This window comes from Geotrypetes seraphini, chromosome 6 (genome assembly GCF_902459505.1).
Source record: "Geotrypetes seraphini chromosome 6, aGeoSer1.1, whole genome shotgun sequence".
NCBI classification, from domain to species: Eukaryota; Metazoa; Chordata; class Amphibia; order Gymnophiona; family Dermophiidae; genus Geotrypetes; species Geotrypetes seraphini.
The window spans coordinates 180,907,944-181,125,943 of record NC_047089.1 but is presented as its reverse complement, the minus strand read 5'-3'; the positions used below and the strand labels follow the sequence as shown (position 1 = coordinate 181,125,943).

Genomic DNA, 218,000 nt, shown 5'->3' with positions numbered 1-218,000 from the left:
GGTTATATTTCCTAGGCTTCATCCTAACATCCTTTTGGTGCTAGAGTCTAGTCACTGCCTTATCACACTGTTTTCCTATTTTGAGATCAACAGCTACCACGTCTCCTGTCAATACACATAAGTATCTTACTCATCTGTCAGACTGAATTCATGACTTTGCACTTACTACTTGGAATCTTAATTGGCAATCATTTGATCATACCTTTTGCTCTCTTACACATTCCCTGTGCTCTTATGGTCTTCATACTATTGCAAGGTTTAGTGTTCCTTGCAAAAAGGAAGAACTTAATTCAGTTCATCTGCAATATTCACAGTACTGAACAGAGCTGATTCCTGAAATATTCCACTAATGAGCATGCTTTCCACTAAATGAATTCCATTTTCCATTACTGTGTTGTTTACTACTACTATTAATTATTTCTAGAGCACTACCAGAGCGCTGTAGAGTCACAAAGGAGACAGTCTCTGCTGCAATACTCTTACAATCTAAAACAGTGTTTATCAGCCCTGGCCAATCAGGTTTTCAGGATATCCACATTGAATATGCATAAACTTGATTTGCATACACTGCTTCCATTATATGCAAACTAGTGTTTAAGCTTGTTACATTAATGGGTGCTAGAATATATGTCTGTCTGTCTTTCTTTCTGTGTCTCTCCCTGCCCCTGTCTCTCTCTTCCTTTATGTCTCTCTCCCTCCCGTTGTCTGTCTTTCTCTCTCCCTGGCCTCCTTTGTCTGTCTGTCTGTCTTTCTTTCTGTCTCTCTCCCTGCCCGCTATCTTTCTGTGTGTCTGTCTTTCATTCTCGTGTGCTGCCTGCCTGTCTTTCTGTCTCTCTCCATGGCCCCCTTCTGTATCCCCAAAACAAACCAAGATTGCTCCCTGGCCCCTTTCCCTCTCCCCCCCCCCCCACTTCCCTGTGCAGCAGCAGCATTCCCCCCTTCCCTGTGTAGCAGCAGCAGCAGCAGCAGCATTCCCCCCCTTCCTTGTACAGCAGCAGAATTCCCCCGTCCCTGTGTACCAACCCCTTGCCTGCTCCCCCTGTCATGCAATAGCCCTTCTCCCTTCCTTTTACCTCCCCCCCTGTCCAGCAGCACCCATTCCGTTCTCCCTATCCTGCAGTAGCCCTTTTCCCTTCCTTTTCCCTCCTCCCGTACAGCAGCACCCCTTCCCTGCTCCCCCTGTCCATACGCCCCGCAGAAATCTACTTGCCTGGGGATGGTTGCGACAGTGTCATAAAACTATCCTTGATGAGGAAATTTTTCATATAAAGCCTTTATTTAATACCATGTTTAACTTCAAATAAAAGCGCTGCGCAGTGCTGTTGCTGGCCTCGGCGTCTTCTGTCCACTGCAGCCAGCCCTAGCGGAAACAGGAAGTTTTTATTTAAATGGTTGGCACAGCTGAATATACATTGGGTGGGTTAATTAAATATCAGGCCATATAGGAGAGATAAAGAGGAGCTAGTCCTCAGAGCACTATGTGAGCATCACAGGATAAACCTAAAACATGAATACAACGCAGTCAGCTGCGGAATGAGGGCGGGCCACAGTGGAGAGAAGAGGGTGAGGCCAGCGGCAGCACGGAGCAGCGCTTTTCTAAGAAGTTAAATATTGCGGGCAGGTGAGCAGGCGAGAGGGAGAAGTAGATGCCGGCAGGGGTGCTTGTGCCCCCCTGTTCTGAATCAGCAGCGGTTTCTCTGGCGGTGACTGAGGGTGGGAGGGGGGAGTCGCCTGTGTGTTCCCTGTTTCCGTGTTCAAAAATGGAATTCGGCATGGACCCAGAGACCACGGTTGCAGGGAACACGTCAACCTAAGTGCGCATGCGCGCTTAGGGTTTTATTATAGAGGATTTATTTCACACATATTCATTGTGGATATCCTGAAAAACCTGATTGGCAAAGGGTACTCCAGGACCAAGTTGAGAAACACTGATCTAAACCAGCAAGACCGACTATTATGCAACCAATTTCTGTCACGTACCTTGTGTCTCACCCCCATCTTGCCTAACTTATTTAAGAAACTACTGTGAGTGGCAAGTTTCAGAAGCTTTGCTGAAATCCATTGATATCATAGACCAATGCAAGGCTGGGGGGGGGGGGCAATGTGGCCCCTGGAGCCTTTTGGGGCAGCTTTCATTGTCATTCTAATACTCTCTGCTTCTCTATTCAAGCTTAGGACAGAAAGGGGGAAATGGAAGGAAGGAAGAGCTACATGCTTCAAGGACATTTCTCAATAGAAGAGAATGCATGTGGAAACACCCATCCCCAATAAAATGTTTCAAGGCAGGCTGGAAGTGATGGGCATATGGCAGCTCTCCAGTTAATTGGAATGCTCACTGTCACAAGCTTGTGTTCTTTGTTAATGTTCACTACTGTGATAGTGTCTATCGAGATGTGTAAGAAATGTAGTAAATTTTAAAAAAACTCATCAAAACAAAAACTAGACATTCAAGCTTCAAATTCTTTAAACTGACTGGTGCTCATTGCTCAGAACCGAAGGTGGCAAGAAAAATCACAAACGGGGACGAACCCCTAAATGCGCTTTTCAGAGTCTATCATTGCACCATCTTATTGCCAGTGAAAAAAGATTTTTCATCGTATTCGTGCTGTAAAGATAAATATTCAATTCATAAAGTGCAAAAAATATTTTCAAATAAGTGCAAAGCAGTTCAATGACTTAACTTAAATGCAGAAACTTCTAAAAATGTTTCTGCATTTAAGTTGTCACTGAACTGCTTTGCGCTTATTTGAAAATCTTTTTCACTAGCAATAAGATAGTGCAATGATAGACTCTGAAAAGCGCATTTAGGGGTTCGTCCCCGTTTGTGATTTTTCTTGCCACCTTTGGTTCTGAGCACCACAGTGAGTTAGGATTTGAACGAAGCTTGAGTGTCGTTGTTTAGTTTTGATGAGTATTGCTCCTTCAGGACACTTCTTGTTTGAAAACATACCCAGTAGCGAGTGTGTAAATAAAAAATGACACCCATCTTTCCCTTTAACGCCTAATGGTATGTTGTGGTCCCCCCTTTTTTTGTTTAAATATGTTCATTCTAAAAAAGGTGCTGCACATGAGCCCATGGTGTAGCTTCCTCCCGCCTGCTTTACAGTCAGACCTGCAAAAGGATTATTGGGTGGATCTTAGGCTTAGAATCCATACACCCACTAGAAATGTCCCCCAAAGAATGTCATTGTAAATAACCAAGCGAAGTGTATGTATGGCAAGAAAGAGCTTCACTACCACGGCCTAAATCGGAATGGGAGTCACTGAACATTCTCCAGTCTAATTCAACTCCGCCCCACTCCTTGTTTACGACGGGGTGCAGCCTACCCCTTTAACTTTAAATTGTAGTCCCGCCTCATTTGCATCCCGATTGGCTGAAGTGGCATACAATGGGCCGGGTATTGGCTAGGAGCACCGCCTTTCAGGGCGGGGGCGGCAGTGTTACTGCTGCGGGTTCTGCCCCGATGTAATATGGCGGCGCTAGGGCTGCTGAGCGGATCGCTGTTGCCGCGGCTGCGGGGCATAGTTCTGCTGTTACTATTTCCTCAGCTAAGTACTCAAGCCAGTACCGAGTCAACACCCGAGGAAGAGTCACCGCGCCTGCTCGGCTTACGCCTGGAGGAGCCTGGCGAGCCCGGGGCTTCCATGAGTGGCGGCGAGATCCGCGTGCTGCCCGGCGCCGCCTTCCGCCTGCGGCTGTACGGTAACGGGCTGAGCAACGCCTCGCGGCCTTGGCTGGGCTTCGCGCCGGCTGGGGCCCCCTGCGCCCCTCCGCCGCGCTCGGGCGCCCCCCTCTGGCTACAGGACGAGGTGGTGTCGGCCGGGCCGCACTCGGTCCTGGTGACGGTGCGGGTGCGCGAGGGCGGCGGCGAGGACCGAGTGTACCGGCTCTGCAGCAAGGTGGGCCCCGGCGAGCGCTGGGAGCCGTACGCCGGGGGGGACGCGGTGCTGCGGGTGCTGGGGGGGAGCAGACAGGCGCGGCTTGCCCCTTGGCTGCTCGGGGTGTTGGTGGCCCTGCTGGCCGTCGCCTCGGCCCTGCTGCGAGGGCTGCAGCTCTCCACCCTCTGGCTCGACCCCCTGGAGCTGTGCGTGCTGCAAGACTGCGGGACCCAGGCCGAGCGCGCCGCCGCCAAGCAGCTGGCACCTGTCCGGCGCTGTGGCACGCTCGTCCTTTGCGCGCTCCTCCTCCTGGCGGCCGTGGCGAACGCGGCGGTGGCCGTGCTCTTCTACCTGGTGCTGGACGCGGTGGCGCCCGCCGTCTTCGTCGCGGCGGGCCTGGTGTTCTTGGTGGCCGAGATGCTGCCCTACGCCCTGAGCTCCCGCTGGGGGTTCGTGGTGGCGGCTCGCACCGTCTGGGCCACTCAGTTCTTCATGGGCCTCACGTTCCTGCTCGCCTTCCCGCTCAGCAAGCTGCTGGACTTGGTCTTCGGCCACGACGTCAGCACCTGCTACGTCCGGGAGAAGGTGGTGGACATGGTGCGCTGCAGCGATCCCTACAATGAGTTCGTGAAGGAGGAGTTCAGCAAGGGGGCCCTGCGGACCAAAACCGTGGAGGACATCCTGACGCCCGTCAAGGACTGCTTCATGCTCAGCTCGGGCGCCTTGCTGGACTTCAACAGGATGTCGGAGATCATGCAGAGCGGCTACACGCGCATCCCTGTCTACGAGGAGGAGCGCTCCAACATCGTGGATATCCTGTACGTGAAGGACCTGGCCATGGTGGATCCGGATGACTGCACCCCGCTCAGTACCATCACCAAGTTCTACAACCACCCGCTTCACTTCGTCTTCAATGACACCAAGCTGGATGCAGTGCTGGAGGAGTTCAAGCGAGGTAATGCTTCTGCCCCCATGAGGACAATTCTCTAGGCTAGAGAGCAAAGGGACTGACTTTTATGGCTGTGTAAATAGACCTTGCCTCTCAAAGTCACCTGGCAGTGTATTTGTTTTGAAGCGCTGTGTGAGCTGTCAGCACGGCCTTCCTCTTAGTAGTTGTGGGGAGGTAGTATTAGGGGTTGGTACTAGAGAATGACACGGTGACAAAATTCATCACCGTTCCCGTCCCCGCGGGAAGCCATCTTCATGTCATTCTTTAAGGAGAGAGGAAAGAATCGGTATAATTGGGCCCAACCATTGACCCGCAAGCTTTGCTTTGAAGAATGCTGGTGTAGAAGGACCGAGGTTGAAATAGACACTAGAAAATGACATGGGATTATTTCCCGACGGGAACGATGATGAATTTTGTCACCGTGTCATTCTCTAGTTGGTACATCACTGAGGTAACCTGGTTCCAGGTCATAAGATGCAGCTGAATCGGTGCCGATTTTTTCCAATTTCTTTTGAAAATCGAGAGAGACTGGGGAAAACAGCTGGAAAACCAGAACTGACTGAACCTGCCTCTTGACCTGGAGTGTAGTCATGATGATAGTTTTGTTCTAGTGGTGGTAAAGTGGGGCTGTGGTAGAAGGCAGTATAGTAAGTTTAAGATGTGGGAGAGGCTGGTAATAATTTTGATTTATGTGAAAGCTGAATGGTTAAAGCAGTGGTTCCCAACCCTGTCCTGGAGGAACACCAGGCCAATTGGGTTTTCAGGCTAGCCCTAATGAATATGCATGAAGCAAATTTGCATGCCTATCACTTCCATCATATGCAAATCTCTCTCATGCATATTCATTAGGGCTAGCCTGAAAACCCGATTGGCCTGGTGTTCCTCCAGAACAGGGTTGGGAATCACTGGGTTAAAGTATGGTCCTGCTTTTTATCTTGGAGTGTTTATAGGTTTTGCTTCCTCTTTAATGAGCCAAAAGAAAGGGATTTGTGTGAGCTTTCCTGACCATGCAGGTCAGTTTTTCTGAAGCGTCACATCTGGGACTGATAGTCTGTGAGCTCAGGAAAGCTGTTAGTCTAGTGCAGGGGTAGGCAATTCCAGTCCTCAAGAGCCGGAGCCAGGTCAGGTTTTCAGGATATCCACAATGAATATGCATGCGATAGATTTGCATCTCAAGGAGGCAGTGCATGCAAATCCATCTCATACATATTCATTGTGAAGATCCTGAAAACCTGACCTGGCTCGGCTCTCGAGGACCGGAATTGCCTACCCCTGGTCTTGTGAAAGAATTGGAGCTTAAAGCGAACTCCAGCATTTTTGGGAGTGATTAGACCACATAAACACTTCTCATCCTGTTCCTGTGTTTATCACAGATTATGTGGTACTCCTATAATGCTGCTAGGTGGGTGCACAGTGCTGTTTAGATACACAGTATAGAAAGTCCCTACTCCAGGAAGCTTATCTAATTGAGACACACAAACAAAACAAAAAATTACTTGTTAGGTGCCATTCACTTGTGTTTGAGTTGATGAATTACACATCTAAAAAGAAATCAGTTTTGTGCTAGTATGGTCCTTCCATGTCATCCCCTTGGTTGTTTTCAAGGTATCCAGCCATCTGATTGCAAGTTGCACCTCTTCACCTTCCCAAACCTTCAATCTTCCCAAACAATGATCTTTCTCTTCTGATGGTGTGACCAAAATAAGACAGTTGTAACTTTATCATTTGGGCTTCGAGTGACATAGCCGGTTTGATCTTTTCCAGAATTAATTTGTTCTTCTGGCAGTCCACGGCATGCGTAAAATCCTTCTCCAGCACCAAAGCTCAAATGAGTCAATCTTTCTATCTTGTTTCTGTATTGTCCAGCTTTCACATCCATAATTGACCACTGAGAAAATGAGTGCATGGACAAGTCTGCCTTGCCTTTGAATACGTTGTCAAGAGCCATCATTAAAGAGCGACCAAGTGCTATTCTGCAAAGTATTTCTTCCCTGCTAGTTGCTTTTTTGTTTACAAAAGAGCCCAGTAGATTGAAATCCTTTACAACTTCTATCACCTTCAAACTCAAAAATCTTCATCATTTTCTATGTTCATGATCTTCATCTTGTTTATGTTTAATTCTAATCCCATGTTAAGACTTTCGGCTTTGACTTTTCTCAGTAGATACAGCATGTTTTCATTGCTGCTGGTGATGAGTTGGGGGTTTTGCAATAAAACATATTTAGTGGGGAGGATTGTGATCGGGAAGAGTCATTGTTTTTGGATTTCATACCCTCCTTAAGTGCCTGTCAAAATAAGTAGAATTAAAAAAAATTTTAAACTCGGTAAATGCATTCAGGAAGGTAATTCTACAACAGCAGACCAGGAATTGATTTGCTGTTTTGGGTTTAGCGAAATCCTGGCATGCAGCTATATTAAACACAAAGGAAGATAGTAAGAGAAAAACACAATATTGTAAACCACTTTGATATTTATGAAATGTGTGGTATCAAATGTGGCAATAAACATAAAAGTAGAAATAGGGCCAATAAACAAATTACAGGTGCGATCTATTTTATTGGCTTGAAACATTTGACTAACTTTTGTGACTTATGCTTTCCATTTGGTTTGTTACAGATATACAGATACCAAGAAAACTAAGAAACAATAACGGGTTGTGCTAGGTCAAGGGTAGGCAATTCCGGTCCTCGAGAGCCGGAGCCAGGTCAGGTTTTCCAGATATCCACAATGAATATGTTTGAGATGGATTTGCGTGTACTGCCTCCTTGAGATGCAAATCTATCTCATGCATATTTATTGTGGATATCCTGAAAACCTAACCTGGCTCTGGCTCTCAAGAACAAGAATTGCCTACCCCTGTGCTAGGTTAATCCATTGAAGCTCAGCAGAGGGGCACATCAGTAACTTTGTTGATTAGAAGGGAGAAGGGATTGGGACTTATATAGCGCCTTTTTGTAGTTTCACAACCACACTCAAAGCGGTTTACATAGAATACTTTGTGGGCCATGTGCCATGTACACAATGCCTAATCTACCACTCAGCCTGCTATCTAGCACAGGGTTGTCTGATGTCAAGTCCTTGAGGGTCACAGTTCAGTTGGGTTTTCAGGATTTCCCCAATTAATTTGCATAAGATCTATTTGCATGCACTGCTAAGCTAACTGAATTCACCACATTCTCCGGCAACGAATTCCGGAGTTTAATTACACGTGTGAAGAAATATTTTCCCGTTTTGTTTTAAATCTGCTACTTAGTAGCGCTTTTCTAATTCCGCTATATCTTTTTTTGAGATACAACGACCAGAATTGCACACTGTATGCAGCCTTACTATAGAGCAATACAAGGGCATTATAACATTTTCATCTTTGTTTTCTATTACTTTCCTGATAATTCCTGCCATTTGCTTTCTTAGCTGCTGCCGAAAATTGAGCTGAGGGTTTCAATGTATCCTCAACAATGACACCTAGATGCTTTTACCTGGGCAGTGACTCCTAATGTGGAACCCTGCATTACGTAGCTATAGTTTGAGTTCCTCTTTCCCACATGCATCACTTTGCAGTTGTTCACTTTAAAAATCATCTGCCATGACGTGTCAGAGGAAAGGCCCTTCCAGGACTGGCTGCAAGAAGCCTGTTTGAGGCTGCCTCCTGCTTGAGTGGCTGCACTACAGGTAAGGGAGGGAGAGAACGAGGGGGTTTGCGGCTCAGGAACGCCACCTGCTTCTGGCACTTTGGGGCTTGAGGGAGGGAGGAGAGGTTTGCGGTTCAGGACTGCTGCCACATTGGGGTGGGAGGGAGGAGGTTTCGTGTCTCAGCTACTTCAGGATTGGCGGGTCAGGATGCTGATGTGCTGGTGCTTCAGGGGACACTTTTTTTTCACCAGCAATTTTTTTGCTGGTTGGATGAGAGTGCCGGTTAACTGAGATTCTACTGTATATTTTGGGGTTCTATATGAGCTCCTTTTATGCTTCTGCTGGCATATTTGTTGCTTTGTTTGATTGTTCACAGTTCTTTTTTTTTTTTTTTTTAGTTCAATAATTTTTATTGAGTATTTTGAAAAATACAGGGAGCATTTCAAATACATAAAAAGAAAATAAAGCTTTGTGTATAAAGAATCTGCAAATATATATTTAACTGTAGAGGACCATAGCAGTAAGAAAAGCTCCAAGTATTGGAACTGCTTGTGAAGACTATATGAGAAAAAGATGAGGGAGAACAGAAATAGAAATTAAAAGAGAAAGGAAAGAAAGAAGAAAAGGAAGGGAAGACAGGAGTGTCTACGAAGCAGAGCGTACATAGGAATCCAGGAATGACCAGGGTGATTTTTTGCTCTTCAAGTTCATGGAGGTTCGGAGTGTAATTTTATTCTCATATGCATAGGATTCAAATCTATGATACATACACAGAGAGTTCCACCAAAAAGTATAGTCTAGTAGCGAAGATGATTTCCAATTTTTCAGAATGTGCATGAGAGCAGTCACAAACATGGTATTGATGAGCTTAGGAGGACAGTTTGATTGTGCGAAACAGGGATGTTGAGAGCGAAGGATTATAATGTCCATAGAGATCTCTTCCGAGCAGTTAGTGATAGATTGTATGGTGTTCCAAATTTGAGTCCAAAAGGAGCGGACCAAAGTACAATGAAAAATCATATGATCAAGAGTTCCCTCCTCTTTCAAACAGTTCCAGCAAACAGAGTCTTGCTTTAAGTTGGCTTTCCACATGTGAAATGGGGTCCATACTGCATTCCACATAATAAAGAACATTGATTGTGAAACTCTAGAAGATGAAAGCGGGCGGTTTGTTGAAGACCAAAAGAGTTCCCAATCAATGTCAGAAAGCGGAGTGGTGAGTATAATATCCCAGTGTTTCATAGATTGAGGTGAAAAAGTGAAGGAATGATCTCTCAAAATATTATAGAAAAAAGATATAGCCTTGCCTTTTAATAGAGTCAATAAAGACCAATGGCGGATAGTATTTTTGGAAGTCATGAAGTCAAAACGTATATGCACAGAAGACAGCACTCCAATGAGTGAGAGCCACTGTGAATAAACAGAAAAAGGCAGCAGGTATGTGGAGCAAAGTATATCAAAAGGAACTGATGCAGTAAGAGTAGACAATTGATGGGCAAACCATATACCTGCCCGCTGCCATCGTTTCCATGAGAGGGATTTGCCATGGTTTTGGATTTTGGGATTATTCCAAAGAGACATGAGTGGGCTAACATTAACTGAGATCTCAGCTAATGTATCTAAAAGATGAAGAGCATGCTGCGTTGAACCCAACAAAGAGTACCTTCTCAAATGTCTGGGTACTGACACCGTTAGTAAGCAGGAGATGTGTAAAGGCGTGCATAAAAAGCACTCCATTTCAAACCAAGCAGGAGGATCTTGGGGATAGGAGTCAGTAACCCAGTAAGCTCCATATTTAGCTAGTGAAGCAATATAATAATGATAGAAATCCGGGAAGTTAAGACCACCGTTAATCTTAGAGGCTTTCAGCTTGGCGAGAGCAATTCGAGGTTTTTTCTTGTTCCAAATGAATTCAGATAGCTTCCTATTTAGCCAATGAAAAAACGACTTCCGGCATAGAAGAGGAAGCATAGAGAGAGTGTAATTAATTTGAGGTGCTAGGGTCATTTTGATGGATGCTATTCTACCCCACCAAGACAAAAAAAGTGGAGACCATCGAGATGTAGTATTTAGAACTAGATTTTTGACTTTAGATATACAGTGGTGCCTCACACAACGAACTTAATCCGTTCCAGGAGCAAGTTTGTTATGTGAAACGTTCGTTGTGTGAAACGCGTTTTCCCATAAGAATACATGTAAAACAAAATAATTCGTTCTGTAGCATAAAATATGCTAAGATGACATAAAAAAAGATAAATTTTTGGTTATTATTTTTATTTAGATACATCTAAAAACATAATTGTTTTTTAAAACAACACACATTTTTTAAATTTAAAGACAGACTAAGTAGAGTCTAATTTTACAGTGAGAGGGCAGAGTCTCAGCGGCAAAAACTGGGACTTAACTGTTCATTTTTTTTTTTTTCTACCGTGTTTCCCCGATGATAAGGCAGGGCCATCAAATAAGACAGCCCCCCCTTTTTAGAAAAAAATGTAAAATAAGGCACCCCCCCCCCGCAAATAAGCCACCCACCGATACCTGCGCTTACCCGAATCGGGTGGTACGGTGGGTGACTCCGTGTAGTCCCTGGCACCCCCGACACGATCGGGGCAAGAGGGAGCTCAAGCCCTCTTGCCCCCCCGACTCCCCGACACGATCGGGGCAAGAGGGAGCTCAAGCCCTCTTGCCCCCCCGACTCCCCGACACGATCGTGGCAAGAGGGAGCTCAAGCCCTCTTGCCCCCCCCGACTCCCCGACACGATCGGGGCAAGAGGGAGCTCAAGCCCTCTTGCCCCCCCGACTCCCCGACACGATCGGGGCAAGAGGGAGCTCAAGCCCTCTTGCCCCCCCGACTCCCCGACACGATCGGGGCAAGAGGGAGCTCAAGCCCTCTTGCCCCCCCGACTCCCCGACACGATCGGGGCAAAAGGGAGCCCAAGCCCTCTTGCCCCGCCGATTCCCCAACTCCCCGACAATATCGGGCCAGGAGGGAGCCCAAGTCCTCCTGGCCACGGCGACCCCCTAACCCCACCCTGCACTACATTACGGGCAGGAGGGATCCCAGGCCCTCCTGCCCTCGACGCAAACCCCCCCTCCCCCCAACGACCGCCCCCCCCCAAGAACCTCCGACCGCCCCCCCAGCCGACCCGCGACCCCCCTGGCCGACCCCCACGACACCCCCAACCCCCTTCCCCGTACCTTTCTGTAGTTGGCCGGACAGACGGGAGCCAAACCCGCCTGTCCGGCAGGCAGCCATCGACGGAATGAGGCCGGATTGGCCCATCCGTCCCAAAGCTCCGCCTACTGGTGGGGCCTAAGGCGCCTGGGCCAATCAGAATAGGCCCGGGAGCCTTAGGTCCCTCCTGGGGGCAGGGCCTGAGGCACATGGTCGGGTTGGGCCCATGTGCCTCAGGCCCCGCCCCCAGGAGGGACCTAAGGCTCCCGGGCCTATTCTGATTGGCCCAGGCGCCTTAGGCCCCACCAGTAGGCGGAGCTTTGGGACGGATGGGCCAATCCGGCCTCATTCCGTCGATGGCTGCCTGCCGGACAGGCGGGTTTGGCTCCCGTCTGTCCGGCCAACTACAGAAAGGTACGGGGAAGGGGGTTGGGGGTGTCGTGGGGGTCGGCCAGGGGGGTCGCGGGTCGGCTGGGGGGGCGGTCGGAGGTTCTTGGGGGGGGGCGGTCGTTGGGGGGGGGGGGGGGTTTGCGTCGAGGGCAGGAGGGCCTGGGATCCCTCCTGCCCGTAATGTAGTGCAGGGTGGGGTTAGGGGGTCGCCGTGGCCAGGAGGACTTGGGCTCCCTCCTGGCCCGATATTGTCGGGGAGTTGGGGAATCGGCGGGGCAAGAGGGCTTGGGCTCCCTTTTGCCCCGATCGTGTCGGGGAATCGGCGGGGCAAGAGGGCTTGGGCTCCCTTTTGCCCCGATTGTGTCGGGGAGTCGGGGGGGCAAGAGGGCTTGAGCTCCCTCTTGCCCCGATCGTGTCGGGGAGTCGGGGGGGGCAAGAGGGCTTGAGCTCCCTCTTGCCCCGATCGTGTCGGGGAATCGGCGGGGCAAGAGGGCTTGGGCTCCCTTTGGCCCGATCGTGTCGGGGAATCGGCGGGGCAAGAGGGCTTGGGCTCCCTTTTGCCCCGATCGTGTCGGGGAGTCGGGGGGGGCAAGAGGGCTTGAGCTCCCTCTTGCCCCGATCGTGTCGGGGGGGCAAGAGGGAACCAGGCGGAGAGAGGGCAGTTAAGCGCAGTGCCTGCGCGGAAGGATGCAGCTCGGGCGACTTCGTTGTGTGAAACGAAGTTCGTTGTACGGATCAAGACATAAAGTTCGTTGTGCGCAGCGTTCGCTGTGCGAGGCGTCCGTTATGCGAGGCACCACTGTATTAAGATCTTGAGCAAGAACCGGATCCTTATGTATTAAAATCCCCAAGTATTTCACAGCTTCATGTGACCATGAGAAGGGACAATGAGCCAGATCTGATTGAAGAATGTTATCATTCAGAGGGAAGATCTCTGATTTCTCCCAATTGACAGAGTATCCGGATAGAAGGGAATATTGTTTGACAATATGTATAAGATGAGGAAGAGAGGATAGAGGGTTCCTAAGAAAAATTAAAACATCATCAGCATAGGCTGCTAATTTGAAGTCTCGATCAGAGGAGGGAATACCGTTAATTAAGGGGCTTTGTCTAATAGCAGAAAGAAGAGGCTCCAACACTAAATTAAATAGCAATGGTGAGAGAGGACAGCCCTGTCGAGTGCCTCTTTGAAGGGAAAATTTATTGGATAAAGAGTTGTTAATCAGAATACGAGCTGTGGGTTGGTGATATAACGCTTCTATCCAATTCGTGAAGAATGAGCCAAAATTATACCATTTCAAGACACGGAAAAGAAAAGGCCACTCCACCCGGTCAAAGGCTTTTTCAGCATCAATAGCTAGGCCTATTATAGGGTCTGACATTGTTTTAGCGTGAGCGTTAATATGGTGAAAGAGGCGCAGGTTATCTCCTATATATCTTTGTTTAATGAACCCTGTTTGATCTTTATGTATAAGAGATGGAATCACTTTGGTAAGTCTTAATGCAAGTAATTTTGCCATTATCTTGTAATATAAGTTAAGGAGAGAGATAGGGCGGAAGTTTTTAACCAAGGTGGCGTCTCTGTCAGGTTTAGGAATTACTACAATGGAGGCTTCAGTGAAATTGAATTGTTTGTCCGGAGTGGAATGGAGGAAATCATAATATGTAAGGAGATGAGGGGCTAAGATGGTGCAAAATTGTTTAAAGAATTCGTTAGTAAAGCCGTCCGGGCCGGGGGCTTTCCCAGCAGGTAGGGAAGATATGGCAGCTTCTATTTCTGATATAGTTATCGGGGAATCTAGTTCCAATTTAACAGAATCCGATATGGTCGGATGAGTTAAGGAGGAAAGAAAGGAGTCTATATCTGATTCAGGAGCAGCAAATTCGGATTGGTATAATGAAGCATAAAAATTTTCGAATTGAGAGGAGATTAAAGATCTGGTTTTGACTAATTGTAATGTAATGTAATTTATTTCTTATATACCGCTACATCCGTTAGGTTCTAAGCGGTTTACAGAAAATATACATTAAGATTAGAAATAGGAAAGGTACTTGAAAAATTCCCTTACTGTCCCGAAGGCTCACAATCTAACTAAAGTACCTGATGGATCTTGAATAGCCGTGATATGTAGTCTTTTGGATTTAATTTTAAGGTATCTGGCCAAAGGGCGACCCATAAGATTATCTCCCATATAATGACCAGAATTGGAAATGAAGATATCACGCCTGGCTGTACATGAAACTAAAGTATTATATTCATATTTAAGTTTTTGGATACGTTGGAGAGTAGCTGGGTCATGTAGGTCAGTGTTCTTCAACCTTTTTACACCTGTGGACCGGCAGAAATAAAATAATTATTTCATGGACCGGCAAACTACTAAGACTGAAATTTTTTTTAAAAAACCATCGCCGCCCCGTCCCCGCGAGCTCGGTCCCACAAACCATCTGATCCCATCCGCACAAGCCTCAAATAGTTATAATTTTATATTGAACATATTTTATTAAAGTATAAAAAGAAACAATATTCTATACAATTGTCATTTTATAAATACAAATAATACAGGGCAAAGATAAACAAAACCCCTGTCTCCCCTCCCCTTCACATATATCCCCTCTACTATCAAGAAAACTGAATAAGCCAAATTATTACAAAATGCTACACAAATATCATGTAACAGAATACCACAGTCACACATGACAGGAATGGTGTTAGGGGAGTGGAACTAGGGCAACTGCCCCCTGGTCAGAGAGAGTCCTAAGCCAGCTGGAAGCTAAAGAAGCACTGCCTGGGCTTTGCACTCCCCAGTTATGTCTAGCAAGATACATATTTCAAATCTGATATATTTGAATCACAAGATAGAAATAAAATTATTTTTTTCTACCTTTTGTCGTCTCTGGTTTCTGCTTTCATTGCCTTTTCACTCTCTTCCAGCCAGTGTCTGCCCTAAGAACATAAGAATTCCCACTGCTGGGTCAGACCAGAGGTCCATCATGACCAGCAGTCCGCTCATGCGGCAGCCCTCTGGTCTAAGACCAGCACCCTAACGGAGACTAGCCCTACCAGCGCACGTTCTTGTTCAGCAGGAACTTGTCTAACTTTGTCTTGAATCCTTGGAGGGTGTTTTCCCCTATAACAGCCTCTGGAAGAACGTTCCAGCTTTCTACCACAGAACTTCCTTACGTTTGTACGGAATCTATCCCCTTTCAACTTTAGAGAGTGCCCTCTTGTTCTCCCTGCCTTGCAGAGGGTGAACAACCTGTCCTTAGCTACTAAGTCTATTCCCTTCAGTACCTTGAATGTTTCTATCATGTCCCCTCTCAATCTCCTCTGCTCAAGGGAGAAGAGGCCCAGTTTCTCTAATCTTTCGCTGTACGGCAACTCCTCCAGCCCCTTAACCATTTTAGTCGCTCTTCTCTGGACCCTTTCGAGTAGTACCGTGTCCTTCTTCATGTACGGTGACCAGTGCTGGACGCAGTACTCCAAGTGAGGGCGTACCATGGCCCGGTACAGCGGCATGATAACCTTCTCTGTCTCTTCAGTCCAGCATCTGCCCCTTCCATTCACTGTCTGTCTTTCCCTGCCATCTCTCCTCCTGCCCCCCCCCCCCAATTTGGTCTGGCATCCATCATCTTCCTTCTGTTCCCCTCATGGTCTGGCATCTCTATCCTTCCCTCCCCCCTGTGGTTTTTAGCATATCTCTCTTCTCATTTCCTCCACTCAGATCTGATATCATTCTCTGCTCTCTCTTCCCTTTTCTTCTTTGGTCTTCCTTCTCTTATTTTCTGCCTCCATCTAAATTAAATTATTTCTTACTATTTAGTTCCGTTTCCCTCTTTTCACTGTGTCTACCCACAGCTTGTCACCCCTTTCCCTCACCCCTCCATTATCTTACTATTTTCTTCCCCCTTTATTTATCTCCTCCTTCCATCCAGTATGTGTTCTTCACTACTTCCATTCAGCATCTGCTCTCCCCTCTCAACTGACATCCATCTGCCTTCTGCTCTCTCTCCCTTCTTCTCACTTCCATCATCTGTCCCCATCTCTCTCTCATCTCCTCCATTCCATCATCTGCCCCTTCTCTCTTCCCCCCCCCCCCACAACTTCCATCATCTTCCCCCCCTTCCCCTCACTTTTGTGGGTCACTTTCTTTCCCCTGAGGGTGGCTCATGTCAGAGGGGAAGCTTTGGCCGAGCAGAACCGCTTGCAAGGAACAGTGGAACTTACTTGATTGATGTCGATTGGGGCCCGTTGCCGTTTGAAGGAAAAAAAAAAAAGGTGGAAAAAAGGGACCTGCAAAGGCGAGAGGAAGGGAAACCTCCAGGACAGCTGCTCTTTGCCCTCCTTCAGTGGCCCAAGAGTCCAGACCAACAGCAGCAGCTCTGTGTACTTTTAACTTCGGCACAGAGCTGCCCCTAATCAATAGTTTAGCGTGGTTTCATGAGGCAACCTCGGGGCCTTTGATAGCCGGCCCGCTTCGATGATGCGATGTGGGCCGGCCTAGCAAAGGCCCCGAGGCTGCCTTATGAAACCGCGCTAAACTATTGATTAAGGGCAGCTCTGTGCCGAAGTTAAAAGTACACAGAGCTGCCGCTGTTGGTCTGGAGGTGCGGAGACAAGGCAGGAGTCTCGGCGAAGGCAGGAGTCCCAGCACAGCGACTGCAACAGGAAGTTGCAAGTCAGCTGACGCTGGCCTTTCGTTGCGGCGGGAACCGAATTCTTTGCGGACCGGCAAGATTTTGTTTGCGGACCGGCACCGGTCCGCGGACCGGCGGTTGAAGAACTATGATGTAGGTGATTAGACATATGTTGTAATTCTAATGTTTTAATAGAATTTTCTAAGTCTTTTTCCTTTATCATGGACTGTTTCTTTTTCCAAGAGGCAATTTTTATCAATTCACCTCTAAGGGTTGCTTTGTATGCTTCCCAGACAATGGAAGGACAGACTTCAGGATCTTTAGAGTTATTTTCAAAAAATTCCGCTGTGAAAGAATTGATTTTTTTCAACAGTTTCCTCATCTAGGAGTAAAGCGTTGTTCAGCCGCCAAGAGGGGGATTCTTTGCGTGGAGCCGAGATGGAAATATATAAAGAGACGGCAGCATGATCTGTGAGAGAGATTGGATGTATGATAGTATTGGTAAGATCTTGAATAAGAGAAGAGGATAGGAGAAAGAAATCAATTCTCGAGTAGGTATTATGTGGTGGTGAAAAGTGTGTGTATTCTCTGCCTTTCGGGTGAAGTAAGCGCCAAGGATCCACAAGGGAGAAGGCATCATGAAGAGCTGTGAAAGACTTGGATTTGGAGGGTTTGCAAGAAGAAGATCTATCAATATATAAGTCTTGGATTTGATTAAAATCTCCTCCCAATATCAGAGAACAAGAACCAAATTCAACCAAGCGCCAGCTGAATCCTCTTTGAAAAAAATCCAGGTGATCTTTAACCGGGCCATATATATTGAGAAAAACAAAATTCACTGAGTGCACCGCAGCATGTACCAGACACCATCTTCCCTCCGTGTCTGTTTTAAAAGAATGAATAACGGGAGAGAGTTTATTATTGAGAAATATTGAAACACCATTTTTCTTTTGATGAGTTGCAGGGGAATATAAGTGAGTGGAAAATCCCTTTAGTTGGAATTTCGTGGCAGCAGCAGGTGGGAGGTGGGTTTCTTGCAAGAAAACTACATCAGGGTGTTTGTTGGACACATAATTAGCTATCTTTTTTCTTTTAATGGGATGGTTCAGACCATTCACATTAAAGAAGAAAACATGTAAATCAGCCATAATATATGATATGCAGTGGTGAAACATAGAGTATATCTCCTCTGTCTAGAAAAGATAACTGATATATTTGTAAGGTCAGGCAGACACTCCTGTCTAAGAAGAAAAATAGAAAGAACATGAAAATAAGAGAAAAGAAGTCAGTAATATCAGCATAATGTATGGTCAGAAAAGATTGTTCACAGTTCTTATGTTACTTAGTTTGAGCAGAACAAATTTATTAGTTGGAAGTTTTTTCCCTATCCCTATTTCACCTAATTTCGGAAGAACTCTTGCTTGCTTGGTGACAGTAGGTGGCAGTAGAGCTCTCGGTGAAGTAGGAGGGTTATAGAAAAAAATCTGGAGTGGATTCCTTTTACAGAGGCTCATGGCCATGGAGAGATAACCCACTTGTCCAGAATGACGCACCTATCTACTGGAAAAGATATTAGCAAGGTAAGAATCTAATCTCTCTTCCTCTTAGTTGCCCCCAATTTATAACAATTGATAAGCGATAGTAGGAATCCCCAGAAATCCATTCTCCGCCTGCTCCTCCAGTTGCTGAAGCTGGTATTGCATATGTCTTAACTAAGAGTTATTGACTAACTGCAAGCGGTGGCCTTATTGATATTGCAGAGCTGAGCAGTGGCATAGCGATGGTGAGAGGCAACTGGGGCGAAGGTTCCCCTTCCCACCCTCATCTCTGCCCCCCTGCTCCTTCCCTGATCCCTCCTGCTACACATGCATCCCCCTTCCCTTATCCCATACCTCCTAGTTGTTCACTGTCACATGCAACATGAACTTCAATGTGCTCCTCGTGACTCCATTGGTTCTTCCTCTGACATCACTTCCTATGCGCAGCACCCAGAACTGACATCAGCAGGAGAGATGACACGGTCACGAGAAGCATGTTGAAGTTGTTGCTCTTGGCAGTGAACAACTAGAGGTACAAGGGAAGGGAGCGTGCTTGTGGCGATAGGAGTGGGAAGAGGCAGGGGACGGAGAGGAGGAGGGGTGCTGGTGTCCCCACCAACATGGTGCCCAGGGTGGATGCCAGCCCCCCTTTAGTCTACTGGAGCAGAGGCTGTGCACTGCCAGGTCAGGCAAAAGAGTTGAACAGATCATTCCTTGTCAGTGGATCTGGATTCAGCTTGGGTGTAGTCTATGACATGAGACCAGAGTGCCTGAAATGCTTCACTTACTTGCATTATGCATAGGCACTTTGTCATGCTTCTTTAGAAAAACGAACTCTTGCTGCTTATATAGCATAAACAATCCAGTGCATTTAGAATGGGAATTTCCTGAGTGAGTCCTCTTCCCAGCTGAAAGTATCTACAGATTTCTGTAGCGTGCATGCTTTTAACAGGGTTAAAAAGACATTCCCAGAAGTGTGTTCAGATTTGAGAGGGAATTTTCTTAAGTACATGTGCTATAATACCTCCTTTCACCTTCCAGATAAATAGGTACAGATGTATGTGGATGATTTAGCGCACATTCTGTACGAATTTCCTTGTATGCTAGGAAATTTTAGAGAGAATATGCCCACCCATCTTTCATGCATCCAGCTTTTTATTGATTGGGATGAGTATGTCCCAGGTTATCATTACTTCTTTGTTTTCCAGACATTTCTTAAGGCAGGCTTGTCCAAACTATGGCCTATGAGCCAAAACCTGGCCTGCCAAGAGCTTTTACCTTGCTCTCAGAAGCTTAGCAGGATTCCTGCTTTCCCCACCATGACTCAGCTGTCTACAAGCTTAAGCTATGCAGTGCTGGAATTCAGGTTGGCCTTGTCGTTTCAAGAAATCCTGCTGAGCTTCTGCCACTGGATCCAGGTGAGTGGAAAGAGACTGGGTGAAGGCTGATGGGGGTCACAAGAGAGAAGGATTATGTGAAGCCTGAAGGGGGGAACAGGAGGAAAAGAGAGAGGTTGGACAAGCCTGGACTAAATTGATTTCGTCAGTAAAACAACCCAACTACCTGTAATGGCACAACTTGAGCTTTTCCGATTTCATTTACTCCCCCCCCCCCCCCCACTCTCAAGAGACTAAAGCAGTAGAACAGAAGCTAAGCAAAACTATATGCCGGGGGTACACGAGAGAGAGACTGGGTGAAGATTTGGGGAGTTACATGAAAGAGAGACTGAGTAAAGGCTGGGGAGGCATACGTGTAATTTCCAAAAGAGCATGAGTGCATACATCCTTGTTTTGGTCTTCTGAATGTTACAAAATATAAACTCTGGTCCCCCAGTAGAAAAAGGTTGGAAAAGCCTGTTTTAGGGTCATAATCCTAATGTTTTTCTGGTGCAGTAAAGTTGTAATGTTTACGAAGTTTCCAATGGATGAGATGTGCCTGTTTGTATAAAACTTTTCTGCCATCATTTCACCGCCAGCTATGAGATGAATAATTGTTTCCAGCTCTTTCTCTATAGAAGTGTATAATTGTTTTACCAGTTTTTTCTGTCCTTGCTGTGACCCATCTTGTCCAAATTCAGCTGTCCTGGGCTGCAACTTTCAATCCGTCATCCTCTCGTTTATCGTTCATGTTTCCTGGAGAAACTCTTTATTTCTCATTGTATTTGACATTTGTTTTTCCTTGCTTGCTGATTATCTTTAAAACAGCTTTTTCTCCTGCTTTGCATATTCTATTGTTTCTATGAGGTTCTTGTATTCTTGTACAAGCGGATTCTCATTAATTCCTTCTGCTTGTCAGAATGCCTGTCCAAGCCTTGAGCATTTGGATCTGTGATTATGTTTTGTGTGCATGAATTATGTGTTATGTTGTAATCCACATAGAATCGTAGATGTTCTGGGATATAATTTTTTAAAATAAATAAGAGGCCCATTCTTCCTTTAGCTCTATGAATGAACATTCTCGACATACACTGATTTCATATAGACTACCTCATGAGCGTGGAAGAGTTCTCTTGTTTGTACATCCAATTTTTCAAGATATTTAAGAGGTCAGTCTACAGTTCTAAAACTATACACTCTTAAGCTGGTTGATGGCTTGTATCTTATTTTTTTATGTTTGAGCACTTAAATCTATATTCGTCTTTTCTTTCAGTACTATATGCTAGATTATTGCTCCTTTCTTGGTTCCTAGATATTTATCCTTTCCTGTCCAAGTTCCTTGATGACACAATCATCATTCACAGTAATGCTTTCTGCTGTATTTAATTTCTCTCCAATGAAAGTTGACATGGATCAATGTGCCAAGGCAAAAGTCATCCAAAAATCTCTTTATAAAACAGTAGGTCTGCCAAATGGTGATTTGATGGAACTATAGAGCTTTAAGTTATCTACAAACAGAAGGTGTGACATAACCTCTGAGTCCTTGCCAATTCTAGGATTAAAAATAAATCCATAACCCAAAGAGTTAAGAAGTGTACTCAAAAGGAGTGGCCTGGTGGTTAGAGCTGCTGCTTCAGCACCCTGAGGTTGCAGGTTTGATTCTAGCACCACTCCTTGTGATCCTGGGCAAGTCACTCAACTCTCCATTGCTCTAGGGTCCATAGTTAGATTTGTCAGCCCCACTGGGACAGAGGGGGAAAATACTTAAGAGTACCTGATGGTGAAGTTCAGGGGGGTATACAGTTTTTTTTCTAAGTTTGGGTGGTATATCAAATGCCAATAAACATAAATGAATTAAATGCTGTACAAAACAAGAGTAATAGTCTCTGGATTTTGATATTAGGAATGATATACCGTATTTTCACGCAAATAACACGCACCCGTATAAAACGCGCACACGTGTATAGCGCGCAGAAATCACGATGATAAGCACAAAAAACTTTGGTATAACGCGCTCACGATTATACCGCGCATGCTGCCCGACTCTCCGTTCACCCCCCTGACTTCCGTGCACTGCCCCGCCTCTCCGTGCGCTGTCCCGACTCTCCGTTCACCCCCCCTGACTTCCGTGCACTGCCCCGCCTCTCCGTGCGCTGTCCCGGCTCTCCGTTCACCCCCCCTGACTTCCATGCACTGCCCTGACTTTCCGTGCGCTGTCCCGACTCTCCGTTCACCCCCCTGACTTCCGTGCACTGCCCCGCCTCTCCGTGCGCTGTCCCGACTCTCCGTTCACCCCCCCTGACTTCCGTGCACTGCCCTGACTTTCCGTGCGCTGTCCCGACTCTCCGTTCACCCCCCCTGACTTCCGTGCACTGCCCCGCCTCTCCGTGCGCTGTCCCGACTCTCCGTTCACCCCCCCCTGACTTCCATGCACTGCCCTGACTTTCCGTGCGCTGTCCCGACTCTCCGTTCACCCCCCCTGACTTCCGTGCACTGCCCCGCCTCTCCGTGCGCTGTCCCGACTCCCGTTCACCCCCCCCTGACTTCCGTGCACTGCCCTGACTTTCCGTGCGCTGTCCCGACTCTCCGTTCACCCCCCTGACTTCCGTGCACTGCCCCGCCTCCCCGGGCGCTGTCCCGACTCTCCGTTCACCCCCCCCCCCCGACGTCCGATTCATCCCCCCCCCCGGCAGGACCACTCGCACCCCCACCCCGAAGGACCGCCGACTCCCCGACAATATCGGGCCAGGAGGGAGCCCAAACCCTCCTGGCCACGGCGACCCCCTACCCCCACCCCGCACTACATTACGGGCAGGAGGGATCCCAGGCCCTCCTGCCCTCGACGCAAACCCCCCTCCCCCCCAACGACCGCCCCCCCCAAGAACCTCCGACCGCTCCCCCAGCCGACCCGCGACCCCCCTGGCGACCCCCACGACCCCCCCACCCCCCTTCCCCGTACCTTTGGTAGTTGGCCGGACAGACGGGAGCCAAACCCGCCTGTCCGGCAGGCAGCCAACGAAGGAATGAGGCCGGATTGGCCCATCCGTCCTAAAGCTCCGCCTACTGGTGGGGCCTAAGGCGCGTGGGCCAATCAGAATAGGCCCTGGAGCCTTAGGTCCCACCTGGGGGCGCGGCCTGAGGCACATGGGCCCAACCCGACCATGTGCCTCAGGCCGCGCCCCCAGGTGGGACCTAAGGCTCCAGGGCCTATTCTGATTGGCCCACGCGCCTTAGGCCCCACCAGTAGGCGGAGCTTTAGGACGGATGGGCCAATCCGGCCTCATTCCTTCGTTGGCTGCCTGCCGGACAGGCGGGTTTGGCTCCCGTCTGTCCGGCCAACTTCCAAAGGTACGGGGAAGGGGGGTGGGGGGGTCGTGGGGGTCGGCCAGGGGGGTCGCGGGTCGGCTGGGGGGGCGGTCGGAGGTTCTTGGGGGGGGACGGTCGTTGGGGGGGAGGGGGGTTTGCGTCGAGGGCAGGAGGGCCTGGGATCCCTCCTGCCCGTAATGTAGTGCGGGGTGGGGTTAGGGGGTCGCCGTGGCCAGGAGGGTTTGGGCTCCCTTCTGGCCCGATATTGTCGGGAAGTCGGCGGTCCTTCGGGGTGGGGGTGCGAGTGGTCCTGCCGGGGGGGAGGGGGGATGTATCGGACGTCGGGGAGTCGGCCGGGCAAGAGGGCTTGGGCTCCCTCTTGCTCCGATCGTGGATGCGGGTGCGGGTGGGAGCGCGTGCGAGTGGTCGTTCGGGGTGGGGGTGCGAGTGGTCCTGCTGGGGGGGTGAATCGGGCGTCGGGCGGGGTGGGAACTATGTTTGAAAACTTTCGTATACCGCGCTCACGCATATAACGCGCGAGGGGTATGCGCGGTAGGTAAAAACGCGTATAACGCGCGCGTTATATGCGTGAAAATACGGTACTGTCCATTTTCATGCTGTAGGTGGAAAGTGGTTTTCCATATTTTCATGGTGAGTTTAATGTATTCAATCAATTTGGCATTATTTTATACATTTCAAGGCAATATATGAGACCAGGAGTGTGGTACTATTAAGAGCTTTCTTCTAATTAATCCATGCTACACTGAGACGTTTACTTTTTCTTAATACTAGCTCTGATGGCTTTATTTGGCATAGAGAATGTGACACGAGGACAAATTTGTCCCCATCCCTGCAGGAACTCAAGTTCCCCATCCCGTCCCCATGAATTTTGTCATTGTCCCTGTCCCTGCCCCATTCCTGTAAGCTATGCCTTAACCGCACAAGCCTCAAATACTTATGATTTTTAAGTGTTTCAGGTTTGTGCAGATGAGGATGGAACTTGCAGGAATGGGGAGGGGACGGGAAAAAGAGTTCCCGTGAGGATGGGGAAAAATTTGTCCCCTTGTCATTCTCTAATTTAGCAAGAACTGATCTTTCATTCCATCTGCTCCCTTCATGTTGCTCTGTTGCCATGATGTAATTAATCAATATGATCATATATTCTGCCAGCATATGTTGCAGTGAATAGCTGTAGATTGTAGGGAGGCAAGTTATCAGCCTATATAATATTTGGGAAGAATTTTGCATCTTCCTTTGGGAATACGAATAGAAGTGTTGTTCCTATTATTAGCTAATATAGTAAATTGATTTTTGAGAAGATGAAGCTGTCATGCGACCTGGTGCTGGTTCCGTGCAGCCCCAGCTAGAACAGCTTAGGACCACCTAGCTTTGGTTGGTCCTATGATGCCTATGATTCCAGTTTATTACATTATGTTTAACATTCTAATTAACCAAGTACTTTACTCTGTAACTCTGTCTTCTGTCTAGCTTTCTCATACTATATACACCATCAAGGAATTTGCAATCCATTTCCCAGGGCTGTCTTGTGATTCTGACTTGTCTTCAAATTCACTCTTATTTAGCTAGAACTAGTTTTAGCATCACTTCTGCATTATGGAGCTCTAACTTTGGATCTTTGGAAGCATTGGATCCTTGTTAAAGCACATCTCAAAATGTATTTCAAACAAGTATTTTCTGCCAATAAATGTTTAGCTAAATAATTATAAGTATTAGCTGCCCTTGGTGTGCTGCTACTCACAAGTGTCTTTGATACAATAGAATGGGAGGGCATGAAAAATATCTTAGTTATCAAGGTTTCAAGTTTTATTAGGATTTTATATACCGCCTATCAAGATTATCTAAGCGGTTTTACAATCAGGTACTCAAGCATTTTCCCTATCTGTCCCGGTGGGCTCACAATCTAGCTAACATACATGGGGCTATGGAGGACTGAGTGACTTGCCCAGGGTCACAAGGAGCAGCGCGGGGTTTGAACCCACAACCCCAGGGTGCTGAGGCTGTAGATCCAACCACTGCGCCACACACTCCTCTCAAACTAAACATCTACCCTTATAAATTAAAATTGTAACTTAGGTTACCTTATGTTTCCAAATCTGTTTCTTATCCAAAACATTTTGATTAGAATGTAAATTGCTTAGACATTTTTCTGATTTTGCAGTATAGCAAATAAATATGAAGTATCACTTTTTTAATTTGGACATCTATTGTTTCAAGTGTAAAAGGAAATCATTTAAACTACTTTAAAAGCAATTAATACGGATGGGGTGTTTAAGGAATGCTTAGCTACTCATTTTGATATCCGGTTTTTTATCCTGGAAAAGACAAGGTGAAGTGGTGCTCCTGAGAACATGTTTTTGGCTGCTACTTAAACCGTGCCTTATAAAAACCTTCACAGCCTTGTACATTTTTTCCCATTTTGCTGTTTAAAAAATACAATTCAGAATGCAGTTAAGGGAGGAGTTTCACTGATCTACATATGCATTTCAACATGCACGAACAATTGTAGAAGTATTCAAAGGAATTATAAATAAGAACTAAAATATCTTCATTGCATAAGTCTTAGAACTGTTAAATACTTGGTGTAAACCTAACTGACTGATTTTAGTGGATATGTATCTACTGACTTTGTACATCAGTGCGGTTCAGTTTCTGCCAGTTCACAAGACACTGCATTACACTGGTTCACTTCCTTCCTGAGTAATAGATCCCAATGCGTATTATTCAATGTGGCCCTATCGAAGCCAAAACCAAATATGGTATTCCCCAAGGGGCTCTACTGTTCCCCTCTGTTATTTAATCTCTACTTTAGATCCATCCTAGACATAGCTACAAACACCAAATCCAGATTCACTCCTTCGCTGATGACATCCAACTCTTATCTACCACTCTATCGACTCCCAGATCATGAACTAACTCTTGGAAATCAAAAACTGTATGTCCCATCAACAAATCGCAACTGAATGCATCTAAAACAGAACTCTTATGGATCCGCAAAGAGCATTGCACCCACACCCACCCCTCTCTGCTCTGGGAATCAACTACCCTAACTGCAAAGAACCAAGCACGTAGCGTACAGATACTCCTTGACTCCAACCTATCGCTTTCTAACCATATCTCTCAGGTGGTCTCTTCCTCATTCTACTACCTGTGACAACTCCCAAAAATAAGGAACTTTGTCTTGGAATCTGACTTCACTCAACTTCCCTATGCTTTCATCTTTACTTCCGTGGCTAGATACCACATCTGCCCTTCTCCTGTCCTCCACTGCCACTCCTGAAAAGCACTGAAAAGGTCAGCTAGCAGAACCGCCAGAACTTTTCTAAGTTTCTTCAGTACCCTCGGATATATGCCATCTGACCCCATCGCTTTATCCACCTTTAGTTTAGCTTACTCCTTACAAATACAGTCCTCTGAGAATCTTTCAGGGTTTGCCACATCTCCATTCCTATTTGTATTTGTCTTCTGCAGTCCTGCTCCTAGCGCTTCAGCTGAACACAGAACAGACATATTTAAGCAATTCAGCCTTAGCTTTATCACCTTCTACATATTCCTCCCCTTCACCTTTTGAGTCTCACAGTGTCACATTTGCACTTCCTCCTATCACTAACATATCTAAAAAATGTCTGTCCCTCTGTTTTGCCCTGTCAGCTATTTTTTCTTTCATTTCTATCTTTGCTTTCTTGACTGCTGGACCAGCATCTCTTTTCCAGATATTTTTGCCTGTCTTCCTCTTTCTGTGATCTTTTGCAGTTATGAAAGCTTGTCTCCTTTTTTTTTTTTCTTTACCTTCTCGGCTATTACGTTTGAGAACCAAAGCAGTCTTCTTTTACTTACTTTCTTTTCAAAATGGTTTGTTACCCTTACAATAGCGCCTTTGTTTTACCCACTGCTTTCCTACTTCCATATGTTCCCATCCAGACAACAACAAAGTTAGTTCTTTTAATGTTTTTAGAACCTTCACTTTTGAATGAGCCTATTGTACCCTTGTTTTAATATTAAACCACACCATCTGGTGATCACTGGATGCTAGATGATCACCTACTATAACATTGGAAACACTTTCCCCATTTGTAAGCACTAAGTCCAGTATGGCTCCATCCTAATCCAGACTCTCCCTGCTTCTAGGAGACCTCACAATAGTGATACCCTAGTCAACATCTGGCATATAAAATCATCTAAGTAGTACTTCCCCTTTTACAGCTATATTTTGAATGTCTTCTATTAAATCTCTGTCCACTTCTGTCTGTGAAGGAGACCTGTATATCACACCATTGTAAATATATTTTCCATTCCCTCTTTCCAGATTGACCCACAATGCCTCTTCCTTACCCTGTAGATCCTGGAGTTTGGAGAGGAGTCTCCCCAACTGCTCCTATAAGCATTTTCAAATCGATCTCCTGGGGAAACAACAAGGTAAAACATAGGACTATGAGATCAAAAGAGTTTGCGCGATTTAGAATTATCCCAGGACAAGCAGGCATGATATTCTCACATGTGGGTGACGTCATCTACGGAGCCCCAGCGCGGACAGCTTTTCAAGCAAACTTGATTGAAGTTTCAAGTTTGCTACACTGCACCACGCATGTGCATGCCTTCTTGCCCACTAGAGGGCGCATCCCCACCTCGTGGTCCTCAGTTCAATCTCTTCTGCGGAGCCAGAAGCCCTGTGGAAATTGTGCTCTTAGTAATTGCCTTCTGTCACCGTGGCTGTGTCCTTAATTCGACTCGGTCGCTGTGTTTTTCTTTGTTGTTCTTTTTATTTCCTTCTGTTTTCGTCAAAAAAAAATAAAAAATTCTCCGTTCGGCTCCGGGGGCTCCCGGTAGCCGCGGCCGCGGGACCTCGCTTGTTCCCGGCCGGTTTTTGGGCCCATGTCCCGTCCTGTGACGGGCTTTAAAAAGTGCACCCGGTGCGATCGGCTCCTTTCGATCACCGATCCTCACCGGTGGTGCTTGCGTTGTCTGGGCCCTGAGCACCCAACCGACTCCTGTTCCCGGTGCTCTACTTTTCAGCAGAGAGCTCTCCGCTGCCGTCGAGCCCGTATGGCGGAGCTCTTTGCCGTTGACCCCGCGGCGGGGAAGGCCTCGACGTCGGCCCCGGCCTTGACCTTGGCCTCGACTCCTTCGTCCTCGCCCCGGGAACCTGCGGTGTCGAAGCCGGTGTCTTCGACCCCGAAGTCGACGAAGGGTAAGTCCTCACTTCCTTCTTCAGTTCCAGCCTCGAAGAAGCCATCCTCGAGTTCTTCGACGGGGCGGGTGGGTCGTCCTCGGCCCCGCCCCGAGCGCCGAAGTCGGGTGCCCCGCGGGAATACTCGATACCGAGGTCGCCCTCGAGGGAGCACCCAACAGCCCCGGATCTGCCGACAATGATGGGGGTCCCCGTCTTCCAAGATTTGCTCCGGGTTCTCATCGCCTCGGAGCTGTCCGGGGCCCTCGCGCATCTTCAGCAGGCTTCGGCCTCGACTGCCCCGGCGTCGGTGACCTCGGTCTCGGTGCCCTCGACTTCGGGCCCGGGGGGGGGCTTCGGCCTCGGCCCCGACCTTGCCCTCGACCTCAGTTGACCAACCTGAGCGTAGTGTGCGGCCTCGGGACAAGGTGCAACGAGTTCGGAGGATCTCTTCCTCTTCGTCCTCGTCGAGGTCCTCCCGGGGTTCCTCGGGTCGGCCTCGAGCGAAGCGTCGGTCGAGGAAGCCCAAACGCCAACGGGCCTCTCCTCGACGCCGCGGTCGCTCCTCACCGACCGGGGCGGAGACCCTGCGGGTCTCCGAACTGCGCCTCGATAACCCGAGGCTTTTCCGTTCTTCAGGGGTTGAGTGCTCGAGGGACTCTTCGCCAAGACAGGGGCGTGCCTCGGTGCCCCATACCCCGGGGACTTCCCGAAGGGGTTCCTCGGGGCATGGGCGGTCCCCGACCCCGTCCAGGTCGCTCGGTGCGGCTTCTTGGGGTTCGGGGTCTGGTACGGGAAGGAACCTTGTTACTCACGCGAGGCTTCTCCTTCCTTCTTGGCGAAGCGCTCGTCTCGATCTCCCTCTCCGCCTTCAAAGCCCTCCTCTTTCTCTAGATTCGTTCTTGATATGGGAAGGGCTTTGGACCTTGATCTGGGAGCAGGATTAAAGTACACCAAGGAGTTTTTGGAGGAGCAGGATTTGCCCTCTCCCCCCAGAGAGACGCCTCGGCTCCCTCTCAATAAGGTTCTTACCCAGACCTTTTTGAGGAACCTTGACTCCCCTCTTACAGTCACGGCGGTGCCTTCTAAGATGGAGTCCAAGTACCGCACTGTCCCGTGCAAGGGCTTTGATAAGGCACAGCTGTCCCACCAGTCCCTACTGGTGGAGTCAGCTCTGAAGAAGTCGCAGCCTTCCAGGGTCTCTGCGGCGGTTCCCCCCGGGCGGGAGGGACGGACCTTGGACAAGTTTGGTCGTCGCCTCTATTCCAACTCTTTGATGGCGACAAGGGTCCTGAATTACGCATTCACCTTCTCGTCTTATTTGAGACAGATGGTGAAGTCGTTGCCTAGGTATCATGGGGTCATGCCCGATTCCCATAAAGAGGATTTTGGGGCCTTTATGCCCAATTTGTCTCAGCTGCGTCTCTACCTCTTCCATGCTGTGTATGACGCATTTGAGCTGGCCTCTCGGGTGTCCGCCTTTGCGGTGGCGATGCGCCACCTTGCATGGCTCCGTACCCTGGATATGGACCCAAACTTGCAAGAGCGCCTGGCCAATCTTCCATGTGTTGGTTCAGAGCTGTTTGATGAATCCTTGGAGGCGGCGACCAAGCGTTTGTCTGAACACGAGCGCTCTATTGCCTCGTTGGTCCGTCCGAAACCCCGGGCCCCGCCGCAGAAGCCATTTAGACCTCCTCCGGGGCGGTATCCGCAAAAGTTGACGCCGGCCTTTTCGAGGCTTCCACCCCGGCGTCCCCCTCAGCAGGGCAGAGCGTCCCAACCAAAGCCTCAGGCACAAGGGGCGTCTAAACCTGCCCCGTCTTTTTGACGTGATGCGCGGATGGGGGTGGGCCCCCTCCGCTCTACTGAGAGATCCCCTTCCCATCGGGGGCCGGTTGCGGGCCTTTCAGTCTGCCTGGACCGCGATCACCTCGGATGCGTGGGTGCTCCGGATCGTCTCCGAGGGCTACTCGCTCAATTTCTCGGCCACACCACGGGAACATCCGCCGGGGGCTTCCTTGTGCCATCGAGCCCAACTTCCTCTTCTCCTTGCGGAAGCCAGGGCTCTGTTGAACCTTCGGGCAGTGGAACCAGTGCCCCCCGACCAGCGGGGACGGGGTTTTACTCCCATTATTTTTTGGTCCCAAAGAAGACCGGGGACTTTCGCCCCATTTTGGACCTCCGGAAGCTCAACAAATTCCTGGTCCGGGAGAAGTTCCGTATGTTGTCGCTTCCGGTTCTTTACCCTCTGTTGGAGGAAGGGGATTGGATGTGCTCCCTGGACTTGAAGGAAGCATATACTCATGTTCCGGTGCATCCCGCTTTCCGCAAGTTCTTACGGTTCCAGGTGGGGGATTTGCACCTTCAGTATCGGGTCCTCCCCTTTGGTCTGGCTTCCTCTCCTCGAGTCTTCACGAAGTGTATGGTGGTGGTTGCGGCAGCCCTGAGATCTCGGGGGCTGCAGGTCTTTCCTTACCTGGACGATTGGCTGATCAAGGCCCTGACCAGGGAGGGGGTTATCTCAGCGACCCGACAGACTATCACCTTCCTTCAAAGTTTGGGGTTCGAGGTGAACTTTCCCAAGTCTCAATTGTGCCCGACTCAGTCCCTTCAGTTTATCGGAGCCGTGCTGGACACGGTTCGCCTCCGTTCATTCCTCCCCCCGCCACGGCGGGAGGCCCTGCTTCGTTGGAGTCACCAGATTTCGCTGCTGCCCGAAGTTTCGGCACAGCGCATGATGATTCTTCTGGGTCACATGGCATCGACGGTTCACGTTACGCTGTTCGCCCGCTTGCATCTGAGGCTTCCTCAGTGGACTTTGGCCTCCCAGTGGCGTCAGGATCGGGACCCTGTCTCTGATAACAGTGACTCCTTCCTTGAGACGCTCGCTCCGTTGGTGGACCAACTCTTCCAATCTTTTCGGGGGTTTGCTCTTTCTCGTTCCTCCGCATCGCAAGGTCCTGACCACGGACTCCTCGGAATACGCGTGGGGGGCTCATCTCGACGGTCTGCGGACTCAAGGTCTATGGTCGGCGCAGGACCGTCTTTGTCACATCAATGTGTTGGAACTTCGTGCCATTTTTCTGGCGGTTCGAGCGTTCTACCACCTGCTGCACGATCAGGTTGTCCTCGTGAGGACGGACAACCAAGTGGCAATGTATTATGTAAACAAGCAGGGGGGAACAGGCTCTTGGTCCCTGTGTCAGGAAGCCCTGCGCCTTTGGGATTGGGCGATCTCCCAGAACATCTTTCTACGTGCAGTTTACATTCAGAGAGAGCGGAAATGTCTGGCAGACAAACTAAGTCGTCTTCTTCAGCCGCACGAGTGGTCACTCAACTCCCGGGTTCTGCGAGAGGTCTTCGACCGCTGGGGAACTCCTCAGGTGGATCTGTTTGCCTCCCCGGAGACTCGCAAACTACCCCTCTATTGCTCCAGGATATACTCCCTGGATCGTCTCGAGGCCGATGCCTTCCTTCTCGACTGGGAGGGGAGGTTCCTTTATGTGTTCCCTTCTTTTCCTCTGATCTTGAGAACGTTGGTACATCTCAAATCGACGCGAGCCACGTTGATTCTCATTGCTCCTCGTTGGCCTCGGTAACACTGGTTACACTGGATGACCCGTTTCAGAACTTTGAGTTCACTCCTGGGGACGTCTACAACGAACTGGCAAGGCTAAAGGTAAACAAGGCCATGGGACCGGACAATTTACACCCAAGAGTGCTCAGAGAATTGAGAGATGTCCTGGCAGAACCGTTGGCGGTGCTCTTCAATCTCTCACTAAGTACGGGGAAAGTTCCGTTGGACTGGAAAACAGCCAACGTCGTTCCTCTACATAAAAAGGGTTGCAAGGCTGAGACTGCGAACTATAGACCGGTAAGCCTCACCTCAATAGTGTGCAAACTCATGGAAACACTAATTAAGTATAAATTAGATACGATCCTGAACGAGGGAAATCTCCGGGATCCCAGCCAACATGGATTCACCAAGGGTAGGTCATGCCAGTCCAATCTAATAAGCTTCTTTGACTGGGTAACAAGAAGACTAGACTCAGGAGAGTCCCTGGACGTCGTGTACCTGGACTTCAGCAAAGCGTTTGACAGCGTCCCACACCGCAGGCTGCTGAACAAGATGAAATCTATGGGATTAGGAGAGACTCTAACTGCATGGGTTAAAGATTGGCTTAGTGGCAGACTTCAGAGGGTGGTGGTCAACGGTACCCTTTCTAAAATGTCAGAGGTGACCAGCGGAGTGCCACAGGGTTTGGTCCTGGGCCCACTCCTCTTCAACATATTCATTAGGGATCTGACTCAAGGGCTCCAAGGCAAGGTAACCTTATTCGCTGATGACGCCAAACTATGCAATGTAGTAAACGGCTATAATCTTCAGGATGCTATGGAGCAAGACCTGCGTACTTTAGAAAGTTGGTCCTTGATCTGGCAGCTGGGCTTCAATGCCAAGAAATGTAAGGTCATGCATCTCGGCAACGGAAATCCTTGCAGAACTTACACCCTGAATGGAGAAACTTTAGCCAGGACCACGGCAGAACGAGACTTAGGAGTAATCATCAGTGCGGACATGAAAGCATCCACTCAAGTGGAGAAGGCTTCATCTAAAGCACGGCAAATGATAGGCTGTATCAAGAGAAGCTTCGTCAACAGGAAACCTGAAGTCATGATGCCACTGTACAGAGCCATGGTGAGACCGCATCTGGAATACTGTGTTCAATTCTGGAGGCCACATTACCGTAAGGATGTGCTCAGAGTTGAATCGGTTCAGCGGATGGCTACCAGGATGGTCTCGGGGCTAAAGGGTCTCCCGTACGAAGAAAGACTGAGCAAATTGCAGCTCTACACTCTCGAGGAGCGTAGGGAGAGGGGAGACATGATTGAGACATTTAAGTACATCACGGGACGGGTAGAGGTGGAAGATGATATCTTTCTTCTCAGGGGACCCTCGACCACAAGAGGACATCCGCTCAAGCTCAGGGGAGGGAAGTTCCGTGGAGACACCAGGAAATACTTCTTCACGGAGAGAGTAATTGAGCATTGGAACGAGCTTCCAGTGCAGGTGGTCGAGGCACGCAGCATCTCAGACTTCAAGAACAAATGGGATACCCGTAGTTTGGGATCTTAATGTGGTTTTGGCTCATCTGATGAAATCTCCCTTTGAGCCCATCGACAAGTGTCCCCTTAAGTTTCTCACTTGGAAGGTAGTCTTTTTGCTTGCGCTTACGTCCGCACGCAGAGTTAGCGAGCTGCAGGCTTTGGTTGCGGACCCGCCCTTTACTGTGTTCCATCATGACAAGGTGGTTCTTCGCACCCATCCTAAATTTTTGCCCAAGGTTGTGTCTGATTTCCACCTCAATCAGTCTATCGTTCTTCCGGTGTTTTTTCCAAAACCCCATTCTCATCCTGGGGAAGCGGCGCTTCACACGCTTGACTGTAAGAGGGCGTTGGCTTTTATCAACGTACCCAGGCTCATCGGAAGGTTCCTCAATTGTTTTTGTCCTTTGATCCTAATCGATTTGGACATCCTGTTTCCAAGCGCACCTTATCCAACTGGTTGGCTGCTTGTATTTCTTTTTGCTATGCTCAGGCTGGTCTCACGCTCCATGGTCGAGTCACGGGGCATAAGGTCAGGGCTATGGCAGCTTCGGTTGCATTCCTCCGGTCTACTCCTGTGGAGGACATATGCAAAGCTGCCACTTGGTCTTCGGTTCATACATTCACCTCCCACTACTGTCTGGACACTTTGTCCAGAAGCGACGGCCGGTTTGGCCGGTCGGTGTTACGTAACCTGTTTTCCTAAATTGCCATCCTCCCACCTGCCCTTTTTTGGTTGGCTTGGAGGTCACCCACATGTGAGAATATCATGCCTGCTTGTCCTGGGATAAAGCACAGTTACTTACCGTAACAGGTGTTATCCAGGGACAGCAGGCATATATTCTCACAACCCGCCCTCCTCCCCGGGGATGGCTTCTTTGCTAGTTATGGAACTGAGGACCACGAGGTGGGGATGCGCCCTCTAGTGGGCAAGAAGGCATGCACATGCGTGGTGCAGTGTAGCAAACTTGAAACTTCAATCAAGTTTGCTTGAAAAGCTGTCCGCGCTGGGGCTCCGTAGGTGACGTCACCCACATGTGAGAATATATGCCTGCTGTCCCTGGATAACACCTGTTACGGTAAGTAACTGCTTTTTGAACAGCTTGGGGAAAAGGGTTTTGAGCACTTTGACACAGACTTTAAGGCATTTATTTTGATCTATATATCTCATGCGGCATCAAGAGAAAAAATTTACATCTATGATAGTATTCAGATAAGTGGGTCTTGCATGTTCCTATGTAATTTAAGAAGATTTTATGATTTAATATGACACGCAAGGGAAGTTATCATAAGGACTGGTGCAATGTTAAGATCATAAATTTCATTGCATGGGTGAAATGACCAACGATTCTGAGCACCGATTATCACCTTTATATAGTAATTAAGGTACATTATTATCTCCAAGATGTTTTGATTGTTCATTTATTAGGCAGATATTTTTTATAACATTTTGTGACCCCTATCATGTTGGCTTTAACATAGAACGCCACTCCTCCTGTCTTTCCTGAACAGATTATAGCCTGGTATAACTATATCCTAGTCATGGTTTTCCATGAGCTACATCTCCGTGTTGCCATTAAATCCAAATCGGCTTCTTCCATCACAGCCTCTAGATCCAGAACCTTATTTCCCATACATTGAGCATTAGTGTATATTCTGCTTTCCAGACATTGCCCTTTTTCCCATTTGTGTAGAGGTGTTTGATACACTTACCTGAGGGCTTATACTTACGTGGAGGCTTTGATCCAGTCCCAGCAATTCTAGTTTAAAGCCTTCTTCAGTAGTCTAGCCAGTCTGAGGCTGAAGACAGTTCCCTTTTTTGATAGGTGCATACCATCTCTGCTTGGCAGCCCTTGGAAAATCATCCCATGTTCAGGAAGCCAAAACGCTTTTGACAACACCATCCATGCAGCCACATATTCGTCTCCAGGATTCGAGCTTCTCTGCCTTAGCCTTTACTTGACAGGGAGGATCGAAGAGAACACCACCTGTGCAACTGGACTGCTTCACCTTCTCTCTCAGAGCTACGAAGTAACTTTTGATATATTCGGAGGGTGCCAAGCAGTATCATTACTGCCAACATGGTTGAGCAGCATCGGATATTCAAATACCAGAAAATTTAAATGTATCTTGATGCTAATTTGTACTAATTCATGACTTTATTCTGGAGTTCTTTTGGCACATCTGTGTATGGCATGTTTAATTCTTGGCTTCAGATTGACCTCATATAGCAGAAATGACTTGATTCTTCAAATTAGCTTAACTTCTCTGATTGGACACAGGAGGGCACAATTTAATTTATGTATCTTGGTAAGACAATTTTTAGAATTGCTAAATTAGGTTTGTAATGACAAATGGTAAAGGGTATGAAGATTTTATATGCAAGCAATATTTTTTTTTCTTAAGAATATTTTTGTAATTGTTCTTTTCAGTTGGAAAGTGGTAAATATGTAGTGTAAATCGATGAAACCAATTCTGCCTTAAAGCATTTCAAATTATATTTTTTAGACAGAATGTGAGAAATATTCAGGGTGTGAATTTTATTACAAAATGCTATATCTCCATAAGCTAGATCCATTAAAGATAGCGACTCGATTGCTGTTGGCCAATTCTCTGTCTTATTCTCCAACAGCAATTGATTCACTATCAAATCATTTGCATGCAAACGCAACCGATTCAATCGCTCAATGAGCCTTAATGCAGTGACAGAGAAAGCAGCCTCCTGTTACTGCTATTAGGGCTTCTGGTTTGTTTGTTTTTAATGGCACAGATGTATGTGTGATAAACGCTAGCACTCCTGAGCCACCGTCCCCCGAACCCCAAAAAGATGGCAGGAGGATTGACTCTCCACCCCTGCCAGGAAAGACCTTCCCTTCCCTCCCCCCCCTCCTCCGAAGAAAAAGGCAGGAGGGTTTGCCACTCCCCCTCCAGGCCCCTGGACCCCATACCTTAAAAGTTGGGAGCAGAAGGTACTGAATACACCTCCTGTTCCTTCTCTTGCTGATGACACTGGGCTTTAGGCCCCTCCCCGGTGCATCATGTGATGCACAGGGAGGGGCCTAAGGCCCTGATTGGTTCAGACACCTCAAGCTCCTCCCTTGGGAGGGGCCTGAGGCATCTGAGCCAATCAGGGACTTAGAAAGGAGTCTAAGGAAGTTCCTGATTGGGGCCTGATTGACCAATCAGGGACTTCCTTAGGTTCCTTCCTAAGGAAGTTACTGATTGGCTCAGATGCCTCAGGCCCCTCCTAAGGGAGGAGCCTGAGGCATCTGAGCCAATCAGGGCCTTAGGCCCCTCCCCAATGCATCATGTGAAGGGAGGGCCCTAAGGCCCAATGTCTGCAAGAGAGGAGGAGCAGGATGTGTTTTCAGTACCTTCTGCTCCCAAATTTTAAGATACGGGGCCTGGAGGGGTCCTCTGGTGCCTCTTTTTGGGGGGTGATGGTAGCGGGGATGTCCTTTGTGGCAGGAGGGAGTGGGCATCCCTCCTGCCATTTGTTTTAGGTTCGGATGGGTCGCCGCGATTGTTGGGGGAGGGCCGGTGGGGTTTTTTTTTTTTTTAAATGGGACAGAGATTTTGTGTGTGTAATACACACAAAATTTCTGTGCCTTTGAAAATAAATGAAAAAAAAAAAAAGTGCATGGGGTTTTACTAATTTTCATGGGTTGGATCAGATTGAAAAAATGGGCAATCGAGGGAGAAAACAAGCAGAAGGCCATTTAGTGAATTGGATCGGTTAGCAGTGATTGTCGCCAAACCTGTGAAAACAGGTTTAGCGACGATCGCTGACTTTAGATTCCCCGTCCCCCCATGTCCTTTTATCCTTTCAAGTAGTAGCCTGTTTTGACACCAGTGCAATGAATTGTTTCTGTCTTCAGGTAAGTCGCACATGGCCATTGTTCAAAAGGTGAACAATGAGGGTGAGGGAGACCCATTCTACGAGGTGCTAGGACTTGTGACCCTTGAGGATGTCATTGAGGAGATCATCAAGTCTGAGATCCTGGATGAATCTGATGGATACAGTAAGTCCCACTCTTATCTTCCATCACTCCTACACTCTCTTTGCTTTTAGCTTTACAGGTGCTCCGTTTCTGTGATAATTCAGTGCTACTGTAGTGCATCTGTGTCTCACTCAAATTCTTGAAGGCCACTGACAAAGTCTGACTTTTGGGATATCTATAATAAATACTTAATGAATTGAAATTACACTTATATCCCATAGGATTACACCTAAGTGGTTCAATGCAGATTACAAAAGATTAATCAGATTATTCTGCTTGGTAGAATACAGTTTCAAAGCTAAATTATCCTAACATTATTCCAGTAAATATTAGACAGATAAGTGTGTGTTAGAAATTTAGGAAGAAATTAATTTAGTTTGTAATTTAACATACATTGGTAACAAGTTCCAGGTTAGGGTCAATTGTTATGAGAATAAAAGACTGAACTGTATTTTTCTACTGAGGTTTCTGGAGTGTAATTTGCAGGCAGTCCCTGGGTTAAGAATGGGTTCCGTTTTTTAAACTGTTTAGTTGAATTTGTATGCAACTCAGATCCTAGTATTCTTCCTACCTTCTCCACCTCCTTGAGGCCCTTCTTGTATCCCTTTCCATCCATTCCACTGTTCCCTCTCCACCACCTCAACCAACATCACTCACTCATCTCTCTCTTTCCCATGCATCTCTAACTCACTCCTCTCCCACCATCATGTCCAGTAATCGCTCTCCCTATGCCCAACAATTCTCCTCTTTCTTCATTTCCCCAATGTGCACCATCTCTTTTCCTTTCACTCAGACACCCAATTCTCCCTTTCTATTTCCTCCCCCACCTCGGCATCTCTTTCCCTCACGCCCTCCAGTCTTCCATCCTATGGCCCAAGTTCATGCCCCCTACCTCCTTCCTTCCACCCTTTGCCGAAGTTTGTGCTCCCTCCCGAGTTCCAGCATACCCCTATTCCTCCCTCCCTCCCTCCATTCTGTGCCCCAAGTATGTGGCTCCCTTCCACGGGTGTTTAACTTCTGGCCAGCTCCCTCCTCTTTCCAGCCACAGTCGTTTCTCTTCACAAAGCCACGGTCAGCGGCTCCTACATGCATTCCACGGCTGAGCCAGAAACCTTTCCTCTAACATCCATAGGAGCTTCCTCCAACGTTAGAGGGAAGGCTTCTGGCTCAGCCATGGGACGCGACTTTGTGAAGGGAAATGACTGTAGCTGGAAGGAAGAGAGAGCTTTCCAGAAGAAGGTAAACGCCCATGGAGGGAGACACAGACTTAGGGCACATCGGGACCCGGGAGGGAAAGGGCTCATTGTAACATCAAAGGTAGAACGAGGACCCCGTACCTAAGTACGAGTCCAACGTAAGTTGGATGTTCGTAAAATGGGGACTCTGTACATTATTTGGATTTAAATCGGGCACATTTGTTGCCCTCAAGAAATGAAGTCTGACACCTCTGTGAAAGCCTCATTTGTTTGAGTGTAGTCAATAAGCCAACATCTGGCTTTTGGGGCTTGGAGAGATCACCCAAATAACCAGGGTACAATTTTTATCATGATTTTCTTCTAACAGTTTAATTTGTGTTCACTTTTTTTCTGCCTTACCAATGTGTGAAAGTAAATCCCTATCCTTGATCTGCAACTGCTGTAATCATTCTCACTTGACACAGATGACAGAAATAATTTCAAAGTTGCTAAATTGCACATGGACTGTATGAAATTGTGGAAGACCTTGGGAAACAAAACACAAAACTTGCTGTACTGATCCAGCCTAAAGTTCCATCAAGCCCAGTATCTTGTTTCTAACAGTGGCTAGTCAAGGTCACAAGTCCCTAGCAGGAAAGTAGCTGAATTTCCATGCTTCTTACCCCCAGTGATAAGCAGTAGCTTTCTCTGGGTCTACTTTTTAAATTGTTTATAGACTTTCTCCTCCAGGAATTTGTCCAACACTTTTTAAACGCAGTATTAATTGCTTTTGCCGCATCCCCTGGCAACAAATTCCAAAACTAAACTATACATTGAATGAAAAGATTTTCTCAGATTTGTTTGTTGTAGTATTATAACTTCATTAACTTCATGGTCTGCCTCCAAGGTCCAAATGCACTAAAGGTAGCGATTGTTGCTAAACCTATTTTAACAGCTTTAGCAACGATCACATTTGCCGACCCAATGCAGGAAAAGGCTTACCAGCTAGTTTTCTGCATGATCGTTCACTCCCTGATAGCCTAGATGCTGTAGAAACAGAATATGGCCTTTGCCAGTTTTCAAGCTGAAGATCTTGTACACTTGGTGCACTAGTAAAGCAATAAATTCCTTCGAAGGAGACTTCCGGCAGACGCATGGGGCTGTAGGTAGTGCGGTCTTGCAGCTTCCATACGCCTGCTACAGAACTGCTATTTAATCGGCGATATCGCTCTTTATTTAAGCTTTCCCACTGAGGGGAACATGTTCCTGCTTGGTCTGTGTGTCCGGTACACGTTGCAGAGGGATGGCCACTAAAGTAACTAAGAAAGAGCGGGGTAAACTGGTGGATGCCAAGATGGCGACAAACATGGCTCCCGCTTCGCCAGAATCCCCTAGTTCACTCTGGTCGTTGAAGTTACAGCGGAAGTACAGGTAGCACTAGAGGGCACTCTCGGTGATAAACTGCAAAGGATATTCGATAAACTGGACACCCTGGTTCAGCGTTTTGCTGCCCTGACATCCGAGGTACGGGACATGCAGCAGCGTGTCAGTAACACTGAAGGTTCTGTCCAGCAGCTTACCCAGAAGCAGGATGCGCATACGGTCTCGTTGGCAGCGCTCAAGGCTAAGGTTGAGGACCTTGAAAATAGTTCCTGATAGAACAATCTCCAGTTTATCAGGTTACCCGAAACCCTTTTGGTACGCGACCTGGGGACTTTTTGGAGCAATGGCTGATGGACTCCCTCATTCTACCACAGAAGGTGGGCCCTCTGTGCATCAAGCGGGCTATCGCTTGGGGCAGTGGCACGTTGGTGCGGAGTGGCCAGGGGTGGTTATTTGCCGCCTTCTGACTTACCGACATAAGATCGAGGTGCTCTGGGCTGTGAGACAGGGGAAGAAACTACAATATAACAACCAATCCTCTGTTTCCAGGACTACTCTGCTGAGGTCTCCCAGGCTCGCTGCAAGTTTCCCCGCTTTGCACCACCCTTGTCCGGCAGAGCATATTGTTCTCTTTGCAGTATCCGGCGCGCTTGCGGATGTTGATTTTGGGCAAGGGGCACCCAGAGGCTGCCAGTGCTTTGTGAAGGAGCAGGTTCCAGAGGGAGCCTCGTGAAGACCTGAAGGGACCTTAGCTGTTGTATTCATTCCCTCTTTGAACTCAGGACTTGGGGACTTTGGCCTTTTACTACAGGCACTTAGTGCCGGAACTTCATTGACTTGATGCTGACCTTTTGGGTGCAATTTCCCTTTATTTTTGGTTTGGGAAAGAGTGTTGGGGGACCGTAGAATGTTTGGGGTGTTTGGCTGGGGGGGGTGAGTGGCTTTGAGGGTGTATGGGTTGGTTTGTTGTGGGGTATTTGTGTCCTGCAAATACGTGAAGCTTGTCCTTTCTTGTTTTCTGCTCTGGGGGGGAAGGTGTGTGGTGCTGGATGGTGAGGGGTGGTGTGGATTGGAGGGGTTTGTTTGGGACCCTCTTCTTGGGGTTCTGGCTAGCGGTTATTTCTTGGTCCTTATATTCTTGGGATTATCAGGGTTAGTCTCTGGTTTCCCTTCTTGGCCCCTTCCTCCTCTTGTTTTCTTTGAGTGCATGGGGGAAATGATGCTTCTGGTTCCTGAGCTTTTTTGTAATCCCTTTGTGTTAGACTTTGAGGGGAGTGGGAATATGATTTCAATGTGCCATCTTTGCTGCTGCACTGATGTTGAATTACTTGCTCTTGGTTGTATGGCTGGGCTGTGTTCTTTTTCTGATCTGTTCATTGTTTTTCACCCTGCTGGTGCTTTTTTTAGGGGCCCGGTTTTTCCCTTATCCAAGCTTTGCTGTTCTTTCTTTTTTTTTTGAGTTTTGGATTGTGGGGATGTTTTTGAAGGGGTGGTGGTTTTGGGGGGGGGGGGGCTTGGGAGATACTGATGGGATCCTGTGGTGGGTGTATGTTGCTTCCTGGAGGTGGTACCCATTTGGGTGTGGTATAGGGAGAGGATGGGTGGGGGAGGGGGTTGGGTGCTCCTTGACTTGGACAGGTGAGGGTGTGGCTTGTTCCCTGGAAATTGCTGTGCGGGGGGGGGGAGATTCTGAATAATCTTCTAGAAAAATACTGTAAACATTTGGATGTAATGGGAGCCCTATTGGAAAGGCAGGCTGCTTCATAAAGTTAAGTGGATAATTCATCCACTTATCCTTTGTCTGAGGTTCAGTGGGCTTATCTATTAGGTAGGACCTCAAATAAAGCTATTTAACCAGATAAATTTGTTATTTGAAAACTTCTTGCAGCTTTTTCTTATTTTTATAAATGTTTTTTGTTGTACAATTTTAGTACCAAAAGTAAACAGACATAACAGAAACATCAGCAATATGCACTTCTTGCAGGTTTAAATTTGTGCTGCTTGGATCTTTTGTTTAGTGTGAGCATTGGGACCTTTGGATTTGTTCATCAACTTTTGGGGGATACCAGAATTGCTAGCTAATCTGCTTTATGGTTAAGCTTTCCCTGATACTCTAAAAAAAATTAAACTGAAGTCTGCTAGGGCGCATTGATATTTCATAAACACATTTGTGTATCCGTTAGAATAATTTTAGCATATATGGGTTCCACCCATTTTTGTATTGTGCACCTCAAGTGATGCCTAACACTCATTTACCCACTATCAAAACATACTCAACATGTATTCTGAATGTTTGCTGTTGAATGCTTGCGGTTTAATTTTATTTATTTATTTGGTGAATTTACTCCCATATGAAGTGTCACTTTGCAAGCTAAGTCACTTTATAAGCTAAGTACGTTTTAGTGCATATTTATTTAAAAAAATATTTAAAATCTTAAAAAATAAGAAATTATTAAAACTCAAGGATCCGATGACGATTTGGAGCATAAAGCCAAGCACCATGAAAGATATTTGAGTGCTTGGTGGCCCGGCTGAGGATCAACAAGACAGTAATATATCATTAGTATGAAGTGCAATACAAATGTTGGATTAATTCTAACATTTTAATCCAAGGGCTCCTTTTATGAAGCCGTGTTAGTGGCTTTATTGCACGCACAGTTTTAGTGCGCGCTAATCCCTGCGCTAGCCAAAAAACTACCACCTGTTCAAGAGGTGATAGCGACTAGCGTAGCCTGCAAATCAGCGTGCGCTATTACACGCGTTAAACTGCTAACACGGCTTTGTAAAAGGAGCTCCAAGTTATAGACAGCTCTTCATCTAAGTAGTTTTGAAATAGTGCCAGAGGTGACATTAATTTATTTCCCTGTCACTTCTGTAATATCATTTCTCTTTGTCCTTTTTGGTTCTCTTTGCCACACTGAGTGTCACATACCTTCTGTATGTCACATACCTTATGTATCTTCCTCCTTTGTTCCGTCTCCCATGTCTTCCAATCTGTCTTCTGCATTACAGAAGATAACAACAAAGTGAGGAGGAAATCCACATCCCTGGTCACTACATGGGAGAAACACAAGGATGACTTCTCTCTCTTCAAAGTGTCAGATGTAGAGTACAAAGTGAAAATCTCTCCACAATTGCTTCTGGCCACACAACGCTTTTTATCCAGAGGTGAGACATGTGTCATTCTACTCCTCTACTTCTATTTTACTATTGCTGAGATGTCGGGTTTTCATTTTATAACTGACTTAATTCATTCTTTTTGTGGGGATTATATTTTCATCACTAGATTAATGTACTCATCCCTCTCTATATGGCAATTATGCTTATCCTAGGACAAGCAGGCAGCATATTCTCACAAATGGGTGACGTCATCCATGGAACACAGTATGGACAGTCTAAAAGTGAACTGTCACTTTAAAAACTTTTGAAGTGCTTGCATGCACGACTGCTTTCCCGCTTGAAGAGGATCATGGTACCTCAGTCCTTCATTTTCCATGGACTGAATATCTTTTTGACTGAACTCCCTTTAGTCGACGCTGCCTTCCTCTTTTCTTTTCATTTGTTCTTTTTTGAGACAAGTGGGAAGAGAAACCTTTCTTTTTCTATTTGAAGTTTTCTCTGCGTTTTTTTGTCAAAAATTGAGTTTAATTTCGCCGTGTTTTCCCGTCCATGTCAAAATCTTTGACAGGTTTTAAGAAGTGCGATAAGTATCATCACTCTTCCTATAGTCAACCTTCACTTCCTTAGCAATAGCAACAGATGAATCCAGAGACCAATGGGATAGACCACATCTACCAGCAGGCGGAGATAGTGAAACTGATTAACGGGTGGTCTTATTGGCTGGCATTTCTCCTTTATCGTCAGTATGCTCTATCTCCCAGCAGGTGATGATCGCTATTCAACTAGTTCCTAGAGTCTGGCTGTGACTGGAAACTTATTCTCTCCTGTTGAGGTTTTCTCTTCAGTGAGATATCGGTTCTATTTCTCCTGTTGAGGTTTTCTCTTCAGTGAGACAGGGGTGTCCGGCTGAACGGTGCCGGCTTTAGGGGTTATACCTGGGCCCCCCCAGGTCCCTGCCTCACCCTCCCTCCAGTGATAGAGGGTCTGACTGGGTCTCTATTTGTATGTATATTTTTCTTCTTTCCCTTAATTAAAAAAAAAAAAAAAAAGATAGACCACAGGGAATATATACAATGTCTGCCCTGCTTGTGCTGAGCAACCGGCATTAACCAGCTTCAACCGGCACTTGTCCTCTGCAAGCCCTGACTCAGAGTTTATTGTGAGTATGTTTTGGTTAGGCTTCTTGTTCGCTGCAAGTCGTGGATGCATGTTTGTGAGGGAGCCTTTCCTCTATGAGTTCTGGAGTTACGGGTGAGTGACTTTGCTGTGAGCAATTTTATTTCTAGCCGTATACGTTGTGAGGCCGGGTTTTGGGTGGTGTTCAACATCTAACTCCTTTCGGCCCAGGAGTGTCTGTTGGCTGTGGGGAGCTCCGGGTATGTGTTTACCGGAGCATGAAGGAGCGGTTATTTCCCACGCGTGGGAACCGTGTGCTTCTTTCTTACACGGTCGGCAGTGCTGCAGCATTCAAGCACTTTTCCCCTAGCTGTTTTTTACTTCACTTTTGCGGCGGCTTAGGTTGGCAGGGCAGTGCATGTTTGCTGATGGAGCTCTGGGTTTGTATTTACCGGAGCGTGGAAGGAACGGTTATTTCCCGCAAGCGGGAGCCGTACACTTCTTTTCCTAAGCTGTCGGTGGTGCCACAGCGTTTGAACGGTTCTCCAGGCGTTTTTTTCCTCCACTTTGGCGGTGGTCTGTTTGTTCGTGTTGGCCGCATTACAATAGTGTCGAAGCTGCGGCTGTCTGGTTTGTTTTCTCCCGAGTGCTGCTTCTCAATTCATGTGTGTTCTGCTGGCATGGGGCCCATCTTGAATGGCATGAGGACGTTTCAGGGGGTGTTTTCACTCGGTGCTCTTCGGTTTCGGATGGTATCTGACCTGGAGCAGCAGGAGGCTCATTGTAGCATGAATTTCTCAAGGCCAGCAGAGTACCCATCAGCGCTGCAGCATGTAGGCTATTATTTCACAAGGCCTTCCTTTTGTTTGAGTTCCACGCGTTGGAGGTTGTACAGCCCCATTTTGCTTTGATGCAGTACTTGGGAGCTTAGTGAGTGTTTGTTTGATGTGCTTCTCGTGACTTGGGGGCATGCTTATTAGGCCTGTGAGCGTATTGGAGGGACACCAGTTTATGCTCCACTGCCCAGTTCAGCTTTTCTCTGCACAGGGTGGCCAGAAGGTGCATTGCTGCAGGTTGCTGTTAACAGCTAGAGATTACCTGGTTCTTGGTGTGGGTTTCTCTTTCTTTCTCTCAGGATCTCCCTAAAGAGGTTTTCTTTTCGGCTCTCTACAGTGGTTTGGAGGTGTGGTAGCGTTATAGAAATAATTTCCAGTTCTGGTGTTGTGATATTCTATTGGGGCGCAGTTTGGTAGCACGGTGGCGTTTCTCTTTTTCATACGGGCAGGGCTGTCTTTATTTCTGAGGCAGCAGAGTCTCTATGGTGCACAGCCTGTCGCATGAGATTTTACCACTGCCATTTTTTCTTGGCAGGTGCTGGACAGAATTGGTAGACAGCGTTCTACAGCTACTTCTGGCCCTGGGTAAGTCTCTTACTTCTATAAGCCCGACTCCTTGTCTGCCTCGGTTAATGAAACAATACGTGTTTCGGTCACGTTGCATGGGAGTTAGTACTGTTTTCATGGTTCCAGTATGCTCCTCTTTCCCTGGCGAGCCTTGATTTTTCTTAGGAGAGTTTCTTTCTTCTTTTAGATCCTATAGTGCTCCTCCTGCTGTTCCCTGACCTTCAGCACTTTGTTTTGAGGGGATCTTGACTTCTTCCATTGACTCTTCAGGCTTTCTCTTGAGGGGGAAGATGCTATATTGCCAGGTCAGGGGGCTGTGAATTTTTTTTTTCAGGATGCTTGCAACTTTGCATCCTCCTCAAGTTTCCGGTTCGTCCTTGGAGTTTCTATGTTTTTGTTTCCCTTTTCAGTGTTACTGGTCCTCAGGCAGTTCTTGTAGTTCTTCAGGAACTAAGGGACGTTGTTCCACTTACTGCATGGTGCTCAAGAAGGGGGCATTGGGCAGGCTGGGGCTGGATCCTATTCTGCTGAATTGGTTTCTCAGAGTTACACATTTCTGCAGAAAAACTGGGAGACTATTTACATTTTCCTATGGACTCCGCATCGGCACTTGGTTTGCTTGCCTCTCTTGGAGCAGCGCTTTTGATTTTGCCTCATGCCATTTCGCTTACCCCAGGCTTTAGAAAATGAGGGCAGTAGTACCGTTTTGGCACTATCGGGCGATTCACCTACTTTCTTCTTGACTTGGCTGCTTGATTCGGACGGCGTCCAGTCGGGCCTTTTGTCTGCCACGATAGGGGTGATTTCTTTTCCTCAGTTCTTTGGACGTGACTCTTCGAATTTGCACGGGTTTCTTTTCTCCTGTATTATTTATAGGTATATCGGGAAGCTGTTTTTCTTCATATAGGAGAGAACTGTTTCTTCCCTGAGACTAGGGCGATGGGTCACTGTCTCAGATTTGCATTCTTCTTCGGTCACCTTGTCCAAGAGTATGGGATTCTGTACAGGTTCTAGGATCCATGTTGCTGACTCCACTGGGAACTTTGGCTTGCTTTCCCATTGTAATGCTACAGCAGTCGCTTTTGTTCCGGTGGTTCCCGGTATCTCAGGGCTCCCATTATTTGGTGGGCTCCTCAAGCATTGCTCTGTGTGCTTGGTGGTTCAGCGTGATTTCTCTTTTCAAAGGCATGCCTCGGTCTTTGCTGGACTGGCTCCTGGTCACCAAACATCTTGGGCTGGCTGGTTGGAGGGGCTCGGTGCCTTCTATCCTCAGATCCACGAGTCTGGTCTTTGGAGGCGACTCAGTGCTTGTTCATTCTTCTACTCTGGCGTATGGTCAGGCTACCGTTTCTGGAGCTTCAGTCCATTCTTCCGGTATGACGCTGAGGGTCTTTTCAGTCAGTATTATGATGGTGGTATTTCTCTACAGCCTGGGCAGTAGGTGATGTACTCAATTGGCGGGTAACATCATGGTTCTGCTTCACTAGGTGGACCCTCTTCTTCCTCTTTGTTGGCAGCTCGTTTTATGGGTCAGGAAAAGAGTTTGGATAGACTTTCTTTCCGCGAAATCTGAGCATGACCCATTTATTGTATGTGATGGTGTGCAGCGCTGTGTGTGCTCTAGAAAGTGTAAAGGTTAGTAATAGGGAAATCTACATCCTGGATAATGTGCATTTTGGCTCAGGCATTCCAGCTGTTTGTATGGAAGTGAAATCTACATCCTGGATAATGTGTATTTTAGCTCAGGCATTCTAGCTCTTTGTATGGAAGTGAAATCTCCTGGAACTAGACCTCATGGCCTCGTCTTGAAATTTTCAGCTTCCTAGCTTCTTTGGCGGACATGGAGTAGGTGTCAGAGGGGGTTGCAGCGTGGCTTCTTTCTCGCCTCTGGTTTCTCTTTTTTCAGTGTTTTCCTCTGGCTGATGCTGACTTGGATTGGCCATCTCCTGCTCGCTTTCAGGGCGCGGTATTTGAAGAATCTCTGGTTTGGCTGCGCCATCCTTGCTATGCGGATCTGATGATTCTTTTGACAGCTGGACTAATTGAGTTTCCTGGTTTCTCCGGATTTGCTCCCATAGGGTCCGATCAACCTGGATATTCATACTAGCTTTTGAAAAGTCTTGGCTGACGTGTAAGGGTTATGTGATGCAGGTTGTTTCTTCTCTTATCCAGGCGATACAGACGTCTTAAACTGTGGCTTCTGCTTCCTTTTGGAGGTTTTTCCTTTCTTGGGTACTTCTCAACAGTTGCACCCTTCCAGGGTTCTTATTTTGGAACAAGTGTATTGCCAAGGGCTTGGCGTTCAATTCCCTTCAGCTTCAAGGGCCATTCTTAGCTCTTCGCTTACTTCTCGGCTTCATGTAGTTCAGTTCCTAAACGGAGTACGGTATATTCGTACACATCTTGGAAAGCCCTGTCCGGCATATTGTCTTACGGTACTTCTTCGCAGTTTACCAAAGACTTCATTTCTTCCTTGTCTTTTTGAGACACTAAAGGGCTGTGCCAGGGAACAAGGGGTTTCTTGTGGCCATGGCTTCAGCTCGGCGGTTTTCTGAGTTGTAGGCCTTGTTCGGCAGGGCTTCCTCTTTCTGATTTAAAAACTCTGGGGTGTCATTTCAGACAGTACCTCAATTTCTTTCTAAGGAGGTGTCATCCTTTCTTTTATGACACTCTCTCTTTTCCTTCCTTCTTCCTGGGAGGAGAAATGGGGAGACGTGCTTTTCTTCACTGCATTTTTTGATAGTGCATAATGTTCTCCACGAGCTAGGTTTCTAACGACTTTTAGTTGTTTAGATCACCTTTTTGTGTTCTTTGGACGTCTCAAACATATGGCGGCGTCCAAAGCCTCCATCGCTCGATGGGTCCAGGAGGACATTCTTTACTCTTGCTTGATGGCAGGGAAGCGGTTGGCGGAAGAACTTCATGACCATTCCGCCAGAGCGATGGCTAATTCTTGGACTCGGTCCAGAGGTTTTTCCTTGGAGGTGTTTTGTCTTGCGACTACTTGGTCTTTTGAGAGTGCTTTATCTCAGCATTTTCCGGTTGGATGTGGGAGCGCATGTGGTGGATGCGTTTAGTGCTTCGGTTGTTGTGGAGGCGGTGTTTGCGTCCCACCCAGATTGAGGATTGCTTTGCTACATCCCATTGGTCTCTGGATTAATCTGCTGCTGTTGCTAAGGAAGGAAAAATGATGTTCTTATCTGTTAATTTTCTTTCCTTTAGACGCAGCAGATGAATCCAGAGCCCCACCCTTTCTGGATATTGTCTGATGTTTTTTTTCTTTTGCAACTTTTGCAGTTCTTGTTGTTGGTTGTATTCTGTATTATTGCCTTTTGAGATTTGTTATGGGAAAGAAGTTTTTTACATGCTGTGCCTATTGATGTTTACGGATGCTTGGGCAAGGAGCTATACTGACGATACAGGAGGAGTGCCAGCCAATAGGACCACCTGTTAATCAGTTTCTCTATCTCCGCCTGCTAGTAGATGTGGGCTATCCCATTGGTCTCTGGATTCATCTGCTACGTCTAAAGGAAAGAAAATTAACAGGTAAGAACATAATTTTTCCATCTGGTGTCTTCAGCCTCAAAAGCCTACTCAGTCTTTTTGACGTGCTTCTCGAGGGCATAGCCACTGTTCCCCTATCTCAGCCTCTTCCTTAACCAATCGAAGGTTGTCTATAAATATACCATCAGCGTTGGACTCTGATAACAACTGATCCCTGGGGACTCTGTTAGATCCTCTGTTAGATCAAAACAATTGGCTATGCTCTCTAGATCTAAAAGAAGTTTATACATATATACTGATTCATCTGGCTTGCAGAAAATTTATGCAATTTCGAATTGCCCATTGACATGTTCAATACAAAGTTCTGACCTTTGGCTTGACCTCCTCTCCAAGAGTGTTCACCAAATGCCTTGTAGTAGTGGCAGCAGCTTTAAGGAATCGGGGATTTCAGGTTTATCCCTATCTCGACGATTGACTTATAAAAGATGCCTCCCCTCAAGGGGTTCTGCCAGCAACACAGTCAACCATATTGTTCCTTCAACATTTGGGGTTTGGAGTCAATTTTCCGAAATCCCAACTTCAACCCTCTCAAACTCTTCAGTTCATCAGAGCTCTCTTAGACACCATACAGCTCAGAGCTTTCCTCCCTCAACGATGACAGGACAATTTGCTTCAGCTTTGCCATCAAGTCTATCATCATCCGTCCATCTCAGCCAGACATGGCATCAACAGTTCGTTACCCTCTTTGCCAGACTTCATCTCAGGAAAACTCGGTGTTCCAGCGTCTCAATGGTATCAAGCTCTCAGAAGATTATAGTCACGTCATAGCTTCGTCAGTCTCTGCAGTAGTGGATGAATTCCTCAAAACTTTCTGAAGTATTGCTGTTCCAAATGCCTCCTCATCAAAAAGTTTTGACCACTGACTCGTCCATGTTTGTTTGGGGAGCTCATTTGAACGGTCTCGGGACACAGGGTCACTGGTCTGCTCAAGAACAAAAGCTCCACATAAACCTCTTGGAACTCAGAGCGATTGGGAATACTCTCAAAACTTTTCAACACAGTATATCCAATCATGTCCTCCTTGTTCGCACCGACAATCAAGTTGCGATGTACTGCATCAATAAGGGGGGCGGGGGACCTCTCTGACTGTGAGAAAATTTGGAACTGGGCAATCATTTGAAACATATTCCTAAAAGCTGTCTATGTTCAAGGAGCACTCAAACTCAGCCGGCAAACTCAGCAGATTTCTTTGACCATACAAGTAGACGCTTCACTCCAGGGTTGTGCATCAGATTTTTTTTTCCTCAATGGGGAATTCCTCAGATCTATTTGTGTCCCCACAACAATCACAAACTGCCTCAATTCTGTTCCAGGAAATACTCTCCTCATCATCTGGAGGCAGATGCTTTTCTCCGGGGTTGGTGGGACCCTCTATGCGTTCCCACCAATTCCTCTCATGCTCAAGAAGCAATCAGCCACCATGAATCTCATTTCTCCTCGATGACCCAGGCAACCATTTTTCTTCCTTCTACTTCAGCTCACGGTCAAGGATCCAATACCTCTGCATATTTTTCTATCTCACACAGAGTCAAGGGTCTCTCTTATCCCAACCTACAGTCGTTACACCTGACAGCTTGGTACATCTCGGTTTAACCTCAACAGTTGCTGACCTTTCTGATCCTGTCGGTCATTTTACATGCTTCCAGAAAACCTTCTACACAGCAGTGTTACCAACAGAAGTGGACACGGTTTTCAACATGGTGTGATCCTCAACATCTTGATGCTGGATCCTCTCCTATATCCTCTGTGTTGGGACTATCTACTTCACTTATCCAACTCGGGTCTTAAAACCACTTCAGTCAGTCAACCTCAGTGCTCTTAGTGTTTTCCATACTCCAGTCAACAATAAATCTCTGACTGAGCATCCTCTTGTCTCCAGGTTTATGAAAGGACTTTTCAATCTCAAGCTGCCTCCAGTGGTTTGGGATCTTAATGTTCTCACTAGTTGGATGAACCTCCATTTGATCCAATGTCCACTGCTCGTTTTAAGTATCTCACTTGGAAAGTGGTATTTTTAATCTCTATCACTTCTACACGTCAAGTGAATGAGCTTCAAGTCTTGGTGTCAGACCCACCTTTTACAGTTTTCCACCATGATAAGATAGTTCTCCACACACCCATCCTAAATTCTTGCCTAAGGTAGTCACAGAATTTCATCTAAATCAATTGTGCTTCCAGTGTTCTTTCTAAAACTTATTCTAACCCGGGAGAAACAGCGCTTCATACCTTAGACTGCAAACGAGCCCTGGCTTATGACTTACAAAGGACTAAGACACACAAAACATCTCCTCAGCTGTTCATCTCCTTTAATCCTAACAGATTGGGGACACCCTGTAACCAAGAGAACTATTTCCACTTGGCTTGCAGCCAATTTATCTGATAGTGGTAACATCATGTATTATCCTGATTACTAATCTTGGTAACTTAGGACTCCTGGTACCATCCACATAATGCAGAGGGCACTGCAAAGATATTTCAGAGATGATATGAGATATCAGCTTTATCCTGATATCTCATTAATTTTATTCCCTTCCCTTATCGTACTGCTTGGCCACCAAAGTTTTAGGAACTTAAATTTAGAATTCTTCTTGACAATATGAAAACTGAAGAGCCACCTCTTCTCCCACTACATGCAATCTAGGCAAGATGAGTGACAGTTGTGTAATGCATATAGTTCTGTGTGCTAGTTTTAGGGATGTAGGGAGGTTGAAGGGGAAATATTGGGGTCCTTTTACTAAGGTATGTTATCTGTTTCAGCACATGCTAAATATTAGTGTCTGCTAAACGCTAATGCACCCAATACAAGTCTAAAGATATGTATTTCATTTTGCTATGCTCAGGCTGGGCTGCAGCCCAGGGGTTGTGTGACGGCACATAAGGTACATCAAACAGTTGGGGGAGCACAACTCAATCGCCTCCAGACTCAAGGTCAGTGGTCTCACAAAGAACTTCATTTTCACATAAATCTTATGGAACTTTAAACAATTTACTATGTGCTTCGAGCATTTTTCCCTTGGATTCACAACACACGTCTTTTAATTCAAACATACAACCAAGTAGCAGTGTTCTATCTGAACAAGCAAGGGGGCCCAGGGTCTTTTACCCCTTTGCAGGGAAGCTCACTGTGTGTGGACTTTTGATCTCTCTTTCTATAGAGATGCAAGCAGTATATATTCCAGGAAAGATGAACATCATTGCAGATTCCCTCAGTCAAAAACTCAATCCTCACAAGTGGGCTTTAAATCCAGTAGTGGCATAATACATTTTTCAACAATGGGTATTCCTATGACATATCTATTTGCTTCTGCAACCAACGCTTAACGTACCCAGTATTGCGACCTGACCCTTGTGCAGTCACAAGCGATGCTTTTTCAATTCTATGGAATCTCAATCTGCTCTACGTTTTTCTACCGATTCTGTTGATCTCCAAGGTTCTTCAGAAGGCCATCAGAGACAGCACACAGCTGATACTCATTGCACCTTGTTAGCCCAGACAAATCTGGTATCTGATACTTCTGGACCTTGTTGAGGTTTCCTCACTCCCGTTAGGGGATCATCAGTCTCTTTTCCAGTAGAACGGTCGGTCGCCTGTAACGTCCCAATCTTCACAGTCTCAGTCTCATGGCATGGAAATTGAATGGACAATCCTTGCTGAGATCCCAGTCTCTATCAGTAAAAACAGTTCTCCTTGCAGCATAGTGACCATCTACAAGGAAGTCTTATCAATTAAAATAAAAGCGTTTTTCCATATGGGCACACTCAAGCTCAAGATCCGTTGCATTGCCTGACTGAGTACATTTTAACTTACTTGTTACATTTATCAGATTCGAGACTTAAGCTTAATTCTGTATGCTTTCATCTTTCAGCCATATCTGCATATTATGACTACCTGGATGGAAAACCAATTTCACAAAATCCTTTGGTGTCTCAATTTCTACTTGGTTTTAGCAACCTCCATCCTCTGCTTCATAGCCCACCGTCAGCCTGGGACTTCAATGTTGTTTTGGACCAATTAATGAGAGCTCCTTTTGAACCTTTGGTATCTGCTACACTTTCTTTCCTTACATGGAAAACAGCATTTCTTATAGCTCTTACATCAGCAAGAAAGAGTTAGCGAATTGCCAGTGTTAGTCATCTATTGTCTGTACCTTCAACTTTTTCCTAATAAAGTACTCTTGCACACTCATCCAAAATTTCTTCCAAAAGTGGTAACGGATTTCCATATTAATCAATCTGTAATACTACCATTGTTTTTTCCACATCCTTCTTCAGTGGAACAAAGTGTTCACATGCTGGATTGCAGGAGGGTACTTTTGTTTTATCTGGACAAAACTGTGCCTATCCATATCACTAATCAACTTTTTATCTCCTTCAGTCTAGCTACTCAAGGGAATGCAATATCTAAAAGCACTATATCTTCATGGATTGCTCTTTGCTTCTTTTTGCTATGCTAGAGCTTGCTTATCTCCTCCAGGACAGATTGGAGCACATCAAGTATGAGCCACAGCTTCCTCAGTTGCAAACTTAAGATCAGTCCCAATTCTGGATATCTGCAAAGCAGCAACTTGGTCCTCCGTTCGTACTCTCACTAACACTACTGTTTGGATCAAAGTTCAGCACAAGATACGAGCTATGGCATGTTCAGTTGCATTTTTGCGTTCCACTCCCTTTGATGAAATATGCAAAGCAGCTAATTGGTCCTCAGTTCACACATTCACATCTCACTAATGTCTGGAATCCTATTCTCTTAAATGGCCAACTCTCCCTCCATCCCATTGCAGTAAGCTAGGGAGTCCTATATGTGAGAATATGCTGCCTGCTTGTCCTAGGATAAAGCACAGTTACTTACTGTAACAGGTGTTATCTGGAGACAGCAGGCAGATTTTCTCACATCTCTCCCTCCTCCCCTAGTTGGCTTCTTAGCTTGCTTATGGAACTAAGGAACCTCTTCAGGCAGGAAGGCAGACGCACATGCATGGTACGAATAGTCGCGAGCACTTCAAAAGTTTTAAAGTGACAGTTCACTTTTTAGACTGTCTGTACCGGGTTCTGTGGATAACGTCACCCATATGTGAGAATATCAGCTTGCTGTCTCTCAAACACCTGTTATGGTAAGTAACTGTGCTTTTCTGTACTCTGAAAATGCATCTAAAAATCTTACACATGTTTTCTCTGTAACATCTAAATGCAATTTTGGTTTCTCTGCTAATTGTTATAATTCCTTTGCCCTGTCTCCACAGATTGACAAGATTTCCTCTGTTTGCTTCAATACAAACCTGTGGCCTGCTCATTTTCTACAAGAACACAATAGCAAGTGGGAGTTATCTCTGGTATCATATGCGTAGCGCAACGGGATATCAGATATGACCTACGAGTAGTAGCACTCTTCGGTTTATATTTATGTCATTTCCTCATTCATCCCTGCGTAATGCATTTTTTTATGTTTTATATATAATGCTTTTTTTGGTGATTTTCTTATTCTGTTATACTTAATGAGTGAATTAAATAATTTAAATAGGTTAAATGAACTTAGCTTCATAGCGAACATGCTTCAACTTTAGAATGAAGCTCCCCAGTGCCAACGCGTTTCGCACATCTTTATCAAGGCTGGGGATCTAAAAAACGAAACAGGCAACAAGCACTAATTAGAATAACTTATCTCTATAATTCAGACATAACCCATCAAGTTTAACATACCTCAAAGATTTACACACACTACTTGTCAAGCCGACAACATTCAGAAAAGAACCCGGGTCTTGCACACCTCACATTAAATACACCCCCTCCCTGACATCATATCCTGCAGGCATGAGCAAAAAACCCGGCAAGCTGAAAAAGCCGGCTAGAAGGAGCAGCTACCAAAAGAACTGCTCAATAGGCAGCAAATAAACAAAGGAACAGGATCAGGAACATGGACTTTAAATGTCAACCTGAGCCAACCAATCAGATGTTTCATTGAGCCCCTCTGGAGCCATTGAGTTTAAAGTAAACATCCATCTGAGTTCTTTTAAATTAAGATTCCTATCAAAATTACCTCCCTCCCACCCAACAGAAATACTATCAAGAACTCTCCATTTTAAATCACTTAAAATGTGACCACATAGCTGACAGTGTCGAACCAAGGGGGAAGCTTCATTGTGAGTATGCACTCGTGATTTGTGCTCAGCGCGTGTCCTAATCGCTCTCTTAGTTCTACCTATATATAACTTAGGACAAGGACACTGTATAAGGTAGATAACATGATCTGAGTCACAAGTAGTTTGAGTTCTGGATCGGTAGATGACCCCAGTGGAAGGATGGATCCACGATTCACCAGCCATGGTGTACGCACACCACTGGCAATGGCCAGATGACATCCTACCGATCTAGAACCAATGTCCTTTAATTTGTTATGATTAACTATTTCTCCAATATTTTTCTTCCTTTTAAATGAAAAGATGGGGCGCTCCTCCAAGGTAGGGTTGGCTAATCTAGTATTGTGCCAGTATTTCATGATTATCTGAAAAGTAGTGTGGGCAAGAAGGGAGTACTGCTGAACAAAGGCAATCCCTTCAGAGGAGTCATGATCTTTTTTCTTTTCCTGAAGGAGCCAGTCACGATGGGCATATTTGGCTCGGATATAGGCTCTTTTTATAACATCCTGGGGATACCCCCGTTGATGGAATCGTTTTTTCATTACTTTGGCTTGAATCCGGAATTCATCCATAGAGTGACATATTCGACGTAGCCGTAAGAACTGATTAATAGGGAGACTCCTTCTGAGACTATAGGATGAAAACTATGGTAACGAAGAAAACTGTTCCTGTCCATAGGTTTTCTATATAAAGTAGTCAGCAGTCTATCTTGCTCCTTAAATATCTTAATATCCAAAAAGGAGATTTCATGAGTGGCTATGGTGGCAATAAACTGGATATTGACGTCCTGTTGATTCAATTCCTCAATGAATTGATGAAGATTATCCATCGTGGAGGACCATACACAGAAGATATCATCCAGATAGCGTTTCCAAATGACAACATGCTGGAACAAGGGAATTTGATAAATCTTGTCTTCTTCCAAAGTTGCCATGAACAGAGTAGCCAACGAAGGAGCCAATGATGCTCCCATGGCTATTCCATGATGTTGCAAATAAAAATCTTTGTGGAAACGAAAATAGCTACGAGTTAGTACAAGAGTAGCCATTTCCATCAAGACCTCTGTAGATAACTGAGGATGAATCGTCTGTCGAGAAAATATAGTCTGAAGCAATGGTAAAGCTTGATCCACAGGAATCATAGTATATAAAGCTGTGACGTCAAATGTCACCAACAGCCAATGATCTTGAATCTCCTGCATATCAGAGAGGAGCCGCAGCATATGCGTAGTGTCTTTAATAAAAGATTTCACAGAAGAAAGTTCCTTTTGAAGAAAAATATCGAGGAACTTAGATAACGATTCCAGCGGTGAATTTTTCATAGAGACGATCGGGCGTCCGGGAGGGTTGTTAACATCTTTGTGAATTTTCAGAAGAAATGGAGTGACATACCAGTTTGGGTTCAAAAAATTAGCCTCTTTTAAAGTAAGCATTTTAGACTTATAGGCTTTAGAGATCAACAGGGAAATCGTACTTTTTAGCTCCAATGCAGGATCTTCATTTAATTTGGAGTAAAAATGAGCATTATCCAATTGACGGTGAGCCTCCTGAATATATTTTTCTCTCGGGAGGATTACAATACCCCCTCCTTTATCCGCTCGAGTAATAATAAGAGAGGTATCGTATTGAAGTTCTTGCAATGCTAGCCATTGTTCATGAGGCAGGTTGAATTTAATAGAGAATTGGTGATGGTTAGATTCCATTTCTTCTACCTCCGCCAAAACCAGGTCTCGAAAGGTTATCAAGTGGGGATGAAGAGGAGCAGAGGGGCACCAACCAGAACGATTTGCTATAAGGGTGCCATCATTTTTAGATACATGATCCAAGAAAAACATTTTTACATGTAATTTCTGTAGCAGACTGTATATAGATAAGCGGGTTTCAAACGCATCATAGCGTGTGGTAGGAACAAACCCCAGACCCAAGGATAGTACTGCTTCTTGAGCGGGGGATAGTTCTTGAGATGATAAATTTATTATGGGGGATTGTGTCGTGCTTGGGACCGGGTCTGCGGACCCGGGCCATAGCCTTTTGGCTGCTGTTGTTGATGTTGCTGGAACTGTTGTTGCTGAAACCCCACTCTTCTGAACCCTCAATTTTTTTTGTCTGCCTCGTTGCCCTCGTTGGTAAAAAACCCCTTGAGTATGTTGTCCAGTGGCCGAAGCATATACACGACTGCCACTGTGATTACTAGATGAACTGGAGTCAGTGGATAGATGATCCTCATCAAAAGGTTGTTTTTGGATATTGATATTCCCTTTGAATAGCCATGGATATACTTGGTTATTCAAGTAGTCTCGTTCGTCCCTTCTATATTTCTTAACTTTGGTCTGTCGGATGGAATCTCTATATCCCTCCATTTTTTGATTATGATCGCTTTCAACAGCCGCATAATTCACTTCATTACCACATGTTTGTTTTATAGCGGACTTCAGCTCCTCAATGTTCTGCTTCAGTTCTTGTTCAAGCACCGTAATTTGTTCAATAATGAGGAGCATAAGGTCCATACTACATTTATTTAAAATGGCACACCATTTATCTTTAAACATTTGGTTTTGAGCAAATAATGTGGGGCCCTTCTGAATACGAAGCCCTTTGTTAAACTTGATGGGTTATGTCTGAATTATAGAGATAAAGTTATTCTAATTAGTGCTTGTTGCCTGTTTCGTTTTTTAGATCCCCAGCCTTGATAAAGATGTGCGAAACGCGTTGGCACTGGGGAGCTTCATTCTAAAGTTGAAGCATGTTCGCTATGAAGCTAAGTTCATTTAACCTATTTAAATTATTTAATTCACTCATTAAGTATAACAGAATAAGAAAATCACCAAAAAAAGCATTATATATAAAACATAAAAAAATGCATTACGCAGGGATGAATGAGGAAATGACATAAATATAAACCGAAGAATTAGGTTTATGCATCACTTGGGATTGGTGGATTGTTGGAGATTGCTACATGGTACTCAGAGGACTTATTCTCATTTCTCTAATGCTACCCAGACTTACACGAGAATAGATGGTATTTGGGTACATAGAAATCTTTGGGGCGGGATTCAAGAGGCGGAGCTTGGTAACATTCAGATCTCCGATCACGCTCCTGTCTGGGTGGTGTGTAAGGGACTTAGGATACAATCAGGTAACAGATTTTGGCGTTTAAATGAATCACTTTTAGGGGACCCTATTATATTGCAAGAAGTGAAGGACTCTATTGTAGACTATCTATATATAAATGACAATGGGGAAGTAGGTGATGGGATACTTTGGGATGCGCTGAAAGCTGTTATTAGGGGTATTTTTGTTAAATGGGGGGCCCGTAAAAAACGGGACAAAGCTAAGCGTTCTTTGGGATTGCGGGAGCAATTGGTGGATTTAGAAAAACATCATCAACTTGTTCCTGGGCCTAGGGTATATGAGGCCTTGAGTAAAGTACGATTGGAATTACACCAACTACAGCTTGAGGATTTAGCTTTTAGAAAGACACAATTGAAACAGGCTATGTTCGAGAATGGAAATCGGTCTAGTGCTATGCTAGCCCGCTATTTGCGGGCTCGAAGGATGTCTGATACTATTCAGAGTATTCGTGGACCTGATGGACTTAAGTATAGGACTGATAAGGATATTCATAACCAGTTTGCTACATTTTTTGCGGAGTTATATCGTGGGGATAATTTGAGTGAGGGTTCTAAGATTGCAGATTTTTTAGACATGGTCCCTTTGCCGAAGCTCTCGGATTTGGAACGAGAGGGGTTGGATCTTCCCATAACGGAGGGGGAGGTGTCTGGGGTCATACGGGGTTTAAAAGGGGGGAAATCTCCGGGGTTAGATGGGTTACCGAATGTGTTCTATAAGACCTTTAGGGAGCAGATTGTTTCCCTGTTGGTGAGGATTGGTAATGGAGTGCGAGACCGGGGCTCTTTGCCATCTACTATGGGAGAAGCAGGGATCACAGTATTGTTGAAGCCGGGACGGGACCCGGAACAATGTGGAGCATATCGTCCCATCTCATTATTAAATGTTGATGCTAAAATTTTGGCGAAGGTGTTGGCATTGAGATTGGGACGAGTGTTATCGGGACTTGTCCATGTTGATCAGGCTGGATTTATCCAGAAGCGTCAAGTGGGAGATAATATCCGTAGAACTTTACACTTGATATGGGATGCACAGCAACAACATAGTAAAATGGTCTTATTATCCATAGACGCTGAAAAGGCCTTTGATCAGGTCAATTGGAAATTTTTATGGGCAGTAATAGAACGGATGGGAATAGGGGGAATGTATGACAAATGGATAAGGAATTTTTATTTGACACCGAGGGCTTGTATTAAAATTAATGGGCTTTATACAGACTTCTTCTCTATTACAAGAGGGACCCGACAGGGTTGTCCACTTTCCCCTTTACTGTTTGCTTTGTATTTAGAACCTTTGGCTTGTTATATTCGGGATTTGGGGGCAGTTCGGGGAATCCATATGGGAGGTCGGGAACATAAATTGGCGCTATTTGCAGATGATATTCTTTTTTATGTGACGGACCCGGAGGCTACTTTTACTGAGTTGTTGGAGGTATTTGGGAAATTTAGAGGTCTGTCTGGCTTTACGATCAACATGGACAAGTCCGAATTCTTAAATATTTCTTTAGAGGAGGGGGAGGTGCAGCAGTTGGCGGACACCTTTCCGGTGAGGCGAGTACAGGGGCATCTTAGGTATCTTGGTATTTTGATTCCATCTGATTTATCATGTCTTTATGATCTCAATTATTCTAGGATAGTGCGTTTAGTACGGAGAGATTTGCAAACTTGGAAGGGTTTGTGGTTGTCCTGGTGGGGGCGTATAGCTGTTGTCAAAATGAATATCTTACCTCGTTTGTTATTTTTATTCCAAACGCTTCCCATAGCGGTGCCTAGGGGACTTTTGAAGCTATTGCATAAGGAATTTCGCTATTTTATTTGGCGAGGGAAACATCCCAGGTTGAGTCAACAAGTACTTTGGTCTGCTAGGGAAGATGGGGGTCGGGCAGTGCCCAATCTGTACTGGTATTACGAGGCTGCACAACTCCGTTTTATTTTGGATTGGAAGATTGCGGTGTTTAAACCAGGGGTTCAAATAGAACAAAGCTATGTTCCTCATTGTACATTAAATAATTGGTTGTGAATCTCTTTCTCGGTGTCAGAGCGATTGCAGGGGCAAAGGAACCCGTTCTTTTGTCATTTAGTACGGATGTGGGGTTCTTTATGTCATAGGGAAAAGAGTGGTAGGGGAGTTTCTACGCTTGCTCCTATTAAGGGGGAACCGCGGTTTATTGCAGGTTTGGAAAAGGGGGCATTTCGGAGATGGGAATCTATGGGGATTCTTACATTTCGAGATGTACTTGCTGGGGGATGCTTACCTACTTTTGATGCATTGGTGACTAAGATGCCTGGGTTAAGAGGTGAATTTTTTGCATACATGCAATTGAGACATTTTATGATTTCGGAAAGTTGGGATAAAGGGAATCCCCAGGGGACTGAATCTTTGGAAAACTTATGGCTCTTGCTGAGTAAAGTGCCGAGACCGATTTCCATTCTTTATAAGTTCTTGCGCGGCAGAGAGGTGATTTCCTTTCCTTTTAAACAACAGTGGGAACGGGACCTTCGGCTGCATTTCTCTGCGGATGATTGGTCCCGTATTTGTATAGAAGTACAGAAAGCATCTCATTGTATATTGGTTCAAGAAAATGCTTATAAAATCTTAACACGCTGGTATTTCACACCTGCACGGTTACATATTATGTACCCTCAGGTTTCAGACTCTTGTTGGAGATGTGGTAAGGGCCCTGGATCTTTTATGCATATTTGGTGGGAATGTGGGGTGATTCAGAAATTTTGGGTTTCTGTTACACGATTTTTGACATTGTGGATCCAGGACCCATTGCAACTTTCACCTCAAGTTTGTCTGCTAGGGTTACATAATGTTAGGGATGTTCCTTGGCAGACAAAACTGGTCAGAATGGGGTTGGCAGCGGCCAAATGTTTAATAGCACTATATTGGAAGAAGCTAGCTGCTCCACCAGAAGAGGAATGGTTAGAGAAATTGAGAAAACTTGCACAGATGGAATGTATAGCTGCTAAACATTATGGTTACTATGACTTCCAAAGGCGGACTTGGGACAAAATATTTCAGTGCATTTAATTATTTCCTTATGTGAGGTGGGAGGGTGGGATAGAGGGGGAGGGGAGGGGAGGGGTGGTTAATTGGGAGTCTTTTTGGTTAATTGGGAGTCTTTTTGAAGGAACAACGAAAGGACTTCCTCATGGTGTTTAATTTTGTTGGGGGTTATTATTGATTATATTGGTTTACTTTATGTTGGGTGCTTTGTTGAATGATTGTACTATCACGGATTGGTTTACAAATGGTGACTGTATTGTTTATTTTTATTATAAAATTCTAATAAAAATTGATTAAAACAAAAAAAAAAAATATATAAACCGAAGAGTGCTACTACTCATAAGTCATATCTGATATCCCGTTGCGCTACGCATATGATACCAGAGATAACTCCCACTTGCTATTGTGTTCTTGTATTTATATATTTATCATAAATATTAAAGAGTGACGAGGACTGCTCATTTTCTGGCAGTGCCCCTCCTTCAGCCCTGATTCAGCTATTTAAAAAAGTTCTTAAAAGTTTATAATGGACTTCATTCATTCTCTTTGATTTATTTTTACCCACTCTTTAACCCTACCTTCTTACCCATGGCACTAAACATACCTCTCGTGTGTGAACAACTCCTGGTAAGTCTACATTAGAGAGTTGCATGGTGACAGAAATCCCACCCATCCCCGCAAGGAATTGCCTCCATCCCCGCCCGTCCCCATAAAAAGCAGCAGTTACTTCTGACAGGATCATCAATTCCACAGTTTCTTTTGTGTTTGCACTGCTGTTTTCCTTGTGGAATCTCTTTAGTGGAACCCTTTTTTTGTTTTCTGTGCAGGTAATTAACTTATAAACCCCCTCTTTTACTAAGGCTGACGTGTCCATTATATTATATGGATGAACCCTGCTTCTAAAGCCTTCCATCCCCGTGGGAGTCCCGTTGGCTAGAGGGGGGTCCCCGTGGGAGTCCCATGGGTTAGGGGGGGATTCCTGCGGGATTCCTGCGATCCCCGTTCCCATGCAGACCTCTAGTCTACATTACCAAGCTACTTTCACCTTCTTATGAGACTAGCTCCCAAGCAATCTTGACCATGCCACCACTGTCTTACAAGCCTCACAAATCTGACTTCTATCACCAGTCTAGGCCTAGAAAACTCTCCCATATCCAGCATAAATCTCATTGTCCACTAAGGGGGTGCCTATTGCCTACTCCTTCCCCTTCCCCCATGATTCCTGTTTACCAACTCCTCCTCCTATTACTGACTTTCCTCAATCTCTCCTCCCCAAACCACTTACCTCCCCCCCCACCTCCCTCCCTTTTGTTCTCCACCCTCAGCCCTAAAGCTTCAACACTTTCTCCCTCTCTTTCAGCCATCCCTACTTTACATGCATCTTGACCGCAGTGCAGCCACCCCAGTGCCTCTCTCATACTCATCCGTATCCTCTTACGTCTTCTCTTACTCTCTATTGGGACATTCTGGTACAGCAGAAACTGTATAACTTGTGCCACCATCACCTTTGTAAAAGTATGAGTAAAACTATTCTCGGTCCTCCCAATCAGGCTCAGGCAGATATTCCATATACTTTATCGTGCACAAGAAAATCTCAGATGAAGGGAGGCCCATCCTGTATCTGTAGTCTGTCAATGCAGCACTAAAGATGCCCAAATTCTGAATGGAGACTGTCCATTTGGTCATAGCCTCAGTGGCACAGGGGGGAGTTCCTAGCCTTGCTGGATTTTACAGAGGCTTTCTTACATATTCCAATTTTCCCGGAACACAGAAGGTTTTTTATGTTCCATATTGGAGAGGCATTTCCAATTTTTGGCACTCCTATTTGGGTTGGCAATGGTGCCTCATACTTTTACAAAGGTGATGGTGGCACAAGTTATACAGTTTCTGCTGTACCTGGGATGGATTATCAATTTCTGGAAAAATCGTCTTGACCCGGTCCAATCCCTGGAGTATCTAAGGTTATCCCAGGACAAGCAGGCATGATATTCTCACATGTGGGTGACGTCATCTACGGAGCCCCGATGCGGAAGCATTTTCAAGCAAACTTGATTGAAGATTTAAGTTTGCTCTGTTGCTCCACGCATGCGTGCCTTCCTGCTCCACTAGGGGGTGCATCCCCTCGTGGTCTCCAGTTCAAAATTTTCCGAGAGCCTAGAAGACGTGTTTTTCAGGCTCTGCCCCAACTGCCTTCTAGCACCGCGTTTTTTTCTTGTTTTTTCACGATTAAGTCGCTGTGCGCGAATTCCTTACCTTTTTACTTGATTCCTGCTTCGTTTTCAACGACCCGGAGGCTTCCGGGTCCCCGTGGCCGCGTGGCTAATCGAGCCGCGGCTACTTTCGATTTAATGTCCCGGCCTTTGACCGGCTTTAAAAAGTGCACCCGGTGCGAGCGGTTTCTTTCTCTCACAGACCCGCATCGCCGGTGCATCCTTTGTCTGGGGGCGACTCATCCAACCGACTCCTGCCCCCAGTGCGCTATTTTCCAAAACCGGGCCCTCCGCCGAAGAAAAGCCCGCATGGCGGATCTCTTCACCCCGGACCAACCCCCCACTCCGGCCTCGAGGTCGGCCCTGGCCCCGGCCTTGACCTCGGCCCCGGAAACCTCGGCATCGCCTCGAGACTCGACCCCGAAGTCCTCGGGACAACAGAAAGCCTCGGCTCCGGGTAAGTCCCCTCTTCCCTCTTCAGGTTCTGTAACAGCGAAGAAGCCAGCCTCGGGGACAACGGCGACGCATGGCGGAAGCCCCATGCTTACAGCCCCGTCTAAGCCCTCCAAGCCTTCGGGCCGTGCCTCCACCACACGGGAATACTCTGATACGAGGTCGCCCCCGGTGGAGCGCACAGAGGCAGGGGACATGCCTTCGATGCTGTCCGTGCCCGTCTTCCAGGACCTACTCCGAGCGATGATCACGTCGGAGCTGTCCGCTGCAATGGCCCAGTTTCAATCGGCCTCGACCTCGAATGTGCCAGACCAACCTGAGCCTCACACCGAACAACCTCGAGGGAAGGTGTGCAATCCTCGCCGCATCCCATCCTCCTCGGACTCCTCGCCGAGACGCCCAAGACGTTCCCCCTCTGCGGACCGCCGAGGGGCAAAACGTCGGGCTAGAACGACAGAAACCTCGAACCGCCGTACCTCCAAGAAGGCCCGAGGTTCACCAACCCTACGAGGCCGTTCTCCCACACCTCGTACAGGACCACTAAGGGTGGCTGAGTTATCACTCTCCAACCCGCGTATCCTCCGAACTCCCCCTCGGACGCATTCTCCGAGGGAGTCCGGATCGAGGTCACCAATCCGACATCGATCGGTACCCCTAACCCCGGCATCGTCTCCGAGGGGCTCCTCGAGACGCCGAAGATCGACAACCCCGGAACACTCTCACAGTGCTTCCCCAACCTCGGAGCATGGATCAGAGCATGAACCTTGATACTCGAGGGAAGCCTCCTTATCCTTCTCCACCCGACGAAGGTCTCGTTCCCTGACCCCGCACGGGGCTCCGGGGACATCTCGCCCATCCTTCACTCGCTTCGTCCAAGACATGGGCCACGCATTGGACTTAGATCTCCAGTCCGACTCCAGATACTCTAAGGAGTACCTGGCGGAGCTGGATATGCCATCACTGCCCAGAGAGTCCCTTCGCTTACCACCTAACCCGGTACTCCAACAGGCCTTCTTCAGGAACCTGGAAACCCCCTACATGGTCACGGCCGTACCCTCCAAAATGGAGGCCAAGTACCGCACAGTACCTTATCCGGGATTCGAGCAACCACAGCTCTCCCACCAATCGCTGCTAGTGGAATCCTCCTTGAAAAAGGCTCACCCGTCCCGGGTCTCAGCAGCGGTACCCCCAGGCCGGGAAGGCCGAACCCTGGACAAGTTCGGCAGGAGACTATACCAAAACGCAATGATGGCCTCTAGGGTGCAAAGCTACACTTTCACCTTCACATCATACCTCAAACACCTCATTGGACTATTGAGAGCCTTTGAGACTGACCTACCGGCCTCCCGGCAGGAAACGTTCGGCCTGCTTTTAGAGTCCCTCTCCAACCTGCGCCTTCATCTATTCCACGCGGCCTACGATGGCTTCGAACTCTCCTCCAGAGAAGCAGCCTTCGCTATCGCCATGCGCCGACTAGCTTGGCTGCGCCTGGTCGACATGGACCCCAACTTACAGGACCGGTTAGCTAACCTCCCCTGCGTGGGAAAGGAATTGTTCGATGACACTATCGAGGCGGCGACAAAACGCCTCTCCGAGCATGAACGCTCGTTTGCCTCCCTTGTCCGGCAAAAGCCCAAACCGCCAGCGCCCAGGCCATACAGGGCCCCTCCGCGCCGCTACCCACAAAAGTCCACCCCTGCTTTCTCGCGGCCCCCACCCAGACGTCCGCAAGCCCATCACAGGGCCATGCCCAAGTCCCAACCGCCCGCGACCACCAAACCATCCCCGTCCTTTTGACGGGACACGCGGAAGGGGGCGGGCCCCCTCCGCCATAGTCCCAGGCCGCCTTCCCATCGGAGGTCGACTCAAAGCCTTTTACCCTCGCTGGGAACAACTCACGACGGACGCATGGGTCCTTGGCGTGATCTCATCAGGGTACTCTCTCAACTTTCGGGCCATTCCCCCGGACAACCCCCCAAGGAATTGCCCTCCCAACAGGACTCAGCTACCTCTACTCCTCTCCGAAGCTCGAGACCTGCTTCGCCTGAGAGCAGTGGAGAAGGTCCCCCCCGACCAACGGGGGAAGGGCTTCTACTCCCGTTACTTTCTGGTACCGAAAAAAACGGGAGACCTACGCCCAATACTAGACTTGAGACGCCTCAACAAATTCCTGGTACGGGAAAAGTTTCGGATGCTCTCACTACCAACACTCTACCCCCTGATCAACGAGGGCGACTGGCTCTGCTCCCTCGATCTCAAGGAGGCGTACACACATGTCCCAGTGCACCCCGCTCACCGCAAGTTTTTGCGTTTCCAAGTAGGGGACTGGCACCTACAATACCGAGTCCTCCCCTTCGGACTAGCATCATCACCTCGAGTCTTCACCAAGTGCCTCGTGGTGGTAGCAGCAACCTTACGCTCCCAGGGCCTCCAAGTATTCCCCTACCTGGACGACTGGCTAATCAAAGCCCCGTCCAAAGAAGGGGCTATCTCAGCGACCCAACAGACTATTACCTACCTACAAAGTCTGGGGTTCGAAATAAACTTCCCAAAATCTCAACTACGCCCCTCACAATCCCTACAGTTCATCGGGGCCACGCTGGACACGGTTCGCCTCCGTTCCTTCCTCCCCCCTCCGCGCCTGGAGGCGTTAGTAAGTCTGAGCCGAAGGATCTCTCGGCTGACCTCAGTATCAGCCCGACAGATGATGACCCTCCTGGGCCACATGGCCTCCACCGTCCATGTCACACCCTTCGCCCGCCTCCATCTGAGAATCCCTCAATGGACCCTGGCGTCTCAATGGCGTCAAGACCGGGACCCGATCGACCGCTCCGTGACAGTGACTCCTTCATTGCAACGATCGCTCCGCTGGTGGGCCGACTCTTCAAATCTTTCCAAAGGTTTGCTCTTCCTCACCCCACCCCACAGCAAGGTACTCACCACGGACTCGTCGGAGTACGCTTGGGGAGCCCATCTGGACGGCCTGCGCACCCAAGGAATGTGGTCAGCACAAGACCGCCGTTGCCACATCAACGTGCTAGAACTTCGGGCCATCTACCTCGCAGCAGTAGCCTTCCAACATCTGCTCCGCGACCGAGTGGTTCTCATCCGAATCGACAATCAAGTAGCGATGTATTACGTAAACAAACAAGGGGGCACAGGATCTTGGCCCCTTTGCCGGGAAGCCCTGCGCCTCTGGAAATGGGCAATCTCCAACAACACCTTCCTTCGGGCGGTGTACATACAAGGAGAACAAAACTGCCTGGCGGACAGACTCAGCCGCCTCCTCCAGCCACACGAGTGGTCACTACACTCTCAGGCCCTACGAGGAGTGTTCGAACGGTGGGGGACGCCTCAAATAGACCTGTTCGCGTCCCCTCACAATCACAAGCTGCCTCTCTTCTGCTCCCGGATATACTCCCCGGACCGGCTCGAGGCCGACGCCTTCCTCCTCGATTGGGAGGGAAGGTTCCTGTACGCGTTCCCGCCGTTCCCTCTGATACTGCGGACGCTTGTCCACCTGAAAACAGTACAAGCCACCCTGATCCTGATTGCCCCTCGCTGGCCACGCCAGCCGTGGTTTTCCCTTCTACTTCAACTCAGTGTCAGAGATCCACTGCCTCTGCCTCTGTTTCCCTCTCTACTGTCACAGGGTCAGGGTTCACTGTTACATCCCAATCTTCAATCTCTTCATCTGAATGCTTGGTTTCTCTCCCCCTGACTGCTCTCCCCGTGTCTCAATCAGTCAAGGAGATATTGGAGGCCTCTAGAAAAACCTCGACGAGAACCTGCTACTCCCAAAAGTGGACCAGATTCTCAACCTGGTGCTCCTCCCACAGCCAGGACCCGGTGTCGGTCCCCGTCCCCCTGGTCCTTGACTATCTACTTCAACTATCTCATTCCGGCCTAAAGACCAACTCCATTCGAGTACACCTCAGTGCGATTGCGGCCTTTCATCAGCCCTTGGAAGGGAAAACCCTCTCGCTCCATCCCTTAGTCACTCGCTTCATGAAGGGCCTGCTGAACGTCCACCCCCCTCTCAAACCTCCCCCGGTGGTTTGGGACCTTAACGTGGTTCTGGCTCAACTAATGAAACCTCCATTTGAGCCCCTAGACAAATGCCATCCAAAATTCCTCACTTGGAAGGTAATTTTCCTACTCGCGCTCACGTCCGCCCGGCGGGTTAGTGAGCTACAAGCTCTGGTAGCGGACCCACCCTTCACGGTATTCCATCACGACAAGGTGGTACTCCGCACCCATCCAAAGTTCCTACCTAAAGTAGTGTCTGATTTCCATCTCAATCAGTCCATTGTCTTACCTGTGTTTTTTCCCAAGCCCCACTCTCACCCCGGAGAAGTGGCGCTCCACACTCTTGACTGCAAAAAAGCGTTGGCCTTTTACCTCCAACGCACTCAGCCACACCGGAAAGTCCCACAACTGTTTTTGTCCTTCGACCCAAACCGGTTAGGTCACCCAGTTTCCAAACGCACCTTGTCCAACTGGTTGGCCGATTGCATCTCCTTTTGCTACGCTCAGGCTGGTCTCGCGCTGCATGGTCGAGTAACGGGACACAAAGTCCGAGCGATGGCAGCCTCCGTAGCCTTCCTCAGGTCAACACCTATTGAGGAAATCTGCAAGGCTGCCACATGGTCTTCGGTTCATACCTTCACCTCCCACTACTGTCTGGACTCCCTGTCCAGAAGCGACGGCCGGTTCGGCCAATCGGTGTTGCGAAATCTATTTGCTTAAATTGCCAACTTCCCTCCATCCCTCTTCAGTAAGCTTGGAGGTCACCCACATGTGAGAATATCATGCCTGCTTGTCCTGGGATAAAGCACAGTTACTTACCGTAACAGGTGTTATCCAGGGACAGCAGGCATATATTCTCACAACCCACCCACCTCCCCGAGGTTGGCTTCTTGGCTAGTTAAGTGAACTGGAGACCACGAGGGGATGCACCCCCTAGTGGAGCAGGAAGGCATGCATGCGTGGAGCAACAGAGCAAACTTAAATCTTCAATCAAGTTTGCTTGAAAATGCTTCCGCATCGGGGCTCCGTAGATGACGTCACCCACATGTGAGAATATATGCCTGCTGTCCCTGGATAACACCTGTTACGGTAAGTAACTGTGCTATTCTGTTCAACATGGCAGAAGGCCGTGTTCTCCTCCTGGAAGAATGCAAGCTGAAGCTAAGACACCAGAATTTGGAAATCCTAACAGTGTCTGTTCCTATTGGCACTACCTGCAGTTGCTGGGGTCCCTGGTAGTGACTATAGACTTGGTGCCTTGAGTGAAAGCTCTCAGAGTACGCTACTATCCTGCTGGTCTCCGCAAATAGATATGCTCCAGAGACAGTTGCCCTGGACAGCTGAATCGCATCAGTGTGGTGGCTCTGAGTGGAGAATTCTGTCCAAGACCCAATTCAGGCCACTGGTTACCCTGTCAGAGCAACTGGTCCATCAACAGATTGGAACTGAGAGCCATTAGGCTAGCACTGAAGGCCTTCAAAAGTATCTGGAAGGCAAAAGCGATCAGGGTTTTCTTGGACAATGCCACAGTGGTGGCATTCATCAACAGACAAGGAGGCACCAGGAGTGCTCAGTTAAAATTGGAGGCCCAATTGTCATTTCGTTGGATGGAAGCCCACCTAGAAGCCATATGATGGCACATGTAGCGGGAGTGAACAGTGTTCAAGCCGACTTTCTCAGTTGCCAGACCTTGGATCCGGGGGAGTAATCGCTGTTCCAGAGTGCTTTCAACAAAATTGTGAAACACTAGGGAGGCTGGAAATCAACCTGATGGCATCAGCAGACAACAGGATAGTATCTCAGTACTTCAGCTGGTGATTCGACTCAGAGTTAGTCTTAACTACCCATCTACTATCCAAGAAGACAGTGACAGTCGCAGCTTTTGCTAAGTACTGGAAAATGTTTCAACAGTGGTGTAATGGTCAGAAGGTAGAGCTGTACATGGCTCCCATATCTGTAATCCTGTCATTCCTTCAGGATGGCCTCAAAAAGGACCTAGCGGTTGGCTCTCTCAAGGTGCAGGTAGCCAGTCCCTCATGATTTAAAGGTCGAGTGAAGAAAGGGTCCTTAGCTTCTCATCCTGACATAACTAGATTCCTGAAGGAAATGTTGCAGCTGTATCTTCCTGTGCGACAACCATTCCCTACGTGGAATCTAAATATTGTTTTGCGTATCCCCTGTAAGGCTCCATATGAACCTTAAAGAATGTGCCACTGATGGATTTTATAGTCGAGACAATTTTCCTGATGACTATCACCTCGGCAAGAAGGGTTTAGAAGCTCCAGGATCTATTATGTAGAGGGAGACATTCCTCAGATTTACGGAGATGAACATGTCTCTGCACACTGTGCCTTCCTTTCTACCAAAAGTGGTTTCGGCCTTTTAAGTAAATCAGAAAGTCCAGCTTATCCCAGGACAAGCAGGCAGCATATTCTCTACATGTGGGTGACGTCACCGACGGAGCCCCCTAGCAGACGTTTTCGCAAGCAAACTTGCTTGAAGACCTTCAAGCTTGCAATTGGCCCACACTTGTGCGCGTGCCCCTCCCGCCCGGTCTAGGGCATGCGTCTCCTCAGCGTGTCCTCAGTTCTATGTTTTTTGTGGAGCCAGAAGCACTGCTCCCTTGATTTGCACGATCTCGTTGTCCCTCTTGCATCGCAGCTAGTTTGGTTAGTTTCTGTTGAGTCGCTGTGCCCGCGTCTTTATTTTCCTTTCATATACTTTTGACCGGGTTTCCGGTCTTACTCTGGCCGCCTGGCCTCGCAGGGCCACAGCTGTACTTTTTCATATGTCTCGGCCTCGTTCCGAGTTTAAAAACTGTACTAAGTGCAACCGAGTTATCTCCATCACCGACACTCATCATTGGTGTGTGGAGGGCCTGGGTGCAGAGCACTGCGCTGAGTCGTGTCCCCGTTGTGTGATTTTGCAACCGCGGGCTCTTCACAGGAGGGTGGCCAAGATTCTCGAACTCTTTGGCCCCATGGATCCTGCGGGACAAGCCTCGAGCTCGGCCTCGGCCTCGAAGTCCCCGTTGGCCTCGGCTCCTTCTGCTAGTCCGGCCTTGGGTAAGTCTCCTCTTTCCTCCTCAGGTGTGCCAGCAAAGAAGCCGGCCTCAGTCTCATGTCAGCGCCGCCTCGTCGGCGTCTTCAAGACATCACTGTAAGCATGCCTCCTCACGTAGGGAATACTCTTCCTTGAGGTCGCCCCTGAAGGAGCGCACTGCTGCACCTCAGAACCAACTCCCTTTGGTCTCGGTGCCTATGTTTGAGGACATGCTTAAGGCTATACTTACCACTCGGCTTTCCTCGGTGGTGAGCCAACTGGTCCTGACTTCGACACCTCTGACCTCGGTCTCGACCAGTCTCGGTCTGACCAGCCTGAGTGTCCCCTCATATCTCGAGGCCTTGCCCGTAAGACTCGTCAAATTCCCTCGAGCGATTCTTCATCCCCAGAGTTGCCTGTGACTTTTCGGGGATCCAGGCCAGGAGGCGTCTCGGAAGAAGTCCACTCGCCAATGTTACCATCAGAAGTGGACCCGCTTTTCTTCCTAGTGTGCTTCTCAGCAGCAGGAGCCGCTCTCAGCCTCCTTGTCTGCTGTCCTGGATTATCTGGTGCATTTGTCTGGCGCTGGACTCAAGTCCTCTTCGGTTCGAGTTCACCTTAGTGCCATTGCTGCTTTTCATCAGCTGATTGACAGGAAGCCTATCTCTGCTCATCGTGTTGTTTCCCGCTTCATGAAAGGCCTTTTCCACGTTCATCCGCCCCTTAAACCTCCTCCTGTAGTTTGGGATCTTAACGTGGTCCTTTGCTCAATTGATGAAACCCCCGTTCGTGCCGCTGGTGCAAGCTCACTTGAAATTTTTTACTTGGAAAGTTGCGTTTCTTATTGCTCTCACTTCTGCCCGTCGGGTCAGTGAGCTTCAAGCCTTGGTTGCAGACCCACCTTTTACGGTGTTCCATCATGATAAGGTGTTCCTCTGTACCCATCCTAAGTTCTTGCCTAAGGTTGTTTCTGAGTTTCACCTCAACCAATCCATTGTCCTTCCTGTGTTTTTTCTGAAGCCCCATACTCACCCTGGAGAGGTGGCTCTGCATTCTCTTGATTGTAAGTGTGCGCTGGCCTTCTACTTGAAGCGCACCTCTCCTCACCGTTCTGCTCCCCAGCTGTTCCTCTCTTTGGATCCTAATCGCTTGGATCACTCTGTTTCTAAGTGGACCATTTCTAACTGGTTGGCCACTCATCTCTTTCTGTTACGCTCAGGCTGGTCTCTCCCTGCCGGGTTGAGTCACGGGCCACAAGGTCAGAGTGATGGCAGCGTCTGTTGCTTTCCTCCGCTCGACTCCGATTGAGGAAATCTGTAAGGCTGCTACTAGGTCCTCGGTTCATATTTTCACCTTGCATTACTGTCTGGATGCTTTCTCCAGACGTGATGGCCATTTTGGCCAATCAGTTTTGCAACATCTGTTCTCCTAATTTGCCAACTCTCCCTCCATATCATTCTAGTTAGCTTGGAGGTCTCCCACATGTAGAGAATATACTGCCTGCTTGTCCTGAGATAAAGCACAGTTACTTACCGTAACGGGTGTTATCCAGGGACAGCAGGCAGATATTCTCGGAACCCAGCCACCTCCCCGTGGTTGGCTTCTTTGCTTGCTATCTGAACTGAGGACACGCTGAGGAGACACATGCCCTAGGCAGGGCGGGAGGGGCATGCACGCATGTGCAGGCCAATCGCAAGCTTGAAGATATTCAAGCAAGTCTGCTTGCGAAAATGTCCGCTAGGGGGCTCCGTTGGTGACATCACCTGCCTGCTGTCCCTGGATAACACCTGTTAAGGGGTAAGTAGCTGTGCTTTCTGGCATCCCATGCCACAGAAAAAGGACAAAGTCTTGACGTTATTGGACGTGAGGAGAGTCATCTTCCATTATATCGAGATGACGAGCAAATTTCATCTTATCGACTATCTTTTTGTGTTAGCCAACCTTAGCAAATGGGGAAAGCCGGCCTCAAAGGCATCTTATCTCCAGATGAATTTGCATGACTATCTCGTCTGCATACATTGGCTTTGGTAAACAGACACCGATTTCCTTGAAAGCATATTCCACCAGAGGCATGGCCTCTTCGTGGGCAGTTCCACCCGAAGAAATCTGTAGAGCAGCTACATGGTCCACCCTTCATACTTTTACAAAGTTTGACAGAGGAGACATGGGGGCACAAATGAACCCTGCTTTTGGGTCCTCAGTACTTAAAGCAGGCTTAGATTACTGCAACTTGCTTCTCTCAGGTCTTCCGCTCAACCATCTCTCTCCCCTTCAATCCGTGTAAAATTCTGCTGCACGAGTTATATTCTGCCACCATACTCACTTTACCCGTTACCCTGCTCTTGAAGTCGCTTCACTGGCTCCCTATCATTTTCAAATACAGTTCAAATGCTTCTTACTGACCTACAAGTGCAGCCTTTCAATATCTCTCTTCACTTATCTGACCCTCTATGCTTCCCTGGTGAACTCTGTTCATCATGCAAGTCCCTTCTATCTATACCCTTCTCCTGCACTGCCAACTCCAGGCTCTATCCTTTCTATCAGGCTCCGTTTCTAGCAGTATTCAAATCCAAGCTAAAGGCCCACTTTTTCAAGGCTGTTTTCAATTTCTAACTCCCTCTCACTGTAAAATTACCAAAGTCCATTCTATCATTCTGTCTGCAAGAAACTCCCCAACCCCTATATGTCCTGTCTGTCCAAGATTGTAAGCTGTTCCGAGCAGGGACAGTCTATTGCATGTTAAATGTATAACATAGCATATTTCTGTAAGAATATAAGAACTGGCTGGCGTAATTTTAGTCACCCATATCCCTCTATGCCTCTCGTAAGGAGATGTGCATCTAGTTTGCTTTTAAATCCTACCGCAATACCATTAAGTTCTATGCTATTTACAAAATAGAATAAGAAAACTGCAAATAAGCAGTGCAGGTGATGCATTAATTTTCTAAAAATCTTGTAAAAGTTTTCAGCTGTCTCCTAAAATGCTCATAAGAACAAGAAGTCACTATTGGAGCCTGATATGATAAAAGATGTTGATGGTATTTTTTATATTGACAGCCTTTGACTGAAGGAAAGGTAAATAAAGTATACATGCTTAGAGAGTGCTTTGAATTTACAAATGTAAGCGAATCCATAAGATTGGGTGCAAGGCCGAATAGAACCTTATAACAAATGCAACCAAATTTAAAATTCACCCATGCCTCAACTGGCAACCAATGCAATTCACGAAAGTAAGGAGTGACATGCACAATGCTGCATATGCCTTTTAGCACTATAGAAATGATAAATACTATAGCAGTAGTAATAGTAGCCTGGTTTCATACACCAATAACATTTTGCCAGTTGCCTTAAACCAGGGGTGCCCGCACTTTTTTGGCTTGCAAGCTACTTTTAAAATGACCAAGTCAAAATGATCTACCAACAATAAAATTTAAAAAAACATAAAGCACACTGTACTCAGAGAAAATGTTAATTATCATTTATATTTGGGGTTTTTTTCAAAGAAGTCAAGGCAGATGACTTTAAAATATGCAATGTCACCGCAATAACAACGATGCAAAAATAGACAAATATACCCCCCTTTTACTAAACCGCAATAGCAATTTTTACTGCAAGGAGCTGCGCTGAATGTCCCACGCTGCTCCCGAATCTCATAGGCTCCCTGCACTAAAAAACGCTATCGCGGTTTAGTAAAAGGGGGTCATAGTGCAAAATATAGACATCGGATATAAATTATCAAAATGGACACATTTTCATCACTAAATTGGTGATTTCATTAGTCTCTGGTTGCACTTCCTTCTAACTGTGCATCCAATATTTCTTCCCTTCTTTCTGCCTCCTGCATGCTTCCTCTCCTTCAGACCTTATTCCATTCCCCAACCAACATCTCTCTCTGTCCCTCCATGAGTCCAACTTTTTCTTCCTCTCTCCCTGCCCCTCTTTGTTTCTTTCTCCCTGATTTGCCAATGCAGCAAATGCACAAGCACTGGGCCCACAAGCCTTGATGTCAGGATGGGGGTAGGGGGGGGAAGGCTTGTGGGTCCTGCGCATGTGCCTGGCTTATTGCTGTGTCGGCATCATGGAAGCAAGGAGACATCCTGGGCTCTGCGATCAACTCACGTTGCCTTTCCGATCTACTGGTAGATTGCGATTGATGTTTTGGGAACCCCTACTTTAAACAGTAGTTTTTTTGCTACCCTCTTGCAAGTCTGGACAATCAAAATGTCAGAACTATTAAGTTTGGTATGGTATATTCTTTCTCCAGGAAAATGAGAGATTAGAGAAACTGGGCCTCTTCTCCTTTGAAAAGAGGAGACTTGAGAGGGGACATGATCGAAACATTCAAGATAATGAAGGGAATAGACTTAGTAGATAAAGGCAGGTTGTTCACCCTCTCCAAGGTAGAGAGAACGAGAGAGCACTCTCTAAAGTTAGGGGATAGATTCCGTACAAACGTAAGGAAGTTCTTCTTCACCCAGAGAGTGGTAGAAAACTGGAACGCTCTTCCAGAGGCTGTTATAGGGGAAAACACCCACCAGGGATTCAAGACAAAGTAAGACAAGTTACTGCTGAACCAGAACATACGCTGGTAAGGCTAGTCTCAGTTAGGGCACTAGCCTTTGACCTAAGGGCTGCCACGTGAGTGGACTGCTAGGCACGATGTACCACTGGTCTGACCCAGCAGCAGCAATTCTTATGTTCTTATCTCATTTTTGGAGGCAGACTTCAGACTCTTTCTGCCTTTGTCCTATTAATTCTGATGCATTATGCTTACAGTGCTGATATCAAGGTAACTACCAAATTGCATTGTGATGTAAGTTCAAAAACCATGACTGGGAAGAAGTTGCCTTCAGAAACTAAGAGTCATCCCTTCATTGTGCCCAATGCTGCATTTGGCCTTACATACTGCTTCTCGCCCCCCAAAAATTGAACTTCCAGGGTTTTTTGTCTTTTTGTCAATTCTAATTTTTTATTTTACCTTTTCTTTGGTAAATCAAAATTTTAAAGTGAATACAAAATTAATACATGTGTGCAACTGTGCCTCTTGCAACAATTTTGGCACAGTACAATTAAAAAGAAAATTTCTTTAAAAAAGCCAAGAACCCTGAGTCGGAGAGGTAGACAGCATGCCAAAGTCAGCCAGCCGCTTTTCTCTCTGGTCAAAAAACGGACTCCTGTCTCTTAATTTTATAGAGCTTTCTTTATACTATCCCCCAATGTGAAAACATATGTTGATTCTCAAAGGGAATTTATTACCCTGTTCCTATGGGAATCCTAATTCAGTCGCAGGTTTCTTGTCTCTAGGTGGTCCTTACAAACATGTACCAGTCATAAATCCCCCCTCTCAGATACCAAATTCCTGGTGCTTTTTTGTCCTCGCAAGCATACCACAACCTTTGCTCGAGGCCTGGTTAGTAAGGACCTCGTTTCATAACTCCTGTTCAAGACAGACATGGTTACAATGCTAATTATAATATCTATATACATTTTTTCATAACTCAATTGATGGTGAGTCTGGTGTTGAAACTTTGATATTTTGATCTCACTCAATGTTTGTGTGGTATTGGTTGCAATAAACTTTGTTACATGTCAGTTCCAGTAATAACCTGGTTTAATGTGGAATTTGGTCTATTTATGGTATTTGTAGACTTGGCTGTATTAAGTATGTTATGTTTCTGGGTTGTTGTTTTTTTTCTTTCTGCAGAGGTAGATGCCTTTAACATATCAAAGATCTCAGAGACAGTTCTTCTTCACCTCTTGAAGCACCCAAGTGTTAACCATGAGATCAAGTTTGATGAAAATAACCGTTTGGCCCCAGAGCACTACCTGTATCAGCGCAACCAGTCTGTTGATTACTTTGTCCTTATCCTACAGGTAGGTAAAGTGGAATAATATTACATTACATTTTATTCTGCCAGTACCTTGGCTATCCTTGGCACTAGTGACTCTTTGCAATTTCTGAGTAGATTCTAATCTAATCTAATCTAATCTAAACCTTAAGTTTATATACCGCATCATCTCCATGAGTATGGAGCTTGACACGGTTTACAAGAACTTAAAATAGTAGGAAGAGAAGAAGAAAAAGGATTACATGAACTTATGTGAAGAAGGGAGGAGAAAAAAGGGGGGGGGATAGAGTTACTATTTGATGAAAAGCCAGGTTTTCAGTTGTTTGCGGAATAATTGAAGGGAGTCCAGGTTCCGCAACGGGATGGTGAGGTCGTTCCAAAAACCTGTGATTTTGTAGAGAAGGGATTTTCCCAGATTCTGTGTCCCAGTCTTTATTTTGCCATGAAGAAATGGGAAAACGACAATTTTATACCATCTATCAGAGTTAATGGTTTGAAGAGGTGCTTCAGTGCCCCTTGGGGAAGTTAGGTTTACTACATATGTTGAGGAGACCAGTTTGCTAGGAATTTGTTTCAGAAGTCAAGGCAGGTGTGATCCATCAATGTGAACTTTTGTTTGTTAAAAAAAAAGTTTTAGGTATTTAATCTCCTTTTATGCTGATAACTGTTTTAGTGTGATAGTGACAAACAAAGCAGGCTTAAATTGCTTCCAAAAAGGTAAAAATAATTTGTTGGCCCAAAGTTGTCAAGGTGAACAGGAAAATGCATAGCTGAATGGCTATAAGAGGAGGGATAGTGGTCAGTAATGCCAAAGTAATATACTCCTTTCTGTGGGAGGCAGTTTGGTTGAAAGATTAAAATGAACAGAGACAGTGGTATAGTATGGTACCAGAGAATGCAAGGAAGAACTGGCTCTGTAAGCATAATGCTACTAAAGACTAGATAATCTGTTTGAATCAGAATCCATCCAAGCTTTAGCCAGTATAGGAGTGAAAACCTCAGAGCCGGCAGGGGAAACCCCAATCAGCTGAACTGCAGCCTGGGAAGTGAATTGGGGGGGAGGTCTGAATTTCAGGGTTTTGGGTGTTTCTACATGATTCCCTGTGTTCCCCCACCTGAAAAATCCTATTTCCCAGTGCAATAGAGGAGACGTTCTAGACAGCTGGGATATTTCTTCATACCTGCATGCTGCAGAAGGAATCCACTCAGTATTTTTCACTCTGCCTCCGGTGTACTTTACTGTGCTGTTTAGCTCCCTCTACGTTTTGTTTTGTTTTTTCTTTCTGCATGCATGACTGCAGTTGTGAGTCCCCTGCTCTCCCCATTTTATTATTTTAACTTCGATGTAATTTCATCCCCTTTCCAGATAATTTTGTGCTTAATGCGAATTTGAAGCTCTGCCAACTTAACAATTCACAGACTTTGGTCTGTAGCTGACATGCCGATCCCTTTATTGGTACCTGTTGACCATCCTGCATAGTTTTATCTGGAACACAGGACCGTCCCTGAAGTGGTTCACCTACTTTTAATTAGGTCGAGCACAGGGTGTTAGGCACACTTAGGAAGCTCAGTGGTATCTTGCAGGTGCCATCTGCATCTTCTTGCCTTTGCCCGTTCCGGTGTGCATCCGTTGGTCTGCAGGGGTGGAAGTATAGTCAGACAGAGGAGTCTGACTGGCAGCCTGAAGATCAACTTTGAAGAATCATTCCAGCATTGTGGCAGTAAAATTCTCATATAGCTACTGTGAGAGAGCTGAAAGCAGGTTTGCAGCATGGATCCAGTCTGGTTATGCAGTGAGTACAGGCTGGGAGAGACATCAGGGGATGTTGGAAAAGTGGGGTTTTAAGTGTTCCTAGATGCTTCCCCTCCTGAAAAATCCCAAGCTTGATGTTTTTAAAGTTTCAGAAATGTGTTAAATTGTGATTTTGGTGTGAATTTTGTGCCGGTGGCCATCTTGGATTTTTAGCAATCTTTTTTTTTCTTCAGCTCCCTGTTTCTTCAAAACTTTGAATTTTGCCTAGAAAGCTGCTGGGATAGAATCCTTGGGCTCTCCTCAATTCTTGCAAGGATTATGCAAATTTAGTGCTTTTAGAGCATCTTTGCACCATGTGCTGCATGGTTCAGATGGGGGAGGGGCTATAGCATACAGCTTAGCTTCTCCCTTGCTGAAGCAGGGGACCAAATGCTCAGCTAGCCTGGTGGGATGGTCAGCATTGCTTTAGGGGCTCGACACGGCTGGTTCTTCTGTGAATCTGGCTGCAGACCCCCCTACCTCCCCCCCCCCACGCCCCCGCAGCCTAAAAAATACATCTTTAAGTCATCTAAGGGTGACTTTATGCCCCAGGAGCCGGACACCTTGTCTGAATTTGAAAGAACATGATCATGTTCTCTCCTGAGCAGTTTCAGTCCGTCTTCGCGGCATATCTTAGTAGTGTGGTGCCTTTGGATGCATCCGTGCCTTTGGATGCATCCTTGCCTCAGCCTGCTGCAGCTGTTGCACTGCCTGATCTTGATCTGAGGGACCCAGCAGATATGTCTCGTTACTAATCCCTTGTTTACTGATACTGCGCTTCCCGGATCGGAAGCTCAGGGACTGTATGCTAGATCTGCGGATCCTTCAGAGACCTTGGATCCTGGTGTGGATACTACAGTCCTGAGTTTATTTCAGTTTTCAGCTCTGCAGGACCTTACTGCTAAGTCTTTGCAGGAATTAAACTTTGTCCCTCAGCCGGCTCCAGCCATCTTTTCCTCCTGGCTTTGTGGTGTACAACGTCATCTAGATTTGGGTGTTCTGGTCTCTGTGCAATTTAACTTTCTGGAGGATGCTCTGCAAATTTCTAGAGCTTTGTCACTCTTGTTTCCTCTGGCACAGAAGTGTCAGCACTTTATCCCAGGACAAGCAGGCAGCATATTCTTAATGCATGGGTGACGTCACTGACGGAGCCCCGGTACGGACCTTTTTAACTAGAAAGTTCTAGTTGGCCGCACCGCGCATGCGCGAGTGCCTTCCCGCCCGACGGAGGAGTGCGTGGTCCCCAGTTTCTTCGTTTCCGCGGAGCGAAGAAGACGCATGTGTTTTCAACGGCCGTTGAAAAACTATTTTCTGCCTTCCCGCTCGCGTACTTTTTTCAGTTTTTCAGTTTTTTTCCTTTTGGATCCCGTTACTTTTCTTTTAAAAAAAAAAAACAAAACTCGTCGAGTTTTCTTTATTTTTTCGGGCTGGCCCCGGCGGGGCCTGTTGCCACCATACAGGCCTCCGGCTTTGATTTTGCGGAGGCCGTGTTTCCCTTCATGCCCCCTCAACCGGGCTTTAAGAAGTGCCAGCGGTGTGCACGCCCGATCTCCCTCACCGACCCGCACAATTGGTGCCTCCAGTGCTTGGGTCCAGAGCATCGGGTTGACACCTGCACCCGCTGTGCTATGCTTAAAAAGCGTACTTTAAAAAATAGGCAAATCCAGCAAAATATTTTGTTTGGTACCGGATCTGCCATGGAACCGGCTGCGACGTCGACGGCACCCCAAAAGTCGGCACCGATGACATCGACACCACCGGACCCTTCCTCAGGGTCATTGGGCCAAGGTAAGCCGGCTAAGAAGCCTCCCACTTCCCTTGAGCGCCCTCCTGCCACGGTTGCGACACCGGCCCTCCCGGCACCGCACCGGCCCCGCAAACGCTCCGCTCCAATCTCGGTGAGTGCCTCATCATCGGCCTCCTCATCGCCGGAGCGTAGAGCGGCACCTATGGTACCGAAGAAGAAAAAAGCGGTACCGGTGCCTCCCCTGGATGACCGCATCGCGGCCATACTCCAAACACAGTTACAGGAGCAGCTGCAACAACAGCTCCAGCAACTGTTGCCGGCGTTGCTGGCACCGCACCTTCCGGTACAGGACCGGTCCGAGCCTCGCACTGTCCCATTGGTGTCGACCCCCTCGGTACCGATTAATACCTCCATGCTGGTGCTCTTGGCAGAAACACCTACAGTGCATACCCGTGATGCTGCCGACCCTGTCTGGTCCCAGGAACGACATCGGTCTTCCTCACCCGGTACCGCCTCGGTGCGCTCAGGCAAATCTCTCTCAAAGACCCGCCATGCCGAGCCCTCCACACCGGATGTCCAAACGTATGCACCCCGACATTAGGGACCCGGACTTGTGGGAAGACTCCCCTCACGGTACCGAGGAGGACGCTTCGTCAACCGACGAAGAACCCTCCATGACCGACACCGTATCAAAACCAGAGCAATCCTCTTTCTCCAAATTCCTTAGGGAGATGTCAGCAGCTCTTTCCATTCCCTTAGAGTCTGACTCTAAAAAGTCTCAGGCTTTCCTCGACGCCCTAGACTTTGAGCAACCTCCCAAAGAATTTCTGAAGTTGCCCGTCCACGACATCTTACGGGAAACTTTCTATAAAAACTGGGAGACTCCCCTCACTGTTCCTGGAGCCCCTCGTAAATTGGATAGCTTGTACCGGGTTATTCCAATCCCAGGGTTTGACAAACCTCAATTGCCCCACGAGTCCCTCCTGGTGGAATCTACTTTGAAAAAATCTCAGGGTTCCAGTGTATATGCCTCCACCCCTCCTGGCAGAGAGGGAAAAACCATGGATAAATTTGGTAAGCGCCTTTTCCAAAATTCCTTGTTAGCCAATAGAGCCAACAACTACACCTTCCACTTCTCCTTCTACATGAAGCATCTGGTGCAACAACTCTCCTCCTTACAGAAATATCTTCCTGAACGTAAGGTCCCTCTTTTCCAGCAACATATTTCTAGCCTCCTCCAACTCAGGAAATTTATGGTTCGCTCCATCTACGATTCATTTGAGCTGACCTCTCGCGCATCTGCCATGGCGGTGGCCATGCGCCGTTTGGCATGGCTGAGAGTCTCTGACCTAGACATTAACCACCAGGACCGCCTGGCGAACGCACCTTGTCTGGGTGATGAACTCTTCGGAGAGTCCCTGGACTCAACAACCCAGAAGCTCTCAGCACATGAGACCAGGTGGGACACTCTGATCAAACCTAAAAAGAAGACTCCACCTGCTTGCCCCTACAGACAGCAGTCTTCCTACCAGCGCAGGTTCTCGGCCAGACCTCTCAATCCACCTCAACAGCAGCCTCGCCGACCTCGTCAACAGCATCAATCTCAGGCTCGCTCACAGTCTCACCAACCTGCCAAGCCTCTACCTCCGTCAAAACCATCTCAGCCCTTTTGACTTTTTCCTCCAGGGCATAGCCAGTCTCCCACCATCACTGCCTCTTCCTCAGCCTATCGGAGGTCGCCTCCAAATCTTCCTCAGCCGTTGGGAGGTCATCACATCAGACCAATGGGTCCTCAGCATCATTCGCCACGGCTACTCTCTCAAATTCCAGACTCTTCCACCAGACAATCCTCCCGTAGAGTCTGCTTCTCACTCCTCCCAAACCCCCCCTCCTCCTGAGGGAGGTCCACTCTCTCCTTCTTCTCAATGCCATCGAAGAAGTGCCTCCGGACCAAAGGGGTCAGGGATTCTACTCCCGCTACTTCCTGGTTCCCGAAAAGACAGGAGACCTCCGTCCCATCCTCGATCTCAGGGACCTCAACAAGTGTCTGGTCAAGGAGAAGTTCAGAATGCTCTCCCTTGCCACGCTTTACCCTCTTCTCTCTCAGCACGACTGGCTATGTTCCCTGGACCTCAAAGAGGCCTACACTCACATCCCAATCAATCCTACTTCACGTCGCTACCTACGGTTTCAGATACAGCACCGTCACTATCAGTACAAAGTGCTACCTTTTGGCCTCGCTTCATCGCCCAGGTTGTTCACCAAGTGCCTTATTGTGGTGGCGGCCTTCCTCAGGTCTCACAACCTCCAGGTGTTCCCCTACTTGGACGATTGGTTGGTGAAAGCACCTATGTCTCCACTTGCGCTACAAGCCACTCATCACACCATCTCTTTCCTCCATCTCCTGGGGTTCGAGATCAACTACCCCAAGTCGCATCTGCTTCCCACACAGCGACTTCAGTTCATTGGAGCAGTTCTCGACACCACACTGATGAGGGCGTTTCTCCCCTCCGACCGTCAACTGACCCTGCTCCACCTCTGTTGTCAGGTGCTCCTTCATCACTCCGTTCCAGCCCGACAGATGATGGTCCTCCTGGGTCACATGGCCTCGACGGTCCATGTGCTTCCTCTGGCGCGACTCCACCTCAGGACACCTCAATGGACTCTTGCCAACCAATGGTCACAGACCACGGATCTTCTTTCTCATCCCATCTCTGTGACATCGTCTCTTCAGCAATCTCTTCAATAGTGGTTGAACTCCTCAAATCTTTCCAGGGGTCTACTCTTTCATCTACCCCCTCACTCCATGATCATAACCACGGATGCCTCCCCCTATGCGTGGGGAGCTCACCTGGGAGATCTACGCACCCAGGGACTCTGGACCCCTCAGGAGCGTCAACATCACATCAATTTCCTGGAACTCGGAGCCATGTTCTATGCTCTCAAGGCCTTCCAGCACCTTCTCTGCCCTCAGGTTCTTCTCCTGTGCACAGACAATCAAGTCGCCATGTACTACATAAACAAGCAAGGCGGCACCGGATCTCGCCTCCTTTGTCAGGAGGCTCTCAGCATCTGGACCTGGGCCACGGCCCGCAATCTCTTCCTCAAGGCTGTCTATATCCAGGGCGAACAGAACTCCCTGGCCGACAATCTCAGCCGCATCCTTCAACCTCACGAGTGGACTCTGGACCCTTCCACACTCCACTCCATCTTTGCTCGCTGGGGCACTCCGCAGGTGGACCTCTTTGCAGCTCCTCACAACCATCAGCTGCCCCAGTTCTGTTCCAGACTCTTGTCTCCTCATCGTCTGACCCCAGATGCATTCCTGCTCGACTGGACGGATCGGTTCCTCTATGCCTTTCCTCCACTACCTCTGATGTTGCGGACGTTATCCAAACTCCGCAGGGACAGGGCCACCATGATTCTCATCGCTCCTCGGTGGCCCCGCCAACACTGGTTCTCCCTCCTGCTTCAGCTCAGCTCCAAGGAGCCCATTCCTCTTCCTGTGTTTCCTACTCTACTTACGCAGCAGCATCAGTCTCTACTACATCCCAATCTGTCTTCGCTCCACCTGACAGCTTGGTTTCTCTCAGGCTGTCTCAGCCTGTCCGTCGCATTTTGGATGCCTCCAGGAAACCGGCCACCCTCCAATGTTACCATCAGAAGTGGACCAGGTTCTCCTCTTGGTGTCTACTGCATCATCACGATCCCACCTCATTGGCGGTGGAAACTGTACTGGACTATTGACTCTCTCTGTCCGACGCTGGCCTCAAGTCTACCTCAATCAGAGTCCACCTCAGTGCCATCACTGCGTTTCATGAGCCTATCCTCGGAAAACCTCTCACGGCTCATCCACTAGTTTCCCGGTTCATGAGAGGCCTCTTCAATGTCAAACCACCTCTGAAGCCTCCTCCTGTCGTCTGGGACCTGAATGTGGTTTTATCAGCCCTCATGAAACCTCCTTTTGAGCCTCTTGCCACAACTTCGCTCAAACTTCTAACATGGAAGGTGCTTTTCCTCATTGCCATCACCTCTGCCAGGAGGGTTAGTGAGATGCATGCACTGGTCGCCGAGCCACCGTTCACTGTTTTTCACCATGACAAGGTGGTTCTGCGTACCCATCCTAAATTCCTTCCCAAGGTGGTCTCGGCTTTTCACCTCAACCAGTCCATTGTGTTGCCTGTCTTTTTCCCTAAACCCCATTCTCATCCTGGGGAACAGGCGTTGCACACGCTGGATTGTAAGCGTGCCCTCGAATACTACCTTGACCGTACCAGGGCTCACCGTTCGTCCCCTCAGCTCTTTCTGACCTTTGATCCTAACCGTCTAGGTCGTCCTGTCTCTAAACGGACGCTTTCCAGCTGGCTTGCTGCCTGTGTTGCGTTCTGTTATGCTCGGGCCGGTCTCTCACTGGAAGGTGCTGTCACGGCCCACAGGGTCAGAGCTATGGCTGCTTCTGTGGCTTTCCTCCGTTCCACACCCATCGAGGAAATCTGCAAGGCTGCCACTTGGTCCTCAGTTCACACGTTCACTACTCACTACTGTCTGGATGCCTTCTCCAGACGGGATGGACACTTCGGCCAATCTGTGCTACAAAATTTATTTTCCTAATGGCCAACCATCCCTCCTCCCTCTCTGTTAGCTTGGAGGTCACCCATGCGTTAAGAATATGCTGCCTGCTTGTCCTGGGATAAAGCACAGTTACTTACCGTAACAGGTTTTATCCAGGGACAGCAGGCAGATATTCTTACGTCCCACCCTCCTCCCCGGGTTGGCTTCTTAGCTGGCTTATCTTAACTAGGGACCACGCACTCCTCCGTTGGGCGGGAAGGCACTCGCGCATGCGCGGTGCGGCCAACTAGAACTTTCTAGTTAAAAAGGTCCGTACCGGGGCTCCGTCGGTGACGTCACCCATGCGTTAAGAATATCTGCCTGCTGTCCCTGGATAACACCTGTTACGGTAAGTAACTGTGCTTTTGGGTCAGCCCAGGTAGATTCCTGAGTGGCACTGATGACCAAGTGCACTCCTCTCCCCAGTGGGAGGTGGTGTGGTATTGAAGGATATGCAAGACCATCAGAAAACTTTTGATATAGCTACTTTAGTTATCAAAGCTGCTTTGGCGACATCGTTGTGGCACACGCCTGTCCCTCTTGGCTGCTTACACTGGAGAGTGAGGTGGTGAATTCCCCTTCTCAACTTCTGATGGCTGGAATAGATTATATGACAGATTCCTTCTATGAATTGAGAGCTTTGGCAAAAATGTCGGCATACTCGCTCTCGGCCAACTGATTGTTCTGGGTCCAATAGTGTACTGGTAATTTCACTTTACGTTCAAACTGTTTATTAAAGTTACAATAAACATACAAAAGCAGCAGAAACATGTACAGGTCAGATAAAACAGGGAGAGCTGGAGCAAATGTCAAGAAATTGTCCATCATCGCCTAACTAAATACAGATATGCTTCTAATATCAGCATAAACAGAGCAAAGAAACACAAGAAAGGCACAGGTGGTGCAGCGAGTAGACAGCAACTCTCCAAACTCTCCCCTTCCCGCCCAACTCCCTCCCCATCCCCCCCTCCACCCAACCCAACACCCCTCCAAAATAAAATTAAAAAAAAAAAAAAAAAGGTGATGAAGGACAAAGCAAGAACGTGTACGGCTGATAACAGAGAAACTGCAAGCGCTGACCTATGGAAAGGCCTAGACAATATATACAAAGATACCATACAAACAGAGCCCTGTACTCTGATGAGCCCTGAGAAGAAATGCAAGACTTCTCCCCTCCCCATCCCCTAACTAAAATTAAAATAAAAAGAAAATAAATTAATAGGAGGTCTTCAGCCAGGGAGGGGCACCCCAGAGCACCAACGCCCACCGCTCCGGGCAGGTTGGTAATTTCACTTTAAAGGTGATATTAGCTAGGCTACTTTTTAAGGGGCACTTATTACTTGGCAACAGCCTGGGTGATCATGGAGTCTGTGATGACCATCGCCCTGAGACCCTGCTTGCTAGTGGACCCAGACCCTCCAATGGTTCTGGTCGTTTTAATTTATGTGTCTCATGACGCTCCAGAGAGTATACATCTGATACATCATAGAGATTTTCACAGAGCGCCCAATGACTATGAGAACTACAGGCATTTCCCAGCCTTCCCCCTCCCATTCTGCACCCCCTGCCAGAAAGGCACGATGCCACCAGGCTGAATGATAGGGCCTTCTGCAGATAGGGGGCCAGCTCTTGGCGTCTCTTCCTGCCTGGATGAGCCTCCTGTCAGACCAGTCGGTCTTGGACAGTTTTCAGTTGGGCTACATGCTGGAATTTGCCAGACCTGTCAGATTGGTTCATGGATTCTCCTTCAAGGTGCTCTGAGTTCAGGCAACCGTTCAGTGCTTGCTAGATATTGAGAATGTAGAGCCGGTGCCGTCCGATCTCTCAGATTCAAGCAGATATTCTGTATACTTTCTCGTGCCAAAGAAAAGCTCCAAAGATTGGAGGCCTGTTCTGGATCTTCAGCATGTGAATGTAGCTCTCAAGATTCCACACTTCCGAATTGAGACCATGCATTCGATCATTGTAGTAGTGACTCCAGGGGATTTTCTTGCTTCGCTGGATCTCACAGAGGCATGCTTGCACATTCCAATTTTTCTAGCCCACCACAAATTTCTGCGGTTTCATGTTCTGGAACAGCATTATAAGTTCTCTGTCCTGCCTTTTGGACTGGTGACAGTGCATTGGACCTTCACCAAGGTGTTTGTGGTAGTGGAGGCCTACAGATTCACCCTTACTTGGACGACTGGCTGTTCAGAGCTCCCTCGTAGGCCAAGGGATGCCACACTGTGAAGCAGGTAGTCCAGGTACTGGAGAATCTGGGCTGGATTGTCAACTTCAGGAAGAGCCATTTGATGCCCATGCAGTCGCTGGAATACCTGAAAGTCCTCTTGGATACAGCTGTGGGCCCTGTCTATTTTGCCTGAAGCTCACAGATAGATTTTTTTTTATCTTCGGGATCAATTGGCTCCTTCGGCATGGGATTATCTTCAAGTTCTAGGGTCCAAGTGCAGAAGGATGAATGACATCTGTGCAGGGGGCCCCATTTTTCCTTCCTTTACCTGGCCTTTCTCAGGTCACTGGCTTACTGGCTTCAGCCGCTTCTTCCCTGTGGGATGAGTTGGAGGATGAGGGAAGCTGGCGGATAACCATACAACAGTTAGGGTGTACTGCAAGGAGGCGTTGCCTTCATTTATTTTTCGAGCATTGGAGGTCCTGAATGTTTCTACTCTTCAGATTTCCACTCCGTTGATGGCTAATCTTAAAACAGTCAGCACTAGGCACTCGCTGCAGGCATTCCTGGTCCACAAAGCCATTCAAGAATTGATCTCTGCTCAGTGGTCTGCAGATTTTGGGTTTGAAGGTAGAGGGGGCTATGGCTCACCTTTGTCCTATCTGTGCCGAGGAATTGGAGAAGTTGATGTGGCCCAAGGTGGATTCATTAGTGGCTGTGGTGACCAAGAAGACAATGTTCCCTGTGGAGGACAGCATTGCTCTTAAGGATGCTCAGGATTGTAAGCTGGAATTGTCCTTGAAACTCTTCTTTGAGGTGTCTGCCTTGTTCTTTCAGGTGGCGATTTGCAGTTCATAGGTTGCTTGGGTATGCCTTAGTTGGATTTAACAGGCGGCAGATGTTTTGGTGGAGTCTGAATTTCTGGGCCTCCTGGATCTGCCTGATATGGAATCGGGGCTCGCTTTTCTAGAGGACTCACTCTGACCTGAACTGGGCATCGGCTAAACAAGTGATGGTCCTGGCGGTCATGGCACAGTGATTGCTTTGGCTCCAGCACTGGGCTGTGGAAGCAGCCTCTAAAAGCAAAGGCTGACCAGGGGGAAAATACTTTTCAGGGAAGATCTGGAAAAATTGGTTAAGGACTTAAGGGATTCCAAGACTTAGCTGCTCCATGAGAATAGACTGTGTTTGGGGGAGGGGAGCCTGACAGCCTCAGTCTCTGGTTTGGTTTTGGGACTCTTAAGAAGTATCAACCTGGGCAGACCCAGGCCTTTCAGAGCCTGCACTTCCAGTCTAAACAATCCTTTTCGCTTGGACAAATGTCCCAGTTCCAACACCAGATATTCAGCTGCAGCCCAATGATGGGCTGTGGGTCCACTTGCTGGCTGTTTGCATCAGGAGACGGCTGTCCCTCATCTTCTGAGAGTGACCCAGAATTATGTCAGATCACTGAAAGTTGGAAATTTATTCAGGAAGGTTGCAAGTTGGAGTGTGCTGCTCCTTTTCTTTTTTGCGGCGCTCCCACAAAATGGGAGGCTGTGCTACAAACACTTTGCTCACTTCAGGGTCTAGGCATGGTATCTTCAGTTCTGGTCGATGAGCATGTCACAGGCAGGTATTCCATTTACTTTGTCATGCCAAAGAAGGGAGGCACTGTTCTGCCACTTATTTCTGTCAAATGGGATGATCAGTGACACTCAGAAAAGCACACAGACAATATAAAGCATAAACAATAACACTTTATTATACATATATAAAAATTAAATATAAAATAGCATCACCTTGACCCCATATAACGACCATCTTCACAATTGGGAATCCTTGCAATAGATAGATGGGTGGACCAAAGGACTGTCCCTTTAGACGTGGATTCTCCCTCCAGACGTCATGGATTCCCAGGTTAGAGGCAAGTCCCGTCTTTTATATAGGGTGAAAAGCTGGAAAAGCTGCTGGTCTTTTGTTCCTTGTTTTGGCAACTCCCAGGTCAAAAAAGGTCAAGATAGCAGATACTTGTTGTGGAAACCTTTGATGTTGTTTGGACAACATTCCGGTCCCATTTGGCGTTACTGTCCTTTTGATGTTATTAAGGAGTTGTTTGCAGAGACTGGTTTACCATCTGTCTTCACTATCCCTTTGATGCTATCCGGGCGACACGCAGGCAAAGGAAGTTCAGATAAACAAGGAGGTGCAGTTTACTGTCCTTTTGATGCGGTTTGGGCAACTCCCAGGTCAAAAAAGGTCAAGATAGCAGATACTTGTTGTGGAAACCTTTGATGTTGCCTTGGCAACACCCAGATCAGATAAGCAGACTTGAGGAGACATATCAGTAGTATGCAGAGTTTCAGTTACCCCCCTGGCCATCTGCATAACAGGCACTGAAACAGATTCCTGCAAGTGCAACGTTTTCAGATGGAGACATTGTGCTTGGTGATTGCAGCAGTTCAGCTGCAGGAGTTTCTCTTGTCCTTGGACCTGAAGGAGGCATATCTATACATCCCCATTTGCTATTTTGACCAGAACACCTTTTATTCGTTGATTCTTTCACTGTGGCTTGGTTACTATAACATAGTTTCCATAAGGTGGGTACATTCCCAAGTAAAAAAAAACCTTCAATCTATTCAAATACTACCATAAGGTTTCTCTGTCACATATGTTATGACCACGTCTCCACCCTTCACATATTCCATTGGTACCAGATGAACAGTGTCTTGTATTGAAAACTTGTTTTTACATTCAAAGTGGGTCTTCCTTACCTTGCCTCATTTACCATACCCTATGCTCTGGCTCGTTCCCTTCTTTTGTTGAATGACCACTGTTCTATATCATAGAGATATTTCAGTAACGAGGTTGAGAATTAATTTAAGGATTTTAATTATATAGTTGTACAAACTGTTCTTTATTTAGTCATTCCATGCTTCAATATTTAAACCATAATGCTTTAATTCAACAAAGATTTATTCCAAAAGATTTATATGACTATTGAGATCAGTTTCTGCTGCTCACTGTTTAACCTTCAGGAAATGCAAGTCGTCTGGGGCAGTGAAAAGGTATTTGAATGTACACATGATTGGTACTTTTTTCTGTCCAGGGCAGAGTGGAGGTCGAGATCGGGAAAGAGGGACTGAAGTTTGAAAATGGGGCCTTCACATACTATGGCGTCTCAGCATTGACTGCACCTTCTTCAGGTGAGAGCATAGGATGATAGTTTTTTATTTAAATATTTTGTCCAGTTTTTTAAAAATGCTCAAGGTGGTTTAAAAGAAACTAAAACTTAACCCACAAAGATTATGGGAGTACGAGAGCACACACATGAAGGGAGAGAACTAATGATAAACCAATACAGGGGAAACATGATTTGGAGAGATGTTCTAAGTAGATGAGAGAGAGGTGAGTGAGTGTATGAAATTACTGATGGTTGTTCCAGTGGCATGAGGGTGGGTGGTGCCCCCCCTCCCCTCAGTGCATGCTCCCTTTCCCTTCTCCTGTACCTTTTTAATTTTCCAGCGCAAACAGCACAAACTTGCTGCCCGCGTCGTGTTGGCTATCCCTCTGACATCACTTCCTAGGCGTGGGGCCTGGAAGTGATGTCAGAGAGAGGCAATGCTAACGCGGGCAGCAAGTTCGTAATACTGCTTGCGCAGAGAAAATTAAAGAGGTACAAGGGACGGGAAGGGGTGCATGACAGGGAGGGTCGAAAGGGAAGGAGCGGGGGAGGAGAGGAGGACGGGTGCTTGCACCCCTTACAAGGACCGTGCTCGAGGCAGACCGCTCTCCCCCCACCTCCTTACTATGACTCTGGGTTGGTCAAAAGATCGGGAGATGAGTAGGAGACATTGAGTGCCTGAAAAACAGGAGAGGGAATAACCATAGGAGAGGTGAATTTATAGGAGAGGGAGGGGAGCGGTGTAAGTTAAATCTGGGGCTTGGTGTGAGAGGGTAAATATAATCTTCCTGCAGCTATTTTCCTCTTAAATCTTTTTTTTCTTCTTATTCGTCTTCAATGGCATTTTAATTCCCTGTATAGTTTCCTGACCACCGCACATAGTCTTAGGATATTACCCCTATTTTAGCTCATCACTCAGAAGGACCTACTTTGGGGGGTAGTTTAACATATGACTGATTCAGTCTTTAGTTAACACCTCAAGTGTGTCCAATTTCTACCATCACCATGTTCCTCAGAATGCCACACTAGATCTATTAATAACTTGATTATAGTGTGGTAGCCATCCTCATAGGAACTTTATATACGGTGCAATTTTCTGTTAGGTAAACTAATATTTTCATTTGGACATTCTGATGTTGAATATATCTATTTATAGCTATTTGTGCTAGTGCCAATACTTAAATATGAATAAATAATCTTAACTTCATAATAAACTTATTAAAGTGCCACTTAGCTTATAACAATTCTGCTTCAATCCCCACCGAAGCGTTTCATTCTTCCTCAGAGTCGGGGAAGGAGAATGCTGTAAATTAACAGACTTTGTTAGTTCTCCATATGAATCTAAGCAAGTAAAGCAATGATTAAAAATACTGGCTTACCAGAACAGTTCAAAAACTTTAGCGTTTAACTAAATCCTTAGTGTTCTCGCCGGGACTACAACATGGCCGGAACACGGTGATGGTAGAAATTGGACACTCTTGAGGTGGTAACTAAACACTGATAAGTAGACTAACTAGAAGCTTTGTGCATATTTGGATGTTGTGATTCAGTCTTTTTGAATTGCTGTTCCTACTCTATCTCATTCACTTTGAGCTGGGAGTGAACAGCTATGGGGTCATCATAAGCTGGAAGTATTCTTCCTAGGACAACACCAGTTAGTGGGAAATTTGTAGTGTATCATTAGCCTGAGTTTCCTGCATGCATGTATCCAATTAAGTCTCTAGCATTGTGAAAAGTAGGTGGTAATCTAGAGTTAAGATTAAAAAACAACAACAACAAACAAACAGCCAGATTGGAAGTTGGTGCACCTCAGGCATGTTCAGTTTCTAGATTCATTCTTTCCCCAAGGTAATGCTTAATCTGGTTGTATCATGCTGGAGTATAGTTTCAAAATATTAGGCAAAGAAGTGGTTTCAGAATATTAAGCAAAGAAGTATGGTTGCTGTTAGCCCAATTGTATACACAAAAATAAGTCAACAAACAAATTTTGTAAGGTGGTAACTTTTTTTCTCCATGTATAAGCAAGATAAACAGTTTTGTATATGGGTGAGGTTATCAAATTGCACCATATATGGAGAGAGGTCAGCTCATTGTCTAGAATATCTTAAAAGGCTATTCATGTATGCACAAGCAGCCATCAATGAAGTCTTCATAATATTTTTCATCTTTGCAATGGATAGCAGTGTTTAGCAGCAGTTTTTCTTGATAGAGGTTGCCATGGGGCTTTGATGCCTTGGTTTTACCAATATGAAAGAACATCAGGGCTTGCCTCTTTTTCAACTCCTGTATCTTCAAAAACTTTCTCACTGTTAGTGACACAAGGAACCCCATTCTGTGCATCTTAGCAGGATTGGTTTTGAAAAGGATAGAATTTTCTGGCTAAGCATTTAAGTTTCAGTCATGTGCCATAGCTCTGATGATAATTTGGGTAGGTCCTGTGGTGAACTCTTTTCTAGAGAGTCTTCATTCTCAGTGCTTGTGTATACCAGCCTGAATATCTGTCCATTTTTGTGATTATATAATTTGAAATGGGAGATGCTTTTCTCAAACACTATAGTGAAGAGGATTGATATGGGGTATGGGGACAAATCTGTATCCAGGTTTGATGATTCCTAATTGTTGCACCAGTCAAATTAACACACTAGTCAGGAAATTCTTCTTCCAACTCGGGTAACTAAGAGCAATAAGATTGTGCTGAGCCAGTTGAACTTCAGAGCAATCACGCAAGCAGTTCTCCTCCTCTACCTTGACTACTGCAATTCCTTATTCAGTGGCATTGCAGAAAAAGATTACAAGAGATTACAGCTACTTCAAAACAGCTTTCAGATTAATTTTCCAACAGATCAAATTTGAGAGAGCTTTCCCACTCCTGAAAGATTTTCATTGGCTCCCTATAAAAAAGAAAATACAATACAAGGTAGCTTGCATGGTCCACAAAGCCATCTACGGCGAAAACTCCACAGAGGTCTTAGCGCAGGCATCATAGTCATGCACTCCTATCTCACAGCCAGACCTCACCAGCAGTTCAAACTAGCCTCTCCCCCTTGGTACCTTGGTTTACGAGCATAATTCGTTCCAGAAGCATGCTCGTAAACCAAAATACTCTTATATCAAAGCGAGTTTCCCCATAGGAAATAATGGAAACTCGCTTTGATACGTTCCCCCCCCCTGAGGCCAGCGTGCTGATCCCCCCCCCAAGAACCAGCATTGCTCCCCCTGCTCATGAAAGCCCCCCCTGTGTGATCCGCCATCCCCCCCACGATCCAGCATACCCCAGGCATCCACCCACCCACCCGATCACATTTCTTACCCCCGTTTAGCACCGGCACCAACGCACAGGACATGCTGGTGCCCGAAGATCTGCCTCCTTCACGCTGGGCCTTGAGCAGCTGCGCATGCTCAAGGCCTTCAGGTTCCCGTTCTCTCTGAGATTCTCGAAGATCTGCACTCGCAAACTGAGGTACCACTATACTTTAGAAGAAACTGCATGAATCCATGTTTGCATACCAGGGACCCAAGATATGGAATAACCTCCCTCTTCACCTGCGACAAATATGCACATATTATGTCTTCAGGAAAAGGTTAAAAACTTACATTTCTCCTTGAACTCAACACTCTACCCACATAACTTACATCCATACTCATGTATTCCAATTAAGAATCTTATTGTAAACCACTTTGAATCCCAGTCAAAACTTGCAGTATAGAAGAGAAATGTATGGTATGGGGAAGCTATCTTAAAAGGACAAAATAAGATAAGCCTTGTCTCAGTTCCATGACCAGTAAATATTGGATTCTTTTGCCAAGAAACATATCTTCTATCATAATGCAGTAATTACATTTCTAGTGCTAAGTCTTGTATCTGAACTAGCAAGTTGCTTGCAGAAAGCGTCAGTCATGTTTTCAACTCCACCTCTTTCCCAGGGAGCTGCACCTGCCCCCTCCAGTTTGTTTCCTTCAATCAAGTTGCTCAGAAGTGTTTTAGATCTGCTCTGGTTTTATTATTTTTAGGTATTTTTTCTGAGTGTTCTTTGGATGCTCAATGCCCGGAGGTTCCCATTTGGTGGGAACTCTGCCTGGGAGAATACACAGACATGCATGGTGGAAGTCTGATTCTAGTAGGATTAGCCCTTGGGGACACCTAGCTAGCCAGCCTCCCACTTCAAATTATATATATTTTTTAAGCTCAGGTGCTGTCCCCTGCTTATCTGTTTGTGTTCCTGATTTAATCAGGAGTTAACAGTAGGCTGACTGCAAGGTCCTCTCCCCTTTTGCGACGTGGTTTTCCAGGGGTTAAGATTGTCCAACCTCAGTCCGACTGGCAGCCAGAAGACAAGGTTCATTCAACAAATCGACAATTCCAACTGAAATTTTGTGCTGATGCAGACAGGCACCACATGGGACATGGGGGGGGGGGGGTCCCCTCAAAAGTTAAATTTAAAGGTTTCTTAAGTTCCCCACCTCTAAAACTCTTCTCTCTGATTATTTTCCTTCAGGGAGGTCTCCACGGGCCATTTTTGGCATGATTTTTCTGGTGGTGGCCATCTTGGATTTTGAACGATCTTTTATTTTCCTCTAGAATCCATCTGCCTCAAAACCTCTCAATTTTGTTCAAAATTGACTGAGATGGACTTCTCAGGCCATTTTACCCCTATATCATGCCAGGCTTGTGCTGTATGGCCAGCTGAGGAACGTCCATGTCCTATGTGTGACGGAGTGTGCAGGAGCCTCGGGCACAGCCTTTGTGTCCTCCAGGGCTGGGAATCCACAGGAGGTGTGTTCCCAGGGAAAGAGATCCTTCCCAGGACTGTCCAAAACTGTATTGGCCAAGTGCATTCGCATAGGGGACGCAGAGCCCAGGAGGACCGGCAGGAGAGCCCCAGTACAGGGCTTCATTCCAAATTCCTATTTACACTGCCAAGGGTCCTCAGCATCTGTTAGCAGCACACTCACTCACAGGCGCCCCAACCAGACAAGTAGGCAGACTTGAAGCAGGAGGTTGTCTGTCATGGACTGGGAGGTTGGTCAGTCCGATTCCATGCCACTTTTATCCCTGGATGAAGTCTCCCTGGTAGGAGGACAGCAGTCAGGCGGAGGTGGCAACCCTGGATCAGGGGAAAGACCCTACAGTATGCTGGCTGTTCAGGGCTTCTTTGCTTTCGAGCATTATTTCTACCTCGCTGCAAGTTTTAAAGCTGGAAGTCGTGCCAGCTTTCTCTTCTCAGTGCTCAGTTATAAACAGTTCTATGGCTCCTACCACATTTTTTCCCTCGCATCTGGACATCACTAAGTTGGTCACTGACCACTGGGAGTCACCAGAGTGATCTCTTCGAGTGGCTAAAACTATTGACAAGCTGTATTTGATAGTGCCAGATTTCCAATAACTATTTGTTCAGCCAAAAGTGGATTTGCTGGTGGTGCAGGTCACTAAATGAACCTCCCTGTCTAGTGTAGGAGCGTTAATGTTAAAGGATACTCGGGACTGAAAAGAGTACTTGCTCCTCAAGCGACAATTTGAAGATTTGGCCCTAGGCATTAAGGCAGCAGCTGCGTCTTCCGTTGTGGCACATGCTTCTCACACATGCCTGCCTCAATCCTCAGACCTGATAGATTTTAAAGATCCCCAAATGTTCTTCCCTGGGGTGGAACTGTATTGCAGATGCTCTGTATGATCTTATCAGAGTTATGAGCATGGTCTCGCCTACGCTGTCTCCGCCCTATGAATGCTCTGAATCAGAGAGTGGGCAGGAGATGCTACCTCTAAAGCTATGCTAAGCAGACTTCCCTTTCAAGGGCAGCTACCATTTGGCAAGGGTCTGGATGATCTGATACTGGTCAGGAGACCCTGGAAGGCCTGAAGTTCAGGACAGGGCAATTTTCAAGGCTCCTGAAGATTCCATATGTATTCAGGAGGCCAAATGACACAAAGACCCTTTCAGGGATCATGTCAGAAATTCAGGGGGGCAGGAAACAGCAAGACTCAGGCTCTCCTCACCAGCCAGAGATTCAGTGGGGGCAGGAGACAGCAAGCCTTGGGCTCTCGCTCCTTACCAGCCACTAAGAAAGCACAAAGATGCTAGTCCAGGGGCCAAGCTTCCCCAGATAGGGGACAGACTGTTAGCTTTTTGGTCGATCTGGTCTCAGATTGGTGCAGACCGCTGGTTTTTAGACATAATTCAGGAGGGGTACAAAACTGAGTTCTGTGCCCCTATGCCAGACCGCTTTGTAACTTTGGCTGGATGGCTGGAGAGAGCCTTCAAAGTTTGGGCTATGGTAGAAAGGCTACTGGCTCTTAGGGCAAAAGAGCCAGTCCCGGACACAGACTTGGGCTCAGGCAGATACTCCATATACCTCATCGTGCCAAAGAAAGACTCAGACGACTGCAGACCTATTCTAGACCTCAGGTCAGTCAATGCAGCTGTGAAGGTACCACACTTCCTCATAGAGACCGTTTGGTTGGTCATAGGGGAATTTCTTGCCTCCCTCAATCTAATGGAAGCCTAACTTCACATTTCCATTTTCCCAGCCCGCAGGAAGTACTTGTGATTTCATGTGTTGGAGCTGCATTTCTATTTCTCCATGCTTCCCTTTTGCCTGGCCACGACACCTCACACTTTTACCAAGGTGATGATAGTGGTAGAAAAGCTGGGATTTAGGTGCGCCCATATTTGGATGATTGGCTCATCAGAGCTCCATCCAAGGAGGAAGGCGAGCTGGTGGATTTGAGAGTGGTGCAGCTCCTCCAAGACTTGGGCTGGATAGTCAGCTTCAAGAAGAATCAGCTGTATCTGACTCAGCAGCTGGAGTACCTGGGAATCTTGTTTGACACAGCCTTGGGCCAAATGTTTCTTCCAGAGCCATGCAGACTGTAGTTTCAACAGATTTTGGAACTGCTCCAGAGACCTACGTTATCTGCAGTTCCTGGAATCAGTGGCAGCAACCATGGAGGTGGTTCCTTGAACCAGAGCGCACATGACACCTTTCCAAGACTCTCTCCTCTGTCGCTGGTCCCCTTAGTAAGTTCGCTACAACAGCCGCTCTCCTGGATACCTACATCAAAGAGCAGCATGCAGTGGTGGCTGAGGTCAGCTGCCTCTTTGCATCTCCTCCTGGGAGATACTAACGACTGATGCCAGATTTTATGGTTAGGGGTTACTGCAATGGACACCCAGTCCTGGGATGTTGGACTCCGGCTCAGCAGCAGTAGTCCATAAATCACCTGGAATTCTGAGCCATTCATCTAGCGCTTCAAGCAATAGAAAAGTCTCTGGAAGGCAAGGCAGTCAGAGTCTTCTCGGACAATGCGACAGCGGTAGCATATGTCAACAAGCAAGGAGGCACCAGAAGCACCCCGTTGCACCTAGAAGCTCAACTTCTCTTCCGGTAGATTGAAGCTCACTTGCAGGTTCTCTGGGCTGTGCAGTAGGAGTGGAAATTGTGCAGTCCAACTTTCTCAGTCAGCAAACTCTCAACCCAGAGGAATGGTCTCTGTCTCCACAGGCGTTCAACACCATAGTGGGGGAGTCCACAGATGGATCTGATGGCCTCAGCAGTGAACACCAAGATGCCTCATTTTTACAGCTGAAGATATGAGCTTGGAAGTGAGAGGTTGGACGTGTTAGTTCAACTGTGGCTTGAGAACGAGTTCTTGTATGTGTTTCCTCTGTGGCCCATGCTTGGTTGAATCATTTGCAGGATTGCAATACATCCTGGCTTGGTAGTTCTAGTGGCACCCGATTTAGCCTCACAGACCTAGTCTTTCTCCAGAGGGACGAAGGCCGCAGACTGCTGGCCCAAGTGGATCTCCTCATTTAGGCACTTGTTCCTATAATGAGAATCCAGAACACTTTGGCTTATAGCCACACTTTCGGTGGCTCTGTCCCGCAGAGCCTCCTCTCCACCCCTCCCCCATTCTACAGGGGGGAGAACCCGGAGCAGAGCAGCGCATACGGCGCTTGGAGCTCCAGCAGCACAGTTTCGGTGGCTCGCAGAGCCTCCTCTCCACCCCTTCCCCGTTCTACAGGGGGGAGAACCCAGGAGCAGAGCAGCGCATTCGGCGCTTAGAGCACCAGCAGCACACTTTCGGCTCTGTCCCGCAGAGCCTCCTCTCCACCCCTCCCCCATTCTACAGGAGGGAGAACCCGGAGCAGAGCAGCGCATTCGGCGCTTAGAGCACCAGCAGCACACTTTCGGTGGCTCTGTCCCGCAGAGCCTCCTCTCCACCCCTCCACCCCTCCCCCGTTCTACAGGGGGGAGAACCCGGAGCAGAGCAGCGCATTCGGTGCTTGGAGCACCAGCAGCACAGTTTCAGTGGCCCTCATACTGCTGGGCTCCTGACCTTATCTCTACCATCCCTACAATCGAGTAGGGGTGAGATTGAAAGAGAAACAGGACTCGGGGCCGGCTCCTCCACGGAGCCTTCAGCGAAACCACCCCATCAACCCGGGCATGGGAGCCAGCTCCGCCCCCCCTTGGCGATACCAAATATCCTGCCTGAGAGAACCACGCGCAGCCTTCGCGAAGCACCCGCGCGAAAAGCCCAATTCCAGAACAAACGATAAGTACTCCTTACAGTTAGAATCTGCATGTTTAAACTGCATGTACAATCGTATATTGCATGTCCAGTACCTATAGCCAGCATGTACAGCCTGCTACCGCATGTATAAGAGGTATATTACTTAACTGTATATTGCATGTAACCTACTACTGCATGTAACCTACTATTGCATGAAATATCTGCGACCGCATGTACAACCTGTTATTACATGACTTGTCCGGTTAATGCACGACCAATTTTTGCAAGACCAATTACTGTCTGTTACTGCATGACCTGGTGCTACTGGCATAACCAGTCACAGCTGTCTTTCTCCATATACTCAACCTCTTACCACTATGTACCATATGATTATCCTTCTACCCCAGATATAATCCTTCCCTTCTTTCACACCGTAAGTTCTCCCCATGCTTAACCTGCTCTCGCACCTTAACTAAGTTTCTTACACTCAGCTTGCACTGACTACACAACCAATCGCACTCCACCTTACCCATTCCTTTTGATCGCTGACGGCCCCTAGCTGCCACTCCCAGTCAGGCATTCAGTCCCTACTTCTCACAACCCGAACCGCACATCCCATCACACAACATGGCAATCTGCAATAAACAGCAATTACTATTAGGGATACTATACCTATTATGCTCCAAATGCTGGGGCAATGACGACAACCCCCCCCCCCCCAACCTATGCACACCTACCCCATCCCCTGGCTCAGACCAGTCGAACTAAATAAGCCCTCCAACCCCCTCCAACTCCTACAAAACCAGCCAAGACAAGACCTTCATCAAATCACAGTATTAAACACCACCCGCAAACACCGCAAACCACACAGGAACAAGTTCTACAACAGAAACATAAAAAAAACTAACATACTCCGAAATCCCTACAGCAAATAGTTACGAAAACATTAAGGGATACTACCTAAATACCTGCTCCGTGAGAAACAAAGCCCACATAATAAATGATTGGATACTACAAACAAAACCTGATCTCCTGTTTCTGACTGAAACATGGATGATCTCTGACACTGACACCATCATGAAAGAAATCCTACCTCAGGGATACAAAATTATCCCACTATCAAGAAACTGGAAAAAGGAGGAGGACTAGCGATCATCCTAAAAGAACACTTCAACTACATCAAGACCGACTCCAAATCTTCAGAAAACCTTGAAATACTAACTTGCAAAATCACTAACGCACAGTTAGAAGAATCACTGATCACAACTCTATTCTATATCCCACCCAAAAAATGGTCAAACGCAAAAGAGGAATTCGCCGAATTCCTTACCCTATCCACCCTAAAAGGATCATACAACCTGCTTCTGGGAGACATAAACACTCACCTAGAACAAAAGACAAAACCAGAAATAACCGAAATCGCCAACTTCCTAATGTCACTGGACTTTCCTAATCCAGACGCAGAAATAACCCACGAAAAAGGACACAAACTAGACTTAACCACCTTCTCCCACAAAGAAACAATAGACCCCAAAATACAATATTACCCAGGACCCTGGGAAAAATGCATCTGATCAGACCACTACATTGGCAAGTTCAATTTACACTGGCTAAAACAGAATACACAATAAAAACACAAAAACGTCAACACGAACACAATAACCAGCCGTGGCATTATTAACCCAACCGAATTCTGGACCCACTACGAGTTACAGCCCATAACCAATGAAATTCAAGACTTCCCCACAAGATGGGAAACTTACAGCAAAGAACTCCTAGACCAAATAGCACCATATAAAACATACAAAAAGAAAAATAGACCACCAAATGAATGGTTTGACTGTGAACTACTAACCACCAAACAGGAACTAAGAAAATTGGAGAGAATCTGGCAAAAAACAAACAATGAATCAGATAAGTCAAGCTGGAAACAAAAAATGAAAATATACAAAAATCTGATCAAAGAAAAACGCACTAAGCATTATGCAAAAAAAATTGGTATTTCAAAAATAAACAGCAAAGAATTATTCAAACTAGTAAAAACAATAACCGACACAACACAAATACTGAAAAAGGACAACGAGCCCACTCCATCGGCACAAACCCTAGCCAACTTCTTTCAAAATAAAATCGCTGAACTAAGAGCAACTCTACCCACAACCACAACAAATGCTCTTCAATACCTCGAACCCCACGACCAAGACACCAGAGTAGACATGATATGGGACAACCTCGAATACCCAGACTGGCATCAGTTCCTAAATTTATTCAACAAGTACACCAAATCTAACTGTCTACTTGATGCATGTCCCCCCAAAATTATGACAGCTGCCCCTCCAGAATTTAAAAAGGAACTATTCGCATGGCTAACAACCGCCCTTACAAGCGGAACATTAAACAAAAAAATGGGTCACATACTAATCACTCCAATCCCTAAAGATCAGAAAACCTCTTCAGCACTGACATCCAATTTCAGACCCATAGCAAGCATTCCCCTTTTCACAAAAATACAGGAAGGATTGGTCAACCTTCAACTAGTAAACTACCTGGACAAATTTAACATCCTTAGTGAACACCAATCAGGATTCAGGAAAGGATACAACACAGAAACTGTCTTAGCCTCCTTACTGAACCACCTCTATGATCTCTTTAGCAAAGGCAAAAGCGCACTGATTCTACAATTAGACCTCAGCAGCGCGTTCGACCTGGTAGACCATGAAATCATGCTACTGTGCCTTGAAGTAATGGGAATTTATGGAAAGGCAAAGAAATGGTTCCAAGAATTCCTAACAAACAGATCCTACCGAGTAATCAGCAATGGAAACTACTCCAAACCATGGAAAAACCCGTCAGGCGTGCCTCAAGGTTCCCCACTATCGCCCACCCTTTTCAATATTTATATCGCCTCCTTAGGCCACCTCTTACAAAAACTAAACTTAATACATTACATTTACGCAGACGACATATCCATTCTAATCCCCTTAAACGACATCACAAAAGAAATTATAGACAACCTCTCAAACATAATGACCGAAATCGATAAATGGACCACCAATTTCAAACTGAAACTAAACGCAGAGAAAACAAAAGTCTTTCTGGCTAGTCCTAATGATAAAATTACGAGAACATCGATAAAAATAAACAATCACGAATACCCAATATCCAAAAATATAAAAATACTAGGTATCACTCTAGACACACACGTAACTATGACTGACCACACAAACTCACTAGTGAAAAAATGCTTTTTCACGCTATGGAAACTAAGGACCATAAAAAAATACTTTGATCCAACATCATTCAGGCTGCTGGTACAGGCACTGATCCTATCCATCCTGGACTACTGCAACATCATCTACCTGGGTATCCCACAAAAAACAATAAAAAAACTGAGACTAATACAAAACACCGCCGTTCGCCTAATTTTCGGACTAAGAAAAAGTGACCACATCAGCCCCTACTATAAAAAGCTACATTGGCTACCAATAGAAGCTCGAATATTATTCAAATTTGCTTGCACCTGTTTCAGGCAAGCCTGGGGACTAGCACCCTCCTACCTACAATCTCACTTCATCCTACACAACCCCACCCGTACAACCAGAAACAAAAACATCTTTGCATACCCAAAGATTACAGGCTGCAGATACAAATCATACCTGGACAGAACCTTTAAGTTCCAAGCGAAGAGACAGCAAGTTTGGCTGAAAAACTACATAAACGAACCCAATCTGACATACAGTGCATTCCAAAAAGCGATCAAAACCGCCCTCTTCGCCAAATTCATTGACTAAAACTGTCCCCTCCCCCACTAGGACTTCCCCCCCTGTAAACGCCTTTTCTTTCTCTCAAGAAGCTCCTTTCATGTATTCAGGTATTCTCTGTACATAATTAGTACTGGTTGCACAAATTTGGTTAATATAATGTTGTTTACTATTTCTGTTACAGAGCAAAACAAGATTGTGGTGTTGGAGAATTTTCTCTGTTTTCCTCCTTGCAGTTATATTTTTTATCACAGTACTACTTTATGGCTTATGTTCAAACTGAGGGGGCAGGATCAACTCCCTGGGAAGGAAGTTGTGTTGAAAATATGACAGTTTTCTGCAAGCAACTTGCTAGTTCAGATACAAGATTTAGCATTCAGGACAACTAGACACTGTTTTGTTGAAATAACCATCTACTCAGGCTATCTACCTGCCTCCTAATACCTCCATATATTCCTCAGTTCTTAATTCTATTTCTGTGGAGGAGGTTCCAGGCATTTGAAAGAAACCCCCTGCTAAAAATCCTAAGTTAATTAAATCTACGAAAAACACTGCAAACCACTTAGGGAAATAGCATCTCCTATTACATTCAGGAAAGCATTGGAAAGAAAAAAAATAATCAGAGCATATTAGATAACACAGGGGTTAATCACTGAAAACGTTAACATTGTCCTAAAAGACCTAATCAGTGAGGTAATGCCGTATCCTCCACTGCCAGGCATTTCAATGAGGTTTGTTAAAACCGACTGTGTCCGGAAGGGAAAAGGGAGTAAACATGAAAAAGTTATTTCCCACATCTTAAATGAAAAAGACAGTATCAAATCTATACCAGCTTGATTATATTTACACTGAAATAATGAGAGAAAAGGAAAGCATCTGCAAAGTACTTCACAGCTAAAGAAAAACGGAACTACATATCCCAGAAGCCTGAAGCACAACCATACACACAGACACCCACTTCCTCTCCAGTAGAATAACGAGACAGCAAAACATCCTGCTGAGAATTTAAAAAAAAATCTTAGACACAGTTATATAATTCTAAAGATAGATAGACAACCCTAGCATCAGTGTAGACCTCCTTTATGTTCTTAAATAGCTCACATTCTTTCAAAGGAGCAAAGCATTCTCGGTGTTTAGCTACAAATCACATAATCAGAACACACCGCTTGTTAGCTGGGAAAATTTGCTTGTGTAACCTTCAGCGTTTGATAAGAGAAATAAAATATAACAATTTAAGTGGAGTACTCAAAAATATTGTCATTACCGTGGAATTTTAACTCTGGACGTCCAGCATTATTATAGTGCACTAGTCACATTCCCTTATATGTGTTCTTCATTTGCATCGTGTCATACACATACACAAAAACTCTTAGTACTGACAATGGTACAAGTGAAAAAAACCGTAAATCCCCCCCCCCCCCTTTTTTTTTTCCACTGTGCTTCCGAAAAACAGATTTCTCTAGCCATGTCTTATCCAGCACTCATACTGATACTGTAACAACTCTCCTAGATGCAGTCCAGGAGCAACCTCACACAAAACAATGAGTGCTATTAAGAGATGGGCATAAGAATTCACCATAATTCTCTCTAACAATTTCCAATCGGTCAAAGCCATACTAACCCCGTGAATTTTTCTAATATCTTTAAATAAACTTCAGTTTCTTATAATATTTCCCATAGCTGTTCCCAGAGAGAGAGAGAGAAAAACTTAAATGAACAGAGATAGGAAAGAAAAAAAAAAAAAGAGGAAAGACCTATATGTTAGAGGCAAGTATAGTGAGGGAATATAACAAGACAGGAGAGAGGAGAAAAAGATAGCAGCTGCTTGAAGGAGAATTAGCAGAGCAAAGACAGGAAAGCAGAAAAGAGAAATTGGAATCAACATGAGAGGAAAATAAAATTCCAAACATTAAAGGTAGAAAAAAGCATTTTATTTTTAATTTATTAACTGAAATATGTTCTCTTTGGGAAATGTACATAGCAGATATCTTTGAATTGTGTTCCCTAGAAAAGGAAATACATTTCCTTTTTTATTTCTCTACTGTTACAGTACATGCTGTTTTAACTTCTTGGGATTCCCAGTTCAATTTGTCTACCTATTTTTATTTCTAATTTGTGATCTCTTGTTCTGATTTGGTGAGGATATGTTGCTATGATTGTAATGGCAGATGGAGAGATCAGAGGGGAGACAGGGAGGAGAGGGGAGACAGGGGACCTCTCCTTTGTTTTTCTTAACCTGGGCCTTAGCATGTCTATGACTGGCCCTGACCCTTGTTGTAGCTGATGAGGATCCCAAAGCATCATCAGCTTTGGACCTCCTAAAGGTGACCAAAACTCTGTTCTACCATGCTCTATAGTCAGCAGCACCATCCCTCTAATTGGGTGCAGCAGCATGACTCTTCCCCCTCCCCCTATTAGGTACAGCAGCAGCATCATCAGCATTTCTCTTAAACCCCCCCCAATTGGGTACAGCAGAAGTACCAGCATTTCTCTCCCCCTACCCCTCTAATTGGGTACAGCAGCATTTCTCCTCCCATTCATCCCCCCCCCCCCCGTCTCACACACCCGGCAGATTCGCTACAGACAAAGGCAAGTTGCAAGTTTCCCTTCGTCGCTGACCTATCTTCCAAAACTTAGCGACAGAGGGAAGCTTACTTCGGGCCTTTCTCGTTGCCGGGTCCTGCCTTCGCGGAAACAGAAAGTAGGCAGGACCTGGCAGTGAGAAAGGCCCGAAGTAAGCAAGAGCAAGTAAGCTTCCCTCCGTGGCTGGCCTATCTCCCGCATGCTCCAGGGCTCTAATGGTCTGTGCCGGCTTCTCTTCCCTACCTCCCCCTCCCCCGCCCTCCCCCCCCCCCCCCCCCCGACGTAACTTCCGGTTTCGGAGGGAAGCCGGGTTCGAGTCGCTTGCTCGGTTTTGTTTTGTTTTGTTTAAAGTCCGGCGGGAGTCTTTCGGCGTCTCTTCAGTATACGTGTTAAGCAGTGGTAGCAGCAGGATTCGGCAGATAACAGCCGTGCGGTAATGTAAATTTGCTGGGCGGAGTGCCCAGCTGAAAAACGCTGGGGAGAACACTACTCTATCTATACCCCTCTATCCCCTTTTCCAGCAGTAAGCTCAAGTCAGCCAATGAGTCAGCCAATGAGCCAGTCAGCCAATGAGCTGACACTGTATTTGGTGCCATGTGATGACATCACCCACATATTTGTGGGGCTCTTAATCCTGCTGTCTGATGAGAATACAATTACAGGTAAGCAACATTTTTTGCATTATTGGCATAAATGAACACTCCTGACTGGATGATGGGGTAGTAAAGTAAAACATTCAAATGTTAAACATTCAAATGTAGCTTGTGGGCAAACATATAACATTACTGTGTTTCCCTGAAAATAAAATCTACCCTGAAAATAAGCCCTAGCATGATTTTCGGGGTAGGTCTTAATATAAGCCCTACCCACGAAATAAACCCTAGTCGTTGGCAGCCGTTCTTCCCCCCCCCATCCCCACTGCACAGCCGAACCCTCGCTGACCCTCCATCCTTCCCTCCCAACCGAACCTTGCCGACCGAATCCATAAATACCTTCCAGCAAAGGAGCGTCGGGCCAGCAGCACTCGCAGGCTGCTTTGTGGCTTTCTCGCTGGGGAATTCCCTCTGCTGCGTCACTGATGATAGCATCAGTAACGCGGCACACAGAAGGCCCCAACAAGAAGGCCGCAAAGCAGCTTGCGAGTGCTGCTGGCCCGACGCTCCTCTGCCAGAAGGTATTTATGGTCGTGGTCGGCGGGGTTTGGACCTGCTGACCCTCCATCACATACAAAATGAGAAATCACCCCTTGGTGTACATGGGGGTCAAATTCCAAATACATTGTGTATTTTCACCTCATTGCTGTAAGCATTTTTATCTTTGGGTTTCTGTTCATTCACTGCATTTGGCCCCATGTACATCAGGGGACGGTTTCTCATTTAATATGGGATCTGTGATGTCATTGGTGGCTGGGTCCTATTAAGCACAGGTCAGGCGCTGAACAGCCATCTCTGCGTGGGCCCATTGAGCACGTTTGTGTCAATTGGAGTGTGAGTAATGAATCTCAATGTCTACTTGGGGCAGTTTTCTGTTTTGTGGTGCAAGAGACTTGATTGGAAGTTTCTGGTCCAGGATTAACCCCCCTACGTTGCAGGTTCAAGAAGTAACTGATAATGTGGAAGCTATGTGGTCAACCTTGAAGTTGACCCTTCATGAGGCAACTGAACGCTACATAAAATCGATAACCAAACAGCAAAGAAAAAAGAAACCCCAATGGTTCACTAAAGAGGTCTCTTACCTCGTCAAAGAAAAGAAAAAAGCATTTCTCTCATACAAACACACGGGGAAAAAAGAAACAAACATTGAATACAGGACAAAGTCTGCAGCGGTCAAAACGGCAGTCAGAGAGGCCAAACTTCGAATGGAAGAAACTCTAGCGAAGAACATTAAGAAAGGGGACAAATCCTTCTTCAGGTACATTAGCGACAGGAAAAAGAACACAGACGGGATAGTACGCCTTAGAACGCCAGAAGGAAACTATGTGGATACAGATTCTGATAAGGCCAAACTACTGAATGATTACTTCTGTTCAGTCTTCACCTGCGAGGCATCAGGGCACGGGCCACGGCTGGAAGCAAAGCAAAGCATGGAAGACCCATTTCAGAATTTTGAGTTCACACCAACTGATGTTTACAGAGAACTGTCAAGACTTAAGGTGAACAAAGCTATGGGACCAGATAATTTGCACCCAAGAGTGCTCAGAGAGCTATGCGATGTTCTGGCAAAACCGTTAGCCACGCTCTTCAATCTCTCCCTAGGTACGGGGAGAGTCCCCCTAGACTGGAAAACAGCCAACGTTGTTCCTCTGCACAAAAAGGGCTGCAAAGCAGAGGCTGCGAATTACAGGCCGGTGAGTCTCACATCAATAGTGTGTAAACTCATGGAAACCCTGCTTAAAGGTAAATTAGACACAATATTGGATGAGGGAAATCTGAGGGATCCCTGTCAACATGGATTCACTAGGGGCAGGTCATGCCAATCCAATCTTATCAGCTTCTTTAACTGGGTGACAGGAAAGCTAGACTCGGGAGAGTCTCTAGACATAGTATACTTGGATTTCAGTAAAGCTTTTGACAGTGTCCCGCACCGCAGATTATTAAACAAGATGAAATCGATGGGGTTGGGTGAGAAACTAACTGCATGGGTCACTGATTGGCTGAGTGGAAGACTTCAGAGAGTTGTGGTCAACGGCACCCTCTCTGAGACATCGGAGGTGACTAGCGGAGTGCCGCAGGGATCAGTCCTGGGACCATCCCTTTTCAACATATTCATAGGGGACTTGACCCGGGGGCTTCAGGGTAAAGTAACACTGTTTGCTGACGACGCCAAACTGTGTAATATAGTAAGTGAAAGCAATCTCATGGATAGTATGACGCAAGATCTGATCACGTTAGAAAACTGGTCCTCGACATGGCAGCTGGGCTTCAACGCTAAGAAGTGTAAGGTCATGCATCTTGGCAGTAGAAATCCTTGCAGAACATACACCTTGAATGGAGAAGCACTAGCTAGGACTTCAGAAGAACGGGACTTGGGAGTTATCATCAGTGCAGACATGAAGGCTGCCAAACAAGTGGAGAAGGCCTCATCCAAGGCAAGGCAAATGATGGGATGTATCAAGAGAAGCTTCGTCAGCCGCAAACCTGAAGTCATCATGCCACTTTACAGATCATTGGTGAGACCTCATCTGGAATACTGTGTGCAATTCTGGAGGCCGCATTACCGTAAAGATGTGCTTCAAGCCAAGTCGGTCCAGCGGATGGCCACTAGAATGGTCTCTGGACTCAAGGGTCTCTCATACGAAGAAAGACTGGGCAAGTTGAAGCTCTATACTCTAGAGGAGCGCAGGGAAAGGGGTGACATGATTGAGACATTTAAATACGTTACAGGTCGTGTCGAGATGGAAAACGACATATTCTTTCCCATGGGACCCTCGGTTACAAGGGGGCACCCGCTTAAACTCAGAGGAGGGAAATTTAGTGGTGACGCCAGGAAGCACTTCTTCACGGAAAGGGTGGTGGATCATTGGAACAAACTTCCGATGCAGGTGGTCAAGGCCGCCAGCGTGCTCGACTTTAAGAATAGATGGGATATCCACGTGGGATCCCTACGAGGGTCGAGCTAAGGAACTAAGTCATCAGCACTTAGACTTAATGGGGTGGGTCAGTGGAGTGGGCAGACTTGATGGGCTGTGGCCCTTTTCTGCCGTCACCTTTCTATGTTTCTATCCCTAAAGCAGCCACGAGGAGAAACACTCTGGCCACCTTTTGGTTTGAGCAGATATCCAGCAGCCCACACATGCCACCAAGATAAGTTTTTCTGAGCAGCTTAATGCTGATTGCCTATTTACTTACTGGCGAATTGCTAACTGTTTGTTTTGTTTCAGCAACTTTACTAGCAGCACTAATGGGACATTTACTTTACTAAGCAGGAATACCAGCTGTAATATGAGTCAAGATATTTTAGTGCCGATGACATAATTTACCCTCTCTAGTTAGAGAAGGGCTCTTCCTTAACGGGGTTCTGAGGCTTTTCCTCCTTTGGCAAGGTGTTGCAGTCAGAAGTTAAAGCTTCCACAAAGACCTTGATAAGGTCCTTGCATTTCTAATGAAATCGCTGTATAAATCAAGGTACTTGACTGTAAAGATGATTTTCCTTACTGCAGTCACTTCAGGAGGCATATTAGTGAGCTCCAAGTGCTGGTCACCTACCTACTAAGTACTTTGGCCAACATCTGAAACTTTTCTATTGAAGGCTATCTTGAATTATTTTCATGTAAATCATGTCCTCCTCACCTTCTTTCTTAGACCACAGATTGTGCTGGCATATACCTGCATATAGGTGGGATTATTTTTGTTAAAGTGTACAAGAGCTTTGACCCTGATTGGATAGGACAAAGGACATCAGAATATCCATACAGCTCTCTTGTCTATTAAGACCCAATAGACTAAGAAACTTTGTGAGAGATTCACATGATAGGTAGCTGGATCTCTGAATATCCCTTTTCCTATTGAAAAGCAGATCTCTTGGTTGAGGCTGTATGTTCATCAGGTCAGAGTTGACACGTATATTGGGTCTGGTTTTCTTCAAGATACATGTAAGGGATCAGTGAGGAGGAGTTGAGGACATACAGTTGCATCCCTCTAATACTCTAAGCCTTGGATGCTTAGAGGCAGGGTGGCTTCAAGACAGTAGTTTTGGATGATCAGTTATTAGAAATATACTTTAAAAGGTAGGTGATTAAAATGGTCCTGTAGTTCCCTAAATGATCTGGGAAATTGTATGAAAGGGGTCGTCAATAGAAGTTAGTTTGGGAGTCCCCACATGAAGAAATGTTTGTTTTGTTTGTGGAGAAAGCAAAGCTGCTTACTTATAACTGGTTTTCTCCATAGGCAACAGGATTAACGGTTATATACATCCCTTCCATCTCCCTGCAGTTCAGGGGATTTTTTATATATTTTTTTTTTACACTTTGCACTTTTGGTCACAAACTGAGGGGGCTTCACTGAGGGCTGCTTGGTACAATTCTTCATCATGGGTGAAAGACCTCCTAAGCTATTCTAGCCAATGAGCTGACACTGTATTTGGTGCCATGTGATGACATCACCCACATATTTGTGGGGCTCTTAATCCTGCTGTCTGATGAGAATACAATTACAGGTAAGCAACATTTTTTGCATTATTGGCATAAATGAACACTCCTGACTGGATGATGGGGTAGTAAAGTAACTCACTAATAACTCTCCACAGTTCATCAGTCTCCAGTATCCACCCGGCGATTGAATTGGCGTGACCAGGTTGACACAGCGGATAATGCAAACTATGCCCTGTACTGTCCAGATTACACGGTGCGAGCCTTGACGGACTTGCAGCTCATCAAGGTACAGCACTAGGTTACCAGGGCAAGCTGGAGATTATTAATAGTGAAGGAAAGGGGTTGCATTGGCCAAGGATACAGAGCTATCATCTTTAGGATTGGCAAATCCCAACCCATTAGTGCAGTCCATCCACCTACAGTTGTCTCCTGTTGAAAATAAGCTGTGTCTCCATATCAATTCAGTTCAGTATTGAGCATTCTGCTTTTTCAACATACCTGATAATAAACTATAGTGTGATTAACAGGTAAAGGGACAGAAAAATACAAAGTGGGTGGATAAGACAGTCGCTGGTCTGTGAAGCGTATAGTCTCTAGACAAGATACACAGACAAGATAGATAAGTTCCAGGAAATATATTTTGCAGTAAACATGATTAAAATCAAAATGGCTGATATAAAAAATAACTAAAGTACTATAGTAGATGGCAGAAAAAACCAGCAGCCTATTATCCTTATTTACATTGCTAAGGATGTATCTTACTTGCAAGCATGACCCACCGGCAGGATACCACCTCTTATCCTGAAGTGTTTTGTCATCATCCTCATTTGGGGGTACCATCTTCATGGACAGAAGAGTATACAAGAGCCTCACACTTGGCACCTTTCTTTTCTCATGTCTAACCACAAAGCTTTATAGTAATCAAAATAACTGACAGTACTAGTGTGGCTATTGTATAGCATCTAATCTCCTGTTTCCCATGTAGCCGCCTCAGTTCAGTAGGGCTTCTCATAATTTGTTTTTGAAGCCTGCCAGACATAATTAGCTGCTAGTTCTGTTATTGCTTGTGCTTCTGTTAAGACTTTTAAACATTTAATATTAGTTACTTTGCCATTCATTCTGGCAAACTCTTTGAATTGTTTCAGTACTGGAACAGGTGCTAGTAGTTTGTTTCTTCTAACTATTCTGTCCCATACTTTCTTAAAATCTGTTAACTCATTATTCACCACCAGCCAATTTAGGAGGCTGTTTCAAGATCTGCTACCCTTTCTGTGAAAAAAAAAAAATTCCTGAAGTTAGTCCTAAGTCTTTTCCCTTAAAGCCTAATATCAAATGATTTCTGTCTAGAACTTCCTTCCACTGAAGAAGGCTTTACCTCTTGTTTATCATTCATACGGTTGAGTTATTTGAATGACACCATAAAAAAGTGTACAAGCCTTCAGAACTGGGACTTAATATTCTTTATTCATCAATGACTCAACACTGTTAGTATTTCTGCCAATGGTCTCTGTCAGGGGTCGATAACAACATACACAAATTATTATTTTTTTTAAATTAAAATAATGAATGCAAAAGACAAGTACAGTCAAACCTCAATTTACGAGTAACCCGGTTTGCAAGTGTTTTGCAAGACGAGCAAAACACTCAGCAAACTTTTGATTTGTAAACCGAGCATTGACTCAATTTGGGAGCCCCCACCCGACCTGACCGCGGGAACCAACAGTATTGCTCCCCCCCCCGAGGCCACCGGTGCTGCTATCGCCTCTTCCTCCCCTCCCCTCCCCCCCCCGAATGGCTCTGTCCTTATCTCTGCACCACCTGTGATAGAAAGTGCCTGCCACCGGTCTGCTGCTGAGCCTTGAGCATCTGCGCATGCTCAGACCTTCTGGATCTCACCCTCTCCGAGATTCTCATGAGATCTTTGAGAGGGTGAGATCCAGAAGGCCTGAGCAAGCGCAGATGCTCAAGGCTCAGCAGCAGACCGGCAGCAGGCACTTTCTATCACAGGCGGTGCAGGGGTAAGGACAGAGCCAGTTGGGGAGGGGGGGGAAGAGGCAATAGCAGCACCGGTGGCCTCGGGTGGAGCATGGGAGTCGGGGTGCATCCGGCAGGAGTGAGCCAGCACTTGAGAGTCCCAGCAGAGGGGGTAGAGGCATCCGGGGGGGGGGCAGCATCCCAGAGCAGCAGAGCCAACAGTGTTCAGTCGAGCTCTGTGGCGGCGGCGTTTGCTTAGCCAGCACCACCCGCAGTGAGAGGCAGCGAGCAGCAGCAGAGGAGGAGAATTGGAGGAGCCGCGTGGATGGATCTGTGGCAGAGGCAGCGGTGGAGGTGTCCCTAATGGTAATTAAGTTTTTGTGGATGTGGAACGAATTGTTCAAGTTTACGCTAACTCTTATGGGAAAAGTTGCTTTGATATACGAGTGTTTTGGTTTAAGAGCATGCTTCTGGAACGAATTATGCTCGTAAACCAAGGTACCACTGTATATAAAATGGGTCAAAACCTCATATAAACTCATAATATTATTAAAATACTCAAACTGTGTCAACCTGTTAATTACAAACTATTTGACACTTTCAGAGTGTTTTAATTCTAATTTTTTTATTTTACATATACACAAATTTATAAAATCTCAGATAACAATATTTACCTTAAAAAATTTTTTTACCTATCAGCTTTATCTCCACCATCTTTAATTCAATCGTCTAACTTTTTATAAAATACTTTAAATTGAATTACTAATTTATCATATTATATTTACCATTTAGATTTATATCATAAGATGTCATTCCATGGCTATATATCAATTAGGTAGTTAATTTAATCTAAAAAACTTGTTTTCACCTAAAAAGCAGTACTAGGATTCGATGTCTTAACATGTAGCATGTGCTAATCTTTAGCATGCGCTAAATCGGTTAGCATACCTTAATAAAAGGACTCCTAAATTAGGATTCTGATGTTTCTCAATCAAACGCCTGCTTGAAATTCCTCTAACAAATATTCTTAAAGTAACTAAAAATCGGAATTTAAATATCTTTTACTATGATGCTTTCCTACAGATCCTCTTCTCTTAAACAGAGTGCCAATATTATCTTTAAAGAAATGCTTTTTAACTTAACCGCTATCAAAATCCAATTCTGTTAAAAGGCTTCCGTTTATAAGTAATATTCTTAAGGGTTTAAAAGAAAAATAAATAAAGAATCATGTTTATTAATGAGTTTGGATAGTGGAGGCTCAGTGATGTCACTATTGGGATTTTTAGTTAGAATTGATCGTTAAGCTGCAGCACTTTTGAATTCATTTTGGATTACTCACGTCATCATTATTTGCCATGATAGAATATAAAATAGATGCCAATAGCCTCTTACCATTTTCTTATTCAAGGTGGCATAGTTTTCTTTTTAAATCAATTCAAATGTATTTCTCCAAAAATTTTCCTGTTGTAGACTCCTGACGCAGACCATTGGCTGAAACACTGACAGTGTTAGGTCATTGATGAGTAAAGCATATTAAATCCCAGTTCTTCCTGCTTGTACACTTTTTTAATGGTGTAATTGGCTTTTTGTGTGTTTGTGGTTCCCTTTTTTTTTGTTGGCATTGAATTATTTGAATGACCATGTCATATTTATTTATTTACCGCTTACATCCTAAGTGGTTTACATTCAGGTACTTTATCATATTTCCCTATCTGTCCCAGTGGGCTCAAACTCTATCTAGTGTACCTGGGACAATGAGGGGATTAAGTTACTTGCCCAGGGTCACAAGGAGCAGCGAGGGATTTGAACCCACAGCCTCAGGGTGCTGAGGCTATAGCTCTAACCAATGCGCAGTGTTCTTTAATGCAAGGTCCAGGAGCCATTGACGGCCCCCGGAGACCTCTTTGGCAGCCCTCTTTGCCTTTGGGTTTTTTCCTGCTACTCTGCCTCTTTCTACCCAGGCTCAGGATAAAAGGGGAAAGTAGAAGGGGGGGAGAACACATGCTTGAAGAATAAGGCATTTTTCAATTGACAGAATGTATTTGGAAATGGTCATAACCTTGAGAATACTCCCCAATGAAGTCTGAAAGTGGGCTATAAGGATGAATGCCTTTGACACACTCTTTGTCAGTAATGTCATGATTCCTCAAGAAAAGATATATTTAGTGGCTCTTCTTCAGCTCATTAGTTTCCAAAGTGGCCCCAGCTTAAAAATTAATGAAGACCACTGTTCTAGGCAGTGTTTCTCAACTTCTTCAAGCCAAGTACCACCTTAATCTAACATATATAAACCGATTACCCCTGCCCAAGCTCCACCCCAGACCCCACCCCCAGTAATAATAGTACTAATTGTAATGCAATTTCTTCCATTCATTTTTCATATACATACAATCTAATCATATTAATACATAATGGTTGCCCCAATATTTAAAAAAAAAAAACCTTAAAAGCACACTGTATGCAGAGGTCAAGGCAGATGACTTTAAAATATGCAATGTCACCTCAGTAACAACTATAGAAAAATAGACAAATATAGTGCAAAACATAGAAAGCAGATATAAATTCTCAAAACTGACACATTTTGATCACTAAATTGAAAATAAAATCATTTTTCCTATCTTTGTTGTCTGGTGATTTCATGAGTCTCCGGTTGCACTTCCTTCTGACTGCATCCAATATTTCTTTCTTTCTGCCTCCTGCATACTTTCTCTCCTCTGGATCTCATTCCCTTCCTCAACCAACATCTCTCTCTGTTCCTCCATGAATCCTACTTTTCTTCTTCTCTCCTCCACCCCTATTACATTACATTTGTGATTTCTATTCCGCCAATACCTTGCGGTTTAAGACGGATTACAAAATAAGTTATCTGGCCATTTCCAGAGGAATTGAAGAGTAGAGCGAGTTGCTTCAGAAAATTGGGATGAGTCTTGTGGTGTTAGTTTGTCTTCAAGGATGTCTTGAATAGGATGGTTTTTATTTCTTTTCTAAACTATTTGTAGTCTGGAGTCATTATCAGTAAATTGGAGAGTTGGTAGTCTAGTTTTGCTGCTTGTGTGGCTAGAAGGCCATCGTACAGTTTTTTTTTTTCGTTTGATGCCTCTGATTGGGGGATGCATGAACGGTTTGAGTTCTCCTGTGTCTGGTTGAGGTAGTTTGGATTAGGTGGTTGTTTAGGTAGGCTGGGCTATCTCTGTTTATGGTTTTAAATAGTAGGCAGTAGAATTTGAATTGTACTCTTACTTGTATTGAGAGCCAGTGTGAATCGAGGTATGCCGCCGTGATGTGTTTGTGTTTCCTCAGTGAATAGATAAGTCTTAGCGCTGTGTTTTGAACTGTTTGTAGTTTTATCATGGTTGTGGGACAGAGGAGATAAGAGTATATTGCAACATTTCTCCCTCCTCATCCCCCTGGATCATGTGCAGCATTTTTCACCACTGCCCACCAGCCCCATACCCATTTCTCCTATCGCATTTCTCCAGCACCATGTCACATCTGTCCATCACTATGTCCAACATTCCTCCCCCTTCCATCCCCTTCAATCTGTCCCTCTGTTCCCTCTCCATCACCATATCCAACATTATTCCCTCTCATCCTTCTATTCCTCGTGCATCTCTACCTCACTCCTCTCTCTAACAATTTTCCTTTCTTCCTTTCCCCATGTGCACCATCTCTTTCCCTCTCACTCACACACATGCTCAACAATTCTCCCTTTCTATTCCCTCCCTCCTATGTCCCATGTTCATGCCCCCTCCCCCCTCTGTTTCTCCCAGACTAAGTCCCCTCCCTTACTTGTTTGAGCAGCACTCACTTCTTCAGTGCCTGCAGCTGGGCTGCTGCTTCTGCCTTCCGCAACACTTGCAAGGACACGCAGGCAGCGGTTCACATGCTGCACGTGGCTGACCCACAAGCCTTCCCTCTGACATTAGCTCTGGCATCGAAGAGAAGGTTTCTGGGTCAGCTACGTGCAGCGTGAAAGAGCCACTGATGTGTCCTTCCATCAAGTGCTGCCGAAGGTAGGAGGTAACTGGGACCCCCCGCTGACCCAGAAGGCTTTCCTCCAACAGCTCTGACATTAGGGGGAAGCCGCCTTGGTCGGCTTTGGTGGAAGGGACGGGCAGGAAGGAGAGATCCCACTGGAGGGGGGCGGGTAGGAAGGAGGAATCCCTGCTGGCAGCTCTGGCAGAGGGGGCAGGTAGGCAATATCCTCAGCAGTAGCCAATACCTCATAGCCCCCTACAAGCAGCTCACGTATCCCTAAGGCTGTGCATAACACATGTTGAGAAACATTGTTCTAGGGTTATAAATATTTAGAACCTTTAGTCTTCTCATTAGACTTTTAGTGCAGTTCTCTTTCCAGTTTGGTAGCCCTCTCTGGATAGTCTCCATTTTGTGCCTTTTATCAAGGTATAGCCTCCAGAACTGGACAAATTTATTACCTAAGATCCCATCAAGAATTTGCACAACAAAATTCACTCCTAGTTTGTTTTTTTTCTTAGTAGCTCTTTATGCACTGCCTTGTCGTGTTCTACTATATTGAAAGCAGTTGACTTTGTTTATGTGCATATAACGGAGGTGACAGGTATGCAAATCTGTCCCATGCATATTCATTAGGCTATCCTAAAAACCTGACTGGCTGGTGGTCCTCCAAGACAGGTTGGGAACTACTGCTCTAGGGGATTTTTGTTGATAGCTATCTATTTTATATTTAAAAAAAAGATATTTTGACAAATGGGACACTTCGGGAGCTGCATAAGTGTTAGTGCTGCTTGCACTCAGGTTGTGGCTGTTGGGTTCCATCTATTGGCATTGATTTTCTTTAATTGTAGTTGATTAAGAACAGAATAGACTTGGCTTCATCAGGTAGTTCCCATTACCCTTCCTCTTTCTTTTTCTTGTAGTGGCTGTCAACTGCTTTGGTACAAACTGAGGAGCAGTGCAGAAATAGAGGAGGTGGAAGTGAAAAATGTAGATGACACCTTCTACACAAACTCACGAGAAGAGGTGAATACCCACTGGTTCAAGACTCATGCCTTTCTACTAGAAAGAAGATTATCAAGGTAAAAACCTAATCTTCCCATCTACTTTCCAGCACACATGGAAATAAAATGGACCACTGGCCAAATAATTTCCCAACCAGAATCATACAGTGACTCATTCCATTGACTTTGCATCATAAAGGCATATTGGATGTAGTAGTATCCTCCAAAATATAATACAACCAAGAAATCTATTTCTTTGCATGCCAGGAGATCACATGAATAGTTCACAGGCATAAGCTATTAATCTTGTAAGCCATGCCTATGCAAATGTTCCAGAATGGCACAGATTTGCCAATATAGATTCTCATTATATAATCCAACTAAAATTCTCAAGTTTGCAAGCCAAAATTGTTAACTTGCTTCGTCACATCAATTGCCATAAGAACAGCAATCCTGCTGCTCCCAGTCCCCCATTGTGGGGGGAAAAAGTTCAGTAAGAGATCAGTGGATTTTTCCCCATGGTAGCAGTTGGAGATATTACCTCATTTGTATACCCAGCACCCCACAGAAATGGCGCCAAACTCCTACTGTAAGGAAAATAATAGGGCAGTGGCACAAAATCCTCTGCACCCTTTGTGAGTTTTCTGATGTGTAGTAAGCAACGGCAGTATATTTGTTCCTTCTCTAATTGTATCTAGTGAGAAGGAGCTGTCATGTGAACCATTGGGCAGTTCCCACTAACTGAGAGTCCCAATAATATGGTTCTAAATGGAGTAATCCCATATCATTCTCCTTGTTTCAACAGAATGGTAAATCTAATCTGGGGAAAGGCTCCTTTGGTGTCAGATAAAGCTAGACAGCCTTAAATTCAGGGCCTTAAAACCAAATGAGGGACAAAACATGAAAGTTGTTGAAACAAATGTTGTTGGAAACATTTCTCTGCTTCTTGTGGTGAAGAAAAAAATCACTCTTCCCTTTTCATACGATTCACAACTTAGAGGAGATAAAGTATGTTTTTGAACCACTGTCAGCCTTTCCCTAGAACAGGTGCCACATAATGAAGCTACTAAGTAGTACATTCAAATCAAATTGAAAAAAATATTTTTGCACCCAATGCATAGTTAAGCTCTATAATTTATTACCAGGGAATGTGGTAAAACAATTAGTGTAGTTGTTTGTTTATTAAGGATTTGTAGTAGTTCATGGTGGTAAACGCTCTATCAGCTAAGATAGATTTGGGCAAAGTCACTGCTTATACCTGGAATAAGTAGGCAGCAATATAGCTACGCTGTGGGATTCTGAATTAGCCACTATGGAAATAGGATACTGCAATATGGCACTCTTTAGGTACCTCATTAGTTTTCATTTGCTTTTTTACTAGTTGGATATACCCCTAGGTCTCTTTCTTATGTGTCCTTCAATACCTCACTTCCTGCTGTGTACTACTCCAGTGTTCTGCATCCAGGTAGCATAGTGGTGGTGGTGGGGGGGGTTGTTTGGGTTTTTATAAGTTCTGAAACTTAGCCAATCATTTGACCCTTTTTGAACTTTCTTAGATTATGACAGAGACCTGGGAGTGATGGTAGACACAACCTTGAAGGCGTCGGCACAGTGTGCGGCAGCCTCAAAGAAAGCAAACAAAATGTTGGGTATCATTAAGAAAGGTATCACGACCAGGACGAAGGAAGTTATCCTGCCACTGTATCGTGCAATGGTGCGCCCGCACCTGAAGTACTGTGTCCAGTACTGGTCGCCGTACCTCAAGAAGGACATGGCGGTACTTGAGAGAGTCCAGAGAAGAGCAACTAAGCTAATAAAGGGTATGGAGGACCTCTCGTATACTGACAGACTGAAAAGGCTGGGGCTTTTCTCCCTGGAAAAGCAGAGACTTAGAGGGGACATGAGAGAGGGGAGACATGATTGAGACTTTTAAATATATCACGGGCCGCATCGAGGTGGAAGACGATATCTTCTTTCTTAAAGAACCTTCAACCACAAGAGGTCATCCGCTGAAAATCAAAGGCGGGCAATTTCATGGCGACGCCAGGAAGTATTTCTTCACCGAAAGGGTGGTCGATCATTGGAATGAACTTCCATTGCAGGTGATTAACGCCAGCAGCGTGCTCGATTTTAAAAAGAAATGGGATATGTATTTGGGATCTCTAGCCGGGTGAAGTCTACGGGTGGGTCATTAGCGTGGGCAGACTTGATGGGCTGCAGCCCTTTTCTGCCGTCATATTCTATGTTTCTATGATAGAATCCTTCAAAATCATGAAGGGTGTAGAAAAAGTAGATGGGGACAGATTTTTCAAATTATGGGGAACTACAAGTACAAGGGGGCACTCGGAGAAATTGAAAGGGGATAGGTTTAGAACAAACGCCAGGAAGTTCTTTATCACACAGAGGGGGTGGATACATGGAACGCGCTACCAGAAGAAGTGATAAGCAGGAGCACGCTACAGGGCTTCAAAGAAGGTTTGGATAGGTACCTAGAGGACAAGGGATTGAGGGGTACAGATAGGAGTAGAGGTAGGTTATAAGGAGAGGATTAGAGGTAAGTTACAAAATTAGTCTGGGACCACTGTTCAGGCGATAGGCCTGATGGGCTGCCGTGTGGGCAGACCGCTGGGCAGGATGGACCTCTGGTCTGTCCCATCGGAGGCACCTTCTTATGTTCTTGTGTTCTTAGTGTTAAGATAGACTTCCTTGTGCTTATCTTGCTTCTCTTTCTGAGACCTCTTATTTTGAATGCTAATATTTTGCCCTTACTTTTTGGCAACTCTTTCTATACCTCCTTTTAGTTTTGCTTACTATTCTATTTCATCTACATTCTTGCACTTTGCCAATGCCTCCACAAGCTTAATTTTTTTGTTAATATATTTCTAATTTTTCTTGTATCTTTGATAATAATTGTGTACAAGATTGTGTTCTCTTTTCTGTCTATTCTTCGCTAATGGTTTCATTCCCTGTGGACTTTTCTGGATCTTTTGTAAGTGGACTCCAGGCTGAAGATTCTGCTCTTTGGATAGGCTTTGAAAATAATTAATCCTTTGGGTAGCAAGGATTAATGCCGCTTTTTCTGGAAGCCTAATTCCCTTTAAGCTTCATGCATCTGAATTCCCGCATAGCATCACATCTCCCTATGTATACCATTTTGCAGCAACGCACAGAAGAGACCAGTTCATCAGTCTGGGGAGAGCAGATGGTTCACAGTTGTGACCTTTGCACTGTCTGGAACTTGATTCTTCTTGGCCGAGCATATGCTCAACCAAGGTTCTTCTGCACTATCAGTTCAAGTTACTGCTGGCTGATAAGCAGATCAAGACACAAGGCTTCTTTGAGTCCTTGTCACACCTTCCCCAATTCTGTAGTAAGTTGCAGGGAAGGAGATGGCTGATGGGCTGAGCTCCAGCACATAGCAGTTCCAAAGCCCTGTATTGAGTTAAATTAGCCTTTAAATTTTTGAGAGAGCAGGAATAAACGATGGAAAGTGAAAAGTTAAAGTATTTGACACTGTTATTTGGTAGACCCTGCTAACTTCTAATTGAAGACATGTAAGATTTTAAGATTTGCTCTTTGTTTTTATGGTATACATTGAATAGGTATCAAGTTGCCATTTCAATAAATAAATATTCAGATGTATTTTGTAATGAATTAGTAGGGTTGCCAGATTTCCTCTATGGAAAAAGAGGACACCTGGTCCTGCCCTGTCCCGACCCCAGCTCCACCTTGTTCCGTCCTGCATACAAACCTCTCCGATATTGGAACTTTATTTGCGCATTTGTGGACATCAACACAACGATATGCATATGATGTTATCATGTCAGCATCTGCGCAAATACCATTTGGACGTGGCTCTGAGGTCAGGAACTTCCAAAACCCAAATACGGTAAATTGCCGGGTTCTGGAAATCCCTCCGGGCACCCAGACACCTCTAAATAGAGGATATGTCTGGGTTTTCCCGGACATCTAGTAACCCTATGCATTAGCATATTGTATAATAGAAAGTAACACTGAATATTTTTGCACATAAAGAAAAATGTTTTGCTCACGTCAACTCCTTAAAGAGAACTATGGGAAAAATCCCTCAAAGGGGGGGACTGAGTGTAGGGCAGTTCAATAAAGAGTAACAAATTCCAAATCTTTTCAGGCTTGTAATACTGCTTTGGCATTGTCTGTCTGCAGGTCACGAAGTTACAATATTTAAATGCACTCATAGCCTCAAAGGTATGCACCTCCCCACAGTCTGCGGAGTGCATTGAGCTGAAAATCCTGCCCAACAGCCAAACAAAATTACTGAATGAGAAAAACTCAGATGCAGGTAATGTTCAGTGGCTTGCCGCACTAGTGCTTAATCTGATCACTGCCATTCTTCAGTTCGATTGTGCTGAAGAGGAAATTGTTGTTTTTCTGTAGAAGATATGCTGGCATCTCTGAATTTGTGTTTTCTTGTATCCTGCATAATTGGGATAAGGATATTTTTAATATCAATTTGAAGGTTTTTTGTTTTTGTTTTTTAATTCCTTTTAACCCAACAGAAGTTAGAAATAATTATACAAAATGGTCAAGAATGTTTGTCTCTGGGGGCAAACTAAATCTGCAAAAAATTAACAGAATGGGATGAAACTGGGCATATGGCAAAAACCAATAAAAAGACACATTGAGTTTGAAGATAGGCCAGATTGGATTAGGAGTTGCAGAGAACTAAGCACCCCTCTCCCCCCCCCCAAAAAAAATGGTCTAATTGATTTTTGTGGGAGGAGGTCACTTTCTGTAGAATATAAATGTTTCTATATAGTGAAAAGTTTAGGCACTTGTGTTTTGAAAACTGCCTCTCCCCCCTCTCCCAGTTGAGTCTTTCCCACCCCCTACAAACTTGTCCATATTCTCAATAAATACCCCTACAACTAACCCACCACGCTGCAAATTTTCCCAGCTTCTAAAAACTGTCCCCCACAACTGCTCCACCACCCCACTGACTGGTCCTAATTCTATAAACAACCCCCCTGCCTCACAACTGCATTAACATCCTATAGATTTCTCTCCTCCCCCCGCTACAATTTCCCAGCAGTGCATGCAGAGCACATTCAGAGCACACAACAGACAAACACAGTTTGGAAAAAATTCCTTGAGACATGGTGATGGTTCAGGTCTTTATCTGATGTCATTTGCTATGTTACTATGGTCTGCATGCTATCCTACTTGTTCTTTCCAGCTCAGTGTTTGTTGGAGAGAAATTACACTTATGGAGCCAGGAATGTCTTTCTGCATGGGAGCAAATAAACTCTCTCAAAATGTAATGAAACTAGATCAAATTTAGTATGGGTGAAGCCCAATGAAAAGACGTATCGGGCTCAAAAATTGTCCAGATCAGATTGGGATCTCTAAAGAAATAGTTCTCCAAAAAGTGGCCTGGTGCATTTATATTGGAGAATCTGTTTCAGTTTCTGCATGTTAAACACTTAATTGAAACAGTAATTAGGGAATTGTTCCTTTCAAACTTCTCTTCCTTCTTTACTCTCCTTTTGACATATACATAATGACACATGTGTAACACAATATCCATGAAGCTTGCTTAGCATGTTTCTCCACCATGTTCCCCAACCCACTGTTGACACTCTTATCCCCGATTTACTTTAATTCAGATTTATATTTTTTTCCTTGTCATCAGCAGCAGATGAATCCAGAGTCTTACAGGTTATGCCTATCTACCAGCATGTGGAGATGGAGCACTAGATTGAATTCTCTTATAGCATGGTATGCTCCTTGGTCAGCCAGTATTCTCCATATCTAGCAGGTGGTGGACAGTTCCGTTTAAGCTCCTGGTCTGGGCTGCTGCTTAGTTTCTGTTCTGGGTTGCCTGGTTCAATTGAGCCTGGGAGTATATAGGCTAGGTCAGTGCTCTCCCCCCTTCTGCTACCTCTTTCTCTTTCTCACAGGAAAAAAAAAATTCACCCAATGCAACAATAAATCCCTGGGAATTAAGCTACTGTGGCTGGATTTGAAGGGATAGGCTTGCTTTCATACACTGGGCACTGCCTTTACAGAAAAACTATGTCTACACTACTCAGGGGAGTCAGGGAGACTCTTATCTCATAAAGGAGAAGAGTGAAGCTCATTTTTAGGAGGGGGGAGGGTCACTGCATATCCTCCCTCCCCTGGGCTGTCGGATAGGAGGGGTTTTTTGTTTGTTTGTTTTTTAGCTCCTACCATGCCCTTGCCTCTACCAGAACTTCTTGAAGGGGAAATTTTGCCTGAAAAGGCAGATGATCCCTCAAGTAGCCATGTGTTTTACAGGGAAGAACTTCTTCCATTTATAACCAAAGCCCTGTAGGTTTTGAATATTGCCTGCCCAGTGGTTTCAGCCCCTGCAACAGCTAATCCCAAGATGGCTAGCACTAAAATGCCATGTAAGTCCTTCCCAATGAGGCCATGCAGGAACTAATTTCTATGCAGTGGGTCACTCTGGTTGCCAGTTTAAAGGTGGGGCGGGTCAGGTCTTGTCTGTATCCTGTTGCTCCAGAGGAGCAGGAGAGATTAAGTTATCCAAAGTGGATTCCTTAGTAGTTGCAGTACCTAAGAACACCACCCTCATGGTGGAAGGTGGCATTGCCCTGAAGGATGTGCATGGTCATAAGCTGGATTCTTCTTTGATGCTCTCTTTTAATGTTCCTCCCTATCACTGCAGGCAGCAGTCTGCATTTCCTATTCAGCCAGAGCCTGGTCATGGAATGGTGCCTTTTGTGGCTCCATTACTGGGCAGTGGATGCATCTTCTAAGTATCAGCTGATGAAGATGCCTTTTGGAGGGAAGCTCCTTTTTGGGGAGGATTTGGAGAAATTAAAGATGTGGGGGATTCCAAAACTGTGTTTACCAGAGGTCAAGCCTAAGGGTGCCTCCTTGTCAGCTTTGGCTCACTTGCCTTTGAAGAACTCCATGAGGTACTGGCAGTGCAGGTCTCCATCCTTTCAGAGGCCTCAGTATTGACAGAGGCAGTCTTTTCATCCTAACAAACATTCTGTGGGGTAAGCCACATGGTCTTCCCTAGTCTCTTGTCTCATCCAATGATGGACAGCTAGTCCACTCTCCAGTGAGCCTCATAGGAAAGCAGCAATCCCTCTTTTATGGGGAGTGGGTCAACATCACATCAGATCAGCAAGTCTTGGTCTCTGAGATGTTTACAAGTTAGAATTGTCTTCTCCAATTATAGATTCTTTCTTGGAGTCCCTGCACCACTTTGCACAAAAGGAGGCTGTTCTCTCCACTCAGCTTCTTGAAGGAGCTGGGAACAATGGTGCTAGTGTTTGCTACTGAGCAGGGCCCGGGCTGATACTTCATCTATATCGTGGTTCCAAAGAAGGACAATTTTTCTTCTGACCAGTTCTCAAACTCAAAGGGGTCAACAAGTTCTTAAAGGTTTGGCACTTCTGATTGGAGACCTTACACTCTGTCATAGCAGCAGTTCAGCCATATGGGTTTGTCACCTCAGACCTCAAGGAGTTGTACCTGCAGATCCCCATTTGGCTGCCTCATCAGTACTTTGTGATTCTAGAGCAGAACTATCAGTTCAGAGTCTTACCCTTTGGCTTAACGATGGCACCCTAAACCTTCTCAAAGATTATGGTAGTAGTAACAGCATTCCTCCAGAAGGACGGAATCAGAGTGCATCCTTACCCAGACGACTGGCTTATCAGGGCCTTCCCTGCTCAAGAGAACAGTTAGGTCAGATCCAGAGTGATCCTTCTACGGCAGTCACTAGGATGAGTTCTCAACCTTCCTAAGAGCCACTTAGGTCCTGGAGTATCTGAGGATGTATTTTGATATGACTCAAGGGGGGGGGAGCAAGATTTTCCTCCCAAAACTCAGAAAGGACAAGATTCCATCTCGGATTCTTCTCTCGTTGCAGGTTCCAAAACCTCAATGGCAGTCAGACTAGAAGTGGTACCATGTGCCAGGACACATATGCACTCCTACAGCAGTTTCTGTTGTCCCGCTAGTCGCCATTGTCCCAGGATTATGAACTTCATCTACTCTGGTCTCCTGGCCAGGAGCAACATGACTTGGTGGCTCCAGTTGGACAGTCTCTTCAGAGGGATGCCATTTGCATTGCTTCAGTGAGTAGTAGCGGACACAGACATCAGCCTTTTGGACTGTGGGGAGAATGGCTCACTTTCTTCAGCACAGTGCTCAAGACCTCTGGTCCAAGACATAATTATTGTGGCTGATAAATTGACTGGAGCTCAGAGTGGTTTGCAGATCTCTAATGGCCTTTTGGATCCTCTTGGAGGGTAAGCTGGTGCGAATATTATCTAACAATGTCACCTTGGTGGCTTACATTGACAGTCAAGGCGGCCCTTACAGTGCTTAGTTGGCAGAGGAGGCATGTTGTCTTCTGCGTTGGGCAGAGCAGCATCTTCTCTTGTGCTGAGTGTGTGGATAGATTTTTTTTCAGCTGGAATTCATTGGATCCAGCAGAGTGGGAGCTGTCTTAGACAGCCTTTCACCTAATCACACACCTCATCACACCAAAGTTCTTTGGTTCTTCAGTAGGAGAAAAAAAGTATGTATCAGAAGGGCTGGATGCACTCCTGTAGCATTGGCCACACATGTCATTCTCCCAAGGTCCCTGAGAGGGAGGATCCTGTACAGGATCATTCTTCATCTGGATCTGGTAGTTCTGGTTGTGCCAGACTGGTCCTCTTTCATCTCCCAGTGGATGAGCCACTGTGCTTCTCTCCCAGATCACCTTATGTGGGGCCAGTCCTGATGAAAAATCCTTCCTGCTGTGGTTTTATGGCTTAGCTTTTGAGAGGAAGAGGAGATCATTGTGACCTTGTTTCAAGCCTGGAAGCATTTGATCTTGGCAGCTTATGCTAGAGTTTGGAGGCTGTTCGAAACTTGGTACACGCAGAGAGCAGTCTCAGCTCTTCAAGCTTCTTAGCCAAAATGTGAGGTGTTTTTGCAGGAGGGGCTTGCGAAGGGGCTGGCTTATAGCTCCCTGCAGGTACAGGTTGCCACCTTGGCATGCTTTCGAGGGTGGTTCTATAATTTCTTCATCAGTGATCATCCAGATGTGGTTTATGTTTTACGGGGGGGTGGGAGAGGGGGGGGAGAAGCATGCAGGCAGAAAAAAGTGCGATCTTTGTCTTGATTTGAATTTTAACTTGGTTCTTCAGGACATGCAAAGGACTCCCTTTGAGCCTCTGCAAAGAGTGACCCTGAAAGAACTCATGCTGAAGTCTGTCTTTCTGATGGCGATTTCTTCTGTGCATCACATTTCAGAACTTCAGGCTTTGTTTTGTTGGAATCTTTTCCTTCATTTTTCAAAGGCCAGAGTGACTGTGCATACAGTTCCATTATTCCTCCTTGAAGGTAGTCTCTTTCATTCATTTGAATCAACCTCTGTTTCTTCCATCATTTCAGGAGAAAGATTATCCCAGGGAGTTTCCTGTATGATGCTATTTGGATGTTCCTGAGTTCTTCTCCAGTACCTTTAGGCCACTAACAGTTTCCAACATTTGGATCACATTTTCATTCATTTAGGAGGACCCTGTAATGGCAACACTGTTTCTAAATGATTTGGAAGGCTACCGCGTTCACTGATATCCTTGTAGGTAAATTTCTTCCTTTTTCGTTCAAGGCACACTCTACTCAAGCTCAGTCCACTTGGACAGAGTTCCAAGTTTATTCTCTAGAAGTGAACTTTAGTGCGGCTGTGTGGTCCTCCTTGCATATCTTTTCCAGATATTCTCTCTTGGTCATTTCAGCTGGGTCTGATGCTTCATTTAAGGCTTCAATTCTTTTTGCAGCCATTTCTGGCTCTCGCCCTATAAGAACTGCTTTTTGACATTCAACAAGTCTCTGGATTTGTCTGTTGCTGGTTATAAGGAAGGAAGGAAAAATGATGTCTTACCTGATATTTTTCTTTCCTTTTAGTCACAGCAGATGAATCCAGGGTCCCACTTTTTGAGGAGGTTGCTATGCTGTTTCAATCTATTTATCTGTTTAGGGTTTGTTCCATTGACAGTTTCTAGTTAATTTAAGAAGGATGTCTCAGTTCGTTGTTCCTTCTGCTTTGTTATAAGAAATACTGGCTAACCAAGGAGCATACCATCCTGTAAGAGAGTTCATTCTAGTGCTCTCTATCTCCACCTGCTGGTAGATGAGCATAACCCACAAGTCTGGAGTCATCTGCTGTTACTAAAGGAAGGAAAATTATCAGATAAGGCATAATTTCACCTTATGTGTTCTAATTCTACTGCAAAACTAGTGACTGAACTATGTGGTTTGCTACCGGCTGCTATGGCTGCCAGTTAGTGGTGAAAAAGCACAGCAGTACTTGTTGCCTTTGGATAATAGCACCCTATGATTAAACTAAACTCTATTCTTTGAAATCTGACATCTAATAGTTTGATATATTATTACATGGTTTCATTTTATTATTCTTTCTAAGTCAGAATATTTGGGCATCTTCTTTCCTTTCTAGGTAAGAGACACATGGACAAAAGATATAAATACCCAACATCACACACATAAGTTGGAAAGAATTCCATGAACTATGTTTCTATGTTCTTTTCCCCCTTGCTGCTTTTGTAGAGGTAAAATAAAGGCTTTTGGGTAGCACTGGGGAAAAACCTTCCGTATATTTTATTTATTTATTTAAAAAAATCTATAGACTGCTTAAGTTTAAGTGGTTTACACAAGAACATACATAATGTTAAAACAAGACTACATATAGCTCAGATTATAACAATAACAGTAATGCTTTGCATTTCTCATTAACATTTGTAAAGTAGATGGGAACATTCAGTCATATTACAAAACTGATGGACAATTTGCCATTTCAGAATTGTTGTTTTATATGGTCAAACAGTAAGAGTGGATCTAAGCCAAGGGTGAGTAACCTCAATCCTTGAGGGCCACAGCCTATCAGGTTTTCAGGATTTCCCCAGTCAATATGTATTGAAATCTATTTGCATGCTCTGGCTCTGACATACAAATAGATCTCATGCATATTTATTGGTGAAATCCTGAAAACCCAACTGGGTTGCAACCCTCAGACTGAGGTTGTTCTTCCCTGCTCTAAGCCCTCATCAGATGTATGTAACACATCTGCTTGGGATTGATGAGAGAGGGTCCACATTCCCCCTTCTACTAGGCCATTTACTAGAGAATATGAGATTAATTGAAACCTAGAAAAACTATAGGATCTAATAAAAAAAATATGGGAGTTTGGCAGGGATTTTAGCATATTTTCTTTGTTAGAATCAGCAGCATGAATTAGTTTTTCCTTTCTTCCTCTTTTTCTTTTCTTTGTGTGTAGTTGGATCTAAGCTTTGGTTGTTGTCTTGCTATCTTCTCTCCTCTCCTCTTTTTTCCAGCCTTTCCAGTAGACTTTTCAGTCTCCAGCACAATTGAAAACTACAGCTAATAGCTGCACGTGTACAGTCCCACTCTTTTATAAAGTGCATGAGGTAAATACTTTGTAGTTTGTGGCTTTGTTTTTTTTCATTTACAATTTTGTTTTACAGTACATCATATTAATCAAATGGCCTTCTCGCAAGCATGTTACTAGCAAAGATTAGCAGACACTGAAGCATAACTTGCTGGATAACTGTTAACCGGATGGTTGCTTGTCAAAACCTCATTTTCAGGATTAGGGTGATCACTGGAGGACCTACCTCATACTAACCAGATACAGATTCCATGAAAAGGCAACACTTGAGTATGCAGAACCTGAGAGCTTTCAGTAATACTTGGAGAACCAGGGATCATTTTTATCAAGTAATGGGAAAGGTGTGGTTAAAAGCTGTTGTATCATTGTAGTGACCATATTTGAGAGAGGAAAGAATTGGGTATCTCGGATTCATCAGTCACATTTTTTTGTCCAGCCTTGTCTCTTTCTGAAGAGTTTTACCACTGGTATACCTTAGTTAGTTTGTTCTGACCACAGAGCTATTACAAAGCTATTGGAACAGTTCTTTCCAGTGCAATAGGAATGGTATGCTCAGCACCGTGAGGTTGTGGGTTCAAACTCACGCTTCTCCATGTGACCCTGGGCAAGTCACTTAATCCCCCCATTGCCACAGGTATATTAGATATATTGTGAGCCCACCAGGACAGACAGGGAAAATAATGCTTGAGTACCTGAATAAATTCACGTAAGCCGTTCTGAGCTCTCTGGGGAGAATGGTATAATGAATGAATATCATCTGTGCTCACAAGCACAGATGAATGAATGAATGGTTATCATCTAATCACTGCTTTTCAACTCTTCCCCCTTCACGGTCTCTGCTGTCCCCTTCTGCAAGAAGGTCTTCCTTCTGCAACCTCTCATATGAAGGACCAGGAGGTGATTTTGGCCATAGACCAGAGAGAGGACTCCTCCATTCACTGAGTCTTTAAGTCCTCTGCATTGCTAGAGATCATTACCGAATCCCTTTAAGAGCTAAAGATAGACCCTCTGCAAACACTGTCATCTTCTGAGCGGGGTCGGTGATTTTAACATGCCGGATGTTGATTGGGGTGTCCCTATTGCGGGGTCTTCTCGAAGTAGGGAGATTCTGGATTCTCTACTAGGAGAACTGTTCCAGCAGTTGGTAATGGAACCCACATGGGATGGGGTCATACTGGACTTAGTGCTTACAAATGGGGAAAGTGTTTCTGATATTATAGTGGGTGATCATCTGGCATCCAGTGATCACTAAATGGTACGGTTTAATATTAAGATGGGTATAGAGAGGACTCATTCAAAGCAAAGGTTCTAGACTTAAAAAAAAAAAATTAACTTTGTCTGGATGAGAACGTCTGAATGGAGTGGAAATGTGATGCAAAACTGAAAGGAGCAATTGTAAGGGCGACAAACTTTTTTGTGAGGCAAGAAAGTAAGTAGAAAAGAAGGCCACTTTGGTTCTCAAAAGTAGTAGCTGAGGTAAGGAATAAGAGGTTAGCTTTCATAAACTACAAAAGATTGCAGAAAGAGGAAGAGAGGCAAAAATATCTGGAAAAGTTGAGAGAGGCTGATCGTGTAGTCAGGAAAGCAAAGATGCAAATGGAAGAAAAAATAGCTGACACAGTAAAATGGGGAGACAAGACATTTTTTAGATATATTAGTGATAAGAAGAAGTGCAAAAGTGGCATTGTGAGATTCAAAAGTGAAGGGGAGGAATATGTAGAAGCTGATAAAGAAAAGTCCAACTTGCTTAACAAATATTTCTGTTCTGTGTTCATGGCTGAAGTGCCAGGAGCGGGACCGTAGAAGACAAACTTGAATAGGGATGGAGGAATAATAGACCCTGATCGATTTTCAGAGGGTTGTGTTTGTGAGGAGCTAGCTAAAATAAAGGTGGACAAAGCGATGAGGTCAAATGGCAGCGCGGGGTAATAATAATAATAATAATAATAACTTTATTTTTATATACCGCAGTACCACAAATAGTTCAGAGCGGTTTACAGTGTAAGAAACTGTACATTTACAGCGAAGATACAATGCAAACTGTACATTTTCAGAAAAGGTATTTATACAGCAAAAAACAGTGTAGATTTACCATGCAGGAGACTGTACATATGCAGCAGAGATATGTATATAGTGGAGAGGCAGTGCGAGAAGCATTATAAAGAACAAAGCAGTATATAAAACCAATGCAGGGTGATGAATGTCAGGAAGATAACTAGTTTCTGTTGTAGGATGGTAGTATTTAAGTATTTGGTGATGGGGGAGGTTCCAGAAATTTGTCATAGAGGAATGATTTGAGAGATTTCCTGAAGTATGAGTAAGATGGGGCAGATGAGATGAGGGTGGTCAGGCAGTTTGTCCATCTGCCCGCTTGGTATGAGAGAGTTCTATTGAAAAATCTTTTGTAGGCGAGAGGTAGCTCCGCCCACCCCCCGCGCGTCAGCAACAGCGCGACTCGGCTCACCCTTATAAGGGAGAGCCGCGGAGACTTGGCAACAGCCGGTGGGGGAGGCAGGAACCACCGGAGCAGAAAACACTGTAAGGAAATAGTCTTTATTCCTTATTTTCTAAACTTTAAAGACCAGCAAGGCTAGGAAGATCGCAGGCAGCGCGGGGTAGGCGAGAGATAGCTCTGCCCACCCCCCGCGCATCAGCAACAGCGCGACTTGGCTCACCCTTATAAGGGAGAGAGCCAACGGCGCGCGGCGAAGGCGAGCGGCAAAGGCGCTCGCCTTAGCGAGAGCGCCTTTGCGAAGACGCCTTAAGAAAGAGCCAGGAAGCAAGGCCAACAAATTAATTGATCCCAAGTCCTTGGGTCATAAGGAGTTATGAGCGCACACGGAATCCAGAAGATGAGCTTTCCAGTCTTCTGTACCGGCTGCAGTATGTATGAATACCTCCCCTCTGGGACTATGGCATACATTTGCAGTCGGTGCAGGGAGCTGGAAAGCCTGAAACAGCAAGTCTGGTTGCTGGAGGGAACGGTGAAGGAACTAGAAGAACTTCTCATTATTAAAGAGAAAAATCGCACGCAGGAGAGGTTGACTGTGGAGTCCAGCTCTACTGAAGGGATTGAAGAATTGGAGAGATACATCGAAGATGCCCACCAGCAGATTGTTGAGACCCCAGGGCTTGAGATCAGCAACCGATCATCCAAGGAGGAAGGAACAATTGATGCAGAGAGAAACAACAATCCAATCAGCAGAGACGATAGACCAACTGGGGACGAAACACAGATGAAAGAAAACACGACTTACGCCGAAGATACAGACTTAAGACCCCCGAGAATCCTCCAACTAGAGAAGATTGGGATTATAGTCGGAGATTCCATAATAAGAAATGTGGACAGCCACATTGCGGGAGGAAGAAGGGATAGATTAGTCACCTGCCTGCCTGGTGCAAGAGTCAAGGATGTGGCCAGCAGGATCACCAGGATCATAGATGGAGCAGGGGGAAAGGAAACTGCAGTGCTCATTCATGTGGGAACAAATGATGTTTGCAGACGGAAGTACGACAGGGAAGAATTAAAGGATCAGCTCCTCTCACTTGGAAGGCAGTTGAAGGTCGAAGAGGTGAAGGTGGCTTTCTCAGAAATCCTCCCGGTACCGAGAGCGGACGCTACGAGACAGGAGGAACTGAGAGCTGTGAACGCCTGGATGAGGCGTTGGTGCGAGGAAGAGGGTTTTGACTTCGTGCGAAACTGGAATACATTCTGGGGAAAGAGCGAGTATTATAGAAAGGACGGACTTCACCTAGCCAAACAAGGAGCGAGAGTTTTGGCTGAGAACATAAGGAAGTTCATTGAGAAGGCTTTAAACTAAAGATCTGGGGAGAGCCGACAGCCGGTCGATGGCCCGGACATCAGGATATCCTGAGGAGGTAACTCCAAGCAATCATACAGATATAGGGCATGAATATGAGGACACTACAAGAGGTAATGAAAGGGATCAATTGGATACAAGAAAGGATGTGTGGACCACTAAATCCAGAAACTTAGCACGAACTGAACTTAAATGTATGTACACGAATGCCAGAAGCTTAGGAAACAAAATGGGAGAGCTGGAAGAATTAGCAAGTAGACAACATCCGGATATCATAGGAATAACAGAAACATGGTGGAATGAAGAAAATGAATGGGACACAGCATTACAAGGATATAAACTTTACAGAAGAGATAGGACAGGGCAGAAAGGGGGAGGGATTGCCCTATACGTCCAAGAGGAAATAGAGTCTGTTAGAGAAGGAGAGACAGAAGCAAATGGAAAACTAGAATCACTCTGGATAAAGATTCCTGGACATAAAGAGGCCGACACACAAATTGGCCTCTTTTATCGTCCTCTGGGACAGTCGGAGGAAACAGACAAAGAAATGATGGAGGAAATTAATCGTGGATGTAAATCAGGCAATGTGACGATCATGGGAGACTTCAACTTTCCGGGGATAAACTGGAATTTGGGAACGTCAAACTGCGGCAGGGAGATAAAATTCCTGGAAATGATAGGAGATTGTTTCATGGAACAAATGGTAGGAGAACCGACAAGAGGAAATGCAGTCCTGGACTTGGTCATAAATGGAATTTCGGGAAGAGCAACTGATGTAAAAGTCGAGGCCCCGATAGGGACAAGTGATCACAATATGATCTATTTTACCATTAGCATCAGAAAGGGGAAACCAATCAAGAATAAATCCACGACCTTTAACTTCAAAAAAGGCAATTATGACAGCATGAGATCCATGGTTAGAAAACAGCTCAAGAAGAACAAAGCAGAAATCCAGACAGTTGAACAAGCATGGTCTCTGCTGAAAAACACCATCACAGAAGCACAGAATCTTCACATACCAAAGATATCTAAAGGTAGGCGAAAGAAGAACAAAGGAGAGCCAGCGTGGTTATCAAAAGAGGTGAAAGATGCAGTGAGGTAAAAGAGGAATTCGTTTAAAAAATGGAAACGAGAAAAAACATCAGAGGCCTGGAACTATCACAAAAGTGATCAGAAAAAGTGTCATAAAGTGGTAAGAGATGCCAAGAAAGTCTATGAAGAAAAGATAGCACAGGAAACCAAAAACTTCAAGCCCTTTTTTAGATATATAAAAGGTAAGAGACCAGCAAGAGAGGCAGTTGGCCCTCTCGACGATCAAGGAATGAAAGGATCAATTAAGGAGGATAAGCAGGTTGCCGATAGGTTAAATTCATTCTTTGCCTCTGTCTTCACAAATGAGGACATTTCAACAGTGCCAGACACAGGAAAGATATTCACCGGAGCCATAGAAGAAAGCCTCACAACAGTAAATGTGGCGTTGGACATGATATACTTTCAGATTGACAAACTGAAAAGCGACAAATCCCCTGGACCGGATGGAATTCACCCAAGAGTATTAAAGGAACTCAAGGTCGAAATTGGTGAATTGTTACAATCTGTGGCTAATATGTCAATTAGAACCGGGCAAATACCAGAAGACTGGAGGATAGCAAATGTTATCCCAATATTCAAAAAAGAATCAAGAGGTGATCCAGGGAACTATCGACCTGTGAGCCTCACTTCGGTTCCTGGGAAAATAATTGAAACACTGATTAAAGACAACATTGTACAACATTTGGAGGATCACAACCTAATAAGGGCTAGTCAACACGGATTCAGGAAAGGGAAGTCATGTTTGACAAATTTACTACAATTCTTTGAGAAAGTGAACAAACAAGTCGATAGTGGAGATTCAGTGGACATAGTTTACTTGGACTTCCAGAAAGCGTTTGACAAGGTTCCACATGCAAGGCTTATGAAGAAACTACTAAGCCATGGAGTAGGAGGAGAAGTGCACAGATGGATTGGCAAGTGGTTGGAGAACAGAAAACAGAGGGTTAGCATAAATGGGAAATTCTCGGACTGGGAGAGGGTGAATAGCGGAGTACCCCAGGGCTCGGTTCTTGGGCCTATCTTGTTCAATATTTTTATAAACGACCTGGAAGAGGAAACAACTTGCAATATAATAAAGTTTGCAGACGATACAAAACTATGTCGGGCTGTTGACTCTCAAAGGGACTGCGAGGAACTCCAGAAGGATCTGATCAAGCTAGAAGCATGGACAATAAAGTGGCAGATGAATTTTAACATAAACAAATGCAAGGTGATGCATCTAGGAAAGAAAAACAAAGAGTACGAGTATAAGATGTTGGGGGTGACATTAGCAAAATGCGAACAAGAAAGGGATTTGGGGGTACTGATTGACAGAACCCTGAAGCCTTCGGCACAATGCACGGCGGCGGCGAAGAAAGCAAACAGGATGTTGGGAATGATTAAGAAAGGGATTACGAGTAGATCGGAAGATGTAATAATGCCACTTTATAGAGCAATGGTCAGACCGCAGTTGGAATACTGTGTCCAACACTGGTCTCCATACCTCAAGAAGGATATAATTCTACTGGAAAGGGTACAGAGGAGAGCTACGAAACTTGTCAAGGGATTGAAGAAATTGAGCTATAAAGAGCGTCTTAGGAAATTGGGATTGTTTACCCTCGAGCAGAGAAGACTGAGAGGGGATTTAATAGAGACTTTTAAAATAGTAAAGGGATTTGATAAAATCGACCAAGAAGAAGCATTACTAACCTTTTCGGATGTGACACGGACAAGAGGTCACAGACTGAAACTGAGTGGCAGCAGGTTCAGGACGAATGTCAGGAAGTTCTTTTTTACACAGCGCGTGCTGGGAATTTGGAATGCTCTCCCGGAGGATGTTGTGACTGAGATTACTGTTCTGGGATTCAAGCGCAAGTTGGATGCACACCTTCTTGCAAATCGTATTGAGGGCTATGGTATATCTGGGTCTCCAATCAGGAGTACCTAAAAGGGCCGCCGCGTGTGCGGATCACCGGATTGGATGGACCTCGGTCTGATCCGGTGAGGGCTTTTCTTATGTTCTAGGGTGCTGAAGGAACTTAGGGAAGTTCTGGTAGCTCCGCTGACTGACCTTTTCAACGAGTCTCTAGAGTCTGGAGTGGTACCGGAGGACTGGAGAAGGGTGGATGTGGTCCCTCTCCACAAAAGTGGAACCAAGGAAGAGGTAGGGAATTACAGGCCAGTAAGTTTGACTTCTGTGGTAAGTAAATTAATGGAAACACTTTTAAAACAGAGAATGGTCAAGTTTCTGGAATCCTGTGGATTACAGGACCAGAGGCAACATGGATTCACTAGAGGTAGGTCTTGTCAGACAAATCTGATCAATTTCTTTGACTGGGTGACCAGAGAATTGGATAGAGGGTATGCGCTAGATGTGGTGTATTTTGGATTTTAGCAAAGCCTTTGACAGTGTTCCACAAAAAATTCTAATAAATAAACTGAGTTCCCTCAGGATGGGTCCCAAAGTGACAGGCTGGGTCAAGAACTGGTTGAGTGGAAGGCGACAGTGGGTAGTGATCAATGGAGATCGCTCTGAGGAAAGGGATGTTACCAGTGGTGTGCCTCAAGGTTCTGTTCTTGGGCCTGTTCTTTTTAACAGTTTTATAAACGATATTGCTGAAAGGTTGTCGGGTAAGATTTGCTTCTTTGTGGATGATACCAAAATCTGGAATAGAGTAGACACCCAGGATGATGTGAATAACATGAAGAAAGAACTGGTGAAGCTTGAAGAATGGTTTGTAATTTGGCAGCTAAAATTTAATGCTAAGAAAAGCAGGGTCATGCATTTGGGCTTCAAAAACCAGAGGTAACAGTACACTTTAGGGGTGAAGAACTTATGTGCACAACAGAAGAGTGGGACTTGGGTGTGATTGTATGTGGTGATCTTAAGGTGGTCAAATAGGTTGAAAAGGTGACGGTGAAAGCTAGAAGGATGCTAGGTTGCATAGGGAGAGGTATGGTCAGTAGGAAAAAAAAGATATTGATGCCCCTGTATAAGACTTGGTGAGACCTCATTTAGAATAATGTGTACCATTCTGGAGACCGCACCTTCAAAAAAAATATAAAAAGGATGGAGTCTGTCCAGAGGAAGACTACTATAATGGTATGTGGTCTTCATCATAAGGCATATGGGGACAGACTTAAAGATCTCAATCTGTATACTTTGGAGGAAATGTGGGAGAGGGGAGATAGGATGAAGTTAAGAGGCAATAGGCTCCGGAGTAATCTAAGGAAAAACTTTTTTGCAGAAAGGGTGATAGATGCATTGAACAGTCTCCCAGAAGAGGTGATAGAGACAGAGACTGTGTCTAAATTCAAAAGGGCCTGGGATAGTCACGTAGGATCTCTTAGAGAGAGAGAGAAAGAGATAATGGTTACTGGGGATGGGCAGACTAGATGGGCCATTTGGTCTTTATCTGCCATCATGTTTCTATGAAGATAGACCCTCTGCAAACCCCGTCCTCTCGGTGTTCTCTTCTGAGTGGAGTCGGGGCTCAACCCACATTCTTTCAGTGGCACCTGGACATGTAAATCCTAAGGGAGTGTGTGGCACAGTGGTTAGAGCTACAGCCTTAGCACCCTGAGGTTGTGGGTTCAAATCCCATGCTGCTCCTTGTGACCCCTAGGCAAGTCACTTAATCTCCCATTGCCCCAGGTACATTAGATGGAGTGGGAGCCTGCCAGGACAGATAGGGAAAATGCTTGAGTACTCGAATGTACACCACTTAGGTTATAAATGGTATATAAATACTAAAATTTTAAAAAAATAGTCACAGATCCTTAGGAGACCCCTGAAGATGGCTATAACCATGACTAAGCTGTATCCCATCGATCAAGAATTTCAGCCCAAGTGACCAAATGCATTTCCCTGCCAAGTGAGAGAGGCATAGTTTTTAAAAGATCTGCAGGACTGCAGAGTAGATATGGTCCTCGGGAGGCAGATTGAGGCTCTAGCCTTAGGGATTAAGTCTGCAGCCACGGCCTCCTTCGTGGCATGTGCCTGTCATTGCAGGCTATGAAATCAGGACCTGGCAGAGGCTGAGCCCCTGCCACAGCTTGTGTTAGCTGGAGTAGACTACATAGTGGATGTGCTCTATGATTATAACCAATCATGGGGAAAGTCTCAGCACATTCTATCTCCGCCCGTCATATGCTTTGGATTCGACAATGGGCGGGTGATTCGACCTCTAAAGCAACACTGGAATGGCCTCCTCTTGGGCAGAAGCCCAGACAATTCCACCCAAGGAGATTTGTAGATCAGCAACCAGGTCATCCTTTCATACCTTCACCAAATTCTACAGGGTGGACATATCACAGGAGGATGCCACTTTTGGGTCCTCAGTACTACAAGCAAGCTCCTCTATCCCACCCTAGATTTTGAGGACTGCTTAGGTACATCCCTGTGGTTCAGCATACCATCCCTATTGCACTTGATAATAGCTCTTCCATTATATAGGGATGGTATGCTGAACCCTCCCACCCAGCAATTTATCTGATGTGTCTGCTTTGTCTCAAGCTTAATGATCATTAAGCTTAATGGTCGTCTCCGTAGCTAAGATTTCACTATCAGTCAGACTATTAAGCTATGAAGAGCCTGTATATAGAATTACAAGAGTAGATAGTTGAGTTCCATAAATGTTCACACTGTTTGTTTGTTTCTTGCTTGACTTATATTTTATTGAATTATTTGTTCCTCTCAGAGGTTTGTTAATGTGTTCTTTACATCACTGTTTCCTTACTGATTGTTTTAACTTTCTCTAAACAGTTCAGAGACCTATTTTCAGGGAGTTTTCAGTATCCCTCCTCCTGTCTTCTTCTATAGGACTGTCGCCAGCTTTGGTATGAATTGAAGGGAGCAGCAGAGACTGTGGTGGAGAAGGAGGAGGAGTTGAAAAGCTGTGATTGACATCTTTTGCAGTATGCTTGCGAGCACAGATGGATAACAGTGTACCATACCTATCTACTGGAAAAGATATTATCAAGGTAAGAACCTAATCTCTCTTTTTAAAGGTAATTTTGACATAAAGGAGCCTTAAGAGGATCAGTTATAAAGATAGCTGCAGGACTCTTGTTCTTTATCACAATATCATCTGACTTCCCCTCCCTTCCCTGTTTGCTAAATGGAGACCAATATCAGTTTTGCTACTATTACCATCACTTATCACAGCTCAATCTCTGTCTCTCTTAAAGATACAAGTACATCTGTGCCTTTGCACTCTCCATAACTAAAGCCCAGATGCTGTCTTGCAGTGCTATTATATTTGTTCTTGTTCTGTAATTGCTAATGCTGATATCCATTTCATTGCTCTTCAAACTCCTGTCCAGCTAGGAAGAGAGAGGGAATTCCACCTATAAGCAAAAGTAATTCAGATGATGATTGGATAGATCATCCCCTCCCCTTCCCCCAGTCAAATGCCTTGATTTCTTTTTTTCATGATGTGATCATTCATTTGAACCAGCTGTGTGGTTGCAGTGTGTGCCAAACATCTCCAATATTGAAAAAACTCCTTCATTGCATCTAGGTAGGGGTGACTAGTGTAATTGGCATCCTCAATCATTTTGAAATATCGATGTCTATGAATACAGCGGGGAAAACTGCTGTCAGGAGCTTGAATCATTTGTCAGATTTGTGGTTGGAAGGGTAGCTAGAGCTATCAAGTGATAAATGTTAGGCAAATTAGAAGGTAGTTGGATTTGATGGACCTCTGGTTGCCTTTCAGCCTAAGCAGGTATGTATGTAGATGTTATAAACACTGCAAGGAAAATGCTGGGATTTTATATCATTTTGGGATAATTTTCCTTGCAGATAATGTTTTTGTTTTTTCTGCAGAAAAAATCAAAGGTGAAGTGGAGAACCCAGACCAGGACCCTTCTGTGTAATACTGCACCCTTGTGCAGTGTATCTGGAATTGACAAACAGTACCATACCTCAGAACAGATGGACAAGAACTTTTCCATGCACAAGCCAGAGCCCTGGCTGTAATATCTATGTGTACAGTGTGTCTGGGAGAGACAGTACTGCAGACAGATGTTACCAGCCAGAATTCTGGGGCATAGTAGCAACATGTACAGTCTGTCTGTGATTGGAGAAGAGAGCATCACAGCTTAGGACAGACAGGAGCTGCCCCATTCCCAGGTAGTCTGTCTGGGTCTGGAAAAACCAGCATTGCTTCATGGGACAGATGTACAGAGCAAGATGTTGCACTGTTCACAAGTCATTGCCATTCTGGCCCTTAATTTGATCACCACGTTTTAGCTGGTCTTTTATTTAAAGTGTCTCTCCAGCCCTCAATGTTCTTTCATTTCTTTGGCTGCAAGGAATAGTGGGTAATGTGGTAGACACTGTACAGCATGTAAACAGGAAAAATACAAAAAAAAACCTAATGAATAACACTTCCTCTACAGGCCTGCATCTCAGCATCTTTCTTTTTGTGGCCCAGTAGTTTCTTCCTGTTCCTTTGGGCTTTCAATTCAATTGGAACCAGTCTCTTGGGCTATAGTTCCATGAGCTGCCATTGAAAATTATATGGAGATTTTTTTTCCTCTGTCTCCCTTCCTATTCACATATCTCGATTATTTCACTAAAAATCCCCAACCATACATCAAGGCTCATTCTGAAATCCTGCAGTCATGGGCCCTAACTATGATCATTAGCTGCTACTCATAGGGATAGGATCTTCATTCCCCAGGGGTCACAGCATTCTGAGCCCTGGCATTCCTGGAGAATGTAAGATGACCTACAGAACTGAGCTGAGATTCTCCATAGAGCAGTAGAAAGTTGAGCCACTCAATAGGCACCTATATTGTGCCAGCAGGTTCCTTTTCTAGTTCTTTGATTTAAAATACTGAACTTGCTCTGTTTTCACTGAATGCTACATTATAAGAAACAGCACAGTGCATGGAGGAAGGAGAGGGGATGCCAGATGGAGAATAATGGACAAGAAATTGTGACTAGGAAAGGCTATAATTCCATTCACGTCCTTAATGAAATTATATGATCATTAATACCTGGTTTAACTTATGTAATTTCAGGATATCTTTTAATAAATTGTTTTGCCATTAATGTGCAATGGACCCAGCAGCAGAGGGCACTCTATTATATTGAGGGGATGGTAGAGACGGAGGATCATGGAACATAAATGCACAGTCATTATCAAAATAGTACCCTGCCTTGCTTTCAGTTGCTGCTACTGAGCACCTCTTTCCTGTTCTTCTCTGGCCCAGGAAGATATCCTGTGTGACCACTTACTTTCTTTTCTTATAATAGGCTACATTTTTACACAATATCATGTAATGGAGAGAGCAATACACAACATTTGTGTACTTTGTTTGTGTATGTTGTACAACAGTGCTTAGTTCTCCCTTCAGCAGGGGAAATGAACACTAGCAGCACTAAAGAAATGAGAAACTTTCACCATCACTACTTTCTATATAGAAAATTCTAAACTGAAGGTCTCTACTGTATTTTCATGCATATAACGCCTGCATTATACATGTTTTTACAAACCATACATTCCGTGTACACTATATGCAAGGGTGTGCTATACTGGGGTATTTTTACTTAGATATGCTAATTGAAAATTAGTGCTTTTTTCTTTTTAGTTTAGGTTGTTTGGGGGTTGTGGGGTTTTGTTTGTTTTGTTTTCTGATTTTGTACACTAATAGGGGAATTCTATATATGATGCCCAAAGTTGCATGCCAAAATTTGGGCATGTGCCCAAGTTGCGCACATAACTTAATTGATCAATGAGCTCTTAACTAGCAATAATTGAGCACGATCAGTCACTATCAATATTGCAGTGGTGCCTACTTTTACAGCATGTCTGAAAAGGGGGTGAAGCCAAAGATGTTCCAAAAAGTTGTTGATGGAATTACAGAATTTTGGCCTAAGCCCATCTAACCAGGGCACTGGCATTTAAACCTGGTTTCAGTAGGCATAAGTCCAGTGCCCAAAAGTTAGTTGTGGGATCCGCACCTAAGCGCTATTCTACATAAGGTACTTGCCCTTTATAGAATAGCACTTAATGACGAATATTTTTGGCAGCCAAGTTTTGGTACCATTTATAGAATTTCCCCTAGAGTGCTTGCTGGAACCTAAAAAGAAAACAGATACATTAATTTTGCATTTAGTATGTCTTAAAAAAGTAGACTGGTAGAACATCCATTATATGTATAAAAATATGGTAAATTTGAGGCTTATGTAAAATTGTGAAGAATGGCTATTTCCAGAGACAAACACCATTGTGAGTTTGTGCTCTGTATCCAAACCTACTATTAACTAGAAAATCCTACCAAGTGGCAGTTTTAATTGAAGCAGTGCTAATCCTTCTATGCTGTTACTAGAGAAGCCCTTTTTTTCCGTGGGCAATGTTTGTCCTTCCAGCCTTTGTCTAGATACACTCAGCCAGAAGGTATTAATAGCCTTTTCCTGCTGTCTCTCTAGGGAAATTATCTTTCAAAAGTCTTCCTTCTTGGGATTTTTTTTCTGTAGAGCCTTCCTTGAATGGAAGCATTCTTTAGCATATCTTTCACTGATTACTACATGGTAGTACTCCAGCCTTTTGCTTCCTTCTGATGATTATGAAATATGTTGGTTAGAGACATTAATTATTACCAGGTATAATGTTACCTGAAACTGGGGCTTCCAATACATTTCTGGGGACCCCACTAGCAATTGATTTTAGGAATGCCAAATGAATATGCATGTGAGAGAGTAGTATACAATGGGTATCCTGAAAATGCACCTGCCTGTAGGGTTACAGGTTTAGGAAGTACTGCCTTAGATACTTGTGTGAACCCAACTTCTACACTTCCATTTTATACTGGCATTCAAGAACAGAAATTACAGATAAAGATACAACATTCTTCGTTACATTGTGCCAGTGTCAGGAACCAAATTTTAAAAAAATTATAACCAACTTCATTTACATTTTGTCTTCTAGTTCCAATTAAATCACATTACAGAGAGCCTGCTATCAAAAGAATTACTTAATGGTTGAATAATTTTGTGCTTCTCACACTTATTAAAAGGAGGGGCAGCAGGCTCTCCCATTTTATACTTTGGGAAGAGGTGGTATTTTTAATTAGATCTATAATTTGCACATTTGATACTGGCCAGTAAGCTTATAGTAAGCGTAGTCATTGGCAATTATGAAGCTGGTGAGCAACAAAATACCAGCATGAAAGTTGGACATGAATATTGAGTTGTGTGCATACTCCCATATACAATGTTATTTTCAATAAGCTAGGGCCAAGCAAATACGTTGAGTGCCTTATGAAAGTGTTTTGCTTGTTTTAAATGAACATCCCTAAATGTTCGCTGTTAAAACAAGCATTTGGTGGCTTTTTTCAATATAATTTATTTTCCGAGGCAAGAAGAGTTTAAAGTTCTTGAAAATTAGAACCTTGGGCAGATATCATGTTGGCACATTGTTTGAGGTTGTCTTATGCTGGAGCAGATCAGTAGTGAGCTCCTCTACCCTATACTTTTCCTCCCCCATCAGTCCACAGGGCCATTGTATCAAGACTGTAGGACTGAACTGTTGTTTGTGGGTGCCATGCATGGAATAGAGGGAGAAACCATGGTTTCTCCTGTGTATTTCTTAGCTGCTGAATTTCTGCTGTTCCTCTCTCTTTTCATGTAGACAAAATTTCAGCATGGTGATCGCTCCATTAGGATGAGCTGCTTCTGCTGGCTAGGCTATTATAGTATGAGCCTTGCTGCCTGAAGTGCCCTGAGCAGGGGGATACCTGGGAGCCCACTAGTATCAAATGCTGGGAATTTTGGAGAAGGAAAGTGTCAAGAGTTCATGGTGTATCATTAGTACGGCTAGTTTACCTTTTGTAAGCCAGAGATACTCGTCAGCTGTTAGCCATTGCCAGTGGAGAACTTGGCATTCAGTCCTTGTTTTATGCCTCACTTTCCTTGCCTTGAGCCTCCTGATTTGTAAATTGTGGAGAAAGAGGGTTTCAAAGAGGAGAAAGTAATATATTTAAAATTTAAGTGTAAATATACTGGCAATAAAAATAGAATGTAAAACATAAGACAGCCAGTTGTTAATATGAAGAAAATGTTCTAGACAGTAGTACTGCTTAATACTCTATATCTAATGAAAGATGTACCTTGTAGGGTTTGTTATCTTTAAAGAACACCACTCGGTTTCTGGATCCTTCTTAGAAGGTACCTCCTGTGCAATTTTCTTACATGAATGTCTATTTTCTATATTTCAAATTAACACAGTAAGGAAAGGAGTAACCCCTTCCATTGTATCGGGACAATGTCTCTATTTTGATGCTGTTTTGTTCCCATACTTTGCTGTATTGACACAATCTCTTGTTGAAGGAAAATAGTCCATAGCTCTTCTCATAGTGGCGTAGAATAGTCCATTACTTCTCATCTTTGCAGCAGTGGGGACAGTCTGGTATCCCCTTCCCTGTCCTGAGAGCACACTGCACACAGAAGTGAGGTATGGACTGTGAAGGCAGTCCAGTTACAAGGCTGTTGATTACCTTTTTGTGCCTTATGTGCTATGAGAAGTGTCACAAACCTGGCCTTCTAATTTGCATCAACTTCAGTTCAGAGGCTAACCTTCCTGCCTCAAAATTTTTCATGCAAGTGCCAACAATTGTTTATGAAAGGCTCTCTTGTAAAAATGTGTGTTATCAGAAGATATGCAAAATCTGGAAGCCCTTGGGTTGGCCTTGTGGTCAGTGAGAGTATAACACTGCTGGTAGAAGAACTAGTGTTCATTTCGTAGTTCAGGTCTTCTGTTCTCTCTGTCATCTGTGATTGTGAATGCTGCAGGGCAGTGTTTGCAGCCCCTAGAGCAATCCAGTCGGGTTTTCAGGATTTCCCCAATGAATATGCATGAGATCTATTTGCATGCACTGCTTTCATTGTATGCTAATAGATCTCATGCATTTTCATTGGGGAAATACTGAAAACCCAACTGGATTGTGGCCCTCAAGAAGGGACTTTGACACCCCTGCCCTAGAGTAAGGGTTTTTGATCATTATGCAATGGTGACCCCCAGTGGAATGAATTAAGGCCCATGGTTGCAGGTTCTGGAAGGAGTCCTGATGCATAGTCCTGCATTGACTATATTAAAATAAGATGGGAGGATTATATAACAGGGGGGGAGGGGAAATCTTCAATATGCTGCAAATGAAGGTTCATGGTACTTATCCCGGCCCCCGCCTTGGTGGTGATTGACTTGGAAATACAAAGGAGCAGGAGGAAGCTACCAGGTTTTTAAAAAAACAAAACTGGTAGCTCTTCTCGGTACACAGAATAAACACTTATAAAAATCTTGACCATGGGGTACAGTACTCGTTCATCCCAAAGCAGTATATCTTCTCTGGTGAAAGAAAGTAGTGAGAGCCATAATGTTCTCTGCTTTGTATTTTTTCTTAGTGGCCTTTTCTGAGGTGGCACTCTCCTACTCAACTCACTAAGAGGAAACACATCATGTGTTTTGTCTGTACCATAGCCCAGAGGATGCCGGCACCTGTAGATGTGCTTTATCTGTTCATGAAAGTGGGGCAGAATAAAATGCATTAGGACAAGTCCTGGGGACCATTGCCTAATAGTGTTCTCAGGTATAGAAAGAACATGATCTTACATTCACTTCCAATTGCAACATATAGAGCTATTTTTCACTCAGGTGCTGGCTTGGGCTTGTGGTAGGGCATCCAAATATATTCAGCTGGATGGAAAATTGATTCTGTAATTAGAAGGGGACCATTTTTAAGACAAATAATAGCCACTTTGTCTCTGTGCTCCAATGAAAACTAAAGGTAACTTCAGTGTTTTCCCCCCATCAAATCCTATTGGAAGACCTTTCATATGCCTCTCTGTTTTTAGGTTAGCTTGCATGATTTTCAGCAGTGGTAATGAAGTTAGTAGTTGTGAAGAGGAGGGTGGCAGCCTTTTAATGAATGTCATGAAGAGGTATGTACAAACATGTGATTTCACTGGTGGCCCTTTAGTAAACTGCTATTGCCATTGATAAAGGAAGTGACAATACAAAGTTGTTGTCTGAACTTTGAAAAAGGTATGTCTCCCAAAGCAAAAATAATGAACAAACTACAATGATTTGGGTGCAAAAGGTAGAAATGTGAAGTATTGTGGTCTCGGTTTGATTCCTTACTCTCAACTGCCTGTTTTGGCTGTAAAAGTACTGAGCAATTTGAGTCTAGTTACATAAAGAAGACGTATTCAAAGACATTTACCTGGGAAAAGGCACCTTTCTTTAGTTTGATGGGGGAGAGTGGAGGGAGACAGGCATATTTGGGGAAGCACTGCCTGCAGAAAAGTGAGCCCAGCTATGAGGACTCCTATTTAGTTATCAAAAGAAAGTTAGTTGCAAGGTCTGTGTGTACAGACTATCCACAGGTATTACAGCTATATAGAAATCTTGAAAACTGCTACTTGAGAGTGGGAACTGGGGAAGTGAAGATGAATTGGGTGTTGTATGCAGTATTCTGCTGCTGCAGTATTTAAAGAGAGATCTATGTACTGCTGCTAGCTTTATAAGAAGGATAGGGTAGGTCCTAGCCAATGCTTCCTCTAAGGATTCGCTTGTTGTTTTCAAATTTTTCCTCGTGAACAACGTTCTTAAAAAAAACAAAAACAATTTTCTGGATTGCAAGTATTTTTGTGAGCGACCATGTAAAAATCTGTGAGCAACACTCCAAGAACTTATGAGCGATTGCTCATGTGCTCAGTTTAGAGGGAACATAGGTACTGCCCCCCATAAGTTCAATTTGTTTTCCACATTACTGTTGATGAAGACTGTTTTGCAATTTTAACTTGTAGTACAGAGGATTTCAAAGTACTTTTCAGTTTTCATGTTCTTAAGTGTTTTGTGTATATATGTAGCAAAAACAGGTCACCTCTGATGGAAAGCAAAGTCATTTTCTGGTTCCCTACAAACAGTATTTTTAGATTTTTTTTTTTTTTTTTTAAACAAATGTGGGAATGGGAATTTTGTGGTGAAGGGGAAGAGGGACTGGCCTGGAAGAGAGAAATTGTGTGGGGAAATGATGTATAATTTCAGGTAAATATTCTTAGTGACAAATCTTCTCGTAGCCACCATTGTAAGTATTTTTTATAAATATATATATATAAATATAGATAGATATTGATATGTATATGTATTTAAAGAGTAATCGAGTTCAGTTCTGCCTTGGGATATTATACAAATATTACTGCAGATTAAAGTTGTAAGAGGCTTTATTTTATAGGTTATTTGATTGTTTGCATTTGGGATGAGAATTAAAAAGTCTCTCATTCTTATTTTAAAAGTCTTCTTTACTGGATGCTTGAGCTGAGTACGAATCCCTCACCCCTTACTATTTTTGCACAAGGGAAAATTGTGCTGAATGTATAGACACTGTTCCAAATTAGTGCTTCCTAACCCAGTTCTGGAGGCACACACAGTCAGTTTGGTTTTTAGGAGCTTTGTAATGAATATACATATACTTTACATACCTCAGAGACCCAGTGTATGCAGATTTGTCTCATGCATATTCTTTATATTCTTGACCAGTTGCATATGTCTTCAGGATTGGGTTGGCAAAAGTTGATAGTACTCTGCTATACTCGCAATGGCACCCTAGTAGTGCTGTAATGGCTGCTCATATTGATTTCTAAGAAATAGCCCTTAAGGTGGCATACACTTATGGTAGTGTACACACCAGGGATGCTCAATCCTGTTGTCTAGATAGTGATTCCCAAACCTGTCCTGAGGGAACTCCAGCCATTCAGGTTTCAGGCAATCAATAATGAATGTTTGAGATCGATTGGCACACCCAGTGTATGCAAATCAATCTCATGATCATTCATTATGGATAGTCTAAAAACCTGGCTGGCTGGGGGTTTTCCCAGGACAAGTTTGTCCAAGGCCATACAGTAAGAGAGCAAATTGCTGTGCGCCAGAATAAAATCAGAGGGACTCTCCCCAGCCCTCTCTGGGACCACTAGGGAACATCCTGTTACAATCTCATGAGCTGTTAGACCCATATGTATTTGTGGGGAGTTGTGGATTACCATCAAGGCGAAAGGGATTTACTGGACCCAGTCAGATTTCCAATCAGAGGTCAAAACCATCAAGTGTTGTTTAATCAACCCATTAACTCTCTCTACATGACCAATGCTGATCGGGTGATATGGGGTATGCAACTGTCTCTTCTACCCAAACTAGTACTCCAACCTTTCCCAAAGGGATGACACAAAAGTTGGTCCTTGATCTGAGAAGATGAGCAAGGGAATATCCCAGGTGGGGAAAAAAATGGGTCATCATTTTCTTTATAGTCTGAACAGTACAATTAGTGGTTGGGTATCCTTCAACTCGCCCTGAATATCTGCAAACCACAACCAGCAAATACCTCAACCCCTCTTTTGTCATTGGCATCTCTGTAATCAACCTGTAAGTATAGGAAAGGTCCCCTTGGCTTAGGCAGCTAGGCCTTTGTCGGCCTACAAACTTGTCCTTTCTTTCCAGCAGCCCAGCATTGATAACAGGCCTGTACCACTGCTTCAGCATGTTCTGGAAACTGGATGAAAGTTTTTATCATGGAAGAAATAGTTCTGGAAGAATAGTTGCAGGATTAATACCCATGCATTTCTCAATAGTGATATGGTCCTTGGACAGAGCTAATTCCATATGTATCAAATGAGTCTTAGTTATATGCAGAGTTCTAGCCAATACCAGCAATTGGGAAACAGTGCTCTGTGTGAACTGTAAGAGGGTGCTGAAGTACCAGGAAATCAATAATTTGTACTGCATAGGCAGTACAAATTAAACTTTGCAAGCAATGTGGCATTCCATGTACAACAGTGTCAAATTTGCATGAAAATTATCCCATAGGTTTCAATCCTGTGGGAAACTTCTGAGCCAAAAGACAAGCCACAATAATTTTAGGGCTCCTTTTACAAAGGTGCGCTAGCGTTTTTAGCGCACGCACCGGATTAATGCGCGCTACCTGAAAAACTGCCACCTGCTCAAGAGGAGGCGGTAGCGGCTAGCACGCGTAGCATTTTAGCGAGCACTATTCCACGCGTTAAGGCCCTAACGCACCTTTGTAAAAGGATCCCTTAGTATGACGCACATACATGTGAAATCTTAAGATGTAGTCTGGTAAAGATAAACAAGGTGCTTTAGGCTTCGTTCACTTGCATGAAGGCTGATGTCTGTCTGGCTATGGGAGGAGCTAAATTTCCCTCACCCCTCCCAGCATCTAATAATAACGGTGCAGCAATTTGAGCAAAATTAACAAGCCATTGTCTACACTCTACTAAACACGGTTAGTCCCAGGAACCTTCTGAGAGCAGTCAATGTGCCTGGGAAGATACATCAAGAATAGCTTTAATTATTTCAGGTGTAATTTTCCTTCCCTCATCAGCCAAACATACCCCCCCAAAATATTAAGCTTGATTTACAATACTGCAACTTCTCTCGATTCACCTTCACACCTATCTGATACAAGAACATTAACAATCCCTTTGCTGCCCATATACATTCCTCCAAACTTGCACATATCAACATACTGTACCAGGATAGATGGTGTTGGGTCATATCCTTGTAAGGCAGTTCTCAAAACCTGCGTAAAATAAGCAGAGGACTCAACATAGCCCTGTGACAAAGTACGGCAAGTAAATTGACACCCTTCAAATGTGAAGATGAAAATTTTCTGGGAATCTGGAAGGAAACTCATGGAAAAGTAGACGGAGCTTAAATCCACTACAGAAAATCAAGTATATTGTTTATTAGAAATTGTAGTTCTTCCCTTTTTTTCCCAATGTTCCCTGGTCATAAGATGTATGATTAGTCGGTTTATGTCTCTAGTCATAAGTATTAGTCGGTGTATGTCTAATAATTTAATTTTTTTATTTCCCAGCTATTTTAAATTATGTACAACGCTTTGTACCTTTTGGATAAGCGTTTAATCAAAAATTTAAATAAACTATGGAAGTCACAGGGACCATTGTCCCTATACAATGAGGGTCAGGAATCACTAGAAAAGTGGATACCACTTAGAGAATGACATGGGAGCAAATTTTTCCCTGTCCCCACAGGAGCTCATAAGTTGCCTTCCTTCTATAAGTTGATTATACTTATAGAAGGAAGGCAGGTTATTTTGTAGTGAAAATCACACAGTTTTCAATAAATGAACCTAATATGACATTTTCTTCAGTGTAAATTTATAGTGTCAGAAGAAGACTCATGATCTTGTACATATTTAATATGGTTTGTAGCACTTACCCTCTCCCCCCTTTTACAAAACCGTAACACAGTGGTAACAGCTCTGACGCTCATAGAATTATATTACTACATTAGAGATTTCTATTCTGCCAATACCTTGTGGTTCAAGGCGGATTACAAGAGTTAAAGAAGGTGGGTTACAAGCGAAGGTCATTGGTCATTTCTAGTAACAGTAAAGAGTAGATCAGGTAGTATTGTAGTTGGGAGGAGGAAGGTAAATAGTAGTTTAGGTGAGTCAGCGAAGAGGATGGGAAGAAGAAGGTATTCGTGGTGTTAAGACTTTTTTAAAGCTTTCTTGAAGAGTATAGTTTTTCATTCTTTTCTGAACATCTTGTAGTCTGGGATTGTTATCAGAAGATTGGAGATTTGGTTATCTAGCTTGAGTGGCCAGGAGGCCATCGTATAGTTTTTTCCATTTTACTTCTTTGATTGGAGGGTGAGTGAATGGCGTGTGTGTTTTTCTGTGTCTAGTTGAGGTATATTGTATGAGGTGGTTGTTCAGGTAGGTTGGGCCGTTGCCATTTATAGTTTTAAATAGTATGCAGTAGAACTTAAATAGTATTCTTTCTTGAATTGGGAGCCAGTGGGAGTTGAGGTGTACCTCTGTAACGTGGTCGGTTTTTCTCAATGAGTAAACAAGTCTCAGAGCTGTATTTTGAATTGTTTGTAATTGTTTAATCATTGCTGCAGGACAGGGAAGATGGAGGATGTTGCAGTAGTCTAGTAGACCTAGGATTAGGGATTGTACTATGAGCTGGAATTGTGTTCTTTCGAAGAATTTTCGGACTTGTCTTAGGTTTCTCATAACTGTGATGGATTTCTGTATTGTTTTATTTATTTGTGGCTGCATGGTACAGCATCTGTCTATTGTCATTCCTAGTAGTTTTAGGTTGGTTTGAATGGGGTACTTGATTGAGTTGATTTCTAGGTTGGTTAACGTAGGGACTTTGTTATTCTCAAGGAGGATGAATTTTGTTTTGTCTGGGTTAAGTTTCATTTTGTGATCTTCCATCCAAGTCACTACTGTTTTTAGTGTTCGGTGTAGTGTGTCTGTCATGGAAGGCTTTGTTTGATCAAACGGTATAAGGATGGTAATGTCATCTGCATAGCTTTGGAGGTTACGCCTAGTTTATCCAAGTATGTACTGAGGGAGGCAGTGTAGAGGTTGAAGAGAGTCGGGGACAGAGGGGATCCCTGTGGTACGCCGCAGGGATTGGACCAAGGTTCTGATTTTTCTTTATCCAATTTTACTCTGTATTCTGGAGTATAGGAAACCTTCAAACCATGAGTATACTTTATTTGAGATACCTATTGTATCCAAAATTTGCAGTAGAATGCTATGGTCTACCAGGTCAAATGCTACGGTCAGGTCCAGTTGTATAAGCAACATTTTTTTTACCTGTGCTGAAGTGTTGTCTGGCTGTCTCAATAAGGGCACCTAGTAGAGTCTCTGTGCTGAAGTTGGTTCTGAAGCCTGATTGCGTGAAATGGAATATGTTAGATAGCTGGTGAGGAGTTTGGCTATTAGACCTTCTGTTAGTTTGATATATAGGGGTATTGAAGCAATTGGTCTGTAATTGGATGGTTGGTCCTTTTGGGTCTTTTCGGATTGGGGTTATGACGATTTTGCTGAGATCATAGAAACAGAATATGACGGCAGAAAAGGGCCACCGGCCCAACAAGTCTGCCCACTCTAATGACCCTCCCCCCTAAGTTCTTCCTTGAAGTGATCCCACATGCTTATCCCATTTTTTCTTAAAATCTAGTTGGGAAGATGCTGTCTGTGAGCGTGGATTGTATCCAATGTAGGAATAGAGTATGGAATTTTGTGCTTGATTGTTGTTAGGAGGTATTATGGGCAGTGGTTGAGGTCACAGGTTGTGTGGCTGTACTTATTGTATAGTTTGTTGAATTTAGACCATTGTATATTGGGGAATTGGGACCAAGTTCTATCTGCAGCAGTTGAATCTTTTTCTGTGGGGTGTATTGTGAGTTCAGTTAGGTGGGTTGGGGTACAATTGAGGGTAGCTCTGGCATTCGTGAATTTTTTTCTTGAAGTGTTCTGCTAGGAGGGTGGCTGAGGGGGGAGGGTATTATTGTTGGTGGTCAGGTAGGATTTGGTATCAGATAGATCTTTTAGTATTTGAAATAGTTTTTGGTGTCTTGAGTTTCAGTGCCTATTAGGTTGGTGTAGTATACTTTTCTCTTATCCTTTAGTTGTAGTTTGTATTTGTTGATTTTTTTTCCAAGCGTTTTTTGTGTGATCTAGGTTGGTTTTTTCTCCCATTTTCTTTCTAGTCATCTGCATTGTCTTTTGAGTAAGAGTAATTTGTTGTCAAACCATGGGTCTGATCGTCTGCTGGTTCTAGTTTTAGTTTGTAGTGGGGCTAGTTTCTCAAGGGTGTTAGTGCTTAATTTGCCCCAATGTGAAATGAAGTCCTTGGAGTTGCATTCCTGGATTGTTTCATCTATTTTTGTCCAGAAATTGGTGGGCTTGATGTGTTTGCGTGAGCTATAGGTTACTTTTTTTGGATTTTGGTGTGGTTTTGTTTTTGGTCCAGTTGATGTTGAAGGTGTATGTGTAATGGTCAGACCATAGGGATGGGGACCATGTTCCATTAGATGTTTGAATTTCTAAACTAGATGGTTGATGAATCATGAAGGCTGCAATGTCAAGTTGGTGTCCTTTCTCATGAGTAGTATGAGGGTTTAAAATTTGGAAAGATAAGGTGTTGAGAAAAGAAAGAAAGTTATCTACTGGTTTGGATGCTTGGTCTTCAAGATGTAGGTTAAGATCTCCTAGGAGTAGGTTGTATGCTGCTGTTATTGAGTTTTGGTATATGAAGTTTTCAAGTTCGGGTCTTGCTGTGGTCCAGTTTCCCGGTGTTATGTAGCAGAGCATGCAATTTAGTGAGTTTTTTAGTGTGGTACTTGAGAGTTGACAGGCTAGAAGGTCCATATGTGGGGTGGATGTTTTTCCCAGTATGTTTAGGGTTAGGGAGTCTTTGATTAAGATTGCTAATCCTCCTCCTTTTTTCTCTCTACAGGTCACTGTTATTTTGTATCCCTGAGGGCAGACTTCAGTTATTCTGAGATCTGTGTCTGATGTTAGCCAGGTTTCTGTGAGGAAGAGGCAGCCTAGGTTGGGGGGATAAAATTCCTGGTGCTAAAAACTCCGCTACAGTTCTGCAAAAGGGGAAGTTAAAATAATAAATTTTGTAAAATTGAGCTCAATCATTTTGTATGTGTAATGTCTAAATTAGAGAATATGTGTTGGCGTTACATGCTAAAGTTTGCAGTTTTCTAATATAAGTGTCAATAAAAGATCTGGAATTAAACAAGGGGCTTATTTTCAAAGTACTTAGACTTAGTTCCATAGGTTACTCTGTATCTTTGTAAGTCTAAGTGCTTTGAAAATATGTCTCTGTTTTAAAATCTGAATAGAACAAAAAGATCCCTTAATTGGTATAGAAAGCAAAACAATATAAAACCCTAACCCTACTTAATAAATAAAGGTAGGAAAATCTTTTAATGGCAAAGGCCAGAAGTGGTAAGGAAAAGGGGAAAATGGAATGGACCGAGTAGATGAATGAGCAACATCACATATTTTCAAAAAATTAAACTTGAAAATGATCTCTCTAATTGAACGCAAGTGCAATGGATATTACTGTACTGCTTTGGGGAAAGCAAAGTCCTAAAATGCACAGTAGCCTCATACACAATAGAGGTGTGTTATTTTTAATTAATTGTTTTGGGGAGAAAGGTGTGGTTCATTTTTTGTCTTTGTTTTTGATGACCTAAAAAAACTCAAAACACCTGCTTCTAAACTTTACAAAAGTGCACATCCTTATCACCTCAGCTCCCATGTCTCCTTCCTTAGCCATAAACTCCAAAGGTTGACACTTCCTATTTCATTTCAAATGACAGCCCATCCCTACAACACCAATCCTCTATAATAAAACCCTAAGTGTGCATGCGCATGTTTCCTGACGGCATGATGTGTCCTTCCGTGCCAAATTCCATTTTCGAACACGGAGGTAGGGAACACGCTGGCAACTCCCCCCTCCCGCTCTCACCGCCAGAGAAACCGCTGCCGCAGTTGATTCCATAGGTGTCGGAACGGGGGGGGGGGAGCACAAGCACCCCTGTCAGCATCTACTTCTCACCCTACTCCCTCTCACCTGCTCACCCGCCTGCCGCGTTTAGCTTCTTAGAAAAGCACTGTGCTGTGCTGTCGCTGGCCTTGCAGTCTTCTCTCCACTGTGGCCCACTCTTTGACAAACTTCCTGTTTCCACTAGGGCTGGCCGCAGTGGACAGAAGACGCAAAGGCCAGCAACAGCGCGGCGCAGTGCTTTTCTTTGAAGTTAAATACGGTGGGCGAATGATCAGGTGGGAGGGGGAAGGAGTAGATGCCAGCAGGAGTGCATTACAGAGTGAGGGAAGCGGGGAGAAGGGAGAAATGGATGTGGAGGAGGCAAGATTGGGAGAGGGAGAAAGATTCAGGGAGGGGACAGAAGGGGGCAGGAGAGATATGGACAGAGGAAGTAAGAGAGGGAGAGATGGACAGGGCCAGAAGGGGTGCTGCTGGACAGGGGGAGCAGGGAAGAGGTGCTAGATGGGCGGAGGTAAAAGAAAGGGAGAAGGCCTATTGCTGGACAGGGGGAGCAGGGAAGAAGTGCTGCTGGACAAGGGGAGCAGTGAAGGGGTGCTGCTGGACAGGGGAGATGTAAAACGAAGGGAGAAGAGCTGGACAGGGGGAGCAGGGCAGGGGTGCTGCTGGACAAGGAGCAGTGAAGGGGTGCTGCTGGACAGGGGAGATGTAAAATGAAGGGAGAAGGGCTTCTGGACAGGGGGAGCAGGGCAGGGGTGCTGCTGGATAAGGGGGAGGTAAAAGAAAGGGAGAAGGGCTACTGGACAGGAGGAGCAGTGAAGGAGTACTGCTGGCAAGGGAGATGTAAAACGAAGGGAGAAGGGCTGTTGCTGGACAGGGGGAGCAGAGCAGGGCAGGGGTGCTGCTGGACAAGGGGGAGGTAAAAAAGGGAGAAGGGCTACTACTGGACAGGGAGAGCAGGCAAGAGGTGGTGGTGGACAGCCGATGAAAGAGAGAGACAGAAAGCGGCCAAGGAGAAAGAGAGAAAGAAAGACAGATACACACATCTATTCTAGCACCCGTTAATGTAATGGGCTTAAAGACTAGTGTGACTATAATGCCAGGAAAACATGACTGTACATTCTCTCCACTGCTATGGTCAGTATTTGTGCAGCCTTCACGCAGGTGGGAAGCCTCTTACTATCCAGTTACTCAACTAAGTGCTCTGCTTTTTTTCACAGTTTGAACTGCATCCTCTCCCTCTCTGTCTTCAAATTCAAGCCCTGGCCTCTCCTTTTCAATAGTAACAGACTAAAATGTAAAGAAAAGAGTGCACAAGTGAAATTCAACAAAGAATTGTATTCACAAACAATAAATACATTTGTGTTGATTAATCTTTTCAAACAGTGAAGAACAAGTACAAAGTTTTCTGCTTCATAAAGGATTGAAATTTTCTAATAAATAGCCACATTCTTAATGCTATTCTAGATCTTCAGAACACAAAATAGGTATAAACTCTCTTTTCCTTCCTTTAAAGGTGTAAAATATGTCGGAAAATTGAGTCAATCCATTTCATTCAGATTAACTGAAATAATATTCCTTTCTCTATTAGAATAATATACTCTTTTCAATTATTTCACAAATCTATGAAAACATTATTATTCCAAATATATTTGGACCTCCAATCTAGGCTGTCATAATAATCTTCATGTATTAATAGTTCTTTTTTTAGATTGGTTATACTTTTTAATCTTGAGTTTTTATTTTACTTTTCATGATTCCTTTATGTTACAGCTATTTTGTTAACTGAGTTGAGCTCCGATTAGATTAGAAACCACAGGGAGGAAAGGAAAATCTGTCAAATCTATGGGGGGTTTTCTGCCCAAAAAGAAAACCCAGCAATAGTTTTGTCCTTGATTTATTTATGCTTTTTATTTATTTTTACTTTGCTTGGCTATAGACTTACAACAGGCTGCCAAATTAAAGCCAAATCAAGCCTTATGGGAATAGTCAGGTGAATAATGGCTCCCTAATGCGGATCAAGGAGAAAGGAGTAAGAAGGGAAAGGATATGTGCTAGCGCCAAACTTAGAGCTCAGTGGAAAAGAGGCTGAGATGAGAAAAAAAAATTACACCCTCCCCCTCCCCCAAGACTCATAGAATTCCTATGAGTGTTGGAAAATTTAGTACTCTGGGCCATGGTAGAAACCTCTCCTGTGGCTTAATAAAAAAAAGTGGGGGTGGGGGGCAGTAGGTGTAGATATTCAGCCAGAGATTGTGATGAGAAATTGGATTTGTTTGGTTTTAGCCACTTGTAATAGGCCAACACTTAACTCTGAAAAGAACTAGAGCTCTAAACATAGAGATGAAAGACTACAAATCTCCAGTGCCCAGGATTCAAAGCCAGAACTTATCTTGGTTATTGAACCATTAACTGAGCTATCATCGAGTGTGTCTTATTTTCTCTAAGAGCTGCTTAAATCATCGTTTGTCGATGAGATAAGACATGATTTTAAACTGTTACTCAAATGTTAAAGCATTGCTTATGCATTAATGTTTACTGCTGTAAAAGCGTGGTACTTAGCTGGACAATCGCCCGGCAAGAATCCCAGCTAAGTACCACGCTTTTACAGCAGTAAACATTAATGCATAAGCAATGCTTTAACATTTGAGTAACAGTTTAAAATCATGTCTTATCTCATCGACAAACGATGATTTAAGCAGCTCTTAGAGAAAATAAGATACACTCGATGATAGCTCAGTTAATGGTTCAATAACCAAGATAAGTTCTGGCTTTGAATCCTGGGCACTGGAGATTTGTAGTCTTTCATCTCTATGTTTAGAGCTCTAGTTCTTTTCAGAGTTAAGTGTTGGCCTATTACAGGTGTTTAACTTAGGTTATTATTTTGATTGAGTATTTGTTTTTAGCCACTGCCAGCATTATCCCTGGATATCATTAACCACCTAAGTGAAACCGCATAAGGACAGGAGTGTGTTTTAAGTGGTTCAATTTCACTGATAAACCAACCGGTTGACTCCACCCCTGGACCACCTACAAAATATCTGGCTTTCACTTTAGTGATCAGTGCTATGAGTGAATTGATCTGAGGGGGGGGGGTCCCATTTCTTCATCAGAGCCAGCTGAGGTAAGACCCAGTGCCTTGAACCCAGGGGCGTCAGAACATGCTTATTCAGAACAAGGAAATACAGTGAGGCTAGATAATGCCAATGCTTTTGAATTACAGATATTCATCCCTTGGTCAAGGCTGCTTTTTTTTATCTATGGGCAAAAGTAGGGTTACCATATGGCTCCAGAAAAAAGGATGGATTGAGACATCCGAGTTTTTCTTCCATTGCTTTCAATATCCATCCTCCTTATTTCCATTGCTTTCAATGGAAGTAAAACCCAGATGCCGCTATCTGTCCTCTTTTTTTCTGGAGGTAACCCTAGGCAAAAGGAACTATTGTCCCAGGCTCTGCATAAGAGGGCCTTCGATAAGGTCTGCCTACAGTAAAAGACTGCCACTCTTAAAGCTCTTTAGATCCTATGATACAAGTTACAGACTCACATTAAGTATATACTCCATGACTCCTGATTTGAGTTCCTAAGGAAGACAGACTCCTCCTTCCTTCAGTTTTGGCTTCAGTAGGTTCCAGAGAGACTCAGTATGAAGATTACTAAGTCGGAGAACCAGTAGCTTAGTAAGGGAGGGGAGGGTGGACTGCCCCAGGCACCATCTTTGTGGAGGGTGCCAGTGTCTCTCATCCTCCCCCACGGCGTGTGCGCATTTGATTCCCTGTCACCCTACCTCTAGCTCTTGCTGGTGCGAGCAACAGCTCCAACCTACTGCTCACACTGGCCTCAGCGCTCCCCTCTGTTACTTCTGGGTCACGCGACTAGGAAGTGGTGTTAAAGGGAGAGCTGACACTGGCACGGGCAGCAAGTTAGAGATGCTTGCGCCAGGGGAACCTAAACAGGTATGGGGGAAGGGAAAGAGCGCTTGGGGGGCATAGAAGAGAGTGAGGGAGTGCCTCCCACCCTCACTACACCACTGCACAGATCTGATGCAGTTGGGGAGGTGACATCCACCAAAGTTTGCCTAAACCCCATGAGTAGTTAAAATAGCCATGCCTCTAGCTCAGTATGGACCTGATTTTAGCGACAAGATGCTGATTGAAGAAATGAAGCAGACATACTTCAACTATGGGCCAGCTATCATACAGGCTTGAGGTGGTCAATAACCACTTCAACCCAGGGATCTGCAAAGTACAGCATAACCTTCTTCAATCAAGCAGTAACACTGTTTCAGGTATTGGATACTCCATGGTAAAGGTAGATATCAAGTTGTCTGATCACTTTGTTTACTAGTTTTTAAGTGGAAAGTGGCATATTTTGATAAACCTATGCCAATGGCATGTTGAGGCTTTGCAAGTCATGATGAGTGGCAATCTCATCCACTGCTTAGATAGTTTTCTCTGGGTTCACCCCAGGCTCCACAGGACCTGAGTTCACAGTCTTTTGTGGTGTCACTCAGGATCTTGGCATACTTTTAATACTGGATAAAACTGAAGACCCAGTATCTGCCATTATGTGAGAGGAATGCAGTATGACCAAAAGATGCTGATACGCTGAATGCCAACTGTTCATTCTTTCTGCCTGATGGAATCCTAATTCAACTGAGAAACAACCATTTGTACAAAGCAACAAGAAGCTATTTGAAAAGATGAAGCAGGACTTGCTTCATATCTGAGCCTGCTTCCAAAGGCATGAATAACTTGCCTAAGTATAATCCCACACCAGGTATGGCACAGAACTGTCAGTTCCAAGGCAATAAACTGATAAGGGAAGCAAGTGAGTTAGAAGATGTTAAAGCTTGTGGCCCTGTTTTTGGATTTAGATTTCAGATTACTTGCCTTTTAAAAATCTGAGCTCAAGGCAAATTATATTCAGAATAGCACTTGGTCAATCTTCAATGAAGGCTCTTGTCAAAGTATTTAAAGGCAAAGAAATAACAACAAATGAAGATCAGACTTTGAATTTCAGATGCAAAAGCTGGACACTACAGAAACTAAGAAAAATGGGGAGACCCAATGATCCACAGTGAAGACAATCCACTGATGAAAACAAAAACTGGATACAGATGTTCTGGAGATAATTTAAATTATCTCCAGAACATCTGTATCCACAGTTTTTATTTTTGTTTTCACTACAGAAACTAGACAGAAAGAAGATTGACTCAGTTGAGCTTTGGTGCTGGAGAAGGATTTTATGCATGCCATGGACCTCCAGAAGAACTAACAAATCAATTCTGGAAGAGATCAAACCAGCGATGTCACTCAAAGCCCAAATGATGAAGTTACAACTGTCTTATTTTGGTCACAACATTAGACAAGAGAGATCACTGAAGAAGAACATCATGTTTGGGAAGATTGAAGGAACCGTGAAGAGGGCAACCTGCAATAAGATGGCTGGACATATTGAAAACAACCATGGGGATGACATTGGAGTAGGGTTATCAGACGTCCTCTTTTAGAGGACATGTCCGGACGTCCAGACAGCTTTTCAAAACCTGGCACATTGTTCGGGTTTTGAAAAGCTTCCAGCTCAGGACCATGTCTGGAGGGCATCTGCGCATGTGCAGATGCAATGTGGTGATGTCATGCACATGCGTGTGGTATCATGTCACACCTGTGCATGCGCAGATGCCCTCCTGATGTGGTTCCAAGCATGAGAACAGGTTAAGGGGGGGAGGCTGGGGTGGAATGGAGCTTGACTTAGGTGGAATGGTGTGGGGCTGGGTAGAACTGGTCAGGCCTGGGGGCGGGGCCATGGGTCCAGATTTTACAATAGTAAAATCTGGTAACCCTATGCTGGAGAACCTCACTGGACTAGCACAAAACCGATTTCTTTTTAGATCTGTAATTCATCATGTCGCTAGGACTCGAACATGAGTCAATGGCACTTAACACACGAGTTATTTCTGTGTGCAAATGAGTTCACAATTTAAGTTGTACCTGAGGTAGTGGAGAATGAAGTGACTTGCCAAAGGTCACAAAAAATGCACATGCTCCTCCAGGACTGCAGAGGGTGGTATCAGGAGATAAATGGTACTTCTTATCATGTGATCCATCCAAGATGGCCACAAGTACTGTAAAACAGACAGTGATATAGGGACTTCCAGTGTATGCCGCCATCTTGAAAAGGGGGCATGGCCTGGGTGGAGTTGTGACTTCACTTCCTTCCAAAGGGGGCAGGGTTTGTGGTGGGGTTATACAAATAAGGTAGTTTAGGGGCAGGATCATTGCATCATATTCAAAGGTGAGGAGAATGGGCAAGGCTTGGGCGGATACTTGCTTCTGGGACCAGAAGTGGGCATGTAAATTAGGTTTGACAAAAGCTATGCAACCTTACTACCAGGCCTTGTGCTGATGTAGGTCAACAAGCGATAGTGGGGATGGACATGACCTTGTCCATGTCAAATACTGCAGTGTCCAGCTAGGTACTTCACTGGTGTATCACCCCTCCTGAAGTGGATCAAAGCCAACCACTACCAAGCAGTCCATGGGGTACACATGACCTTGTTGCTATAGAGGTGTATCACCCCTTCTGGAATGGAGCAAAGCTAAATATTACCAGGCAGTTTGTGAGGCCAAGGGCCAGAAAAATAGGCAATGTAGCCCCACCAAAGTACTAATGACTATGGCTGGCCGGCCACTTAAGAACTTGATAAGCTGAATTCAAGCAAGAGTGGAGTGGGAGGCAGAAATGTGTTGTAGACTGTGATGAAATAAGTGTAATTGACTTTTGAAAGACAAAGTCATATGAGTATTAGAACTGGTGGCTTAATTGACTTTTAATTTCATCATAAAGTAGCACTGTGGTAATTTGTACTTATTACCTGATTTGTAGTAAATTAAATGGAATGCAACAAACTGCTTTGGCCTCCACAAGGGTTTGAAGGATATTGCTTCCCTAACCTTGCATGTCTGCTTTCTAACAAGCAGCCAGGGCTGTAGACACTAGGATCACATAGACTGGGAAGTAAAAGTCTAAATCATGGCCCCATCTGGGTTCCAGTACCCAGAGCTGGCTTATTCACACTCCACAACAACTGTCAACTGAAGGTCAGCAGTGATTTTGTGTAGGGATCTATATGAACTCAAGCAAGTGACCAGGGCTCAAATCCAAGTTGAAAAAGAAACATCTAGAAAAGAAATGCCTTGGTTCAATTATTACAGTATAAAATCGGGCCTTCTTTAGTAGAAAGGTCACTGTAGAAGGAAGCTGCTGCAAAAGATTTCATAGTGGAAAGGAAGTCGCATCTGACCTCATGTACAGCCAGAGATGTAAAATACCAGGACTTAAATCATATGCAATACCTCCCCCTGACCACCCTAGAAACAAATGGGTCCTATTCAAACAGTTTGTCTGAATAACTTCAGGAGTTACCCATATCAGTCTTTCTATTTGAAATTTTTCCTACCCCACACCTGTCTTAACAATTTACCAGATTGAGCCGCTATCATTAGTGAATCTAGCCCTAATTCTGGGTACAGTTTATTAAGGTGTGCTAGAGGGCATGGGCTTACACTTTAACCAAAGTGCAAATCAATGCTATCTGATTAAAGTTATCCAGTTAAATCAAGCCACATAAACAATTGTCCTAAAATTCACCAGATAAGTTATTTTGGTTAACTTTTGGTGAATATGTTTATCAGGTAGATTAACAACAAATATTCTGAATATTGGCCGCTCCGTATTGGCTCCCATAGAATTATGACAGCAGCTATGAATTGTAAGCAGGTATGTTTTTAGGCTGCACTGGGTCCTGCTGCTGTTGTGGGCTTTTCATAAGTCTCCTACTTACTGATAACTAACCAGTACTATTCTCCCAGCAGCTTTCACTACTTGGAGAGAGAGCTAGTTAGGCAAGAAGGTGCAGTCCACATGCCCAGCCCGGTTCCCTCCTCCCTTTTCTTCCTCTCTCTGCTTATCATAGGGTTCTCTCAGTTCTTTTCCTGTTTTCCCCTCCCTTACGTCCCCAGAGGGCTGCTCCATGATTATTTCTTGTGAAGAAATATTTTATTATGCTCTTCCTGAGTATACCTCTTGGATTCTCATATTATGTGCCCTTTGTTCTAGTACTTTCTTTCCACTGAAAATGTTTACTTCTTGTGAATTTTGTATTTGAATATCTCTATCAAATTTATCTATCTTCTTTTCTGTCAGTTTATTGGATTTCTTAGTCAGATCCAGCCTCTGTTTGTCTAAGGTGTCATGACCCCTCATTCACAATTGGCTCAGGTCATAGACACCAACTTTTTAAAAAAGACCAAGGGTGCCAATCACAATACAAATGGCATCTCCCTGCACACAGTAAAGGAGCTTGCTCAATATTGGGGGTGCTCAGCACCAACAGAGCTGGCTCCTATATGTTAGTCAGTACAGCACAGGTCTAGAAGCAGCTGCTTCTGGAACTGGGCTAACATGAATCCCAAGTTTGGCCACTAGGTGTCAGTGTTGAGCAATACCTAAGACACTTCCCTAGGGCCTGTGAACATTGCCTCTGCAGTATCCCTAGTTCCAGCAAGTGCAGTAAGCAGAAATCTATCCCATTCATTTTCTATCCCGTCCTTCCCATAGTGTTAAGAATGGGTTAAATCTAGCCTAGAAACTGAATCCAGATTTCTTGCATGGCAATATGTAACAATACCCCCAAACACTTCTGTAAGATACACATATTTAGTAGGTCCTTTAGTCTTTCTTCCTTTTTTTTTTTTGTACAGGCTACTATTTTGGTAGACCTTTACTGGGTTTACTCAACTTCTAGAAAGGCTACCAAAATGGTGCTAGATATAACACAATAACCCTACAGAGGGCTCCTACAAGATATCGGTTGGCAGAAGCACTCAAGGCAAACTGATGCCGTCTTGTTTTAAGAGAATGCATCTCAATATAATCGTACATTCAGCATGCATGAATTCAGAAGATGTCAGAGTTTTGCTTTGCACGGACAAACACATTGGTTCCTCATTTTACAGTCATGGTATATACCATGGCTCCTGGTTTAGTACTGAGGTTGCAGGGTCTACCCATGAATCTGAACACTCAGCCTGGCCAGCAGTGCAGAGGCTCAGACCCTCAGCCAGAATCCAGGGACACCAACAGATGCACATATTGTGCACAGTGTAAATAAGTACAACTTATAGTGACAGATACAGAAATCAAGAAGCTCAGCTGAGGACAGAGCAGTGAAAGACCTGCTGTTATCAGTGAGAGCAGGGGAGCTGAGACTCAGGATACTGGAATCTTTAGCATATGGGAAAGTCAATGAGACAGCTCCAGTTTCTCCTAATCAGAGGCACAGATGCTAAAAGTTAGGGAGGACAGATGAGAAATAGCATGGGAAACAGGGTTGGTAATAAGCAGCTGCAGTCAAAACAAAAGAGATCCTAACAGCCACACACTCTCAGAGAATCATCAACCTGTGCTTTTCACTGTTTAATATTTGAAAACTTGGTGTCTATTATGTGATTTCACAGACTCATTCCAAGAGGAATATTATTGGCATAATCGTGACTGTGGCTAAAGATAGTGTCAGAAACAAGAGATGCACTATCCTTGAACTAAAGGGAAAATGCCATAGATTAACATCATTCAATGACTTCTGCTCCATTATAACCCAGAAAAACTAATTATCCCCATCTCGTGTATCGCCAGAGATCCTACTACAGCTCCCTTCTGTATAATTCTTTGATATCTGTCTCAAGCATACTTGAATTCTGTCAGTTTTCATTTCTACCACCTCTATTTCAACAGTGATTCATAAGAACATAAGAATAGCTTACTGGATCAGACTAATGGTCCATCAAGCCTAGTAGCCCGTTCTCACTGTGGCCAATCCAGGTCTCTAGTACCTGGCCAAAACCCAAGGTGTAGCAATATTCCATGCTATCGATACAGGGCAAGCAGTGGCTTTCCCTGTGTCTTTCTCAATAACAGAGTATGGACTTTTCCTCCAGGAAATTGTCCAAACCTTTCTTAAAACCAGCTACGCTATCCGCTCTTACCACAACCTTTGGCAATGCGTTCCAGAGCTTAACTATTTTCTGAGTGAAAAAAAATTTCCTCCTATTGGTTTTAAGAGAACTTCTCTTAATTTTTAATTTTTAAGTACCTTCTTACTTCTCATTTATAATCTTAATGTATATTTTCTTCAAACCGCTTAGAACCTAATGGATGTAGCGGTATATAAGAAATAAATTACATTACATTACATTACATTCTCTGTAACTTCATCAAGTGTCCCCTAGTCTTTGTAATTTTTGACAGAGTGAAAAATCGATCCACTTGTACCCGTTCTACTCCACTCAGGATTTTGTAGACTTCAATCATATCTCCCCTCAGCCGTCTCTTTTCCAAGCTGAAGAGCCCTAACCGTTTTAGTCGTTCCTCATACGAGAGGAGTTTCATCCCCTTTACCATCTTCGTCACTCTTTTTTGAACCTTTTCTAGCACCACTATATCTTTCTTTCTTGAGATAAGGAGACCAGAATTGAACGCAATACTCCAGATGAGGGCGCACCATGGAGTGATACAGGGGACATTATAACATTCTTAGTCTTGTTAACTATCCCTTTTTTTTTAATAATTCCTAGCATCCTATTTGCTTTTTTGGCTGCCACTGCACATTGGGCAGAAAATTTCATTGTATTGTCTACGATGACATCCAGATCCTTTTCTTGGGCGCTAATACCCAAGGTGGACCCTAGCATCCGGTAACTGTGATTCAGGTTATTCTTTCCAATGTACATCACTTTGCATTTGTCCTCATTAAATTTCATCTGCCATTTGGACGCCCAGTCTTCCAGTTTCCTAAGGTCCACCTGCAATTTTTCACAATCCACATGTGTTTTAACAACTTTGAAGAGTTTAGTCTAGTCATCTGCAAATTTAATCACCTCACTCGTCATTCCACTTTCCAGATCATTTATAAATAAGTTAAATAGCACCGGTCCCAGTACAGACCCCTGCAGCATTCCACTGTTTACTCTCCTCCATTGAGAAAAATGACCATTTAACCCTACCCTCTGTTTTCTATCCGATAACCACTTCCTAATCCACAACTAAACTTTGCCACCTCTACCATGACACTTTAATTTTCTCAGAAGCCTCTTGTGAAGAACTTTATCAAAAGCTTTCTGAAAACCTAGATACACTATAGCAACCAGCTCACCTTTATCCACATGTTTATTCACACCTTCAAAGAAGTCAAGCAAATTTGTGAGGCAAGATCTCCATCGGCTGAACCCATGATGACTCTGCCTTATTAAATCATGTTTGTCTACGTGTTCCACAATTTTATTTTTTATAATCATTTCTACCATTTTACCCAGCACCGAAGTGAGGCTTATTGGTCTATAATTTCCTGGATCTCCCCTGGAGCTCTTTTTAAAAATTGGCGTAACATTAGCCACCCTCTAATCTTCAGGTACTACAGACGATTTTAGTGACAGGTTACAGATCATTAACAGCAGGTCAGCAATTTCATTTTTGAGTTCTTTTAATACTCTGGGATGTATACCATCTGGTCCTGGTGATTTATCACTTTGTAACTTGTTGATTTGGCTTAGTACATCTTCTAGATTCACTGAGATTTCTTTCAGTTTCTCCGCATCATCACCCTTGAAAACCATTTCCGGTTCAGGTAGATCTCTTACATCTTCTTCCTTAAAGACCGAAGCAAAGAATTCATTCAGTCTTTCCGCTATGGCCTTAACCTCCCTGAGCGCCCCTGTTGCTCCTTGATCATCCAACGGTCCCACAGATTCCCTCACAGGTTTCCTGCTTCTAATGTACCTAAAAAAATTGCTATGAGTTTTTGCCTCTTTTGCAAGTTTCTCTTCATATTCTTTCTTAGCTGTCTTTATCAATGCTTTGCATCTAATTTGCCAGTGCCTGTACTGCCTTCTTGGTATGCAAATCTCTCTCATGCATGTTCATTGTGGATATCCTGAAAACCTAGCCTGCCAGTAGATCTCGAGGACTGGAATTGGGCAGCCCTGGACTAGTGATTTCCTATGATCCTAGCTCTGTGTGCATCCACCAAAGAGAAGTTTCCTGCAGTGCCAGCCAGCCATACTAAAGTCTACCAACCAGTGCATTTCTACAGTCTCAGCTCTGATTACCCATTAAACACTAGCTTCCTATAATCCCAGCCCTGCTCAATCAACCAGTGAATCCATGCCACCTAACCTTAATGATATTCACTAACCAAAAGCACCAGTGTGAAGGATAATTTTGTAGCTGGTTACCTAGATGGAAAGCTCAAGTAGGTACTTAGTTTGAGGCTATTCTATAAAGACAAGCACGTGTTTTTATAAAATATCCTCCCAAAAATGCAGAAATTGCAGGTAATGTTTGGAAGTGGGTGGAAATGTATGTGCATAAAGGGGTGGAATAAACAATGCACATACTTTGCGACTCCACCCAAATCAAACCCCCAACCAGGTCACATGCATACATAAAAGAATGCAACTTCATGTCACCGTACCCACTTTCACATGCATATACTGTACCCTAATTTTATAAAAACTAGGTTTACCTGTGAAAAATATGTAAAAAAATTATTCCCTAATTCCACTGAAATAATGATTTGCTCATAGCCCATTTCTGCAACTTTTCACTTCACCTCCCAAGTTCAGTGTGACTCCCTGCAAAGGAGATGAAGACTGTCTTTAACCCTTGCCTTGCACACTGAGCATCTATTTCTACTCTCACCACAGTGGTAATTAGCTTCACATCATTCTATAATTCTTCATCTGCCTTTTGTTCTTGTGCCACAAAATTCTGGGGAGACAGGAGATAGCAGTGAATTACTCAGGGTGGATAAGAGGGGTTGGGATGACCATCAGGAGCTGGGAATGCTTGCTGGGGGCCGAGTAAAAATAGCAAACATAGGAGTGGATAGGATATGGAGAGTGGGTGAATGAAGCAGAGTTAGGGTTGATAATCATGGCAAGGGGTAAGAGAAGATAAAAAAGGAGCACATGAATGGATGGGAAAAGCTGTCAAGAGGTGGGATGGGTAAGTGCTGGGTGAGAGTGACAGGAAGATGAAGGATGGGTTGAGAGTGCCCAGGATTTAGGGATGAATATGGATTGATGAGAACAGCCAGTGTGAGGTGTAGGCAGTTGGGGATTCGCAAAGGAGTATATGAGAGTGACCTGGAGAAGGGGATTGTTAGTGGGTAGATGAGAATAATCAGAAGTTGAGATTGAGTGAGGATTTGGTAATAGTGGTCAGGGGCTGGGATGGGTAAAGATTTAGTGAAAATGGTCAGAACTGAGATCAGTAGGGATTTAGTAAGATTAGGGCAAGAGGTTAATAAATTAGAACAGTCAGGAGATTGAGGATGAGTGGGAGCTGCAATTATTATCACAGCTCCTCTGTTCTCACTGGCTTGCACATAGGTTTATATTCACTGTGAAATTCCCATGCTGCAGCTCTTAAAAGGCTCGTGACTGCGAAAGCGGTTGCCCTCAAGAACACACATTCCAGAAACACCTCAGGAAGTATCCAAGTTCAATTTGGACTGAGGATTCCAAGAAGATTACGGAGAAAGCTTCAGGGGTCTTTCTTGCAGGTTTAGGATGAAGACACATTTGGTACCATGGAAGAGAAGACCACACCTTGGAATGGAATGCCAAGTTTCTTGCAAGGAGACCTCAAAAGAGATCGCCGGTGTCTTTAGTTTCTGGGCGCCGAGTGCCATCTGTCTGCACAAGACTGTAGAATCTCCCTGATGCCTGTCTGCCAGTCTTTCACCATCTCCACCGGGGTAAGACCCTCCTGCAACCAATATAAACAGAAGCAAAATATCAGATGCAGCACTGCAACCAGGGTCAATAGCATGTGCTGTGACTGGTGGTGGTGACAAATGAACAGCATAAGTAAATTTTAGGCACACCATAAATTAAATTAAACCTGCAGCTTGATAACATTAATCTGTAGACTATTTTTTTTTTTTTTTAAATCAAAATAAGCAATATTACTCTTGGCTATTAGCGGAAGAAGGGGTGGGAAGGGGGGGAGAGAAACTGTAAAATAGTTTGCCTTGATGTATATATTGAATCTTTCAGTTATTGTACCTTGCTATTGTTAACACATAGTAACATAGTAGATGATGGCAGATAAAGACCCAAATGGTCCATCCAGTCTACCCAACCTGATTCAATTTCATTTTTTTTTTCTTCTTAGCTATTTCTGGGCAAGAACCCAAAGCTCTGCCCGGTACAGCAAGTGATGGACACTTGGAATGCTCTCCCGGAGGAGGTTGTGACGGAAACCACCATTCTGGGATTCAAGGGCAAGTTGGATGCACACCTTCTTGCAAATCACATTGCCGTATACGGGTCTTCAACAAGCAACACCTAGCTTAGCCACCGCATGTGCGGGTCGCCGGACTAGATGGACCCAATGGTCTGATCCGTTGAAGGCATTTCTTATGTTCCCTCTAAGCCAGGGATAGGGAACTCCGGTCCTCGAAAGCCGTATTCCAGTCGGGTTTTCAGGATTTCCCCAATGAATATGCATTGAAAGCAGTGCATGAAAATAGATCTCATGCATATTCATTGGGGAAATCCTGAAAACCCAACTGGAATATGGCTCTCGAGGACCGGAGTTCCCTACCCCTGCTCTAAGCTAAAGGAAAGTCTTCCACCTAGTCATGCCAGTAAAGGGTGCTGTTTCCCCCATAAGTAGGGCAGATGCAAAGCATTCTTTTACAGTGGATTTGATTTCAATCATGGTTTTCTCATTGCATTCTCTTCCACTCAGTATGGTACTGCCCAGAAAAGTACTGTTTCAACTCTTTATTTCTTCATGACAACTGTGTCCTTATTTTATAACATACTTATTTTACTTTGGAAAAAAGCAGCATGTTATCTCTGCAGACACACATTCAGGGCTCCTTTTACAAAGCTGTGATAGTGGTTTTAGCACGCGCTGAATTGCCGCACGCGCTAGACGCTAACACCAGCATTGAGCTGGCATTAGTTCTAGCTGCGTAATGTGGGTTTAGCGTACGCTAAAATGCTGCGTGCGCTAAAAAAACGCTATCGTAGCTTAGTAAAAGGAGCCCTCCATTTTGAGAAATGCAAAACCAAGCATCTGTGATAATATCTTCTAGACAGAAAAATTGCACATAACATTATGCATGGATTAATAGAATTCAAGTATCACAAAATGAAAACTTTGGGCTCCTTTTCCAAAGGTGCACTAGCGTTTTTAACGCACGCACCGGATTAGCGCACACTAGCTGAAAATCTACCACCTGCTCAAAAGGAGATGGTAGCGGCTAGCGCAAGCGGCAATTTAGCGGGCGCTATTCCATGTGTTAAGGCTCTAGCGCAGCTTTGTAAAAGGAGCCCTTTGTGTGAATATACAGCTTCATGCTACATAATTGAAAAATTAATCCTATTTCATGATACATAACTTTTGGACTATAATGTATCTTAAATAGAAAACTATCTCTAGATAAAATGGTTTTTTTTGATGGAAAAAAATCTATTAAAAAAACTGATTTAAAACATAAAAGTCCAATTTTGTAATTAAAAAAAAGGTTAAAATCGTTGATTTTTATCTACCCTAGTCTGAGCCCTGAAAATGGCAAGGACGGATCAGGAGCAAGTATGCGTATTTTGTACCACATATTGTATGTATATCTCAGTGGGTGGAGTGGAAGACATCATGAAGTGCAGCGGTTCCCAACCTTTTTTGCACCAGAGATTACTTTTATGCAAGACAATTTTTCACAAATTGGAGGGAGGTAGGGATTCAAGCGCATAATCAGTAAAGTTCACAATATATAATCTAATTATTACATATATAATATAAAGGTAATTATTACATTTTATATTATGCACTTTATTTCTATTATTATTACATTGTAATATATACAATATATTAATAAAACTCACTATAATGTAGAATCAGTGAGAGTCGTGAGCATGTTTCCTTGCATCTAGACGGACCTATTCCACCACCAGGTCCAACAATTCTCCTCTTTCTTCATTTCCCAATGTACACCATCTCTTTCCCTTTCACTCAGACAACCATGCCCAACAATTCTCCCTTTCTATTCCCTCCCCCACCTCAGCATCTTTCTCCCTCACTCCCTCCATTCTTTCATCCTATGTCTCAAGTTCATGCTCCCCTCCCTCCCTCCATTCTGTGTCCCAAGTTCATGCCCCCTACCTCCTTCCTTCCTTCTTTCTATCCTTTGTTTGAAGTTTGTGCTCCTTCCCTTCTGTGTCCCAACGTGCCCTTTTTCATCCTTCCCTCCCTCTATTCTGTGTCCCAAGTTCGTGCCTCCCTCCCGCTGATGTTTACCTATTATGACCAGCTACTTCCTCCTAGCCACATTTCTCTTCACAAAGCCGTGGCCACACGCATCCCGCGGCTAACTTGGAAGCCTAGAGGGAAGGCTTCTGGGTCAGCCGTGGGCAGCATATAGGAGCCATACACTGCTGCTTGTGGCGTTGTGAAGAGAAGTGCAGCTGGGAGGAGGGAGCCGGCCAGAACCCGGGGACTGCCTGCAATGTAAATAAAATAAAAATTTCTCTGCGGCCATGGCACAGCCCACAGCCCAGTAGTTGAGGATCCATGATATAATGGATCTTAGTAAATAAAATGTTTTAATAGTGCTATCAGATGGTTAGTTCAATAATACTTTGCTAAAGAATGTGACTGTTGGGCAGACTAAACGGATCATGCAGATCTTTATCTGCTATCATGTACTATTTTACTATCACATTTTCAGTAGTGAAAGACAGGCAAGCTCTGCAGGACTCCAGGAAACTTGCCTATCCCTAGTGATTGTACTATTGAAGCACCACCCCCAACTGGCAGCAATGTACTGTAGTTGGAGGACTGCTGCTCAGCTTGGAACAGAGCAGGTCCTCCTGACGACCCCCCCCCCCCCATTTTTTCAAAGGAAGGAGTGATGCTCACTTGCTCCTGTCTCCAGTGCCACCATCTTGAAAAATGTTGGCCTCCTGCTCTATATGGTATATTCTAGAGATGCACTGGATGGGATCATTCTGCCATATAAAGGAAAAATACTCTCCCAGCATCCAACCAAACCTCCAGTCCTACCTGAATCGTAAAAAATACTCCTCCAGGACTCCCAAGTCACACTCTCCACATGGACTGCTATCTTTACCCCAGGGTAAGAGGAAAATGTTACGGAGAAGAGTGATGCCCAATTGCTCCTATCTACTGACCTGCTACTTCTCTCTGTGCCATATACGAGGAGCTCATAGTAGAAGTGTCTAGTGTACCAATGGCAGGGTGTTGGGGGCGGTCTGCCTCACATGCAGGCAGTTGGGGGTTGCAGGGAATAGTTGCAAGGTGGAGGTCTGCATGCACATTGCTGTTGGCTCTGCTGATCCCTGTCCCTCTGACATCAACTTCATGTTCTGGGGCAGGGGACAGCAACCACTTCACATACCCCCCCTCCTAGCTGCTTGATGGAAGTGGATACTCCACCTTGGGTTGGCGCCAAGCCAGGTGCACCACTGACAGAAATAATGAAAGTCAGAAGCACTGCATATATGTGCAAGGCAGGAAGGGACGTTGGTGGGGAGCAGAGTTATTGAAATGAAGGGTGATGTCAGGAAGGATGGGTGCTGGATGCAGAGGTAAGGAGAAATGGAAAGGTCAGAGGTGAAGGATAAGATTGGAACAAGAGGTATGGAGGACTATGGAAGGGTGATAGAAGGAAGATAATGTTAGTGAGGAGGGATGATGAGGAGAAGTAATCAAGCGAATGGATGGAAGGGTCAGAAACAGAATGAGGTTTGAAAGAAGAGGTTTTGGAAGGATGACAAAAAGATGAAGGTGAGTTAATAGAGAGCAAAAGTAAAGAAGACATGGAAAAGTCAAAGACAGAGGGTGGGGGCTAGGTGGTAGAAATTAGAGGAAGACAGAAGAGTGAGCAATAGAGGCCAGGAAACAGGTGTGATGAAAAAGAATGGATGAATGGGTAGGAGATAGAGAAAACAAGGTCAGTAAGGAGGAGTGATGAGAAGCAGAAGTAAGGAGAACAATGAATAGATGAAAGATGAAGTACAGTGGAACCTTGATTTATGAACATAATTCGTTCCAGAAGCATGCTCGTAAACCAAAGTACTCATATATCAAAGCGAGTTTCCCCATAGGAACTAAGGGAAACTCGCTTGATACGTTCCCCCCCCACCCCTCCCCCCGAGGCCAGCGGCACTGTTCTACCCCCCCCCGAGAACTGTCATTGCTCCCCTACTCACGAAGGCCCCCCCCCATGTGATCCACCCCCCCCACAATCCGCCATCCTCTCCCCCCGCTCGCGTTGCCCCCCCGTCGGGAACTCGAAGGCCTTGAGCATGCGCAGATGCTCAAGGCCCAGCAAAAAGAAGACGGCAGATCTTCGGGCACCGGCACCAGCATGTCCTGTGCGTTGGTGCCAGTGCCAGATGGGGTAAGCAATGTGTTCGGGTGGGTGGATGAGTGCGTGGGGAATGCCAGATTGTGGCGGGAGGGCGATGCGAGCGGGGGGGAGGGGGGATGCCAGATCACGGATGGGTGGTGCCGGTTCACAGGAGGGGGCGCTCATAAATCGAGGCAAGCTCGGTTTCCGAGGTGCCGATTTTGCGAATGTTTTGCTTAGCATAAGAGGTAGGAAGATACACAAAAGACAGAGATTAAAAATGAGGTCAAAGAGCAGAAATAAATAGGAAAAATGACAGATGGAGGATGAGGTCAGGATGTTGGAATATGGAGGTAGTGGGAACATAGGTTAAAGTTAGAGATGGTGGAGAAGGTTAAGAAAAAAAGTTGACCAAGACCAGAGGTATAGAGAATAGATAGAAAAGTGAGCAATAGATGATGAATTGAAGAGGGTTGATAGCTACAAGAATAAGAAAACATATGAAAATGTGTAAGACGGAGAAGTGGAAGGATGAGAGATGGAAAAAGTCAGAATGGAGAAGAAATTACAAAGGAGTGCCAGGGTGGAGAGGTAAAGGTTTAAGTATGGAGAAGAAGGTTTAGAGCAGAGGTCAGGAGAACAAATGAATGAAGGATGTGGTCAGTTTGAGGAGTAAGAGGGAGCAGAGGCATGGAGAAAAGCAGACAAGTGATTTCCAGTAAGAAAGCCCAGGGAGCAGAGGGGAGGAAAAAAGACTCAACCTCATTTCTGATAGTGAGGTTTGCTCTGTACATGAGCAGCATCTGCATAGCCTTGAAACGGCCAAGCCGGACAGCATCATGTATTGGTGTGTCACCTTCCTGTCAAACAAAACATAAAATCTTGATGAAAACGTCACATATGTTATAGGATATGCAGTCAAGTAAGAAAAAATTGCAGGTCTTTAAATATTGGATTCTGTTCTACATTTTGTAGAGGAATGCACTATGCCACATCATGATAAATAGGCGGGAAGGCTCTGAAAGATGTGGAGAGATAGCCAGTAGAACATTGCAAGTCATGCTAGAAACATAAACATACAGTTCCATGGCATATTAAGTGGAGTGGTAGAAGACTGTTAGAATCATCTCCTTCCTCCATCTTTTAGCATGATTTATATGTTGGGCTGAAGGGGGAACTCAAGAACAATAAGGAAGGAGAGACTTCCATTTTATAACAACATAAGAATAACCTTACTGGGTCAGACCAATAGTCCATGTGGCCCAGTATCCTATCTTCACGGTGGTCAATCCAGGTCACAAGAACCTGGCAAAAACCCAAATTAGCAACATTCCATGCTACCGATCCAGGGCAAGCAGTGGCTTCCCCCACATCTGTCTCATTTTGGAAGAAGAGAGGGAATAGTTCCATTTCATAACAAAAGGGTTAGGTAGGAGGATTATTCCATGTCATGGTCTTGGGAAAGCAGGTGCATGTTTCAAGCCATGGTAAAGAGGAAGTGAAAGGTTTGTTATACGTCATGGTAGAGAAGGCAGGCAACCTCCAGAATACCTTCATCTCTACACCTGGGAATTCTAGCCTGAGGAAGACACTATTGAAACACGGATCGTGTCAAGTCCAAAGTTCCAAGTGCATTGGGTCCTACATGTTTTTATGTGGATTATCAAGTTGAATTTATAATAAAGCCTACGTCTGGAACATCAATTCTCCACAGTGTTTTTGTTGCTTTTGGACTTCTATTCTGTGGAGCCACCAGGGTCAATCTTTCGGTTTGCTGTGTATACAGTGGATCACAGTTAGAATTTTTGGTCAGATCATGTGGCTGGATGTTGGTTCTGGATGTTTTAACACATCTCAGACTTGAAAAGCTATTCCATTATGTCTCATGCATGATGGACCGTTCAATTTTTTGTTGGACTGGGCCACTGAAGTTTGAACTGCAAACTTTCAGCATTTTTTGGAATGTGTATAAGACTGTCCTAAGTTTTAGGAATGCTATGAACAACATCAGTGAAATATGGTGGTCCAGGTTTAGGCCACAAGATTAGCTAATGAAGACTGTACCTTGTCTTGTGTGTTGATATTTGCTCCACAGCCGATGAGATGCTCCACACAGTCACAATGTCCTGTTCGAACAGCAACATGTAGAGGTGTGCTCCACAACTGCAAGGAAAGCACACCAACAGCAGTGAATCCACTGGAGAGGGATAGAGCTATAATGTTCCCTTGTGTAGAAGGCCTGGATGGCGCAAATTGTGCAGAAGAAGCAATAGCAGGGCATGACAGAGATCTTTGAGTCCTGATTAGAGGGTCTTATATACATGCAAACACATTTAAAACTTTGAAAAGTCAGGATAATAAACAAAAGTCCAGGAAACTGATATATAGCATAGAAAAATGGGAATTCACTATTTGTGCGAGGTGTTAGGTGGGGCAGGATCATATGGAAATCAGGTACCTATATATGTATAAATAATAATACATACAGATATTAATGACTCCATATTATTCATGACTCCATTTTGTTTTCTGTTGTTCTTTGTGTCTCTTCTTCTTGGTGTAAAAAATACTGAAATTTTCCCGCTTAGAAAAGGCCTGGGTTGCTAGTGTTCTTTGTCTGGATTGTCATGAAACCTCATGGCTTAAGTATTAACAGATGGTCCTGACATTCCAATGCTAGGTATAGAGAAAAAAATATGTCGTGTGATTTATGAATGTTTGGGGCCCCGAATGCAAATGAATGTATGAGAATGTGTTTGATAATGTGTGTGTGAATGTATATTAAACATAGAATTGGTTTTGAAAACATATTTTATATATTTTAAACCTAAAGAAATTTTGAAAAGTACCACATCTGTAGTTTAACCTATCTGACCTTTAAGCTAGCCTACCATAGAAACTTGTGAAGAGAGGACTGTTCAGCCCACAAAGCAATTTCCAGTAGGGGAGGTTATATAGGTTGTGTGTGTGTTAGTGAAATTTGAAGCTGTCAGCATTACTGAGTCTTGGTCAGAAGGCTGGTTTGATTTAAACTTTTTGAGAATTACAAAGTGTTCATTGGGTATGTTATAATGTGTTGTGCATTCAGAAATTGATGTAAACAGATGTAATTTTTAAAACTTGTCTTTGAGCTGGTAACTATGTTAAAAGGAATTTTCTTTGTTCAAACCTAAGGACAGCCTCTGTTGGTTGATTGGTTGACAGGTGTGATGTCATGCTAAGCATTACAAAAGTATAAAAGTGAATCCTGTGAGAACGGGTGTTTGAGATCATATTTGCCAGGAGAGATGTACATTGACATGCCTGGCTTTATATCTCCTGTACACATTTCCTAATGAAAGATGTTGATGTCAAAGCTAATAAAAAAATAACCGATTGGAAAAGATGTGTGCAATTGTCATTATTCCCAGGCAACTAAGGGCAGGGTTTGGTAAGTTACCCTGCTCACATGGTGTGGCTGTTCTATGACTGTGCATTTATTTATTTATTTAAACAAAAAAATTGTAAATGTGATGGAGGCAGAGCAACAACTGAAGTTCCTTTTATGTGGTGTTATCATACTGTTGAGACACCGTTTAGTGATGGGGTGAAGTAACACTGCTTGGACACTGGATTGTGAATTTGCTGTGCACTGTGACACATTTGGTTGTGATACTGTGACAAGGTTTTAATGCTGTGTGCAGTGATGCTACAATACTCTGGTTGGTGTGCTAAGATTTTATTTTTATGTTCAAATCTTTTTTTATTGGTACAAGGAAAAGGAGCATATAACACAGCAAAACAAAAACAATACCAAACAAAACCGCTAAACAACCCTCCCCCACCATCTCCCACTCTCAAGCTACCATAAGCAGATATGGAATAATGCTCTAGAAGCCTGGAATCTTATATTCCACCTTCCACAGACTACAAATGACAGCTCAATCCCTACTCTATCGCCTATACCCCCCCTTCCATGGGCAACAAAGATAGTCTCATATGTAAGATTTTCTTTTTAGAGGTGTCAGGACCCCGAAATAATGAAGGTCAAGCAGCATCTCCACTTTTATAGAGAGAGTCTTGGGGGATCTCTCCCATGATATTATTTATTCTCCCCCCCAAGTTTTGCCTCCCCAACTATTAATCCTTTTACTCCCTCCAGTCCGGGCTCTGCTGGCTTTTTTTTCCTTTTTTCTTTTTTTAATAGGCCGCAAAATATCAGGCCTATTAAATATCAGGCGTACCCCCTCCCCATGCTCACCCGAACCTACACACACCCCATCCCTCCCTGACCGGCACAGCCCACCCGCCGGGCCCACCCCCTTGCCGTAACAATATCTTCGGGAGCAGGAGGGGTGCTCGGACCCTCCTGCTCTAGGCCTTCTCCGAGGCCGGCTGGCTGACCAGGCAAGGCCCACCTCCTCTCCGTACCCTTATAATATCTTCGAGAGCAGGTGGAGTGCTCAGTCCCTCCTGCTCCACGCCTCCTCCGCCACAAGTGCGGCCTTAGGCCATGCCCCGATGCATCATCACACTAAGAGCTGTTCTGATCAGCACTGATACTTTAGGGGCCTTACACCCTGCTATGCTAACTGATTTCACTACATTCCTCGGCAAAAAATTCCAGAGTTTAATTACACATTGTGTGGAGAAATATTTTTTCCAGTTTGTTTTAAATCTACTACTTAGTAGTTTCACTGCATGCTCCCTAGTCCTGGTATTTTTGGAAAGAGTGAATAAGCGATTCACATCTACCATTTCCACTCCACTCATTATTTTATAGGCCTTTATCATATCACCCCTGAGCTGTCTCTTCTCCAAACTGAAGAGCCCTAGCCGCTTTAGCCTCTCCTCATAGGGAAGTCATCCCATCGCTTTTATCATTTTTGTCTCCCTTCTCTGTACCTTTTCTAATTCTGCTATATGTTTTTTGAGATACGGTGACCAGAACCACAATATTCAAGGTGCAGCCGTACCATAGAGCGATACAAGGGCATTATAACATTTTCATATTTATTTTCCATTCCTTTCCTGATAATTCCTAACATTCTATTTGTTTTCTTAGCCGCCGCTGCACATTGAGCTAAGGCAGGGGTGCCCATACTTTTTTGGCTTGCGAGCTACTTTTAAGATGACCAAGTCAAATGATCTACCAACAATAAAATTTTTAAAAACACAAAGCACACTGTACGCAGAGAAAATGTTAATTATCATTTATATTCGGGGTTTTTTCAAAGAGGTCAAAGCAGATGACTTTAAAATATGCAATGTCACTTCAGTAACAACTATACAAAAATAGACAAATATACCCCCTCCCCTGTTACTAAATAGCGATAGCGGTTTTTAGCACAGGGAGCTGCACTGAATGCCCCACGCTGTTCCCGACACTCATAGGCTCCCTGCGTTAAAAACTGCTATCGTGGTTTAGTAAAAGGGGGCCATAGTGCAAAATATAGACAGCAGATATAAATTTTCAAAACTGACACATTTTGATCACTAAATTTAAAATAAAATCATTTTTCCTATCTTTGCTGTCTGGTGATTTCATGAGTCTCTGGTTGCACTTCCTTCTTCTGACTATAAATCCAATATTTCTTTCTTTCTGCCTCCTGCATGCTTCCTCTCCTCCAGACCTCATTCCATTCCCATACCAACATCTCTCTCTGTCCCTCCATGAGTCCAACTTTTTCTTCCTCTCTCCCTGCCCCTCCCCTTTTCTTTCTTTCTTTCTTTCTTTCTCTCTCCTTGCCCCCTTTCTTTCTTTCTCTCTCCCTGCCCCCTTTCTTTCTTTCTCTCTCCCTGCCCTCTCCCCTTTCTTTTTTTTACATTTTATTTTAACAAATTTTATTGAATTTTCAAAATAGCAAATACAGCACAAAACAATACAATCAATACACCAGATAGCCAAATCCCCACCCCAAAGCATAAACAGTCATACTGGTACTCTTCAGTATAAGGCAATATTATCCAACCCAAAATTACCCCCCTCCCTCTCTTTCTTTTTCTCTGTCCCCCCTTTCTTTCTGTCTGTCTGTCTTTCTCTCTCTCCCTGCCCCCACCCCCCTCTGCCAATTTCTCCCTGCTTCTCCGCCGCCAGGCCAAGCGCGTAAAAGCGCTGGGCCCAAAGTCATCCCACCCTGACGTCAATTCTGACGTCGGAGAGGAAGTTCCCGGCCAGCCAGGCAGCAATTGGCTGGCCCGAAACTTCCTTTCCGACATCAGAATTGACGTTGGGGTGGGAAGGCTGCGGGCCTGGCGCTTGTAAGTGTCTGGCCTGGTTTCGGAGAAGCAGGGAGAATAAGAATACAAAGGCAACGCGAGTCTATCACGAAGTCCGGGATGGGCTCTACGATCGACTTGCGTTGCCTTTGCAATCTACTGGTTGATCGCAATTGACCTTTTGGGCACCCCTGAGCTAAGGGTTTCACCGTATTCTCAACAATGACACCTAGATCCTTTTTCTGGGCATTGACTCTTAACACAGAACCCAGCATCACATAGCTATAGTTTGGGTTCCTCTTTCCCACATGCATCACTTTGCACTTGCTCACATTAAACGCCATCTGCCATTTTAACGCCCAGTCTTCTAATCTCACAATGTCCTCTTGCAATTTAATAACTTTGAACAACTTAGTGTCATCAGCAAATTTTATTATCTCTCTAGATCAATGATAAATATGTTAAAAAGTAGTGGATCCAGCACAACTCTTGGGGAACTAATCTGTTTTCTGTCTTTCAACCAGTTCTTAATCCATAAAAGGACATCTCCTCTTATCTCATGACTCTAACTTCCTCAGAAGTCTTTCATGAGGTAGTTTGTCAAATGCCTTTTGAAAATCCAAATACACAATATAAACCGGTTCACCTTTATCCACATGTTCATTCACCCCTTCAAAGAAATACAGTAGATTGGCGAGGCAAGATTTATTTTCCTTGACAAAATCCATGTTGGCTTTCTCTCATTAATCTCATTTTTGTTCTTTTTAATAGTCTCTATCATTTTTCCTGGCACTGATGTCAGATTCACTGGTCTATAATTTCCCGGACTACCTCTGGAACCCTTTTAAAATTCCTCTCCCATATCCCCCTTCCAGTTCTCCCTTTCTTTCTCCCAACCCCATCTCCAATTCCTCCAGTCTCTCTGCCCCTCAGTCACTCTCTCTTGCCCCCACCCTCCTGAGATTTGCATAATCCTAGCATTGCATGTAAACTGTACAGTCTCACCTTGTCTTTGTGGTGAATTTTTGCTCCCCTGTTCAGCAGCAGTTTGATGATCTCTAGTTGTCCTCCTCGGCAGGCCCAATGCAATGGTGTTCCCCCCAGCTTCAAAAACACAAGCACAAGAAATCATAGACCTCTGCAGAGTATCAGGAACAGCATGAGATAGTCTTACTCTGAGGGAGGGTGGATGTGAATGTCTGTTATACCCTCGCTCCAGCTTTACCCATATAGATTACATACTGAGAATAGGGGGAGGAGAAAGGTTTGACTCTGTAATACTTTGGCCCTGTTATCAATGCACATACAGCAGGTTTCAGTATCACCTGAACTTCCAGATTATACACTGATGCCAGGAAAGGCAGGCAAGAGGGCAGTGTCTTGGTAGTACCCTGGTGCAAGCCCCATTCATTCAGATTACATACAGCTAGCTGCAGGGTAGAAAACCACTTCTCAATAATTAAGGGCCCCTTGCCTCACTCACCATGTCCATCGGCTCCAGCGTTGCTCCTGCATTCAACAAATTCTCAACAATTTGCTGGTGACCCCGTAGACAGGCACGATGTAATGCGGTACACAAAAACTGCAGAATGGAGACACACGTTATCTCTGCAGGACACTGGCTTGTTTAACTCCCCCTCCCCTAAACATATACTGCTGAATACTGTAGAGATGTCAACCATATCATAGAAACATAGAAAACTGCATCTCTTATTGAGATAGATGCTGCAGAATGCTGGGAGACCCACAATGCATGCAGATCTAATCTCGTGAATATTCATGGTGGCTCTCGTGAACATTTAGCTGGCTGGGTGTGTCCCGAAGAGTATCTTAGGCAAACCTGCAGCCTTGTGACCCCTCACTTAACTTTTTGCACCACAGATCACTCCCCTAGTCTATCATATTTTTTTTATAATTAAAGTAATCAATCATGATGACCTCACCTCTCTAAGAAAAGACAGTTGGACATAAACCCCCCTTAATCTATAACAGGCCAACTAAAGTTAAGTGCCCGCTGCCAGCATTGTATAAATTTAAGTGTACACTTATATGCATAAATGGCAGTAGGTTGCTCACCCGTAATTTTATTATTCTGCACTAAAATGCCTTAGCGTGTAATTGTAAGGGAGACGTTCAGAGAGGAGGGACATGGACGGGGCTGGAATTTACACAGGGGTAAAACTAGCCATGGATTTTGCATCAAAATATGCAGCTTCAAAAAGTTCTCGGATACTTTTAAATATTAAACTTTGTTTTCTATGCATAAGATAAATATGTTTCAGAAACCACGTCAGGTTCGGATGCGTTTGTCATTTGTGAATTTTGGAGTGGCCTGTAAAACAAAAAGTTATGAATACATAAAGAGATCAGTATTCAGAAGCACTTTAACTGGCTAACTTATGGAACAGGCTGCCTGAATCAATATGTCGTGCTCCCTCCCTAGCAGCATTCAAATCCAAGCTAAAAGCCCACTTTTTTAAATCCGCCCACTCACTGCTGTCAGATACCTTTACCCACTGTATCATTTCCTCTACCATAATCTCCCCAACCCCGAAATGTCCTATCTAAATTAGATTGTAAGCTCTTCCGAGGAGGGACTGTCTATTGTATGTTAAAATGCACAGTTCTGCGTACGCCTTTCAGCGCTTTAGAAATAATAAATAGTAGCAGTAGTAGGGTAATTTAACCAGATAGCTAAAAAGATATGGTAACTCATGCACCAATACAGGATGTCGGGGGCGGTACTTGGAGAGACCTCCCAGGAGAGAGACTTGGGAGTTCTGATCGACAAGTCGATGAAGCCGTCCACACAATGTGCGGCGGCGGCAAAAAGGGCGAACAGAAAGCTAGGAATGCTAAAGAAGGGGATCACGAACAGATCGGAGAAGGTTATCATGCCGCTGTACCGGGCCATGGTGCGCCCTCATCTGGAGTACTGCGTCCAGCACTGGTCGCCATACATGAATAAGGACACGGTACTACTCGAAAGGGTCCAGAAAAGAGCGACTAAGGTTGTTAAGGGACTGGAGGAGTTGCCGTAGAGTGAAAGATTAGAGAAACTGGGCCTTTTCTCCCTCGAACAGAGGAGATTGAGAGGGGACATGATCGAAACATTCAAGGTACTGAAGGGAATAGACTTACTAGATAAGGGCAGGTTGTTCACCCTCTCCAAGGTAGGGAGAACGAGAGGGCACTCTCTAAAGTTGAAAGGGGATAGATTCCGTACAAAAGTAAGGAAGTTCTTCTTCACCAGAGAGTGATACAAAACTGGAGCGCTCTTCCGGAGTCTATCATTAGGGAAAACACCCTCCAGGGATTCAAGACAAAGTTAGCAGTTTTAGCATGCGCTTAGCGCGTGCTACAAAGCCCCATACGCTAGACCAGGGGTAGGCAATTCCGGTCCTTGAGAGCAGGAGCCAGGTCAGGCTTTAAGGATCTCCACCATAAATATGCATGAGATAGATTTGCATCTCAAGGAGGCAGTGCATGCAAATCCATCTCATACATATTCATGGTGGAGATTCTGAAAACCTGACCTGGCTCCGGCTCTCGAGGACCGGAATTGCCTACCCCTGGTCTAGCGTGTGGGGCTTTGTAGCACACGCTAAGCGCATGCTAAAACTGCTAGCGCAGCTTAGTAAAAGGAGTCCTATGTATTTTCTTATGATCTGTATAAGTTGCTGACTGTTCAGTTTCTCTTGTGTGTAAACCGTCTAGAACTGGCACCAGTCTGACAGTATATAACAGGGGTAGGGAACTCCGGTCCTCGAGAGCCATATTTCAGTCGGGTTTTCAGGATTTTCCCAAAGAATATGCATTGAAAGCAGTGCATGCAAATAGATCTCATGCATATTCATTGGGGAAATCCTGAAAACCTGACTGGAATATGGCTCTCGAGGACCGGAGTTCCCTACCCCTGGTATATAAGAATAAAGTTATTATTATTATTTGTTCCTCCAAAGAAGTGGCTACAAAAATACTACTAATGTTACTGCAAAGCGACGGTTCTACTCCCACTTCATACCGAGACACTAGAATTGACTGTCCCCACAGATCAGATCCCTCGAAAGACACCTCAGCTTTAGAAAAGCAATAAAAATATACCTCATCACCTAAACCCCTACCCTTGACCGATAGACTACAAAGAGATGTATATTGGTACCAGAACCAGTATGTGTCATATAAGGATAACTTGTATCATACCCTGTAACTTTCTGTTTGTCAAATTAGGATATAACTTGTACTGAAAACCTTGCACCGTATAGCAAAATTGTAACCAGTAAACTGTATATTTTGCATATTAATATTAGACCCTAGTATGTATCAAGTTAGGATAAAAACTTGTATCGTAAACTTGTACAGAAATTATGTAAGTTAAAACCTGTAACCCGTTCAGAGCTCATGGGGGACAATGGGATAGAAATCAAATTAATTAAATATATAAATACTAATGTTATGAGGGTGCATGAAACCAAGCACAGCACTGAACTCTATCCACCTGAATGAGATCACTTACAGTGTTGGGTCTCCCCCATCCTTGTAGTGTACATGAAATCAGAAGCAGTAGGGAGTTTCTCCCTCTTTAATCAGTAGTGTAACCAAATGGCAAATTACGTGTGGGCCTACGGAAAAAACGGATGAGCAAGAAATGCCCTCTCTGCCCCCTGCGCCCACTCACCAGACCCCGCAATTTACATCAGGGGATTCCTCCCTTTCTTACAGATGGATGGTTTTAGCAGCACTCTCTGCCTTAAGACATATGTCTTACCTGATCATGGACATTGGGATTTCCTCCGTCAGACAGGTACTTGTTTACCAACAGGACTCTATCTTCCAGTGCAGCCAGAAGAAACAATGGCACATCCACTGGCTCTGACTGCAGTAAACAGCAATAGATCCCATGATAAGAAAGACTCACATTTATATGCTGAACTGAGAAAACAGAAATCACGGTTGTAATCCTACCATAGACCCCATGGTGAAGAAGACTCCTTCTTCATGTTGAGCTGAAAGTATGATATTTCCTAGAGGAGGACCTCAGTCGCGCACTCTGGGGCACTCACATCTTGGGGTTGGGATATATGGGGATTTGATTGCTTTCTGCTTCCTTTGTTTCAGAACTACACTACACTCAGTCTCCTGTGGCCTAGATTTTGGGGACTATCAACACTGTCCCTCAGGGTTCAGGTTTTCGGGGGACATAGACAATCATTGCCTTCTAGGGATAGGTTTTCAGGAAATAAGGATACTCCTGTGGCTCAGGTTATTTATTTTATGAAGGTATTTACCCTTCAGATTTATAAATCATTTCCATCAAACTTGGGGGGGGGGGGTGGCTGCACTCACCCTTTTTCTTTATCTCGAATGCTTTGTTCACTATACCTGCTTAACATATATTTTTTGTATGAACTCCTTTTGCTCCTTTTTTGAGTAATGGATGAACAAGAAAAACAACAAATAAATTCAGAAGGATTCGGATACTCACAGTCTCCTGGGGCTCAAGTTTCGGGGGGACAGGCTCCTTTTTTATCCTTGGTTTCTTCTCTTTCCTTACACGAATGAAACTCTGCAGATCCTCCAGGCTTTCCAGACGGATCCGTGAATTATTGAAGTTCTCAATCTATCAATGAGGTGAACAAGGAACTGAGGCAAAATGTTATATTCCGAGTTCTGTCTCGGCACCTCCTCCATGTAGTTCCAAGTCCTGCCCCAGCACTTCTGTCATGCACCTTGGCTCGCCCCAGCCTCAACTTCTACCTCTTCTTTCCTGAACACCCACAAAACCTGCTTCAGGAATTACTCCCCTCTCTGTAACTCAAGTCTCAGAACTTTATCCTAATAACTCCACCTCCCTATGGTCTCCAAATCACTCAAGTCATCCTGACAAGGCCGATCCAGTTCTGGGTTTACACCCATTGCAAGAATGGAAATCAGAACTGCATTCCCCTGCATACAGTGAGGCTAACTCAGAACTGGATCAGTCTCTTTAAGCTGACCTGGATGAGGTAATACCTCCACAACAGCTGCTACTCCTGCCCTAGTACCTCCTTCCCCCAACATAAAAACCCAAAGTAGAGATTAATCCTGATAAATACTAAATTCATCCATTTTCCACAATCCCTCAGTCAGCTGATAATTACCTTCTTCCTCTTCTCATCTTCTGCCTTCTGTTTTTCTTGTTTGATAATTTCCTTGACTCCCAGAATGCTTCGCTTCTGCCATCTGACCTCTGGGGTGAGATCTTCAGCCAACACCTCACATCCTCTCACCTTCTCCTCATTCCTCTCATTGCTCACCTGTACAGAATAGCAACCCATGTGATATCCTGAGAAACAAGTACCCCACCTCATAACATGACAAGAGAAGCTCTTCTCATTGAGACTTGTTATAATGATTATAACACAGCCCTGAATCATCCAAGTCACAAATTACTAAGAAAACAGCTTGGTCCACTGGTAATCACCCAATGCCATCTTTCACACCTCTACTTTTTAATATGCCAATTGTAATGGTTGATTCTTTCAGATACTTAGGAGTAATTTTTGAGTCCAAGTTATCATTTGAAAGACAGATCTCTCATAAACAGGGTTTTCTTGCTTTATGCAACATCCGAGCAATAAAGAAATATTTAGACTTTGATTCCCTTCACAAACTCATTCATACATTTTTTAATATCAAGATTAGATTATTGTAATACAGTGTATCTTGGCACTGCACAATATCAAACACATCATTTACAAACATTGCCGAATTCCACAGCTCGCTTTCTCTGTCAAGCCAGAAGGAATGATCATACTACTCCAATATTATTTAAGTTGCACTGGCTGCCAGTAAGTTACCATTACACATTTTAAAATCCGTTGTCTTGCCCTCCTTCATTAAATTTCAGGCCCAACTTAAAACCCATCAGTTTCAACTTGCATTTGACTATTTTCCCCCCACAACTGGTTAGGGTGGTGTGAACTGCAGACGGTAATGATGATTGTGTATTCTTGTACAACGGACTGCTTGTTATGCATGATGTATGTGATTACTAATCCTATTGACTATGGCAGTGTCTCTCAAACTTTCTCAAGCCGGGGCACACTAAAGGTAGCGGCCACGGTTTGATGCACCCAGAAGTGCACGGACGTCATCGTGATGACATCACACATATGCGTGACATCATCACATTGACATCTGCATATGTGCAGAGGCCCTCCAGATGGGCCCTGAGACGCCAGTAGGAGATGCCAGCAGGGAAGAGGGCCGGAGAGAAAGAGAGACACTGGTGCCAGCTGATTGCCTATAACAGTGTTTCTTAATTACTTCAAGCTAAGTACCCTCTAAGTCTAACAAATATCAACCGAGTACCTCAACCACAGACCTCCCTAGGCCCACCCAAGCTCTGCCTCAGATCCCACCCTTTACTAATTGTAATGCAATTTTTTCCATTCATTTTTTTATATACACATAATATACACAACAGATATAAATTCTCAAAACTGACACATTTCAATCACTATATTGAAAATAAAATCATTTAACCTACCAGCAATCCTCTGCAGGCTGCTGTAATTAGCTTTAAAGGTTAGACTGGGAGGCCAGGGGGGAAGCTGGGGATGCTAGAGAGAAGGGGGAAACATGCAGGCCTTCGGCGAATCGGACAGCGCTGGCGCTGTACTGCTTAGGGTCAGCTGGCAGGCACCTGTCTTCCTCCTCAATGTGCCGCAGCACACTTGGAATCTCAGGAGGCACACAGTTTGAGATACACTGCCCTACGCTGTCCTTAAGATTTATATATATTTCTTAATTTGTTAATTTCTAAACTTGGATCTTTTTAAATTGTGGACTAAATAATTAATTTATATTTCTTGTTGGCCGTGCGTTGCTTGATTGTATGATGCTATGCACATATATAGTGGGAATTTTTATTTCTAATCTGTATTCAAATAATGTTTTGCTTGTTTAAAATTTGAAAAGTTAATAAATAAATAATTTTAAAAATGTATGGTAATGAGGTGATTTAAATATTCCATACAATGCTGAGAGTTTTTGATGCGTGCACAATGTAAAAACATTTTTTACCATGTCCAGGGCAGTATAGAAGAGTTTGCAGAGAGGATTTCATGCTAGTTTTGTTTAGGTTTTCAAGCAGAATGAAGCCCCTGCAATTTCAAAGGCAGACGGGAGGTAATAAACATGTCCGCGTGCCTGAACAAAACTAACCCCCTGTTTTACTAAGGTGTACTAACTGATTAGTGCGCGCTAATCGAATTAGCGCGAGCTAAATGCTAATGTGTTAGCATTTAGCACGTGCTAAATCGATTAGTGTGCGCTAATCAGTTAGCGCACCGTGGTAAAACAGGGCCTAAAAGTTAACGTACACATAGGTAGCTGTTCTTTTGCACCTAAATATGAACCTCACAAAAATTTAATGTGCAAGTAATTTTTGTGAGGTAAAGAACACTTCTGGTGTTTGTTTGAAAGTGTGAACAGAAAGCCACACTTACTGGGGTTGGGCAATTGAAAGAGATGGTTTTTAGGGTCAGGGAAGTTTGAGGGTGGCAGGACAGTTAGTTAGTACTTTGTGAGTCTCATCCGTTGGGCCGTTGCAGAGAGTAGTTTTGTGGGATGGAGTGACTTGGAAGATGGTGGAGCAGTTGGGACAGTTTTTGTGGTTGAAATGGTCGATGGAGACAGGAAGGGAGTTGTGAAGGAGGAGAAAGAAGTAACAGAAAGACTTAACATGTTCTTTTCGTCTGTATTTACAAATGAAGACACATCCAACATACCGGAACCTGAGCAAATCTTCAATGGAGATCAAGCAGAAAAATTAACATCCATGGAAGTGAGCCTTGAAGATGTACGCAGGTAGCTAGAAAAATTAAAAACTGACAAATCCCCAGGTCCGGACGGAATCCATCCAAGGGTTCTGAAGGAACTAAAGGAGGAGATAGCGGAACTACTGCAGCAAATTTGCAATCTATCCCTGAAAACAGGCGTGATCCCGGAGGATTGGAAGATAACCAACGTTACGCCCATCTTTAAAAAGGGATCAAGAGGTGACCCGGAAAACTACTCGGTTCCGGGGAAAATGGCGGACGCGCTGATAAAAGACAACATTGATGAACATTTTGAAAGAAACAAACTTCTGATAACCAGCCAACATGGTTTCTGCAAGGGGAGATCGTGCCTAACAAACTTATTGCACTTCTTCGAAGGAATTAACAAACGGATGGACAGAGGAGACCCCCATAGACATCATATATCCAAAAAGCCTTTGACAAGGTACCCCATGAACGCCTACTTCGGAAACTGAAAAACCATGGGGTGGAAGGAGATGTACATAGATGGATCAGAAACTGGTTGGCGGGTAGGAAACAGAGGGTAAGAGTGAAGGGCCACTACTCGGACTGGAGGAGGGTCACGAGTGGTGTCCTGCAGGGCTTGGTGCTTGGGCCGCTGCTATTTAATATATTTATAAATGATCTAGAAACAGGGATGAAGTGTGAGATAATAAAATTTGCGGACAACACCAAACTATTTAGTGGAGCTCGGACTAAACAGGACTGCGAAGAATTGCAAAGGGACTTGAACAAACTAGGGGAATGGGTGACGAGATGGCAGATGAAGTTCAACGTTGAGAAATGTAAAGTAATACATGTGGGAAGCAGAAACCCGAGGTACAGCTATACGATGGGAGGGATGTTATTGAAGGAGAGTACCCAAGAAAGGGACTTGGGGGTAATGGTGGACATGACAATGAAGCCGACGGCACAGTGCGCAGTGACCGCTAAGAGAGCGAATAGAATGCTAGGTATAATCAAGAAGGATATTACTACCAGAACGAAAGAAGTTATCCTGCTGTTGTATTGGGCGATAGTGCGTCCGCATCTGGAGTACTGCGTCCAATATTGTTCACCGTACCTTAAGAAATATATGGCGTTACTCGAAAGGGTTCAGAGGAGAGCGACACGTCTGATAAAAGGTATGGAAAACCTTTCATATGCTGAGAGACTGGAGAAACTGGGACTCTTTTCCCTGGAGAAGAGGAGACTTAGAGGGAATATGTTAGAGACTTATAAGATCATGAAGGGCATAGAGAGAGTGGAGAGGGACAGATTCTTCAAACTTTTGAAAAATAAAAGAACAAGAGGGCATTCGGAAAAGTTGAAAGGGGACAGATTCAAAACGAATGCTAGGAGGTTCTTCTTTACCCAACGTGTGGTGGACACCTGGAATGCACTTCCAGAGGGCGTAATAGGACAGAGTACGGTACTAGGGTTCAAGAAAGGATTGGACAATTTCCTGCTGGAATAGGGGATAGAGGGTATAGATAGAGGATTACTGCACAGGTCCTGGACCTGTTGGGCCGCCGTGTGAGTGGACTGCTAGGCACGATGGACCTCAGGTCTGACCCAGCGGAGGCATTGCTTATGTTCTTATGTCAGGCAATTTCTGGGGCTAGGTTTTGGGGTTGGGGCAGTGGGGAGGGGACAATAGGGGTAGTTTATAGAGTCAGAGTTGGTGGAACAACATTGTGGAAGGATGATCTTGATAAACAGTTTATTGTGAAAAAGTCTTCACAAGTAGAAGCGATGCATGTACTCGAGCAATCCAAATGGTACACAGAATCAAGATCATTGTTTCCACAGTGTTGTTTTGTTTTCTTGTTGCCCCTTTTCTACTGTGAAACCATTTGGTGAATTTTTCTTGTTTTTCAGAGATGGTGGGGCATTTGTGGGTATGGTTTCTAGGGTTTAGGTGGGTTGGGGTAGTTGGGTGCTTGTAGAGTGCAGTTTTGAATGGGGGCAGTTGATGGGGGTAGTCTTTGGGGATGGAGAGCATAGAGAACAGATGTGAGGCAGTTTGCAAAGAGGCATTCCTTACCCTATGTTTCACTATATTAAAGTTTCTATGCTACAGAAGCTAGAAATGAGATAACTTACCTTTTATCTCATTTCGTATTATACAGCCCAACGAGGATAACTAGGAATTCCAATCTATTTGCTTATCCAAAAATTACATGGACTTACATGGTTGTCTAAATACCATCCATAGAACTCGCATCTATCAGACTAACGTCTTTCTGAAGCCCAAACCACATCTTTTGAAGATGGCATACTGTGGTACTTTTTTTGGTTTTATTATGTTAAAGCTCACAATCGTGAAATAATGAAGAAAAAATCAGAGAAAAACACATTTTTACATATAACTAAATACACTGCAGGGACGTCAATCCAGCACCTAGAACAGAAAAAATTAGATCGCGTCTATTACTGGGGACACTCATATGACGCCTATATGGCGCCTAAATATAAAAGAGTTAACATGTGATAGATACGAATCATGGGGGGGTGGAGCTTGACAAGATGGCAGCTCGAATCTGCACGCCGACATCGTGGCAGACTTAGGGCAATATTCCTATCCAGAAATGGTGAAAAGGAAATCTAAACGCCCGGGGTTACCGGGAGAGCAATTTCCTCGAGTTGGCCCAATGGACAAATTTGTGCAGCAGGCCTAAGGACGCAACAGTACCTGGAATATAATGCCTCGGCTGGAGGGGAAGCGCTAGCTGAAGCGCGTCTCCCTTCCTTTGAAGGTATCAGCTTGTCTCCAGAGGAACGGAGTCCTCCGGTTCGTCCTGAGGCGGTGAAAGTGGAAGTTTGAGCAGTAGGAGAGGAGCAGTTGATGCCGAGTAATATCCAGGAGGCCTTCTTGCTTGCCCGGTAGGACGAAGTTCCCGGAGCTGTACGGAAGCAAGGGGAGTGTGCAGCTACATCTATGCAGCCGCGAGGAGAGGAGGATCAGATAAAAGTTGTTCCTGATATATATGCAGCAAACGCAAGTACTTTGGCTTTATCAGGGGAAATCAGAACTGAGTTTTTGCCCTTACTTAAACCTAAAGTCTTCAATATGGAAACAATTTGGGAGGCTATTTCTAATCTCCAGATTTCCCTAGGAAACCAGATACAGCAACTTTCTCAAAGTTGTACTGCGGTACTATCAGAAAATTTGGACTTGAAGAATAGAGTTTCGGTTTTGGAAAATAAATCAGATGACTGTGACACCAGAATAAAATCACTGGAAATGCAAGCACTAACTTGGGTCAAAGATAGTGCAAGTTTACATTTCAAGCAAGAAATGGTGGAAAACTCCATCAGGAGAAGCAATTTGCGGATTATTAACTTTCCAAAATTATTTTCCATATCGGCAACAGATATGTGTAAGCATTACCTATGTGAAGTTTTGAAAGTACCTGACTCCTCATATCCACCTCTCTCTAAAATATATTACTTACCGGAGAGACCTAGATCTCAAAATCCCAATCAGCAGTACTTATCTGCAGATAGTTTGGATTTAACTAATTTCCTAGAGAGGTCGGAAACTGAGACTCAGGTACCAGCTACATTACTATTACAGTTCACTATTGATTCAGATAGGGAATGGATGTTAAAAATGTTCTTCAAATATAAAGATGTCCCCTTTTTGTCTAATACTATAAGAATGTACCCAGATGTTTCATGTCCGACACAGAGGAGAAGGAAACAGTTTCTTATACTGAGACCAAGGGTGGTTCAGTTGGGGGCGACCTTTGTTCTGAGGTACCCCTGTAAATGTATAATGATATATAAAGAGAACAGATATGTTTTTTATGAACCGCATCAGTTATCTAAACTAATTGCTTCTCAGAATAGTAAGTAATAGTTAATTCTGATTCTCTAATCCGTTTAGATAAGGAAATGTTCTATGGTAGTCGAGCCTCCTTTTGGTTTTCCTGGTTATATAATTTGCTTGTTAAATTTCAGCAATTTCAGCACCGTCTCCATTTGATTGTAGACTAACTATATTGTGTATTCAAATTTTTCCTTGAATTAAGTGGATTTAATTATAATTTCTAATTTCATGATATTTTTTCTTGTGTTTTGATTTTGATTGCAAAAATTATAAAACTAATAAAGAAATATAAAATATAAAAGATGCCTAAAGCACACCTAAAGATAGGTGCACTTTGCAGAATTGGGGCCTCAATGTTCATAGCTAAACACCCAGAACTCAATACATCTCGATGTCATATGACTTTTCAGCTAATAACTTACAGCTCCCACAAACATCTCACTCACTGCTTGCAGTCACAGGACCATGCAAGTCATAGCTTCCACAATCATGGGACAATGGAATTAGCAGCTCATAATTCAAAGCTCTCATGGTTGGTCAGCAAACTTGAGTTGGCTCAGTGGCAATGCTGATCAGTGTTATGAGATGGGACTTTAGATTCTTTCCAAAACAGGTCGTCTTTTACCTCAGAGCTGAGGATGCTCTGGATGCAGTGTCACACGCACTGGGGAAAAGGCATTGTGGTCTTAGCAGCTGGATTTAATGCCCCTGATTGCAGAAGGAGCCCTGATGCAAGTTGGGAGGGGTTAAAAAGGAGAAAAATCTTCTGGTAGCTGGAAATAAAGGCTTATAGTACCAGTCCCAGCTCTGATTCTCACTGAGCTGGAAGCTTAAAGAAACATGAGGAAAAAAAAAGAACCAACAAATGTACGGTCTAGAGGCAGTAGCTCTACCAATAAGTTAAAAGGAGAAAATCTCCTGCCTTTGAACCTGTAGCAGCCTATAATAATAGCATCTCTTCTTCATGACTTTTGTGTTTGGCAACCTATAATGCACAATTGCCACAATCACTCAGGTGATCATGGATAATTGACCTGTAATTGATAGCTCCTGCAGTGTTGTGATTCCATGGAATTATCAGGTTTCCTCTCCTTCCCTCCCGACACTTTGCTTTAAGTAATGATTGTTGAATTTAGTGAAGTGACTTGGCTGTCCTCCTGCATTCCGCACATACCCAAAAGTGCTTAGCTGCCATTTATTTAAGAGGCTACACCTGTCCCTGAGCCCTCAGATGGCGTCAGTCGGCTGCATATTTCAGCAGCCCCTATTTATATGGGCTGATCTTGTCACGGGATGGGGCCAAAACATGTTTGATGAATGAAGTCACAGTCTCGGAAGTGATTTTGTGCATCTGTCCAAAACAAACAGATCTGGAAATTTTAAATAGAGACTACACGTCTCTTCCTACTGGGACCCTAACGCAAGGCCACCATTGTTTTGTTTCTAATTATCATCATACTAATATAGATTTATATTGTACCTTTTGTCCTTACAACAATCACTACAATCTCATGATACAACCACTCAGAAATATCAAGGTTATCTCATGGATAAGGAAGGGAAGACAGCACTACTCTCTGCTGTTTAGTAAAATGAAGCACAGGGAGATCAACTGATTCCTCAGAGTCATAAGGAGTTAGTGGCAGAGCTGTAAATAGAGTTAATATCCTAGGAGGGAATTTTTCAGGGTGTAGATAGACATAACAGTTTAACCCTGCACCTTATCACAATTCTAAACTTTTAAAATGAATTAAAGATCTCACAAAATTTGTGACTGTACAGGTAAGAAGGCTGGGTAGACTATTTTATAAAGACAAAAGCTTTATCAGCCTATATGCTTATACAAGGCCATTAGGCAAATTAGACCTAGGATGGCACCCTTTAGGGGTCACAAAACATGGATGTAGTTTGAAGAGACCAAGAAGGGGTACTGGCCCTCCACATGTTGTAGGTCACAGGTATCAGAATAAAGGGCTTCCTGTCTCCTTTCCCCTCCCCATATGGTCCAACATATCTCCCTTTCTCTCCCCTCTGTGCCCAACCAGCAGCATCTCTTTCTGCCTTTTCATTAGTGTGGTCCATCCCCTCCCCTCAAATCTTGATGGTTTCCATCACGGCTCCAATTTTAACACAAAAATGTCAGTGGTAAGCAGAAAGGTGCATAAGAGCATAAGAATAGCCATACTGGGTCAGACAAATGGTCCATCTAGCCCAGTGTCCTGTATCCATAGTGGCCAACCCAGGCTACAAATACCTGGCAAAAATCCAAATAGGTAGCATTGCCTATGTTCAAATTGATCACTGCCTTGGGTGAATGTCTTTAAAAAGGAAGTAAATAAAACTAATAGATAAATAATAAAGGTCCCACAAAGGCTTAGACAAAGCTTCTGCGCATCTCTGCCATGCCCCACCCTCTCTGCCACATACTTCCTGCTGCCAGGCGGGCAGAACCCAGCAAAGACCTGCATAAGCCTGAGCCCAAGTCTTTGGGGACTTACCTTTCTCTTTATTTTTTACATATTTACAATAAAATTGGACCCATGATGGAAACCACTAGGGTTTGAGGGGACGGAGTAGAGGTAGGATGGAGAGCTGCTGATCGGGCAGGGATGGGAGAGAAAAAAAAATATGATGGACTATGTGCAGAGAGGAAAGGAGGGAAAAGATGTAGAACCATGTTTCGAGTGGAGAGACTGACAGAGTGGCAATATTGCATAGGGAAACATAAGGGAGATGACTGGGAAAGGAGGAAAGAAACAAGGAAGTTGACTAACAAATGCTAGGGTGAGAGGAGGTGTTTAGGGGGCTAATGTAGGGCTGGGAATGGCAGAAAGAGCTCACCCTGGTAGACAGCAGGGTTGGCAGGAAGAGGCTGATGCTGGGGCTGGAAGAAAATGCCTTAGAATTAACATGGGGGATGGGAATGGGAGAAAATGTAGATGCTAAGAGATGGGTGTAAGAGAATTAGTTCTGAGCCTGGGAGAAGGGGATTGAAAATGGGGCTGGCAAGGAAGCAGGTGAGAAAAGGGAGATGTGGGCTAATACAGGGAGTGGGAATGGCAGAAAAAGGAAAAAGGGTTAATGCTATGGGACTGAGAAGGAAGACAGATACTGTGGGAGGGGGAGAAGCAAGGACACATGCAGGGGAAGGTGAAGATAGAGGGGTAGAGGAACGGATGCTGGGAGTTAAGGTGGTAAAAAGGCAGGGTAATGGATATTTGAGGAGCTAGGGCGATGAATACTGGAGAAAGAGAGAAGAGGCAGGAGAATGAATACCAAGGGGTGTGGGCAGTAGGGGAGCACATTGTGGAAGGAGGAGCAGGATATCAGATACCATTAGGCTGGTTCTGTTTATAAAATAGCTTCAGTCAAACCCAAAAATTCTAGGGAAAAAACAATTATCACTTTGAATGTGGAGATCAGAAAAGGCTGTTATCAACAAAATATAAAAGATCTCTATGTCTGAATATCACATTATCATATGAATTTTGACTATAGAAATAGCATATGCGCTCATAGATGTGTAATCTGGCCAAGGACCGAAATCTCTATGGCCAGACCCACCGCCCAATCATTGCATACTGCTAGTGAATATTTCTAAACGTGTGATTCTCAAAGTTTAATCAACTGTGTGGAGCGAAGCAGGAAATGAATGCAAATCTCTATGGACAAAGTTTTCATACATGACAGAGCACGCTTTTGAGAGTGACTTATCACTCTATTGATTGATACAAGGAGTATATTTTCAATGAGGGTTCCTTGAAAAAGATTACCGAAACGTGGTCCGTGTCGGGACCCTTATAACATCTTGAGAGCTAAGTACAAATAGTTGCTCCACACAGTTGATTAAATTTTGAGAATCACACGTTTGGAAATATTTACTAGCAGTATGCAATGATCGGGCGGTGGGTCATACATAGAGATCTTTTATATTTTATAAAATAGCTTCTCCAAACCTGCACAATCACAGCCAAATTTCACCCACATACATTTACACCTTTTTCATGTAGTGGGTGGTAGATGCCTAGAATGCTTTCCTAGTAGAAGTGGTGGAAACAAACACAGTGATAGAATTCAAAATGTTATGAATAAACACAGAGGGTCTCTATATAGAAGGAGGATGGGATCAAACAAAAATGACCTTTTGTTTTGATGGGTAGGACTCATAGGGTTACCATTTGGCTCCAGAAAAAGGAGGCCGGATCGAGACATTCGGGTTTCACTTCCATTGCTTTCAAGGAAGTAAAACCCAGAAATCTCAGTCCTTTTTCTGGAGCCATAAGGTAACCCTAGGTAGGAGTGGTGATTTAAAGGCAACTATAGCAGTGGTGCGGCCAGTGCCAGGCAGACTTCTATGGTCTTTGTCCTATATAAGGCAAAATAGATCAAGCTGGACAACTCTAGTAGCTGAGAAGTAATGCCAGTGCTGGGCAGACTTCTAGACTCTGTCTCAAAAATGGCAAAGTCAATCAGGATCCCAGTATATATTTTATACCACATTCATACCATATATTGAGTACAAGTGCTGCATATCTCAGGGGTGGAGGTAAGGACATCTTAAAGTTCAGTTTAATGAGCAAAATGTTGTTAGTTAATAACATTGTTGAATTGATAACGAACGTGGCTGTTGGGCAGCCTGGATGGACCTTGCAGATTTTTATCTGCCATCCTCCCTATGGGCTCCTTTTACGAAGCTGCGTTAGCGGTTTAATGCGCGTAATAGCACATGCTAAACTGCCGGCCGCGCTAGCCACTACTGCCTCCTCTTGAGCAGGCGGTAGTTTTTCGGCTAGCATGGGGGTTAGCACGTGATTAAAAGTCACGCGCGCTAAAGACGCTAACACGGTTTCATAAAAGGAGCCCTATGTTTCCATACTACAATCTTTTTACAAAAATAAATGTACATGATCGGTTTGCTTTGTGAATCTAGCCCTATATTGCTAACCTCTCACTTTGAAGGCACACTTCACGTTATAAATTTATCATTATTTTTAGCTAAGTGGTGTATTGGGCCTTGTGCGCTTGCAGGGTTCCTGCTATGAGAACCTATTGACTATTACTGCTCCTTTCTTGTGTCTTTTACAGAGTGTATGCGCAAAAAAGCAAGGGTAATTTTATAAGAAAGTGCATACTTAAAGTTTGAAAGTACACATCTTTTTTTATGATGTCTTTTTCTTTTTCAAGATGGCGTCCGATTAGGCGTCATTTACATTATCCCCGTTATCTGTTTTTAGTTTTTGTTATTATTTTCTACTTAATTTTTTACCTAGTTTTGCTAATATGTTTTATTTTTAAGTTTTTGTTTTACTGATATTTCAGTTTTTTAACGATCTGATATAATACTATTATTTCAGTCATTCAAATTTTGTCCAAGGATGACCGTTGGCGTTTTGTTCAGATGAGGCCCTTCTGCCTGTGAGAGTGAAACATGGAGGGAGTCATAGCTGTTTTTTTTCTCCTCTCCTGCCAACTGAAGATCAGCGTTGGAGTTGAATGTCTGCTTTGATTTGTTGTTGAGGCTGTTTTAATCGTTGGTCCCGCCATGGAGCCTATTGTTTCCGATCGCATGGACCAGGGCCTGGTTTGAATCGCTCCAGCCCTTTTTGCCTGGTACTGATGCTGTTTTGATGGATGAAGGAAGCTTGATGTTGTCACTTCTGTTGCTGGGGCTGAGGATTTAAAGATTTGGCATTGGATGGGTCCACCTCTACTTTATGTTGCTGATCCTCTGCGATGCCGTTGTGGCTGCCTACTTCAGCGGAGAGGCCATGGAGATGCCTGGAGGAGGAGGTGGATGCGCTGGTGTGCTATCTCGATCTGGCATGGAAAATCTCTTATTTATCCATATCTTTGATCTGTTCTCTGCCACTGAAAGTAGTTATTGTTTAGAATCTTAGAACTTGATTCCATTAGAGATGCGGTAACATTATCTATCAGGGTCTTATTCTTAATTTTATTTAGTATTAATTGTTTTGTTTTGGTCTAAGTTTGCAATTTTGTTATATTCTTTCTGGAGTTTTGTTTTGAATTTATTGTCTTTTTTTTCCTTTCGTTATCCTCATTATTGAAAGTAATTGTTTATCCAGGTGCTTTAGCTAGATTGTGAGCCAGTTGGACAGATAGGGAAAGTTCCAAGCACCAATAATAGATATTTTATTGTTTGTGAACCTCTGTGAACTTCAAAGAGGTATTGGCGGTATACAAATAAAAATTGTATTGTATTGTACAGTATATCTATTTTTCATTATAAAATACTAGCGATTGTAGCTTAACCTGTGCCTACATTGCATGCACAGACATTTACACGAGCCCAAGAGCTGTTATAAATACCTACATCCACATCTCTAAAGAGCTTGTGGAAATAAGATTTTATTGTCAAATAATTTTTATTGAGCTCAACACAGGAAAAATACAGAGAATTCAAACCAATAAGACAAGCTCAAGTTTCCAAAACAACACAAGAATCCCCCTAATCCCTCCCCCCAGTCCTGGAAATAAGATTTTATAATCTAAACTAAACTAAACCTTAGGTTTGTATACCGCACCATCTCCACAAGCATAGAGCTCGGCACGGTTTACAGGGTAATTTTGTGTTCTACCCATATTCTATCACATATCCACCAACAAAATACAATTCATTGATTCTACGAATACACTTATACATTGCACCCAGGGAAGAAAAGGTTTTTGAAGGTTGAACTTTTGAAGATATTTGAAGACATCTAAATGTAATACAATTAATAAAGGAAGGTTTTTCTAATGATAGCACAGTTAAAAGCCTCTGGTGAGCGCTTTAAGTCTTTTCCTTCCTTTTTATCAGGAAGTATGATTGGTGTATTAAAACTGGTACTGGTTTGTGATAGTAGACCCAGGGCATACACGACAAATATTCTTTATTCAAAAAGACACAACACTTTCAGTGTTTCAGCGAAGAGCCCATGTTAGGAGTCTGTAGTGTAGCGACATATATTTCACAACACGAACAAGTCCCAAATAAAGATAATCCAAATAGTGTGCAAGGCAAGGTGCATGAATGTGAACCATGTTATAAATTCCTCAACAGTTTGTGATGTCCAAATTTAGGTGTCAGAAAGATCCGCACTAAACCTGTATTCTGTAAAGAGCGCTTTGCGCCAAGTACCCTTTTTAAAACAGTGCGTAGCACTAATTCCTATGCCCTGCTCTGGGTGTGAGGACACGCCTGCTGAAACCTGGTGTACATCCTGGTGCACAAGTTGATTGCGCAACGTACTAATTCTATAACACTGCGCTTATGTTTTTGGAACTATCCTGATCCACCCATGCTCCACACCCATGTTTGGATTTGCATGAGACATAAGAACATAAAAATTGCTGCTGCTGGGTAAGACCAGTGGTCCATCGTGCTCAGCAGTCCGCTTACACTTGGGTGTGCAGCATTATAGAACAATGCATAGGCAGATGCAAGCGTAAGTCTAAATTACTGCAATTTGCCACCAATGATTGATTAATGGCTCATTCATTTGTGCACACATTTGCCCTTTGCACCCAAATTTAGTTGTACATAGAAGATGGGGCATATGCCTTGAGAAATCAGGGGTCTTGGGAACTCACCCTGAGCTTAAATCCCAAAAAAATCATGGGTTTTTTCAGTCAAAATTATGCAACAAATTTGACATATGCCTTGCAAAATGTTTGTCTGGCTAACTTTTGGAGTTAGCTAGACCAGTGTCTTGCAAACTTTCTAGCTGGCGGCACACTAAATCCAGTGCCCTGGCCGGAAGGCACCTGGACGTGCATGGAGGCCCATCTGGCCGTGACCCGCTTCAGTGGAGGGATCCAGGAAGTGCAGGGAGAGGAGGAGAGATGTCGGTCAGATGGAGAGTCATCCACGCCGGCTGACTTCCTACAGGATGTGCCTCTCACTGCGAGATGCATGTCCTGTAGCCAAGCAGCCGGCATGGATGACTCTCCCCCTTGCCAGTGTGTCGTGGCACACCTGAAATCTAAGGAGGCACACTGGTGTATTGCAGCACACAGTTTGCGATACACTGAGCTAGACAAAACACAAGATTTGAATATTTCTTGTTGCCCCTTGGCTAAGTTTTATCTGATCTGGAGTAATACTCTATTAAGTGGGTAGAATAACATACATTCCAAACATTTCTGTCTCCTCTCTTACTATAGTGTGCTGCAGAGGATAAAAAACACTTTTGGGTACAGCTATCCTTTCACCACATCACATGCTATAAGGCTAAAGACCACTCCCAGGCCTTTCTCAGTTCTTCTTCCTATTTCTAGCATATCTCACCTTGACACTAAACCAGTGGTCTCAAACTTGCGGCCCGGGGGCCACATACGGCCCGCCAGGTACTATTTTGAGGCCCTCGGTATGTTTATCATAATCACAAAAGTAAAATAAAACAGTTTCTTGATCATATGTCTCTTTAGCTATAAATGACAATATTATTATTAAGACTTAGCCTAAAGGAAAGATTTATAAATTATAAAGAGTTTTACCTCATGCAAAATTGTCATTTCTTTAATAAGATATTAACTATTTTTTCTGCGGCCCTCCAAATACCTACAAATACAAAATGTGGCCCTGCAAAAGGTTTGAGTTTTTGAGACCACTGCACTAAGCCAAAGCAAACAGGGAGCTGGTGATGCTGTGGAGCAGTCATTGCACAGTAGTGACACCTATTGGCCAGACTAAAGGCACACACATTTTCGTTTCCAGAGGGACATCCTCTCACTTATCTTCACTGGGATTCAGGAGAGGGAAAAAGCGATAAAAATAGGGGAATATCCTTGGTAGTTGCAAATGAAGGCTCAAGGCACTGTAGCACAGAAGAGAAAATTTGAGCTGGCATCCCAAAGGAGTGGCGACTTGGGTCTCAAAAACATCTAAAAAGCTGTACTAAAGTATTCATAGCTTTTGTTTGTTGCAGTGCTATGATGCAATACAACTTCAGCTCTGCACAGTGATTAGAGGTACAACCTCAGCACCCTGAGGTTGTGAGTTCAAATCCCACACTGCTCCTTGTGATCCTGGGCAAGTCACTTAATTCCCATTGCCATAGGTACATTAGGTAGAGTGTGAGCCCACCAGGACAGACAGGGAAAAATGCTTTGAGGACATCTTTGAGGAGTTGGTGGACCCCTGAGGAAGAAGTGTGTTTTGAAACACGGACCGTGTCGGGTCTGGTTCACACAAATATTAGGACCAGCTTTTGGATATAAATAACGCAGCTTATGTACTCATTTTATATATGTGATATATGTTTTTATGATTTTTGTTGATTTTATTGAATAAAATCCTGCATCCCATACATTCCACTGCAGTTTTGTTTTGATTTTTTGCTTTGCATTTTCACCGCAGTTTTTGTTGGTTATTTTTGGTTTATATTTGAGGACCTGAGTGTTAACCACTTAAGCTATAAGTGGTATATAAATACAATAAATAAATAATCAATTAAACCAGTGTTTTTCAACCGCTGTTCCGCGGCACACTAGTGTGCCGCGAGATGTTGCCTGGTGTGCCGTACGGTCAGGGCCGCCATCAGGGCAGTACCACCAGTCTAGGGAGAGGGGCGGTCCGCCCCACGTGGACAGGAGAGAGCTGGACGGGGGACCCGCGGAGTTCAATACATCTCGAGCCGCGAGGCTCGTCATCTGTTCCTGCCTGCCCTGCAGCTAACATATAGCCGATCGCAAGCGTTCCCCGATGTCAGCGCTGACGTCGGAGGGAGGGCTTAAGCAAAGCCTGCCCTCCGACGTCAGCGCTGACGTCGGAGAATACTTCCGTTCGGCTATTTGTGCGCGGCAGGAAGCAGAAGACAAGCCTTGCGGCTTGAGCTTCGTTTTGCTGAGAAAGTTGCAAAGATGGGCTGGGAGGCAAACACGGAACACAAAAGGGGGGAGGGAGTGCGTTTTGGACACAAGGCATGAACTTGGGAGAGAGGAAGGGAGGGAAAGAGATGCTGAGGTGGGGGAGGGAATGGGTTTTTGGGCACAGAAGGCATGGACTTGGGAGAGAGGAAGGGAGGGAAAGAGATGCTGAGGTGGGGGAGGGAATGCGTTTTTGGACACAGAAGAAATGGACTTGGGAGAGAGGAAGGGAGGGAAAGAGATGCTGAGGTGGGGGAGGGAATGCGTTTTTGGACACAGAAGAAATGGACTTGGGAGAGAGGAAGGGAGGGAAAGAGATGCTGAGGTGGGGGGGGAATGCGTTTTTGGACACAGAAGAAATGGACTTGGGAGAGAGGAAGGGAGGGAATGAGTGTTTGGACACAGAAGGCATGGACTTTGGAGAGAGGAAGGGAGGGAAAGAGATGGTTGTGTACACGGGAAATAGAAGAAAGGAGAATTTTTGGTCATAGGGAGGGAGTGAGGTATAGATAGTGGCATACCAGGGTGGGGGGGGGCGGTCTGCCCCACCCCGGGTTTACGTCCCAAGGGGGTGCACAGCTGGCCACCCTCCAGTGTTGTCCCTAGGCCGGAAAACTGCGGCTCTTTAGCCACTTGAGTGCCACCGCCGCCAACGGTGTTGTTGGCGGTGGCAGCATTATAAAATACTTTCTTTGTGTTTATTTGATTCCTATTCAAGAGAATTACTTTATATATAGTCAATATAGGCACAGAGTTAAATTTTTTAACATTTTCTAATGGTGGTGTGCCTCGTGATTTTTTTCATGAAACAAGTGTGCCTTTGCCCAAAAAAGGTTGAAAAACACTGAATTAAACAACTGTTACTATCCATCCATTGATTTTAACAGAGACTTTTACTGTAAGAGAGACAATCTAATCTGAACCCTGCAACCTTCTCATCTCTCCTCACTGTAAGACACATATGGGAAAACAATCACAATTTTGCTACCCTCACCAACAAACAAGCTTATAGGAAGAGTCATCCTTTTTGCCTCTTCTTGTTTTAAGATGCTCCTTTAGTGAGATGGTCACCCTTTCATTTCCCTTCTCCAACTGAGAGAACCTTGTAGGGAGACAGTCACTCTCTCATCATCCTCATTGACAGGGAGCAACCTTATAGGGTGACAGTCACCCTCTCACCGACAGACAACCTTATAGGGAGTCAGACACTCTCTCACCTCTATTCACTGTGAGAAATAGCCTCATAATACAAGTCATCACCTCACTGTTGACAGAGACAGTCCAATAGCAAAACAATTGCAATCACTTATCCTCTTAACTTAGAGAAAATCTCCTTAGGAGACAGTCACTCTCATCCCTTCTCTTGTTGAGAGAATCCAAAAATGGATTGAGAACCAGGAATTCAGATCTTATTCTCCCTTCTGATAATGTGACGCTCCAGCTCACATTATCAGAAGGGAGAATAAGATCTGAATTTAAGTGGATACTCCAAGCAATGAGAGATACTGTATGTGACGCTCCAGCTCATATACGGTATCTCTCATTGCTTGGAGTATCCACTTAAATTGTAAGCTCTCTGGACAGGGACTTGTACCTGAATTCTAATAACTCTGTAAGCCACCTTGAGCCATATTTGAAAGATGGATACACATTAAAAAATAATTAATAGGGAGAGTTACCCTCTAACCTTGCGAACTTTGCGAGCCAGCGGCACACTAAAATGGGGGCCTTGGCTCAAGGGCATCCGTAAGTATGTGGACACCGATGCGTGACATCATCACGTTGACATCCACGCATGTGCAAAGGCCTTCCACACAGAGCCCTGAGATGCTAGTTGGGGGTAGGTGTGTGTGTGGGGGGGGAGGGGGCTGAAAAAGAAAAGGTGTGGAGAGGAGGAGAGGGACTGGGGGCCAACTGACTGCCCATAGGCTATGCCTCTCACCGCGAGAGGCACATCCTGTAGGCAGTCAGCCGGAGCCTCTTCTCCCTGGTGTCTGGCGGCACAGTTTGCGATACACTGCTCTATCCATTCCCCTTCTGTGCAGTGGAGTAGCATCCTAATAGTGCAGTGAGCTGAGAGTCTAGGGAAGTGGATTCAATTGCCACTTTGGCTCCTTGTGACTGAACAAGACACTTAAACTCTCCATTGCCCGTTACAAATATGAAGACTGTGAGCCTACTAGAAACAGATAATATCTGCATATAATAAATGTAAACCACTTTGGTTGTACCACCCAAAGGAGGTATATGAAATCCATGACCCTTTACCCCTACTATAAGAGAAGACTGTCTCTCCCTAAGAAGGCTTTTTACTGTGACTGAGACACCCTCCACATCATCATAATCTCTAATAAGAGACATCAAGAGGAAGATTGTGAGGTCTTTCTCATTGTCAGCGGCAGGTCTTTAGGGTCTCAGATTCACAGTGGAGGTTAGTAGAGATCTCCCTGTGTGTCACAGCAAGGTAACTGATGGAATATGTCCGCAAGTAGAAAGAAGTACTTACCAGCTGCTGAATGCTTATGAGCTCCATGCTGTCCCCAGCCCCCGTCTACTCCAGAGTGCTGCCTGTCTTTCTGTAAACTTTTATTGCAGTGTGTTGCTCTCCCCTGGGGGGGGGGGTGTCTTGTCTGTGCATGGGCTAGAGTCCAGGCCTGCGGTGTGCTCACTAGGCAATGATTCTGGATAGCTGACATATTTCAGTGCTTTGCAGGACACAGTGTCAGAGTCAGTGTTATAAATACTCAATGTTCCAAGTCACTCAATGCACCTGCCCATCCAGCCGCAGGAGTGTGCTGTGTGCCACGGGCTTCCTAGAGACAGATAAAAAGCAAGTGCTGAGAAGTTCAGGCCCCCAAGATGATCAGCTTCAGATAGGAGATTTTAGGTCAGTTGTTTTCTGGCATCTCTATTGCATTCTGGTACCTGTCATGATGATGTCAAATGGAAGATGCTAGACCATAAATCCCAGAATGCACTGGGTCATAAATTCATAACTCAGGACCAAACTATAGTCTCCCTTCAGAAAATGGGTCGCTTGGCAGCTCTGCCTGTCAGTTTCTCTGTATAAGTATATGTGTACTGGAGCCAGGTAGGGCTGATCTTAGTGTGAAATCACTCATAGCAGGCCCTGATGGACCACTAGCGTGTACAGCTCTGATCCCAAGTTGACAGAAAACTACAGAGCCAGAGAGATCTGAAATCCCTAAAAGTGTGAGCCCAGGCCCATCACTTCTATTCAGTTAGTGGGGGAAACAGAATATATGAAGACTGAAGAAGTATCAATGTTTCTCTTTCTATGTATCCATGTATCTACACACACACAGTGACGTAGCGAGGGTGGAAGGCACCCAGGACAGTGGCATCCCCCATTCCCTCCTCTCCACCCCCTCTATGCCACACTTGTGACATCCTTTCCCACTCCCATACCTCTAAACCTTCACCAGCAGGAGCAGCTTTTCCGCCTGCTGTTTACGCTGGCTTTCCCTCTGATATCACTTCCTGGTCCTGCAACTTGGAAGTGATTTCAGTGAGCCAGGCCTGCACGAACAATAGGCTAGAGTAGTTGCTCGCACTGGCGAAGATTTTAAAGAGGTATGGATGGGGCGGGGAAGGGAGGGCGCAAGTGTGGAGAGGGGGGAGGGGTGAGAGATGTCAACGCTCCCACAGAGATGGTGCCCCAGGGCCGCCATCAGGGCAGTACTACCAGTCCTGCATTCAGGGGCCCGGAGCTGACAGGGGCCCGGGCTCCCCAGTGTTCTCCCCAGCGCTTTTCAGCCGGGTGCAACGCCCAGCAAAAATTTAGAAGCCCGCCCGGCTGTCATCTGCCGAATCCTACTGCCGCCACTGCTTAATGCGCAGCCTGAAGAGCCGCCGAAAAACCCGCCGGACTTTAAACAAAAAAAAACCCCCAGCAAGCAACTCGTCTCGAACCCGGCTTCCCTCCGAAACCGGAAGTTACGTCGGGGGGAGGGGGGTAGAGAAGAGAAGCCGGCATGGATCATAAGAGCCCCGGAGCATGCGGGAGATAAGCCAGCCACGGAGGGAAGCTTACTTGCTCTTGCTTACTTCGGCCCTTTCTCGCTGCCGGGTCCTGCCTACTTTCTGTTTCCGTGAAGGCAGGACCCGGCAGCGAGAAAGGCCCGAAGTAAGCAAGAGCAGCAAGTTGTAAACTTCCCTCTGTCGCTGCCCTTTGGGAGATAGGTCAGCGACCAAGGGAAACTTGCAAATTGCCTTTGTCTGTAGTGAATCTGCCGGGTGTGTGAGACGGGGGGGGGGAATGGGAGGAGTAATGCTGCTGCACCCAATTAGGGGGGAGAGGAAAAAAATGCTGATTCTACTGTACCCAATTGGGGGGGAGAAAGAGAAATGCTGATGATACTGCTGTACCCAGTGGGGGGAGGGGGAAGAGAAATACTGCTGCACCCATTTGGGGAGAGAGAGGGAAGGAGGGAGAAGGAAGATCAGGAAAAGGAGGAAAGAGATGCAAAGACCATGGGAGGGAGGGAAAGGAGATACCATACCATGGAGTGGAAGAGAGAGATGTAAGGGCATATGGAGGGGGGGGGGGAAGCAGGGCCAGATTAAAGGATAGGCCCAATAGGCACAGGCCTAGGGCCCGAAATAGTCAGGGGGGGCCTGCCAGTGCTGTGCTTTGGGGCCTCACCCTTGCTGGATTTGCTGGCAGCAGCAGCAGCCTCATCATCATCCCGGGCGACCCCCAACCCGATCCGACCCTCCTATCTCTCCCTCCTTCCCTCATCAGTGACGTGCCAGAGGGAATCACGGCAGGAGAAAGCCCTGAAGCAGCCTGCTTAGAGTAGAGCAGTTCTGTTTAGAGTCTCGTGATGGGAGGGAGGGAGAGATAGGAGGGTCATGGGGGGGGAGAGTAGCAGTTTGCCCCGGGTGTTCGACCTGGCGTCATGAACTTCTTCGGCTAGCATTAGCATTTACAATTCACTGCTGTTGCCAGCTTCAGGCCTTCCTCTCTGCCGGGTCCTGCCTACTTCTGTTTCCATGAAGGCAGTACCCGACAGAGAAGAAGGCCCGAAGCTGGCAACAGCAGCGAATTGTGAATGCTGTTGCCTGAAGAAGTTCATGACGCCAGGTCATGGGTGACAGAAGGAGGAAAGGAAGCAGAGGGGGGAGAGACTTGCTGCACCCAAATGGAAGGAGAAAGAAGAGGGAATAAAACGAGATGCCAGGGATTGGAGGGAAGGGAGGGAGGAAGAGATGCCAGGGCATGGAGGGAAGGGAGAGATGGAAGAAAAGGAAAGGAGTGAGATGCTAGAGAATCAGGGAAGGGAAGATACCAGACTGTAGGGTGCGAAGGAAAGAAAGGAGAAGAGAGAGATGCCAGAGCATAGGGGACGGGGTGGTGACAGAGAGAGAAAAATGGAGAGGTGGCAGAGCTGAAATCAATCATGTACAAAGGAGAAGAGAAGAGGCACAGGAAAGAGAGTTTATTGAAGGAGCATAAAAAGAGGGAAGATGCCGTATGGAACGGGGAGAGGGCGGACAGTGGATGGAAGGGGCTGATGCTGTATGGAAAACAGAGCGGAAGATGCTGGGTAGAAAGAAGAGTGAAGACAAGATGATTAAAGCAAAAACGACAAAAGGTAGAAAAAATTGTTTTGTTGCTTTACGTAGAATCAAGTAGTATTGTATCTATTGATTAAAGTTTATAAATAGGAAATGGAAATAAGGCAGTTTTTTGGGGACTAAACCCCTTTCCTCAGGTCAGGACAGGATACCATAACAGCAGGGGTGCCCAAATGGTCGAGCGCGATCAACCAGTAGATCGCAAAGGCAATGTGAGCCGATCGCGTTGCCTTGGCAATCTTTTTCTTCCTGCCTCCCTGAGCCAGGCCAGGCACATAGAAGCGCCGGACTAACAAGACTTCACTTCCGACGTCAATTCTGACGTCAGAGAGGAAGTTCTGGGCCAGCCAATCACTGCCTGGCTGGCCTGGAACTTCCTCTTTGTCGTTAGAATTGACATCAGAGGTGAAGTCTTGTGAGTCCGGCACTTGTACATTCCTGGCCTGGCTCGTGGAAGCAGGGAGAAATCGGCATGGTGGCTTAGGGGGTAGGGAAAGAATCGGGGAAGTGGAGAAATTGGCGCGATGGCTTGGGGGGGCAGGTGGAGAGAGAAAGAAAGAGAGACAGAAAGAAAAGGGGAGGGGCAGAAAGGAAAAAATATTGGATTTATAGTCAGAAGAAGGAAATGCAAACAGAGACTCATGAAATCACCAGACAAAAGGGTAGGAAAAATGATTTTATTTTCAGTTTAGTGATCAAAATGTGTCTGTTTAGAGAATTTATATCTGCAATAGCGGTTTTTAGCGCAGGGAGCCTATGAGCATCGAGAGCAGCACAGTGCATTCAGTGCATCTCCCTGCTCTAAAAAACGCTATTGCGATTTAGTAAAAAGGGAGGGGATATATTTGTCTATTTTTGTATAGTTGTTCCTGAGGTGACATTGCATAGAATCGTCTGACTTGACCTCTTTGAAAACCCGCGGAATATAAATGATAATTAACATTTTCTCTGCATACAGTGTGCTTTGTGGTTTTTAAAAAAAATTTATTGCTGGTAGATCATTTTGACTTGGTCATTTTAAAAGTAGCTCGCAAGCCCAAAAAGTGTGGGCACCCCTGCTGTAGAGCCATTTCTTGTAGGACTGGATGAGCTATATTTATCTTTTTTTTTTAGTTGTTTAAATTCATGCAGAAATAAATGGCTAGATTGAACCTAATGACTTCATTAACGCCTGTCCCTTTTTTTTAACTTCTATACCATTTGAAAGAGGGAAAATACTTCTTAAATTTAGTAAAAATATTCTGGCACAAGTGTCAAACCTTAAAAAAGGAAGTCATATTGAGCATTGGAAAATAATAATAATAATTAACTAATAAAAATAAGGCTCCTTTTACTAAGTTACGATAGTGGCTTTAGCGTACGCCATGCGCGCTAGATGCTAATGCCAGCATTGAGCTGGTGTTATTTTTCCCACGTAGAGCAGGGGTTTGTGCGCGCTAGACATATGTTAGTTTAGAATAGATAGGTATAGATTAGTTTAGTTTAGGTTAGGTTAGGGCCCTGCTGAAAGAGTCTACTTGACGTGGTTGCAGGCTTACAAATCTTTTGGTCAAAGAGTGCGGTGACAGAGAAAAGTATGTGTGTATTCGGCCCATGGAAGTAGGGGGGGGGGTCGGGGGGGGAAGAGGTGTTGGGGGGGGGCCAATAGGATTGCTCAGTAAGGGGCCCAGAAATTTCTGATGGCGGCCCTGTGGTGCCCGAGGCAGTCTGTCCCCTTTGCTGCTTCCCCCCCTTACTATGCCACTGCACACACACAAATGTACATTCATGATATATTTGACTACTTTCCTACTGGAGAAACAAAATATGGGCTAATACTTGGCAATTAAGCTTTAATGTGAAAGAGATTTGGATTTAGCTCACACCTTTTCCAGTTAATATGCAGAGTGATGCATTTTGGGTGTAGAAGGATAGGAGGTGGTGGATAGGAGGAGAGAAGCTGATGTGCATGGACCAGGATGAGGGCCTCAAGGTGAGAGTGTCCAAGAATGTCAAGGTGGTTAAACAATGTGACAAGGTGGTGGCCAAAGGCAGAAGTATGATAGGCTGCAGAGAGAGTAATAAAAAGCAGAAAGAGGTAATAATGCCCCTGTATACATCATTGCTGAAGCCCCACTTGGAGTACTCCATTCAGTTTTGGAGGCTGTATCATGTTAAGGATATAAAAAGACTTGAAACCATTCAGATGTTCACATCAGCCTTGAATTTGCTGCAGTCACATCCTTCTTCCCTTTCCAACATCCATTCTCCTGACCTTCCAGCTCCCATCAAGCCCTTCTTACTTCATCCTAAAATCTCAGGTGGAACCTGCACATACTCCTTCTTCTGACGCATCTCCCTTCCCCTGTCTCACCCTCTCAATCCTCATTCAACTCCCATAGATTTTTCTTCCTTCTCTGAATCACGGAGAAAGAAACCGCACAACTTCTGTCCTTGGCCAAGCCTACTACATGCTCCTCTGACCCTATTCCCACCTCTCTTCTTGATCCCTGCTATCTGTCACATCCTCAACCTATCCATTTCCACTGCAACTGTTCCTGATGCCTTCAAACATGCAGTGGTTAAGCTACGTCTCAAAAAACCCTTGCTGGACCCTATCTGCCCTTTCAACTATTGCTGTTTCACTTCTTCCATCCATGCTACTCGAGCGTACTGTCCTCCCTTGCTGCCTTGACTTCCTTTCATCTTGACAGACTCTTGTTTATCTACAATCTGGCTTTTGCTCCCTAAACTCCACAGACTGCCCTTACTAAAGTTTGCAGTGACATGTTCCTGGCCAGATCTCAGGGCCTTTACTCTATCCTCATCTTTCTTGACCTAACTGCTGCTTTTGATACTGTTAATCACTGCTTACTCCTTGATATGCTATCCTCGCTTGGAATCCGCAAATCTGTCCTTTTCTGGTTTGCCTCCTACCTCTCCCTCCACACTTTTAGTGTATGTGTTGGTGGGTCCTTCTCCGCTGCTATTCCGCTAGTGGTTGGTGTACCCCAGGGCTCTGTCTTAGGACCTCTTCCCTCAGTGCCCTGATCTCCTCCTATGGCTTCCAGTATCACCTAAATGCTGATGATTCCCAGATCTACCTCTCTACATCTGAGATTTCACCTAAAATCCAAGAAAAAGTCTTAGCCTGTTTGGCTAATATTGCTGCTAAAACTAAACATGTCCAAGACTGAACTGTTCCTCATTCCTCCTAAACCCTCTGCTCCTCTCCCTCTGTTCTCCATCTCTGTAAACAATACTGTTATCATTCCTGTCTCCTCTGCTCGCTTTGGAGTTGTCTTTGACTCCGACCTTTAATTTCTACCCACATCCAACAAACTGCTAAAGCCTGTCACTTTTATCTCTACATCACCAAAATTTGCCCCTTCCTCTCTGAGCACAGTATCTGCCCTTGTCCACACTCTCAAAACCTCACAATTAGACTATTGCAATCTACTGCTAACATGTCTCTCGCTGAACTGCCTCTCCCCCCTGGCCCTAAGCAACTGTATCTCAGCTCACAGTGGCAGCAGCATGGATAAAGCAGTCAGGGGCGGGACTTTTTGTTGGAGGCTCATTTGTCATGGGCCAAATTGTGGATGGGCCCTTTTGGTCAGGGACTTTTTTTGTCAGGGCTATTTTATGTTCAGGCTCATTTGTCATGGGTATTTTGGCCTGGTACCATCCAAATAATGAACTTGTGAAGCCAACATTCATTACACTACTTATGTATGCATGAAAACTGTGAACAAAATGGGAGAGGAATGAAAGATTGCTAATCTTCTTTCTTGTAAATCCACTCTCTACTCCTGGACTAGTGAGTCATTTTCCCATGGTCACCAGATAGCTTGTAGGGAGCTCATTATACAGTCATGAGCCCCTCCCCTCTTATCTCAGGACTGCCCTCCAGGAATCCAGTTTTTTCCTGGTGATCTTGGGAAAATAACTCACTAGTCCAGGAATAGAGTGAGATTGTACAAGAAACAATTACACAGGCCAACAAAAAACAATTTTTCTTGGTGCCTTGGGTTTTTTTTAACCTGTTCTTGGGATTATTTGAGGTGCTGATTCAGAAAATTGCATTGGATAGACCGCATTAGCTCTAGTTTTTTTAGATATGGTTGAATTTATTAATTTTTTAACCACTATTTAAAAGATCTCTTCTGCAGAATTGGGATGAATGGGAAATTGATGTATTTATAATACTCACATTTTTTTGTGTGTATAATAACTTTTGTTTCACAACTATTCATCAACCGTTCTTCCTTTCCTGTAATGTATACTGGCATAAAAATGTAAAGCTCAAATGACATAATTACATAATTATGACATAATTACATAATGACATAATTACATAATTATGTGCAAAAAATTTAGATGATAAACGTGGTTTCCTTAGACTACATAAATTTATATTTCAAAGTTTTCTCAATCTAATTGTCAGCCTAGAGGCCTCTGGGAGATTATATCAATCTGACCCTGGCATGGGAAGGCAGATAGACCCTTAGTGCAGGGAAACTGTTTTAAGTAGCCCTGATTGATATATTTTAAGTTTCAAGTAGCCCTGCTTGAATCATGGCTAGCTAAAAGGTGTTAATGTCTGATTAAGAGGGTGCTTAGGACAATGGTGCACAGATCAAGCCAGAGACTTAATCCCATCAGGTTTCTCACCCTCCTTTGTTAATTAAATTAACCATTGTCTCCAACTAGCCCAATTGCGCAATGTTCTTTTTTCCCTATAATTTGCATATGCTAAATGTAGCTTAGTTAGGGGTTATATTTTTAAGAAAAGGTTTTATTCTATATCTATACCATGTTTATTCTATGCTCCTCATTAGATTCAGTTCACATTTCTGACATAATTTTTTTTATATATACATTCAGTACAGAATTATGGTTTCTCTGAATTGCCATAAGTTATATGCAGCACACAAAAACATATCTTTTTGGAATGTCTGATTAAGAACCTTAAGTACCTGATTATTGTCTGTCTTTTGCCATAACTATTGTTACATGTTGCCACATTCAGTACAGGCAACTAGTCTCTCTCTCTCTCTCTATGCATTCAGTACAGGCAACCTGGTTTCTCTCTCTCTACATTCAGTACAGGCAACATGTTTTCTCTTCCATTTTCTATCTCTTATTTGGATCACACTGGAGTACAGCTGCTGAATGATATCGGGACTCTTTTCATATCCCTCCCTGTATGCACAGACATCATTTCATCTCAAGGGCGAACACCACCAGTTTCCAGTGACTTGACTGATCCTGTGCAAACATCAGATCCTGTGCAAACATCCTTTCATTTCAAGTGTGAACTTCATCAGTTTAAAGAGACTGCCGGTTCCTGCTGGACTAATTCATCTTCATGCACCCTGACTGCAAAGACTTATCCACACATGCTGTACACAATGTTTCCTGTTCATCGGATATAGCCACCTTCCTAAGAACGCTTTGCTGTACAATTCCTCCTATTTAACCTATTCTATGGACATTCCAGACTTTATTTCTTATGCTGTACATCCACTACCTCTTGGAATGGGGAATGAGACATTCCACAAGCTGCTGAACTTTACTGAACTCCATACTTACATTGAACAACTTAAGAAAACTTCCAAAGAAGTGATTCATACTATCACTTTTTTAAAATGGACCGATTGCACAAAATTTAATACAAGACGCTCATGTCTCAGTTTGGGAACTTTTCTTTGGGTATTCGCCCACTGCAAACCACGTATTTAATGTTTTAATTCACCCTATCATTATCTTAATTATTGTACAAATTTTGTTATGTATTATTATGATTTTTCTTTGCTGTAAAGTGAAACACATGTACATTTCTTTACAACGCTTATCATACAAGCTTCCCTCTAACTTTTAAGGCAGTTATACATGTATTTCCAGTATCTTTTCTGACACTTGCTAATTTGGTCCTAATTTGGTTTTAATTTGGCATGGCCTATTGCATTACCATTACCAGGGTCAGATATAATATTATCCCATATCCCATACTTAGATACTCTCTCTTATGACATCTTGGTACCTTTATACCTGAACCTCCTGAAAAAGCTTCATCCATTATGCACGGTTCATTCGCTCAACGACGGGTAAGATATAGGCATACTGGGATCCCCGCCCAGATTATGGCCTATACGACCTAAGACAGAGGTTTGAACTCGTAATGGGAACTGTTTACAACCTATCTTCATAGCTTGGAGATTCTGCAAGACAGGGGACGTACTGTTGGAGGTAAGCAAGGGTACCACAAGCTTGCCCTCATTTCAAAGAATAAAAATAAAAAAATTATGGGAGATGTCAGCCTAGAGGCCTCTGGGAGATTATATCAATCTGACCCTGGCATGGGAAGGCAGATAGACCCTTAGTGCAGGGAAACTGTTTTAAGTAGCCCTGATTGATATATTTTAAGTTTCAAGTAGCCCTGCTTGAATCATGGCTAGCTAAAAGGTGTTAATGTCTGATTAAGAGGGTGCTTAGGACAATGGTGCACAGATCAAGCCAGAGACTTAATCCCATCAGGTTTCTCACCCTCCTTTGTTAATTAAATTAACCATTGTCTCAAACAGTTTACAAATTATAAACAGAAAGACACTGGGAGATACAATATTTTCTCTATTCAGAATAAGATTCCAAGGTATAAAAGCCTGCTCTCTGCAACACACATCTCTCTCTCTTTTTCTATGCAGCTACCAAGACCTCTCTCTCTTTCTATCTAACTACCTCTTGGCTCTTTGCTTGGCACTCTGGTTCTGTCTTGGCTCCCCTTCTCTCGGTCTATCCTTCCCTTTATCTATGGAACACGAAGCTTCCTAGAACTACAAGCTTCTATGTCCCTCTTTACCTCTGACCTCTGTAAGGCAGTGAGACTGCTTGCTCTCTGCTTAAGTGTAATGCTTATAAATATTACTTTTCTGTAAGACTATTTCTATAATATATTCTTTATATAATCACCCCTGGCTGTGCTTCTTATTTGATTCTATCCCTAATGAAACTTCTGTGAAGGAACTGAACCTGGGACCTGGCGTTTGTCAGTACGCCTTTCACTTAACCCCTACCACCTAATATTGTGGGGGCCACTTTCAAACTGACACTAATCTGTTTAAAACAGATGCACCATAGATTTAAATTCTAACGGGTTTTTCAACTTTGTCTTCTGTTACCTGGTTTGTATTTTTGCATACAAATTAGCAGATATAGTGAGAGTGTTTACATATTTCCAACTGTAGTTTTACATCCAAAACATTGGATTGTAAAATGTAAGTAACTTAACTGTTGTTCCGCCACTTATTTCTGTCAAATGGGATGATCAGTGACACTCAGAAAAGCACACAGACAATATAAAAGCATAAACAATAACCCTTTAATATATATATTTATATGAATATAAGAATAAAATAGCTTCACCGTAATCCCAGGCAACGACCAACCCTCACAATTGGGAATCCCTGCAATTGATAGGTGGGTGGACACGGGAGACTGTCCCTTTAGACGTCTTGGATTCTAATGTTAGGGGCAGAGTCCCGTCCTTATAAAGGGTGAAAGCTGCTGAGTTCAAAAGCAAGAACAGCTGGTCCTGCAGTAACTAGCGTCCTTTATTATGATTCAGGCACACCCGGTCCTGGTCTTTTGTTCTTTGTTGTTTGGGCAACCCCCAGGTCAAGGAGGTCAGGATATCAGATACTTGTTGCAGAAACCAGCTTCCCATATGGTTTTACTGTCCTTTTGATGTTGTTTGGGCAACCCCCAGGTCAAAGAGGTCAAGATAGCAGATAAGCAGACTTGTGGATACATGTCAGTAGTATGCTGAGTTTCAGTTACCCCCTGGCCATAGGCATAACAGTCCACCCCTGGATCCTCAAGTCTGCACCTCCCAATAAGAAATCATCCGAATAAAGGGAGAGAGTGTCCGTTTGTATACACAATAGGTAAATCCACAATTAAGAAATGTTAGATTAAGGGATGAAGAAACACCTTTCGTGCAGTAGCACTCCATCCGGTAAAAGCATCCCACCAATGGTGTGCAGTAGTAGCTTCAATATGATCTGCCACTGAATGCAAGTTAAAATTCGTATCTATTTTATGCTGTAGCAAAGTAAGGTTACATTGCTGATTTGCTTTATTTAGGATTGCTATATTTTTTATAGATGGCAATAAAATAATTGGAGTAAGTACATCGGCAAAAGAAAAATTAATATTTACATTTGATATAAATATACTGAAAAGGGAGCTTGAATAGCAGGAATCACAAGTTCAACAGTACTGCTAGCAACACAAACATTTTTATGTGATATTTCTTGTATAAAGGTATAACCTTGCGGTGGAATGGTCCATTGGCACAAATTGTAGGTATGTTGTAAAGAACATGGTTCATAGATGACACGTTTGTTTTATTTTGTTCATCTGTTTGTTGCCCATGACAAGTGGGAAACCCTAATTGGGGTCCCAATGTCAAAGGCATCACCGTAAAAGGACACATTGTTTCATTTCAAAATTACACCATTTTCTATCTAAGGGTACAGAATGTGATGTGGTTTTAAAAAACAAAACACAGTTATCATTGATGACATGTAACATTAACTGATCATATCGTACAGTATTTGGCACCCATTCACCTTCCCATCTAAATACATCTGCTACTCTGGAGCCAAAATATGCTTGTTTGCCAGCCAGTATTTCAGAAACAATAGTATTTACTATACCTCAGGTTAAATTATTTCCTTATGTTCTAAACCTGGTATTCTTGCATTCCCTAATATTTCTTGCTAATTAGGCATTTTACTTGAAAGTATCACGTATAGGGAATCATGGAAATTAATAATCTTATTAATATTATATTTGTGCTCTTACTCATGGCTTACATACATTTAGGGTAGCTTCATATTCACCATCGATCACTGCAGTTATCTGGTATCCCGTTTTTCTTAGCAGGTTTGGTTAGGGTCTGGCTATGCTCCAGTTTCAATAGGCTTGCTATGCCACTCACATGCCTTCACTCACGTAAGAGTCAAGTGCACCACCCCCAGAGACCAGCCCTAATGTGAAGTGGCAGGATATAGGCTCACTTCTATTCCCAAGTCGGTGCCACATAATAGCGTCATGGCACGGCACTGTATGTCTGGTTGCGTGTCATCATCTTCTCGATCTGGTGAAATTTTCTCTTAACCCAGCATGTTAGCCAAATCATAAGAATAAGAGAGCAGAGCTGACCAATTCTATCACAAAGGGATGAAAGTCTATATGGAATAACATTTCCCAGTACGTGATTTTCCAAGGAAAATATTTCATCATGACTGTTTAGCTTCAATGCTTTAGTTACAATAAACACCCCTAGTGATAAAAGAGAAGATAAGAAAAAGAAAAAGAAGAAAAACCACTTTATGTACAGAATGTGATAACATGTGACACAATACTGGTGTGTAAGGTAGTATTTGTTTGAGATAAGAGAAACAACACTACTGCACTTAAAGGTATTCTGTAGGACATTCAGAAAATACACCTTTTTATGTTCTGGACATAATTATTATGTCACTTAAGAGAGACCATAAACACGTACTGATGGTAATACCAAAATAACTTATGTCAGAGATGTGCACTGCACTGTTTATACCTGGTAAGTTAAATAAAGAGACCATTTTTTATTTTATTTAGCAAATATCAAATACCAATGAGCACCATTTTACCAGGTATAAAGCTTTCTAATTTTTTCTCTTCAGATATCCTCTTATAATATAACCCCTAACTAAATTATAATTGGGCTGTATGAGCCATAGCATAAAATCGTTGTAAGCATGGTTTTCATAAGAAACTTTCTTGTATGTGGGGGAATCTTTTTTGGAAAGGGATATGGTACCATTTGGACTAATAGAAGGGGTAGAAAAACTCTGGAAATGGCCAATGTGCGATGTTTATTGGGGTACCCCATAAGCTAAAACAGACAACACATAACAAAAACAGACAAACACAGAGCTCCAGCATGCTTTCTTCCATCGGCAATGATTCAGGGTTGAATTTAATCTGTAAATAAGCACAATATTAATCAAAAGAGTCATAAACAAATTTGGTATCCATTGGATTCCCACTATCAGGTCACAGTGCTGGAAGTATTTTAAATATGGCACAGTGAAATTGGTTCTAATGACCATGTCTGGATGCTAAGCTTCTAAAAGAAAGAGAGATAGAAACTTAAGTTAATTGCTCCATAGTTTTGCTGGTCTCCTTTCTATCTTCTTCCATTTCCAAGCTCTGTCACACAATCATAAGAGAATGCAAGCAGGGACATTTTAATCTATAAAACATACAAGAGAGGTTTACGTGAAGGTACAGTGGTTCACAATGTTCGAGTTTGAGGTAAAAGACACATTTGCAAAATCACTTGGAGTGCAACTTCCTTATACTATCTAACAAAACTTTATACATTATAAAGGTCACTTAGCAATATTTCTACTCTTTTATTGTCCCACCTACCCCATATGTCACCCCAGATGTGAAATATGTTGCCTCCAGAATCCAAAAAGGCCCAAGTTTGTTTTTTACTTTGGGGAGAAGGGAAGTTTACAATCTTCTGTTTAACTTTCTCTATCACCTCTCGGCATCCTTTTGCCCACTTAGTCAATATAGTGTGATAGTTCTACTCCTGCATGCAAGGTATAATTATCTAAATATACTCCTGCATGTAAGGTATAATTATCTAAATGTTCTGCTATAATCTTGTGATAGAAAGTGGGACTATGTAAGTATTTTTGTGGTAGTCTGGTAGATGTATATTGCCTCCCTTGCCAAGGGAATGCAAATTGTTCGGGACATTGCTCCACAATAGGAATAGTAAAAAAAAATGCATTGGTTCATGTTTACAATTTTAGTGGAGATCGGTACTACTATTGGTTTGGATAATTTCCCCACCACTACTGATCTCATAGGAATGTCTGGCAATTTACCAAAACTATAGATTCCATCGGAAAGCTGTAATGTTAACCCTTTAAGGATATCTAGCCCTATTATATTTTAAGGAATCTCATTGATCAATACAGTATATTCCCAAATTGTTAATTGTCCAATTTTAAAATCGGTAATTTTTTTTTCTTCCCGCTTGTATAATTTTCCCCCCAATCCTGATATTTATATTCCTCCACCCCAGTGTCCACTACAGCTTGTACCTTTTGCTCCCCATATTTCCACTAAATATTTATCTCTACATGCGGACGCTGTTCTAATTTGGTCCAGGCAAACACTGAGGCTTGGCATTCACATCATTGATCCTCCCAACACTTCCACCCTTTTTAAATCAGGATAAAGAATGGAAGCAGTTTCCTCAGGAGGAGCCATTGGCACCA

General features: G+C 44.6%; 2 protein-coding genes across 8 annotated transcripts; one reads left to right on the top strand and one right to left on the bottom strand.

The window, feature by feature from the left end:
* Positions 1-3,430: 3,430 nt before the first annotated feature.
* On the top strand, positions 3,431-146,816 carry CNNM3 (cyclin and CBS domain divalent metal cation transport mediator 3). Of its 6 annotated transcripts, XR_004539799.1 has the most exons (10): positions 3,431-4,834; positions 37,045-37,188; positions 42,738-42,893; positions 76,641-76,810; positions 90,197-90,293; positions 110,375-110,505; positions 121,358-121,493; positions 128,554-128,646; positions 138,342-138,502; positions 139,350-146,816. XR_004539799.1 is itself a non-coding variant. In XM_033947888.1 (9 exons), the coding sequence occupies exons 1-8, from the start codon at positions 3,472-3,474 to the stop codon at positions 128,601-128,603; spliced, it is 2,247 nt and encodes a 748-aa protein (XP_033803779.1). In that variant the 5' UTR covers positions 3,431-3,471; the 3' UTR covers positions 128,604-128,646; positions 139,350-146,816. The 6 variants fall into 6 exon arrangements, 2 of the variants coding, with proteins under 2 accessions (XP_033803779.1, XP_033803777.1); XR_004539800.1 differs by lacking the exon at positions 128,554-128,646; XM_033947888.1 differs by lacking the exon at positions 138,342-138,502.
* Positions 146,817-165,818: 19,002 nt separating this feature from the next.
* Positions 165,819-203,726, bottom strand: ANKRD23 (ankyrin repeat domain 23). Of its 2 annotated transcripts, XM_033949960.1 has the most exons (9): positions 203,576-203,711; positions 184,680-184,835; positions 184,025-184,159; positions 183,308-183,415; positions 180,023-180,121; positions 179,545-179,643; positions 174,406-174,504; positions 173,103-173,201; positions 165,819-167,726 (listed from the first exon to the last, which is right to left on the bottom strand). In XM_033949960.1, exons 1-9 carry the CDS (start codon positions 203,600-203,602, stop codon positions 167,625-167,627), a joined length of 924 nt encoding a protein of 307 aa, XP_033805851.1. In that variant the 5' UTR covers positions 203,603-203,711; the 3' UTR covers positions 165,819-167,624. The 2 variants fall into 2 exon arrangements, with proteins under 2 accessions (XP_033805851.1, XP_033805850.1); XM_033949959.1 differs by lacking the exon at positions 165,819-167,726 and having other exon boundaries at positions 172,357-173,201; positions 203,576-203,726.
* Positions 203,727-218,000: the final 14,274 nt, after the last annotated feature.

Excerpts from the sequence above, each read along its gene's own strand:
- CNNM3 (XM_033947886.1), top strand. The coding sequence starts at position 3,472 with ATGGCGGCGCTAGGGCTGCTGAGCGGATCGCTGTTGCCGCGGCTGCGG. Across the intron at positions 4,835-37,044 it reads GCTGGAGGAGTTCAAGCGAG|GTAAGTCGCACATGGCCATT; the intron begins GTAATGCTTCTG and ends TTCTGTCTTCAG. Across the intron at positions 37,189-42,737 it reads GGATGAATCTGATGGATACA|AAGATAACAACAAAGTGAGG; the intron begins GTAAGTCCCACT and ends TCTGCATTACAG.
- ANKRD23 (XM_033949959.1), bottom strand. The coding sequence starts at position 203,602 with ATGGAGCTCATAAGCATTCAGCAGCTG. Across the intron at positions 180,122-183,307 it reads ATCCCAATGTCCATGATCAG|TTTTTGTGTACCGCATTACA; the intron begins GTAAGACATATG and ends TCCATTCTGCAG. Across the intron at positions 174,505-179,544 it reads AAATTCACCACAAAGACAAG|TTGTGGAGCACACCTCTACA; the intron begins GTGAGACTGTAC and ends CTTTCCTTGCAG.